Source organism: Oryctolagus cuniculus, chromosome 15 (genome assembly GCF_051225735.1).
Source record: "Oryctolagus cuniculus isolate XC-2025 breed Fujian yellow rabbit chromosome 15, ASM5122573v1, whole genome shotgun sequence".
Taxonomy (NCBI): domain Eukaryota; kingdom Metazoa; phylum Chordata; class Mammalia; order Lagomorpha; family Leporidae; genus Oryctolagus; species Oryctolagus cuniculus.
In genome coordinates this window covers 79,964,770-80,220,950 of record NC_142881.1, presented here as the reverse complement: position 1 = coordinate 80,220,950, position 256,181 = coordinate 79,964,770, and the positions used below count along the sequence as shown (strand labels likewise).

Sequence of the window (256,181 nt, the reverse complement as noted above, 5' to 3'; positions counted from 1 at the left end):
AAAAAGAAGTTCTTTCTCAGCCATGGCATTACCTGTGCATACAAAGGCTGTTGATTTTTGTGCATTGATTTTATATCCTGCTACTTTGCCAAACTCTTCTATGAGTTCCAATGGTCTGTTAGTAGAGTTCTTTGGATCCTCTAAGTAAAGAATCATATCATCTCCAAAGAGGGATAGTTTGACTTCTCCCTTCCCAATTTGTATCCCTTTAATTTTAAATAAACTCTAGTAGTAGGCCTTGATGTAGTACTTCATTTATAGCTATGTCTTCCTTTTTTATTTTTTGCTTTCTTTAAAAAGGCTTTAATTATTGATTTGAACTTCAGAGTCACACAGAGTGACAGAGAAGCCGCCTACAGTGCCGACTGCTCCACTTCTGATGCAGCAATCTGCTGTGTCCTGGGAAATACCAACAATATAAAGTCCACATAGGAAATGTCAACAGTGACCCCAGATACTAACTTTATGTGTTCTATTTTGTTTGTGGGACACACAATTTGTCCTATGTAAATTATGGTCCTTGTGCAAGTGGGTACATAAGTGTTTGAATAAGTAGATGACAAAGATTTCTTCATGTGTAAGTCAGAAATAATCCCACACAGAATGTTTGTAAGGAAGAAGAGAATGAATGGGTAGTAAAATGTTTTCTAAGACTGAGTTAAATTCTTTTTAAAAATCTGTGGTAACAGTGTATATTATGTATATAGTATCAAATTTTAAATAAACTCTAGTAGTAGGCCTTGATGTAGTACTTCATTTATAGCTATGTCTTCCTTTTTTATTTTTTACTTTCTTTAAAAAGGCTTTAATTATTGATATGAAGTTCAGAGTCACACACAGAGAGGCAGAGAAGCCGCCTACAGTGCCGACTGCTCCACTTCTGATGCAGCAATCTGCTGTGTCCTGGGAAAGCAGTGGAGATGGCCCATTGCTTGGGCCCCTGCACCTGTGTGGGAGTCCTGGAGGAAGATCCTGGCTCCTGGCTTCAGATCAGCTTATCTCCTGCTGTTGGGTCCATCTGGGGAGTGAACCAGCAGATGGAAGACACCTCTCCCCCTCTCTATTTCTCACACACACCTCTGCCTTGCCTCTCTGTAATTCTGCCATTCAAATAAATAAATCTTAAAAAAAAGTGGAACAGGCAGGAAGCCAGTTGGCACCTATGGGGAAATGACATTGTCCCAGGCAGTGTTGTAACCTGCTATGTCACAACGCAGGTCCCTGTAAATACTTCTATTCCCACTGTTTATTTTTAGCTGAGCAGAAACAGGATATGCAAATTCCATAACTAGTAACTTTAATAATTTTTATTATACTTTGTAATTCTGTTGCTATAATTATCATAAACTATAACTTACTTAGTAATTATGGAACCATTCAAGTTATCCATTTTGCGCTTTGTGAATTTTGGTATATTCTATGCTTCAAGGAATTCATGCAGTTCATTATCTTATGAAATGTTTGGTCACAGAGTAGTTTATAGTGTTCCTTTACAGTTCTCTTACCCATCAAGTCAGTCCTGGTGTCACTGCTCCATTAGTAATTTGCACCTTTTTTCCTGGTTGGTCCTGGTAAGAAGTTCACAAATTCGGTTGATGTTATCAAAGAACCAAATTTTAGTTGTGTTGATTTTCTCTGAGTTGTACTTTGTTCAGTTCCATTGACTTGCACTTCTAACTTTCATGATTTATTTCACCTTGCTTTCTGTGTTGAAATTTCTGTTCTTCCTCTGATTTCCTAGGGTGAAAATGTAACTCATTGGCCTTGGTTTTTTTTTGTTTGTTTGTTTGTTTGTTTGTTTGACAGACAGAGTTAGACAGTGAGAGAGAGACAGAGAGAAAGTTCTTCCTTTTTCCGTTGGTTCGCCCTCCAAGTGGCCGCTACAGACGGTGTGCTGTGGCCGGCGCTGTGCCAATCCAAAGCCAGGAGCCAGGTGTCTCTCCTGGTCTCCCATGTGGGTGCAGGGCCCAAGCACTTGGGCCATCCTCCACTGCCTTCCCGGGCCACAGCAGAGAGCTGGACTGGAAGAGGAGCAACTGGAACAGAATCTAGCGCCCCGACCGGGACTAGAACCTGGGGTGCTGGCTCCACAGGCGGAGGATTAGCCAAGTGAGCCACAGCACCGGCCCCTTGGTTCTTCTTTTCTAAAATATGTATGCATTGATATAAATTGGTAGGATACATTTTTACTTTAGTTTGAAATATTTTTCATTTGAGTTTTATAAACATGTTATTTTGAGGTTTGTTCATTGTTCTCCAAGTGTTTGGGATTTTCTAGCTTTTTCGTACTGACTTCTCAGGTACTTGCATTGTGATCTGAGAGCTTACATTGTGTGGTTCCTGTCCTCATGAGCTGACATCTGCTGTACACCCACAAACATGGTCAGAGTGGACGTGCTGCGTGGGTCTGAGAAGAGTGTGTATTCCATTACTGTGGGTGGAGTACCCTCTAAAGATCCATTTGATGCTTGGTTGATTTAGGTGCCTTTCTGGTCAACTACATCCTTCCTGATTTTCTAACTGCTGATCTGTTAATGAGAGAGATGTCTCTACACCTGTGGATATAATGGTGGATTTGTTTATTTTTCTTTGTAGTTGTAACAATTGTTGTTTATGTATTTTGGCATGAGCTTTATTTTTGGACTCACTATCATACTCCATTGAAATGTGATCTATTCTTTCATGAATCCCAAACGGTCTTGGTTGTTGTAGGTTTATTGTAAGTCTTGAAATACAGTTATTGGGATATCACCCAGTTCCTTGTTGTTCATGATGGACTTGATAGTGGATTGTCTTGGGTTTCCCTAATTACAGAAAGCTTTGTTGATTTCTCAAAAACCTCTTGCTGGAATTTTTATTTAGATTGTGTTAACCAATAGAACCATTTTAGAAGAAATGGTATGTTAATAATATTCAATCTTGCAATCCTACACACAGCGTAGTTATGTAGATCTTCTTTCGTTTCCTTCATCAGCATTTTAGTCTTCAGCCAATAGATTTTGTATTTTATTCAAAGAGCTTATGAGTTTTCATTTGTTATGCTATTTTAATTTTTTATCAGTATCTACTTGTTCATTGATGATAGTATACAATTGATTTGCTGTTTGAATGTCTGTGTTTGTGTATTGTCTAATATTTCTTCCCTTTTATTTTGCTGGGCAGGTTGATGCCAATAGTGGGAGCCAGAAGAGGAATCCAGGTGTCCTCCAGGGTGGCAGGAACTCAGTCATTTGAGCCATGACCAGCGCCCCCCAGTGCCTGCATGAACAGGTACTGGAAGTCAGGAGCCAGAGCCGGGTATCAAACACATGCTGCAATCCGGGATGCAGGCATCTGAACTGGTGAGTCCCCTGCCAGGCCGACCACCTGCCCCTCGTGTTCTATCTACATACTGAGAGAGAGAGATCAAGTTCATTCCTTCACTGGGTCAGTCTTCCATTGCCTGTAGTGTCTGGAATTTGGATCAAAGCTGGGAAGTAGGAGCTCACTCCAGCTCTCCCACTGGGTGGCAGAAATGTATTCACTTGAGCAATCACTGCTGCCTCCCAGAATCTGTACTGTCAGGAATTAGGAGTCAAGGGTGGAGCCAGGTTTTCAAGCCAGGCACTTCCCTATGGGGCCAGCTGTCTTACCCAGCCTGTTAACCAAATGCCAGGTGAGATACCCACCCTCGACAGTACATTGTGGAGCTGTAGTGTCAGTTCTTACTCTTGGTTTGCCTGCAGTGTGATACAGATTTCTGCATCCTTTGCCCTTCTGTTTGACATTCAGTCACTTTGTTGACATCCACAGAAGAACATGCTGACACTGGTTAGGATTAGAGTAAACCTGTAGGTCAGTGTGGAAGAAATGAAAACTTCACAGAGTGATTTCACATTTTCATGGTTCATTGTTTCTGGTGTTCTGTCGATTTTAAGGATTTACTTATTATTTGCAAGGCAGAGTTATAGAGAGCGGTCGATCATCTATCTGCTGGTTCACATCCCAAGTGGTCACAATAGTCAGGACTGGTCCAGGCCAAATCTATGAGGCCAAACTCCATCCTGGTCTCCCTCATGAATGGCAGGGGCCCAAGAGCTTGAATCAACTTCTGCTGCTTTCCAAGGCACATTTGAAGGGAGATGAATCAAAAGTGGAGCAGCTGGGATCAAATCCAGTACTCACAGGGAGGTGCCGGCATCACGGGTGCTGGCTTAAGCCACTTAACCCAGTGTACCAGAACCCGATGTTGTTCATTGTTGTTAATATGGAAAATTGACTTTATATTTTATTATTTTTAAAAGATTGATTTGTTTATTTGAAAGGCAGATTTACAGAGGGAAGGAGGGAGGGAGGGAGAGAGAGAGGTGTCTTCCATCTTCTGGGTCACTCCCCAAATGGCAGCAATGGTGGAATCTGGGCAGATTCAAAGCCAGGAGCCAAGAGCTTCTTCCGGGTCTCTGATGTGGGTGAAGGGGCCCAAGGACTGGGGCCGTCTTCTATTGCTTTTCAGGCCATAGCAGAGAGCTTGATTAGAAGTGGAGCAGCTGGGACTCGAACCAGTTCTTTTATGAGAAGTTGGCACTACAGGCACGGATTTACCTGGTACGCCACAGAGCTGGCATTACAATTGACTTTTTCCTCCTAGCCTGGTACCCTGGCACCTTCTTAGAATAGCATATTAATTCCAAGAGTTTCTTTGCCTTTCCCCTCCCTTCCTGTTCTGATTCTTACAGATTTATAGTGTATGCTATCATTTCATCTGTGAACGAAGATCATTCTGTTTCTCCTCCCCAGTTCATACAGCTTTCATTTTTTGTTCTCAGATTGCATTAGGTAGAGTGTCCAGCAGGTGGTGCTGAATCAGTGGTGAGAGATGACATTCTTGCCTTGTTCTGATTTTAGAAAGTGTAATGTAAAATTTACATTTTGTAGACATTCCCTATCAGATTGAGAAAGTTCCATGCTGGTCCTAGTTAGCTCAGTGTTGTGTCATGAGAGAATGTTGGATGTTGTCTGATGTTGTCTCAGCCCACCACGTGATGATGGTGTTCTTTAGCTTGTTGATGTGGTGTACTTCACTGACTGGTACTTGACACATTGATGTAGCCTTGGATACCTGGAATAAGCTCTGCTGGTTGTGGTGTATGATTCTTTTTTTTAAAGGTTTATTTATTTGTTTGAAAGTCAGAATTAGAGAGAGAGAGAAGGAGAGGCAGAGAGATAGAGAGAGAGGTCTTCCATCCACTGGTTCACTCCCCAGTTGCCTGCCACAGCTGGAGCTGAGCCAATCCAAAACCAGGAGCCAGGTGCCTCTTCTGGGTTTCCCATGTGGGTGCAGGTGCCCAGCATTTGGGCCATCTTCTACTGCTTTCCCAGGCCATAGCAGAGAGCTGGATCAGAATCGGAGCAGCAATTCGAATGGGACTAGAACTGGCACCCATAAGGGATGCCAGCAATGCAAGCGGTGGTGCCAGCCTCAGTGTATGATTCTTTATAAATGTTATTGGCTTCAATTTGTGAATATTTTAGTGAGGACGTTGCTATGCATGTTTGTGAGAGATACTGGTCTGGAGTTTTTTGGTATATGTTTTTACTTTGTTTTGATATTAGAGTATTTTTGGCATCATCAAATTAGTATTCCTTCCACTATCTTCTGGAACAGATCATAGAGAATTAGCCTTTTTTAAAATGTCTGATGGAGAGGAAGCATGTGGGTGTAGTGTTAACACCACTTCGATGTCTGCATTCCATTTTGGAATGCCTTGGTTTGATTTCTTTTCTGTTTTTTTTTTTTCTTTATTTACTTGAAATAGTTAGAGGCAGAAGCCAAGGCAGAGAGAGGGAGGGAGGGAGGGAGGGGGAGAGAGAGAGAGAGAGAGAGAGAAAGAGAGAGAGAGAGAAGGAGGTGTCTTCCATCCTCTGGTTTCCTCTCCAGGTGGCTACAATGACCAGAGCTATTCTGATCTGAAGCCAGGAGCCAGGAGCCTCCTCTAGGTTCCCACACTGGTGCAGGGGCCCAAGGACAGAGAGCTGGATCGGAAGTGGAGCAGCCAGGTCTTGAACTGGTGCCTATATGGGATGCTGGTGCTTCAGACCATGGTGTTAACCCACTGTGCCACAGCATCGGCCCCAGTAATGTTTGTTTCTGTCACTTGTTTGGAGTAATCTGATGGAATTAAAAAGGCAAGAGAAAATCTGTTTTATTTTTGTATGTCCATATGCAGTGGTTTATTTTCCCATTCCTGTTGACAGAACCTGTACGTGGATTGACCTCTGCCTTACCTGATTGGCTCGAAGCTGTTCATGGAGCAGGAAGATGTGGGGGAGCTGTCCAGCGAAGGTGCTGTTCCGCCATGGGTGCCTGGGGTGCTCTCAGCTGCCCTATCTTGCTTGACTTGTTGCCTTTCAGTCATCTCCAATATTGCACCAAGTTGTAAGAAATGTGTAAAGAATTCCCATTTACTATTCAACCAGGATTCTTTTTTTATGTTTTTTTTTTTTTTTATTTGAGAGGCAGAGTTACATACAGAGGGAGAGACAGAGAGAGAGGTCTTCCATTTGCTGGTTCACTCCCCAAATGGCCTCAACAGCTGGGGCTGGGCCGATCTGGAGCCAGGAGCTTCCTCCATCACCTGGGATTCTAAGTTGTTGACATGCTACCTTTATTTTATCATTCTCCCCATGTGAACATAAATGTCTCTCAGGTCCTGATTGAGACACATCATGCCCCATTACTCTTAAGTGTTGGTTTATTTAATTTGTTTTATTTATTTGAAAATCAGAGTGGCAGAGATTTTCTGTCTGCTGGTTCACTCCTCCCAAATGGCCATAGCAGCTAGGTCTGGGCCAGACTGAAGCCAGGATCCAGGAACTCCATCTGGGTCTCCCACATGGGTGGCAGGGGTGAAAGTACTTGGGCCATCTTCCTGTGCCCTTTGAGACACGTTAGCAGGGAGCTGTATTGGAAGCAGAGTATCCAGACCCGAACCAGCACTCCAGTGTGGGGTGCTGGCTTCACAAGCAATGGCTTAACTTGCTGAGCCACAGTGCTGGCCCCATTTCTGTGTTTTCTAAAAACAAAGATATTCTCTTACCTAACCTAGGGTAGTTGTCAAAAACAGGACATTTTTCTGGCTGTCATACTACTACATCATCTTTATTCATATTCAGATTTTGCCGGTAATGTCCTTTGTAGTCTCTGTTTCCACTGGTCCAGACCCCAGTCCAGGCCTACTCCCAGCATGTAGTAGCAAGTCTGTCAGTCATCCTTCATCTGTCCAATTCTTAGGCCATCTTGGTTTTTTATGATGCTTTGGAAGAGCACAGACCAGTTTATTTTCTTGGTAAGGAAGCATCTGGTAGGGAAATAACATTGAGACCATGTAGATGTCGTGACACTTTCGATTCCAGCAAATGAGTATAGACATCTTTGTCAGAATCTCGGATGCCCTTGCGCGGTGGCTTGCATTTTTCCGTGAAGCAGAGGACATCTCTGGTGACCGTGCCATTAATCCCGACCTCTCTTCTGGACAAAAGGTTCTGTGGGCAGCGATTGCGGCAGTATTGTGGACAGCGAGGAAGAGAAGGAAGAGGAGGTAAGGACGCCGTGATGTGAACGCATCTTGTGAGCAGAAGCCTGTCCAGCAGGCTGAGCAGGTACCAGATTAATTAACTGGCGGTCTGTTTTCATCAAGCTGAGCACGTACCATCTTAGTGAGCTAGCGCTCTGTTTGCATAAAGCTGCTCGGTAGAAGCCAAAGTCAGGAGTTTTCTCCTTGGGTTAGATTTCTTTTTGGTCTAGGGTCCAAAAACATTGGAAACTGCTGTAGTTTTTTCAGCCATGACCCTTCCTCCCACCACAGCACCTAACCTTTCCTCCTCCTGGGATATTTTGAGGAGGGCAGCGCAGCTATTCCTGTGGAATCCCGGCCTGAGACCCAGTCTTGGAATGCGTTCCATTTTCACATAATTCTAGGGCAAAGAAATCTTCATTTAAAACTTTCCTTACTTTCAAACCATAAAATCTACACCAGAGGATGACTAGAGCATTTAGTTTTGCTTTCATCTCCAATGTCTTCATATCCACATAATTTTTCTTAAATTTAATTTTAAAGTTTGTTTAAGGAAAGCCAAGGGAGATGGGGGGGTGGAGGGGAGACAGACAATGAGATCTCCCATTTGCTGTCCCCTCTCCAAATGCCTGTGGCAGCTGAGGCCAGGGCAGACCCAGCAAGGCTAAAGCCAGGAGCCAGGAATTCAATCCGAGTCTCCCACACATATGGCAGGGACACAGGTGCTTGAACTGTGACCTGCTACCTCCGGGGATGTGCATTAGCAGGAAGCTGGAATGAGGGGCAGAGCTGGGACACGATCAAGTCACTCTAATATGGAATGCATATGCCCCAAGCAGCGGCCAAACACCTGCCCCCACAGAGCGTAATCTAACTCATAGTCCAAGGTCCTGGAGTCTGTGGGCCCTCACCACACGTATATCTGGCTGGAGTTGTCCCTTAAACAGAACGCTGCTCACTGGCCGGTGATCAGTGCTTGTACAATTTCTTGATGTCTCAGCAGACTCTGCTTTGTGCCTGTGCCTGTTTTCTCATCACTCTCTGTGTCTCCTCTCCTACCATCCCTGCTCCAGCCTCAAAACCTAGCTTTTTCCAGCTAACCTTGCTGGGATAGATGGCCATTAGCTGAATCATTTGTTTTTGGCTGTTGCCATTGTTTGTGGCCCTTTTAGCGAATCCCTGGTAGCAAATACCATTGATCCTTTCTTGGGCCTGAGGAAGCAGCTACCTTAGCTCTTCGGAATATGCAGAGCAGTTTCCAAATGTAAAATAACACAAAGCAACTTTAGGTGTTTTCATTAATTTTTTTGACAGGTAGAGTAAGACACACACAGAGAGAGAGAGAGAGAGAGAGAGAGGTCTTCCTTCCATTGGTTCACCCCCCAAATGGCCGCTACAGCCAGCGCTGTGCTGATCTGAAGCCAGGAGCCAGGTGCTTCTCCTGGTCTCCCATCTGGGTGCAGGGCCCAAGCACTTGGGCCATCCTCCACTGCCTTCCCAGGCCATAGCAGAGAGCTGGACTGGAAGAGGGGCAACCGGGACAGAATCTGGTGCCCCAACTGGGACTAGAACCTGGGGTGCCGGCACCACAGGTGGAGGATTAGCCTAGTGAGCCATGGCACCAGCCAGCGCATATAGCTTTACAGAGGGCTGTGACACTGGGGACTTCATGTGCAGGGCACCCCAGGCCAGCAGAAAGCAGGGGCGTCTCTCGGCAGAGAGACCCGGCACCAGGCAGAGGAAGCGCTGCTCTCCCCCTAAGGCTGGGAGGTGCAGGTTCTTCACTGAGGCAGCTCTATTCCGGCCTCAGAGGCTGGTCCAGGTCTCCAAGGCGGCTCTAGGCTCCCTGGCCCTCCAGAGGGGATGCCCATGGGGGCCCCTGTGGCTAAATAGTTGCCAGGACCCTCGAGATATTAATCTTAGAATCATTAACAATTTTAAAATAAAGGTGTAAGATTTCTGAAGGACATGGGCTGAGGGCTCCTGCCTTGCGCAGCCTGTTGGCAGCTCCTGTTAGTCCCGCTGGAGCCCCCGAAGTGGTGAGGGTGGGTGCGTGCCCGGCTCCCAGCATCCACTCAGATGCCAGCCCTGGGCCAGGGGACGCCTGCAGCCCCACTCCCCACTGGGGTTGTTCTGGGCCCGCACCTCTGACTCGGGTGAAGGAGGCTTCCTGGCAGCCAGCTGGCAGGGCCCTGGATATTGGGGCCTCCACAGGGGGGCCTCATGTCCTGGGGCCCCTTCTGGGCTGGGCATGGCACCAGGTCAGGGGTGAGCAGAGTCCATGTGAAGGTGGTGGTGCCCACCTGGGACAGCAGCCCCTCAGAGTTTGCCCCCACCTTGCTTGTATGCACAGTGGCCCCCAAAGCCTGTGCCCCTCTCTGCAGTGCAGGCTCCCACATGTGCAGCACAGCACAAGGCCACAGGGCTGCGTGGCAGATTCCCAGGACCTGCAGGTGTCCTGTCCCTGCGGCCCCTGCTGGGAGATGAGCACTGTTCAGCTGCATTAAAATTAAGAACTTCCAAGGGGCGGCCGCCTGTGAAGATGGGGAAGCCCAAGGACAAAGTACTTGGAGTCCCTGATGCTCCACTCCTGGCCCCCTCCCTACAAAGGCATCTGGGAGAACAGCCCCAGGTGCCCCAGGGCTTGGCCATTGTCACCATCCTGGGAGACCCTGATGGAGCTCCTGGTTCCTGGCTTCCACCTGGCCCCGCCCAGCCTGTGCGGCCATTTTGGGAGTGAACCAGGAGATATCACATGCTCTCCCTCCTCCCCTCCTTTCCTTCCTCCCCCTTCCAAATAAAACACATTTTTTAAATGTACATTTAATAGGCACAGATAGAAAAACCTGACCGGCCAAGCGTTCTGAAGGAGGCGGAGCCGAGAGCCCTTGGTGCTGCTGGGAAGGAGGCTGGACCCCCTCAGTGGTGAACGCCTCTGACAGCAGACAGGCCGTGGTTTCAGACACTGCACAGCACAGAAAGCCAAGCACCAAACTCCCAGTGCCCACGCCCGATGCTGGCCGAGCCGTGTCATGTAGTGCTGTGCATTCTGAGATGTCTATTTTAGATTTACTAGGAAAGAATCTTGAGTATCTCACTCCTGTTAAAAAAAACTCAGGGACCCCACCCACTCTCCTGCCAGCCACTCCCCCTCCCAGCTACCAGCCAGCTGCCCTCTCATGGTCAGCGAAAGCCTGGCTCCCTCTCAGTGTTCTGAGGGCCACCCGGGAGGGGCTGGAGTGGGGACACTGGGCACCTGGTCTCCCACTCCCTCCAAAGACCCTAGAGCTCCCACTTGCCATTGCCACATGCAGGGCCCTGAGCAGAGCCGCAGGTCACAAAGTCACCATGTCAACCCCCCATCAGTCATAACCCCTGGGAGTTCTGCCCGCTGGGTGGGGCAAGGGCCGTGCGGGCAGCTGGCAGCAGGTGGCCCAGGAGCCAGCGGCTACCCCTGTTGCTGTGCTCTGAGCAGGTGCCACGAGGAGGACGCAGAGCACATTGGTGCCAGGCAGGGGGGGCCGGGTCCCTGGGGAGCAGGTGGAGGTGGCTGAGATGGCCATAGCAACCCAAGGGGGTCCTAGGGAGAGCCAAGAAAATGGGGAGCCATGGTTCCCAGGTGCCTGGCTCCCCACTCTTCTTCCTGCTGTTACTGGTACTGCCCCTAACACCATTTGGTGTGGGGAGCCTCCAACGCTGTGACCCTGACTGGACAGCTCTTCATGCACTTGGCCTTGGCTCCAGAAGCCTCCAGGAGCCCAAAGATGGGAACCTTGCCTGCCAATGGTACAAAAGGGGGCAAGCATGCAGTCAGTACTTTGACCTCTACTTCAACCTGGAAAGGTGAGTGCCCTCCCAGTCCCGGTCCCAGGAGGCGCTAGCAGAGCCGAGCTGGCTCCCAGGCACTCCTGCGGGGAAGCCGGTCTGGCTGCTGATCTGACCCCAGGAGCAGGCCTCCGTGGCTGAGCTCCAGGTAGGGGTGGCCACTGCTAGAGGAGCAGACTCGCTGCCCACTCAGCGGAGGGCTGGTTTCTCTGGCTCCGTCATGCTCTGTACTCTGTTGCCTGGGAGAGGGCTCCAAGCAGTTAAGCAACTTGTCTGAGATCCTCAGCAAAAGCCCAGCATGGGTTTCCAGCTACTGCTTGCTTGGCTCCCCAACCCATACATGGAGATTCGGGGGAGGGGCTTGTGGTTTTAGGAGCATACGGGTTTTTTTTCTATATATAGAGGTAAAATACCCATAACACAAAGTTGACCCTGTGGAGTGTGTGTTTTGGTTTGTGTGAAGCGTGTGTTGCTATGTGTCTGTATGGTGTGTGTGATGTGTGTGTGTGGCCTATGTATATGTGTTCTGTGTGTCTGAGGTTTGTTGTGGGGTGTGTGTATATGGTGTCTCTTTTTGGTGTGTGTCTGTGTTCCGTGTGATGTGTGTGGTCTGCAGTGTGTGCGGTTTGTATCTATGTACTCTCTGTGTGTATGTGTGATCTTTGTATATGGTATGTGGCATGCGTGACATGTGTGTGTCTGTGGTCTGTATGTTGTCTCTATGCTGTGTGTGGTTCATGTGTGTCTGTAATCTGTGTGTGGTGTTTTATGTCTGTGGTGTATGTGTGTTGTGTGTGTGGCATGTATGTGTGGTGATGTTGTTGTGGATTCATTCTGAGAGGAGGAGCGTGGTGGGGGCAAGAGGCGCGGAGTCACCACACAGACCTCAGGAGTCGGGTGAAAGCAGGTGAGAGGGGAGCAGCCCGCAGACTCGTTTACTTCAGTTGGTACAGCAGCTTATATAGCCAAGGCAGCCAATCCAGTCAAGGGGTGGTTTATGCCCTAACCAATCACAGGCTGTTGCCAGGCCAGCCCCATTGCCATGTGATTTTGGAAGCCATTCCTGAGTAACTGATGCTCGCTTCCCAGCAGCCATCTTGGCATGGCCTTCTCATTCCACCACATGGTATGTGCAGCATGTGTGTGGTACATGCAATCTACATAGTACATGTATGTGTGGGATGTGTGGTGTGTGTAGTATGTGTGGAGTGGGTGTGTGGTGTATGGGGAATGTGTGTGGTATATATATGTGTGTAGTACATGTGTATGTGGCATGTGTTTAATATGTGTGTGTGGATATATGTGGGATGAGTATGTGCAGTATGCAGTGTGTGTGTATGGTATGTGTGTGTTGTACGTGGTGTGTGTGGTATGTGGAATGTGTGAGTATGGTATGTGTATTTGTGCAGTGTGTGTGTGGTACGTGATGTGTATGTGGTATGTGTATGTTGGTATGTGTAATGAGTGTATATGGTGTGTGTATGTGTGTGTAGATGTGTGTGGTCTGTAGTAGGTGTGTGTGGGGTATGTGTATGTGTGATATGTGGAATGAGTGTGTGTGGTATGGAGGGTGTGTGTGTATATGTGTGTGTGTGTAGTCTGTAGTAGGTGTGTGTGGAGTATGTGCATGAGTGGTATGTGGAATGAGTGTGTGTGGTGTGCAGGCTGTGTGTAGTCTGTAGTAGGTGTGTGTGGGGTATGTCTATGTGTGGTATGTGGAATGTGTGAGTATGGTGTGTGTGTGTGTACGGTGTGTGTGTGGTATGTGATGTGTATGTGGTATGTGTATGTTGGTATGTGTAATGAGTGGGTATGTGTGGTATATGGAATGAGTGTGTGTGGTGTGGAGGGTGTGTGTGTATACATGTGTGTGTGGTCTGTAGTAGGTGTGTGTGGGGTATGTGTATGTGTGGTATGTGGAATGAGTGTGTGTGGTGTTCAGGGTGTGCATGTATACGTGTGTGTGTGGTCTTTAGTAGGTGTGTGTGGGGTATGTGTGTGTGTGGTGTGCAAGGTGTGTGTGTGTGTATACGCGTCTGTGTGGTATTTAGTAGGTGTGGGGTGTGTGTGTGTATGTGGAATGAGTGTGTGTGGTTTTGAAGGTGTGTGTGTGTATATGTGTGTGTGTGGTCTGCAGTAGGTGTGTGTGTATACTTGTGTGTGTGGTATGCAATAGGTGTGTGTGTATACGTGTGTGTGGTATGTAGAAAGCGTGTGTGTATGTAAACATGTTTGTGTGGTCTGTAGTAGGTGTGTGTATACATGTGTGTGTGGTATGTAGTAGGTGTGTGTATACATGTTTGTGTGGTCTGTAGTAGGTGTGTGTGTGTATACGTGTGTGTGTGGTCTGTACAAGGCGTGTGTGCTGTGTGCTGCTGTAGGTGTTTTTGGGGCATCGTTGCCTTGGGGACAGGGGAGGATGCATTCGGGGCGCTCTGTCCTCCATGGGTCCCATCTCGTAGGCCTCAGAATCCTGCAGTAATTCACCCAAAGTCCAGGTGCTGCCGGGCACTGCAGAGCAGACCTGCCTGGGGATGCAGGGAAACGGCCGCCCCTGCAGGCAGGCCCGGGCCTCCGCGCAGGGGAGAGGGAGGCAGCTCTGGCTGTGCACAGCCTTCCAGCCTGCCAGAGTCCGCGGCCCAGGACGCAGGGGCACTGAGGAGGACGAGGCAGGGAGGAGGAGGAAGGCGTGGGCGCCAGGGGGCGCTGCCCCTCAGCTCGCTGCTTCCCCCAGCCCTGTCCTGCGCATGTCCTATATCATCTCCTCCACAACATCCCATGTCAAGATGCCGCTCACCGGGAACAGGTGAGTGCCGCTTCGCACTCCCAGGCAGGCCTGGGGTCCCCAAGGCATGGGTGGGGTCCCCATGCACGCAGAGGGTGGCCTGGACGGGGGCCCCTCTAATTTCCACTCCCAAACCACGGCCCACGTCCTGGTCGTTGTCCCCCAGGACACCCTGGGGCCTGCAGCTGCAGCCCCCCACCCTGCCCCGCCCTCAGCACCCACAGCTCCCATAGCTCCCAGGGGAGGAGGGGGAGGCTCCGGGGCCTGTGCACAGGACTCAGCCCTGCCGTGGTCTCTGCCCACGGCGCAAAGCCCCCCTCGGGCCCCAGTTGGCTTGGTTTTGCCCGCTCAGCTGTCACCTTGGACTTGGACGAGCCTGATCCTAGGGACCCCTGCCTGTCCCATTCCTGCCACTCCAGCCAGGCCGCCTGCCCCTCCCCAGCCTACTTTCTCAGCCCCAGCCAGGCCGCCTGCCCCCACAGAGCTGCACTAGGCTCCCTGGTGCTCAGCCTTTGGACCAGGCTCCTGACGTGGGTCTCCCTGTTTCAGCACAGGGGACCCCAAACAGGAAAAAAGCTAAAGAAACTCATAATCAGACCACATCACAATCAAACTTCTGAAAACTAGAGACCAAGAAAAAAAAATCCTGAAAGCAATCAAATCTATACATAATAGAATGCTCTCCTCATTAGTGGGTAGCTGAAGGTGAAAATTACATAGTCTCAGAGAGTTTTTAATCTGAGTAAAGGGAACTAAATGGTGGTGGCACGATGTTTATATTCCACTTGAAATGGTAAATTACTGATTTTTAGTACATTGTGAAGAGCTAAGTATGCATACTGTGACCACCAAAGCAACCACCATAAAGCATCAAAGAATTATAGTAAAAATCACAACAGATACATCCAAATGAAACCCTAAAAGAATTCCAAGTCAAAACAAGGAAAGTAGAAACAGAACATAAAATAGAGTGAAGAATATACAACAAAACAAAACAACAAAAGGCCTAAATGCAAATGGAACAGTAAGAAAATTCAAACCCACAAAAAGAAAAAAAAAACAGAAGAACATAAAACAAAGTGAGGAAATATAAAACAAAAAATGAAAGACCTAAATGCAACCAAAGCACTAAATGTAAATGGCTTAAATATACCAATCAAATGACAGAGTGAATTTTGTAGACACACACACACACACGTGCCTATAAGAAACTAACTTCAAATATAATGTTATAGGTAGATTAAGTTCAAAAGGATGGAGAACTGTATCATGAAAACACTATTCAAATAAAAGCTGTAGCAGTTATATCAATAATAGTCAAAGAAAACACCAAAACAAAAAAATTACCATAAGGAGACATAAAACACAATGAAAGAGTCAGTGCTCCAAGAAAATATTATAATCCTAAATGTTTGTACACATAAAAACAAGTACGAATATATGACGAAAAAATTGGAGGGATTTAAATGAGAAATAAAAAATTCATGATTATAAACATTCCAATACAACTTTCTCAATAACAGAATTAGTAGACAAAATCAGCAAGACTGTAGAAAATCAGGAAACACCATCAACCTTCCAGATCTTACTGACTTTCATAGAACACAAAACAGTGGAATACAATTTATTATCAAGTGTAGACAAAATATTCCCCAGGATACACCATATCCTGTTTCATAAAACAATTTTTTGGGAGGATGGCACCGTGGTGTAGTTGGTAAAGCCACCACCTGCAGTGCTGGCATCCCATATGGGAGCAGGTTCAAGTCCCAGCACCTCCACTTCTGATCCATCTCTCTGCTATGGCCTGGGAAAGCAGTGGAAGATGGCCCAAGTCCTTAAACCCCTGCATCTGTGTGGGAAACCTGGGAGAAGCTACTGGCTCCTGGCTTCAGATGGGCACAGCTCTGGCCATTGTGGCCAATTGGGGAGTGAATCAGCAGATGGAAGACCTCTCTCCCTCTCTATGCTTCTCGTTCTCTCTATGAACCTTTTTTTTTTTTTTTTTTTTGACAGGTAGCGTTAGACAATGAGAGAGAGACAGACAGTGAGAAAGGTCTTCCTTCCATTGGTTCACTCCCTAAATCGGCGCTGCGCCGATCTGAAGCCAGGAGCCAGGTGCTTCCTCCTGGTCTCCCATGTGGGTGCAGGGCCCAAAGACTTGGGCCATCCTCCACTGCACTCCCAGTGGAGAGGTGGACTGGAAGAGGAGCAACGGGACAGAATCCAGTGCCCCAACCAGGACTAGAACCTGGGGTAATGGCGCCGCAGGTAGAGGATTAGCCTAGTGAGCACAAGCCTTCTTTCTTTCTGATTCCTTCTTTCCTCCCTTCTTCCCTCCCCCCCCCCCAATCTCACTAAACAAGAAGTCTTAGGCAAGTAAGCTAGATGCTAAGACTTTTTTTTTACACTTCTGCCTGCACCATTGCAAGCAGCATCCTGTACCTTTCTGAGAACTGAGCTCTTGTGCGTACCCAGCATTGTTGCTGAGAGACAACCTCCACACAGGGCTCATACCCTGCCTATCTGCCTAACTGTAAACTTCCTATCTCCTCTCTTAGCATTCTCACCTTACTACTCTACTGTTTAGAGGTGCGATCTCTATCCTCTCTGTCACTCCAAATGGAATATTCATAAATCCCTTTCCCTTAAGATGTAGAGCCTTTGGCTGTCTCAGCTCCTCCTTGCTGGTCTCTGCCAGTAGCTCCCAGTAATCTTGGCCCTTGGCTCTCTCTCCATCTTGGAATGAGATTTGTTGCATACTAGGACCCAAGAAATAGGAGTGTAAGCGTATGTATGGTTAGGGGCTGCCAAGGTGTGCTCCTGAGACACCGAGTCAAAAACGAGAGAGCAGGTGGTCACTGCTAGAAAGAGAAAGAAGCATAGTTGTTCCACATTTTTGCCCTTCCCAGAGTATTTTGTTTGCATTCTGGTTCCCAAAGAGGAAAGTTAATTCAGTCTGTAGGTAAAAGTGCACAGAGAGAGGGGTTGAGGCGGAGGGAGTGGATGAAGGGGATTATTCTTTGATGGCTGTGTATGGTAATTGCACCGCCCAGTGCAAACAGTCACTGGCTGAGTGACTTTTGGGTAATGCTAAATGAGTTACGATGATGGTTGCAATAATTTAATCAGTTTATTATTCGTATGTTCTGAAACCATATATTTTTCCTCCACCTTCTGCCCTTGCAGAGGCTCTCCCTATAGAGAATCTCCTTTGGGTCATTTTGAAAGCTATGGAGGGACCCCCTTTTTCCAGGCTCAGAAGATGTTTGTGGATGTACCAGAAAATACAGTGACACTGGATGAGATGACCCTGTGGCACATGGTCCAGGATTGCACCTCTGTGAAAACTCAGTTACTCAAACTGAAACATCTGCTGCATTAGGTGAGTGCAGAGCCAGCATTTTGAGTGCTGACATTTTGATTGCAAAGTGGATTGACTTGTCTTTGTTTAAAAAAAAAATGGTCTTTCTGTGGAAACAATGCTTGTAAATAGTACTTAATGCAAACTTGTTGGAGGAAAAAACATGGGAATTTATATGTGTTGGTCTCACTACACAGTACCTAGCATGTATGAGATGCATGATAGGAAGCCAGTCTCCTCTGTTGCCTTATTTTTATAGTGCCAATATTATCAGGTTGTTGAGGAAACTTAGAACTAGTAGTTGTAAATTGAGCAACGTAATACATGAGACATAGATGGCATTCAGTAATCAGTGAGTGCTATCATTTCAACTAGGTGGGAAACAGAGCAATTTCAATTTACATAATGATAATGTATAATTATTCTTTGAGGCCTTTAAGTTGAATTTTCCCCAGTCTTCTCCCTCCCTCCCTCCCTCCCTCTCTCTCTCTCTTTCAAGAAAAATCTAGCTTGACAATGGCAATGTGACTTACCTGAAGTCACACAGTGAGCTCATAGTAGAACCTAGCTTCAGAGTGATGAGCACCTTTTTATTGAAGTGTTTAATGCTTAAAGATAAGGTCAGATGCATGGAAGAAAACCAAGTAATAAAGTATTAGTTTTAAATTGTGGCTACCCTTTTTGGTTGTATATCTGTATTTGTAATTTGTGTGCTAGCCACATTTAGCTTCAAATTATGATTATGATAGACAACCTGACTTCTCTCTGCTGGTCAGTTTTCTTTCTGAGTCACCTTCCTCAGGTTGTATGTTTTAGTTTCATGCAGGTGGCTGCCAAAACCAAATCTCATACTATCTCTATGGTAAAGTCTAGATGAAGTATAAAAAATGGGTTTTGCATTAATAACTATGGTAAGTGTAAGTATTTTGGCCAAGTCATATAAATTGGTTCGTATTACTTGGATATGGGTTTTCCACACCACTTCTCTCCATTCTTGTGGATATTGGACTACTTTTCTGGGCTAAGATGGGAACAAGAAGGTAGAGTCACCTTCTCAGATCTGGGATACTTGGACTCCTCTGATGAATGAAATATGGGGGGTGTACAAGGCTACAATTAATATAACTACAAACTTGGAGTCGGGATTTGGTCTCTAGTGTTTCTCTGCTAGTAGGTTTGGGGAAAAGGTTTTCTGATTAGGAGCCAGCATCAAAGGAATGGGGTAAGAAAGGGTGAGGAATAGTTAAAATGTGTTGAATATCTATTGTGCGCCACTCATTGTGCTAGCTATGTCAGTAGCATCTTTTGTATCTGGGTGTCATGGCCCTGAGTCATGAGAAGCATGATTAAATATCATCTATGAGATCAGAGCACCTGTCAAAATGAAAGAAATAGCATAATTGAGGAGGAAATGGGTAAATCGGGAACCAATGATTAATTATTAAATAAAAAATGAAAAATGCTTTCTGAGGTACTTTACATGAAGTTGTAATTCTATTGATTTTTTTTTTCACTGTCATTATGAACTCCAAAAATTTAGGTAGTACACACTGACCCTAGTTTTGGTTTAAGCTGTGGGAAAAAGAAAGTGAAGGAAACTGGCTGGCGCCGCAGCTCACTTGGCTAATCCTCCACTTGTGGCACCGGCACCCTGGGTTCTAGTCCAGGTTGGGGTGCCAGTTCTGTCCCAGTTGCTCCTCTTCCAGTGCAGCTCTCTGCTATGGCCTAGGAAGGCAGTGGAGGATGGCCCAAGGGCTTGGGCCCTGCACCCACATGGGAGACCAGGAGGAAGCACCTGGCTCCTGGCTTCGGATCTGCGCAGCACCAGCCATGGCAGCCATTTGGGTGGTGAACCAATGGAAGTAAGACCTTTCTCTCTGTCTCTTTCTCACTAACTCTGCCTGTCAAAAGAAAGAAAGAAAGAGAAGGAAACTGTGGAATTGTTTCTAGAGAATCTTTAAAGTTTCCCAAATACTAACAGAAGTTAAAAGCTGAATGAAGAATGAATCCAATATTTCATTCATTCATTTTAATTGTTTTCCTTTTTAATTTTACTAAATTAAAAAAATTATGTGGCACATATACATAGTTTTTTAAAAAAATTATTATGCCATCTCAAGGGCTTACTGAAAGGTAATCTCCCCCTCACACACTAACATACCCACCCACACATACACACCCAGGCCTCAGTCAACTTTCTATAATCTGAGTAGGTTACTGGTAGTAGGTTACTGTCCACCACACAGGGACTTCCTTTTGCTGTAATTGGAATTGGACCCATTATTTCCTGGGAAGCATATTTTGTTTCTTACTTATTTATTCCCTGAAGCATATCCTCAGTTTTCCTGAAGTGTATTTTTAACTTCCCAAGAGAAACTGGGTGGATGGTGTACTTTCTTAGTTATTGTATTATAGTAAATCTCTGTATTCTACTCTCATGTTACATATGATTAATAGTTTAGCTGGGGTAGAAGTGAAAAAACTTTCTTAGAAATTTGAAGGTATTGCTTTCCTAAGATTCTTTTTAGCCATTGGGAAGCCCACGACATTGTGTTCTAATTTACATTGTGTTTTGCCTGCTTTTCTCCATCTGGGATGTTTTTAATCTTTTATTTTTTGGCATTCTGCAGTTTTACAGTGATGTCCTGAGATTTGAGATTTGTTGGAGTTATTTGTTTTCCACTTGATGTTTGGTCAGTTAGTGAGCTTTTTGAAGAATCAAGTAGTGTGAAACTTTCTTAAGCTATTTCTGTTATTATTTTTTCCCTCATTTTCATATTCTTTCTAGAATTTTTGTAGTCAAAACTAGAACTTCTGAACTGAATCTTTCTTAAAAAGATTTATTTATTTACTTGAAAGTCAAAGTTACACACAGAGAGAAGGAGAGGCAGAGGCAAAGAGAGAGAGAGAGAGAGAAAGAGAGGTTTTCCATCTGCTGGGTCACTCCTCAGATGGCTGTAACTTCAGGAGCTGTGCCTATCCAAAGCTGGGAACCAGGAGCCTCTTCTCAGTCTCCTACAAGGGTGCAGGGGCCCAAGGTCTCGGGCCATCTACTGCTTTCCCAGGCCATAGCAGAGGGCTGGATTGGAAGAGTAGCAGCCGGGACTCAAACTGGTGCCCAAATGGCATGCTGGCACTGCAAGTGGTAGCTTTACCCACTACGCCACAGAGCCTGCCCGTAAACTGAATCTCATAGCCTGTTACATTTTCTTTCACATTTTTCTCTTTGGATTTGATTACAATTTCTGATACATTTCTTACACTTTATATTCCAGCTTTGTATTTTTTAAAATATTTATTTGAAAGCCACAGTGAGAGAGAGAGAGAGACATCCTGTATTCACTGGTTCACTCCCCAGAGAGAGGGAGAAAGGGGGTGAGGGAGTGACATCTTCTATTCACTGATTCACTCCCAAAATCCCCACAATAGCCACAACTGGGCCAGGCTGAAACTAGCAGCCAGGAATTCCTCCCAGGTCTCCCATATCAGTAGTAGGGATCTAAGTACTTTAGCCATCATTTGGTACCTCCCAGATTATGCATTCACAGGAAGCTGGACTAGAAGCAGAGTAGCCAGTACACAAAACAGGTACACTGGTATGCAATGTGGGCACTCCAAGTGGTGGCTTAACCTGGTGGACCACAGTGCCTGCCTCCCAGCTTCATTTTAAATTATTTAACTATTTATTTTTAAATTATATTTATTGTGGGGAGCAACCCAGACTAGACTAAGTTACTGGAATTAAGACTTATTCTATGCATCTGATCTCCCACAATATGGCGCTGAGAAGGGAGAAACAGCTTCTACACAGCTGCCTCCAGTTCAACCAATAAACTGTAGGACCTGCTCCTGATTGGAGGAGAGCAGCGTACTCGGCGTGTGGGTAGCAGAGTTGGGATTGGTAGAAGAGGACTATAAAGGAGGAGAGAGACAACATGCACCAGGAACATCTAAGGGGAACATCTATCTGAAGGAACACCTGTGCAGCCCCCGAGAGAGCCGGCCGGCGGTATGCCGCTCCCCCACGGAAGTGGGGAAAGTGGCTAGGGGGAACCGCCCTTCCACGGAGGTGGAAGGATCGGTAGCCAACCTGGGAAGAACCAGCAGCAAACCCGGGGAGGGCCGAGCAGACAAAAGAACAGCGCAGGGTCCTGTGTCGTTCCTCCATGAAGACGGGGAGCGACATAATGGTGCCGTGACTCGGATAGGATGCCCAGGCAGGGTCTAGTGTCACTCCTCCACGAAGACGGGGAGCGACAATTTATCATTTTCTTTGGCAATATTAGATTAAGTATTCAAGAACTCTTCATTGGGGCAGGTGTTGCAGTGCAGTGAATTAAGCCACTGCTTGGTGTCGCTCCCCCTCTTCATGGAGGAATGACACAAGACTCTGCATTGTTCTTTTGTCTGCTCAGCCCTCCCCGGGTTTGCTGCTGGTTCTTCCTGGGTTGGCTGCAGTCCCTTCCACCTCTGTGGAAGGGCGGTTCCCCCTGCCACTTTCCCCACTTCCGCGGGGGAGGGCACACCACCGGCCGGCTCTCTCAGGGGCTGCTCAGATGTTCCTCAGGTGTTCCTGGTGCATGTAGTCTCTCTCCTCCTTTATAGTCCTCTTCCACCAACCCCAACTCTGCTACCCACATGCCGAGTATGCTGCTCTCCTCCAATCAGGAGCAAGATCAGCTCCTGCAGCTCCGTCAATCAAATTGGTGAGAGGCAGCTGTGTAGAAGCTGTTTACTCCCTTCTCAGCGCCATATTGTGGGAGAGCAGATGCATAGAATAAGTCTTAATTCGAGTAACTTAGTCTAGTCCGAGTTTCTCCCCACAGCTTGGGAAACCCACATCCCATACCAGAGTACCTGTTTTGAGTACTGGCTACTCTGCTTCTAGTCCAGCTCCCTGCTAATGTGTGTAGGAAACAGCAGATAATGACCCAAGGATTTAAGTTCTTGCCTCTCACATGGGAGACCCAGATAGAGTTCCTGGATTCTGGCTTCAGTCTCTGTTGTGAGCATTTGGGGAGTGAACCAGTGGATGGAAGATCCATCTCTCTCACTCTACCTTTCTTCTTTCTTCCTCCCTCCCTTCCTTCCTTCCTTCCTTCCTTCCTTCCTTCCTTCCTTCCTTCCTTCCTTTCTTTCTTTCATTTATTTTTAAAAATTTATTTGAAAGAAGGAGAGAGAGAGAGAGAGAGAGAGAGAGAGAGAGAGATAGTGATTCTCCATCTACTGTTTCACTCCCTAAATGGCCACAATGGTCAGGCTGAAGCAGGAGCTAGGAGCCTCTTCCAGGTCTCTCATGTGGGTGCAGGGCCTAAAGACTTGGTCCGTCCTCCATTGCTTTCCCAAGCGCATCAATAGTAGCTTAATTGGAAGTGGGGCATCTGGGACAGGAACCAGTGGTTATATGGGATGTAGGCTCTGCAGGCCGGTGCTGTAACCCATTGCACCACAGTGCCAGCCCCATCTCTCTTCTTTTCCAATAAATAAATCTTAAAGTGAACTCTTCATTATGTACCATTCCTAATTAATATTCAACTATTACTTTTTAAGCATCTTTTTATTTATTTATTTGAAAGATAGAGCGACACAGAGAGAGGGAGAAACCTTCCATCTGCTGATTTACTCCCTCAAATGCCTACAACAACTAAGGCTGAGCCAGGCAGGAGCTGGGAGCTCTATCTGGGTCTCCCATGTGGGTGGCAGGAGCCCAAGTACTTGAGCCATCATTTACTGCCTCCCAGGCACATTAACAGGAGGTTGGATCAGAATCAAGGTGAGACTTAATCCCAGGCGTTCTGGTATGGGATGTGAGCACCCCAAGTTGTGATTTAAGCTACTCAATGCCCAACACTATCTTTCTTATTAAAGAATCATTTAGTTTTTTGTTCTTTGGTTTATCTTTATTTTGTAATCTCTTCAAATGTGTAATGATTCTTTGTTGTTGTCATTGTTAAATAAATATTGTAAGTGGTGAAAAGATGATGGGGGTAGGTGAGATAACCATCTTGAAATGTGAGTGAGTATAAGGAAGGGGTACGGGTGAAGACTAGTGGTTAAGATGCTGTTTAGGACATCAGTATTCCACTGGGAGTGTCTAGTTTGTCTCCTGGCTCCAGATCCTGAATCCTGCTCATGCAGCCTCTGGAAGTTACTGGTTATGGCTCAGGTAGTTAGATTTCTGCCACCTGTGTGCAAGACCTGGATTGAGTTCTTGGCTTCATGCTTTGGTCTCTCATCTGTTGGTAGACATTTCTGTCTCTCCCTCTCACCCTTGCTCTGTCCTCCTTGCCTCCCAAATAATTTTTTAAAAATGTTAAGAAATGTAAAGGACTAGATAGATTGTGAGATTCTGAATTAAATATTGGCTTGGTCAGGTCAGCTATAAAGGACATTTTGGGTCAGAAGGGGAATTTTTAATTAGATGAAATTTGCTGAAATGGAAAATTGGAAATTGTCAAGTGAAGATAACAGGTTATAAGACAGTATGTGCCTTATGATCACATATCTATACATATCTATCTCAGAAAGATATGCTATGTCCTGTGTGTGATGTATGGGTGATGATATCTTTTTGTTTGTTTTAAAATTAATCTACATTCTATAATTTCTAACTTTTTACAGTACACATTTACTGTTGCTGAAAATAAAAGATTATTTGTGGCATATATCCTATTCAAAGACCACTTAATCATTGGCTATGTTACTGTGGAAGGTGCTAGAGAAGAGGTAGGAGTGATAGATAGGCTTAGGACAAATTGAAAAGGGCCTTGTGCCACAGCAGGGGCTTGGACATTATTCTGTTGACAGCCCTAAGCTGGATGGTGCCTTGCCCACATTGGTATTTTGAAAATACTGCTTGAAGGAATTTCTTTGGAAAATGAATAGCAGAAAGAATGACTTAATCTTAGAATTTCGGGGATATTGCAGATATCCACATTTTAGGCTAAATTGTTAAGTCCAGTTGCTTTCGAAAGTAGTTGAATTTTAGTATTCATTTACGTGCATTATGTGTTTCACAGAGTTGTATATATTAATTTTTTTAGAGATTAGGTATTACATTTGGGACATTTTTCTAGGTTCATCTCCAATCTTTGAAAAACAGCTGGTATTATCTTCATGTCATAGTTGAAGAAGATGAGTCTCAGGAAGCAAATTGGTGATAAAGCCAGGATTTTTTTTTTCATCCCCATGGGTATGACTCAGACCTGTTGTATACAGTCGTGTTCTAGAAGATGTGGGGAGAGCAGGGCTAGAAGGGTGTGAGAGTAGCTTCCAAACTCTTAACCACCACTTGATCCTTTCACCAAATCCAGTCTACAGATCTTTATTAGGTAGTCTGGTATTTAGGAAGTCACTTGAGCAAAGTACTCCCTGCACATAAAATTTTAAAAATGACAAATTTTTATTTTGCCTTTGTTACACTTTTACAGTGTGGTACTTTTGGATACTAAATTCCACATATCACATCACTGCTGTGAGATAGGAAGGACAGCTGAGATCCTTTTTATTGCTGGGCAACATTCCATTCTACATCTGAGTACCTTTATCCATTCACCTGTTGATAAACTTTCAAGTTTTTTTTAATTGAGATAATTGTGATTATGTTGAATCTCCATATATTAATGATGAAAGTTAATAATAAATAGGTGTAATTTCAAAAATCAAAATAGACCCAGTTTACTCTCTGGTAATCCCAATTTAGTGGTCAGAAAACTAAGACTGATTTAATTTTTTCTCAGGGTCACCCAGTTACATGTCAAGGCAGAGTACATTTTACAACCAGAGCTTTTGAATTAATTTATCTTAGTATCTTTGCATATTGTTCAATTTAGAGAATTGCAGTAAAAATTTTAATCCTGATCTGAACAATGTGGGGACATAATGAACAAACCAGGTGTTAGTGGTATCTTATCTCCTTATTTTAATTTCCTTCCCTGTTCACAAACTTTTTATTGAAGTATAATGTACATATAGAAAGGAGTATAAATCTTTTTTTAATACAGAAAAGTAATTTGTTAAAGGATTGAGTGGTCACTGTGTTGTACTGCAGGGGTTAAGCAGAGGCTTCGGACACCTGCATTCCATCTTGGAGTGTTTGGGCTTGAGTCCTACTCCCCTTCTGATTCAGCTTCCTTTTTTAAAAAAAAAATTTATTAATACAAAGAGAACAGATTTCATATATTTCATAGGTACAATTCTAAGAAGATAACTATACTTCCCTCCCTTCCTCTTTTCCCTCCCTTAATGCCCCTCCTTCCTTTTTTCCTTTAATTTTTGCAAATACGTAATTTCAGTACACTCTATAATCATAGGCTTAAGCACCAATAACCATAATATGCAACAACTAAAAAGTAGAAAGACCACAGTTCCACAGGGGTGTAAAAAAGACTAAAGACAACTGTAAAGTCACAAGGTGTTTATTTCACTCTTATACTTTTTTGTGTGTATTCTGTTTGAATTACCACATGTCAGAGGAGACAGGGTATTTGTCTTTTGGGGACTGGCTTATTTCACTAAGCATCATGATTTCCAGTTACAAGGAATGTAATTCTGAAATGTGTCTGTCAATAAATTTTCACAAAGTGAAAATACCTGTGTGGACAGCCCCCAGCAAGAAACAGAGCAGAAGCCCCCTGGTTGCTAATGCTGACCACCCGACTTTGGAAACCATAGATGAATTTGCTTGTATTTGAATTTGAACTGAACTGAATTCATATGGTGTATTTACTCAGATGTAACTTCTTTTACTTGGCATGTATTTATGCCATCCATTTTTCACATTCATTCTCAAGCTTTGGAGTATCCATTCCATTGTGTGAATATACCAAAATTTATCTCATTTGTTCTACAGTCGATTGACATTCGGACTTGAGTTTCCATTTTTTGGTACTGCTATCCCATTCATAATACTCTAGCATATGTCTTTTGGTGAACCTGTGTATGAGTTTTTGCTGTAATGTATTATCTGAATGGGATTGCTGGTTAGTCATTGGTATACAAATAGTGAGCTTTAGTAGATATTACAGACAGTTTTCCAAAGTGATTCTGCTCATCCATTTTTCTCCATCTCTGTTCAAAATTTTCCATGTTTGCTTTTATCCTGTTACCACATCCAGTATCTTTTGACTTTGGAGTAGGAAATGAAGACTGTAAAGTAGAGTAAGGGAAGAACATTCTGACAACTCCTTCTGTCATTTTATTTATTTTACAAAATATTTGATCCCTGTAATTTGTGCATGCCTTGTCTACTTCAGGATATTTGGTTTGGAGAAAAAAAGGACTATATTTTATATATATATATATATATATATGTTAGTGTTTTTTGAACTGTCAAATGTGTTATATAAATATTTTGTTTCATCAGTCCCTCTCACCTTCAATGGTCAGACTAAACCAATAATTTTTCCCCTCCCTGATTGTCCGGTTCTCCCCCTGTGTGTGCATGCATGCATATTGATGGTGATGGGTGGATGGGATATAGAAAGTGGCAGCATCCTGGGTAGGAACCCTGCAAGTTTAGGAGTTGCTGAATGATTGCCATGTGGTGACAGAAAGCCACAGAAAATCCAGTGCACTCGTGCTCCTGTATCCCCACAGTCTTCTTGTCACTACAGGGAAAGAAGAGTTTATGCAATGTACATAAGGAGTGTCTTTGGAACACAAAATCTGACTTAATGAGTAGTGTGAATCGACTTTGTGCTTGCCAGCCAGGTTAAGAAATGAGACATTAATAACTCCCTGTGTGTTCCTCCTTATTGCAGTGCCTCCTTTTACCGAAACCTAGAGTTCTCCTTTGCTTTTTCTCTGAGTTTTGCCATCTTTAATTGTACCACTATGAATATTAGTTTTGCCTCTCTTTGAACTTCATTTAAGTGAAGTTATATAATACTTTTGTGCAGCCTCTTTAATTCCCCATTTTCTTTACAGTTCATCATGTAAATATGTAGCTCTCCCTCATCATTCTTCATTTCTGTTGGTGTTCTCTCCTATAAACAAACATGGCATTTGTCCATTATACTTTTGATGTCCATTTTTCTGTTGTTTCCAGTTTGCTCTGATAAATACAGTTGCTATGGACATTGGCATAGTATACATATACAAAAGTTCCTCTGTGGTGTCTAATTAGGAGTGGGATTTCTGAGTCATGAGGCATGGAAATATTCTACTTTAGAAAGACCAAATTCTTTTATTTGCCTTGAGTAGTAGATGTTGTTGCCTACTCTTCCACATCTGTGCAGACTTACTATTACTCAACTTCTTCATTTTTGTCATGTGAATAGAAAATAGGAATATTTAATTGTGGTTTTAATTTGCATTTCTCTAAATACCAATAAAGCTGAAGCTCTTTGTATGTTTGTGGAATGTTTGTTACCTTGTCATGTCTTTGTGTGTAAGAGATTTAGAGGTTTTTGCATATTCTAAATGTAAGTGTTTTGTTGGATACATATGTTATAAGTGTCTTCCTGGATTCTGTAGCCTGCTTTTTCACTCTGGTGTGCTTTTGAAGACTAGAGGTTCTTAAGTCTAATGCAGTTGAACTTATCAGACTTTTTCTTTTTCAGTTTGTGCTTTTAGAAATACTTGTTTTGAGAAATTCTTTCTTTCCCTGTGGTCATAAAAATATTTTCTAGTCTTTTCGAAGAATTATTTTGTCTTTCTGAGTTTTGACAGTTCAGTCTCAAGAAACCTTAGAACTGATTTTGGCATACCTAAGGTGTGAGGTAAAGATCTGCTTTCATTTGTTTTCATCTGATAATCAGTGGGTTTGGAGTTGAAAGCATTGAGTCCCTTCCTTGCCCTCTAATACTCACTGCCTGCTCTTTAAAAAATCAGGTATTCACCATATAGAACACTGTCTTGGTGCCAAAGTATACAGTCTAAGTGCTGTTTACCTTTACATCATCATAATGTCCTATCTTAGTCTTCCTCAGCAGTGTCCTGACTATTCTTAGTCCTTTGCTTTTCCCTAAAATGCTGGAATTACTTTCTTGAGTCCTGTGACAAACACTTTTGGGATTTTGATGGGCATAGCATTAAACCAAGAGATCAATGTCAGGGAGAATTGTCATCTTATAGTACTTGGAATTTGTATCCAAGAACGTGGTATGTAAGTATTGGTGTTGTTTTTAAATAAGTTTTTCAGTGAGATTTTATACTTTTTTCCATAAAAGACTGGTATTGTTTTGTTATATTTATATCTGATACTTGAAGATTTTGTTGTTGTTACAAGTGCTACCATTTTCTAGTGGGCTGTTTTGATGTACAGACATGAAATAGACTTGTGTATTCTATTTGAATCCAGCAGCTTTGATAAAATTATTACTCTAATAATTTATCCATAGATTTTGGGGGAAATTTTTATGTAAATAAGCATACCATCTGCAGTAATGATAGTTATGGTTTTTCCTTTCCATTGATTGTATTTTTCTTGGCCTCATGCACTGGCTGAGAATTTGAGTGAAATACTGAATTATTCCTGTCTTGCTCTTGAAGTTGACAGGAATGCTTTCAATATTTGATTGATAAATTTGATACTTCTCTTTTTGTGAATACATTTTGTGAAGGGAAGAAAATTTGTTTTACTTATCTTTCTATTACATTTTTGGAGACACTCTCATTCTTACAATGACATTCCAAGCACAGTTTCAATAATGTTTTTCTTGAGTATATTGAAGTGAGTTGCCTGCACCACTTTGAAACACTTAAGTGTGCGTTTCCTACCAGTAAGGATATTCTGTGGTAGAACCACAGGGAAGTCATCAAAATCAGAAAATCCACACTGATATATCACTAGCATATAACCCCCAGGGACTGTTAACGAACAGTCTTGCCGTTTGTTCCGGTAGCATCCTTTTTTGCAAAAATCCCCATTTTAGAATCATATAGTGCACTTAGGTATCATGTCTCTGTAGCTTGCCTCAGTCTGCAGCTGACCTTTTAGTGTTCCCTTGGCTTTGGTGACCTTGACAGACACTGTGTAATATTATAGAGCTGCTATTCTGCAGACTGCTCCTCCATTTGGGTTTGTCTGTTGTAGCAACAAGATTGGATTCAGGTTCTGCATTGTTGACAGAAAAGGCACAGCATCCATGCTGCTCCATTCTCAGTTCATCCCATCAAGAGGCACATGTCCAAAAGTGCTGGTAACTTTGAAGGTGCTGACTGCTAGCCCTCTCGACTGTAAAATTACTCTTTGCCCCTTCATAATTAGAAGATACACCAGCTAAGTGAAGAGAGAACATAGTTAGATCAACTGAGGCTCCTGCATGCGCTGAGTTGCCAGCTAATGGTGAGTAAACAGTTCAGCCTGTGCCTGCACCGTTTCTACTATTGATGAAGCAAGCAGAAGAAAAGACGCTGGGAGGAGTCAAAAGCTTATATTGTTTACACAGGGAAAAGCTATATCAGGGGCCCCAATTATTAATGGGACTAGTCAGTTTCCGAAACCTCCAATCATGATAGGTATTACTATGAAGAAAATTATTACAAAGGTATGTGCAGTGATGATTACATTATGAATTTGGTCATCTCCAAGTAAGGTTCCTGGTTGGCCTAATTCTGCTCAAATCAATAGACTGAGGGCTGTCCCTACTATTCTAGCTCAGGCCCCGAATAAAAGGTATAGAGTTCTGATGTCTTTATGATTGGTAGAGAATAATCAACGGTTAATGAACATAAGTAGGGATAAAGTGGCTGAGTGAGCATTAGACTGTAAATCTAAAGACAGAGGTTAAGCCCTCTTTTTACCAAGCCCTGAGGTGGGTACTAACATATTGAATTGCAAATTCAAAGAAGCAGCTTCAACTCTGCCGGGGCTTCTCCCGCCTTTTTTTTTCTTACGGCGGGAGAAGTAGGTTGAAGCCAGTTGACTAGGGTATTTAGCTGTTAACTAAAGCTTCGTGGGGTTGGAGCCCACCAATCTAGGGGGACTTGGTTTAATTAAGGCACCTGATTTGCGTTCAGAAGGTGTGAAGTTAATTTGCAGTCCTTAAGCAGGGGTTAAGTATGATCTACTTGCTTAGAGCTTTGAAGGCTCTTGGTCTGTGTAACCTAAACTCCTCCTGGGCTTAGTTTAACACTGAAAATACTGGTGTTAGGGGAAGGAGTATTGACAATAGAATAATTAGTGGAGCTATGAATAGTATGCATTTCATTGACTCAAATTGTCATTTTATTTTTAGGTTGTTGGGAACATTGTTAGTGAGGAAGAGTAGATGAGGCGCAAATAGAAGTGTAAGTTTAGAAGAGCCAATATAGCTATTATGGTTGGTATGATGATATTGCCATTTTTTGTTAATTCCTGGATGATAATTCATTTAGGAACAAAACCTGTTAGTGGAGGTAAGCCTCCTAGTGATATTAAGGTAACTAGGATGGCTGAGACTATTAGTGGGGTCTTATTTCATATTTGTGATAGTGAAAGGGTTGTTGTGTTTGTGTGATAAATAAATATTGTGAATAGGGGAATTGTTAGCAGGATATAGATAATTAGGTTTAGGACTATAGTATTTGGGTTAAATGTGATGATAGCTGCTATTCATCCTATGTGGGTGATTGAAGAGTATGCTAGGATTTTGTGGAGTTGAGTCTGGTTTAGTCCACCTCAACCGCCAACTATAATTGATAGAATGGCTACTGATATTATTATAGTTGGATTAATTGATGGGGAGATTTGGTATAGGGGTGCCAGTTTTTGTCATGTTTGAAGAATGAGGCCTGATTTCAGGGGGGACTCCTTGGGTGACCTCTGGTACTCAGAAGTGGAAGGGGGCTATTCCTAGTTTAATGATTAGTGCCAGTGTAATTAGGACTGGAGTAAGTTGATTCTGTGGATTAATTAGGGTTCATTGTCCGGAGTCAAGGATATTAAGTGTAATAGCTATTATTAAGATTATAGATGCTGTGGCTTGTGTTAGAAAATACTTGGTTGCAGCTTCTGTTGATCATGGTGTGACTTTGTGAATTAAAATTGGAATGATGGCTAGTATATTTATTTCTAGGCCAATCCATATGGTTAATCAGTGGGAGCTAAATACTGTAATTATTGTGCCTAGGAATAGGGTGAATAAAATGATAGTTAGGATGAGGGGGTTAATTAGTACGGGAAGGATATAAACCAACATTTTCGGGGTATGGGCCCGATAGCTTATTTAGCTGACCTTACTATAGAATTTGGTGTATCAGGTAGCATGAAGAATTTTGAGTTCTTGAGAGTGGGTTCAAGTCCTATAGCTCTAGAAATAAGAGGGCTAAGATCCTCTATTATTTACTCTATCAAAGTAACTCTTTTATCAGACATATTTCTATATCTGAGGAGGGATACTTGAAAGTATGATAGGCATTGAGATATGTCATATGCACAGGGCTAATGTGAGGGGTAGAAAACTTTTTCACAAGAGGTGTATGAGTCAGTCGTAATGAAATCGAGGGTAGGATGCTCGATTTCCTAAGAATGATATTGTTAGTAGGAGGGGTTTTACAGCAAAGTTAACTGTGAACACTTCTGGGTTAGTGTGGCTGTGAAATGAGCCTAGGAATAGGATGGCTGTAAGGGCATTTATAAGGATAATATTAGTATATTCAGCTAAAAAGAAAAGAGCGAATGGGCCGCTTGCATATTCTACCTTGAATCCTGAGACAAGTTGGGATTCACCTTCACTTAAATCAAGGGGGCTCAATTTGTTTCTGCTAGGGTCGAGATAAATCATATTATGGCAAGTGGTCATGCTGGTAGTAGGATTCATATATATTCTTGTGTTGTGATTAGGGATGATAATGTAAATGAGCCATTTATTAGAAGAATACACAGGAGAATAATCGCTAACATTACTTCCTAAGAGATAGCTTGTGCTACTGCCTGGAGGGCTCCAAATAATGCATATTTTGAGTTGGATGCTCATCATGATCAGAGGACTGGGTAAACTGCTAGGCTAGAGGTTTCTAGGATAAATAGTACTCCTATGTTTAGGTTGATTAAGGGATATGGTATGGAGATGGGTAGTCACATTGAGAGAGCTAGGGACAGTGCTAAGGTTGGGGTAATAATGAAGAGGAGAGATGAAGATGTAAGGGGTCCTAGGAGTTCTTTGAGAAATAGTTTAATGGCATCTGGAATTGGTTGAAGAAGGCCGTATGGACCTACAATGTTTGGGCCTTTACGTAGTTGTATGTACCCTAAGATTTTTCGTTCGACTAAGGTGAGGAATGCTATGGCTAAAAGTACAGGTAGGATCAGTAGGAGACCATTAATTAGGAATATGCTGTTAAGGAGAGGAATTGAACCTCTGATTATAAAGTTTTAAGTTTTATGCAATTACCAGGCTCTGCCACCTTAACAAACCCTGTTCTTGGGTGGTATATGGCTAAGTGTACTAGATTAAGATTATTTCATCTTTTGGACTTAGAGCTCTGTGGTGCAGTAGGCTCTATTTCTCTTGTCCTTTCGTACTGGGAGAAATACTTAATAGATAGAAACCGACCTGGATTTCTCCGGTCTGAACTCAGATCACGTAGGACTTTAATCGTTGAACAAACGAACCTTTAATAGCGGCTACACCATTGGGATGTCCTGATCCAACATCGAGGTCGTAAACCCTATTGTCGATAGGGACTCTAAAATAGGATTGCGCTGTTATCCCTAGGGTAACTTGTTCCGTTGATCAAATTATTTGGGTCAATTTATGATTATAATTGCTTTGACTTGTTGGGTCTAGGCTAAAATCATTCGGAGGTTGATTTATACTCCGAGGTCACCCCAACCAAAATTTTTAACCCAGGGATTTCCTTGGTTAGGCTCATTGTAGAGTAGAATAAAGGAAGTGTTGGGTTAAATAATTAAAGCTCCATAGGGTCTTCTCGTCTTATTATTTTATCCCCGCCTCTTCACGGGGAGGTCAATTTCACTGATTGGAAGAAAGAGACAGTTTAACCCTCGTGTTGCCATTCATGCTAGTCCCTAATTAGGGAATGAGTGATTATGCTACCTTTGCATAGTCAGGATACTGCAGCCGTTGAACGTACGTCACTGGGCAGGCAGTGCCTCTAATACTAGTAATGCTAGAGGTGATGTTTTTGGTAAACAGGCGGGGTTAGGGTTTGCCGAGTTCCTTTTTCTTCTTTTAATCTTTCCTATATAGCACTCCTGTGTTGGGTTAACAGTGAAAGTTAATAGATCATCAATTTGTGGAGTTTTTCTCTTATAATTTTTAACTATCAGTGGGCATCCGATCTGATATAAGCTTGTGCAAGGAGAATAGTATTCTTGTTACTTATATTAGCATTATTTCTTCTATAGATTTATAGATTAGTCCAGTTAGGGTTTATAAGAGTTCGTTTTAGAATATTCTTATTAAGTTGATTTTTAGTTGTTGAGCTTTAACGCTTTCTTAATTGATGGCTGCTTTTAAGCCAACTATGGATTGAAAAATAACTTACTCTTTATAAAAGGCTGTATCCTATATCTAAAGAGCTGTCCCTCTTTAGAGTAACATTTAAATTTTCATTAGGGTTTTATGTCCTTTAGGAAAATTTAAAGTTGAACTAAAATTCTATTCTGGACAACCAGCTATCACCAGGCTCGGTTGGCTTTTCACCTCTATTTACAAGTCTTCCCACCATTTTGCCACATGGACGGGTTCGTTCTTTCAACTGCTCATAAATAGCTCGTCTGGTTTCGGGGTTCTTAACTAAAATTCTTTTTGCTAAGGATTTTCTAGCTAATTCATTATGCAAAAGGTAAGAGAAGTAATCTCTGCTTTTTTGTGCTATTAACTAATCTTTCATCTTTCCCTTACGGTACTTTCTCTATAGCGCCTGAATATAAATTTCTATCTCCTATACTTTAAATGTAAGGTAAATGGTTTGTTTAATGGATTATTTTAGTTTTGTGTAAGTTATATAGGGCTAGTGTTGGCTCAGAGTGGTCAGTAAATGAAATCTCTTGGGTGTAAGCCAAGTGCTTTAAGTTAAGCTACGCTCTGAAATGTCCAAGCACACTTTCCAGTATGCTTACCTTGTTACGACTTATCTCCTCTTATACTTGTCTATTTATGTAATTATGGATAAGTAAATGTTTGTCACTTGAGGAGAGCGATGGGCAGTGTGTGCATGCTTCATGGCCTGGTTCAATTAAGCTCTCTATTCTTAATTTACTACTAAATCCTCTTTTGGCCTTTAGAGTTTCATAAGGGCTTTCGTATATTCTGAAGTAGAAAATGTAGCCCATTGCTCTCCACTCTATGGGCTACACCTTGACCTAACGTTTTTACGGTGGTAATTGAGCTTACTTTTGCTCCTTTTTAGGGTTCGCTGAAGATGGCGGTATATAGGCTGAGTTGGCAAAGAGTGGTAGGGTTTATCGGGGTTTATCGATTACGGAACAGGCTCCTCTAGGTGGGTATAAAGCACCGCCAAGTCCTTTGAGTTTTAAGCTTTGGCTTGTAGTTCTCTGGCGAATAATTTTGTTATGAAATTATCAAAGTTTAGGGCTAAGCATAGTGGGGTATCTAATCCCAGTTTGGGCCTTAGCTATCGTGAGTTCGAAGAGTATAAAATCACTTTCGTTGTTTATTTTCATTTACAACTATTACTTTTTACAGCTTAGTTACTATTTGATTTTATTTTTGCTTATTTCTAATCATGCTTTACCCTGGGTGTTTATTAATTTGGGTTAATCGTATAACTGTGGCGACTGGCATGAAATTTACCATTCCTTAAAGTCAAACTTACATTCATTGCTAAATATTTATCACTGCTGTATCCCTTGGGGGTGTGGTTAAGCAAGGCATCTTGAGCTACTGATTAGTGTGCTTAATGTCCGCTCCTCTTGATCTAGTTTGATGTTAAGGGCATTCTCACGGTATGAGGAGTCTGCATGTGTAAATTTGCTACAAAACAATAAAAAGGCTGGGACCAAACCTTTATGTTCATGGAGCTAGAAAGCTCATCTAAGCATTTTCAGTGCTTTGCTTTATTGTTAAACTACATTAGCTTTTCACTTAGGCCTGGGTTAGAGGTATTTTTAGTGGAGACTCTAATTTTAGTCTTGACGGGCCTAGCCTGTCAAAAGGGAAATAAAATGTAGAGTGTTATTTCAGTATTGTGAAGGTGCTTTTTAAATTGCAAAAAAAAAAAAAAATTGAAATATCTAGTTCATTAAGCCTAAAAATTTTGTTAAAAATTTAATTGCTTTAATTGAGACTTTGGCTAGAGGTATTTTTAGTTGAGACTCTAAGTAATTTGCAGGGTTAAATAATTTAAGTGTTATGCAATGACTCTTGTTCTTGGGATTTGGCAGGAATCGAAATATGTATAACTGTATCATTGTTTTAGGGCAATGAATTTACTTAATGGGTAAGGGGAGCGTTGCAGGTATATTCAATTATGTAAGAACAACTCATGTATGCGTGTACGTGCGTGTACATGCGTAAGCGTACATGTACATGTGTACACATGGGTGTGGTGAAATTTTCTTATGTCCATCAAGCATGGAAGGATAGACCCGGCTTATAATTATGAGGATGGAGGATCTTCATTGAAAGCTCAGCTACAGTAAGTGAACCGGGTCAGGGCCCGCCGCGGCCATGTTGAGTCCAAGCATACCCCCAAAATTAAAAAATTACTGAATGCATGACAACACAGTTATGTGTGAGCATGGGCTGATTAGTCATTACTCCATCGAGATTATCTTATTTAAGAGGAGCGTGTGGGCAATTTTAGGTTTAATGGCCCTAAAGTTAGAACCAGATGCCAGTTATAGTTTCACACTAGAAACCCCAAGTGTTATGGGCCCGGAGCGAGACGAGGGACATGATGTGGGCGGGTTGCTGGTTTCACAGAGGGTGGTAGATCATGGGATTCCTAAGGGAAGGGGATAGTCATATGGATGAGAAATGATTTGACTAAGATGGTCTATGTCCAGTAATGGAATGGATGTACTATGTTGATAATTCAATTGAAGTTGTTATGGATATTCATGTTGAGAGTAATTGTATGTGCAGGTTGGAATGAATGTGGTATGTTCTGTTAAGCAGTATGTACAAGCTTATATGCATAGGGCAAGTAGGTTAATGTACGATGAAACATAGGATGTCCTATGTACTTTATGAACTTATGGTACTAATACATGCTAATGTGGAGGAGCACTAATGCACGAAATACATAGGAAGTAAGAAAGTTTTATTGATACTGACAAGGCACTTGAATTTTGTTCAAGTACTAGACAGAGAGTAGTTTAAGTAGAATTTCAGCTTTGGTGCTGATGGTGGGGCAAGGGCCTCCTCTCTGATGTCCCAGGGAGAGTTGATCTCCATTTCTGATTTACAAGATCAGGGTAATAATCTACACTACGGGGGCTTTCATTTGAGAATTTTATTTTCAATTAGGCTTGCAAGGGGTATGAGGATAAGAATAGCGGAGAAGTAAAGAATGGATGCTACTTGGCTGATAGTAATAAATGGGTGTTCTACTGGTTGTCCTCCAATTCATGTAAGTGTGAGGAGGTCTGCGATGAGAACTCAGAACAGGATCTGGCTGATGGGTCGAAATATTATGCTGTGTTGTTTAGAAATGTGGAGTAGAAGAATAATAGCTAGGACTAGGATTGAAATGACTAGTGCTAGCACTCCTCTCAGTTTGTTTGGCATAGAGCGTAGGATGGCATAGGCAAATAAGAAATACCACTCAGGCTTAATGTGAGGAGGAGTGTTAAGGGGATTAGCAGGAGTATAGTTATCTGGATCTCCAAGTAAGTCAGGGGAGAATAGGGCTAGAAGAAGGAGAAGTAAAATTAGTATGAGAAATCCTTGGGCATCTTTAATTGTGTAATAAGGATGAAAGGGGATTTTGTCTGAGTTGGAGGGGATTCCTAATGGGTTGTTAGAGCTGGTTTTGTGAAAAAAGAGTAAGTGAATTATGACTAGGGCTGTGATAATAAATGGTAGAATCAAACGAAATGCGAAAAAGCAGGTGAGTGTGGCTTTGTCTGCTGAAAAGCCTCCTCAGATCCATTCAACTAAGTTTGTTCTGATGTAAGGGATGGCTGATAAAAGGTTGGTAATTACTGTTGCCCCTCAGAATGATATTTGGCCTCATGGGAGAACATAGTCTATGAATGCTGTTGCTATTTCTTAGAATAATAGAATAATGCCGATGTTTCAGGTTTCAAGATATGTTTATGAGCCATAATAGATTCCATGGCCTATGTGTATATAGAGGCAAATAAAAAACATCGATGCTCCATTGGCATGGAGATATAGAATAAGTCAACCATGGTTTATGTCTCGGCAAATATGAGTTACCAATGAGAATGCTGTTATTGTGTCTGAGGTGTAATATATGGCTAGGAAGAGACCAGTTAAAATTTGAATGATTAAGCATAGGCCTAGGGGAGAGCAAAAGTTTCATCAGGCAGAGATGTTTGATGGGGCGGGCAGGTCATCAAAGAATGGTTAACAATTTTTAATAGGGGATGTGTTTTACAAATGTTGGGCATTAGGTTCTTATAGCTGAATCACAACGGTGGTTTTTCATGTCATTAGTCATGGTTTGAGTCCATGTAGGAACTATGACGTATGTTGTATTTTTATTAAGTGTAATATTTGTGGTTGGTTTTGTGGGATTCTCTTCTAAACCACCTCCAATTTATGGTGGGCTGGGGTTAATTGTTAGTGGTGGAGTAGGCTGCAGAACTATTTTAAGTTTCGGGGGTTCATTTTTAGGTTTAATGATGTTTTTAATTTATTTAGGGGGGATGTTGGTAGTTTTTGGGTATACTACTGCGATGGCAACTGAGGAGTATCCTGAGACTTGAGGATCGAATGTTATGATTTTGAGTATGTTAGTGTTGGGGGTGATGTTAGAGTTAGGATTAATTATGTTTATGATGTTAAGTGATGGGGTTGAGATTGTGGTTGATTTTAAAAATATGGGGGATTGGGTCATTTTTGAGGGGGATGAGATGGGTTTAATTCTAGAAGATTCTATAGGGGTAGCAGCATTGTATAGCTATAGGAGCTGATTAATGTTGTTGCTGGTTGATCTTTATTTGTTAGTATTTTTATTGTTATTGAGATTACTCACTGGGGTAAGGCTAAAATGAATAAGGCTAAAAGCAGAGAGATTAGGAAAGATAAAGAATAGAATTTGATGAGGCCTTTTTGTGTAGATAAGGAAGTTGATGTGGAAATTTGAATGCCTAAAATAGTTTTGGGGATTGCTTTTTCAGTTCATGACATATCTAAGAGTAGTGTGGCTACTGTGTTGGCTCGCTGAAAGATTAAGGTAGGGTATTAGGCGGTGTATTGTTGTAGGGAAAAATCCTAGTATGTTTGAGAAGTTGAATGAGGTAGATTGTGTGCTCATTTTTAGGTGAAGGCTTAGTTGATTAAGTTCTATGGCATATACCCTAGAATGGTAACAAATAAGGTGGCTATTTTTATATATAGGGGTATAGTTATTTGAGGGACATTGTTTGGTGTAATAAGGTTGGAAATTAAGAATCCTGCAAAAATGCTTCCTAGTGCAAGGCGTTTAATAGAGTTAATGAGTAAGGGGTTGTCTTCATTAATAATAATAAGGACTGGGTAGCAGGGTTGACCTAGAAGAGCAAAGAAGATAATTCGAGTGCTATAGACAGCTGTTAGGGATGTGGCAATAAGAGTGATGATAAGGGCTCAGGCGTTGGTATTAGACGTGTTTGCTGATTCAATAATTAGATCTTTTGAGTAAAAGCCTGTTAGGAATGGTATACCTGTGAGAGCTAAACTGCCAATTGTAAGAGCGGAAGATGTTAAAGGTAGTGTTTTGTACAGGCCTCCTGTTTTTTGGATGTCTTGTTCGTCATTGAGGCTATGAATAATTAGTGGGAGTATTGTAATATTGTTATCTGTAATAAATATTTGTTGAAACTCTCATGTGTTGAGGTTAATAGCAAATCAGGCTAAGGCTATAATAAAGCCAATATCTCCAATGCGGTTGTATAAAATTGCTTGCAGGGCTGCAGTATTAGCATATGCTTGGCCATGCCATCAGCTGATGAGGAGGAAGGATATAATTCCTACTCCCTCCCACCCAATGAATAGTTGGAAGAGGTTATTGGCAGTAACTAAAATTAGCATGGTAATAAGAAATATTAATAAATATTTGAAGAATTGGATAATTTTAGGGTCTGAGTGTATATATCATATGGAAAATTCTATAATGGATCATGTTACAAAAAGTGCAATTGGGGTGAAGAGTATGGAAAAGTAATCTAGTTTAAAGCTGGATATTAGTTTTAGGGTGTGAATTTTTATTCAGTGTCAGTTGGATACTATTATTTCTTGATTTGTTTCAATAAAGATTAGTGTTGGGATAAGGCTAATGATAAATGTGTAAGATACCGAAGTTTTTATGTAGAAAAGATAGTTAGTATTATTAAAAATGCTGGTGAATGAGGCTACAATTGGAAGGACTAGGATAATGATTGAGACAGCTACTGAAGTGGAGAGTTAATTATTTTATTTGGAGTTGCACCAATTTTTTTGGCTCCTAAAGCCAACGGATTACTTCTATCCTTTAAAAGTTGAGAAGGCCATGGGGTTAAGCATGGGAGCATGAATTAGCAGTTCTTGCAGACATTCTCGGTAGATAAGGAGGGATGGTCTCCTATTATTAGACTCACAATCTAATGTTTTTGTTAAACTATATTTACAGAATATTGGGCCTAAGATGATTTTTGGGCTAATTGATAGTAGAAGAAGTGGGGCTAGGTGAAGTACTATAAGAGTATTTTCTCGGGTGAATGTAGGGGAAATGTTGTTTGTGTGATACGTGAATTTGCCTCTTTGGTTGATAAAATGTAGAGGGAGTAGAGTGCTGTAATTAGAACATTAGTCCCTATTAAAATAATACTGAGATTAGATCATGAAAAGGATGATGAGAAGCTCTCCTAATAAGTTGATGGTAGGTGGTAGTGCTAAGTTAGGCTGGCAAGTAATCATCATGCTGCTATTAGTGGAAGAATAGTCTGTAGGCCTCGGGCTAGTAGTATGGTTCGGCTGTGAATGCGCTCGTAGTTGGAATTGGCTAGGCAGAATAGTAGAGAGGAAGTAAGGCCGTGAGGGATTATTAGAGTAGTGGCTCCTATAAAACTTCATGGGGTTTGAATTAGAATTGTGACAATTACTAAGGCCATATGACTTACTGAGGAATAACCGATAAGTGATTATAAGTCTGTTTGTCGAAGATAGATGGAGCTGGTTATAATTATGCCTCTAAAGGGAAAGTATAAGGAATGGGTAGGCGGCCAGCGCCGCAGCTCAGTAGGCTAATCCTCCACCTTGTCAGCACCGGCACACCGGGTTCTGGTCCCGGTCGGGGCGCCGGATTCTTTCCTTGTTGCCCCTCTTCCAGGCCAGCTCTCTGCTGTGGCCCGGGAAGGCAGTGGAGGATGGCCCAAGTGCTTGGGCCCTGCACCCCATGGGAGACCAGGAGAAGCACCTGGCTCCTGCCTTCGGATCAGCGTGGTGCGGCGGCCATTGGAGGGTGAACCAACGGCAAAAGGAAGACCTTTCTCTCTGTCTCTCTCTCACTATCCACTCTGCCTGTAGGGGTGAAAAAAAAACTTCCTGGTAAGTGACCAAAAAAAAAATCTAAAAACAAAAAAAAAGCCCAGCACCACAACAGAAACCACACAGCCAACCAACCAACCAACTGAAAATAAGCCTCAAGAAAATGAGTCCAGATTCACATATGTACAAACTAAATATTTAGGTTTAAGTAACAACATTCTAATCAGTTTGAATGCCACGTGGATATTTTTGGCTTTTGCTCTAAAATTCCTTTGCCCTACTATTGTGATCACCTCTTCTCTGAAGTGCTTATTGAAAATCAGGCTGTATGATATAAAAGTCTGGATTTTTAAAATCTTCTTAAATGTAGCTTGACTCACTAGATTTAAAATCCCATAGGTAAATAATAATAATCAAAATTTGAATTTTCGTTCACATTCTTGAATGTATGTGGTATGATGTGTTGTGATTATTCATCCATATCAAAAATGATATGTCTGACACCTGCTTTGCAGGCAAAACAATGGAAGCCTGATGCTGGTGGAAAGGCAGCTTTAGTCTGCTGAGAGAAAATGAACTCCACATCAGAATTCTGTAATACCTGCAGAGAAAGAAAGAATATATTTTTAGAGCTTTATAAAAAGGATGGAAGAAGAAGTTCCAATGACTAGCAAATATATGAAAAAAATGCTGAATATCACTAGCCATGATGGAAATGCAAATCAAAATCACAATGAGGGGCCTGCACTGTGGCACAGCAGGTTAAAGCCCTGGTCTGAAGCACCAGCATTCCATATGGGTGCCGGTTCTAGTCCCGGCTGCTCCTCTTCCAATCCAGCTCTCTGCTATGGCCTGGGATAGCAGTAGAGGATGGCTCAAGTCCTTGGGCCCCTGCACCCACTTGGGAGATTCAGAGGTTCCTGGCTTCAGATTGGCGCAGCTCTGGCCATTGTGGCCATCTGGGGAGTGAACCAGCAGATGGAAGACCTCTCTCTCTGTCTCTACCTCTCTCTGTAACTCTGTCTGTCAAATAAATAAAATAAATCTTTTTAAAAAATCACAATGAAAGAAGCTCCTAGCTCCTGGCTTCGGATGGACCAAGCACAGGCCATTGCAGCTATTTGGGGAGTGAACCAGTGAGTGGATGGAAGACTCTCTCTCTCTGTCTCTTTCTGTCTGTCTGTCTGTCTCTCTCTCTCTCTCTGCCTCTCTGTAACTCTGCCTTTAAAAATAAATAAATTTTTAAAAAAAGAAAAAAAAACCTTTAGAAAAGGAAAAGAAGACCTCTCTCTTCTCACTCTGCTCCCTTTGCTTTGAGGCCTCTTGTGGTTGTGTGGTCACCTCTCTGAAACACAAGGCAGCTTTGTGGACATCACTGATGATGCTTGTCAGCAGGGATCGGGCCACACTGCCAGACTGCTTTGTTAGTCATCTCAACTGTCCATGTCCATTGCAGCTGCTCTGGAACTCATAGGAAGATCTCAGTTTTTGCAAACTAATGGAAGAACCACTTGGGTAAGAGGGAGTTTGTTACAGGGTTTTCCGACAAGTTAATGCGTGGAAGTTACATCATTAGAACAAAAGAATGCCTTAATTCTATGTTGAAAAAGAAGAGTGTAAAGTGGTTTTCTGACAGTAGTCCTCTACTGTCCTTAGACTAGAGGAAGGTTTGTCCATCTTTAATATTAATGAATGTGTTAGCATTCTAATTGCGTTTAGAATTCAAAGAGTAAAAGTCCTAGAAATTGCTAAGATGCTTTACTCAGTAAAGATGCCTAGAATACTTGGAAAATCAGAAAACTTAACTTTTTTTCAGTTGGTGTGAAATTTTTCATGTGATTTTTGCTTCTGTGCATTTATTAAAAATATTTATGCAAAATGTTTACACAGTGCCTGGCACTGGATAAATGTTGGCTCCTTTGTGTCATGTGAAGCATAAAAATTGCATGCATGAAGTTATTTCTTCAGTAATCTTTAAAAAGAGAATCTTTGCTTTCCCATTTCATGATTTTTTTTTCTCCCTAATGCTTAAAGAAGCATTTCTCAAACTCTTCAGTAATTTTGATGTGATTGGACACTTTTATCTTAGTCCAGGTTTAATAGACAGCACAGTCAGTGCTCAATGTCAAAGTTATTTGGGAGGGTGGTTTTATTAATCAATTCAGTTAATGATTATATTCACAATCCTTAAAACTCTTGTGCTTTGATAGAAATAGTTTTTCCCCTATTTGAGCTGGGACTTACACAAAGAAATGAGGTAATAGGTATGCCAATTACTCTGATCATTTTATACACATTTATGCACTCATAGCAATGTCACACTGTACCCCAAAAATATGTATGATTACTACATGTCAGTTAAAAATAAAAATATATTAAATTTTAGAAGTAATTTTTTGTTTCTACAAAAAGAAAATGCTGTTGGAATCTGTAGTGGAATTTAGGAGTTGTCTCCAACAATAGTGAGCCTTTGAATCCATTGATATTGAGACTCACATTTGTGAACAAGAGGATAGCTCTCCATTTAATTCCTTCTGATTTCTTTCATATATATGCATGTGTATGTATAAATATATATACATATATATATATATTGTTTGTACTTTGGATTATTAAAAATGGCAGCTTTTAAAAATTAATTTCCAGTAGTTCCTTGTCACAAAAATAGTTGATTTTTAAAATTCATTTGTTTATTTGAAAGGCAGAGTTTACAGAGAGATGGAGGGAAATGGGGAAGGTAGAGAGCTTCCACCAATTCACTCCCCAAATGGCCACAACAGCTGGAGCTAGGCCAGTCTGAAGCCAGGAGTTGGGAGCTTCTTCCTGGTCTCCCATGTGGGTACAGGGGCCCAAGGACTTAGACCATCTTCTGCTGCTTTCCCAGGCACATTAGCAGGGAGCCAGATTGGAAGTGGAGCAGCCAGGACTCAAACCACCACCCATGTGGGACACCAGCATAGCAGGTGGAGGCTTTACCTGCTACACCACAATGCTCACCACCAGTAGCTGATTTTTCTATATTGCTCTCATATCCTTTGACTTTCTTAACCTCATGTATTCTAGTAGTTTAAAATTCTTTTTGTTAATATAAAGAGAATAGATGTTATGTATTACATAGGTACAGTTCTAAGAAGGTAAACATACTTCCCTCCCTCCACTTTTCCCTTCATCAGTCCCCTCCTTCCTTTATTTTTTTCTTTAATCTTTGCAGATGCATGCTTTCAATCCACTCTGTAGTCATAGGCTTAATTCACACTAACCATAATATTCAACAAGTAAAAAATAGGAAGACCAGAGTTCTACAATAGTATAAACAAGGGCTAAAAGCAACAATCATATCACAAGATGTTTGTTTCATTCCTATAAATTTTTGATGTTCTATATTAACAGCCACATATCAGAGAAAACATGATATTTGTCTTTTTCAGACTGGCTTAGTTCACTAAGCATGATGGTTTCTAGTTGCATCCATTCTGTTGTGAAAGGCAGGATCTCATTCTTTTTTATGGCTGAGCACCATTTCATAGTGTACACACACACACACACACACACACATATCACATTTTCTTTATCCAGTCATCAGTTGATGGATATCTGTATTGATTCTAGTAGTTTTATATTTTGGGATTATCTGCACCAAAAATTTTAGCATCTGAGTGAAAACAGTTTTCTTTGTTTTTTCCTATTTGTCTTTTATTTTTACTTGCCTTGCTGTTATGGTGACTAGAAACTCCAGTAACTACTGAATAGGAGTATCTTGTTCCTAGTCTTAGAGGTAGAATATTGTCTTTTACCATTAAATATGATGCTAGAGTAGTTTTTTTTTAGCTTTGTTATTGTAAGTTTAATTTCACTTTATTGGAGAGAGAGTGAGAGAGAGGTACCCATCTTCCATCTCCTAGTTTACTCCTCAAGTGCTCACAACAGTAGGAGTGGGTCAGACTGAAGCCAGGAGCCTGAAACTCAAGCTAAATAAACTCAAGCTGAGTCTCTCATATGAGAGGCAGGAACCTGAGTACTTGAGCCATTATCTGTTTATTATCAATCATATTTATATCATGACTAGATGTTGAATTTTGTTAGGAACTTTATCAGTATCTATTGAGATAATTATGTTTTATTTCTTGATGTGGTAAATTATATTGCTTTTTGACCACTGAACGAGCCTTGCTTTTCTAGGATCAACCTCATTTGTTGAGGATATGTTTCATTTTTATATATTGTTGAAATTGAGTCTCAGATACATTTATTAAGGACTTTTGTATCTTTGTGAGGGATGTTAAGCTGTGGTCTTTTCTATATTTGTTAAGATCAGGATAATGCTAGTCTTATTTGATTTAATTAATTTCTAATTTAATTGGGTTGATTTTTATTTTCTTTAAGAGAATGTATCAAACTGATACATGTTGATCCTTTAAATGTTGGAAGAACTTGCTGATAAAATATCTAAAGCCTTAGGTATTTGTTTCATGGGAAGTTTTAAATTATGGATTCATTTTCATTAGTAGTCAATAGGTTTGCTTAGGTCATCTACTTCATTTTTGAAGAGTTTGGAGAGTTTATGGTTATTAAGGAATTTCTCCATTTTATATAAGTTGTCAAATTTGTATACATGGAGCCATTAACAGTATTACTACCTTATTTACTCTTACCATCTTAAATGTCAGTAGTAATATTCCTGCTTTCATTCCTGGTATATGTCTTGATTTGTACTTTCCATCTTTTTTTTTCTTTTTGACACTGAAACTACTGAAAACTATTTTTACACTGGAAGTTGTTGAAACATTCTGTATCTTTTTGCATCCAATTAGATGGTATAATTCTAGCAATTCTCAGAAAAATAAACCTTCCATCTTTTTTTTGCCTTTTGGCAGTTTTTCACAGGAATATTTATTAGTTTCATTGATTTCTCTATTTTTTTAATTATTTTCCACTGAATTGTTTTCTTTCTGTTTTTTCTAGCTTTACTTTGCACCAGTTACTGATTTGACTTTTGTTTCAATGGAAGCCATCTGTACCACAATTTTGCCTCTAAGCACTGTTGCATCCCACAAATTTACAAACATGATGTCTTCATTTTCCTGCAGTTCAAAATATTTTCTTACTCACTTTGACATTTATCCATGGATAATTTAGAGCTGTTTACTTTTCAAATGGTTAGAGATTATCCTTCTGTTACTGATTTTTGGTTAACTTGCCTTATATTTAGAGAGCACATTTATTTTCTTTTTTTAAAAGTTTATTTGAAAAGCAGAGACAGAAAGAGAGACAGACAGACATACAGAGTTCTCCCATCTACTAGTTCACGCTCAGTTCTCCCATGTTGGGGGCAGGACCCAACCACTTGAAACAATCACCTGCTGCCTTTTAGGTTGTGCAAGAGTGAAAACCTGAAATTGAGGGTGGAGCCTGAACAAAAACTTACTTGCTCTGATATGGATATGGACATATATTTTTATTGGACAGGCAGAGACAGAGACAGAGATCATCCATCTACTGTTTGATTTCCCAAGTGACTGCAGCCGCTGGTACTGGGTCAGGCCAGAACCAGAGAGCCAGGAGTCAGGAACTCAGTCCAGGTCTCCCATGTGGGTGCCAGGGGTCCAAGTACTTGAGCCAACACCTGCTGCCTCTCAGAGTGGGCATTTGCAGCAACTTGGAATTAGAAGCCAAGCTGGGACTTGAACCCAGGTACTCATCTATGGGATGCAGGTGTTGTGTTCTGAGCAGTGTCTTAATTGCTGTGCCAAATGCCAGCCCCAGCCTGCCCTTTTTCTGTTCTTTTAAATCGAGTTTCTTAAATCTGTAGGTTCATATCTTTTACCAAATTTGGGATAAGTTCAGTTTTATTTATTCAAATATCTTTTCTGCCCTACACCCTTCCTTCTGTGACTTTAATGACAAGAAAGTAAAATCTATTAATTGTCCCACAGATCCTTGAATGGACTATGTTAATTTCTTTTCTTTTCATCAATCTTTGTTCTGTTTATCATTCAGATTGATTGGTTTCTGTTGATCTGTGGCCAAGTTAAACCTGTTATCTCAAATATTGGTATTTAGATTGATCTCGTATTTTTAAAAATTGTGGTTATTGAATCTTTCCAGTTCTAAAATTTCCATTTCATTCTGCTTTTTTTGTTTGTTTGTTTTGACAGGCAGAGTGGACAGTGAGAGAGAGAGACAGAGAGAAATGTGGGGAGCAACTTGGACTAGACTAAGTTACTGGAATTAAGACTTATTCTATGCATCTGCTCTCCCACAATATGGCACTGGGAGAGGAATAAACAGCTTCTACACAGTTGCCTCCAGTTCAACCAATAAACAGCAGGACCTGCTCCTGATTGGAGGAGAGCAGTGTACTCGGCATGAGGGTAGCAGAGTTGGGATTGGTGGAAGAGGACTATAAAGGAGGAGAGAGACAACATGCAAGGGGAACATCTAAGGGGAACATCCGGATAACATCTGAGCAGCCCCCAAGAGAGCCGGCCGGCGGTGTGCCACTCCCCCACGGAAGTGGGGAAAGTGGCAGCGGGGCCCACCCCTCCACGGAGGTGGAGGGACGGCAGCCAACCCGGGAAGGACCAGCAGCGAACCCGGGAAGGGCCCAGCAGACAAAAGAACAGCGCAGGGTCCACGAAGAGGGGGAGCAACAGAGAAAGGTCTTCCTTTACCATTGGTTCACCCTCCAATGGCTGCCGCAGCCGGTGTGCTGCGGCTGGCGCACTGCGCTGATCCGAAGGCAGGAGCCAGGTGCTTCTCCTGGTCTCCCATGGGGTGCAGGGCCCAAGCACTTGGGCCATCCTCCACTGCACTCCCTGGCCACAGCAGAGAGCTGGCCTGGAAGAGGGGCAACCAGACAGAATCTGGCGCCCCGACTGGGACTAGAATCCAGTGTGCCGGTGCCACAGGCGGAGGATTAGCCTATTGATCCGCGATGCCAGCCTTCATTTTTCTTTAAATGTGCTTTTCCTTCATAAGACTCTCCCCCCCCCCCCCAGGTGTTTGCCCTTACTTTTTGGAGATTTTTTGGTGCATTCTCTTAAAATCTTTTCCTATTAACTAACTTCTGTGTCATTTTGCCATTGGTGTCTGCTGTGGGTGAATTGAGGTTTCTCCCTAGGTGTTGAGTAAGTTTGAATCATGTCTTAAACACTTGAACAGTGTTATGGGATTCTAGATCTTGTTTAAAACCTATGGAGAATACTGAGTTTCAGACCGCAAGGTTTAACCAGCAGCCTTTGGATTGTGGTTTCAGTGGCACTTCTGCTTCCAAAGCCTGTGCTGTGCCGTGCTGTTCAAATCGGTTTCGAGTGTGTTCCTGCCAGAGGCTGGTTTCCGACCTGGTCATTGGTCATCATTTATTTTTCAGTCTTTGCAGTGCTATTTAGCAGCAAGTAAGTGCTGCTCAGGTGTGGCCCCTGGAATCGCCATACAGGTTCATGGAATCACTTTCCTGAGTCCTGGTGGTTGACTGTTTTCCTGATATCTTCTGTTGTGTTGGGCCCCTTTTTTCTTTTCTTCTGCCTCTAAGACTGGTTTTTCATTTTTCCTGTTCTGTTATATACTTCCTAAAACTAATGCAAAGCAGTGCATGTTTGCATTGTCTGTGATTCTGTGGAGTTCCTGCTGTCCAGTGCCAGGTGTACCAGTCTTTTGCATTCATTTGAGAGGCAGAGAGGAAAAGAGAGGGGGAGAGAGAGAAAGAGAGAGTTTTTGTCTGTGTTGTTCCCCAACTGTCCACAATGGCCTAAGCTGGGGCCAAAGCTCAGACTTGGTAATTCAGTCCCTGTCTCTCATGGGGGTGGTAGAAACTAATCAGTTGAGACATTACTGTTGCCTGCCCCAGAAGTTTGGTTATCAAACTCAGGTACTCAAATATGGGATGCAGGCATTTTAACTAATAACATAACTGCTAGGCTGAGCGCATGCCCCAGATGTACCAGTCTTAAATGTAGACCCTGAAATGTCCATGCATGTGGTTTACGTGCTCACCAGTCAGTGTAGACGGAACATTTCCAGCTTCCTGGTAAGTTCCCTCATGTTCCCCCTCTCCCTGCATCAGCCACTCTTCTGATTTCTAGCACCATGTCTGTTCTCAGACTTGTTATAAACAGATCCTGAAAAGGGTGTTCTCACGTATCTAGTATTTTAGTCAAGGGATTTTGTGGCCCAGCCTGGTGTATTATTTAATATGACTGTTTCTGACTCTGTTACACTCAAAACACCTAAACCAAAGCAGATTCAGTTTTTTACTTTATATTTTTCTTAGCTGTGAAAGTCTTAAAATTCTTTGAAATTTTCCATATTCCTTTTCCCAGTCATTCAGTGAGTGTCTCCCTCATTCACTTACACTGTGTCTGTTACTTATTCTCACAGGTTCATCTTCTCCCAACTTCCTTTTCCTTCTTCCACACTTCCTTCTGCCAGCACAGAGATGAAAAGGAGAGTAATAACTTCTTATATCCTATTTGTTCTTTGCCATGCTAGCATTTAGTTTGGGAAAATTCAGGTTGAACCGAGTGTCTGTAGTTAGGGTACTAATGGGGTGTTTTCTCCCTTCTTTCTGACAGCATGATGGAAGTGGTTCATTACATGACATTCAACTATAATTGCCATCCAGTCCAGAACCAGAAGATGGTGATCAAATATGTAAGGTAATCAGGCTAAATATTTCAAATGTTTTGAATATTAAAATAATAAAGCTATAACAATGAAAGTGTTTAATAATAAGGATGTTGAAAACTTAGAGATTTACTTTCTGTAGTATTTCAAGTGTACATATAAAAACTTAGGGATTTGCATTTTTTAAAAGATGTATTTATTTATTTAAAAGGCAGAATTAGAGAGGGGGAGAGCAAGACTTCCATCTCCTGGTTCACTCCCCAAATGGCCTCTGCAGCCAGGACTGGACTAGGAGCTTCATCCAGGTCTCCCATGTGAGTGGGAAGGGCCCAAGTACTTGCAATGTTTTTCACTGCCTTCCCAGGTGTATTAGGGAGCTGGATCAGAAGTACAGCAGCCAGGACTTGAACCTGCACCCATAGGGGGATGCCGGTACTGCAGGCAGTGCTGTTAACCTGATGTACTACAGCACCAGCCCTGAAATTTGCTTTCTTGAGACTTGCTCTTAACTTTTGCTACTTTGTTAAGTTGAAATCTCTGTGTTGTTTAATTTGAATTTATCCGTTGGATAATTAGTATTGATTCAGAATCCTTTTCCAAAAATCATCACTTTTTACAATTTTTACATACAGCTTCCAAGAAAAATTAAAGTGGCAATTAAGTTTCACTGCATATCTCATTTATCACAACGTTGAAAGATACTAGAAGATACTAAAAATGAGATTAACTTTATTAGGCTCATGTTTTCCCTGTGTTTCTTGTGTAGATTTCTCCTGCCTTTGAATATTAAGTTTATAACTTTATTTCATTCCTCTGTAATTTTTACTGTCATGATTTCACATGTGACATATATACCTGATAACATGTAAAATTTCTTTCTTTCTTACTTGGTGATCCATCTTCCCACTAGACATATTCCTACACTACCTGCAGCTACCTCCAACAATGTATTTAAAACTCACACATATTCCTCTTTGAACATCTGTGTCCTCCTGTACTCGCCATTTCTTTTGGTGGCACAGTTTTTCACCGTGTCCCTAAAGTTGTAAATAGGAGTGTCTTGACTGCTCCTCTGTGCCTTTCTCTCTCATGCCGTGAATTGTCAAAATCTCCACACTTTGATTTCTCCACTTCTATCTCTGTTATCACTCTTTTGGGTTAGGTTCCTCTGTCATCTGGAATAATAGAGTATTTTGATGACACGTTCCCAGCCCAGTTTTGTTGCTTTTGTTGTCAAATTTGTTCTCCAAATGCTGTCAGTGCTGTCTGAAATGTAAATCTACCACTCCCTGGCTAAGTCTGTGCCCCATCGTTATAGCCCTCTGTGCTGTGTGGCCCTTGCCTGGTTCACAAACCTACTTGTGCCTCACTCGTCACCAGCCTTTGTGTGACCACATCACTGCTTCTATTTCCCCAGATGTGCTCTGCTTGTCTTCCCCTCTGTATTTTTGTAGAGCATTCAGAATCCCTTCCTGCTGCGTCCTCAGAACCTTCTGCTCATTCCTTTAAGACCCCACTGGAGTCACGCATTTCCTGACATGTCCTCCCCTGCCCATCTTTATGTGTAGTCTTACAGCAGTGCCTGCATGTAGTAAGTGCTGCGTAAATTTTGTCTTAATATTCTTACCACATTGTATTTTGATCTCATATTTTGAGTCCATTTCTGTAACGTGGGTAGAATCCACAACTATAGAAATGTTGGCTGTGTAGTGTTCCATCAGTTTGCTCTATTGGGTTTCACTTGTTCCCTTATGGGACAGTTGTAAACTTGTAAACTTTCAGGTAGTATCTTGTTGATCTTTTCACACTTGGAATCATTTCTTCAGCATAGATTCCTAGAAGTGGAGTAACTGAATCAGAATTGCAGATATTTTTGTGATTTTATACATATAGGCATATGTTTGTCTAGAAAGGTTGGTTGCTTTGTCTATTGAGTTGCTACATTTTTTCTCTAATCTTCTTAATCACAATGAAAACCCCCCTCCAATTTAATATCTATAAAATAAGTGCTTCCAGTATTTTGTTTTTCTAAAACAAGTCAAATAGAGCATTTTTCAGATTACATGTGTGTGAGAACTATTTGTTGGAATCTTGACAGTGACCTTAGGTGTTTGAGCTAGCTTCTGGTAGAATTGCGATATAAAACTTTTGTCACATTTGCATAGGTTTTACAAGGCTTTAACTTTAATCAGAAAATTAATTGTATAGATGAAAGCTTTATATAACAAATACATTTATGATTTCTTAGTAAGTTTGTTTGCTACATAATTTAAACATATTCTAGATAAATCCTTGAAAATAGGTCTTTTGTGATCTGTAATCCATCTTTTGTCTAATTTATGAATTTTTAGAATTCTTAAACTCTTTCAGGTCTTTTTTTTTAGTGATATAAAAGCTGTCTTTCCCAATTATACTGTCCATAACATTTTAAAATATTTTCTGACATGTTAACACCTTTGTAGGATGTCTGTTTCTGAATTTTTGTTTAGAGACTGCATTTTTTTAGGTTACTCCCAGTGTGTCTGGAGAAGATGACATAACTTTGCTTAGTAACTACACCATTGCCATTATTTGCTTGCATGTTTCTCTGCCTGGAAAGATGTGGTGTATCATCTATATATAAAAAATCTAATCCCTTGCTTAAACTACTTCCTATTCTGAATAAGTGAAGAGAAGTTCTGAATAAGTGAAGAGAAGTACTAAAAATGGGCTGCCTGTAGGGTAATGATACTTCACACTTGTAAAGGTGACCAGATTCCTGTTTAGCTTGACATGGGTTTCCATTTCACAGTATTGGGCATTTCTCGTTGATGAACTTGACAGACTATTTTTTTCTCTTTGACTCAGGCAGCGCTGTTCAGGAAAGTGGTTCATGGTCAACTCATCTCGTTTATTACTCTTCAGGCATATTTATCTCTTTGGTGATTGCTGAACCAGCCATGAAATTCCACTGTGTCTTTAATTATACTATTTCCTCTGTCTGTTGTGCCCTTCATTTTCTCTGAGAGGCATCCTTTGAAATGTTAGCTAAAGTTACAGTTCTGTATGTGACAGATTGATTCTATGACCAGGATCCCAGTTTCCTCATGTGTAAAAGGAGATAATGGTGTATACCTCAAGTGACACAGTTAAGATCAAGTGCCTAAATATTTTCAAGTGCATAGTTTCTAACACCCAATAATTACTGAGTGAATGTTAGCCTTTACTTCTGTTGCTGTTCGTCGTTTACATGTCAGACTCCATTAGACCATTAAATGATGATTTTGTTTTATTCTTTCTTTAGATTTATTTATTTGAAAGGCAGAGTTACAGAGAGAGAGAGAGGGAGAGACAGAGATAGAGAACTTCATCAGATGGCTCACTCTCCAGATGGCTGCAATGGCTGGAACTGGGCCAGGCTGAACTCAGAAGCCTGGAACTCCATCCAGGTCTTCTGTATGGTGCAAGGGCCCAAGCACTTGGTCCTTCCTCTGCTGTTTTCCTGGGCACATCAGCAGGGAGCTGGATTGGAAGTGAAGCAGCGGAACTTGAACCAGCACCCATGTGGGATGCTGGCATTGCAGGGAGTGGCTTAAAACACTGTACCACAACACCGGCCTCCTATGACATTCTTTTTAATAAAAGATTTTTCCCCTTAAATGAACAAATAGATCATTTTCTAGTCTTTGTCATTGATGTAGTGCTCTTTAATAAGGTATTTTAAATGCCTTATCTTAAATTTTTTTAATATTTCAGAATGAAGATTAATTAAATGAAATTAAACAACTTAAAGAAGAAAGAAAGAAGATGAAAAAATCCAACTATTAGAACATCAGCTTGTAAGTATGATAGTGTAATATATAAAATGGAGACTTTTCAAACTGGGAAATACATCCTTTTCATAAGACTGTGATCCAGAATTCAAGTTTGACTTTATTTTTGGCTCTCATAGTTTCACTATTGCATTATTTGTAGATTATATGCATTCTAACAAAAGTATGTGCTGTAACCTTCATTCTAAATATTAAGTGTTCAGTGTTAAAAATTCTTTGTTGTTCCATTTTCAGTGGCATCTGTTTTGGGGATTTATAAATTTACCAAATATGTTCATTTACTAATACAGGGTAGACGACTTTGCTTTAGAGATAAGGTTAAAGAAACAAATCCTGGGAAGTTGAGAACAGGACATTTCCTTTCTCTGTGAGCAAAATGAGACTGAGTATTCAGGCTTAGGCATCGGGATAGCTATCAAATATTTATTCCCTGTGGGTGATGTTGAGTGATCCCTTAGAGTTTGTCTGAATCTTTGTACAATATTCAATGTTAATCCCATGTAAAAACAGTATATATACTGTCTTGAATTTAATTTAGTTTAGCTTGCAATAATTTAAAAAGCTAGGATAAAAAGAACGTAAATCAGAAAAATCATAACCATCAAGAAGATCTTTATTAGTCATCAAAAAATATCTTGGAACAATGAAACAATTCAGCCATATGAGGGGTTAATCTCACTTAGAACATAAAGTATATATGATACTCCCCTCTGAGCTGCTGAGGCCATGTAGTTATTTCAGCTATTATGATTAAGAATACAAAGAAAATGTGTGAGTCCAAGTGAAGAACATCTAATATTTCAGATTGAAGTCCTACTGATACAGAATTAAAAAGGGGAATAATAAGACCTAATGTTTATGTCTCAGTGGTAAAGACAAGGGAGCAGGTGTTTAGCCTAGCAGTTAAGACTCCTGCATCTTACACTGGAACACCATGATTCAATTCTGGACTTAGTTTCCTGTCGGTATATACCCTGCGAGGCAGCAGAGATGGCTCAGTTAGGGTCCTGCCTCCTGTGTGGAAGACCCTCATTGTGTTCCCAGCTCCCAGATGTGGGTCCAGTCCATCCCCAGCCATTGCACACATTTGGGGAGTGAACCAGTAGATGGAAGCTTCCTCTATGTGTCCATCTGTCTATGTCTCTCTGCATCTCAAAAACAAAACAAAAAGCTATAAACTAAGAAATAATCCAGTTTTTAGGGAGAAAGTAAATATGTAAATTAGGAAATTAAGTTAGCTTCAACTTTGTCGCTCCCCCTCTTCGTGGAGGAACGACACAGGACCCTGCTTTGTTCTTTTGTCTGCTCGGCCCTCCCCGGGTTTGCTGCTGGTTCTTCCCGGGTTGGCTGCCATCCCTTCCGCCTCCGTGGAAGGGCGGTTCCCCCTAGCCACTTTCCCCACTTCCGCGGGGGAGTGGCACACCACGGGCCGGCTCTCTTAGGGGCTGCACAGGTGTTCCCCTTAGATGTTCCTGGTGCATGTTGTCTCTCTCCTCCTTTATAGTCCTCTTCCGCCAATCCCAACTCGGCTGCCCACACGCCGAGTACGCTGCTCTCCTCCAATCAGGAGCAGGATCAGCTCCTGGAGGTCATCACTCAAGTTGGCAAGAGGCAGCTGCGTAGAAGCTGTTTTCTCCTCTCCCAGCGCCATATTGTGGGAGAGCAGATGCATAGAATAAGTCTTAATTACAGTAACTTAGTCTAGTCCGAGTTGCTCCCCACAAACTTTTGCAAAAAATGTATTACAGAGCACAAGAAATTGTTAGGTCTAGTACACTTCAAAAACAGGTCATAATCCTCATAATTAATTTCCGGATAGTTCTATCTATATACAAAAGTACATTTTCAGTCCTTTAACATCTTAAAAAGTATGCCACATAGTTATCTGTCTAAAAATTACTTAATGCATTGCAAATACTTGAGAGAGAAATTGGAAAATAACACAAGAATAGGTAGCAAAGATTTAAATGAATAAGTGGTGTAATGAAATCATCTTTAGAGAAACTAAGTGGGCTAAACCTCTGAACAATTGATTGGAGAAAATTTACTGCTCATTATTTTATCTGATGCAATTATATATCATTTGAATGTTGGAATTTATAAATCTTTTAAGTTCTGAAATTAAAATAATTTTTACTTAAAAAATTTGAGTTGCTATTTTTGAGAATATATTTAGACTAAATTGTAAAAGTTTAAGGTAGCAGAAAAGGAGTAAACTGAAGGAAGTCAGAAGTATTGAATGTTTTATCATCTACAAATGAACCCTTAGACATTCTTTTTAAAATTATAGTTAGATAAATTGTAATAAACCTTGTGACATAGTTTTTTCTTTTAAAGATTTATTAATTTATTTGAATGGCAGAGTTACAGAAAAGGGAGCAGGGAAAGAGAGAAAGAGAGAGAGAGAGAATCTTCCATCCACTTGTTCACTCCCTAAATGGCTGCAACAGCCAGTGCTGCTCTATGCTGAAGCCAAGCCAGTTGCCAGGAACTTCATCTAGTTCTCCCATGTGGGTGCATGGGCCCAAGCACTTGGACCATCTTTCCAGTCATATTCCCAGGCATATCCCAGGGAGCTGGATAGGAAGTAGAGCAGTCAGGACAAGAACTGGTATTCACATGGGATGCCAGCATTGCACGCAGAAACTTTACCCCCTACACCACAACACTGGACCCTGTGGCATGCTTTAGAGTAACTACTAGTAGGTTGAAAGACTCTGTCTTGGAGAATACATGAAAAATTAGAGAAAACAGAAAAATGAGCTAATTTAAATAAACTGAAGGGGAATTGTGGCCTCACATGCACAGCAAACTTTGTGAAACTTGGCAGTTCCTGTTCTTGATTCTAGAGACTAATGTTGGTACAGTTTGTCTCCATAGATTTACAGGGCTGGAGAGGATTTACTGCTAGTCATTAACAGCAGTGACGTGCTGAAGCAGACATCTTATTAAATGAGTTTTAAGGAGAAACATGTCCTTTTTGCAGTAGGGCATTGGAAGTCATTCAGGAAGATTATAAAGGTATAATGTTTACCTCTGAAACTCTAGAAAATCACTTGTTCAAATCAGAAGAATTTAAAAGTTATAAACCATTGAAAGTAGAGATTTGTAATAGCACTTTTTTTTTTATTTTTTGACAGGCAGAGTGGACAGTGAGAGACAGAGAGACAGAGAGAAAGGTCTACCTTTGCCGTTGGTTCACCTTCCAATGGCTGCCGCAGCCAGCACTGCAGCCGGTGCACTGCGCTGATCTGATGGCAGGAGCCAGGTACTTATCCTGGTCTCCCATGGGGTGCAGGGCCCAAGCACTTGGGCCATCCTCCACTACACTCCCTGGCCACAGCAGGGAGCTGGCATAGAAGAGGGGGAACTGGGACAGAATCCGGCGCCCCGACTGGGACTAGAACCCGGTGTGCCGGCGCTGCAAGGTGGAGGATTAGCCTAGTGAGCCACAGCGTTGGCCGAAATGTAATAGCATTTTCACATGATCAAAAATAAAATTGCTCTTCTATTTAAAATTTCTTTCTTTACATCTTTAGGTTACTTTTTGTAAATGGGGGAAAAGGCACAAGAAAAGCCATTAATAGGAGTCAGATGACATTTCTTATCTCTAATAATTTTTTTAATGACTTTGGCAAATTCTGTTACCTCTTTAGTGCTTTATCCAGAATGCAAAGGTTTTCTTGATGATTTCAAAGTTTTCTCCTTCCAGTTCTATACTCCTATGCTTTCTTGTCATTTATAAGGTATACATTCTTTTTTTAAACTTTTATTTAATAAATATAAATTTCAAAAGTACAACCTTTGAATTTTTCCCCCCATAACCTCCCTCCCTCCCACAACCATCCTATCTCCCACTCCCTCTCCCTCTCCCACCCCATTCTTCATCAAGATCAACTTGGTACATACTAAGTAAACATTTCAACAGTTTGCACCCACACAGATACACAAAGTATAAAGTACTGTTTGACTAGTAATTTTACCATTAATTTGTTTAGTACAACACATTAAGGACAGAGATCCTACATGGGGACCAAATGTACAGTGACTCCCATTGTTGATTTAACAGCTGACACTCTTATTTACAATGTCTGTAATCACCGGAAGCTCTTGTCATGAGCTGCCAAAGCTATGGAAGCCTCTTGAGTTCACAAACTCCAACCTTATTTAGACAAGGCCATAATCAATGTGGAAGTTCTTTCCTCCCTTCAGAGAAAGGTGCCTCCTTCTTTGATGGCCCATTGAGTAGTCTTGGTGGGAAAGGTATACATTCAACTGTAACCTATGTTTGCATGCAAACTTTTGGAAAAATAAAAAGTATAAAGTGTTGAATTCATGTTTACGTGATGCAAGCTGATATAAAATTATATTACAATGCTCTGAGAATTTAACTGAAAGGTAGAGAGGTTTGACTATTCAAATCTTATTCCAAAATGCTAAGGATTCTTGTTATTTTCTCCTCAGAACACTAATTAAATAATAATTTAGATGTATTTGTACATTGAAACCAGCATAATTTTGTGAAATTACTAGTGTATAATTTTAATTATGGAGTCATAGAAAGTGAAACTCAGGTTAAATAGGCTAGAAGTATCTTTGAAAACCCATGCTAGACTTTGGTTCGAATCTTGCTTTTGAAACATAGCTGTGTTCTCTTAAGGAAGGTATATAATCTCTCTTGAGCCTTTCCTGTAAATGGAAATAATAAAAATACTGATGCTAGAGGGTTGTGGGAGTTAAATGAACCATGGCCTAATGCCTGGCCCAGGGGTGTGGGATAATTAGTAACTCTTACTTAATGGCTTGCTCCAAATGACCCAGCATAAATCAATGCATGTCTTAGAATGTTTTAAATCCCTAACTAAAAGTGACTTAAAATACAAGAACATTTGTAAACTAAAATAACAAAGTGTATAGGTCTCATCCACTTCCATGGTTACTTATTGGTCATTTGGTTAATGGTTGAAGTTCTAGGTTGGCTTTTCTAGAATCCTTGTGGCTTTCTCTTCCTTTGTAGAAAGTCTTTTTAGCTGTAGGTGTCACATTCTCACAGGGTAATACCCAAAGGTGGGTGCAGAACCCATTTTCCCTAGTAGATCCATTTAATACTTGTGTTTAAAATGGACATGCTATTTCTCAGAAATACCTCAGACTTTCCTCCTGTTTTATTAGCTACATTTGAGTTCCTTATCCCTTCCTAAGCATACATTGGTTCAGAGTAATCAAGATCTATTTCCTTGGAACAAGAGGAAAGACGTACTTCCTCAAAGAATACCATGTGAATACAATCTGTCAGCTATTACAGAAAGCAGGTGGAGAGGGAGTGATTTGGGCAGTTGGTTTACATCTATTGAAATGTTACTAAAAACTAGGCTTTTCCAATTATGGAAGATTCAAATGTCTAGTATAACTCAAATATTACTCTCCACATGTTAGCAAAAAGGATATTATCTCTGGAATTGTCATAATCAGGATGCAATAAGTCATGAACCTGCATTCTGATCCGTGTTTTATACTTCTTCTCCTCTTTACATACCTCCCCTATATGTTACAAATTAAGTCCTAATACAATGAATTCCAAGAGACTTAGTTGACTTGCATTTGTAGTAGTGAGTTTGGTTTCAGCTTAAAGATAGAAACTGTGTAATGTAGAGATTTTTGTTTATAATTGGATTTTATTTTCCATAGGAGATTGGAATAATATGAGTACAATTATGAAAATTTTTAATATTGGTAAATATTTTTAAAATAGGAATGTGTAATTTCAACTTGATGTAGTAATCAAGGATTTCTTAGGTTTTTCTATGAGAAAGTGTATTTACCTTCAATGGGGTTGCTTAACAAATAATTTGGTTACATTTCAGCTTTACATAACAGTGAATTCTCATTTTCCATCTTTTCATTGTATTTGATGATTTGAAAGCACCAAAGTTTACACAGTATGTACACTGTGTGTTGTATAACTGAGTATACTTTGAGAGGCATCACATGTAGAGAATTCATTTGAGAATTGAGAGGGACAGATGGTCTTGTGGTCTTGTCAAAGGGTAGAGACGCTTCAAAAAATTATTGTCCAGTAAAGAGAACACATCATTTTTTTTTTTTGACAAGCAGACTGGACAGTGAGATAGAGACAGAGAGAAAGGTCTTCCTTTTCCATTGGTTCATCCCTCAATGGCCGCTGCAGCTGGTGTGCTGCGCTGATCCGAAGCGAGGAGCCAGGTGCTTATCCTGGTTTCCCATGCGGGTGCAGGGCCTTCCCAGGCTACAGCAGAGAGCTGGACAGGAAGAGAAGCAACTGGGACAGAACCAGCACCCCCACTGAGACTAGAACCCAGTGTGCCAGCACCACAGGCTGAGGATTAACCTATTGAGCCGCAGCGCTGGCCAAGAGAACACATCATTAAAGAGACTTGGCAACATTGCACATATGAATAGGTAGTCTGACTTATGGATTGGTGGTATTTAGTAGCAAGTAGATTACCATCAAAAATGCATTCAAGGAGAGTGTACAATAATGACTACATAGCAACATAATCATTTAGAAAACTATAAAATTTGCATTTGTATTCTTTATATACTGTGTATCACTATATATATATACACATAATACTGTATATATTTTTAGCACATAAGTACACACTGTGTGAATTTTATGTAATATGCTTTTAAACAATTTAAGAGATTGCTGAGGGTAGTTGGACTGTTTGAAATTCTGCTCTCACTGGTTGACTCAAACCCAGTCCCTGAATAAGATGAGAGACTACTGAGTAAAGACTGATATTTGCTATAAAAGTTTAGAACCATTTTGTAATGTGTAACTTTTTTCTTGGTTTGTTTGTTTTTACCCCCTAAGAGAGCCCCTAATGACTTTGTGTGTGTATGCAGAATGAAACCAATGTAAAAATGTGTGTTTTTGTTCAGGCAACTCCGTGTAACTGCCACCAAAAATCTAAAGAGGAAAAATGCACTTATGCTGACAAATACACCCAGACTCCCTGGAGAAGAATTCCTGTGAGTAACAAATGCTCTCACCCTCCTCTCCTGTCATTTGCTATTTAATGTTTTGTTTGCTTTTCTTACTCTTAATCACTAATAATTTTGAATCTGCTTATTGCTTTTAGTTTTTTTCTTAGGCAAGTTGTTGTTTTTCTAGTCTCTTAGATGTGAATATGCTGCCTTCTAAAGCTTCACTTGTATGTCCTGCACAAGTGAATGTGCCTTTAATAACTTCCATTCTGCACACCGTAGCTCATTTTATTTGAATGTCTTCTCTCCTGTCATTGCGTGTATCTATGAGAGTAATATTTGTAGAAGCCCTACAATAAACAGAAGTCCCATATGCAGCTGTTGCACCTCAACAACATGCCACATTTTAAAAATATATTATGTTAAACTTGTTGAAGTGAAATGGACACTATGAGAAACAGTGACTTGATCAGCTCTTGTCCTGACGGTTGATGTACAATGTAATACTTTATCCATTTTAGTATTTTTTTTTTTGTTCTAGTACCATTGGTTGAACTCTGTAATTAACACACAATTATTCTTAGGTGTTTAAATTTTAACTGAAAAGTGATCCCTGTTAGGAATTTGGAAAACATTATGCTGAGTGAAATAAGCCCATACCAAAGGGACAAATACCACTTATTCTCCCTGATAGGTGACAACTAACTGAGCACCAAAAAGGAAACCTGTTAAAGTGAAATGAACACTATGAGAAACGGTGACTTGATCAGCCCTCACCCTGACTGTTGATGAGCAATTAAATATGTTATCCCTCTTAGTATTTTTTGTTTGTTTGTTCTACTTAATACTTTTGGTTGAATACTGTAATCAATACACAATTCTTCTTAAGTGCTGAAACTTAACTGAAAAGTGATCGCTGTTAAATATAAGAGTGGGAATAAGAGAGGGAAGAGATGTGCAATTCAGGACATGCTCAAGCTGACTTATCTCAAACGGTAGAGTTAGAAACATACCAGGGGATTCGAATTCAATCCCATCAAGGTGGCATGTACCAATGCCATCTCACTAGTCCCAGTGATCAATTTCTGTTCACAATTGATCATAATGATAGGACTAAGAACCAAAGGGATCACAGAAACAAGAATAGTGTCTGCAAATACTAGCTGATAGAATCAAAAAGGGAGAGAATGGTCCAACATGGGAAGTGAGATACACAGCAGACCCATAGAATGGCAGATGTCCTAAACAGCACTCTGCCTCAGAATCAGCCCTTAAGGCATGCAGATCCGGCTGAAAAGCCCATGAGAGTATTTCAGGCATGGAAAGCCAAGACACTCTGTCCAAAAAAAAAAAAAAAAAAAAACTAAATGAAAGATCTCCACGAGTGAGATCCCAGTGGAAAGAATGGGTCATCAAAGAAGGAGGTACCTTCCTCTGAAGGGAGGAGAGGACTTCCACTTTGACCATGGCCTTGTCTAAATATGATCAGAGTCGGTGAACTCAGGGGGCTTCCATAGCCTTGGCAGCTCATGACAACAGCCTAGGGTGATTACTGATGCCATAAACAAGAGTGTCAATTTGTTAAGTCAACAACAGGAGTCACTGTACACTTACTCCTCATGTAGGATCTTTGTCCTTAGTGTGCTGTACATTGAGATTTAATGCTATAATTAGTACTCAAACAGTATTTTTCACTTTATGTTTCTGTGTGGGAGCAAACTGTTGAAATCTTTACTTAATGTATGCTAAACTGATCTTCTGTATATAAAGAGAATTGAAAATGAATCTTGATGTGAATGGAAGGGGAGAGGGAGTGGGAAAGGGGAGGGTAGCAGGTGGGAAGGACATTATGGGGGGGAAGCCATTGTAATCCATAAACTGTACTTTGGAAATTTATATTCATTAAATAAAAGTTAAAAAAATATATTATGTCAGCAAAGTTCTTTTTTGCTGAAACTCTCAAAGTATGTTTTAATATTTAGTCAAATGAATGTTGACGGTATCAGGAAATAATGAATGGGAAGATATAGGCAGTAAAGATTATGGTTTAGAAATAGTTGGCTGGTGCCATGGCTCACTAGGCTAATCCTCCGCCTGCGGTGCTGGCACCCCAGGTTCTGTTGGGGCGCCAGATTTTGTCTCAGTTGCCCCTCTTACAGTCCAGCTCTCTGCTGTGGCCCAGGAGTGCAGCAGAGGATGGCCCAGATCCTTGGGCCCTGCACCCGCATGGGAGACCAGGAGGAGCACCTGGCTCCTGGCTTCAGATTGGCACAGTGCGCCACCCACAACACGCTAGCCATAGCGGCCACTTGGGGGGTGAACCAAGGGAAAAAGGAAGACCTTTCTCTGTCTCTCTCCCTCACTGTCTAATTCTGCCTATCCAATGTGTGTGTGTATATATGTGTGTGTGTGTGTGTGTGTATACACATATATATATATTTTTAAAAAAGAAATAGGGAATGATTTCTCCTAAAATGTAGAGTGTCTTGCATTCCATACTTTCTTGGTGTTTTTCAAAAATGTTTATAAAAATGATTTAGGACTAATGAATAACCTGACTGTCATTTAATCTGAGTTCTTCAGAACTTAGTTTGAGATGTGCTTAAGCCAGAGAATCATTGTCTAGTCAGTCATCTCATTTTATTATATGGAGCCAGGTAATAGACGTCTATTTCTTGTTAAGAAAATGCCTACTAAGCCAGCCTTTTTACCCACTTGTATTTAGCAATGCATCCTAGATCATACATGAAAAGGGAAATATAATGTTTAATGCAATCAGCAAACCAGTTTATAAAACTCAACTACTAGCTTTCAAAATTTATGAGTTATTTTGTTTCTTTTTATCTATTAAGTATTTATTTGTATGCTCGGTACAAGGTAGGAATGTAAGAAATTATTCAACAGAAGTTCAGTGATCCTGTCTCATCCCCAATTTTTAGGCTCTTGAAGTAGAACTGGGCAGGGAACTATGCAGACAAACCAGAGTTCCATTCACAAGTACATTTAAAATGAAGTGGTAATGCATTGATTCGAAGTGCTGCAACTTGCAGAAGCTTCAAAGGGTGTGGAAGTCTAGTTGAAACAAGGAGCTGGAGGAGAAGGTGAAGCCAGTGTTTGAATATGTAGAAAGCAAAAGATGCCCACAGAGATGATGTAATATCAAATGTGGAAACAGATCTGCTTGGAGATAGTTGCAAAGTAAAAGATTGTGACTCTTGTTTCTGTATCAGGAGTGGGAAACATATTTCTGCCAAGGCCTATTTGGATATTGATAGCATCATTTGTGGGCCATACAATATGATCAACTTAAACTCAGGCTGCTACAGATTTGTAAATTTCAAGTTCTGCCTACAGCTGCCTTGGCAGGGCTAGACCAAGTGATTCTGCTTGCTTTATGTGGCCCATGGGTCAGATGTTCCCCACTCCTGTTCCCAGATGGAGATTTGGGCTTTCTGTGTTTCTCTTTTTTCCCTACACAATAGTTTGCACCTTTGGCTGTGTTGCCAAGTACGTGGCTGAGAAGTTCCATTTTGCCATTCTCCGTGGAAGTCTTTATAACCCTCTGTGATTCCTTCAGCCTCATTATTCTGGAAACTGGGTATTAGTCTACCTCTTCCCTAGCCAAAAGTGACTGGTTTAAAACAACCCTAATACCTATGAAATATAATCATCATGGGTGAAATATTTGATCATGGGTGAAATAAAGATAATTTCTCCAGCCCACCACCCATAAATTAAAAGAAGAAGGGAAGAAGCAGACAGAGTGAGAACAGAGGAAGAACACACAGCAGGCTCATGAACTAGCATTCTGCTAACATCTGATAGGTCCAGGAGGACAAAATTGGTAGAAGGAGTGTTCGGGGCCAGCGCTATGGCGCAGTGGGTTAACACCCTGGCCTGAAGCACAGCATCTGATATGGGTGCTGGTTTGAGATCCGACTGCTCCACTTCTGTTCCAGCACCCTGCTAATGGTGAAAAACAGCGTGCATGGAAGACGCCTGTGGAACCAGAGGTGGCCATTCACCAAATTAGGATCACCCTGACCAGCCGCAATGTCAAGTCCCTGGAGAAGGTGTGTGCTGACTTGATCAGAGGAGCAAAGGAGAAGAAAAGCACCAGTTCGGATGCCTAACAAGACACTGCAGGCTGGTGCCGCGGCTCAATAGGCTAATCCTCCACCTAGCGGTGCTGGCACACCGGGTTCTAGTCCCAGTTGGGGCGCCAGATTCTTTCCCGGTTGCCCCTCTTCCAGGCCAGCTCTCTGCTGTGGCCCGGGAAGGCAGTGGAGGATGGCCCAAGTGCTTGGGCCCTGCACCCCATGGGAGACCAGCACCTGGCTCCTGCTTTCGGATCAGTGCAGTGCACCAGCCGCAGAGTGCCAGCCATGGCGGCCATTGGAGGGTGAACCAACAGCAAAGGAAGACCTTTCTCTCTGTCTCTCTCTCTCACTATCCACTCTGCCTGTGGAAAAAAAAAGACACTGCAAATCACTACAAGAAAAACCTCTTGTGGTCAAGGTTCTAAGACATGGGACTGGTTCCAATATGCTTGTGTCTTTCCAGAGAATGCGGAACAGCCCATTTGGGTACCAGCCAAAAACATCAAGCCTGCAACTGACAGCCAACCAGAACCAGCTGAACAAAACTGAGAGTCCGCCTTGTTAGTGGATGCACCTGCCCTATCATGCTACCCTGAGAAACTGCCCATAGCCACATCCATTACTGTTTTATACCCACTAGTTCTGGTCAGCCACTCAAACGGCCCACAGCCTGTGTGCAGTCATGCCATCCTGATTACCATTGTTCCTCATTCCTACCCCCATCTGAGCAAGTACTCCTGTGGTCTCCTATTTTGAGTGCTGGTCAATGATGGGTAAGATCCCCTGGGGGACAACCTAAGACAGGCACAGCTGCTTATGGAGTCCACATGGAAATGGAGTCAATAATGGTATGGCCAAGAATCATACCTCCCATTGCTCAAAAATAAACAAAAAGGGGGAAATGTGGTGGAATGAGAAGGCCATGACAAGATGGCCACTGACAACAGAAACTGCCTGGCAACAGACTGTGATTGGATGGCTTTGGAAACTGGCTGGCAACAGGATGTGATTGGTTAGGGCATAGACCACCCCTTGACCAGATTGGCTGCCTTGGCTATATAAGCTACTGTAGCATCTGAAATAAACGAGTCTGCAGGCTGCTTGCCTCAGGCCTGCTTTCACCCAATTCCCAGGGTCTGTGTGGTGACTCCGCACCTCTTGCCCCCACCATGCTCCTCCTCCCAGAAACAAATCCACAGCAACAATCGTGGGTGAAATATTTGATCATGGGTGAAATAAAGATAATTTATCCAGCCTGCCACCCATAACAAACTCAGACTTCAGCTTTCCATGTTATCTGTTACTATAGGAACCACCTCGCTAAATGCTTTGAGGCAATAATATCCAGGGAAAGTAAATGGCATATTAAAATTTCTGTAATTAGTAGCTCAGCTAGCATTTTAAATTTAGGACTTCTGACAGCTAGTCCCAGATCCCCTTCTGCAAAAGCATCCTGAAAAGCTTCCAGGATGAGAGATTTGCGGATTGAAATGGGATGACTTTCCATGTAAAGGAGCAGGACCAATAAAGAACAAGTAGGAAGATACAGTTGGGCAATAGTAATTATCTGATAGTGGCTGGAACACAGATGTGCATTTAGGGAGAGTGGAAGTTAGTGTTAAAGCTAGTTTTTTTAAGGTTTATTTATTTGAAAGGCAGAGTTACAGAAAGCCAGAGGCAGAAAGAGAGAGGGAGAGAAAGTTAAAGTCTTCCATTCCACTGGTTCACTCCCCAGTTGGCCACAACAGCTGGAGCTGAGCCAACCTGAAGCCAAGAGCCAGGAGCCAGGAGCTTCTTCCAGGTCTTCCATGCAGGTGCAAGGGCCTAAAGACTTGAACCATCTTCCACTGCTTTCCCAGGCCATAGCAGAGAGCTGGATTGGAAGTGGAGTAACCAGGACTCGAACTGGCGCCCATATGGGGTGCTGACACTGCAGGCAGTGGCTTTACCTGCTATGCCACAGTGTCAGCCCCTAAAGCTAGTTTTTAAAAAACATTTATCTTATTTATTTGAAAAGTAGGGTTACAGAGAAAGAGACATAAATTTTCCATGTATGGTTCACTCTCCAAATGGCTGTAATGATTGGGACTGAGCCAGGCCAAAGCCAGGAGTCAGGAGCTTCTTTTGGGTCTCCCATGTGAGTGCAGATCCTCTGTTGCTTTCCCAGGTGCATTCACAGAGAGCTGGATCAGAAGTGGAGCAGCCGGGACTCAAACCAGCACCCATGTGGAATGCTAGTGTCATAGGTGGTGGCTTTACCAGCTGCCTTACAGTGCTGACCCCTAAAGCTAATTTTAAGGTAGAATTCAGATGTTTAATCCAGGATTTACTGGAAAAGTAGTTTTGCTGAGTTGTATTGAGTTAAATAGTTATATATTTAATTATTTGAATGGTAATTATTAAATATTGGGCATATTCTCTGATTTTTTTCTTCTGTTCCTTGGGCTTTTGGGATCAGTGGGATTAATTTGAATGACATCATTTTTGAAATGACTTACTATATTTACAATGATTTTCTTTTCCCATTAAAAAAGTTACTCTTTAAAAAATATTCTTTTTTTAGCAGTATTCTTTGTTAGCAGAAACCCAACATACCTTAAATATGCTTGTGATGAGGGGAATGTGGAGATGCAATGTCATTCTTTATTGGCAATGTTTAGTAATTTATGGGATTAAAACATGTTACAGTGAAAGTCCTGAAGTATAGTTTGTGCAAAATTTTGAATTTTGAAACTCTAGCTTAAGCCATGGAGAAAGTTGAAAATTATTATCTCAGTCTTGGTTGTCACATTTCTTATACTATACTGAAAAATTTGAGAGGCTGAGTTACAGAGAAAGAGAGAATGACAGAGAGAGAGGTCTTCCATCTGCTGGTTCACTCCCCAGTGGCCACATCCAAAGCCAGGAGCCAGGAGCTTCTTGCGGGTCTCCCACATGGTGCAGGAGCCCAAGCACTTAGGCATCCTTCTGCTACTTTCCCAGGCCATCAGCAGGGAGCAGGATCAGAAGTGGAACAGCTGGGACAAACCAGCACCCATATGGGATGCCGACGCCACAGGTGGAAGCTTAACCTACTACTCCACAGCACTGGCCCTTAAATGTCTTTCTTGACACTGTCTCAGTCATATACTGTAGAATCTTCCTCAGAGATTTGTGGGGTGTATTTGAGCATTTTCCTCTGAACAGTTTGTGGACACAAAAAAATCAGTTTGCGATGGAAGATAGCAAAAAATGGTGGAAAAGAGTTATTCCCTATAACATTTGTTGGCAGCCATTTAAGAGGTGGAGAGACATACCGAGAGAGAAAATAAGACTTGGCAGTCAGAGCCTGCCAGTGGAAGCAGAGTGGTCTACCGACAGCCAGAGGACGGTATACTGAGCCCAGTGTAGATTTGCAAAGATTTGTCCTTCCTTCTGTCCTTTTAAACACAGATAATCAGGATAGGCATTTGGCCTGGCATTTAAAACACTGGTTATGATGCCTGTATCTCATATCAAACTACCTAGGCTTGATATACATAGATCCAGATCCAGTTTCTGGTCATTTCCTGCTAACACACACCCCGGGAAGACAGTGGTGGTAATAGTTCAAGTAGTTGGGTTCCTACCATCCATATGGCAGACCTGGTTTGAATCCAGGCTCTTAACCCTCCCCTTCCTTCCCATCTGAAATATGGGCTGATAAATAAGGGCCTCCAAGCACTGCACTGAAAACATCAAGTAAGGCACCGTGGAACAGATAGCATAGACGGTATAAAAGAGTAAATATACAGGGCCGGCACTGTGGCACAGCCCATATGGGCACCGGTTCAAGTCCCGGCTGCTCCACTTCTGATCCAGCTCTCTGCTATGGCCCGGGAAAGCAGTAGGAGATGGCCCAACTCCTTGGGCCCCTGCACCTGCGTGGCAGGCCCGGAAGAAGCTTCTGCTTCCTGGCTTCAGATCAGCACAGCTCTGGCCATTGTGGCCAACTGGGGAGTGAACCAGCAGATGGAAGACCTCTCTCTCTGTCTCTACCTCTCTCTGCCTCTCCTCTCTCTGTGTAACTCTGACTTTCAAATACATAAATAAATCTTTAAAAAGGAGTAAATATACATGAAATGTGTAATATGTGCCATAGTGTATAATTTTATCCTATATTCTATAGAATATGGAAAACATGATATTAAGAAGTGGCAGAATATGAAGGCATCTTAGCAAGTTGGCAGAAAAATGAAATTAAAAGATAAGTGTAGGGCTGGCATTTTGGCTGCTCCACTTCCAATCCAGCTCCCTGCTAATGGCTTGGGAAGGGCAGTGGAGGATGGCCCAGGGGCTTGGACCCCTGCTACCTACATGGGAGACATGGAGGAAGCTCCTGGTTCCTGGCTTCATGACCTGGCTCAGCCTTGTCCTTTGTGGCCATCTGGGGAGTGAGCTAGCAGATGGAAGAGCTCTCTATGTAACTCTTTCAAAGAAGTAAATAAATCTTAAAAAAAAAAAAAAAAAAAACAAGTCTAGGGGCAACATTTGGCCCACACCCCATATGGGAGTGCCTGAGTGCAATCCTCAGCTCCAGCTCCCAAGTCTGGCTTCCTGCCAATGCAGACCCTGGGAGGCAGCAGGTGTTGGCTCAACCAATTGGATTCCTGCCATCTACAAAGGAGATCTGGATTGAGTTCGCGGCTCCCAGCTTCAGCCCCAGCCCCAGCCCAGCCCTGAGCATTGCAGGGAACATTTTGGGAATGAACCAGAAGATGAACGATCCCTCCCACCCTCCCTTCCTTCCTTCCTTCGTCTCTCGGCCTCTCAAATAAAATAAGGGAAAAATAATCAGTTCATTTTAGTGCAACACATTTTGAAACCCATGTATCATCTTTCATAACAGACATTTTCTGTGAACTTTTGGAAGATTTGTCATATAAATAGATTTCAATTTTTTTGCATTCAAATTGCCTTTTTTAAAAAACTTTTATTTAGTAAATATAAATTTCCAAATTACAGTTTATGGATTACAATGGCTTCCCCCCCCCCAATAAATTCCCTCCCACCTGCACCCCTCCCATCTCCTGCTCCCTCTCCCATTCCATTCACATCAAGATTCATTTTCAAATTGCCTTTTAACTCCACTTCCATGAGCAGTTTGGAGACCCCTCCCACCCAAAAGCCTCAGAACAGCGCCTGGCATGGGAAATACTTGCTACTCCCTGCTAGGCCATGGAGGGCTCCTGCTGGACTTGGTGAACAGCTGCGGGCTGGGCTGGGCTGGGCTGGCAGCAGCACTGTTCAGTGGAGCAGACACAGAGAGGAGAGTCAGAGGGCCCCAGCAGTGAGCGTGCAGAGCCTCGTGTGCAGAGTTCAGTCAAGTTCCCAGCAGCCTCCGTGAACAGGAAGGGGTCTGGGGGTTTCCTGGTGTCCTCACCCCTGCCTCCCAGTTCATCTCCCACTAGGCCCTCTACAGAATGGACCTGTGTTTTGCTATGGGCTCTCTGAAAGGCTGGGAAAGTGCTGACACACGTATTCATTTCTATCTAATGGCAGAGGGGCAGGGTTGCCCTGGTGCATGCTGGAGAGACTGTCCACACAAATAAACACCATCACCAGAGTTCTCCCTATGGAATGAGGGCACTCAGGGTCAGTGAGGCTCTAGCACAGAGCTGGGCTTCCAGGCTCCTCATTTGCCCACTGCCAGCTTCCTGCAGAGGGGACTGTGGAGAAGATTGGCCTGAACCATGGCTGTGTCTGCCATTCCTGGTGTGTCTCTGGCCAGTTCACTTACCTTTCTGTCAAATGGGTGCAAGCCCATGTAGGTGGCAAGGTTTTTGTGTGGACCAAATAAAAATAAAATATCTTGGACAATCATTTTCTCTCCTGCTTCTTACTGTCTCTGTCCAAGAGACATAACCCTTAGGCTGTCACATAAGCACACATATGCACAAAATGCATCCACAAGCATGCCCCACACACAGTCACACATATCAAAGCCCGTGTGCACACACACAGGCACGCAAGGCACTCAGTGCACGGATGCCCAGACATGCACACACACGAGTACTTCACAGAGTTGGTGAAAAAATGAAATCAAAAGACAAGTTTGCTTTGGTGTAAAAAGTTTTTGAAGTCCCTGCCATGCTTTCTTAGTATGCACTTTTCATGAACCTTTTGAAGACTTCTTGTATGCATGGGTCTCAATTTTTTTGCGTGAAAACAAACTTATCTTTTCATTCAGTTTTCCATGAACTTTTTGAAGTCCCTTCAGCACATGTGTGCACATCCATAGCCATGTTCACAGACACACATGCAAAGACACAAGCTTGCACACACAGGCAAACACATGCATGCATGTGCACACCCACATACAAACTCACACATGCATGCCCACACACATGCACACGCACCTCCATTGGCCTACTCAGCTCCCTAATCATGTCATGTGTTTTCTCGCTTGTGAGCTTTGGAAGCCTCTCTCTCCCCCCTCCTTCACCCCATAAAACCGTTCTGCAGGATCTACGTCAAATGTCACATCATCCGTGGGGCATTTCCTGGTGTCCCAGGCAGATCTGCTGCTTCTCCATGTCCCCAGGAAACCACAAGTGGACTGGGGGGATTTGTCTTACTCTGCTTTGATCTCCCTTTTTTTAAAAAAATATTTATTTTATTTATTTGAAGAGTTACAGAGAAAGGTAGAGACAGAGAGGTCAGTCTTCCATCCACTGGTTCACTCCCCAGAAAGCTGCAATGGCTGGAGCTGTGCCCATCCAGAGCCAGGAGCCTCCTCCGGGTCTCCCAAGTGTATGCAGGGGCCTAAGGACTTGGGCCATCTTCTACTGGTTTCCCAGGCCATAGCAGAGAGCTGCATCGGAAGTGGAGAAGCCGGGACTAGAACCGGCACCCAAAGGGAATGCCAGCGCCACATGCAGAGGCTTAACCTATTAGGCCACAGTGCCGGCCCCTCTCTTTACACTCTTAAAATTTACTGGCACCCACCAAAAGTTTTGTTTATGTGAGTTCTAACTGTTAATATTTACCACATTAGAAATTAGAGTAGAGGCATTTCCTGTGTATTTATTTATGAACTCATTAAAAATAAAATAAGCCCATTACTTCTCCCTACAAGCCTTTTTAATAACTATTTTCTCATGCAAAAATTTCATAAGCATGGCATTGCTTTAGGTTTTTGCTCCTTCCCCTAATGCCTGGCTGTTGAAGGACAGCAGGGCTCTCCTCTCTGCCTCTGCAATCATAGCAGTGGATTTGATAGGATAAAGTGTGCACCTGCCCTGTCAACCCTCAGCTCTATCCTGCACCAGGTCACTCCTGGAAAACCCACTGCATGCTCAAGTGACAGTGAGCGTGATGGAGCCAGGTTGTCCGTGAGCAATGTGATGGGAGAGTTGAGTTCACAGGTCCCCTGAGAGGGTCATGGTGAACTCTTGGGTCCCCGGGTCAGTGTGAGAAGCAGTGGATGAAATCAGATGGGAGTCTTGGTGTTGGATTGTTTCTCCCTCCAGTGGAGACTGACAGCCACCTTAGTCTTGACCTTGACCCTCCAACACTGTGGGCTTGTTGCTCTCTGAGGGGCTGATGAAGCTGCAGGCCCTTGATGTGCTGTGAGGCCCCTGAAGACTGCAGGGTGAATGTCCTCCCAGCCTTGTCCTGCTCACACTGTTCTGGTTACTTCCTCTTAAATACATCTGGATCACGTGACGCCCAGCAACTGAGCAAAGCTGGTATCTTTGGTCTGGCATTTGAGGCTCTCTGTCTTTCCAATAGTGTCTAGTTCTTGACTTCTCTGCCCCCCACTCTGGGCTCTCCCCAAACCAACCATGCACACCCTTCTCTTGTGCTGAAGGTCCTAGGCTAAGCCCCCCTCTCTGTACTGAGTCTGCTGCGCAAGGCCTGGGAATGTGGACTTGTGCATTACCACCTTGCCTTTGGGACAACTCCCAAGCATTCTTTGGATTTTGGACCCCACAGCACTTCTCATCCTTGGGCTGCATGGCCCTGCCTCCTCTTTCCTGCCACAGCCATTAAACATGCCCAGAGTAGCACTTTGCCCATCTTGCACAGTAATTATGCAATGCTTGTTAATGCCCCCAGTATCACACCTGAGTATTAGCTGACTAGCGTGAGCCTGTGCTGGGAGCCACTGCCCCTGGCAGAGCTGGTTCTGCACTGCCCTGTGATGCTCAGGGCAGGTGGAATTGCAGACCACAAGATGTCAGTGTTGTCTCAGCTACAGAGGAGTGGCCAGGGCCGTGGCTCCCATGCCTTGCCTGGCCTGGTCCTAGCAGAGCTGAGTGCTGCTGGGAGCTGATGGGGTTAGACAAACATTCCTCCAGCCACTGTCACTCGGGTGGGAAGAGAACCATAGGGTGAGGGTGGAACTCCATCAAGAGGGAGGCACCCGTAGGGGCTGAGCCGGTGCATGGTCTCAGGCTGCACTCCATGTGACAGATGGATTAACCAAGTTGGAACAGGTACAGAAAGGCCACTTATTATCCTGCCAGACGTCCAGCTGAAAGCACTATGGGGTCAGCAAGGGCCATTCAGTGGGTTTGGCAGAGCCAATTTTAAACAAAATGTGTGTGTCCACGCATAGTCTTTTGTCCAAGCTGTAAGCTAACATCAGGCAGAGTAGGAGCCACTGACTACTTTCCTCTGTTGTCTCAGGTGCCCATGGGAAACTGCAGGGGCTTGGTCTGTCCCGGCTCTGCACCCTCATGGTGGTGGGAAAGCTGAGGGGTGTCCCAGGCTTGTCCCAGCCTCCGAGCCTCACACTCCACATTTCCCCTGGCTGAGCTGCCTCAAGGAACACTGAGCCACCTGCTTCCCAGGTGCAGCTTCTGCCCTGTGATCTGTGTCTGCTGCAAGGCTGCCTACAGGTGTTTCTTCTCACCCTACACGGGAGACCCAGATGGAGCTCCTGGCTCCTGGCTTCTGCCTGCTCCAGCCTCGGAATTGTGGGCATCTGGGGAGTGAATCAGCAGATGGAAGATCTCTCTGTCTCCACTTCTCTCTGTAACTAACTCTGCCTTTGAAATAAATGAATCTTTTTTAAAAAGTTAAAATTGCTTTGAAAGAGGTTTTAAATGTTGAATGGCAAAAATCAATGCCCAATAAATCTAATTTTCCTCAATTTGTTTTTTAGGCAAAACTTTGCTGGCCTGGATGCCGTCCGTGGACCTCTTCCATTCTATTCCAGATCCTAATGTGATATTTCCCAGAAGGCCCCTCACCTCAAGGTCTCACAGGTGCTGTGATTTTGTGCAGATCCTGTTGAAAACACCATTTCTGCAATAAAGTCTGGGGTGATTGTGTTATTTAAGATCTTCTAAAGGCATCACAGATGACTTACTGATTTTTTTAAATTAAAATTAAGAAGAGAAAGAAATCTCTGCAATTATTTGTAATTCACCAGATGTGAGGACGCGGGGGCTGCTGAAGCAAGAGCCTCAGTGGGAGATGCTGGGGAAGGTTTTCAGTGCAGAATCGATGAGGCATAGGACAGTCGTGAAAAGGTGAATCAGGATCTGAAACAGCCCTTTCCTCTGAGTCAGTTACACAGAAGCAGGGGAAGCATCCGAGATTTCACTGAACCGTGCGGCTAAGGCTGGGACTGGCAGTGAGGAGGGTGGGGACAGCAGAGGCAGAGGGACAGGGGTCCAGTGCCCATTGTCCCGGGGACTGGGCCAGGCACGCCAGAGTCACGGCTGTTCCCCTGTGCTTGAAATGTGAACACACGGACTTACCTCTGTGGCTGCGGCCCTAAGCTCTTCCCACCTAGCTGGGTAGACCCCCAGAGATGAGCCCAGGAGGCTTGATTGGTGTTGGAGTACAGCCCACAGCACCACAGTGGTACTCACGTGTCACCCCCTCGCCTGCCAGGGCTTTCTCAGAACCGGAGCGGTTGTCGTGCGTCTGGTTCCTATAAAGGCCCACATGGATGGGACAACCAGTGATGTCACACGTCACTTTATAGGGCAGAGCATGGCCACTCAGAGCTTAAGTCCCACAGGGTCACATGGCTGGTAGGTGTAGCAGCAGAGCCGGGAGTTGAACCCGCAGGGTATGGCTCCGGAGGCTGTGCCCCTGACTCTGTGTTATGCTGAGTGGTGACGGCGCCATCGTCTCTGTGGGTGTGCACCTGGATCCTGAGGAGTGGAGATTTTCCAAGGAGGAAACATCAGGGTTTCACTTTCTGCTGGGCATGCAGTGCCCAGGAAGAGCTGGGTTACACCCTTCACAGGGGAAGGGCCAGGTGCTTGCCTGAGCCTCTGTACATGCCCATGGGGCCCACCCTCATCCATCCTTTATGGCTCTATTTCTGGTTGGGCCCACAAAACCTAGAGAGGACACTGTGTGTTACAGAGATGTGTGAGCATGTGGGTGCGTGCATGCGTGTGTGCGTGTGCATCTGTGTCTGGGGGTTGTCGGGAGAGGCTCCCTGATAGCTGACATTTAGCTTAGCAGACAGAGATGAGCAGGAGACAACCTCAAGCATAAATTCGGGGCCAGGTGGTGAGGTCAGAGGGTGGGGTTGGGAAAGGACATGTTGTGCCATCAAATGGAGCAAATCTTTCAGAATTGCTAGACAGTGAAACAGTCACGTGTGAAGAGTTCAGGGTCACAGCCTCACATCCAGAGTCAAAGACTGGCGAAAAGCATGCAAGGAGGCAGCAGTGGAACCAGAGAGCGGGGCAGAGGAGGGTCTGCCAGCCTAAGTGAGCCGGCAGTGATGCGCTGCTGGAGTGAGTGTGCAGATCCAGATTGGCGTCTGACCACACAGCCGAACCCTCCGTCCTCTTTTCATCTGGGATAAATTCTTCCTACCAGATAAAAGTCGTTTACAATGTGTCAGTATGCTAAAGTCAACATCTACCTTGACAAAGCCCCACTCTTCCTCGGAAGTCAGCGGTGAGTCCAGTGAAATAGCTTTTCCCTTGAAGGGAAAGAGGTCTTGAGGCAGGCTTGCTAGACAGTGAGCTAGCGTGATACTGAGAGACACTAGAAGCTTTAGTTGACTGTATAATAGATTTAAGTTTACAAATCATCTCATTTATATTTCCAGTTATTTTATGGGGTTTCTTTGTTTTGTGCTCCTTTCTCGGCTTTGTAACTGACAAATTTTTTAAAAAAGATTTATTTGAAAGGCAGAATTGCAGACACACACAGAGAGAGAGAGAGAGAGAGAGAGATCTTCCATCCACTGGTTCACTCCTCAAATGGCTGCAACATCCAAGGCTGGGCCAGGCCACAGATAGGAAACAGGAGCTTCATCTAGGTCTCCCATATGGGTGCCAGGGGCCCAAGCACTCGGGGGCATCTCCTGCTGCCTTCCCCGGGCACATTAGCAGGAAGCTGGATCACAAGTGGAGCAGCCAGGATATAAACTAGAGCCCATAAGGATGCTGGTATCGCAGGCAGTGGCCTAATCCTCTATGCCACAACACCAGCGCAGAAGAATTTTTCTTAAGAGATTTGAAGGCAGGGTTTAGCCTGATGCAGTAGATTAAATGATGTTTCAGAGACCTGCATCCCACATTCTAGCACTGTTTCAAGCTCTGGCTACTCCTCTTTTATCCAGCTCCCTGCTAATACATCTGAAAAAGCAACAGAAGATGGCCCAAGTACTTGGGCCTCTGTACCCATGTGGGAGACCCTGATGGAGTTCCTGTCTCCTGGCTTTGGCCTGGCCCAGCCCTAGCTGTTATGGCCATTTGGGGAATAAGCCGGTAGATGGAAGATATTCTCAATCTCTCTCTCTCTCTCTCTCTCTCTCTCTCTCTCTCTTTCTCTCTTTCACTGTTTTTCTGTGTGTATATCTCTCTGCCCTTCAAAATACAATAAGTGTTTAAAAAGAATAGAGAAAATGATCTATATCCAAGATCTTAAGTGGACTTAAATTTTTAGCAATATTTTCACATTTTTCCCTGTATGTTAATGTTGTCAGATTTTCTCACTTAATTTTGGATCAGTGTTGTTCATTTATGCCTTTATATTTCTAAGTACATATACATGGACTTTTAAAAAATGTAATTCTCTATTAAAAAACCCTCTGCCTCTCATTCTCTGTCTTCTCTGTTTTTAACGTTGTGCAGGTGTGCTCGCTTTCTCTGCTTGTATTTCCTATCTTACATTTTCACTTCTGTGTGGAATTTTCTAGGCAGGAGGGTTGACACATCTTCACCCTGCCTTTATCAGCTTCTAGCCTGTTGTGATGCATCACGGTTTACCTGCTCCCGGCTAGGTTGATGTGAAGATAATGTTCTGGCTTTAACAAAACTCATTCCTCCCAAATGGAAAAGAGGATTATAAAGATTCTTGCAAAACGATCCAAGATAGAAGATGATCCTAATGAGGTGAGCACTAGTACACAAAGCAAAGCAGGAGAGGGATGCTTCTCTCAGCGCCAGGTGGGTCTTCCCCACTTGGGCCTAGGAAGCAGAAGGTGCCAGGTGCACCTGCTGCCCTTGGAACACTGCCTGCAGGCAGCAAAGCCTCAGGACAGCAGGGCCTCGCAGGCCTGAGCCATCAGGCCCCCAAGATAAGTGTTTGTCACTTTCTCAGCCACGACTAAGCCCCATAAGCTTTAACGCAAATCTATTAGACTACATAAACCATTCTGAGATTTTGTTTTGTATAGTGAAAAACCAAACACCACCCATCATAAGGGACATTTATTTTTCCTTTCATGGCAACAGTCTTTGAATTTATACAGAAAGCCCTATCTTGACAGAGTAAAAGGGCATTTCTTTGTCAACAAAACGTATTTGAAGGCAGGTAAGATCTGTCGTATATTTGAAGAAATGAGTTTCAGAACAGATTCTTTGATAGGGAAGGTTTGCTCTGTCGTTGGACAGAAGATGGGTGTTTCCAAGGTGTTCCAAGGTGTTTCCTGTTAGACCAGGATAGACAGCAATTCACTGCCCAGTGCACCGTGTGTGTGTGAGAGTGTGTGCATATGTGCATGTGTGTGTGTGTGCTTGAGCATGTACATGTGCACATGGATGTGTGTATGTGTGCGTGTGTGTGCACACGTGTGTATATGCATATTCATGAGTGTGCATGTTGTAGGGAGCAACTCGGACTAGACTAAGTTACTGGAATTAAGACTTATTCTATGCATCTGCTTTCCCACAATATGGCGCTGGGAGAGGAGGAAACAGCTTCTACACAGCTGCCTCCAGTTCAACCAATAAACAGCAGGACCTGCTCCTGATTGGAGGAGAGCAGTGTGCTTGGCTTGTGGGTAGCAGAGTTGGGATTGGTGGAAGAGGACTATAAAGGAGGAGAGAGACAACATGCACCAGGAACATCTATCTGAAGGAACACCTGTGCAGCCCCCGAGAGAGCCGGCCAGCGGTGTGCCGCTCCCCCGCGGAAGTGGGGAAAGTGGCAGGGGGAACCGCCCTTCCACCGAGGTGGAAAGGTCGGTAGCCAACCCGGGAAGAACCAGCAGCAAACCCGGGGAGGGCCGAGCAGACGAAAGAACAACGCAGGGTCCTGTGTCGTTCCTCCACGAAGAGGGGGAGCGACACATGTGTGTACATATGCATTTGTGTGCATGAATGCTGAACCACTCTAATGCACTAGAGAAGACAGTCTGTCAACAGCCCATCACTTCTTTAATAGTGATTTTTAAAAACCTGCTGTTTCATGGGGTGCAAGGCAGGAAACTGCATCAGTGCAGCCACAAAGGGAACAGGGGCTGCTGGGGGAGTAAAAGGGAGCAGGAGTAGTAAGGGGTTACACCAGGTATGAAAGCCTTCCATTATCTCTTCTCAGGTAAGGACACACCCCAACTAAGGTGTGTCCAGAAGGGCCATTGGCAGCAGATAGAAAGCCGATGGCCTCTTCTGCCCCTGGTAGAGAGCAGAGGGTTGCCCTTCCTGGAAGACAGCTGGGTGTCTCCAGCAAGGGTTTCAAAGATCCCTCAGCTTCAGAGAGACACATTGTTTTCCCATACAGAAGGAAGGTCCAGGGTCAGCAAAATGGTGCAGCGGCTAAGCCTCAGCCTGTGACACAGGGGCACAGGGTTGAGTCCTGCCGGCTCCACTTCTGATTCACCTTCCAGCTAATGCACCTGGGAAAGCGGCCACTTCTGATCCACCTTCCAGCTAACGCACCTGGGAAAGCGGCAAAAATGTCCCAAGTGCTTGGGCCCCTATACCCATGTGGGAGGCCTGGATGGAGCTCCAGGCTCCTGACTTCAGCCTGGCCCAGCCCTGGCTGTTGTGCCATTTGGGTAGTGACCCAATGGCTGGAAGATCTCTTTCTGTCTCTCCCTGTCTGTAACGCTGCATTTCAAATAAATAAATTAGATAAATAAGTAAATAAATATATATATTTTTAAAGTAAGATAACCCAAAATCGATGACTTCCTTTCATCCAAGCAGGTATTTTTAAAGAAACAAACACATTTAATCTGTCTCTTTAAGGCAAAGATAATAATTTAACAAGTGAGAAACTGCTTTCTGACAAAAGGCTGTGCTAAGGAAAAGTGCATTTTGAAAACAGATGTCTGAAATGTTTCATTGTTACATGATTTTCCTACTGAAAACAATATATACCTCTTAAAATATCTCACATATGCATACCCTCCCCCAAGCCTTAGAGAAACAAAAAAAGTCTTAACTCATTTTAAAAACTGTTCCAAAGAACACTGTTGTTTTTGAGCTTCTTTAGCTTAAAAAAAAAATCAAAACACATTACCTTCCAATTACTTATCAATCGCTGATTGACAACTGGGATATGGAAATTTGCTAACAGAATTTCAGCACAAAAGCCTTTGTGTGGTGAGCTCAGAATGTGCAGCCAGCCACACGTCTCTCCCCTGCGTGCGGGCTGCAGGGGTTGCTGGGATCTTGCTGGATACAAAGAGGCATTAAAGCTACATTCTGACCTCTCCTGGGGTTGAACCTGGCTTTCAGAGTGGTGTCATGGGGTTTGTAAAATGCAGCACAGAACTGGGCCCCACTGCTGTCTCATGGCTGTTCTCACCAAAAGGCAAGGTCAGGGACAAGTGACCCGGGCAGGGAGGGGTCTGAGCTTGGCCTTCTGTTGTCTTTCCTTGGCCCTCCCCCTGGCTGCTCCTTGGACAGTTTGAAGACTAAGACTTGAGAGCTTCATTTCTTTAACTCTTCTATTTTGTCTTTTACAGACGTTAAGTGGTGCAGAATGTAACAGAATGTAATGTCGCATTTTTGAAAGTCTCTTTTATTCCCAACAGATTTTGCTTCATTCTATTTGAGGCTATGTTATTTGGTGTATAAACTTTTTTTCCTGAATATCAGCACATCCTTATAGAATGTACTGCCACCAAAGGCAGGATAATTGTCTTCATTCAGGTTTCCCATTTGTATTGCCTCAGAATGTACATTGGTGGCAATCGAGCAGGTTGGGAATTTATGTCTGGATTCATGCTGGTGTAGAAATAGAAGCATCACACCTCTGATCCTGCTGGCTGGGGGACCCCGGGGCCAGTCCTAGCCTTTCTGTGTCACTTTGTTTTACAGTTTTGAAAACAGCTTGAAACTACACTTTCGAGGCAGAGAGCAAGTGGTCTTCTTGGTTTAGGATGGTAATTTAGTGATTTATACTTGTCAGGTTCATTCAACCTAATTTTTTTCATTTTGTTTTTGCTTTGCCAAAAGTCTTCCCACTCCTATTCCTTTGCTACATGTATTGTCTTATTTGATTCTCTCTTTCCCTTGTCATGATTTACAGATTCAAAATGCCTTTTGAATTCTACAACTGAAAGGATTTAAGTGAAAATGCCTCATTGGGAGGTAGGCCTTGTGGTGCGGCTGGTTTGGCTGCTCCCTGGGAGGCCTGCATCTCATATGGTAGTGCCTGGGATCCAGTCTGACCTCTGCTTTCCTTTTGGCTTCCTGCTAATATGAGTAGGGGGGCCACAGAGGATGGTCCAAATACTTGAGTCCTGGCTCCTGACTTTGTCCTGGCCCAGCTCTTACTGTTACAGGCATTTAGGGAGTGAGCCAACAAGTGGAAATCAATCTCTCTCTCCCTCTCTCTCCCTCTTCCTCTCTCTCTGTCACTTTAATTAAATAAATAAAAACTTAAAAAAAAAAAAAACCCTTACTATAGTTTCCTTTAATCATCAGCATGAAAAATTAAATATAAGAACACACATTTTCTTTCCCTTAAGTTTCATATTCTTCAAAAAAATTTAATGATATCATGTTTTATTCATTTTTACCTCCTGGTTTTTTCTCAAGATTTATTTATTTATTTGAAAGAGTAACAGAGAAGCAGAGGCAGAGAGAATGAGAGAGAGAGAGAGAGAGAGGTCTTCTATTCACTGGTTCACTCCTGAAATGGCTGCAATGGCTGGAGCTTAGCTATCTGAAGCCAGGAGCCAGGAGCTTCTGGGTCTCCCACACGGGTGCAGGAGCCCAAGCACTTGGGCCATCTTCTACTGCTTTCCCAGGTCACAGCAGAGAGCTAGATTGGAAGAGGGGCAGCCAAGTCTTGAACCTGCACCCATATGGGATGCTGGCACTGCAGGCAGCAGCTTTACCCTCTACACCATAGCACCAGCCCCCATCCTGTTTAATAATAGATTTTGGTATTTCTTAGAACCATATTTACAACAATTTTTTGAAGATTTACTTATTTGAAAGGGTGAGAGAGAGAGCAAGCAAGCTCCCTTCTGCTGGGTCATTCCCCAAATGGCTGCAAAGTCAGGAATGAGCCCGGCTGAAGCCAGGAGACAGGAGCACCATTGGGTCTCCCATGTGGTCTGCAGGGACCCAAACATTTAAGCCATCTTCTGCTGTCTTCTTAGGTGCCCTGGCAGGGTGCTGGATCAGAAGCGGAGCAGCCAGAACTCAAAGCAGCACTCTGATATGGGATGCTGACATCACCAGTGGTGACTTGTCCCACAGCGCCACAACTCTGAGCTCTACAACAAATATTTAGACCAATCTGTACTTACAGAATCTCATTATTCACTACCACATTTCCTGGTTTCCTTTGTCTCTGGATCAGCTCCAGTGCATTTAAGTCTGGTGTTCTGCCAGGGAGACACTGGTCATCCAGGCAAAGTCTGAATCTCCCCCCACTCCCATCCCCATCCCATGCCACTTGTCCCCCAATTCATGCTTACGGGATTCTCTTTGTTCTTGTTAATGTTTAGACTTGCCAGAAGAGAGTCCCTTGTCACTCCTTTTCATGAATATTGTTTGCCTGTTGGAGAGCACTCTGTCTCTCTGATGACTGCTTATCTGCCCTGTGTCCCCACCCCTCAGGTGCAGTGCCCCCAACCCTGTGCCCTTCATTCCACAGCATCAGCAGTTGCTGTGTGTTTATAGCTTTGTTCTTCTCAGCATTGAGAGACAAGCTCTTGAGCTTTTCTTCCTCTTCACTGATTTTCTCCTCTGCAATTTGTTAACACTTTTCTTCTCTTAACCAGGTCCCTGTCCCTGTGTCTCTTGGTTTGCAGACCCTGTGTTTCTCTTAATTTAAATGAGAAGCTGAAGCCTGCAGTTTACAAATAATTTTTCCTGCTACCCTTGAAGTAACACCTTGACAGTAGAGACTGTTTTTGAGCACCCGAGACTCCATCTTGAGAAAGCACCCCCTCCACTGTGATATTCTGGTCTGACACTATTATCTAAAACTAGACAATAGCAGTACTCAGGCAATAACAGTTCACTGCATCCCACTTGGCAGAGCATAGAAACTCCCTAGTATGATTGCTTAAGCTTAAAACAGATAAGCTGCACCTGGATTACTGTTAACATTGTAATTTGTCTGTTGTCAAGGTTGTAATTGATTCTTCCCAAAGGCCTTAGGTCAGCTTGACCCTAGTAACCATGTATTCCCCCTCCCCCGACCTTGTGGTTTTTGCCTTTATAAGCCCTGTTTCTTTGAGCTTTGGAGTCAAGAGTTCTTTAGGGCATAATCTTGGGCAACAAAGGACTCCAAAGTTTATCAGTGTGTGGTGCTCCTCTGTTTGCAATCGCTCAGGCATGACAACCTGCACACCGCTGCTTCCTTCTCTTTGGGTGGCCGTGTTTCTTGCTTGCCTCTCTTCAGAAGCTGAGGCTCTAGGTGCTCCTTCCTTCCCCACCCCGGAAGCCATGCTCATCATCTGCTGGATCCTTTAAGCCCATCCCACGTCTATTGCTGCCGTCTTGTAGCACAGGTGGACAGTTGAACACCAGACCCACTGAGACCTCTGGCTTACATGGCTGGGAATCAGCATTGCTGGATTCAGTTGCATGGGGAAAGGAAGCCTGCTGCTCCTTGTCTCAGTGTGACTGCCCCTCCAGCCAGCACAGCCAACACAGGGTGCAGTAAGGGTGTGTGGGAGAGGGCATGGTCCTTCCTCTTTCTCTGGCTGGTAGACAGTCTCTGCCCATCAGATGCCCTGAGTTATCATCTCACTCCCTGCATCTTTAGGAATGGCTAGTAAACAGGTGGAGGAGAGCCTCAGACATCTGGAGCTGCCTGTTGGCATAATCTGTTCGGCATTGCAGAGAGGAATGGTAAGCATTCCAAGAGCCCAATATGGCTGCCTCGGGGGAGAGCTTGCAAAGAGCCTCCTAGTGCCATGTGGAAGCTGTAGTTACTTAGGCACTGACTCAGGTAATAACCTGGAAAAAATGAAGTTGAATTTCTACCTCTCTCTTTAAACCAAAAAAAAAAAAATTCTCGATATATTGAATACTAAAATCTTTTACAAATGAAAAAAGGAAAGAACCAAAAGTAAACATGAAGACACCTTTTCAATCTTAAAGTAGAAAAGGCATTTGAAAGGATTTCACAGAATCCAGCAGTCATAAAGAGAAAAGATGGATAAATGTGACTGATAAATAAAATGATTTTTTCATGGATAAAGGTACCATTAACAAAGTGTCTCAGTCTGTTTGTTGTTGCTATTAAAAAATTCCTGAAGCTGAGAAATGTATAATGAGAAATTTTTTGGCTCGTCGTGTTGGAAGCTGAAAGGGCAGGATCAGGTGGCCCCATCTGTTCAGCCTCTGGTGCAGGGCTCACGGCAGATGGCATCAGAGTGGTGGCAGCAGGTGCAGAAGAGAGACCCGGCCAGCTGGGAAGACTGAGGGATTCAAGGCCCTGGCTTGCTCTCTTGATAACAAGCCCTCTCTGGGGAACTAACCAGGTGCCACCAGGACTACATTCCTCACTTCGAGGGTGAGGCTCCCAGTGATGTGATGACCTTGCACTGGGACCCCCATAGATAAAAGTTCCACTGCCTGGCAGTGTGATCCCATTGGAGAGGAACTTCCGGCATGTGAATGCTTTTTGTAAAAAAAAAAATTGTTTATTTGAAAGGCAGAATGACAGAGAGAGGGAGAGATAGAGATGTTCTAACTGCTGTTTCATGCTCCAAACAGCTGTAAACAGCAGGGGCCCAGAACTCCATTTTGGTTCCCTATGTGGGTGGAAAGAGCCCAAGGATTTGGGCTACCTTCCATTGCTTTCTCAGGCACATTAACAGGGAGCTGGACCTGAAGTAGAGCAGCCAGGACTTGAACCAGGCACTTTGCTAGGGGATGTGTGTTTCCCAAGTGGTGACATAAGTACTGTGCCCAAAGCCTGCTCCATTCACTCTACCTTAGAAGTTTCAATTATGGGAATTTGTCTTAGGCGTATCCCCATGAAAAGCATAACATCATTTACTACAGCCCTGATTACTCTAGTAAAAGAATGCAAGCTATATAAAAGTCCGTCCATTGGGATCTTATCAAGTGAAATATGGTAAAGAAAATAATACACAGAAATACCAAGGAGTCACTTCTTTTATTTTTTAAAGATTTGCTTACTTATTTGAGAGGCAGAGTTATAGAGAGGGAGAGACAAAGAGAGAGAGGTCTCCCATCTGTTCGTTCACTGTATGGTCGAAACAGCTGGAGCTGCACTGATCCAATGCCAGGAGCCAGGAGCTTTTTCCCAGTCTCCCATGTGGGTGCAGGGGCCCAAGGACTTGGGCCTTCTTCTACTGCTTTCCCAGGCCATAGCAGAGAGCTGGATCAGAAGTGGAGTAGCCAGGACTCGCACCATATGAGGCGCCAGCTCTGCAGGCAGAAGCTTAGCCTACTGTGCCACAGTGCCAGCCCCCATGGAATAATTTCAAAATGAGGCAGTCTACCCACACAGAGAGAAAACACTCTCATGCCGTATTCAGGGGAAGAGCAAGGAGTGGCACAGTCTATACAGAAGGAGGGCTACACAACCTGGTCACTGTGCATCTATGGCCACCTCTGGAGGGAGCAGCAAGAAACTTGGGAATGTGGCTTCAAATTTTTTTTACTTTTTTTTTTAAAGATATATTTATTTGAAAGGCAGAGTTAGAGAGAGAAGGATAGAAAGAGATCTATCTGCTAGCTCACAGGTGGTGGCTTAATCTGCTATGCCATGTAGCTCCCGAATTTTTATTTTAAATTTTATTGAAATGCAGTGAGAGAGAGAGAGAGAGAGGTCCTATCTATTAGTTTACTCCTCAAATGCCCACAGCAGCCAGGGATGGGCCAGGCTGAAAACCAGGATCCCAGAACTCAATCCAGGTCTCCCAACTAGTGGAGCCATTGCCGGCTGCCTTCCAAGAAGCTAGAATTGAGAATGGAGCTGGGACTCGGACCCAGATGTTCTGATCTGGGATGCGGGTATCCCAAGTGGCATCCTAGCCATGGTGCTGGACGCCAACCCCAGTATCAGTGCTTTAAATGCAGAGTGGGGGAGGGGAAGAGTCACTTTTTACCGCCCACCCCTCTGTGCTCTGTTTTCTAAGACAGTCATATATACGTATCAGCTATTCAAAAAGAGAAAAACACGATACATATATGCACTGAAGAGTGTCACTCATTTAAGTTATTGTGTCTGGTAAGGAAAAAAAATCACATTTTTCTTCGAAAGAAATAAAATATTTAGCTTGTTTTTAAAAATAGAGGAGTCATAAACCTGTTGTCAAGAGATGGAATCATTTTACTTCCATCAGCTAAATTATCGTGGCAATATTGGACACGGCATCTCATGGTGGAGACAAATGCGGAGTCAGCACTGATCTTCCCAGTTCCGTCTAGGTTTTTCCTGCAGAGACAGTGCTGTCTGGTCGGAGCTCCCGAATCACCATCCTCAGTCTGCACTGCCGACGTCACCTCCGTTGATCCACCAGCCCCCTTTTCTTGGGGAGCATGGTTGAAAATGAGGTTTTCCTTAAAATGCTCTAACCTCTTTCCTTGTTAATTCTCCACCCCCTGCCTGACTCTGTTCCCTCTTCCCTGTACCCCAGGCAGCTGTCCCAGCCAGCCCTGCTGACCTTGTGGCCCATGTCCCTGGCAGCATCTGCTTCTGTTCAGCTCCTGCAATGCCACATGTATGGGTGGTTGGCTCAGCAACACTGACTGACGCCTTGGTGGGGGGAGTGGCTGAGCTCTAGGCGGCATTTGAGAGCTTCACACTCTTGACCTCAGCTTTGTTTCACCCCTGCCCCCCTGCCCTATGCACCCACATCCTCTGGGTTTTGAGGGAAGAACCGGGCTGGAGCCTGCTTATGCAAGACAGGGCTGTATTGGAAGGATCCCTGGAGAGGCTGGGCTGTAGTGGCCTCAGGAACCCTCGGGCCTACCTCTGGTTCCTGTTCTTCCCTGGGCACCAGCTCCCTGCATTCCTTTCTTTGGCTCTGTTCTCCACGATGGACATGGACAGTGTCTGAGCTTTCTGCCTGCGATCTCAGCCACTGAAAGTGAATGGGCTTCTAAGACCCCAGTTCCAGGGAAGTGTCTCAATGGCCCAGAGTGGTCTAGGTAGGAGGGATCAGGCAAGAACATGGCAGCTCCCCCTACTGATGCCTGGATACAGGTGCGGACGTGCAGTTCCCAGCAGCTCCATGGACGCTGTCCCCTGCAGTCCCCGTGTGCTGGGGACCATGTGCACTCCTGGTGGAGGGGATTTGGGGGCAGGAGGTGGACTGGGAGACATGAACAGAGAGGAATGAGGTTCTCGCAGGAAGAATCCAGTGCACCAGGGCCCTGGGGGCTTCTCCAGCATGTCCTCCGCACGAGGTCATGGTTTCTGCTGGAGTCGCCCCTGGCTCCCGGAAGTTGGGCCGCTGCGGGAAGGAGTTCCTTCTCCACCTTCATGGGAGAGACTGCATGCTGGAAATGCTGCCTGCTGCCAGTTTAGCCTTTGCCAGCCCCCCTTCAGCCTCGGTGAAGTGCCTGCCCAGGAGAGCGTTGCCTGTCCCTGCTGAGAAGCCGCTGGGTGAGTAAAGTGACCACACTTTTGAGGGTAGAGGCCATTGCAGGAGCAGGACGCTGCCATACCCGGCTCTGGTCCAAAGCAGAGGTGGGGGGGTTGGTGCTGAGGGACAGCTGGCATCGGCTTCAGAAGGGCTCTTCTGATTCCAGAGAGGGCTGGTTCTGAAGGGAGGTCCAGGGTTGTGTGGTGAGACCATTGCAATTCACAGTAGTCCTGACAGCTGGGGTCTGCAGAACTGGGGTGGGGCAGGAACACCTGAGGCCACCCTCAGGGGGTCTCAGCTCCTCTGGCCTCCAGGGGGCTCCCTGCTCTTCTGGCCTCTGGCCTCTCTGTTTTCCTATGAAGGCCAGATGCCTGGGAAGGGGCTTTGAGAGCCCGCTGGGGTTCAGGCCATGGGCTGCAGCCCCCCTGTCTTGGCTGGAGACTGTGTGTCCCCAGGAACTAGTGCTCAGGGTAATTTGAGTCCCCAGTTTGCATAACCAATAGGGCCATTCTGGCAGCCTGTGCCCCCTTCCCTGTTGTAACCCCTCCCAGTGAGTGATGCCCGAGGCCCCAGACACAGTCCCAAGTGCCACCCAGCTCACTTTCCTTCTGGATGCTTTGAAGCAGCCACTGAGCCATTGGTTCCATCTGACCTATAATGTGCGCCCAGAACCCGCCCTGTTGCAGGTGCGCCTCTGATTCTCTCTTCTAGGGCAGTGCCAGATCCTCTGCTCACCCACCTTCAGCGTCCATTTCTCCCCATCCACCACTCTGCTGAGAGCCACAGAGTTCATCCTTGGGCCACACGGGACTTCCCTCCTAGGAATCCTCGCACTGCCTTCTGCACCGGGGTGGGGAGGGGTGGAGGCAACAGAGCACATCTCCCGGTGGCTGCAGAGGCTGCAGGCCTCTCGGGGCTTCCATGTGCCTGTGGAAGTCTGGGCATCACGTGACCTGGGTCTGGACCTGACCATCTGTGGGTCTGAGGCTGGGGGTGGGGTGGCCTACTGCCCAACTGACCAGATGTTGGTAGATAGGCAGGAGGCACATTTGATAGAATCCAATGCATTCTCGACGGAGGTGAGTGGGACTTGCTCTCTGTATGACCTGTGATGCGGGGAGTCATGCCAGGTGGGTGGCACTGGTCTGCCATGCCAGGTTCCAAGAGTGATGTGGCTGAGCTCTCAGTGGGCCCCTGTGTGCAAAGCGTGTATACAGTCGTCTCATTCCTCCCGCTCTGCTGGGCATCAGTGTCGAATGGGCCTTGGTGTGAGTCTGTGTCTGGACACGAGTTCAAGACTAGGTGTCAGATCAGCTGGTATCAGGTGGGGCAGGGAGGCGGGCTCTGAGAGCCCTAGAGATGCGGGGGCTGGGAGCGGGCCAGGGAGACCTTTAGACTTGGGCTCCCTGGAGGACACGTGGATGCCAGGCTGGGGGAGGAGCATCCTTTCTGAGGGCAGGGGAGGCAAGGTGGGGGCTGTCCTTCCCCAACCATCCCTAGTCCCTGTGCTCTGCACAAGTCATCCTCCTGGGACCCAACCACCAGGTGCCCGCCCACCTGGCTGTATGGCTGTCCCCCTTCTGACCACGGGGACAGCCCTCAGGGCAGCAGTTCCCGTGGGCTCCCCTGTGCTGGCTCACATGTGTGTGTGTGTCTTACAGATTGGATATGGATGCCCTGAGGTCCGGCAGGGCCCAGGAGCGAGCAGCGATCATCATGCAGTATGAGAAGGTATAGGCCAGGGTGCTGGGAGAGGAGGTGGGGCCCTGCCTCAAGTACTGTGCTTGTGAGAGCCAGACCCCACCTCCCTGGGGACACAGCGGGAGGGTGGCTCAGCTTCCCCCAGTGACTGAGACCCGGACTTCTCACCTGGGTCCCCTCTCCCCTGCAGGGTCCCCATAAAGGGGCCCAGTTTCAGCTGGGAGAAGAGGACGACGAGAATGGAGTCCACATCCCAGACAAACTTGGATTCCTGTGGTGAGTCCTCTGCACCCCGATCCACCCAGGGGAGGCACCAGGGTCAGAAACCCCACCATTAGGTAGCACACCTGCCCCCAGGCCCCCTCCTTGATCCAAGCTGTTGTCACAGTGCAGGCACTGGTCAGTGTGTGGCCAGAGCTGATGACCCAGTGAGTGAATCCAAACTGCAGGCAGAGACAGAGCTGGACATGGGGCAAGCACAGGGCACTCTGCCTCTGAGGCCTCTGTTCATGCTAAGTAGAGGGGGTGGCTTGAGGGTCCTGCCCTGCTCCTAGGGGACACAACCGGGCCATCAGCATTCCAGAGCTGTGTCCACAGGGATGGGGCACCAGCCTAGCATCTGGCGGTTGTCCAGGAGGTACCTGGGTCTCAGGGGCCAAGCTAAAGGCTTTTTAAGGCCTGGCCTGAGGGACGGCCAAGGGTGTGACCTCAAGGCTCTGAACCTGCCTGCAGGCTTCCCCAGTACAGACCGGGGCAGAGGGGTTTGCAGCTGAGGGCCCAGCCCCCGGATCTATGCTGGGAGGAGCAGGCCTGGGGGCAGGAGGGAGACTTGGAGACTGTCCCCACAGATATCAGAGAGAGAGGCCCCGTGGCTGGAGGGTGGGTTCTGTTGACCTAGAGGGCTGGAGCCGTCTCAGGCCATCTCTGACGCAACTCAGAAGCCCACTTTAGCTCGGGGATAGGGGTTTCTGCCTCCATGTTGTGCCAGAACCTGGAGAAAAAGCAGGAGCCGAGTGGTGGAGAGATGGCCACAGTCCAGGCTGACAGAGGAGGGTGAGGTGGGGGCAGGCACCGCAGGCAGCCAGTAATGTGGGGGAGGGTGGATGGGGGGACCCTGGGGGTGTGGTGGTCCCAGGTGCTTCGAGTCCCAGCTGCACACTCACAGCACTGGCAGCAAGGGCTCCTCCCTGGCCCTGGGCTCCCTGTGCTCACGGTCACAGCCCCTGCTGGGTGTCTGCCTGTAGCATGGCTGCCCCCACCATGCCCTTCTCTGTGCCCTGGGCTGCACCTCAGCAGGGTGAGGAGGACACGGGTCCTGTCCCAGCCTTGCTGGGGAAGTGGACCATGCTTGGTTCAGTGCCCATTCTCATGGTGTTGTCTCTCTTGCCTTTCAGTAAGCAGAAGCCGCCCAGGCATGGATGCCTGGCAGTGCAATGGGTAAGCTGACCTTGGCCATGGACTCTTCATCTAGGAGGCAGAACTAGCAGGCCTGTGGGTATGGGCAGTGCTTAGGGGAGTGCCATATGGTCCTCCAGGGACAGCAGTTCCCAGGAGATCTGTTGAGGCCCACATGTCCCAGTGCAGGCCTACAGCTCTGTGGTCCCCGCCTGTGGGCCACTGGTGACCCACTTGCCTGGATGAGATGGGACTGGCTTGAGGATGACTTGTCCTGTGGGCAGAGCCCAAGCCCCTGAGGCTCCCCTAGTTGGAAGGTCTGGGTGCCGTGGTCTGCCCCTTTGCTGGCTCCTCCCAGCTGAGTTGTCCACAGGCTCCTGAGCTGCACCTGTGTCCTCTCTCAGAGGACACTGCTGGGCTCACACCATCCTGTCTCCATTCCCAGCGTAAACATCAGGAGGGCCGCCGACTGCAAAAATGGAACAAGATGCTGTGAAATTTCACAAGTACCGCAGCAGTGAGAAGGTGCCTGGACCTGAGGGCCCCTGGGGACCACTGGGGGTGGAGTTGGGATGGACAGTGCCCATCACTGTGCCTCTCAGACACAACTGTCCTGCCCTGAAAGGACACAGGTCATCTCAGCACCATGCCCATGCACCCAGGACACTGTCACAGTAGAAGATCCAAAGTCTCACCTGGGGCCACTCCCAGATGCAGGGCAGGCACAGTTCCCAGTGCCCTGTAGGGGCACTTAGTGCACGACAGAGCCTGCACTGAGCCCTCGGCCCTCCTCTCACTGTTGGGTCAGGAGGCCCAGGTCCAGGCAGATCTGGGGACACAGCACAGAGCCCAGGGCTCCCCTTCCTGCTGTCTCACCCTGCGCTCCCCCCCGACAGAGGGCCTGGGGCGGGTCTCACCAGAGCCTCCTCTCTCCTGTAGTTCCATCGGAGAATTGACAAAGGCATCCCCGCCCAGGTGCGCGGCAAGGTGTGGGCCATGATGCTCTCCGTGGATACCAGGAAGGCCCAGAACCCTGGCAAATTCGAGGTATGGCTCTGCGTGCAACCTGAGGCAGGCCGACCCGCTCGGGCCTGCTCAGGAGCGCAAGGCTCCCGTGTGGTGGACAAGTAATGCCAAGGAGGAGTGGTCATTTGGTTGGGGCCCCCACCCAGCCCTCCCCTCTGCCTCATCCACGTCTCCCCAGAAGCCTCCTCCATGTCTCCCCACACACAAATGGGCCTGGACACAAGGATCCGGTCAGGGCCACAGCCCTCATCCCTGTGGTCCTGCCTTGCCTCTAGGCCCAGGACTGTCCAGTGCCATTGTGCTGGGTCCTGAATGGATAGAGACGGCCTGGAATGAGGTGGAAGTCCTGTGTGCTAGGGCCCTCAGCTGGCTCTGTCCCAAACAGCCCTCCCCACACCTGACCCTGCTTGTGCATTTGTTATGCTCGCCGGGCCCTGCCCTCACCTGGGCCTCCTCATGCCTGGCCTGGCTTCAGCTCACCCAGCCCCCACCAGGCCTGCTGGTTCCATCGGTCAGAGTCAGCTCTCAACTGCTTCTGGGAATGAGGGCTGATCCATCAGAGGGCTGGCCCTGGGCTGTCACCTCCCTGGCTGACATCAGGGAGCAAGGAGCAACTGAGCCGCCAGCCCCGCCCTCGCCCAAGTTTTAAAGTGGGGGCTGCCCCTGGGGCCAGCTCCAAGTCCAAGAAGGGTGTCCACTCTCTTGATGGAGCTGGGGCTCTCCTGCAGGGGGCAGCCCTAAAGGCTGGTCAGGGTGAGGCTGACTCCTGTCCTGTGGGGCCTGAGAGCCCAGTGAGGAGGCTCGGAGGCCTGATTCAGTCTCTCCTGCTCTGGGAAGGCAGAGGTAGCACAGAAGGACATTGGCAGAGTCCCTGGCCTCAGGCTGACTGTAGCAGGTCCTCAGTGGCCCCTCTGCTGGGCACAGGGGTGGCGTGGACACTAAGGCGAGTGGGGAACCCATGACCCTCCCTGGAACAGGGGAATGAGCTGCTCCCAGGGGAAACTCTCCCTGCCAACCAGAAGGGCTGATGTGGCTTTGGGGTGCTTGTGTGGCAGTGGGGGTTGGCTCGTCCTGAGGCCGGCCCCTCCCCCTCGGCCCTGCCCTGCAGGAGATGAAGGAACGGGCCAGGTTGTGCTCAGATCAAGTCCAACAGATCGATGAAGAGGTGGCATGCACGTTCAGAAGTCACGTGATGGTCTGAGAGAGATACAGAGCCAAGTGAGGCCTCTGGGCTGCAGGGGCCCCGGGGGAGGGAGGTGCAAGGTTCCTGGGACACATGGGGGCCTGGGAGAGACGTGGACCCAAACCTAAAGCATAATTGCTCTAGGACAGAAAAAAATGGATCCATGGCCTTCTATTTATACTGAACAGTTTGCTTTCCCAAACACACTTTGGTGGGAATGAAATGAAAAGGAACACAAGGGGAGACAGTATTTACAAAATACAGAAAATGAAGTTTGTAAATCTCAATAATAAGAAAGCAAATGAGGGTTCCCTGCCCTGACATGGGCCAAGGCTCAGGAGGGCCCCTGCATGGTGGCACACACAATTCTCCTACTCAACAATGAACACACGCTTAGCACCTAAACCACAACGGGGCACCAGCGCACAGCTGTGAGAAAGGGGGAACTAAGACCACTGAGGATGCCAGGTGCTGGGGACAATGTGAGGTGAGTGCCACTCTGGTTCATTGCAGGAACAGAGCACAGTGGCCCAGGCCCTCGGAGGCACCCAGGGCCATTTCTCACAATGAGAAACACACACCTTCCACACGAACCCCCAGCACACAGGCACATGTACACAACCACCAGAACAGCTGAGTGCATAAAACCCTCACCCAGGATTCAGGGTTGTGTTCACAGTCACTGGACGCAGGACTAGCCTGCATGATGCTCAGTGGGGAAACGGATAAGCAACCCGTGTCACAGCTGAATCCTAGAACGGGATTCAGTGAGAGGCAGGACGAGGCTCGGCCCTGGGCTCACCTGGATGCATCTCAGGTGCATCCTGCTAAGAGAGGAAGCGTCCCTCAAAGGCTACACGTACTGTGATCCACTCACAGTGGTGGCCACGGGCTGGGGGAGGTGGGGAGTTTGGCCACAGAGGCTCATGGGGAACACATAGGCTACAGGAGCTGCTCCCTACCAGAATGAACGTGCATGGGAGGCTGACTCTCCACGGCTTAGACCCACGGGACTGCACCTCCCACAGTGGGACGCTCACCTCTGCAATGAACACCCACCTGGGGAAACGAAACTGCACATGACTGCACCCTGGGAGATGTGTGTGTCCCTGCAGGCAGCGCTCACCCACATGGTGGACCACACGCAGGTGCCCTGATGACGTCACTGCTCATGAGCAGAGTATCACGGGCCCTGCGTGTGGCTGTCAGGCTCTGTTAGGCAGAGCCACACTGAGAGCCTCAGCAGCACAGAACGCACAGCCTCTGTCGTCTCTCTTCCAGACAACGCTCCTTATTTGAGGTGCTCCTCACATACTCGATGTACAACCCCGTGAGTATTCTGCAGTAACGTTCCAAGGTCATATCCAGAGCTGTCCATGCAGGGCGCCCTTGGTCACAGAGATCCTAGCTGGGTTGAGGGGGCCTCTCTAATCCACAAGGCAGAGACTGAGGGGTAGAGTTCAAGCTCATGGCCTCCTTGGCCCCAACCTCAAGTTCTGGGGCAGAACGGAAGCCTTCTCCTGGGCTGGGCTCTGTTCTGGCCCAGGCAGGCCTTACTATGGTGCTTCTTCCTCACATCTGCAGTGGGGCCCAGCAGGGCACCTGTGCAGCAGAGAGCTCCAGAGGCCGTCACGGGTGTGCAGTCTGCACTCCCCCACAACATTCTTCCCCTTTCTGACATCTGGGGTGGGGCTCATACCTCTTCTTAACCCTGCACAGCCTGCGCTCAGACCCTGCAGGATTCTCTCCAGGAACTTTGAGAGCTGGTGTGTGCTCCAGTCCCTGAGATCCTGATACTCAAGGGGCAGCAGTGGGGCCTGGTGGTAATGCTCAGCTCTCCCAGGAGAGGTCACCCTTGCCACGTGAGATCATCCCAGCCAGGGAGGTCCCTCTGATGTGTTTTGTGTTCTTCCAGGAATTGGGCTACAGCCAAGGCCTAAGCCACGTGGCAGCCCTGCTGCTGATGTGGCTGAGTGAAGAGGATGCTTGTTGGGCACTAGTCCAGCTCATGGAGGACAGCCAGCATGCGATGCATGGTGGGTGATGGGTGTGGTGGACGTGGTCTGTGCAAGTGCAGGGATGGGCATGCAGACAAGTGACTGGGACATTGTCCCTCACTGGCTGCTGCGTGCATAGTGCAGTCTCCCTCAGAATGCTTTCTTAGAAGCCAGGGCCGGCAGAGGGCCCAACACCAAGCCATACCCCTCACTTCCCATCACACAAAGGTCCTGTGCCTTGTCTTTGACAAATGACCCTTAGGTCTCTACTGGCCTTACTGCTTCACATCTCTACTCAGACTCCCACCCACTGAGCCACACCCTTGCAGAAGGAGCATCCATTCTAGGGTGACCCCTCCTCACCCTGAGTGTCCAGATGGCCCTGAGGCACCCAGTTTGACTGCAGTCCGCCCAGAGTTCACCTTAGCCTGCCCTGGGCTGTCAGCTGTACCCCCCTTCCCCTGATACTCCCCTGCCTGTTAGAGCCTCCCCTGACCCTCCGTGTTCAGAAAGACCCCACCCCAAGCCTTTGGCTTTCCAACCTTCCTGAGAAGACACTCTGAATGAGGGCTGGGGGGTTGCTATTACACAGATTTCTACACACCAGACTCCCCAAAACTGGAGCGATTCCAGCAACACCTCGGAGATATCATGCATCGCGTGCTCCTCTCCCTGGAGAAACACCTGGTAAGTAAACATCGCCTTTCTCCCCTTGGGGGCTCTGTGCTGAGGGAGGGGAGGACAGAGAGGGGTCCTGACTGCTTCCTGGGCCAGGGGAGGCTATGTCCTCACCAAGGCTTTCCTTGGTTACTGGGGTCCACGGAAGCTCGGGTGCTGGTTTGCTTTCCAGCACTTGGTCCCCCAGAGTTTGTGTAGATTGAAGGGAGATGCTGTCCCCAGGGCAGAGTGGACTGAGGGACCTGTGTTTCCTCAAGAACCTGCATGGCTAGGAGAGGGGATGCACCTGCTGCTGGGCTTCCTGCACCCAAGGGCTCTGCAACAGGGCACAGATTAGAGCGAGTTAAGCCTGGGCCCTGGGCCCTGAGCCTCCTCTGCCTTTGCCTCTTCTCAGGAGAAGGAGGGTGTGTGCCTCAAGGACTACACCGCCCACTGGTACATCCAGTGCTTCCTGGATGGGGTAAGTGCCCCAGGGACCCCTTGCCAAGGGAAGCTCCTGCCCCAGTACCTGGCTCTCTTGACCTGGTGGCCTCTGACTCTGAGCTCCCCCAGCCCCAATAGACACAGGAGGGAGCCTGCTGTGCAGACCAGGCAGGCCCTGTCCTGCTGAGGGTGGTCCAAGCTGAGGCTGAGCCTCAGGGACAGCAAGGAGGGGACAGGTCCCACCAGGACCCATTCTGAGAGCTTGGCAAAGGCCAGAGCCCTACAGTGAGAGGCAAGAGATCCATAGACCTTGGGTGGCACAGGCTAGTTTCTGCACAGCCCAAGGGCTGAACCATCTACCAGGTTCATGGGAGTCTGGGATTCCAGTGTGGCTTCCAAAGTGTGCAGAGCAGTCTGGGTGGCCCCAGGGTCCTGGATAGGCCTTGGTGCTCTTTCTCTCTGGGCTTCTAGGACACAGCTAGGATGGCCTGTGACACCACACACCCACCCACTGTGGGCCCTGCTGAGGCCCTGATGCGCGGGGTCCTCCAATGCCTCTGTCCCCCAGGTGCCCTTCCCCCTGGAACTTAGGATGTGGGACATCTACATCCTTGAGGGCGCACACATACTCACCATCATGGCATACACCATCCTCAAGGTCCATCGAAGTAAGTCCTCAGGGCCATCAGAGGCCATGGTGCTGGGGATGGAGGACTTGGGGGGTTCTCATGCTTGGCCTGGGTGAGCAGAACCTGGGCGAGGGACGAGTTTTCTGAGTTCTTGGCTGACTTAGGGGGCTCTGAGAATCCTGTTTCATCCCCAACAGCAAAAACTCAAAGTCCACAGGGAGAAGTGGCCAAGGTCATTGCCCAGGAAAAGTGGCCCCTGGTCAGTCCCCTCTAGTGCTTGACACTCATGGGTGTCCAAGGGGGTCTGCAGCCCATGTCTGGTGCAGGGACAGGGATGGAGCAGCCACCATGGCTGCGCCATCCCTATGGCGCCTCCCAGCCTGACACCCACCCCCATGTCTAGAGCCCGTGGTGAAGATGTCCCGGGACCATATCCAGGAGTTCCTGCATGTGCTCCTTCCCCAGTGCCTGGCTCTCTTAACCTGGTGGCCTGTGACTCTGAGCAGGGCTGAGCTCCCCCAGCCCCAGCAGACACAGGAAGGAGCCTGCTGTGCAGACCAGGCAGGCCCTGTCCTGCTGAGGGTGGTCCAAGCTGAGGCTGAGCCTCAGGGCCAGCAAGTGGGGGACAGGGCCAGGGTCAGGGGTTGCAGCAGGAACAAGGATTGGAGCAGCCATGGTGGCTACGCCATCCCTAGGGCTCCTCCTAGCCTGATGCCCACCCCCATGTCTAGAGTGCCTGATGAAGATGTCCAGGGACCACATCCGGGAGTTCCTGCAGGTGACCCTGAAGCAGGCCTGGTCACTGAGCGAGGATGCAGTCATCAGGCAGCTGCGGGCCTCCATGCGTGAGCTGGGGAAGCTCCAGTGCCTCCTGCCTCCCGAAGGTGAGTCCAGCACACGGCCCCGTCCCATTCTCCATTGGGGGAGTCAGTAGTGGGAGTGCCAGGCCCTGGCAGCCCCACCCAGGGACTCACCTCTTCCTAGTCCTCCTTGTCCTCCCCGGGCTCAGCAGTTCTGCTTTCAGGAGCTTCTGACAGCATGGCCTGGCGGGGCCTCGGGCAGCTTCCCTGGATCCTCCTGCGGGGTGGTCCAGCCGGCACTGGATCCCCTTCAGCCATCTGAGGACCCCTGGAAGGCCCACGTGCCCTGAACCCAGTAGTGGGGGCCGAGTCCACTCCTGTGAGCAGGGTGGGCGCAGAGGCAGGCGCTGGGGGCTCCCATGGCAGAACCCAAGTGCAGCTGAGTGTATGCTCTGCAGTCCTAGCCTCAGGCCAACAGAAGTCAGCAGGACCCGGAGCAGCGCTGGCCTCTGGGCTCTGGTGGGGAGGGGTCTCCGTGCTCGTCCCCTGCTGATACTGCCACCAAGGACCTGAGATCCTGGGTCCCCATGCAGAGCAGAGATGGGTTTGTCCCAGCTCTAGGGGCTGGCAGTGGGGGCCCAGGTGTAGGTTGTTCAGGCACTAGGGAGGCCCCACTGTGCTTCCAGGTGCTGCTTCCCCTGGGTGCTAGTGGGACAGAAGCATTGACAGCCCAATCTCACCGGGAAAGGGACAGTGGCCCAGGGTCAGAGGACACAGGGCACCACTGCCACCTCTTTAGAAACTGCATTCCCTGTCCCGGAGGGCCTGAACCAGACTCCATGTCTGCCCCACAGCCCCAGCTCTCACCCCCATCATCTTAGGCTCAGTTCCCTTCCTACAATTCAGGAGGGACTCAGATGCGGGTAACTCAGCCAATGCACTGTTAGGGCCCAGGATTTCAGGTGGGGTAGGTGATGGGGTCCTGCATTGGTGCCTCCAGTCCCCAGAGATGAGAGAGTGAGGAGGGGGTCTCAAGGCCTGTCCAGTCTGTGCGCTTTGGGGGAAGAACCAGAGGTGTCCCTGTCATTCCCATGGCCCAGGCTGCATGCACCATTCCTTCTGTGGCCAGCAGGCTGGAGGTGTCCTGAGCATCACACCGAGCAATGGGGACCCCAAGAGTCAGGGCAGGGCAGGCACCCTGCAGGCCAGATGGTGGCTGTACAGAAGCAAAACCCATCTGTTCTTCCAGCAAAACCAACAGAAGATGGCAGCCCGGCCCTGCAGGTGCCGCCTGGCTCTCAGGAGCGCACTCCCCCACCAGTGTCCCTCAAGACCATCGTTGAGGAGAGCAAAGGCTGCCACCCTGCTGCTGCAGCTCCCAGGAGCCAGCGGGGGCTTCAGCTTCTGTCCCCGAGGAGACCGGTCCTCTCGGATCTGCCGTCCAGCCTGACTCCAAGCAACACACCAAGGAGGAGAAGGGCAGTCGTGGCGAGAGCAGCACACAGCCCCACGGCCCGGGCTCCTCCACGGGGGCCTCAGGGTCAGGGGGCACTGCCCACCTCTCGGGCCCACAGTGTTCCTGGGTAGATGAGCCAGGCCCCCTCTGGCGCTGGACTTCCCTGACCAAACTCTACATGACCTTCAAATATGACGACTCCGACTCTGACGACGAGGAGTACTACAACGGCCTGGAGGAGCAGGAAGAGGAGGAAGAGGAGGAGGAAGAGGAGGAAGACCAGGCTGCCGAGTGCCCTGCGTCTCCCTGGCCAAAGCTGCTGCGGGACCTGGGATTCATCCTGCCTGAGACGATTTTTGAAGAGGACAAGGAGGGAGGCTATGAAGATGGCGCCTCCCCGGAGCCCTCATCCCCAGCCCTGTCTGTGAAGTCCTCAGAGTCTCTGCGTGGCCCAGGCCTCTCGGCCCCACAGAGCTTGCAGAGCAGGGGAGACCTGTCCTGATGGGCGGGCCTCCCACATCTCAGCCCGCCTGTCAAAGGCGCTTTCTGGCCCCTGGAGCTGGGTGGCCAGCAGGGTCTCAGGGCCCCTCCCCCACCTGCCTCAGAGCCCCTGGATCCCGGGCCCATGCAGGCTGTGCCAGCCCTGGAAGCAGGGCTGAAGATGCCCTCCCTTCATGGGAGCCCATGCATTCTGGGGATAGTCACGGGTGGGAGCCTGCAGGAGCCAGTCCCGCGCTGGGAGACCAGGCCTGTGTGCCCTCCCTGGCTCGAGGCCTCCTTGCTGCCCACTCCATGGAGGAGCTGGATGTGTGTGGGCACCTGGAGGGGAAGAAGAGCCCACCAGCTGTCCAGCTCAGACGGGCCAGAAGCCTAAATTGTCTAAGCACAGCGGCCTCCCCGATGGACAAGGCTCCTCTCCGGAGCTCCTCTCCCCCTACCTGAGGCCTCACCCTAGCTGAACTCAGCCAGACGCCTAGCTTCTCTATGCCCAGTGACCTCCCTGATTGACAAGGTTCCTCTCTGGAGCTCCTCTCCCCCTCCCTGAGCGGCCTCACCCTGGCTCATCTCAGCCCAAGGAGCCAGCCCACTGCCACAGTTGCTATGGGCACCCTCAGAGCAGATGAGGTAGGACACAGACCCAGGCACCTGTGGGCTGCCATGTACCCCTCCCGCCTTCGTGAGGGAACCCGGGAACTTCTGCCCCCTTGTTGATTGTATACTAAATTGTTTATTTCAGAATGTATTTGATTTTGTGACCCCTGGAGCCGAGCTGCCACACAGGGTCCCTGAGTCCCTTGCAAGGGACTGGAGGTGCCACAGCCACCAGATGCAGGCAGAGACCTGGCTCAGGGTGCTCCATCAGTTCCTGAGATTGACCTGTGCCCAGCGTGGACCAAGGGAGGACCAGAGGAGCAGCAATGGCTGGGTACATGTGGCCTTTGGGACAGTTCAGGAGTGTGGGTCCAGCCAAGGGACCAGGCCCATGATCACCTCTGTGCACTGTCCTGGGTGTGTGGGCACCAGGTTCCCACTCTTCTTCCCTCTCTGCCTTCCATCCTCCCTGCCCCATCTCACAATCCAGCATCTCATGGCCTGAGCCTGCGAGAGGACCCCAGGGCACTTCTGACCACACACCAGGATGCCAGTGGGTGGAGGCAGCCCCAGAATATCCAGGTAGTCCTGGTGGCACACCTGGCTGGCCAGATGCCCACATGCCCTCTAGCAGCTCAGGCCTCCTGGGCTGCTGTCACAGTGGGTTCAGCTTCTCCAGGTCATGCTGTCACTAGGGGTCATTAGCATGGAGAATGTGTCCCCTGACGTTGGGAGAAGAGACTCCTGGCTCAGAGGCTCCTGGCCTGGAGGCTCCAAAGGGAAGGAGTCTGGAACCCTGCCTTGGGCAGAGATAGCATCCCACTTCTCCAAGGGTCCCAGACACTTGTAGCCCCTACCTCAACCCACACGACCTCCAAAAGGCGACTAGGCCCTGTTCATCAGAAGCCACCTGGGTCATCCCAATGGGGCAGGTTAAGCCATAGCCATTTTCCCCTGGGTCTGGAAGGCCTAGGATTCTCTAGCTGTTGAGTCTGGTTTGGAGTTGACCACTCTGTACTCCGTTCTCAAATGAGCCATGGCTGTGTCAGTGGCAGGACCCCAAGGGCTCAGAATCGCTGGTCCCCACAGGGTGCTTTTTGCAGAATCACATTGAGGCCAAAATCTGATGAGATAGAGGGTGACAAGTGGCTACTGTGCTGATGACTCATCTCTCCAGGGTGGGGAGCCACAGCCATGGGCCAGTCCTGAGCCTGCTCCGTTCTCCAGTGCTCAGGGCTGGTCCTCTTGTTCCTGGGAACCATAAGGCCATATTTTGGAGTCTTCACCAGCTTCTTCTGCTCCTTATCTGGGGGAAGATGTGAGCCCGATGATGAGCTTGCAGGCAAGGTTGCTACAGGGCGGGCAAAGTGGATGGGAAGGCCCCTGTCTAGGTCAAGCCTGTCCTGTGCTCCCTGCTCTGCCCTGGCTTCCTGGGTGGACCGCAGTGTACTCAGAGATGTGCAGGCATCCACCTGTCCAGGCGCATGCCCTAAACAGTGTTACTAATGGGAACGCACACCTAGAGACTTTCCTGGTGCCTATGGCCTCGAACCATCCTCCCCTGGTCAGCCATGTGCAGGGTGACCTGCAGGCATGCATCTCCATTGAAAGCCACCTGCCTTTGGTGACAGTCCTTTGCCCTCTCCTGGAATGGAGATTTCACTAACCTGGTGCTCTTTCTTAAGAAGACTTTCTCCATTGTATCACTTTGCTTTCTTGTCAAAAGTCTGATAACTGTATTCGTGAAGGTCTTTTCCGGGGTTACCATTCTGACTCTCACCAGTTCCACATTGCCATGATTGGCTGTCTCTTAAGTTAGTGAAGCTGTGACACGTCAGTCCTCCAGTGTGTTCATCTTCAATTACGGGCGGTGGGATCTTCGGGGTATCTTCTTCCCCACATACATTTTAAAATCAGTTTGCTAATTGTAAAACATCTTGATAGGATTTTTTTTAAAGATTTATTTATTTTAAAGAGTTACACAGAGAAGGTGAGGAAGAGAGAGAGAGATAGAGAGAGAGAGGTCTTCCATCTGCTGACTCACTCTCCGATTGCCCACAACAGCTGCAACTGTGCTGATCTGAAGCCAGGAGCCCCAACCTTCATCCGATTCTCTCATACAGATGGTAGGGGCCCAAGCACTTGGGCCATCTTCTACTGCTTTCCCAGGCCGTAGTAGAGAGATAGATTGGAAGAGGAGTAGCCGGGACTCAAGGCAGGATCTATGTGGAATGTCAGCAGCCGCTACGCCACAGCGCTGGAAAGACTGCGTTGGTCTATCAAATGAAGAAATACAGATATCTTGGCTAGATTAAGTCTTCCAATCCATAACCATAGAATTTGTCTCCAAATGTTTAGTTCTTCCTTGAGATATTTTTTAGGAGCTTTGTGGTGATCCTCATGGAGATTTTACATATTTTGTTGGAAGTATACCTAGATGTTTCATTTGTTTTGCTACAGAACATTTTTTTTTAATTTCCATGCATAGTTTTCTCATTAGATTCATTTTCCAAGAGCCCTCATATGTTAGTGTCGTACTTTTCTTATGTGCTGCTCTACACATCTCTAGTTCTGACTTGGTCTTGCTCATGCACTTGCTGATCTTTTTCTCCACACACACACCCACACACACCCACACACACCCACACATCCTCTTTCCTTCCTCTAGATTCACCATGGTGCCTCCCTGCATTGTAAGTAAAACGAAACAAAACAAATGTGTCCTAGAAGGCTCTGGTATGCTTCCTAGGACACTACCCCAGTACAAAGGAGAAGTGTCTCATTACTGCAATGAGTGGCTAGCTTTGGGGTGAACACACAGGAGTTCCATATGGCCTCCACTGACAACAAGCCAGGTCTCTCTAAAGACAAGTGAAGATGAAAAATCTAAGTTCCCTATTGGGCCTTGACACCATCCCAAGGAGGGTGCTGCGGTTCTTCATTTCTGAATCAAGAAGCTGGAAGTGTAGCTCCACACTTGGCCTTGTCTGGTGTGATAGGACTAACTGGGGTCTTTATGTGCAATCCAATGATTGCTGATTAAGTGATTTCTGTCTTGCTCGGCTGTGCTTTTCTTGATTCTTTGACAAGAGAAAGCAGGCTTTGGTTATGGCTTATTTTGTCTACACTTGTTGGGACTTCTGAAATGCTGGCTTCTTGAGGTCTCAGTCTGAAATATGTAAGAACAAAGGAAAGCCAGGAAATTCACCATTGTGTTATTTCTTGGGTGCTAAAGTCCCTAGTTGGTCTGCCTTCATTTCTATATCTTTCAGTATTCTTATCCTTGTTTTCTAAATAATAGCCAATTTTTTCAGTAATCATTAGTGGGAGTAATAAAGAAAGAAATACCTATTCCACATTCCAGAATCAGGAGCTCTAAAAAGATATTTTTTTAAAAAACATATACTACTTGATTACTTACTGAGGAGTTGACTCTACTTTTGCTTGGGTAGGAGAAAATATGCATGCTATAGCTTCAGATACAAGTTATGGTATCTCCCCAGCATGCAGTCCATCAGAGGAACTGGCCTTTAAGAGACTGTTCATTCTAGTGACAAAGTTAGATGGTTCCATTTCAGTGTTAGCAAAGCTGACTTTAAAAAAATCTTATATCACTCAGCATATGACATTTGTCCCTTTGGGACTGGCTTAATTCACTCAGCATAATGTTTTCCAGATTCCTCCATCTTGTTGCAAATGACCGGGTTTCGTTGTTTTTGACTGCTGTATAGTATTCTATAGAGTACATGTCCCATAATTTCTTTATCTAGTCTACTGTTGATGGGCATTTGGGTTGGTTCCAGGTCTTAGCTATTGTGAATTGAGCTGCAATAAACATTAATGTGCAGACAGCTTGTTTGTTTGCCAATTTCATTTCCTTTGAGTAAATTCCAAGGAGTGGGATGGCTGGGTTGAATGGTAGGGTTATATTCAGGTTTCTGAGGAATCTCCAGACTGACTTCCGTAGTGGCTTAACCAATGTACATTCCTACCAACATTGGGTTAGTGTCCCTTTTTCCCCACATCCTCGCCAGCATCTATTGTTGGTAGATTTCTGAATGTGAGCCATTCTAACCGGGGTAGGTGAAACCTCATTGTGGTTTTGATTTGCATTTCCCTGATTGCTAGTGATCTTGAACATTTTTTCATGTGTCTGTTGGCCATTTGGATTTCCTCTTTTGAAAAATGTCTATTGAGGTCCTTGGCCCATCTCTTAAGTGGGTTGTTTTTTTTTTAACTTTTATTTAATGAATATAAATTTCCAAAGTACGATTTATGGATTACAATGGCTTCCCCCCCATACCGTCCCTCCCACCCACAACCCTCCCCTTTCCCACTCCCTCTCCCCTTCCATTCACGGATGTTTGTTTTGTTTTTGTGGAGTTTCTTGATCTCTTTGTAGAATCTGGTTTTAACCCTTTATCTGTTGCATAGTTTACAAATATTTTTTCCCATTCTGTCGGTTGCCTCTTCACTTTCCTGACTGTTTCTTTTGCAGTACAGAAACTTCTCAATTTGATGCAATCCCAAATGTTAATTTTGGCTTTGACTGTCTGTGCTTCTGGGGTATTTTCTAGGAAGTCTTTGCCAGTACCTATATCTTGCAGAGTTTCTCCAATGCTCTCTAATAACATTACGCTGAGTGAATTAAGCCAGACCCAAAGGGACAAATATCATATGTTCTCCCTGATCGGCGACAACTAACTGAGCACCAAAGGGGAAACCTGTTGAAGTGAAATGGACACTATGAGAAACAGTGACTTGATCAGCTCTTGTCCTGACTGTTGATGTACAATGTAATACTTTATCCTTTTCAGTATTTTCTCTTTGTTTTGTTCTAGTACTATTGGTTGAACTCTGTATTAACACACAATTATTCTTAGGTGTTTAAATTTTAACTGAAAAGTGATCCTTGCTAAACATAAGAGTGGGAATAAGAGAGGGAGGAGATGTACAATTTGGGACATGCTCAATCAGACTTGCCCCAAATGGTGGAGTTAGAATCATGCCAGGGTATCCCCATACAATCCCATCAAGGTGGCATGTACCAATGCCATCTCACTAGTCCAAGTAATCAATTTCAGTTCACAATTGATCATAATGATAGGCCTAAGAGTCAAAGGGATCACACCAACAAGACTAGTGTCTGCTAATACTAGCTGATAGAATCAAAAAGGGAGAGAACGATCCATCATGGGAAGCGGGATACACAGTAGACTCATAGAATGGCAGATGTCCTAAATAGCACTCTGGCTTCAGAATCAGCCCTTAAGGCATTTGGATATGGCTGAAGAGCCCATGAGAGTATTTTAGGCATGGAAAACCAAGACACCCGGGGGAGGGGGCGGAAGAAGAAGAAGAAGAAGGCCTCAATGGAAGATCTCTGTGAGTGAGATCCCAGTGGGAAGAATGGGGCCATCAAAAAAGGAGGAGGTACCTTTCTCTGAAGGGAGGAGAGAACTTCCACTTTGACTATGACCCTGTCCGAATAAGATCGAAGTCGGCAAACTCAAAAGGCTTCCATAGCCTTGGCAACTCATGATTAGAGCCTAGGGAGATTACTGACGCCATAAACAAGAGTGTCAAATTGTTAAGTCAACAACAGGAGTCACTGTGTACTTACTTCTCATGTGGGATCTGTCCTTAATGTGTTGTCCAATGTGAAGTAATGCTCTAACTAGTACTGAAACAGTATTTTACACTTTGTGTTTCCGTGTGGGTGCAAACTGATGAAATCTTTACTTAATATATACTAAATTGATCTTCTGTATATAAAGATAATTGAAAACGAATCTTGTTGTGAATGGAATGGGAGAGGGAGTGGGAGATGGGAGGGATGTGAGTGGGAGGGAAATTATGGGGGGGAAGCCATTGTAATCCATTAACTGTACTTTTAAAATTTATATTTACTAAATAAAAAATATAAAAAAAACCTTTTATCAGTGATTCATGAACCTTCATTTTAACTTTCCAACCTCCCCACAAATGCTCCCAGGGTTGACTTGAGATGAGGTGGCTTAGTGGCTCTTGTCCCTACAGTAAATACCTAGGCTGTGACAGTCCTGCATCAACCTACCTGCCCCACCACCACCACACACACACCTCTGAACAACCCTTCCTCTCTGAGGACTGTACACATCTCTCCTATAATGTTCTCATTTTCTAAAAGAACACATTGGAGCATTTTGATCTTAGTTCCTTCATGAACTCGCTTCCATGATACCTGACATTTTCACAGGAAACTGGTCCCAGTCTCCAGGGAAAAGAAAGCTTGTTTGGTAGGAGACTGCAATGACCTTGCTGTCTCCTTCTCCATTCCCTTAACTCATTGCTTCTGATGTTTCAAACTCCAGTGAATGATGAGTCAGCCACAGTTACATACATTTTAACTTGGGTAACCCTACAGCAGAAATAGCACCAAAATGAGTTACTAATTCTGGTGAGTCGATAAGTAGAAAGAAAGGTAGGGAGTGGAGTGGGTGAATGTGAGGGCAGATGCTTAAATGGAAGACTGTGGCTGCAGGTGACTCTCAGAGAATTCTAGAAAGGTGACCTGATGAACAGAGAAATTGCTTCAATTTATGTTAGAGGACATTTCATTTCTAAACCAACATGCTTGCACAAAGTGACTTTCCATCTTGACATGAGCACAGACAATATTTGGAAAGGCAAATTTCAGGGGAATGTGATTTAATTGTTCATCAGATTAGGCCAGCCTCCAAAATGTCATTTGCTGCTCTCTTCTGCCAACTGGACCTAGTTTCACACTAAGAGGACTTTAATATCAGGGCCCAGGAAGATTGGCACCTTCTGAGATCTAAAGTGGCTCAAAGGGGATTTTCTCCTTGACACTTGAACTTCATCAGTTAACCTGCCTCTCTGTAGTTCTCCAACACAGGCATCACATGATGTATTTATTTTCCTGCTTCTTGCACCCTCAGCCTCAGAGAAAATCAACCAAATAAACAAAGAGTTGAGCTGCATTTTAACAGCATTTCCAGAGAGATCTTTCAAAGTTTATTTGATACTGGCTATGTTTATAACGTCACCTGTTATTTTCTTTCTCCTGTTTAGTTCCCTGGTAGCCTTAGATTTAAATATCAGGTGAGGGACTTAACATCCACCTCTGCTCCTCACGCATAAATCACAGCCACAAAACCCTTCATCCTTCTGTTCACCCCACCTTATAATGAGCTAAGAATGGGAAGGAGATGCAGCCTTCAGAGCCTGTCATGCTGTGACACATGAGCAGAAAATGCCATCTAGAGAGAGGCTGGGTTCTGTTCACAATAAACATTAATACAAAAGGAATACAAAGCCACAGTCTTGTGTCCTGTCTGCAAAGCATGCCTTTGTTTAATGTGTCTTTTTCATTAGGTTTCCTGAGCAAAGCAAGCTAGGACATTTAAAGTCAAGTTCATGCAAATGTTTAAGCAATGTGGCTAGGGGTCCCTGTCATGGAGACATTGACCAAGCTGTTGTCACCAAGTATTCCCCAGGCACTGGGGCAGCAGATGTGACTTTGGGCTTCTGCAAAGAGCAATTCAGATGCATCTTCCTCCATTGGAAAGCACAGAATCCAAGACTAAGTCATAGTGCTGGCATTAAAAGAAAATAAAATAAAATTCAAACACATTATACATAAACAGAAGACTGAACTTAGGTAGAAAATGTCCAAGCCCCAAACATGCTTTGAGTAAAGTCAATAAAAATCTCACAGAGCATGCAAAATAAGAGGTCATCATAAAAATTAAGTAGAAGGGGCTTGAGCAGAATTTGTAGACATAAAAATCAGGTTAGGTTTTCATGCTTGTCTTGATCAGTTCAAGGAAAATTCATGGAGGGGTTATTATTTCTGGATTTGCTTTTAAGCATTTTAATAACATGAAAGGCATGTTTAGGATAAGTTGCCATTTTAGATAAGCATTAAGTAAATTCACTGATGTAACTAACCTGGGGTGGATTGTAGTTTTAGAGACATGGGGGGTTTGGTAAAGATCCGACTGTGGATTGTAAACATGCTGGACTCAATAGAGACCCAGAAAACTCAGCAAAAGTATTGGCAAAAGAAAAGAACCTGCTTACGTGGTTCTCACGAGAGGTTTCTGAGAGACAGCTCACCTTGCACATGCCATTCAAAACCACCAAGTTTGACCAGAACCTATCCTAAATGGAAGGGACAGACAGGAAGCAAGTCCCTGGTGGATTGAGTTATTCCTGTTTTAACAGTCAAACAAGACTGGCTTAGAAGGCCAACAACAAGTTCTTGGACCCTGAAAATTTAGGGAGGAAGTGTTTGGACAACACTGAAATCATTCAGAATCAGTCATCCTCTGGAACAACATGGTAAAGTAAGAAAACCTGGAGTCTGGGGACCAGAGTGTAACCTCAGCTCTGTGGACTACCAGCTATGTATCCTTGGGAAAACCAATCAATGCCCATGAATCTCAGTATCAAAACCCAGAAAATGTGGGGCTTATTCTATATTAGCATTTCCTAAACTGTGTTCTGTGTGTAGTAGTAGATTGTACTCCAAGATGGCCATGGCACTTCCTTGTACCACTCTCAGTGACCCTCTGCAATGCAACTTCGGCCTCCCACCAAGAGGAACAGCAGTGTTCACATCCCTGGAGTCCAGCCTGGCCTTGTGACTTGTTTTACCTGATATTATGCAGCAGAAGTGCTGTTGTCCAACTTTCAGGAGTTAGGCCTTTGGCTGCCTAATGGTTCTGTTGTTGGCCCTACTGAAACACTGTCTTGAGCACACCTTTGTAAGAAAGCCATCTGGAAACAAGAAATCACATGAGAGAAGTGGCACCCCAGACAGCACCAACTGGGACAGCATCTTCCACCTTCCAGCACAGGAAATACATGGGATTTTGAAATACACATCTTCACTGTTATCTGAAACCACTAAATGTGGAGGCAATCTCTTGTGCAGCATTAGAGAACTCAAAGGGTGCTCAGTAAAGTATGTGGTTTTATTGTCAAGTAAGGTTGGGTGAAGACTGGCTAAACAATTGTAAATAAGTTTCTCAAACTATGGAGTTGCATAGCTTTTAACATTCTAATGTGGACTTAAAACTCCAAAGCATGGGAAGGATTTGAATGTCATGTCTGCCAGACTTCTTTTGATCACAGGGTATTATTTTCCCTAGAAAACTGCTTAATCATTGTGGATCACAATGTGGGAAATACTGATGTGTTAGAATTCCAAAGGCCCTGCCAGTCCTAGCATTCCAGAAGTCTGCAAATGGAGCAGAGTATTTTGGTCACTATTTCTTCTTGATTATCTTGATGACAAGCAAATTCACTCCATGGCTGGTTGCTATGAATTTCATTATTCACTTCCACTGAAAGTGTTTTTTACTCAAGTATAAGTAGTTTGCAGCACTTATTGTGTAGTATCAAATCTATACTTCCATTTCACACACATGTTCTTCTTTAATCTGCAGAGTTATGTGGACTGAATACTATTATGACCACTGCAATATTATGTCCACAGGCAAGTGGATGAGGGAGAAGCTTGGCATCTGGACCCTGGATATACATCTGTGCAGATTCAGAAACACAGCTATGGAGAACCGACTCCAGAACCCATGTCCTCAATAACCACACTGCACTTGACACTGTTCTTCTCTTGCTCACAGAAAGTGATGAGGTAATAAATTTAGTGTTGGCCAAGCCTGAATCCCAAGTCTTCCCTCCTAGGAAATGTTTCAGGTAGTCAAATGGGGAAAGGATCATGTTGGGTTAACCTTCAAGAGAGAATTAAAAATGTACCAACATGTACCAAAGACCTATTTTAAACCAATTACTGTGATAAGATTTTTAAACTATTATTTATTAGAAAGGCACAGTGAAAGGGGGGGGAGAGGGAGGGGCAGGGAGGGAGGGGGGGAGGGAGGGAGAAAGGGAAGGAGAGGGAGAGAGAGAATTGAGATTTTCTATTCATTGGTTCACTCTCCAAAGGTCCACAAGAGCTGAGCCTGGGACAGGCCAAATCAAGGAGCTAGGAATCCATCCAGGTCTCCCACATAGCTGGGAAGGACTCAAGTCCTTGAATCATCAATTATCTCCCAGGCACATTAGCAGGAAGCTGGATTGGGAGCTGAAACAGGATTCCATCCCAGGCACTCTAATGTAGGAGGCAGCTTAACCCATTGAGCCAAACACTGGCTCTGTGGCAGGATGTGAACACACCCCATGGCATCTGATGTTCAAGCAGCCATCTGGGGTAGGTAAGATCATCTCTATCTTATGACTGATGCTCAGAGGAAAATGGCTCCCAGGTAGAAGGAAAAGTCTGATACCAACATCAGTATATAATGTTTCCACTCTGTTTCTGCCTAATTCAGACCATGCTGTTGTTATTCAAATAATGGGTTTACAAAGATGGAATCCCCCCCAAATAGCTGCATGCATAATATTTCACCAGCATGGAGGAACTCTGAAGTGTGTGGAAGATAAAAGGGCACACTCAGGAAGATGGAATTAGTGAAATAGGCTGGTCCAGCAGGAAAGGAAACCTGGTGGAACAACTGAACAGTGCATTAACAAAACCAGACTCAGAAAAGCCTCCTTTTGTGGGGGAGAGAGGGGTCTTGTTCCCTGAATCTAGTAAGCAAGGTAGAACCTGTGACAGTCTCCCACCTTGTCTTGGTAAGACCAGGGAGAGTCAAGAGACTTTGAAGAAAAAAAAACCCTTTGCAATAAGCCTCTAAAGGCTGCCTCTAACTTGATTTTGGACAGAGGACAGCTCCCCTGCTCAGTCCATATGTAGGACCCACAGGGGCACCTGGAAGTGTAACCTCTGCAAGAAGCCCACAGGGGCCGGCATAGCAGGTAAAGCTGCCACCTGCAGAGCTGACATCCCATATGGGTGCCGTTTCGAGTCCCAGCTGCTCCACTTCTGATCAAGCTCTCTGCTACAGCCTGGGAAAGCAGTAGAAGATGGTCCCAGTGCTTGGGCCATCTTAATTAGTAATGAGCTGAATAAATCCAGATATAATCACACAGCAGAATACTACATAGATGGCTAAAGTATTGAGGTTAGTTAGCATCAGGGCAAAGCACACAAATGAGGCTCAATATAAACAGAGTGGAGGGACCAGCAGAATTCCTTGTTGATCAGCAAGCTCTGGAAATTCTGTGTTCCTGGGGCCAGCGCTGTGGCATAGCGAGTGTTGCAGTGCCAGCATCCCATATGGGTGCCAGTTTGAGTCCCAGCTGCTCCACTTCTGATCCAGCTCTCTGCTATGGCCTGGGAAAGCAGCAGAAGACAGCCCAAGCCCTTGGGCCCCTGCACTCATGAGGGAGACCCAGAGGAGGCTCCTGGCTCCTGGCTTTGGATTGGCCCAACTCTGGCCTTTGTGGCCATTTGGTGAGTGAACCAGTGGAGGGAAGACCTCTCGGTCTCTTTGCCTCTCTCGCCTCTGCCTCTCTGTAACTCTTTCCAATAAATAAATAAATCTTAAAAAAAAAAAAAAAAAAAACGAAGTGCACACTGTATCCTGGGTTTTCCCCTGTGGTACATAGGTCCTTCCTATGCTCTTTTCTCCAAGTGGGGAGTATATGGGGACTGGGATCAAGTAGGCGGACATCTAGATTCTGCCATTATCTGTCATCAAGTAATTATAATCCTACCTTCCACGTGAGGAAATAGAAGGTTTTGAGAGATCACTAGCATGAAACCAGTGAGAGATCACACCAAGCGTGTGTGACCTTGCCCCATGCCCTGGCTGCAGCCTGGGAAACTGCTTGAGAAGAACAGACTGTAGGTTATCATTGCAGCCTTGAGACACCTGCTGGGTCCTTCTGTGTGGGGACGCCACCATGAGTGCCCTGGGCAGGACGCAGAATAAATCAGTGTTGCCCCTGCCCTCCAGGAGCTCTTGATCTAAGGAGAGAGACTCCTAGAGGGAAAAGAAAGCCAACTCTCAGAAGGGGCATAATAAAAGCTTATTGCAGAGATTTATGAGCAGGAAAGACAATAAGTTCCTGGTCTCCTGGGAGGCATAGAAGAAAGTTTTATTGTGAAGGCTGCTCTCTGAAGGAAGAGCAATTTCAAGAAATAGCAATGTGTAGGCCTTCCAAGCCCAGGACAATATGAGCAATGGCAGCGGGGGGCCTGGAGGACACACACAGGGTAAGTGAGTATTTGGGACTCACTGCCACAGAGGAGAGGAGCGTGGAGAGAAGCTGCGACTAGAGAGAGGAATTTCATCTGAAGACAATGTAAGCCAATGACAGGGGGGCCAGTTCTCCAAGGAAGTCTTGGAGCACATTCTCTGCTTGGCACAGGGACCTCCCTGCACCACCGGGAGGCCCAGCATGTCCCTGGACTAGGGTCTGTGGGGTCCTCCCTGGTGTCCACACACAGGAGGGGCAGAGCAGGCAGAGAACTAGAGCCTTGGGGTTCAGGCAGGCGCACAGCCCCTGTTTCTCATTGTATCTCGGTGTCTTTCCCTGATTTTTAGGTCTATGTGGCTACACCTGAGTGACAGACTCCAAGTCCTGGAGTGAGCCTTTCACAGCCCATGGTCCACCACAGCTGGGAAGTGGTGCTGCAGCTCAGCCTATTGATTAGAGATGTAGAGCAGACTTGTTGGGGAGCTTGACAGGGTATAAAACAGCCAGCTGCAAATCTGTGTTTCCTGGCTCAACATGAGGAACCCAGAGGGGCACTGAGGCAATGGCTCTGGTAAAGCAGAGGGTCTGAGAGAGGGAGAGCCCCTGCCATGGGAGACTGTGCCACAAGGGATCCCAACCATCAAGCAGTGGCCAGCCAAGGTCATTGCCTGCAAGGGGATGCTGAGCTCTGCCTCACAACAGTTCAGGGCCCGGCACCTGTAATCTGCCCCAGCCTGCTTCCATGGCAGAATGGAAAGTTCAAGTTGTGCTTCACATCTAAAAGATTAAAATGAATTTCTGGGCAGGCATGGCTGTCTGTTTAGAGACTCCTCACTGTGAACAGGTGAGCTAGATTAATTCCTAGTGGGCCTGTGGCAGACAGAAGGACCAGACACCCCAAGTTTGTGCCCTGGTATTAACTCCCTGTTCTGAATATTTGGCCAAGCCCCCTTGCCCTGTTGAGTTTCACTGCACTCCCCATCCTGCTGACCCAGCAGAAGGGCAAGCCTGAGTCTGCATCTCTCTGATGGAAGCAGACTTTGTGGGATCAAGTCTCCACCTCTTCTTGCCACCTTTCCCCACACTCTAGGGATCCTGCTATTATGCTCATAACAACTGCATCATACTCTGCTCAACAACTACAACCCATGGCAGCACAGTGCCTTCTTGGTGTTTGTAGGGAATACAGTTTAAGCTGCAGTCAATTTCAGTGGGCTCTGGCTTGTCTTAGGTTTCACCCTGCTCTTGGCCCCATGAGATCCTGCACATTCTTCCACCCCTCAGTCGAGACGTTGGTAAGCAGTGTGACCTTGAGTAAGTCAACAAATTGCTGTTTCAGGTTCTTTGTCTGCAATGTGGAAACACATTACAGCCCAATCAGAGCTGAGATGCCTGACGTAACACTGCACCTAAAAACAATGTTGTCCTTGAGGTTGGCATTCTGGCACAGTGGGTTAACCCAGGGTTAAACTGCTACTTGCAATGCCCATTTCACATATTAGAGGGCCTAAGATCAAGCCCCACTCTGATCCAGCTTCCTGCTAATGTACACCCTAGAAAGCGGCAGGTGATAGCTTAAGTAATTGAACACCTGCAACCCAAGTAGGAAACCTGGATGGAGTGCCTGGTTCCTGGCTTTGGCTTGGCCCATCCCAGCTCTGGAGGTTGCATGTATTTGAGAAGTGAACCAGAGAATGGATAATCTTTCCACTACCCCACCCTTCCCCTTACTTTTATTTTTATCCCCATTACTCTGCTTTTGAAAAAAAATTAAACATTATTTTAAATGCTGTCTTCAGATAATGAAAAATAAAATGGAGAACCGCCCCTCTGATCAAAAGTTGTAGGTTACAGTGAAACCATAAGGACCACTTGTCCTTCTCATGATTGATCTCCCTACAAAACGCTTCACTTGACGGCTCTCAGCTGTGACCCACTTTCGAGACTGTGCTATTCTAAATGAGGAGCCACCTGAGGCAGCTTGCCCAACCCCGGCTAGAGAAAGAAGGTTTGTTTCCCACCAGGCTTTCCCCCTTCCTAGGGCAGTTTGTCCCTGGAGTGGAAAACTGCTAGAGGTAAGGATGACAGCTGTGCTCCCAAACATAGGTGTCTGAATAATTTAGGCCACCAGGTGCCCCTCCCATGGATCCCCAGAACACGGCACTGGCCTCATCAGAGGACTTCCCCTACTGCCGAAGATTCTTTTGGAGCACATCCCCACAAAATTGCGGCCTTGAAGAGGGCAGGAAGCAAGTTATTCTCACCCAAGAGAGCATCTGGCACAGGGGAAGGACTCAAAGAGCGCTCACAGACACGGATGCCTGGCTGACTTAAAGAATCCAAGGGAGTTCATAGGCAAGAGACTCAAAAATATCTGGAGGGTAGAGTATCCAGAAATGCAGAAACAGTTTCTGCTCTCTTTGGGAAGTGCTGCTTGGAGTTCAGAGCAGGCAAGTTTTCTCACTATGTTATGCACAAGAAACACAGACACCTTCTTCTTGCCCTATTACAGTGCTTCAGGGGCAACATGGGTCTGGCCCAAACATCTCCAGCTCCAGCTCTGACTCCACTTCCTTCCCTGGTGTGACCCTAAGATATTTTAACCTCAGTCTCATTCCTGTATTCCTGCAACCTTGTGGGGGTGAGAATAATGAGACCTCATGTGCCAGATGAGAACAGGGACAGACCACAAGTAGGACTGAGACAAGCACACACGTAGTCTTTCTCCATCTGCCTGCGTTAATTTTTAATAAGGCAAACAATGAATGTTTGTGCTTCCTTCCTAAAATATTTTGACTAGCGATTTCTTGAGTGGGAAGGATTTAACCAGGCTGTCTTCAAAACAGTGAGCAAAGAAAACAAAGTGAAACATGCTAATTTCAAGAAGATTATAAATTACAGCACGGTTGACATCAAGCAATTTGGGAAAATATTAAAAGTGTGGGAGAGGATGGGGAAAGAGCTTCCCACATGTGCCCCATTGAGCACACACCCTCCCACCTAGGATGTGGCTATTTGACAATCAGGGGTGCTGTTGTATCTTGCAGTATAAGCAGTGTTTCAACAACATCTTTACACAAGTAGACCATGCAGGCCGCAAGTCACGGAGCCCTGGACACATCAGGTCTCAATCGCACCTCTTTCTTCACCTGCTAAGCTGAACAGAATTCCATCTTCCACAACTGTCTTCACACCCAATGAGTCCTCTTTTTTCCTCCCAGTTCATTTCAGTCTTTTCCTTTTATTTCACTTCACAAGGTAAAAGATATACCCCAAGCCTGGGAGAATCTGAAGGCCCCTTTGATTCCCATCTGGTTCCCTAATGGCTGAAGGGAACATTCTATTTTTGCTGCTCCTGTCCTCCATCCTTGAGCTGCAAGGGCCTTGCTTAGCCCTGCAGAGCATTGTCAGGGCCTAAACACAGTCCAGGCTCTCCATAAGCAAGGGAGGCTGCTGCATCGTGAAGTTCACTTGCTCTATGTTTGAAGGTTCCAGCAAGCATATCTGTATGCAAAGATTCTGATCTCACCATAACCAATGTTCCCAACCACTCTGAGAACTGAACTATTGAACTACAAATTCCTGGCACTGCCCAGCTGTGAGCTCCCCACATCCCTAAGAAAACTAATGTGAAAGTTTCCATGCACTTTCTGGGAAACTCTGACTACCCCACTTGCCCGTGAAAGCAGCCTGCTCACCAACGAATCCTACATCAACTCCCTCCTGTCCTTGTGCACTCCTCACTCACGTACTGCAGCATCCTGGGGCCATACCTTGTATTTAAGTCCTCACCACTGGGTCTGCTGAGGCCCAGCTCCAGGTGGCCAGAGCAGGACTATTATTAGGATGAAGACCACTGCCATCTGCAAGCCCCTCTGCTAGGCATGGATTCTTACCCATGGGGGACTTTGTGACAAGCAGGGCTGATTTCTGCCCTTTCCAAGCCTGGTTTTATTGACAAATGCTCTAAACTTGGCTTGAAACAAAATGTTTTTTAGCTCTGTCCTAAACAGGCTGATCCACAGACAAAGCACTGCCTCTCCCTTTGCTTTCTCTCCACCACTCCAGGCATGATTTGTTCATGATCCTTGGTTGACCTTTTTATTTCAGTGGAGGACGGAGACAAAAATGCTTTTTAAAAATTAAAAAAATACAAAGACAAATCTCCCCACTGCATTCATGCAAACAAATGGTTACAGCTGAGGATGAAGTCTGTGACCAATGGACAGGCACAGCCTCTGCTCCCCACAGCATGATTTTAGGGGATTCCTCCAGCCAGGCTAACTGGGGGCTATAGGCACTTCTTTGTTCTGCTGAAGAGGGAGAAGGAAATAGAAGAAAGAACAGTTGAGACTGGCACAGACCAAGGTTAGCCCCTTGTCCTGAATTCTGGGTTTGTTTTGTAGTATTTGTTTGTTTGAAAGGCAGAATACCAGAAAGAGAGGGTGGGGGTGGAGAGAGAGAGAGAGAGAGATCTTCCATCTGCTGGTTCACTCTTTAAATGGCTACAACAGCCAGTGCTAAGCCAGGCTGAAGCCAGGATCCAGGAATTCCATCCAGATCTCCCACTTGGGTGGCAGAGACCCATGTTACTTGGGCTATCATCTACTGCTTCCCAAGGATTATTAGGGAACTAGATTAGAGGTGTAGTAGCCTGGACTTCCACTGGCACTCTGATATAGGATGTGGGCATCCCCAGTGGTGGCTTAACCCACTGGGATGCAAAACCTACCCCTAATTTCTGGGGTTTAGGGAGTCCCTTCACCTAAAAGATTCTGTTTCCCCTTTAGTCCCACCTTTGCTTTTTAGTTTTTTTCTGGGTAATTTAAATGTTGGTTTTTGCCTCAATATTGTAGCAGGCACAGTCAAAATTGAGCTAGATCATAAATATTTTTAGTGCAAAGAACATGGTTCTCTGTGTGTCCTCAGTGCCTAACCCAGGGTCTGGTACACAGCAGGTGTGTTCAATCAACAAATAATGAACTAATCAATCAACCAATCATCCTACTGACACAAAGAGGTTCAATATAAAAAACATAAACAGAAAAGCAAACTTGTTATAATACTAATCATGAATAGATTCAAACACACACACACACACACACACACACACACACTCAGAGTTCTAGGTGTGGGAAACATGTAACAGTGTTTCAGGTCCTGAAGCAACTTCTAGGGAGCCTGCAGGCTTCTTTCTCAGCATATTCCAAACATATTCTAAACCAGTTCCCAGCATTTAAAGCTAAGTGAACATCATTTTCCTATTTGCCAAGTTGTTAAAACATGTTTGCTTCTGATGTGCTGGCTCAGTGATTACTCGAACCTTCCACTCTATTTCTCACCATAAAAGGTTCTTCTGTGGGTTAAATGAATTATTGCAGGAAAAAATGCATAGAATAGGATCTGCACACAGTCAACTCTTAGAAAATGATTAGCTATTATGATTTTCTGACTTCTGAGCAGTGGTAGAATTCGCAAGATGATGTGACTATTTCTCTGTTCTAAATTCCCATCAAATTAGTCTTGAAACTTGGTAGCTTTGGGATCCGCATGGAAGGAAGGCCTATACTTCCAGGAATGGAAAGTTCCTACCTGTACTTGCTGGGAAGAAAGTCCTTGTCAAGGTCACTGCTGGTGCCTAAAGGTCCACCAATGAGGATCAGACCTGCCTCAACCTTTAACCCCCATGCCCTGAATCTATAAAAGGAGCTCTCCCAATCTCTGACACGTGACTTCCCCGGCCCCCGGCTCTGTTGCTCTGTTGGGGCTGGGGAACCTCGCCTGGGAGCGGAAACCCAATAAAAGCCTGTGAATTAATTGATTCGTCTGCCTGGGAAGATTTGTTACGCGCTGGACACCTTACAAAACTACCCAAATGTCACTTCTCAGCAATAGGTGTGACTAAAACTGGTGCCAATAACTTTACAATATTCTGATCTACAAATTCTCCAAGTCAGAGAAACCAAATTAAGACGCACCTCTCCTTCACACGCTAGCTCAGCTCCACTGCATCCATGATCATCTCACCAGCTCCCATGTCAGAAATAAACTCTCCAAGCCTAGGACTAAAGGAAAGCCAGCCCTTGCAGGTAGCCTTGCCCTGACTGGTGGTCCTGGGACCTGACTCCATTCAACACTGCACAGGGAGGAAACAGATCTGAGCACTGTGCTTTCATACCCACTCTCTTGCCCTGCCCAGTTCCCTAGAAGGTAGGTGTCTGATGAGAAAAGGGCATGTGAACAGACTCAAGATGCATAACCCAGAGAGAAGGCCCTATCAGGAACCCTGGGGATGTCTGCATCCCTTCAGCTACTCTGCAAGCAGCTCTATTCAAGACCTCCAAGGAGTGAGATCTTTGGTTTGCATTGTTATGCTTAAGCACAGAAAGAGCATTAACCCTCAGGGAGCCCTCAGCCACTTAAAGTGGAAAAGCACACTTTGGTTCTGGCCTCTGGACTCATTTACAGATGAATGGGAACTGGGGGTGGGGTGAAGAACTTTCCCACTCCCTACCCAGTCTTTCCTGATCTCCAGATTATCTGCAGAACTCTGCTCTCCTTGGGTCCTGGAAACTCAAGACCATCCCAATCCATTTAGCAATCCTGTCCACGCCATGTTCCATGAAATGTGGGCTTTATGATTGTAGCTGAGAAAGAATAAAAGATAGAAGCATAGCAAGGGACAGAGAGTTATTCAGATTTGTTAGTAAGGCAGCTTGCCAATGTAAACATAGAATTAGCTACCTAGAAATTCATTCACTTAAAATTTAAATGTAAACTCAAAAAAATAAAACAAAACCTGATTAAAACAACTCCTAGTGGGAAGGCTTGACTGTAGCCTATAGGAGTAATGAATGAGAGGGCATGAGAATGCAGTAGCACATGGGACAGTTTTGTTTAAAAAAAAAAAAAAAAGCAGCAATGCCCAAAACCTTGGTGATAGCTGTGTACTCATTTCCTAGGGTTCCCCAAACAAAGTCCCACAGACCACGGGCTGGAGCATCAGGGGTGTAATGTGCACTATCCCAGCTCTGGAGGCTCAGAGGTGGAGAGCAAGGTGTCTGCAGGGCTGGTTCCTGGAGAGCTGTGAGGGGAACTTGTTCTTTGCCCCTCTCCTAGCTCGGGCAGCCTCAGGTGCTCCCCATCTGCAGACCGTGTCATCCTGTGTCTTTGTCTCATCCTCCCCTGTATGTGTCTGCCTCCATATCCAAAAATCCCCCTTTTCTAAAGATGCCAGTCCAGTTGGATTAGAGACCACTCTGGCATTATCTTAATTATATCATCTAACCAGACCCCACCACAAATAAGGTTGCATTCACAGCCACCCCAGTTTAAAAGATCAACAACCTCGAGGCGGCCACAGTTCAATCCTTAAAAAACTGAAAGGTTTCATTCCTAGTCTTCATTCCAAATAATTTCCACAAATGAATAGTGCCTAGGGCACATTTAGGTCTACAGAAACTCACTGGGGGTGGGTGTTTGGCTAGGGGTAAGCATACCTGGGGTTCCAATCACATACCTGTGGTGGATTCCCAGGCCCCAGCGCCTGACTCCAGCTTCCTGTAAATAGAGACCCTGGGAAGCAGTAGTGATGGCTTAAATAATTGTATATCCTGCCACCCATGGGGAACCAGGATTGAGTTCTTGGCTCCTGACTTTAACCCTTGCTCAGCACCTTGTGGACATTTAGGGAGTCAACCAGCTGATGGAAGATTTCTCTTTTTCTATGTGCCTCTCAAAAAAATAAATAAATAAATAAAAATCTAATAAACCAAATGTTGCACATTGAACAAAATTTTGTGGATTTTTTTTCAGAGCAGTCTTCCAATATGTAGGGCAATTCAGAAACTACAACAATTTTGCCAGGTACTATCAGTATTAGCTTCCTAAGGCTGCTGTAAGAAATCAGCATATATTTGGTAGCTTAATGCAGCAGCAATGTATTATCTTACAGTTCTAGAGACCAGAGGTCTGAACTGAGTCTCACTGGATTGAAGTCAAGGTGCTGGTGAGGCTACACGCTCCCTAATGCCTTTTGCTGCTCCTCCTAAGGGTCACATATATTTCTTGGTTTGGGCCCTAACTTCCACCTTCAAAATGCACCACTCCAATCTCTGCTTCTAGCATGGCATTGTTTTCTCCTCCTCTATTGTAGAGTTTCCTTCCACCTTTCTCTTCCAAAGACCCACCAGGAACATCCAGGACAATCTTCCCAACACCAGACCCTTAATTCAATCACATGTGTGAATTTCCCTCTTCCATGTAAGACTGCCTTCACAGGTTCCAACTATTAGGGCCTGATCATCTTTGGAGACCATTCCTCAGATTTCAATATCATATATCCTACATCAAATCAAAGTTCAATTTATTTTCAGAAAGGAACACCTTGCCCTTAACAGAGCATTAGTTGAGGGCTGGCATTATGGTATAATGGGATAAGCCACCACTTGCGACATGGGCATCCCATATCAGAGTGCCAGTTCATGACCCAGCTGCTCCACTTCCAATCCAGCATCTGACTAATGCCCCTGGGAAGGCAGTAGGAGATGGCCCAAGTGTTTGGGTACCTGCTGTGATGTCAGACCCAGATGAAGCTCTGTTTCTGGGTTCCTGGCTCTGGCCTGGTATAGCCCCTGCCATTGTAGCCATTTAGGGAGTGAATCAGTGGATGGAAGATCTCTTTCTCTGGCTCTCCCGATCTCCATTGCACTCTTTCAAATAAAGAAAATAAATCTTACAAAGTAAAATAAAACCAGAGCATTAGCTTGCTAGATATTTCCCCAAATTTCTTCTCAGTTTTCTTCTCATAGATTCTTCCATTTAACACCTTATCAAGGAGGAGTCTGATTTCAAGCACAGCGATGTCCAACTGAGACATGTAAACAGTAGGAAGGTGTTGCTATGGATTCGTTCTGAGAGGAGGAGTGTGGTGGGGGCAAGAGATATGGAGTCACCACACAGACCCCCGGAGTTGGGTGAAAGCAGGCCAGAGGTGAGCAGCCCGCAGACTCATTTATTTCAGTTGGTACAGCAGCTTAAATAGCCAAGGCAGCCAATCCAGTCAAGGGGTGGTTTATGCCCTAACCAATCACAACCTGTTGCCAGGCAGTATCTGAAACCATCCAATCACAGCTTGTTGCCAGGCAGGCTCTGTTGCCATGTGGTTTCCAAAGCCATCCAATCACAGCCTGTTACCAGGCAGGCTCCCTTGCCAGGTGGATTTCAAAGCCATTCCTGAGTAACTGACACTCACTTGCCAGCGGCCATCTTGGCATGACCTTCTCACCTTCTCATTGCACTACATTTCCCCCTTTTCGTTTATTTTTGAGCAACGGGAGGCATGATTCTTGGCCATGCCATTGTTGACCCCGTTTCCATGTGGTCTCCATACGCAGCTGTGCCTGTCTTAGGTTGTCCCCCAGGGGATCTTACCCGTCGTTGACTAACCAGCGCTCAAAATGGGAGACCACAGGAGTGCTTGCTCAGAAGGGGTAGGAATGAGGAACAGTGGTAATCAGGAATGGCATGACCACATGCAGGCTGTGTGCCATTTGAGTGGCTGACCAGAGCTAGTGGGGTACAAAGCAGTAATGGATGTGGCTATGGGCAGTTCCTCAGGGTAGGATGATTGGGGAGGTGCGTCCCCTAACAAGGCGGGCTCTCAGTCTTGTTCAGCTGGTTCTGGTTGACTGTCAGTTGCAGGCTTGATGTTTCTGGCTGGGACCCAAATGGGCTGTCCCACATTCTCTGGAAAGACACAAGCATATCCTAGGCCCTTGGTTAGCAGAAGACTTTCTACAGGTGTTGGAATCCAGGGTCTGAATTCTGCATCTGCTCCTAAATTAACAGCAAACATGCAGGTGGGATGGGGTCTAGTGGCTGCCCTGAGAGCCTGGGGTGCCTGAGGACTGCCGCAAACATGCGAATTCTCACTGAGTGCGGATGGGATGACCTCATGTGGGTTATTACCTCGAGGTCATCTGTGTTCATCCTACAGGTATTTGGGGGGTGGCTGACCAGGCATTGCTGCGTTGTCTGCAATTTCACTGTCATTTCACTGTTGCAGCTCTCTCTCCCCAAATCATCAACTGTTGCCTGTGAGGCAGAGGCCTGGAGTGATAGGCTCTGATCACTCACAGATTTCTGATCACTCAAGCATTTAGGCTGTCTTCCACTGCTTTCCCAGGCTATCAGCAGAGAGCTGTATCAGAAGAGGAACAGCTGGGACATGAATGGGCACCCATATGGAATGCTGGCACAGCAGGCAGAGGCTTAGCCCAATACACCACAGTGCGGGCCCCTGCATGAAGTTTTTGAAGTGCCCTCATATGTTTGCTACTTAGGAGAAAATGTGTTTTTATCTTAAAACTCAAGTGCTCTTTTTTTCCTTATCAACTGAGAGATGATGGTATATGATGCATTGTCTTTTTTTAAGATTTATTTATTTACTTGAAGGGCAGAGTCAGACAGAGAGGCAGAGAGAGAGGGGGGTCTTCCATCCACTTGTTCATTCCCCAAATGGCTGCAAAGGCCGGAGCTGGGGCAGTCGGAAGCCAGGACCCAGGAGCTTCATCCAGGTCTCCCACGTGGGTGGCAGGGGTCCAAGCACTTGGGGCATCTTTTGCTGCTTTCCCAGGCATGTTAACAGGGAAATCAATTGGAAGTGGAGCAGCCAGGACTCAAACTGGTACCCATGTGGGATGCTGGCACTGCAGGAGGTGCTGCTACACCACAGCACAGACCATGCTACACTTTGAAATAAGAGAAACAAGAACTCCAGTATGCCTTGGATTTTACTTTTAAATAACTAGTTTTTAAATATGTATTACAACAGATCTACAGAAAGCAAAAGAACTGATTTCTCAACCACAGTTCACTGGATGAGCTTTCCCTTTTCCAGCCTAGGAAGCAGGGAGTGAAGATGAGCCTGCCTGTTTCATCCGGTGACGTGGCTCAATAGGCTAATCCTCTGCCTTGCGGCACTGACACACCAGGTTCTAGTCCAAGTCGGGGCACTGGATTCTGTCCCAGTTGCCCCTCTTCCAGGCCAGCTCTCTGCTGTGGCCCGAGAGTGCAGTGGAGGATGGCCCAAGTGTTTGGGCCCTGCATCCCATGGGAAACCAGAAGCAGCTGGCTCCTGGCTTTCAGATCAGCAGTGGTGCACTGGACACAGCGCGCCAGTTGTGCCGGCCATTGAAGGGTGAACCAACAGCAAAGGGAAGACCTTTCTCTCTGTCTCTGTCTCTCTCTCTCACTGTCTAACTCTGCCTGTCGAAAAAAAAAAAAAAAAGAGAGAACCTGCCTGTTTCTCTGGAGAAAGTGAAGGCTCTGAAGCTAGCTTCCCGTACCCCTTCCAACTCAGAAAACCAAGGATAAAACAGCTTCGTCTGCTTGCAATGGTCTAACAAAATGCCTGAGGGTAGGTGATTCACAAAAAATAGAAATTCACTCCTCCCAGTGCTGGAGCGTGGGGAGCACCTGTGAGGGCAGCACAGGTTTGGTGTGTCCAGTGAGGGCTGCCGCGGGCTTGCAGGATGATGCCTCACTGCTGTGCCCTCAGCGGAGGGAAAGGCAGCACCCACTCCCTCCACCCCGGCAGTCCATCATCTGTGAGGGCCTCACTGTCAGGACTTAACCACACCCTAAGGGCCCACCTCTTCACACTACAACATCGGCAATTAACTTCCAACATGGGAACCATGAGGGGAACTTGTGTGTAGGGGGTGTGCACATTCAGGACAGAGCAGGGGCCTTTGGTTTTCTGCCAGGAACAAGGGACCAATAAGACAGAAAGAAGATGAATTATCATGAAAAATAGTCATTTTCCTTTAGATGCTTCAAAAAGAACTAACTTGGTATCACTCATTGTTCTACACACTTGAGGATCAGAGGTAATCAGGAAAAATGTCCTGGAATTGAAAGAAGAAATCTGCAAAGTTGCATTGAATAAAAAATAAGGGAACAATAGTGACACATTTCACAACAGAAATATTTACTGTTCTATAGAATGTAATCATTCCCTGATCGACTCATGCCCTTCTTGTGCTTCCAATTTAATCACAATATGCTTTTGAACTCCTTCCCCATGTGTTCTGGATTCTTATCCCACCTGTCTTTCAAGTTTTATCTTTAAAATTCATATTCACTCATTCTTATGCTTCCCCCCCGAATTTGGGATAATTACTCAAGCTTGTGGAATCAGCCAGCTGACTACCAAACATTGTGATAACAAACAATCCTGACATTTCAGTGCTTCTAATAAGAAAGGATTCTATTTCCCTTGTGCTATGTGGGCATCAGCTGCCCCAGGTTACTTGTAGATAGGCCCTGGGCTGAATGAGCAGCCCCATATGGTTTTCCATGGCTGTCTTCAGAGAGAAGCAAAGAGAAGAGAGTGGGGCCCAACAGGTGGTCAAAGTCCCGGTTCAGCATCATACTCATTAAGTCCACTCACTCACTTTTTGCTGACCAAAGTACATCAAGTGCCTGTCTGTGACAGAGAGGCATTCGTCAGACAGGCAAAGTATTATCAAGTTACATAAGTAATCTGCAGAGGGCCTGTGGGGAGAGGAATGAGGATATTTGGCATAGGAGTAACAAAACATTAGGCTAGATATGTAGTTCTATCCTTTGTGTTTTGTTTCTTGTTTGGTTTGGTTATGTAATACCCACTACTTCTGCTGAAATTTTAATTTAGTTTAGTGATCACTGTTTTATCGGTGGGATTTTTGTTGTTGTTCTCAAATATTTTTAATCTTTAAAATTTACTAATGTATTTTTTTCAATTTCTGTTTTCTTGAGTTCACTTTTCTCATTGTTTATACTGTTCGCTGGACAAATGAATTGTCAAAGATCTTGTGGTACTAAGAGACACACGTGAGAACATTTATGTCATGGTTTAATGGATTTGCTCTGTAGTCCATGTTCATGTGTGTGAGGTAGGGTAGAATCCTTCCCCTAAACTCCTAGAGGGCTTTCCTTCCTACTCACCAACCCTTCCCTACTGTCACATGCTCCCTTGATCACTGAATTTCTTACATATTTTGTGCTTTATTGACTGTGTGCATTTATCCCTATTACAAGAGTAGGGTCTTTTCAGTAGGACATTGGAAGAAGGATAAAAACACGAGCTTTGTTTGGTCTCATGATCATTTTAGAGAGTTAATGAAATGGGTATGTAATCCAAGAAGCTAAGACATAATTCTTAAACCAAATCAAACTGAGAAAAACATCCTAACTGATATATAGAGTACTTTTTCTTTTACAAAGCCAATAAAATGTGTAAAATCAAGCAAGTTTGATACAGGAAAAATGAAAATACACTCTTCTGGAACAATAAACATATTTTCAGATAGAGGGGATATTTTTAATTTAATATTTAAAATATTTAATAACATTTCAAAAGACTGAAAGCATTTCAACTTGTTTTACTAGATGAGCCCAACCCCTGAAAATAAAATTTGACAAAGAGAACTCTCAGAAATAATCTATGTACCGATCTTTCCACTAAAAATAAAGGATACATGAAATGATTAAAATCAGAGGCTTAGAAATTAATTGGAACTACATTAAAATTCTTGCTCTATTGCAAAGAAATATTTTATGACTCGGACACTTAACTGTTCTAAATCATTTTCCTGAAGTAAAATAATGACACATACCTTAAGAATAATGTTAAAGGTAAAAATTATGTAAGTACATTTTAAGATATTTTATGCATTCAGCTTATGTCTGATCATGCTTATTCATGCATGAGGAGGAGGAGAAAGAAGAGGAGGAGTAAAATGTTGAAATGGCTGTAAATTGTAACATCATAAACCAAGTCTGATAAAATTGAATCCTGTGGCATAATATAAAACAGAGTCAAAAAATAATAAAGACTTTATCTGGAAATTCAACAATAATTTAATAGAAATATACATTATTTAACTCATCACATAAGAGGAAGAAAAATGCATGAATCTCTTAGTAGATTCTGGGAAAGTAAAAGTTAAATGTCATTGAAGAAAATCAGAATCCATAGAAAATATTGTTCATATTTTGAAGCATGCTAATAAATCAAGAAGGAAAAAGGAACCCTAACATCACCAGAATGTTTTTTTGTCCTAGAACCTCTAGCTAATGCCTCAAAGGGGAAAAATGTATAATTAGAAGCTAAAATGACCCAAATTATCATGATTTGCAAGTATGATTGCTTACTAGGAATTAACCCAGATGTCTATCAACTGATGACTGGATAAAGAAACTGTCGTACATATACACTAGGAAATACTACTCAGCCATAAAAAGGATGATATCCTGCCTTTTGTAACAAAGTGGATGCAACTGGAAACCATTATACTTAGTGAAATAAGCCAGTCCCAAAAGGACAAATATCGTATTTTACCAGATCTGTGTACATTTGTGTACCAAAAATGTAATGTGTAGCAGTGAAACTGACATTTTAAGATTCGATAATTGTTTACATCCCTTGTCTCTACTGTTGAGGAACAGTGTTTGTGTAATTCGTATTTTTGTTGAACTATTCACTTATCGAAAATAAATCATTATAAAAATTAAGAGAGGAAATAAGAAAAGAAGGAGGAAGAAGGGTGGGAGCATGCGTGGGAAGTACCACTGTGTTCCTAAATCTGTATCCATGAAATACATGAAATGTGTTTACCTTAACATTTTTTTAATTTAAAAAAGAAATAAAAATTAAAAATAGCATGTTAAAATGTATGACAACAATTAAGGATCATTTTAGGTTACAAAAGTAATCTTTACAAAAGAAAAAGCTTTTATATCAATACAAACTGGTGCTATTAAGAATAAAGTTATTTTGATATTATGCAACAAATAGCATGGCCTAATATAAATTTAACAAGACTTACCTGAAAGAAATGACACATGTCTAACGAATGTAATATTAGGACCTCACATGTTCCTGGAAGGAAAGACACAATTGCAAAAATGTCATTTTCTCCTACATTAATCTATAAATTCATCAACAACATTAAAATGGGGATATTGATTTGTACTGGAATCACATTTATTTGTATGAAAATAGAAGAAATGTTCACAAAGAGTAATGAAAGAGCACATATTTCAGGCCACATTAAAAGCCTCAATGATTTAACCCAAGTAATCAGGGTGCACACACTGAAAATGGGGCAAAGAACATGAGCTCAGATTTCTAAAGCAGACAAAATGAAACGTAGTCTACGATACAGGCAAATCTCATATGTATAAACAATGTATTATTTATTATAATTGGTGACAGGAAAACTGGCTAAATTTGGACAAAATGAAACTGGATTCTGATTAACCATTCAACACAATGGGGGTGGAGGCGGGGCCACAGAGAGGCTCTGATGGTGCCTTTCATCTGGACGCTGTATTTTTGTGTTCCTGAATGATATCTTCACTGTAGTGAAGGGACCGAAGGAGCTAGGGAATTACGGAGTGCTTCTGCACGATGCTGCCCTGCTGATCGCCCTCATTTTCAGCATGTCTCCACTGCAGACCTAGATTCATCCAATGGAAGAATGTTCCATTTATCACACAGTTTCTTCCTTCCCTGTTTTGGGGGGTTTGTACTGATGCACCCCACAGTTGTGTGCAGCTATTACAGTTTGGCCCTGATGATGAGTGCCAGTCAGTGCTGTCATATACCTATTGCCTGCACTGGGATGTGAGCTGGTGGAGATGATACCTTCTCCGTGGTAAACTATCTCAGGGCAGGGCACCTGAGATACTCCTTTTTAACACTAAAGAGTCAGTCAGAACCTCAATAACTGTTGAATGAAGAAACTGTCCCTCCAGATTTGAAGAGCTAGGGGTAGAGTTGGCATTCCCAGGAGGATCGAGAAGCCAGAGCACAAGTGGGAGCTTCTGCAAAGCACAGAGGACTCCCCATCTGCCATCCTCATGGCCTGTGCTGAGAAGGAGGCTGGCACTGTGATCTGCCTGTTTGAGTAGCAGCACCACGGCCTTAATTTCAAAGGTGCTGTCCCCAGCAAAGTGCCAACGAGAACTTTTTTTTTTCAGTGTAAACAGACACACCTTTATTTCAATAAAATTACTCAATTAAATGCCCCCCAAAATTAGGTTCTGATCTCTAGCTTCCATCTAAATGATTCCAGAGAAATTCAAGATTCAAATAATGGAAATACAATTTTAAGATAACTTGAAAAACTGTAATCTAGGGATAAGAACATTCTGAGCTTGGCATGTAAAGGACAGGTAAGAGTCACATGAAAAACTCGTGAAATTAAAATACATATGAAAAATAATCTAATACATAGCAATAACTAATATGTGCTATTAAATTGCTTATATATAATTATTAATGCAATATTAATAGTATACACAGCAAACCAAACAGAATCTCAGTTAAAAAAGAAGAAAAAAATATAGGAAATCCCCTAGGAGACCAATGTCAATGGCTTATAAACAAAACATATCAAAGTTATCAGCAAATTAAGAAATACAATTTAGAAAAAATAGCAATATAAATAGTTAAATGTTGTTAAACATTGTACCTTTTGATCCAAAAAAAAGCAAAGCTAAAAATAACAATAATCAATGTCATCAATGTCATTCAGAATCGGTTACTCCTAGCGGGAGGCAAAGTTAGCATAACCTTTTTAGGAGTGATCTGATAATGAGTAGATTTAAAACAGAAAGTTCTAAGACTGCCTATCCTTTATTTTTATTATTTTTGTTTGTTTTGACAGGCAATTAGAGAGAGAGAGAGAGAAATGTCTTCCTTCCGTTGGTTCACCCCCCAAATGGCTGCTACGGCCGGCACACTGCACCAATCCAAAGCCAGAAGCCCATGTGGGTGCAGGGCGCAAGGACTTGGGCCATCCTCCACTGCACTCCCGGGCCACAGCAGAGAGCTGGACTGGAAGAGGAGCAACCGAGACAGAATCCAGCGCCCCGACTGGGACTAGAACACGGGGTATCAGCACCACAGGCAGAGGATTAGCCTAGTGAGCTGCGGCGCCGGCCTACTTTTATTCTTTAAAGATTATTTTTTTAAAAAATTATTTGAAAGGCAGAGAGAGAGAGAGAGAGAGAGAGAGAGGGAGATCTTGTATCCACTGGTTCACTCCTCAAATGGCCACAGAAGCGAAGTGTGTGCCAGGCTATATCAGGAGACAGGAACTCTATGCAGATCTCTCACATGGCTGGTGGGGGGCCCAAACACCTAGGCCATCTTTGCCTTCTTCTGATGCCTCCCTTGGCGCATTAGCAGGAAGCTGGATGAGGCAGAGTAGCCAGGACTCAATCCAGCATTCCAGTGTGTGATGCCAGTAGTGGCTTACCGCACTGCGTCACAACACCAGCCCCTTGACTATCCTTTAACTCTGCAAGTTCATTTCTAAAATTTATACTGACGGTATAATTGAACAAATTTATGAAGATATATTTTCAAGACTCACTGTAAAATTTAGCAAATAACAAAATAATATATCTAACCAAATTAATAAATACTTGACTACATCAAACACTATGATACCATGGAATGCTAGCTTGCATTAAAAATAATGATGCAGAGCTCATTTTGTAGAAAAATGCACTGGATTTTTTAAAAAATTGGGTGCTCTTTCAGTAAGCATGCATATATTAATTTTAGAATCATAATAGTGGAATTTAGCTATGTACTTTTTCCTAATTTTGGTAAAAAACACATGAAAACAGAGTGTAAATTTCTGAAATCATTATGAGGGTAAAATAGTGTATATTTATTAAAAGCCTTAAAGCTGCCCAAACTTAAAAGGGTAATTATACTTGTAAGAAATTATCTTAAAGGAACTCTGCTCCGTGTGAGAACAGGGCTGTTTCTGTAAAGCCCCCTCCTTTACAGGGGACAGCTTGTCCTTCATGTCACCACCAGCCTCTAAAGGACAGGGACCTAGGGATCAAACGTGTTCTAGGCTGCCCTACATGGTATTGTTAATATAAAGGATGGGTCATTTGGAGGCTGAGCAGCTAGGGACACAAGAGTCCCTAATACAAGGATCCGTGGGTGCTCTGGGTCCCCTCATCTACTGCATGTCCTCTCCACAGAGAAATGCAAAGGGCATATGGCCCCTGGCTGACTTCACAGGGTTGTCTGGTGCTGGGGATACCAAACACCTGGTTAACTCATGCTGTATTGTACCCAGCTTGGGGACAAGAGCAATCACCTCACAAGAATGAACATATATATACCTTTTATAAGTATATATACAGGCTTATACATATGTGTGTGTATGTATGTGTACATATCTTTTACTCAAATCAGAAATACTATGATCTAATTACCAAGTGTTTGCAGCCTTCCTTTTCCGGTTCCACAGAGAGAGTTGGAGGGTCCTCTGTGGAAAGTGAAGCTGCTAATGAAGGCAGGAGACAGGGTGGGGAGCAAGCATGGGATGCATGATTGGGACACTGACCTGTGTCATAACCAGTATTATTTCATCTTCACAAGAAATCTTCCATAGATAGTAGATGCTGTGTTTCCACTTGAGTCTTAAAGGTGTCAGGACCTCTGGCCAGTCACACACTCTGTAAGGAATCCTAGATCCAGTATTTCAAACTCAGCCTGTTCAAACTCTTCATCCATTCCCCACACTAAAAACACATAAAGGTCAAAAATGGGTTACTGCTATTGTAATCCATGAAGAAAATTTTTTAAATTATTAAATCTCATTTAATAATTTTATTATTAAATTATTAAAATGTTAGAAGTCATTAGTTTAGTAATTATTAAAATATTAGTTTAGTAATTATTAAAAATAATAGATTAGAAGATAATTGTACAGGAAATGTCACAACTTATAAAGCAGAAATAAAAATGAGGTCAGTTCAGGGGAGGGCATTGTGGCACAGCAGGTTCAGCCACCACTTGAGAGATCAGCAACTGATTATTAGAGTGCTTATTAGAGTCCTGGCTACCCACTTCTGATCCATCCCCCTGCAAACACACCTTGGAAGCAGCAGATGATGGTTCAAATTCCTGCCGCTAATACGGGAGACCAGGATAGGTTACTGGTTTCTGGCTTAAGCCTGGCCCATGCCCAGAAGTTGCAAGCACTTAAGGAGTGAACCAGTGCTTTACTTATTTCTCTCTCAATTTCTGCCTTTCAAATAAATAAATAGTTGTTCAAAATAGTTCTGGTACACATGCAATGGAAAAATACTGGAAATGTATTATAAAAGTTAACAGTGGGCCGGCACTGTGGCTCACTAGGCTAATCCTCCGCCTGTGGCACCAGTTCTCCATGTTCTTGTCCCTGTTGGGGTGCCGGATTCTGTCCCAGTTGTTCCTCTTCCAGTCCAGCTCTCTGCTATGGCCCGGGAGTGCAGTGGAGGATGGCCCAAGTGCTTGCGCCCTGCACCCGCATGGGAGACCAGGAGGAAGCACCTGGCTCCTGGCTTCGTATCAGCACAGCACACCAGCTGTGGTGGTCATTTGGGAAGTGAACCAATGGAAGGAAGACTGTTCTCTGTCTCTCTCTCTCTCACTGTCTAACTCTGCCTGTCAAAAAAAAAGAAGGAAAAAAAGTTAACGGTGGTGGAATTATAAGTAAATTTTTTCTTTGTATTTTTATTTTTTAAAGGTAGATGGAGGCTAAGCCCTTATTTTTTTATATATTTAATTTTTATTTGAAAGGTAGAGAGACAGACGGAGAGAACTTTCATCACTGGTTCAGTCCTCATAAGCATGCAACAGCAGGGGCCGGGTCAAGCTAAAGCTAGGAGCCTAGAACTCAATTCAGGACTCCCACATGGGTAGCAGGGACCCAAGCACTTCAGCCATCACCGATTCCTCCCATTAATGCCTACTGTACACTAGTGGGAAGACAGAATCAGAAGCAGAATGGGCACTCCACCCAGGCCTTCGTATAGGGGATGAGGGCTCTGGAACAGCGAGCGTCTCAAGTGCCACATCAAATGCCCATCCTTTTTGTGTTTTTAAATTTCCACAATACCTATTAATATTTGTGCAACTGGGAAACAATAATAAAAGAAGCTCCCACGTGTGCTTCTGTGTGAGCTACCATAAAGACGTCAGCACAAGGCCAGGGAGAGAATTAGAACTCTTCCTTTGGGGTGCGTCTTTTAACGTGTTAGATCTGGAGAGGAACAGTGGAATTACTGGAAGTGACATCTGCAAGGGACCTCACCGATCACTGCACTCAGCCTTGGCATTTTGCAGATGGGGACAGGGAGAGCAGAGGAATCCGAGAAGACAGTGAGCATCCTTGACCCAGGCACTCATCGCCTTCTTAACAGGATGGAGCATGGACATCCATTCCACCAAAAGTTTCCTGTCACTCGGCCCTGAATAAAAGTCAACGTCTTATAAACAGCAGCTCTTTAGCCTCTGCCCTGACCACAGAATTGAACGAGCTTAGAAAACAAGGCGGGTTTTGCAGCATTCACTTTCCCTTTGCAAACCACTGGGATGAAAAACCAAAGTCCCAGCCCTCATCCCCTCCATCGAGGCTGTCTTGTTCTTGCTTCCCTCAGCTGAGGACAAGGCTTCTCAGAAGGCATTTTCTCTGTCATGTGTGTTCTGATTATGAAAACATGACATCATAAGTGTATGAAATGTGGAAAATAACATAGAAAATCCCAACCATGTGTTATGCTGCTGCTCCATGACAAGGATGGCTAACACTTTACAGGCAGATCCAGACTTCTCCCTTTTATGCCAGACACACCCAGGTAAGATTCTGCAGGCACAGAATTTCAATTATTTTAAGATTTATTTATTTGAAAGGCAGAATTAGAGGTGGAGGGGGGGACAAAAAGAGATCTTCCATCTGTTGGTTCACTCCCCAAATGGCTGCAACAGCAGAGGCTGGGCCAGGCTGACACAGGAGCCTGGAACTCCATCTGGGTCTCCCATGTGGGTGGCAGGAGCCCCAGTGCTTTGGCCACCCAACACTGCTTTTCCAGGCACATTAGCAGGGAGCTGGATCAGAAGAACAGCCAAATTTGAACCAGTGCTCATATAGGATGCCACAGGTAGCAGTTGAACCCAATACAGCTCAGGCTTCTAATGTTATTCAAAACATCCATGGCCAACCTTCTTGGGAATGGGAATACCCAGTGCCCTGAAGGGGCTCAGCTCTTGGCCAATGAATTGTTAGCAGATGCCCTGCAAACAACAGCTTGAGATGTGCTGGCCTGGGTGGGGTCCCCCTCTCCCACGTGTGCTATTTCCCTAAGAAAACTTTCCCTCCAGTGGCTGCCTCCTGGGCCACAGTGGAATACACCTGAGGTGCCCCAGGTCACATACACACCTGAGGTAAGAGGCAGGTTCATTCACTCCAGCAGACTGGTATCTGGGAGAGAATAAATGGTGCTGCTCTAAGCCAATCTGGGTTGATAAACAGCAATCTCACCTGTGCACCCCCACCATGTCAAGAGGTTTTCCTCTCAGAATCCCCTTGACTTGCTTTGGGTGGTCGGTGCAAGGCTCAGCAGGTGTTGCTCTTCCTGCTACCAGGGAGGAGGAACAGGGATAAAGATCTGCATCCAGTAGTCAGTCCCCCTGTCTGTGTTCCCCAGGGCCCGTGGCAGTCCAAGGAAAGTTGAATTCTTTCTGTCTGACATTTTTTTTTTTTTTTTTTTTTGGACAGGCAGAGTGGACAGTGAAAGAGAGAGACAGAGAGAAAGTTCTTCCTTTTTACGTTGGTTCATCCTCCAATGGCTGCTGTGGCTGGCGCACCACGCTGATCCCAGAAAGCTGTACCTCCCAGCATGCCTGCCCTTCTCTGACCCTTTCCTCTGAAAACTAATGGGTTCATCTGACTCTGTCATAAGTGACAGAATGCTAGCTTAAAATCCAGGCCTTTTGAATGCTTGGGATATGCCCTCTTTTTTTTTTTTTTTTTAAAGATTTATTTATTTGAAAGAGTTACCCAGAGAGAGAAGGAAAGGCAGAGAGAGAGAGAGAGAGAGAGGGAGAGAGAGGTCTTCCATCTGTTGGTTCACTCCCTAATTGGCCACAACCGCCAGAGCTGTGCCAATCCGAAGCCAGAAGCCAGAAGCCAGGAGCATCTTCCAGGTCTCTCACATGGGTGCAGGGGCCCAGGCACTTGGGCCATCTTCTACTGCTTTCTCAGACCATAGCAGAGAGCTGGATTGGAAGTGGAGCAGCCGGGACTTGAACTGGCATCCATATGGGCCCAGGACACACCCTCTTAAAACAGAGCTTAGGGCCCAGGTTTGTGGCTCATGGGTTCAGCCTGCAACACCAGAATCTCATGTCAAACTGCTGTTTTGAGTCCCAGTTGCTCCACTTCCAATCCAGTTCACTCCGTTGTACCTGGAAAAGCAGTGGTATATAGCTCAAGTGCTTAGGCCCATATGGGAGACACAGATGGAGTTCTGGGCTCCTGGCTTTAGCATGGACTAGACCCAACCTGTTGTAGACATTTGGGGAATGAACCAGTGAATGAATGAATGATCTCTCTCTCTCTTTCTCTCTCTCTCTCTCACTCTGTCTGTAAAATAAATAAATCTTAACCCAAAATAATCAGCTTCCATGATTACAGATGCCACCTGAAGGCACTCAGGTTAATAGCTTAACTGAGCTCCCAGAAAACCACCCACATCAACTCCCTGCCCTGTGAGAGCACCAGGCTGCACGTCCAACCCAGCTGAGTTTTCTTAGTCCATCAGTGGATGGCAACATGACGGACTCCAGGCACTGACCACTGAGTGAGCCCAGGCACCCCACATACTGTGAATGCTCATAATAAATGTGTGTTTTAAGCTGCTGCGTTTCAGAGCGGTTTGGTACATATCATTAGATAACTGGAGCAGGCCTTCCTGGAGGCTGTAACAAGTGGCCAACTTCAACATCCTAATTTTCTCCAAGACCCCTAATGCTACAGCTTGAAAAATAAGTGGTCTGAATATCAAAAACCAACAGGGGGCAATTGAGCAGTTAACGCACTGCAGCATAACCAGTAGTGTTAATCCTGCTGCTGGCAGTGGAGGCTTTCCTCTCATTACCCCTCTCCACACATAAGCTCAGTCAATGCCACATCAGTGTCCAGCACTGTCAACCTCTGCTCCCTGGAACCAGCTTCTGCATGTGGTTTCGTTCAGTTGGAAGGCAAAGAAACCTGTCTCACAAGGGTTGAAGTCATACAGAAAAATCCACTGATTCATGTAACTTACAAGAGCAGAATTAGGTATTTCTGGCTGCAGGAAGAACTTGATACTGGACATGCAAGACAGCACCTTTGGTTCCTCTCCATCTGTGCACACCTCAGTGCCACATGGTGGCCTCCCACTACCTTCAGACTTCCACTTAGGTCTTCAGCAGTTACAAGTTTCACAAAGCAGAACATGTGTCCCTTGTTTTAAATCCGAACCACAGCACTTCACCTCTGTGACCTTGGGCAAGTACTTAACTTCTCTGGTTCAAATTTTTTTCTTTAAAATGAGAACAGTAATGACCTCTACCCTACAGGGTTGTTTTCCTAAGTGAGGCAATATATATAAAGAACATGTGTACATATATATTTATTTATATATAGCATAATTCTACAAGAGTCACTGTTGTTTTTTGTAATCACAGTAATGGTAGTACCAGCAACGGATGCAATAGTGGATTTAACAATAGCAATGTTCTCTATTACTATTCAAGCACAGCAAAGAGAATCCATGCCCCAGCTTTCTCTGGGATTCCTGAGCTCCCTACACAGTCCATGAACACAGAACAGGGACCTGAGGTAGGGAGTACTGATTGGCTCCAGGTGTTCGGAGCCCACAGCTGAAGCTGGTGTAGGGTGATTCCTGCAAGGCTGGGAAATGAGGGGCTCTCTCAGAAAGGGAATGGACTCCAGGAAGGCAACTGAGATTCCCTAAGAAGTGAAATTCTCAGTGCTCAGAAGTCCCCGGTGTCCTGCTGTGCTGAGCTGGGGACACCTCCCCAGCTGTCTCTGAACTCCACTCAGGTGAAAAAGCTACAAAGGTCTGACTAGGAAAAAGAGATTTTCTAATGACGAGTATGTGTGACAGCTGTCAAAGTTCCAGGTTGAGTCTGTCAGTCCTCTCAGAGTTGAGTGATCCTGGGAGGGAGTTTACCCCAACCTTGAAGCTAGCAGGATCCAATCCTTGAACTCCAGCTATATTTAAGTGGCTGAACCTAGCACAATCTAGCACATGGCATTTCAGAACCAATCAGTACTGGCTCAAGAATGTGGGTGGAAGAACTGAAAGGGAGAGGAAGAACCCCTATTAATTGTAAAATTTGATTTATTTATTTGAGAGAGAATCAGAGAGTGAGGGAGGGAGAGAAAGAAAGTTTCCATTGGCTAGTTCACTCCCCAAAGGCCCACAAAAGCCAGGGCTGAGCCAGACTGGAGCCAGAACTCAGAAGCCTGGGACTCAGCCCAGATCTCCCACAAAGGTGCAGGGAACCAACTAGTTGAGCCATCATCTGCTGTCTCTCCACCCACCTCAACCCACAAGGTCTGCAGTGAGCTGGAACTGCTTGTTAAGAGTCAGAAATCAAACCCAAGTACTTTGACATGGGATGCAGGCATCTTTACTGGTATCTTAACCAGAGTCTTAACTGCTAAAGCCAAATACCCACCTCTCCCCCTGCCCCCATTATTTTCGTGGATATGAAGTTATTATACAAATCTACTGAGAGTCTTGTTACCATATAAGAGATCCTGCCTAAGAATGGAAAAGCAAACAAGAAAGAAAATGGAGTGAGAAAGTAGACATGGAGAGAAACTAAGCGCTGAAGACCTCACTTAATCCTGTATATCTAGCTTTTTTTTTTTTTTTGAGTATTCAGCTTTAGGTGTCAAAATTTGCTTTTGCTTAAGTTGTCTTGCATTCAGATTATATACTTTTTAAAGATTTATGTATTTGAAAAGTGGAGTGACAGAGAGGGAGAGACATACAGAGAAAGACATCATCCACCTGTTGGGTTCATTCCCCAAATGGTCCCAAAATAGCCAGGGCTGGGCCAGGCCAAAGTCACGAGCCAGGAACTCCCATGTGGGTGGCCTGGCCCCAAGTCCCAGAGCAGCTGGGACTCAAACTGGGGCTCCTACATGGGATGCTGGTGTTGCAGACAGTGGTTTAATCCATTGTGCCACAACATTGGCCCAGGATTATATTTTTCTTAGCAAAAAGAGTTCTAATTTATTGTGATTTGTCAACAATATTTTGAAAGATTTTCTTGAAGTTTTCAAGAATTAAGATTCCCAAATGTGTCAGTCATTTGCCTACTGTTTCTCAGCCTTGGAACCACTCCCCACCCACCTCCCTGTGCTGTGTGATTCTAGAACAGGTAGTTCAAAAACTACATTGCCCAGAATCCCTTGTCACTCCTTCCTGTTAGTTTTGGGCCAACACTGAGTCATGGGAAGGACACTAGAAATAGGTAAAGGAAAGAAAGGACTCTTCCTGCTTCCAGTTCTGGCACCTGGAGCAAAGCTGTGGCTGTTACTCCAGCATCTTTTAGCACTCTCAGCTCACCATCAGAGGCGCCATCAGCAGCGGCAGGTTCCCCCTTAGTGGCCGAAGCACTGACATGGGGATGCCCCGGCAGCAGGCAACCCCCTGCACAGCTCAAGTGGTGATGCTGCGGGTAACAGCAAAGTCCTCGCGACTTCTCCTTCAGATCTCTGTGCCTAGACTCATGAGATAAATCAATGCTTTTTCATTAAACCACTGGGGGGAGGACAGGCATGTTCTACAGCACTATTGTGGTAATAATTCCTTGTTAACAACCTACTACACCAAAACCATTCCTGTCCACAGGGTCCCAGTGGGAACTGGACAGCTTAATGATCTCCAATGAGGTCATGAATGCTGACACATACATGGTTCACCTGAAACCAACCAGGCAGTTATGCCTGGGTGACCAGTCCCCAACCTGCAAATTCTCTGGGGTACTTCCCCAAGGAGACACATGGTTGTCTTCAAACAAAGATACACTTATCTTGATATCACTATTACTCCATCCCCACCCCAGCTAACTAGAAATACTTTGGCTTGACCTATTTTGCCATATGTAGAACAAGAATAGTACCATATGTAGCTATTGTTACTATGTTAATTCCAGTCTTACCTACTGTTCTACTTATTTACTGCTACACAACAACCCCCTCAAAGTTCAGTGGCACAGAACATCATTTTATTATTCTCTCAGATTCAGTGGGTCAGAAATCTGGGTTGGGCAGATCAAGGATGGTTCATACCCACTCCACAAGGTTTAGGTGCCCAGCCAGTAAGACTTGAACGCATGGACTTGTTACAAATGGCTTGGCTAGATTTATCTCAAAGTGTAGAAGGTGGGCTCAGGGTACCTAAATGTGACCTCTCCATTACAACACCGTAAGGTAGTCAGACTTAGCACACAGAGGCTCAGGGTTCCAGGGGTGAGAATTCCAGAAAACCAGGCAGAAGCTGCTTGGCTCCCTTGATCTAGCCTCAGAAGTCACACAGCATCCCTTGTGCCCTACTCTCTTGGTGAAGTAGTCACAAACCCATCCACATTCAACAGGATGGGACATAGTGTTGGAAAACTGTCAAAGAATATGCAGCCCTATTGTGAAACCCAACATCCACAACATCCAGTACTCACTCGGAAAACGGTGTACAACTGAAGTTCTTCCTCCTTTTTTAAAAGGCATGTGTCTCCTGTATCATCAATACCGCAAAACTCCTGCGCTAGCTGTGGCCCCAGGAGTCATGAGCATAACCTACGGAAGACAAAGAACTCTTTGATTCCCCCATTCGTGGGTAGTTTATCACCCTCTGAAAATGCAGTCGTAGGCAATGTAACTGTCAAGCCTGTATGTGAACTCACAAATGTTTAAGATAGCTAAGATGATTCTCCACATGGTATGTATCATCTTTTAAAATCTGTTTTGGGCTTAGTTCCTTACATGCCCCACATGAAACCCATCTCACAGTATGGAGCAAGGTCATCCAGATGAGATGGATGGAATGAGGCCTCTGAAAATAATCAACCATTAACACTAATTGAGAGACACTGGTCCTCAGGGTGTGTGTGTGTGTGTGTGTGTGTGTGTGAGTGTGTAGCTATTATGACCAACAATGAGGCCTTCGGGCCTTTTGTCACCTACAGAAATCACCCATCAGTTTTAGAAAAAGGTCCACAGATGAACCTCTGAAGCAGCTGGGTATTCCTGCTAAAGAGACTGCTTGGGTCCAGACAGATATGTCTTTCATCATGTCCACAGTCACACTGGAGAATGAAATGAACATCAAACTCCTCTAACCTCACACACTGAATGTGCAAATAAGAAGAATCCCAGCACCAGCTATCTAGCTCTGCTTCCATCACAAATGGAAGCCATAAATGGGTTCTGCAATAAGAGAGGCTGTGGGTCGTCACCAAGTGGCCCCATCCACAGATAAAGGAATGTGGGCTAGTGAAGGCTGTCCCCAGGCACAAAGGGCTTGCACATAAAGGCTGAGGCATGCTGGAATACCTGCTGACTATAGCCCTGTTCCTATTAACCTGGGCTCATAATACTATTGACCATCTCAATTCTCACAGGCTTCAAGCCCTCTGACATGGTCATTGTAAAATCTGCAGTATCTTTTGATACTGACTTTTCCTCTAAAATTCAGTTACTTTCACACCACATGACCATTGCTGTGGATGCCCTTCCAGAACACTGTGCTCTGCAGCTTCCCATGACAGCCACCTTGGTCCAAACTCCTTGCTTCCTACCCTTCCTTAGCATCCATTGTCAACCATGATCTTCTGCATGTCCCTCTGCCCAGGACAGCTGAGCTCCAGGGGTCCAGTCCCCAGATATGGCAACATTACTGCTCCCCACCCTAAACAGGTACAACCACCTGTTTCTGGATTAACCCCGCACGGACCCTGAATATACACTCACTCCACTGCCCGCAAATAGAGGACAAGTTACAGCCCAAGCTGGGTCATCTTCCTTCCTCACCTCTCTGCAGGTACTGTCACTCCTGCCCTTGTCTAGACTAATCCTGCACATCCTGCCTCAAAGACAAGTCCCTTATGTTTACAGTCTGTCGAGGACCTGCCAATACAGTGAAGAGGTGTCAGAGTTCACCTACAATGAGAATCAATCTCTCAAAGAGAAGCAAAGCAGAGGGAGCATCAAAGGGTGAGGCTCAGTTCGAAAGCTCTTCAGAGCTAAAGGAAGATCAAACGATAGAGTTGACGCTGCTGGCAGAGGTGGCATGGGATGACTGGTGCAAAGAGATTTTGCCACAAAAACTGAATGCCAGCCTCCTTCTTTACTGTGAAATCCTCAATACAACAAATTGAGCTTCTTTTGGGGCCAAAAACAGTGGATCTCAAACCTTAAAGTGCCTCAGAATTTCACTGGGATCCACTCCCAGGGTTTCTGATTCAACAGGTCTGGGGTACAGACTGAGATCTCCATCTCTTGCAAGTTCCCATGTGACGCTGATGTTGTTGGTCCTGGGAACACGTTTTGAGAATATTGTATAGAGGCTTGACCTCTGAAGAAAGGGGACTTGGTCTCTAGAGAAAGGGGAGACTGGGTTAAGAGGAGGAAACTGCATAGAATTCTCCTGAGAAGAGGTCACGGTGCCCTGAAACACTGTTGGATGCAAAAGAGAAACCCATCTTCCATGGCACGTGCTTGTGGGAAAAGGACTGGAGGTGGGGTAATTTCCCCTCAAGCCATCTAGCCAAGGGAGACACCTGAGGACCCTGAGAACTCAGATACTGTTGCAAAGTGCTTGGCCATCTTCAGCTTCCAAAGCAGGAATAGTGGCTCAGCAGCTTTGCTCAGAAGGCATAGGACAAAGGGCTTTATATTTTTCCCAGGCCCAGTGAAACGGCATTGAGTTCACATTAGTACCATTTGCCCTGGAGTCAAGGTCAGATGCTGCATTCTGTGTGGCTCCCCTGTGTATTTTCACAGCAATACGAAGCACTTCTTTAAGGCTGGTATTCCAGCAGGCTGCTCCTTTTCTTCCTCTAAGATAAGGGAGGGATGCCTTGTGGATGATCGTGGATACTAAAGCACACAGCTAGTTACTTCCCAACAGTGACTCTTTAGTGTAACAAAATGAGCTTTCCTACAACCAGCCACAGCCTTGCCCCCAGCCTCCTGTGCCTTAATGGACACAAAGCCCAGCGGGAGAGGCGCAGTTACCAAGACAATGGAAGTTGATGCTCAGAGAAATATTAGTTACAGTGAAAACAAGCCTGGCAATTTTCCCTGAAAGCAAGCAAGCCTGGCCATCTGAAGTATATGTGTAAGGGGTAGGTGGTTGGAATTATATAAAGTATACAGTGCAGGATGATATTGGGAGGTTCAATGAAGAAAAAGTTCCTTGATAAAAATGGAGGCACCAACCTCTCTTTCCTAGTGTCTTAGAATCTCAGATTGCTTTCTGTGCTTGATTATTTAAAAGATAACAGTTGGGGCCGGCACTGTGGTATACCTGGTAAAGCCGCTGCCTGCGGTGTTGGCATCCCATATGGATGCAAGTTCGAGTCCCAGCTGCTCCATTTCCAATCCAGCTCTCTGCTACGGCCTGAGAAAACAGTAGAAGATGGCCCAATTCCTTGGGCCCCTGTACCTGCCTGGGAAACTGGAAAGAAGCACCTGGCTCCTGGCTTCAAATCAGTGCAGCTCTGGCTGCTGCGGCCAACTGGGGAGAAAATCAGCAGAGAGAAGACCTCTATCTCTGCCTCTCCTTCTCTAACTCTGACTTTCAAATAAATAAATAAATAAATAAACAAATAAAAGATAACTGCTGAATAGCCCATTTCAGGCAATTAGCTTTTAAAAAGGTTTACATATTTGAAAGGCAGAGTGACAGCATGAGAAAGAGTTAACAGCGTCAGCAAGAGTGAGAGCAAGATCTTCCATCTGCTGTCTCACTCCTCAAATGGCCAGGCTGAAGCTAGGAGCATGGAACTCCATCCAAGTCTCCAACATGGATGGCGGAGGACTCGAGTACTTGAGTCATCATTCTCTGACTTCCCAGGCGTGAAAGCAGGGAGCTGAATTGGAAGCAGAGTAGCTGGAATGCAAATGAATATTCCAATATGAGATGTCCACATTACAATCATTAAACCACTGGCCACAATGCTGGCCCAGTTCTATTTTTACCACACATCTTCAAAGTTCTGTAACGGATGCTCCTAATACAGAAATGAAAGCAAGTGGTTCCTGCCCTCGAGTGTCACTTGTCCATCACTCAGATATGGACTGTCCTGCAGTCCAGCTTTCATGGTTGAGAGGACAGTGCTACATCCAAGAGCACAGGCTGAGATGTCACAAACACCAGGTGTAAACCCATAACTCTGCAGATCCCTTGGCTATGAACGATGTGATTGGTGTCACCAGATCACATTTACCCCTCCTTTGAAATAGGAGTAATAATTCCTCCCTACAGGCTGTTAAAGAATCGATGACAAAACGCTTGCGCAGCACTGAACTCCAGGAAGAAAACAAAGGGCCTTTTCCTTCTTGGCTCCTGTCCCTCAGGTGCCTGCCTGAGATGACAACTGAAACAGGGAGACAAGCAGCTGCAGGCCCTAGCTCCCACCTAGCTGCTTCCGAACAACCAACCTGAGTGCAATATTAAAGGGCTTAAGGGTTTCACTGACAAGGAAGCATGGATGCTGCACCAGTCTGAATTCTGAGTCTAGATCTGGGTTATTGCTTTGAGAATTGTGTCCCCATTTCTCCCTTCTGGCCAGGACTCTGTTTTATCCCTCTCCCCTATGTCCACGATCCCCCATCCATTTTCCACTTGGTCACATGTGCTCTATGGACTTACTGGCCTACTCTTTCTCTTTTCCTTTCTTTTCAGATGAACCCTGCTCCTGTGGCCCCAGTAATGACTTGTGATTCACTCATTCACCTGTGACTTCTTGTTTGCCTCTTAATCTAATTAAACATATCCCAAGACACTTGAACAACTTGTTTGATCTCAGCCACAGAATAAAACAAGACCGGAGAGTGCTCTTGACTCTGATCAAATGAAACAGGGACATTCAGGTGATGGGGTGCACGGGTGAGCTCAAGGTAACACAGACCTCTGTGACTCCTTTCGTGTCTTGGTCCCAATCCCCATTCTAGAAAACAATGCCATCAATATAAACCTAGCTTACAAGGCATGGCTGCTCTATCTTTCCAAGGACACCTTCAAGTTTAAAATAGGCATTAGGGTGCACTTGCCAAGAAAAGCCCCAGGACTATGGCAGCCCCTGCAGACTGAGAGGCCATGCACCAGGTATGGGGCCTAGGAGGGATGTAGGAGCTTGAGTTGGGGCTAAAGCCGGGGGTGTAGGCTGGAACCACTAGGGTGAGTGTGCTGTGTGGCAAGGAAGGGGAAGGTGGGATCCACGTGGCTGGCCAAGGGAGGAAGCAGAGGTGCAGGGCTCCTTCGGTAAGTAAAGGGAGTAGAAGTGGACCCTCAGGTGATGTGGCAGGATTGGGGAGCAGAGATGCCTGGATGTGGATGGGGCTTACAGAAGGGAGGGGACCAGAGAAGCCATTTGGGAAGCAGACCCAAAAATAGGTACAAGGGCCTACTGCGAATGGGGGCAGGGAAGGGGGCTGAGGAGGTAGAAAAGAAGGGAAACAGAGATGCCAGTCATATATTGAAAGGGGGATGCCGAGGTACAATTTGGCAAAGGTAGCCCAGGTGTCCTGGTATGTGTAACGTGGACTAGGAGAGGACAGAGAGAAGTAAAGATCAGTGCCTCATAACAGAGCAGGCAGCAGGACACAGGGGCCCTGGTGTGCTGAGAGGGAAGGTGTCTGAGGCATCCCAAAGATCTGCAAGAGGGGTTCCATAGTGTAGGAGGATGGAGAGGCCTACAGGTGTGGAGGGAATTGGGTTAGTGGGGTTCTGGGGAAATCCCAGGGGTGAAGTTGACAGGCAGAGATGTCTGCAGAAAAGGGATGCTTTCCAGGTGGTGTCTGGAGAATCCCCCAGGCTCAGGCATGGCCCAAGGGGAGGAGCCAGGCAGTCCCCAGTGTGGGACAGGGAGGCTGAGAAGATAAAAGAAGGAAACTGACTTGGAAACTGATTGCTGTTGGTGCACAGAGGATAGGGAAGTGAAGAGGGAGGACATCACTCAGGCTCTGAGCAGGCCAGGTGGAGGACTCAGGGGCAAGGGCAGGTTGCCCCCAGTCTTGCTGAGTTCTGTGGGAGGTGGCCAAGGAGCATCTTTACGGAATCTGCAGACCTGGTCTGGAGTCAGTTTTCATTTTGGAGGTAAGATCAGTCGAAGGCCTAGAAAGGGGGCCGGCACTGTGGTGCAGTGGATTAACACCCTGGCCTGGGGTGCCAGCATCCCATATGGGCACCAGTTCTAGTCTTGGCTGCTCCTCTTCTGATCCGGCTCTCTGCTGTGGCCTGGGAAAGCAGTGGAGGATGGCCCAAGTCCTTGAGCCCCTGCACCTGCCTGGGAGACCTGGAGGAGCTTCCTGGCTTTGGATCAGCACAGCTCCAGCCATTGCAGCCAATTGGGGAGTGGACCGTCAGATGGAGGACCTCTCTCTCTCTCTCTGCCTCTCCTCTCTCTGTGTAACTCTTTCAAATAAATAAATAAATAAATCTTAAAAAAAATAAAGCCTAGAAAGGGGTAACAAGCAGTGAGAAAAAGGGAAGGAAGTGGTGATTTTAACTTCTTTCCCTCCACAGTTGTCACTTAAGATGCCACCATGGTCCCCCTACCTTGGCCCTCCTCTCCAAAGGTCATGCCTACTGCCCCCCCAAGGCCTCTCCTCCCACTCCTCCCTCCACCACAAGCTTCGTCAGTGCCAGCCGGGTCCTCTACATGTGCACTGTGCAGCTGAGGGATTCCCAGCCTCACTAGAGCTACAGCTACCTGAGTGCACCAGTGTCTTTGCCAGTCCTCTGCAGCTGCAGAGCCGCCATGCATTACACTAAGCCCTTCATATGCAGCACCTGCAACAAGGCCTTGCGGTGCTCTAGCCACCTGTAGCAGCACCAGGCTACACCTGTGCCCAGTTGCTGCTGCTCACCTCCCAGCTCCACTCGCCCTGCATGCACAGCTTCTGGGTCATCAGGGGAACTGCCACAGCTTGCACCACCTCCACTGAGACAGGGCTATGCTGCCCTGCCCCTCTCTGGGCCACCTCTACATACACTCCCTGGCTCCCCGGAGGGCTCAGTTTCCCTGTCTATTCCAAAGGAAAAGCATCATCCTCGTCCCTACCTCACCCCTTTCCAGCTATTGACATAGACTGGAGGCACTGCCCCTCTCTGGCCCTGGGGGCCAGACCAGTCCAGCTGTGCTCTGTGAGCCTCTGCATCTGATGGGACCTCTTGAGTCTAATTTTTCTCCTCTGAGGTGAATTGTGGCTGTCCATGTGGAAGAGATGACAGGGCAGGGGTACTGTCCAATTCATTTCTGTATGTCTCTGTTCTGCTCACGACCACCTATTCTTTGTCCAATAAACCTTCTGTACTCTGAGCACTAGTTTGTATAGTGTGAATTTTACATTCTGATACAACAGGTATCTGGACAGCTCCAAGATGTGCACCACTCCTAAAATACGCCTTGAATTAGAAAGACTTGATCCGGTTGACACCGGCTTCCAAGCTACTCAGACCAAGGGCTGAGTGAAAATCTCTTCCACACAGAGCCTGCAGGTCTGGGTACCTCAAAAGAGAGTGGAAGTGGTCCTGGAAAAGTTCTGGGGACCATGGACCTCTGAAAATGGGATTTCTTTTTTCAGAAGATTCTACTGAGAGATGTCAGTATCATAGAAATTTGAATGTCTGGAAACAAGAGCCAAGGAACAAAGCTGGGAAATCTACCAGTAGGACGTTGCAAAACTCCAGGCAAAAGATGATGGTGGTTAAGTCAAAGGTGGCATTAGCGAAGAGAAGGAAAATCTATGGAAAATGCTGCTGTTTTGATGACAGAACCAAAGGAACTTGTTGATGAGCTAGAAATGTTAGCAAAGAGCTAAATAAATGAAGAAGCCATGTCCTGAGTATCTGGCATAATGCAATTGTTTTTCATTGAGATTAGGAAGTTTGGAGAGACAGGGAAGAATTTAGGAGTTCCATTTTAGAAGTATTACTTTTGAATGACACATTAAGTACCCAAACAGAGAGTTGCAGTGGACAGCTGGATAACAACATTCAAGTGTGGAGTTCAGAAGGGGGTCTGAATTGGAGATAAAAATGCCTGGGGTACCCGAGTATAGATAGTATTTTAAGCCATGGCTTTAGGTGTGCTGATGAAGGCCCGAGTTCTGCCAGAAGAGTGAACACAGCCTGTTATGTCATTTCATCTGCCTGGAATTCTCAACACTGAGACCCAGCTCATGCACAGGAGCCAGCTCTTCCAGGTGTGGCAGGACATCCAAACCTTTCTCTTCCTGGCACACAGGCAAATATCTACTTATCCTTTTGTATCCAGGAGGGGTTTATGATCAGCTCTGGCCATTGGAATTAGGTAGAAAATGATGTGTGCCCCTTCTAGGCCCAGCCTCCAGAATACTGTGTTTTACCTTTAAAAACTGTGTTTCTTTATCTGGTCTCCATCAGATGTCAGAACTAGCAAAATGAATGCAACATCAATCCGCAAATAAAGTTCACTGTCAAAACATCCAGATTGGTGATGTGTATTTTAGTTACCTAAACACAATAGGTTTCAGCCCTTGCCATTGACCAAATTCTCTCATTGTTTTCTAGGAGTGAGATTGTGAGATAGGAAACCCTCTTAGTCCTCAGCTGTTATTACAGTCTCCACTGTCTCCAGCCTCCTTGGAGCTGTTCAGAGTCAATAATGGGCCCAGGGAAGCGACAGAAGGCTCTGTTCCTCCAGGTTTAGGATGATAATTGGGGTGAAAGGCCTTAGCCCACACTGTACAGAACACTCATCCTAGTTCACAGAGCCACAGGAGACAAACACAGCTCACATCAGACCTTGAAGGCTATGCTAAGAACTTGAAGTTTGACTGTAAGCAATATGGGAAGTCATTCATGACTTTCAACACTAAAATTGCACCGTACAACTTTTGACTTCTAAAAACACACCCTAGAGGCTGTGTTGAGAACAGACCAGTTGTGATGGAGGATTAGATATTAATGGTGATTTGGTCCAGAGAGTTGGCAGTGAAGACTGGGAGAAGTGTCTGGATTCTAGGTATATTTATGTAAGGCAAAAAAAATTTCCTGTTATGTTTCATGTAGATCTCAGATCTCACTTTCTCCTTGCAGTTAGCCCATTGACCAAATGTAACTTCCTTGAAGTGTTCCCCACTCTATCTGAAGTGGCCCTCTTACACTTGTCACTCTCCATCCTCTCCTGCTTTATTTTTCTTTTTAGTCTCAGGCACATGAAATGATATGTGTCCTTGCTAATCTATTCATTGCCATCTGTACAGAGTGAACAGTCTTCCTGAGGCATGGATTAGTCGTTGCCCTCGGCATATCCCCAGAGCCTAGAATAGTGCCTGACCCACAGTTGACCTCAAATATTACTTAACAAAATGAATGAGCCAATACAATCAGTCTTGTGGGGCCCATGAGTCTTGTTCTTAACACATCAAGCAGTAAACACAAGGCCCACCACTGCAGTGTATTTGCTATGATGCACAGACATCACCTTAGTGGCAAAGCAAAGAAGTGATCTGGCCTCAAGCCACACCTTACTGCCTAGAGTCCGAGTATCTCTGGAAGGCCAGAATCTAAATATCATAGCAGTACAGGACCATTACCATCCAAGGCACCAGCATTTGGACAAGGATCCCAGATTATCTTCCCCTTTAATACTCTTATAAACTAGTCCTCCTTTTCTAGTCTCATTCTGGTACAGGCTCATCCCTGCAAGGGCAAGAGCTGGCCAAATTCCCAGCAACTCAATCATCTCACTGCTCAATTCTTCCTCAGGAAGTGCTGTTCAAATGTTTGCCCTGGACCATCTAACAGCAGCATATGCTGAGGCCCTTAGCATCTTCTCAGATAAAGCCAAGTCCCCCTCAAGTAGCTACATGTGCGTTAACTCCAGGCACTATGACATACAGCAGCTCTCTAGGACTTATTCCTCTTGCAAAATTGAAACCATTATGCCTGTTAAACAACAATGCCCCATTTCTGTCTCTTGTCCTTACCACAATAAAACAAATAAAAGGGGGCAGTGGTGCAGGAGGAAACTTTCAGAAGTGATGGACAAGGTTATCACCTTGATGAAGTAGTAGTAGCAGTCATGGGCGTCTTTCTAAACTCAGCAGCTTGTGCACATTCAGTATGGGCAGATTTTTGTGGGCTAATTACACCTAATAGTGTATATTATGTATAATGTAAATCAATGTATTTTTTCAAAAAAGTAATCATAATCTTTAATAAAAAAAAGAAAACAACAGAAAAAATGGACCAAAGAATCTCACTTACAGAGATGATCTGGCTGGACGGGATCACCTGCCTCCCACAGCAGGGCCAGAGCCATGCAGAGTGGGCTGGAGCCACTTACTGAATGGACTGGGGCTTGGAGGCCATGCCAATGTGCACCCCATGCTATTGCTGCCGAGTCTGGCATCTGCACCCCTGAGGTTCCACAAATGACCTTATCCCAAGTCCTCAAGTTAGCACACCCGAGCAGCCCAAACCAAAGGCAGTGTTTAGAAGGAATTGGTAGCCGGCACCATGGCTCACTTGGCTAATCCTCCACCTGTGGCACTGACATCCAGGGTTCTAGTCCCAGTTGGGGCACCAGATTCTGTCCCGGTTGCTCCTCTTCAGTTCAGCTCTCTGCTGTGGCCCGGGAAGGCAGTGGAGGATGGCCCAAGTGCTTGGGCCCTGCACCCACGTGGGAGACCAGGAAGAAGCAAGTGGCTTCGGGCTTCAGATTGGGGCAGTGCGCCTGCTGAAGTGGCCATTTAGGGGGTGACCCAACAGAAGGAATATCTTTCTGACTCTCTCTCTCTCACTAACTCTTCCTGTCAAAAAAAAAAAAAAAAAAAAAAAAAAAAAAAAAAAAAAAAAAAGAAGAAGAAGAAGGAATTGGTTTCATTATGGTATAGCTTACTTTTTTAAAATTGAAAAAGGTGACACAAGGATAAAGGAACTGCTCTGCAAACTACCCAGATCCAACTACCCTACACTAACAGATGCTTTTCCTCTTCCCACCTTCATACATATTGTCCATGGTTGTAACCTTAGGAACCTCTGAAATTTTTGCCTTCCATTATGCTCAATATTCTACCACAACCTTGTTTTTCTGTCTTAAAGTCATTAAAATACCATATTAATGGTTTTATGAAGTGGCATCATGTCAGAGTAATATAATGTTTAAACAATTCTCCTACTGTTGAGTAGTTAAGTTGATCTCTTAAAAACATTCTTGTTGTAATCATTGTTATAGAGAGTGCTTACAATGTTCCACACATTTTTAAGTTACTCTCTATTTGTTAACTCATTTGATCCTCACCACAATTCTCAATTTAGGCCCCATCATGATTATCCACATGAAGAAACTGGGACACAGTTTAGTCACATCATTTGCCCAAGGTCACCAGGTAGTTGAGAGACTTGTCAATGAGCAAGTCCAAGAGCAGACCTGTCAGTGTACACACTAACTAACCACACCCTTCTTTTGCTGCAACAAAATTATCTGTGCAAATGTGGAGTTTTTATCCTGGAAAACACTGCCATAAATTCATAAAGTTTGAAACTGTTGGGTCAAGAAAAATGTGAAGACCTTTATGTCTCTCACTAAATATTTCCACAATGTTGTTGAAAGGAGTTCTTCCCATTTCAAGTCTTACCAGTCATGAATAATCATGTCAATAGGACCATATACCAGCCAACTTCAAGTTCCATTATCATAATATTTCACTTTACTTAGCATCTACAAAATGACTTCTACAGGTAGTGCACATTAGCGATTCTTTGAATACTAAAAATGATGGACATCTTCCAATCAATCCTTGGCTAATTGTAGATGCTCTTTTTTGTTCACATCCCTTACACAGTAAAACACTGCATTCTTGAGAGTGCATGTGCATTTGAATAAGCTCTTCATCTTTTCTCCTTGTTAGACTTGACACAAATAAGTCATTTTCCTCTTGATTTTGTTATGTTCTACTATACAGAAGTTTGCTCTTTGTTTGCTTTTAAAGTCTAGATATCTATTAGATTCTGCTGTGTTCACTGCATGATGGTGGTTGCATGGAAATTTAGTCAAGATTCTTTTAGGTCTTTGATAGTCAAGATTTTTTTTAGGAAAATAAGGATGACAATATTATGTATGCCATATGATAGATGACAGGAAAAATGAGGGCCCAAAACCCTCAGTTAGAGACAGTAGATCATCATGTTATCTGTTACCATGGACAGATTTTTTTTTTTTTGTATTTTACATCTTATCGATCATGGTTGGAATGAAAAAAAAAAAAAACATTGATTTTAAGAATTCTATTGAAAAAAACCTATCAACTCTGAAGATAGTATTTAGAACACCCTACAACAGAGAAACAAGTTTATGACAGGATATTCTGTAAAATGGAAGACTAAAAATTTTGAGGTCACTACAATCACAACCATGCATACTGATTTTTAAATACACAGATATATTATTTTTATCATGCAACTGTTCTACATTTTGAACTACAATAATAGTGCTTGAATTGATTGCTTTAGATTTTCTAAGTACCCATGTAACCAGAAAATCATCAATTGTTTTATTTTACTATTTACATCTCATTTCTTTTTTCATGTCTTATTACAAGAAATTTAAAAACACTGTTAGCAGCTTGGGGGAATCCAAGCAGATAGAAGCTTAATTTCTGTCCAATAAGTGCCATGGATGGTATTTGGAGAAATTTTCTCCCCAGGCATTTGCACTCCTTACACTTTCCATGGCCTTCAATCAGCAGCATCATTGCTTCATTGAGAAAAATGGTACCAAATTAAAGCCTCTAAACAGAGGCTTATGGATTTCAAAAGCCCAAGTTTTGAAGATCCCAGACTCTAATATTTGTGCTATAAACAAAAGATTTGTGCTATTCATGAAAAAACCCTCACCCCAGACTACATTAAGATTCTCCAGTCGTAGTGATGGACAGGTAGCCTGGTGGTTGAGGCATCAGTCAAGATGCCCACATCCCACCCTGCAGTACCAGGGTTTGAGTCTGAGCTCTGCTCCTGATTTCAGCTTCCTGCTAATGAGCATCCTAGAAAGCCTCAAGGTGGCACAAGTAGTTGGGTCCCTGTTACTCAGGTGAGAGACCCAGATGGAGTTCCAGCTCCCAGCTTCCACCCAGTAATGCGTGTTTTAGGCATTTGGGGAGTGAATCAGCAGACAGGACTGATGTATTTCTCCATCTCTCCTTGCCTCTCAAAAAAAAAAAAAAAAACTAAACTTCATTTTAGAGGAATGGCTCTCCAGACAGGACAAAGCAAAGAATCAATTAAGTCACTTTATGGGGCTGACCCTTGGAGAGGGAAATGACAACAACTCAAGATTGGGTAGTGAGATCTAAGAGCACATTACCAAGCAGAGATGAGGGACTCACCAAAGCCTTCAATTTCTCTGACTTGGCCCTACCATTCCTTCTCCCAGATGCTGCAGGGGCAGGCTCCTGTTCAGTGATGCTCTGTGTGCTCCCAGGTACCCATCTGCAGCCTCAGGCGCTGTGCAGGGAAACCTCTCCTCAGTACTGCCTTAGCCTGGGTCAACTTCCCAGGGGCGAAGTGTTAAGCCCTCCAGTGCTGGAGTCCTGGTGACTGAAGGCTAGTGGAAGCTGCTGGTCACCTCTAGCTCTGCGCTCCTTCTCCCAGGTCCTCAATCTACCACCAGCATCTGGGGGCGGGGGACACTATTTCCCCAAAGACATTGCCAAAAGAGGATATGTCTAGTATTTTTAGATCCTATGCATTTGCAAGCTCTCCTCCAGCAATTCTGTAAAAACAATACTCACTAGAATCAAAGTCTTTGGTGTTTCTTTACAAAAACTTCCAATCCCACGTTTGAGGAGGGTTGGGTTCCAGGAGAGGGTGAAGAGGAAGAGGCTCTCTAGTGGCCATGATAGTCAGATGGTGTCTGGCCGGGCCCCTCTGTCAGCTGGTAGATCATTAGATCCACATACTCTGTGCTCTGGGTGCACAGAGACAGTGACAGCAATGGGGACAGATCTGGGCACAGGGCTTCATTGGAATTCCTCCCACGCCAGCCCCAAACAAGCTGCCCTTTACTGCCTGAGGTTTTCAGACGATGCAGGTGGTGAAGGATTAAACAGTGAATAACTATTTATTATTCCAAACTATTTATTATTCCATAACTATTATTCCAGGGACCTCTGAGGGCTGGAATGGCTCCCTGGCTCCCCAGGCCTCAGCGATGCCTGTGGGTCCAGGCAGTGGGTATGCCTGTGGTTTGGGGTTTGTTCTGCCTTCATTGTGAACTGAACCTCCAACAATCACTGCCCCCTGGGTGGTTGCTATTGATTTATGCTGGCTGTGAAACAACTGACTGAGGCAGCAGAGTGAATGCAAACTCAGTGGCATGTATTTCTGCCATGAGGAACAGAACTCCACGTGTGGACTTGGCAGGCACCCAATTAAGTACTTGATGACGATGAGCTGATTCGCTTTTCAAATTTTTGAGGCTTATGGGCTCTCTGAACCCCTGGATTTGCCTTTGTTCCTGCCCAGTGCTAATTACAAAGCTCTGTTAAGAGGCCTCAAAGGGCAGTCCCTCCCTCAGCCCACCTTCTCTTCTGATCTCCAGGGCTTTCTTACATTTTGCCTCTGCCAGAATTATGTGTTTTCTTCACTAATTTCCCCACCCTACCCAAAAATGCACCAAAGAAGAGAAGGAAAATCTGTGTCCTTGTATTTTCCCACACCACCACCTCTGGTTGCTGTGTGTATCACACAGTTCTCTCATTGTCAGTTTGCCTTCCACATCTCATCCACCAAGCAACCCTCCATGGCCTTCAAGTCTCAGGATAGGGGCCACTTGCCTGCCCGTGAGGTCACCACATGTTCTCCCCAGATGCCCTACACCATGCTCCACCCAAATCCCTTTATCATGCCCATAGTAATACAGAGTGCCATTATTTCATACCTAAGAAACACCTTCCCCACTAGGAGCCACCCAAAGGGCAAATCAAGGACTATTTATCCTTTAATCCACACACACGGAAAGCAGAGAAGGCATCAGTTCCATCACACCATGGTTAAATGCAAAAAAATGAATTTCAGAATCAGAAAGACTTGCCCAACAATGGCCAGTTCCCAATTCTCTGTTGAAATTGCCTCACTGATACTCCAATTCTGAAATTAATATATTCTGAAATAATTATCCTAATTGCCCAGCATGTAAAACATTTGGAGCGGAAAACACTGTTACAGTGAAACCTGATATCTAAATAACACTTGGTGAGGCATGTGACATGACGCAGGGGTTTGTGGCCAGGAAGTGACTTCCCCCCTTCCCGAGGGTTCCTGCCTTTTAAATAACAAAGAGTCCTATTTTTGATTCTTTTCCAAATGGCAAAGACGTGCCCTCATTCTAAATCTACTCAGACACTGGGGAAGTTTATTACAATTGATAAAGGTCCAGCACAATATTTTTTGAGCTTTTTGGGCACAGACCTGACATTTTATATCCTAACCCAGCAAGAGTGAAAAAAAGCTTTCATAAAACATACCTAATACCCATATTACTCATAAAGTCTTCTTTTCACAATTTTTATTAATTGATTTATTTTCATTTTATTTGAAAGGCAAAGAAACAGACAGAGCTCCTATCCATTGGTTCACTCTCCAAATGCCCTCCAAAATTGGAGCTGGGCCAGACAGAAGCCGGAATTCTATCTCCCCTGGGTGGCAAGGACTCAAAACACTTAAGCCATCACTTGCTGCCTCTCAGTGTGCAAATCAGTACAAAACTGGAATCAAGGGCAGAGCCAGGACTTGACCCCAGCCTAATATGGGATGCAGCCATCTCAAGTAGTTCTAAACTGTTGTGATAAGCATAGCATGCCAAATACCCCTCATGATGCCTCCTGATATGCTCCTTCCAGTTCACTCTATTCTCTAGCTATTTATTTATGAGAGAGAGAGAGAGAGAGAGAGAGAGAGAGAGCACTCCAATCTTTGAGTTCACTCCTCAATTGTTTCCAATGACCAGACCCTGGGAGGCAGCATTGGTAGGAAGCTGAAGTCAGGAATCGGAGTTGGCTATTGAACCCAGGAATTCAGGATATAACTTCTATGCCAAACATCCATCTATATTTCTTTTTTTTTTTTTTAAAGAAAGGCAGAGTGATTGGGTGAATGAATGACAGAAAGTGGGAGGGGGAGACCTTCCATCTGTTGGTTCACTCCCAAATGGCCACAATGCCCAGGGCCGAGCCAGAACAAAGCCAATAGCCAGAAACTCTATCTGAGTCTCCCACATGGGTAGCAGGGCAGCAGGGGTCCAAGCACTTGGGCCATCTTCCCTTGCTTTCCCAGGTGCAACAGCAGGGAGCTAGATCAGAAGTGAAGTAGCTGGGACTCAAACTAATGCTCACATTGGATGCTGGCATCATAGGCTGCAGCTTAACCTGCTGTGCCACAGCAGTGGGCCCCATATTTCATTTTTTAAAGGAATACTGATTGTGAATCCCAAAAGGGCATCTACTTCAGTTGCACCAATATGAATTGCATAGGACATACTGTGGCTGTGTGAGATGTTATCCCTGGAGAAGGTGAAAGTACACAAGAGCTATCCATTATGATTCTACAGTGCATTGTTGTCCTAAATTGAAAATAAGAACATCTAAAACAAAAAAGAATGCTGCGAATGCTGAATTTATGGTACACTAATGAGTTCCCTAATGATGTTCTAAGCATTGATCCCTCAAAGTGAGTTCATGTAAATCTACTTACTTATCCATGAATAATCAGTTTCTAAAAATTACATAAGTAATATATAAGGAATAAAATTATAAATACCCTAGGAAGACAAACACAAAAAATTATATGAAAAAATAACTCTAAGACATTGCTCAAATTTAAAAAACATTCTTGAAATAGAGAAGCTTAATACATACTGTCTTAAGTATTTGAATAAGGCATGGGCTTAATTTTATTCTTATAAAACTGACTGGTTTTGAGGGGAACTTGCTGACATGATTCCAAAGTTCACCAGGGCAAATAGAGTGGAGATGATTCTTAACGAAGGTCTCTGAGCAGAGACATGAAGGAGAAACAAGGATGTGCCAGAGCCATGCACACAGCTTGTGACAGCATATGGTTAAAATGTCAGGGATTCTGTAATCTGGTTGAGGTCACATTGGTAGCTCATAGCAAAGGGAAATGAAATCCTCCTAGGTGACTCTATAGACAGGAAATTATAGAAAAGTACCTCAGAAAATTCAGAGGAACAAATAAATAATTGTCAAAACTTTAAAAATATATGATAAAAATATTACCAATTTTAATTTAATATTTGGTTTTAGAGTATGTATTAAACTTCAAATTAATAAACATAGATAAAAAACATAGATAACATACTTAAAAATGTGCATATTTGGGGCCTATACTGTGATGCAGTGGGTTAGGTCACTGCCTGTAATGCTGCCATACCATATAGATACAGATTCAAGTCCCAATTGCCCCACTTCCAATGTGGGAGACCCCAATGAAATTCTAGGCTCCTAGCTTCAGCCTGGCTCAGCCTCAGCCATTGCAGCCATTTGGTGAGTTAATCAGTAGATGGAAAATCTTTCTCTCTTGCTCACCCTCGCTCTGGCTCTGTCTCTGTAATTCTGCCTTTCAAATAAACAAATCTAAAAAAATGTACAGATTCTATATATGGTCCTACTTTCTGTGTTACTATACCCCCTTAAACTATCTTTAGAAATTTAGAAAAATATTTGCAACAGATAGAAGAAAATGATATTATAATCATATATAGAGTCCACAGCCCACTAGTAGCTCACAGAACCAATAGTGTTCCTCCCCTTCCTTCCTTTCACCAAGTCACCTGGCAGAACTGCAATCACAGATGAACCTAGCACTTTCTCCATGCCTGTACGTAGCCAAGCAAAATGAATGAAATCCACACTGCAGGCAAGTTAACATCCCTATGAATACATGATCACCAACCACAGTTTAGCGATGGCAGCACAGTAGAGCTTTTTATACAGGGAATTTCCACAAAAAGCCAATTTCAGAGGCAGCTTGCTGGCTCAGCAGAAATCCTAAATCACAAACCCATGCTGATTGGTTAGTGTGTTAGGGCATTGCCAGTTGCAAGATATTAAAGGCTGATGAATACCAATGTTAGCTGCTTGTCCATGTCTATTACAACTTCTTATGGATTTAACTTTAGCATAGGAGCACAATCCTCTCTCAGTCTCCTGACCCTGCTTTAGAAAGCTTTAGCCTTGGGTATGTCATTTTCTTTCACACTTCCCCATTTTGATCAAGATTTCTCCCCAGAAAGCATCACTGTTCAACCAGCACATCTGAGTTGTCATCACAGGGGTGGACTTGGCTCAGAGAGGATCTCATGGTTTTAAGAAGTGTAGAGCTAGACAGGGCCACAGTCAAGTAACAGGGAGGTTTTGAGAAGAGAGCTCTCAAGTCTGCTTAGGTCCCAACAAAAGTTGCCTTCTCTGAATCGTCAGCTTGATTGACCATTATATGACCTTGGTGAAACTGTTATTTCTAAGCGGATTTGAGTAAGGAGTGACAGGAGTAGCTTAAGTATTCCAATAAACACAGTGAGTAACAAAAGTAGAAGACCAGATGTTAGCTACATTCTGACTTTAGAAGGCAGTTAGCTGAAGAGCTCAGAAAGTCAAACATCTTGGGGCCTGTGCTGTGGTGCAGTGGGTTAATGCCATGGCCTGAAGCACCAGCATCCCATATGGGTGCTGGTTCTAGTCCCAGCTGCTCCTCTTCCGATCCAGCTCCCTGCTGTGGTCTGGGAAAGCAGTAGAAGATGGCCCAAGTCTTTGGGCCCCTGCACCTGCATGGGAGACCTGGAAGAAGCTCCTGGCTGCTGGCTTAAGATTGCAGCCATCTCGGGAGTGAACCATCGAATGGAAAACCTTTCTCTCTCTCTCTCTTTCTCTCGGCCTCTCCTCTTTGTGTACCTCTGACTTTCAAATAAGTAAATAAAATCTTTAAAAAAAAATTAAAAAAAGAAAGTCAAACATCTTAATAGTGGTTCTACTTAGCTAATCAGCACATGCACAGACTCTTTCCAACTCTGTGTCTACTTTGACAGAAATATTTATCCAAGTTTAACAGGAGATATTGGCTTCAGTGCAAACATTTGCTCACTCTGCCAAGATATAATTCAGCATAACTATAGTGTGAGGGACTAGAAGGCAAAAACCAAGACTGTAGTGAAGGCAACACACAAAAGGCCAACTCCATCAGGAGATCAATCAGACACTGGTCTGGAGGTCTGAGGTGAGCAGTCACCACTTTGCAGTCATCTGCTTCACTTCTCGGTCAGTTTGGCTTCAAGTTTCTGGGTTCCAGCAGGGACTAGGAGCTTTCTACACATGAGCAACATTCATTCAAGAATCAAAACCTTTTAGTTTGGCAGCACAGGGGTTGGTGAGGAGGACCTGATATGTACTTTCTATCACACTGGGTGGAAATCTTAGAAATGCTTATTCTAATAGACACAATCACCAAATGGAAGGGCAGGATGTTTGGTTTCTTTATCTCCCATGAGCTCACTGTGAAAAGACTGTTTTACCAAGGAGTGGTTCCCTGGAACCACTTACCAAGGAGTTATTCCCTGGAAATACTAGAGAATGTCTCTTTTAATCAAGTGGCTATCAAAAGCAAAGCAGGTTAATGCATCCGCCATCCAGTTATAATGTCAAAAAGTGACAACTTATATTTTACAAAAGGTACAGTCCTTAGATTCAATAGAATCAGAAGCAGTGCTTTTGGTGGGCAATTTTAATGCATCCATAAATTTTGCCACTTGAATTTCGACGATGCTATTTATTCTGCCAATCTGGAAGAACAGGGATTATCGTTGCAATGTAAGCGTTGTAATATGTACCAAACACTGCACATTTGTTGTATCACCTGGCCAGTGAAGTGAGTTCTTCAGCGACTGTGTAACTCAGAAGGAATGCTCCATGTAGAAGTAATCTGTTCTAATGACAGTTTTGCTGAGACAATGGCACACCAGGAAGGGAATGCTTCTACCCAATGGGAAACATATAACTCATAAAAAGAACATTTTACAACCTTGAGAGGGAGGCAGCTGGACAGAAATCCTTTGCCAAACCTAAAAGGGCCCATTAGGCAGGTCAAAATGACCTGAACTGTATTGATTGTCTTGTCTAGTTCAATTATGGACAAATAGTCCAAGAAAGCTATGCCTTTCTGACAGCCTCTGAAATGTTTCCCTTCCAATACTGTTTCATAAAACTTACTAGTCCATTATTTGCCCAATGAGTCATCTGATGTGTCATTTTTGGTAGGGCTTTATTCACAGATTCTGGTAATATTGGTTTATTATAGGAACCACACCATAAATTTGTGGTCGGGCAAATGCAAACATTAACCACATAAATCCATACATTTTCAAAAATATTTATCTACTTATTTGAAAGAGTTATAGAGAGGGAGGGAGAAACACAGAGAGAGAGATCATCCATTTGCTGGTTCACTCGTTAGGTGGCCTCAATGGCCAGGCAGGGCCAGGCTGAAGCCAGGAGCTTCATCTGGGTCTCCCACGTGGAGAGACACTACAGCCATCTTCCACTGCTTTTTTCAGGCACATTAGCAGGGAGTTGGATCAGAAGTGGAGCAGCCAGGACATGTATTGGCACCCACATGGGATACTGATGTCACACGCTGCAGCTTTATCCACTATTCCACAATGCTGGCCCATAAAATTTTTATGTGGTGATCAAGACTGGGCATGTTTAACATCATTTAAACATTGGGGAAGGGATGATCAATAATACCTACAAGATTTCAACCATACTGGAACTCAAGGCAGATGTTTTTGCTGTATCAGCCAATTTGTATCTGTAGCTTCATCAGATTCCAGTTTTTAGTGCCCAGAAATTTGATTATGGCTAAAGCAGAGAGCAGCTGAATGGGATTTAATAAATTATCAACAAATGTACCATTTTTAATTTACTTTCCACTAGAGAGCACAAATTCTGTTTCCAAAGCATGTCAACACCATGAACATGCCCAAAGGCATAACTGCTATGTTGTCAATATTTAGTTTACCTTTCAAGTTCTAGTTAGGCATAGAGTTCTGCTTTTTGGGCTCAAATAGACATTGGCAGCAGGGTTGCTTCAACTACTCCAAAAAGGTAGGTGCTAATAGCACATTCAGGGTAATATTTCCTTCATTATCTGCCATTTATGATCCACCAATAAACCACAAAAATTATGTGTTTGATATAGGAGGTTCATGTAAATAAACTCTAGGCTTTTGTAGCCAGTTAGACAGTCATAAGGCACCTTATCAGGTACAGAAAAGATGGTTGTTGGAATAAGCTTACCAGAGCAGGAAAGAATAATAGGTCTTCTAATAGTTCCATTAAAATGAATATTAAAAAAGTCACAGATTCCAAAATTGTTTTACCAAAAAAAAATTATCATTTAATTCCATCTTCCATGAGCATTTCAAAGTATGCTCACATGAGAAGGTGAACAAGATCTCATAGGAAGTGAATTTGCTTGCAGAAAGCTGTTGCATTTGACGAGAGTTGAATAAAGCTCCTACAGCTTCAGAAAGTGCATAGTTAGTGAGAGCCCATGACTACCTTTCTGTGGACGTAGTTAAAGCCACTGTGGCTGATGCAGCTCTTAGGCAGGTAAAGGAGTCCCTCAGCTACTGAATCTGATGGCTGACTGTAATACCTAAGGGAGCCTGCGTTGATCTCCATGTTTCTGAGTAAGGAGCCCCAGTGCATTTCTTTCTCTTTGATGCACAAAAAGGAAGAAAAGGAAATGATACTAGGAGTGTCCAACAGCAGGAGAACATGAAAGTCCTTTTAACTAACAGAAGACTATACAGGCATTCTCTCCACAGTCCAGGGGACATGGTTTGTTTGCTTTCAGAGAGGTGTTTAAGGGATAAACTTTCAAAGAAAACATGGGTATCCCATTTCCACAGTATCATGCAGGGCCCAAAAACCCTTGTAATCATCTCTTGGTCTGAGATTGAGAATAGTTTACTATGCCTTTAAGTGTATGAGGATCCAAATGAAGTTCTTGGTTTGATACCCAGTGTCCTAAATATTCCGGGCTATATAGGAGTTTTTTGCTGAAAACTTTGTGGTTTTTGTCTGGGAGAAGTTTAAGGGAAGGAATGCTATCATGTTCACAGACTTCTTCAGAAGAGGAATAAAGAGCTCACCAATGTACTACAGGAGAGAGTCAGTCCCAAGGGAAAGAAGCATCTGTCCAACCTGCCTTCAGCATCTGTGAGGGGCTTTCAGTATATCCTCAAGGCACTACCATCCAGGTGTACTCACAGTGTTGCTCTTCCCACGTAGAGGTAAATAAAAATTGCCTCTTGGACTTCACAGCACACACTACATGGTCTATCACTGAAAAATGCATTCAATGGGATACAAAGCATGGGATTTGGAATGATGAGGTGTCATGGAATGCCAATAGTATTGATGACTTTGAGGTATGTACAAATCTCCACCCTCATCCATTTGGTTTCACTACAGGAAGGCCAGAAGAGCTAGAGGGGTTGGTGCAAGATCCTTGGATTTTTCTTATTCTTCTATAATTTCTTATTCTTCTTATAATTCCTGTAAGAATTTCAGGGTTTAGTGGAAATTCTCTAAGAAAGGAGCTCATTTGGTCAATTTGAATCTTTGTCAATGCAGTCAAATGGACTTGTTCAGTGTCCATTGTGGACTGAACCCAGAGATCCTCAAGAACCTCTCTGAAAAAACAGCCAAACCCTCAGCATTTTCATTCTTTAGGTTAAGGATAAAAATGGCCAACGGTGCAGAAAAAATGTTCAGCGTTGTCAGTTAAAAGTGGAGGGTAAGTCAATTCCAAGAATTATCTCTCCTTCAAGGAAAATGAAATGATAGCCTGCTATCTTTCCAAGTCTCTTCTAAGTAAGTGAACTGGTGCTGAGGAAAGAACTAAAAAGGAATGACTGGCTGGCGCTGTGGCTCAATAGGCTAATCCTCCAGCTGTGGCGCCAGCACACCGGGTTCTAGTCCCAGTCAGGGCACCGGATTCTGTCCCAGTTGCCTCTCTTCCAGGCCAGCTCTCTGCTGTGGCCCGGGAGGGCAGTGGAGGATGGCCCAAGTCCTTGGGTCCTGCACCCGCATGGGAGACCAGGAGAAGCACCTGGCTCCTGGCTTCGGATCAGCATGGTGCACCGGCCACAGTGCGCCAGCTGCAACAGCCATTAGAGAGTGAACCAATGGTAAAGGAAGACCGTTCTCTCTTCTCTCTCTGTCACTGCCCATTCTGCCTGTCAAAAAATAAAAAAAAAAAAAAAATTAAAAAAATTTAAAAAAAGGAATGACTGTCCTCCTGGAGAGGATCTAATTGAAAAAGCAAAAGTAAGGATTTAAACACTGCTGAAGGTGTATTAGAAACTCCCCCTAGCCCTCCAAGAAAAGGGCTGCTTGAGATGTGTGCGGTTCAGCACAGAGAATGCTGCTCTGGTGTCAGAGAGCACACCAAGAATCTCCTCTCTGATCATTGGGGAGGTTCACACAAAAGATGAAGGGGAAAGATCAGAATTCTGATCCTCTGTTTCCAAGGTCAGACGAGATTCGGAGCATTCAGGGTGGTATGGCCATACACAATCCTCTGTTTCCTTAGAGACCCTTGGTCCATAGAGGACATGAAAAATTGTTTCTCATGGGGTTGTTTGGCACATTTTAATTGTACACAAATTCTCTCCCCTCTCCATGCTTTCTGTAGTAGTAGAAGACCCCTAGAAGACTGGTTTTATGATGTCAGATTGCCATGTTCTGTTAAGAGGGGTAGAAAGTGGTGGAAGCTCTATTTTCCTTGCTTTAAGGTTACTTAGTTCATAAGGTTAATTAAAAGGGAGGTGAGCACTGTTTCCCTATTAAGTAGAGGCTGTCTAAGTATAATGGCAAGATCTTCAACTAAGCCACTTACAAACATAAAACTCAAAGACATTTTGGTAGCTATCACATTTGAAGGAGGCATTCAGAGTTTTCCTTATAAACTATTCCACCTTTCTTTAGGGTGCAGGCTTGGATCTTTTCTAGCCTGCTGGTTTAGTGAATGCCAATTTAAATGCCAGTTCATTTTATTTTTTTTTTTTTTTTTTTTTTTTTTTATCTTTTATTTAATGAATATAAATTTCCAAAGTACGTCTCATGGGTTACAATGGCTTTCCCCCCCATACCGTCCCTCCCACCCACCACCCACCACCCTCCCCTTTCCCACTCCCTCTCCCCTTCCATTCACATCAAGATTCATTTTCGATTATCTTAGTATACAGAAGATCAGCTTAGTATACCTTAAGTAAGGATTTCAACAGTTTGTTCCCACACAGAAACATAAAGTGAAAAATAATAGATGATTTTTTTTTAAATGATGATGAAATCAGATCAGACCTATTGTCATGTTTAATCCCAGTGAGAGTCAAGTTGGGAATTGATAGTTTCTTTTCTTTTTTTTTTTTTTTAACAGAAGATCAGTTTAGTGTACATTAAGTAAAGATTTCAACAGTTTGCACCCCCATAGAAACACAAAGTGAAATATACTGTTTGAGTACTCGTTATAGCATTAAGCCTCAGTGTACAGCACATTAAGGACAGAGATCCTACATGAGGAGTAAGTGCACAGTGACTCCTGTTGTTGACTTTACAAATTGACACTCCTGTTTATGGCATCAGTAATCTCCCTATGCACCAGTCATGAGTTTCCAAGGCTATGGAAGCCCCTTGAGTTCTCCGACTCTTATCTTGTTTAGACAAGGTCATAGTCAAAGTGGAGGTTCTCTCCTCCCTTCAGAGAAAGGCACCTCCCTCTTTGAAGACCTGTTCTTTCCACTGGGATCTCACTCACAGAGATCTTTTTGCCAGAGTGTCTTGGCTTTCCATGCCTGAAATACTCTCATGGGCTTTTCAGCCAGATCCGAGTGCCTTTAGGGCTGATTCTGAGGCCAGAGTGCTATTTAGGACATCTGCCATTCTATGAGTCTGCTGAGTATCTCACTTCCCATGTTGGATCACTCTCCCCTTTATTTATTCTATCGGTTAGTGTTAGCAGATACTAGACTTGTTTATGTGCTCCCTTTGACTCTTAGTCCTTTCATTATGATCAATTGTGAACTGAAATTGATCACTTGGAATAGTGAGATGGCATTGGCACATGCCACCTTGATGGGATTGAATTGGAATCCCCTAGTATGTTTCCAACTCTACCAATTGGGGCAAGTCAGCCCGAGCATGCCCCAAATTATACATCTCTTCCCTCTCTTATTCCCACTTTTATGTTTAACAGGGATCACATTTCAGTTAATTTTCAACACTTAAGAATAACTGTGTGATAATTACAGAATTAAACCAGTCATATTAAGTAGAACAGACAAAAAAAAATACTATGAGGGATAATGTATTAAGTTGTCCATTAGCAGTCAGGGCTATGCTGATCAAGTCACCATTTCTCATAGTGTCCATTTCACTTCAGGAGGTTTCCTTTTTGGTGTTGAGTCAGTTGTCACCGATCAGGGAGAACATATGGTATTTGTCCCTTTGGGACTGGCTTACTTCACTCAGCATGATGTGTTCCAGATTCCTCCATTTTGTTGCAAATGACTGGATTTCATTGTTTCTTACTGCGGTATAGTATTCTAAAGAATACATATCCCATAATTTCTTTATCCAGTCTACCATTGATGGGCATTTAGGTTGGTTCCAGGTCTTGGCTATTGTGAATTGTGCTGCAATAAACATTAGGGTGCAGACCGCTTTTTTCTTTATCAATTTAAACTCCTTTGGGTAAATTCCAAGGAGTGGGATGGCTGGGTCGAACGGTAGGGTTATATTCAGGTTTCTGAGGAATCTCCAGACTGATTTCCATAGTGGCTTAACCAGTTTGCATTCCCACCAACAGTGGGTTAGTGTCCCTTTTTCCCCACATCCTCGCCAGCATCTGTTGTTGGTAGATTTCTGTATGTGAGCCATTCTAACCGGGGTGAGGTGAAACCTCATTGTGCTTTTGATTTGCATTTCCCTGATTGCTAGTGACCTTGAACATTTTTTCATGTGCCTGTTGGCCATTTGGATTTCCTCTTTTGAAAAATGTCTATTGAAGTCCTTGGCCCATCTCTTAAGTGGGTTGTTGGTTTTGTTTTTGTGGAGTTTCTTGATCTCTTTGTAGATTCTGGTTATTAACCCTTTATCTGTTGCATAGTTTGCAAATATTTTTTCCCATTCTGTCGGTTGTCTCTTCACTCTCCTGACTGTTTCTTTTGCAGTAAAGAAACTTCTCAATTTGATGCAATCCCAATAGTTGATTTTGGCTTTGACTGTCTGTGCCTCCCGGGTCTTTTCCAGAAATTCTTTGCCTGTGCCAATATCTTGAAGGGTTTCTCCAATGTTCTCTAATAACTTAATGGTGTCAGGACGTAGATTTAGGTCTTTAATCCACGTTGAGTGGATTTTTGTGTAAGGTGTAAGGTAGGGGTCTTGCTTCATGCTTCTGCACGTGGAAATCCAGTTTTCCCAGCACCATTTATTGAATAGACTGTCCTTGCTCCAGGAATTAGTTTTAGATCCTTGATCAAATATAAGTTGGCTGTAGATGTTTGGGTTGATTTCTGGTGTTTCAATTCTGTTCCATTGGTCTATCCATCTGTTTCTGTACCAGTACCATGCTGTTTTGATTACAACTGCCCTGTAGTATGTCCTGAAGTCTGGTATTGTGATGCCTCCGGCTTTGTTTTTGTTGTACAAGATTGCTTTAGCTATTCGAGGTCTCTTGTGCCTCCATATGAATTTCAGCATCATTTTTTCTAGATCTGGTGACTTGATCAGCATAGCCCTGACTGCTAATGGACAACTTAATACATTATCCCTCATAGTATTTTTTTTTTGTCTGTTCTACTTAATATGACTGGTTTAATTCTGTAATTATCACACAGTTATTCTTAAGTGTTGAAAATTAACTGAAATGTGATCCCTGTTAAACATAAAAGTGGGAATAAGAGAGGGAAGAGATGTATAATTTGGGGCATGCTCGGGCTGACTTGCCCCAATTGGTAGAGTTGGAAACATACTAGGGGATTCCAATTCAATCCCATCAAGGTGGCATGTGCCAATGCCATCTCACTATTCCAAGTGATCAATTTCAGTTCACAATTGATCATAATGAAAGGACTAAGAGTCAAAGGGAGCACATAAACAAGTCTAGTATCTGCTAACACTAACCGATAGAATAAATAAAGGGGAGAGTGATCCAACATGGGAAGTGAGATACTCAGCAGACTCATAGAATGGCAGATGTCCTAAATAGCACTCTGGCCTCAGAATCAGCCCTAAAGGCACTCGGATCTGGCTGAAAAGCCCATGAGAGTATTTCAGGCATGGAAAGCCAAGACACTCTGGCAAAAAGATCTCTGTGAGTGAGATCCCAGTGGAAAGAACAGGTCTTCAAAGAGGGAGGTGCCTTTCTCTGAAGGGAGGAGAGAACCTCCACTTTGACTATGACCTTGTCTAAACAAGATAAGAGTCGGAGAACTCAAGGGGCTTCCATAGCCTTGGAAACTCATGACTGGTGCATAGGGAGATTACTGATGCCATAAACAGGAGTGTCAATTTGTAAAGTCAACAACAGGAGTCACTGTGCACTTACTCCTCATGTAGGATCTCTGTCCTTAATGTGCTGTACACTGAGGCTTAATGCTATAACGAGTACTCAAACAGTATATTTCACTTTGTGTTTCTATGGGGGTGCAAACTGTTGAAATCTTTACTTAATGTACACTAAACTGATCTTCTGTTAAAAAAAAAAGAAAAGAAACTATCAATTCCCAACTTGACTCTCACTGGGATTAAACATGACAATAGGTCTGATCTGATTTCATCATCATTTAAAAAAAAATCATCTATTATTTTTCACTTTATGTTTCTGTGTGGGAACAAACTGTTGAAATCCTTACTTAAGGTATACTAAGCTGATCTTCTGTATACTAAGATAATCGAAAATGAATCTTGATGTGAATGGAAGGGGAGAGGGAGTGGGAAAGGGGAGGGTGGTGGGTGGTGGGTGGGAGGGACGGTATGGGGGGGAAAGCCATTGTAACCCATGAGACGTACTTTGGAAATTTATATTCATTAAATAAAAGATAAAAAAAAAAAAAAAAAAAAAAAAAAAAAAAAAAAGAATGATTTTTGGTAACTTCTTGTTTTTTTTTTTTTTTTTTTTTTTTTTATTTTCCTGGTGGGTAACATATTGCACTGGAGGTTCCTTAGAGGAATGTTCCAACCTACTTTGCCATCCAGTGTTGTGCCTGACCTTAGTCAGTGAGGATATGTATTAATTGAGAAAGGTCACACAAACAAGTTCCTAAGTTTGTATAACAATTTGAAATTCTTCAATCAATTTACAAAGATCTTCAGTAAGCTTGGAGAACTCACAGCTATAGCCCTAGCTCAGACTTTGTTCAGGGTATACAGGAAATATTTGAGAGAATACTCTGGTTATTCAAATGGAGCTTGAAAGGGTGAGTCTGAACATGTTTTGTAGGAACAGGGAAATCAGTATGAGCTTCAGGGTCCTAAGAGTAGAAGGGAAGCCCAGCAAGTGTGGGATTGGGAGGCAGAGGAGGAGAAGGAGTGGGGGAGCAAGAGTTGGGGGAAGAAGCCTGAGCCTTGATGACTCTTCTTTCTCTTTTAATTTTTTATTAGCCACAGTGAGTTCAGAGACTATGTTTTTGGAGAGAAGCAATCTTCAAGACCTGAATTTATTTGGACATCTCTAAATGTCAACTAAACTCTGCACCCCATTCAGGTCATTTTGTGTTAGAACTAGTATTCTAATTTAGTTGGGAGAAAACCAAGTTTTGGTATCTCAAAAGAATTTCAATTCTGTCCTTTGTAATTGTAAAATATCTTTTCGATAGATTGTCCACTGTTCCACATAAGTAAAGGTAGTGAGAGCCATGCTTTTTGAACATATAGCCAGATGGAGTCTCAGAAGGGGGGCAATGTTTACAAAGTTTAGAATGATACTTACAGTAATCATGCTGTCCAAGAGGCAAACTCCTAACAAACTGGAAAACCCTTTAACAAACTATGAAAACTTCCATAGTTTAAAAGTCATGTTCAACAGAAGGCTTCCTTCTTCCTTCACCTTCCAGAAACAATCAACTGCCCATCCTACTTCCTGAAGATAACATTCCATTCTTCCTCTCTGTGAGTCTGCAACTACCTATCCCTCCATGGATACAGCTCAAGAGCCAACCCTGTCAGTTCTCTCCAAGCCATTCACCACAAATCCTAGCCACAACTGTCTCTGAAACAGTCATCTGTTAATGCTAATCCCAGACCCAAAACCCTGAAGCTGCTTCCTCCTATTCTTAGGATAAGGCTCACATTCTCCCTACCCCTCAGCCAAGTCTTGTCAGATTCCCTCTGTATCTCCCACAATGGCTATCTCATAGCTCCTCCAGAAAGTCATGCTCTTGTCCTCTCTAAACATTCACACATCTCACTCCCACTGCCTGGGACTCCCTTCCTGGTACCTGCCCTTTGCTCAGGTACTCCTGCTATCCTCTATAAACAACAGATGAAACTTTACCCTCTTAAGAGAAGCCTTCCTGATAGCTCCAGACTATGTCAGTTTTCCTCCTTAATCTCTCATGACAGCACTTACTTCTCCCTGACAGCATGCATCATACTTAGAATGCAGTGAAGGAGTTGTGTTTCTTTCCTGTGTGTATCAGCCCAGGAGGTAAGAGTTCCACAGGAGCAGAGACTGATTCTATCATGTCTCCCCTTTATCTCAGAGCCCAGCATAATGTCTAGCACACAGCACGCTCAATTAAATGTGTTGTGTAAATTAATACCCTTCAACTTATAAAATGCAGGAGGAATCTTTTTTGTGTGTTTGTTTTTTGTTTTCTTTCTTTCTTTCTTTCTTTTTTTTTTTTTTTTGACAGGCAGAGTTAGACGGTGAAAGAGAGAGAGACAGAGAGACAGAGAGAAAGGTCTTCCTTTTGCCATTGGTTCACCCTCCAATGGCCGCCGGCACACCGCACTGATCTGAAGGCAGGAGCCAGGTGCCTATCCTGTTCTCCCATGGGGTGCAGGGCCCAGTGACTTGGGCCATCCTCCACTGCACTCCCTGGCTACAGCAGAGAGCTGGCCTGGAAGAGGGGCAGCCGGGACAGAATCCGGTGCCCCGACCAGGACTAGAACCCTGTGTGCCGGCGCTGCTAGGCGGAGGATTAGCCTAGTGAGCCACGGCGCCGGTGCCTACAGTGATTTTTAACTTTAGAACACCATTTCCTAGATCTGTTTACTGCAAAAGCCTAGAAATAAAGATAGACTCAGCAGCCATGAGCACCTTCTCTTCCAGGTTGTACTCTCTAAACACTGTGTCCCTCTGAAAAGAACCATGCAGAGCAGGAATCACGCAATATGTGCTAAACAGCTCTTTCTACCTGAACGCAAAGAATGCATCAACCCCCTGAAGGACTCCCTGAAGATGGCGGTGACACATTGAGTAAGTTCCCCACACACACAAACAGCACAGGCAATACAACGCGCTGACTCACCGGTTGACTCTGGAGGATACTGGGTAACTGATTCACTATTTTGAAGCTGGCAAGTAATGAGAAATAATCAAACACTGTTCCTGCCTCTCCTATAGAAAACACATACCCGGGTAAGAGACAGCTGATGAGGGAAAATTTCTTTTCTAGGAAGGTCCATGCTAGTAAAGGAGAAGGGAGAACATAATTACAAACACCATCCTAATGGACTAACAGATCTAGGCAATGGTCATCACCAGCATCATAAAAGGACAGTCAACTTCACCGTATGCACTGGGTGACAGAAGAGCAAACAACCGGCTTCTTGTTAAAACATCATAACTGAGTCTGATGGTGCCTGTAGATCCACAAAAACTTACAGCAAATGCAGAGCACAGAGGGTCCTGCGATCAGTAAGATCCAGGCTGTGGAAAACTCCATGCAATAAATGACACAATGTCTTCAACAAGCAACTGCACAGGGGAAATAGAAGAAATAGAGCATGTATAGATTAAAACAGGGGTCAACAAACCATGGTCAATGAGCCACATCCAGCCACCATACCATTTCTGTAAATGAGGCTTCACTGGCGCACAGCCATGTCAATTCATGTATCTATTATCTATAGCTGCTTTCATGGTAAAATGTCAGACTTGAGTAGTTGTGACAGAGTATCTGGCCTTCAAAGACAGAAATATTAATTATCCAGCCATTTACAGAAAATACCTTCCAATCTATTGATTAAGAGAGATTTAAGAGACATATGAAATAACTGTAATAGATGGACTTCATTTGGATCATGACTCAAAGAATATGAAAACTAGAAATAAAGCAGTCAAATAAAAAGGGATGAGAAAGAAATTGTTAGAAGGTTATTTAAGATGGGTGAGCATTTGATTTGACACAGCGGTTAAGACAACACTTGGGACACCCACATCCAGTACTAGAGTGCCTGGGGTCACATCCTGGCTCCACTCCCAATTCCAGTTTCCTGCTAATACACACCCTGGAAGACAGCAGGTAGTGGCTCTAGTATTTGGGTCCCTGCTATTCACATGGGAGACCCAGGTTGAGTTCCCAGCTCCTGCTTTGGCCTGGCTCAGTCCTGGCTGTTGCAGGCATCTGGTGTGTGAACTAGTAGAGAGCAGATCTATCTCTCTCTCTGAATCAATCAATCTCTTTCCCTCTCTCTCTCTCTCAGCTCTGGCTGTTGTGGGCATTTGGGGTATGAACTAGTAAAGAAAAGCTACATGTCTCTCTTCCTCCTTTCCTCCCTCCCTTTCTTCCTTTAAATCAAATTTAAAACAATTCTTTTAAAAAGGGCTACTTGAGAGAGTTTGAATAGTAGGGAAGTCCAGGATGTGTTAGGCAATAAAATTGAAAGATAACTCAGGGAGTCCGTGGTCACAGTGTAGCTGCTGCTGGGAAGCTAAAAGGAAGACAGAACTACACTATCCCAGCAGCTATGGTGAGCAGACACCGTGAGTCACCATGGTGAGAGCACTGTCAAGGGAGCAACAGAAATAGAGCCCTAGGTGTGCAAGCACCACGTGGCCAAGCACTACACCACCCCTGTCAGATTCTCAGTGGCTGCAAGGAGATGGAGGATCCTGCAGCTGGATATAGAAGCTGACCTATAAACACCGAGGAATCTTGAAGCTAATGCAGCTGGTACCTAGCATGGAACCTTGCATGTAACAGATTGTTGAACTCAACTGGAAAGCTCAAGAAACTTGGGACTTCTGTCCAGATCAGAGGACAGACATCTTATTGGACACCATCTGGACAAAGGCTTCATACAATGACATCTCTCAAACCTTGTGGCCTTCCAGCTCACATAGAGGGGCCATCTTCACATCAGCCTCTTTCTCTCTAGAGGAGTCCTGTCTGCTCTTTAAATGCTACTGGGGCCACCCCAACCTCCACCCTGAGCCACCAGGGCAGAACTTCAGCCCAGTAGGATCCCATAACTTCTGTGCACAGCAATCTGCCTCCACATGGCTCTGCTGTGATGCTGGGATCACCTGCCAATGCCTATAGTGGGCTTCCTTCTGCCAGTAGCTACTGTGTCACTTTGTCTGATTTCCATGATTCCTTTGAGCTCTCTCCTAAGAGAAACCATGTTTAATTCAGAAGGGCTATCATCACCTTGATGAATGGAAAAGAGTACTAATGAAGGAATAAGATGAATGGAATGAAGTAATAAAATCAAAATGACTGAATCCCCTTAGCATGGTCTTACTCCAGAGCCCTTAGGTAAGCTCCTGGATCGGGGTAGGAGCACTGGGCCAGGAGACAGGAGGAGGAAATGGAAAGGTTACTGAAGGCAGAGTCTTCTGGACTAGGTTTGCCCTTGGAGCAGTGGGGCCTGGAGAGCAAAACCATTGGTTTCCCTCTACGGCCTACACCTCTGGGGCAAAGCAGTGGCTAAGACCAGGGTTCAAACCCACATTTGAGCCACATAACTACACACATTTCTATGCCTCTGTAGATTGCTTTGAGAAAACACTGATAAAGGAAAGCACTTGGTGTCTCATAGGGACACAAGAAATATTTTCACACTGCTCTCTTGGGTTTCTCTTCCTAAACAAAAGCTGCTGAATCTACCTCAGCAAATACACACACGCCAATTCATTCAAGTGGTACACCCAATGTGAACCACATTCAAATTTCATTCATAGATATCCCCATTCTGACCATGCAAAGAGGGCTTAGGAGAAAGGACAACTCCAGAATCAGATCACCAAGAATTATCTGCATGTGCCTTAAAAGCTGAATGGGGGGTATTTTTTTTCTTGTCCCAGAAATTCTTGATTCATGTCTTTTGTAAATGTATATATATAAAATACATATAAATTATATAATATTTATTTGAGAAGTAAAGAGAGTGAGAAAGACAAATAGAACTCCCATCTATTGGTTCACTCCCCAAATACCCACAATGGCCTATGGCTGAGGTCAGGAACCTGGAACTGAATCCAGGTTTTCTCCATGGGTGGCAGGAATATAATCACTCAGGCCATCACTGTGGCCTCTTAGGGTCTGCATTAGCAGGAAGCTGGAGACAGGGGCAGGGCTGGGCATTAAACCCAGGTATTCCAATAGGGAATGTGATGTGAGAATCTTAACCATTAGGCCAAATGTGTACTCCTTGACTCAATTTTCAAATATGAATCATCATCTCCTATAGTAATCTGAATGGGCCAACCTTCCAGGGGAATAGTCAGAGATGACCCAAGGAATGAACGTTTAATCAACACACTACGAAACCAGAAATGTCTTCACCTTGCAGTGTGTTGGAGTGTGAGGTCTGGGTATCAAAATCAAATTGTGTTCTTTAATTTGCCAGGGGGAAAAATGCCAAAGAAGTTCTGATAGTCACGGAGACATGACGAGATTCTCTATATCAGTTTCATGCCAGCATTCTCCTGGGCCTGGGACACACCCAAACCCCAGATCCGTGTGAAGCGTTTGGTAAACACATCCAGAGATATGGAGCGTGTTCAGACCACTGTGGGGAAGGTACTTTTGAACTTCACAATGTCACAGAAATTTATGATCATATACAAATTTAAAAATAAAACTTCCTCTTTAATATTCCTTCTTTAAAATCAAAACCACAACTGCCAAGAGTGGATATTTAGCCTTGCAGTTAAGACTCAGGGATCACATCGGATTACATGGGCTCAATCACTGGCCCCAGCTCCAGACTCCAGCCATCTGCTAATGTAGACCTTGGAAGGTAACTTTTTTTTTTAACTTTTACTTAATAAATATAAATTTCCAAAGTACAGTTTTTGGATTACAATGGCATCCCCCCCTCATAACTTCCCTCCCACCTGCAACCCTCCCATCTCCCACTCCCTCTCCCATTCCATTCACATCAAGATTCATTTTCAATTATCTTTATATACAGAAGATCAATTTAGTATATATTAAGTAAAGATTTCAACAGTTTGCACCCACACAGAAACACAAAGTGTAAAATACTGTTTCAGTACTACTTATAGCATTAATTCACATTGAACAACACATTAAGGACAGAGATTCTACATGAGGAGTAAGTGCACAGTGACTCCAGTTGTTCACTTAGCAAATTGAGACTCTTGTTTATGGCAAAAGTAATCACCCTAGGCTCTTGTCATGAGTTGCCAAGGCTATGGAAGCCTTTTGAGTTTGCCGACTCCGATCTTATTTAAAGGAGGTCATAGTCAAAGTGGAAGTTCTCTCCTCCCTTCAGAGAAAGGTACCTCCTTCTTTGATGGCCCATTCTTTCCACTGGGATCTCACTCACAGAGATCTTTCATTTAGGTCTTTTTTTTTTTTTTTTTTTTTTTTGGAAAGGCAACTTTGATGGCTCAAGTGATTGGGTTCCTGCCACCCACATGGAGACCTGAACTGTGTTCCCAGCTCCCGACTTCAGCCCCAGCCCAGCACCAGTCATGTCACTGTGGACATTTGGGGAAGTCAGCCAGCAGATGGGAGCATATCCTCACCCCCGCCTCTCGATAAATGAGTTAAAAAATTAAAAACACTCCTTCTTGTAACGGCCCACCTATTGCCCAATCTCTGCATCTTCTCTATTCTTTTTTTTTTGTTTTGACAGATAGAGTTGGACAGTGAGAGAGAGAAAGAGAGAGAGTTATAGACAGTGAGAGAGAAAGAGAAAGGTCTTCCTCCGTTGGTTCACTCCCCTAATAATTACCGCTATGGCCGGCGCTGCACTGATCTGAAGCCAGGAGCCAGGTGCTTCCTCGCGGTCTCCCATGTGGGTACAGGGGCCCAAGCACTTGGGCCATCCTCCACTGCCCTCCTGGGCCACAGCAGAGAGCTGGACTGGAAGAGCAGCAACTGGGTCTAGAAACCAGAGCCCTGACCGGGACTAGAACCCAGGATGCTGGCGCCGCAGGCTGAGGATTAGCCAAGTGAGCCATGGCGCTGGTCTATCTATTCTTAATATTAGAAATTACTTCACTCTCCTTCACCGGAAGATGAGGCCACACAGCAGATTCCAAACTTCCCTGGTACAAGGGAGGTGTGTGGTGTTGATGTCAGTCCAACTTTAATCCTGACGCTGTGTCCAGATTCTGTGTCCAGAATCCTGGGTTCAGATGGAATTTCACCAGGTCAGAAAAAAAGACTAGACCATGTCCTCTCTGTTTCTTTTTTTTTTTTTTTTAAGATTTATTTTATTTATTTGAAAGACAGAGTTACAGGGAGAGGGTAGAGACAGAGAGAGAGGTCTTCCATCTGCTGGTTCACTCCCCAGATGGCCGCAACAGCCAGAGCTGTGCCAATCCAAAGCCAGGAGCCAGGAGCTTCCTCCGGGTCTCCCATGTGGATGCAGGGTCCCAAGGACTTGGGCTATCTTCTATTGCTATCCCAGGCCATAGCAGAAAGCTGGATCAGAAGTGGAGCAGCCAGGACTTGAACCGGCACCCATATAGGATGCCGGCGCTCAGGCCGGGGCTTTAACCCACTGCACCACAGGGCTGGCCCGTCCTCTCTGTTTCTATATCCTTTATTTCTATCTTGCTACTTGGGATCCAATCAGTTCTTAAGCAACCCTTTCAAATTTTCAAATAAAGAGCTGCGATCAGCCTTGGGTTACTCCCTAGGACAAGCTGACAAGTCTGTTCTCTTACATCCTGTACTTGAACAACTGCCCAGTGTTCATGATTTATTAAAAATGTTTACATAATGTTTTCAGTTCAACTAACATTTGACCTCCTTTAGTACATTATGCAAGAGGCACTTGACCAGGCACTATCGTTTTCTGTATTTTTTTCACCAAAATTACTTTGAAATATTAGCCTTGTGGCACAAATAAGAAATTCCAGATGCAATTCTGGCCGTCTTTCGCCATCTCATTCTCTGCTGCAGCCTGCAGTCATGTCACATGGACCCAGGTTTCTCAGAAAAGCTCTGTGCGAGGCAGCGTCTCTCTGTTTCACTGGAGAACACCGGAGCACTCCACAGAAGACACCGAGCCCATTTTTTCTCAATGGCCCCTCTGGTTGTGTGATGATTCCTGTTGACGCCAGCTGGTTTTGCTCCAAGTCAGATATTCCTCTGATACTTCCATACTATGATCTCTTCACTTTTTGGAGAAACTCATTTTTATTCATCTTTAAGGACACTGGAGTTTGTCTTCAAATAATTGTTCATGAAATTAGACACAGAAAGTCAGCCCTCCATTTCTGTGAGTTCCACACCCATGGACTTAAACAATCACAGACTCAAAATATTCAAGAAAGCAACCACACCTGGGGGCAGTCGTTTGGCACAGCAGTTAAGACACCTACACTCCCCATCAGAGCGAATGGGTTCCATGCTTGACTCCAGCTCCTGACTCCAGCAGCCCATCAACGCAGACCCTGAGTGGCAGCAGTGATGGCTCATGTGCTTGGGTTTCCACCACCCAAGTGGAGACCAGGATTGAATTCAGGGCTCCTGGCCTCTGCCTAATCCTGGCCATTGTCAGCAGTTGGAGAGTGCAGCAATGGATGGGATCTCTCTGTGTCTCTCAGCCTTTCAATAATTAAGCTTTAAAAATAGTCACGACTGTACCGAACATGTACAAAATTTTCACCTTCTTATTAGTCCCTAAATAATACAGTATACAACTATTTACATAGAATTTACACAGTGCTGAGGGTTATAAGTAATCTAGCAAGATTTAAAGTATAAGATCATGTGCATGATTTATATGAGTATCTGCCAATTTGGCTATCTTCCAAGGATCTTGGGACCAATCCCCTATGGCTATCAAGAGACAACTGTGTATACAGAAGTTTTCTGAAATCTTTCACATCTGAAAATGTCTGCTGTTTGCTACCAATACACAACTGTACTTAGTTTGAAGTTATTAGATAAAGAAACATTCTTTAATCAATCATCTTTAGACACTACTTTATGGTATTTCAGATTTTTAATGATGTAGATAGAATCAGGGTAGACTGAGACTTGTTTCTTGGTTGGAATCTACTGTTATTTTCTGTCGAGATACTAAAAGCGGTGTGTGTATGTGTGTGTGTCTCACTTAGAAGTGGACCTACTGGGGCCAGTGCTGTGGTGTAACAGGTAAAGCCTCTGCCTGCAGTGCTGGTATCCCATATGGCTACCAGTTCGAGTCCCAGCTGCTCCACTTCCAATCCAGATCTATGCTAATGCATCTGGGAGAGTGGAAAATGGCCCAAGTCCTTGGACCCCCTGCACCCATGTGGGAAACCAGGAATAAGCTCCTGGTTCCAGATCAGAGCAGCTCCAGCAGTTGTAGCCTTTTGGGAAGTGAACCAGGGGATTGAAAACCTCTCTCTCTGCCTCTGCCTCTCTGTAACTTTGTCTTTCAAATAAATGACTAAATCTTGAAAAAAAAAAAAAAAACCTTAATGGTACAAATATAAAGCCAGACATATAGACCAATGTAATAGGAAATACACTGACTAGAAATTGAAATAAATGAATAGAAATAGAAAGTCCATAAATAAATCCTTATATAAATATATGGTTGAATGTTAAGACCATTCAGTGGGAAAAATAGCATTCTTTCAACAAATGGCATTGGGGATACTGCAGTCTACATGCAAAAGAATTTAACTGGATCTTCACAGCCACAAATTGACTGCATGTAGGATTCATGCTGAATGAATAAGATTTTAGCTACATGTGCCACAAAACCAAAAAGAAATAGGAAACATTTTGGCAATTCCTTAAGAAACTAGAAATAAACCTGCCAAATGATCCAGCAGTCCTACTACTGAGTAAATATCCCAAAGACATGACATCACTGTATCAGAGAGAGCAAACCTGCACCACCACATTCACTGCAGTGTTATTTACAACAGCCAAGATATGGAATCAACCAGTATTCTTTACCCATAAGAAAGTATGAAATCCTGTCATTCACAGAAAAAAAAAATGAATGGAGCTGGAGGATATTATGTTAAGTAAAATAAGCCACATACATAAAGACAAATATTACATGTTCTTCCTCATAGCCGCAAGCTGAAAAACTCAATTTGAGCCTAGAGTTAGAGCCTGGGGTGGGGAAACAGAGGGGACTAGATCAGTACTAAGTCAGAGTTAGACAAAAAGAGTAAGCTCCTGGTGCTGCACAGCACGATGGGGTAGCTGCAGGTCACAACAACCTATCATACAGTTTCTAAGCAAATAAAGGAGAGAGGCTTCAAGACGCTAATCATGAATTAATGACAAAGAGAGGGAAATGCCAATCACCCTGATCTGATCAATGCATACTGTATACATGTGCTGAAATGCCATATTGTGCCTCATAAATATGTACAATTATTGCTAATAAAATATTTTGATGTTTACATTTAAATAAGTGAAAATACACTGTTGCCGAAAACATACAAAGGTTTAAAAGGTAGCTCTATGAGATGATGGTGTTAATGTTTCACTATGGCAGCTCTTTTTCTATCTATATGTGTTCCAACACATCATATTGTATGCCAATAATATACACACTAAAAATTATTTTTAGAAAATTCATCAAAGATCTAAATATAAGAGCTAACTTTATTTTTTTTAAAATGTTTAGAAAAAAACACAAGGAGAAAGCTTCATTACTTAGGATTTGGCAATTATTTCTTAGGTATGATACCCACCAAAAGCACATGCAAATAAAATAAAAATAAACTAGTTGGATTTCATCAAAACTAAAAGCTTTTAGGAATCATACATTATCAACAATGTGAAAGACAACACAGAATGATTGAAATAGCTGAAAATCTTATGCTCTGTAAGTGATTGATATCCAGAATGTACAAAGAACTATGCCTCAATAGTTTAAAAACGAAAAACCCAGTTTAAAAATTGACAAAATATTTGAACAGATGGTTCTTCAAAGAAGATATACAGGCAGTATAAACACATAACTAAACTAACCAACACCCTACTCATTACAGAAAACTAAAGAAACCATAATAAGATACCACTTCAACCCATTTGGATGGCTATTATAAAAGCATGCGAACAAACAAAACAGAAAGTAACAAGTGGTTGGTGAGGATGTGGAGATATTGGAAACCTGTATATTCCCAGTGGGAATGTAAAATGTTGATAAAACAATATATCCTCAAAAAAATTAAACACAGAATTGTCAGACAACCCATTAATTCCAGTTCTGGACAAACATGGGGCTGAAACAAGCATGTACCCCTTGATGTTAGTCACAGCATTACCCACAGCAACCAAAAGGTGGCAGCATCCTAAGGGCCTACAACAGATGGAGACCCATGCAGTATATACATGGAAATCTGGTCTAGCCTTAAAAAGTGTCTCTCCCTCTTGGTAATTCTGTCTTAAAGAAAAAAAAAAATGTACAACCATGTGAATACACACTTAGCACGACTGAACTATAATTTTAAAAACTGTTAAGATGGGAATCAGTGCTGCAGCACAGTGGGTTAAGCTGCTGTCTGCTGCACCAGCATCCCATATGAGTGCTGGTTCAAGTCCTGGCTGCTCCACTTCCAACTCAGCTCCCCGCTGTGGCCTGGGAAAGCAGTGGAACATGGCCTGAGTGCTTGGGCCCCTACACCCATGGGGGAAACCCGGAAGCAGCTCCTGGCTTCGGATCAGCCCAGCTCCAGCCGTTCACTGTGGAGCGAACCAGTGGATAGAAGATGGATTCTCTTTCTAACTCCACCTTTCAAATAATTACAAATAAATCTTAAAATTGTTAGGATGGTAAATTTTATGTTTACCATAATAAAAAAACAAAATACTTCTTAAAAAGAGTGAAAATCTGACATATGTGCCAATAGCGCTGAATCCTGAAAACATTATGCTAAGTGAGTAAGCCAGACACAAAAGAACAACTATTGTAATGATTCCACTTAGATGAGGTACCTGGATTACTCAAATTCATAAAGACAAACTAGAATGCACTTTGCCAGGGGCTGAAAGGGAGTGGGGCACGGGGAGTTATTATTAACAGGGACAGGTCTTCTGTTGGAGAATATGAAAACACTTCGGAGATGGATGGTGGCAATGGTTGCTTAACACTGTGAACGTAGTTAATGCCACTGCACTATGTGCTTGAAAATGGTTACAACGGTAAACTTTATGCTGCACATGGTATACCACAAAAAAAGAAAAAATAAAAATCAATGCCAACGTTAACTAACTCAGAGATTTAACCGAAGCTGAAAGCAGAGGCCAGAGGATGACAGAACGCTCCCATCAAAGCTGGCAGCAGCTGGAACTGAGCGAGGCTGCCAGATGTGGGTGTACATCAGGACTCCCTTAGCATCCTGGGCTCGCTACAGTCCCACCTCTCCCCCCCCCCCACTCTTCATTCAACTGACTTCCCGCCTAGATCCTGGAGCTATTCCAGTGAGGGGCCCCTGATAGAAAAATGCAAGGTTGAGGCAGTCCTGTCAGGCTCTCGGACCACCTGGCGTCAGCCTCCTTGCAGGGACTGCCGGTGAATGCTGCTATGTTTTAAACTGTGGCCAAACCCAGGATAAGAGTGAGGAGGCAGATGGCAGAGGCAGGATACATGGTATTCCCAGCTGTTTTCACGTGGTCACATCCTGAGGCTGAGCTTGGGTAGGAGCTTTTCAAATAGTTTGCTTTGCTTTGTGTTTGGTGGAAATTCCCGTCAGATAGTGCCTGCTATTAGAAGCTGCTGTCTTGGCCGGCGCCGCAGCTCACTTGGCTAATCCTCCACCTGCGGTGCCAGCACCCCGGGTTCTAGTCCCATTTGAGGCACCAGATTCTGTCCCGGTTGCTCCTCTTCCAGTCTAGCTGTCTGCTGTGGCCTGGAAGGCAGTGGAGGATGGCCCAGGTGCCTGGGCCCTGCACCCGCATGGGAGACCAGGAGGAAGCACCTAAGTCTGCGTGTCAAAAAACAAAAAAAAAAAAAAAAAAGAAGAAAAAGAAGCTGCTGTCTTTGCATGTGTGTGTGTGTCTGTGTAGCTCTGAGTTTTTCTGATTTTTCCTTGCAAATTTTAGCCCATCTTTCCCAACAACTGAGAGCATCTGAATCCTAATTTTGCCACCCAAATGCCTTCTATATGGCCTAGTTTTATGACATAAGTAATATCAATAAGTAGTCTTTTTAGATCTTTACTGAATTTTGTGAGAGGGTCTTGAGCAGGACAGGAAGGAGTATTACATAGGAGCAGCTTCCCAGAAGCCTCTCTCCGCATGCACATGTTATTAATAAACAGCCTTTGCTAGCATAGGTCACCAGTTACGATGCCACTAATTTCAGTCTGAGCCCACTCCTATTTATCCACATTGTCAAGAAGGACCATCTCAAATGGTCCCATTTGTCTATTATGTTTCTCTTCTTCACCAGTCCTTTCAAAGACAGAGCTTTAAAGATAAAAGTAGGGACTGGCTTTGTGGTATAGCAGGTTAAGTCACCACCTGCAACACCAGCATCCTCTATCAGAGCACTGGTTGGAGCCCTGCATTGCTTCTCATCCAGCTCTCTGCTAATGGGCCTGGGAAGGCAGTGGGAGATGGCCCAAGTAGCTGGGCCCCAGCCACCCAGGTGGAGACAAGGATACAGGTCCAGGTTCCTGTATGTGCCTGGCCCAGCCCCAGCTCTTTCGGTCACTTGTGGAGTGAATCAATGGATGGAAGATCTCTTTCTCCACCTCTCCTTGTCAATCTGCCTTTCAAATAAGTAAAATAAATCTTAAAATATGTAATAACTCACAGCACTCCTTCTGTGCCCAGGGCTTCATGGGTAAGCCTGGAGAGGGTCAGCAGTTGTGTGTGGCTTTGGCTGACAGACTTTAGGGCAGTGTATAAAGTTCAGACTCCAGAGTTAAGGGAAGCAAGATAGTGAGTCACACCAGGAAAGGCACATTTTATCCTTTCACCCTGTGTTTTAGAGGCTAGAAGGATGCCGTGGTAGTAACAATGAAAATCTTTTGTAAGTTTAACATCTTTTTCAAACATCATAACAATCAACAACTTGAGATCTGCAAGGAAGTATGAAGGATGCATGGAGTCACATCATCAGAGCTGTCTCCAGCTGGATTCTTGATTTGTAAAACAATAGCATCCCAGGGCCCTTACCAAAAAACTGGCCTAAATGTAGTCCAGAGAGCTGGACCACAGTTCCACCATGCTGGCCTCTTTGCCACTCACTCCGTTGCCTGGCAGCCCTGATGCTTCCACAGACCTGGCGGCTGTGCAAGTGACCAGGACATGAGGAAACACTTTGCTCCCCATCCTGGCAGAGGTGAACAGAGAAAGGGAGCAGATCTTGTGGGAGTGTTTCAGCTGAGACAACAGGTGACAGCCACTTCTACAAGTGTCAGAGACCCACAGTGCTGGCGCTGTTCCCAGACCAGGGAAGCTGAAAGCGCCTACTCAGATTAGGACACTGATGGGATGGCCAACTGGAGCAATCACTAGAGAGCAGTCACAGTCCTGCAGGGAGTGTATTGGCAGAGAGATGCCTGGGCCCATCGGGATGGCTGATGGCTGCCACAGGCCAGACAGGTTCATCTAGAGTGAAGCAGTAGCCAGGCAGTGCTCCCTGGTCCCCACAAGGGGAAATGGTAGAAGCAAGCACATGACTCACATCTGTCTGTGTGCATCTGTGTGTGTGTGTGTGTGTGTATTCAAGCTGGACAAAGTGTGGATCAGGACTGAGAGTACACTACTGGCTACTTAGATCAGGCCAATTCAGGCAGAAATAGATGACACACCCAAATTAGAACAGTTCAAAGACAGCTTAACAAAGGGACCACTGAAAGGGGGTGAGTAGGATACCAGGGGCCCACAGCAGGAAGCCCATTACCTTGAGTAAAGCAGAGAGTCATCACCTGCCTCAAAGGAGTGAGAGCAAAGATCAGTTACTGCAGCCCAGAGGCAGAGAGGATGCCCTTCACAGGGTCTCTGTCAGAGCTCAGACCACCGGCTGAGGAACACAGGCCCTCCTGGCAGCCCTGCAGGGAGGCAGCCAGGAATACAGGCTCCTGCTAACTCCACCAGTGCTTCTCATGGGCCCCAATCAGAGGTGGACCTTCTGGCCAAGAGCAAAATGGACAAGAGCAGAGAAAGGATCCTGGGAAGGAAAGGAAAGGCAGCCCAGAGCTGGAGGATGACTCCTATCCAGCAAATACAGATACAGAGGGAAGCAGAGGAAATGAGCTTGTGCTGACAGCTTTCTCCTAAATTCTGAACACCACAAGGTCAGCTTCACAGAATTCCTGGAAATTTGTACCACACACTTTAAGATACTGTACACATTTTATTTATGTTAATCCTCACAGACATCCTATGATACAAATATTACTTGTAGCACATTACAATGAGGAACTAAAAGTCAGAGATGCCAACAAAGTGAGTAGTGTGAAAACAGATCTAAGTTGAATCTCTTGGATTCCAAGGTCTCTCCTCTGCACCATGTTCTAAGCTGCCGGCTGGAAAAGAAGACAAAAATTCATGTCATGGCAGGTATGGTATTTTTTAGCATAGCGGGTTAACCTGCTGCTTGGGACGCTCTCGTCCCATATCAAGAAAAAGACTCCCCGGCTTGAGTCCTGGCTACTCTGTGCTTCCAATCCAGCTCCCTGCTAGTGTATCTGGGAGGCAGTGGATGAAGCCCCAAATACACAGAGAGATCCAAGGAAAGTCCTGGCTCATGGTTTCGACCTGGCCTAACCCTGACTGTTGTGGGCATTTGGGATGGAAGTATCCCTGTATCTCTCCCTCTCTTTTACTTTGTCAAGTAAATAAATAAATATTTAAAAATAATGTCAAAATTGGCCATCGGGGTAAGATGTGTGGCCCCTTTTAATCAAATGGACACTAAGCACTCTGCTCAGATGCAGGGAGGTGACCTGGGCCAGCGAACTGGTCGTCAACAATTCTGGCTGCAGAAGGGCCCAGCAGGAACTTCAAACTGTAAATGGTTGGGTAGGTGGAGATTGCTGGTGTCACTCTTGGATGCACTACCTTTAAAACAAACATTTCTAGGCTACTTTCTAGACATAAGAGAACTTACTCTTGCATGCTGGTTTGCTTTTTATTTGAATTCACCCAGATTAATACACATGGAAATAACTGGAATTTAGATGCTCTCACAGCCCTCAATAATTCAACACACATTTGCTGAAAGCCTCTGTGTGGCAGACACTGTGGTAGCTCCTGGAGACACAGTGGTTTAAAGATAAGGTCTTAAAACACAAATGTTAGAGCTCACCTATTAAACAAGTGAAAAAAACCAATGCAAGTATTAATATGAAAATAAACAGTAAGAAATTACAGAGTGCAGCAGCAAAACAAGCAGGCTACTGTACACAGGCAACAAGGAAAGACCACTGCAAAGAAGTCACATTCAATCTCAGATGTGAAAGATGACAGGAGCCAGCCATGCCTGTTGCCCTGGCCAGAGAGCAGTGCGCAGGAAGAACGGTGTCAGGTGTGGGGAACCGGCACAGTCCAGGTCAGGCAGTCACAGAGGTCTTTTTTGTCCTGTGAATGGAAATTTTTGAAGGATGGAAGATTAACATGATAATTTATATTTTTTAAAGATCACTTAGGCTATTATGCCAGGAATCAAGGAAATGAGTAACAAAAGGAAGAGATGTTGAAAGGTGATTACTGTGGCCCATGTGAGAAGCAATCATGCCATGGCCATGGCCAAGGCCATGGGTAAAAAGGAGAGATCTGAGTGCAAACCTCAAAAATGTTGATGGGTTGGATAAGCAGTGGGGTGAATATAAAGGAGGAAACCAAGAAGTATGTCCATGTGTTTTGCTTGCACAACTACATGACTGGTGATGAGGTTCACTGAGAAGAGAAAGGGAAACAAGTTCTGAATTGCAAGAACTCCATTTTGCAAGGAGTGAGTCTGCAATTGCTTTGGGGGCATCCAAGTTACTTCGATGGATATACAAGCGTGGAGCTCAAGGGAAAGCCAGGGAAACACATTTGGAAGTTTTATCATATACTCACAAAAAGCTTGAGAGTGGATGAAATGGCAGAGAATACAGACAGAGGAAAAAGAACAGACTAAGGAAGAAGCCCTGAGGCACTCCAATACTTGAAGCCCGAAGACAGGTACAGAGTGATAGTTATTAAGCTACAGCCTCACACCCACCCTCTGCTATTTGGCTTTGTGATGCTGAAGTTAGAATCCTGGAAACAAAATGCTCTCTTTCTTGGCCAGCTGTTTCCTTTCAGTTTCCATCAATGGGGGCTCTGGAAGGAAACTGGAAAGCTGAAGGCAAGAAAGGAGCACTCTCCTTGTACTTCCCACTGACAGGTGCAGCCTCAGAAGCACCAGGAGGCGCCTCGCCTTGATAACCAACAGTACTTCCTAGAGATGGGCCCTGCTCTGTCAGGGGTCTCCTTGAGCTGCCAAACAGCATCCATGTTTCTCAAGACTGAGCCTGGACTGCACGAATCCTCTCCAAGATTCCACTTCTGCACACCGTCATCTTCCATGCATTTCCCATCGTTAGCTGGTATCAGGTTCTGTTGTTGTGTTCCCATTTTGCTTTCTTAAATGCCTGTGTAACAGCTTCCATTAAGTCCTCTCTACTGAAAAACCTGGTGTGTTTCTGTTGTCCATGTCTCATAAAGGAAGCCAAAAAAACATTCTGAGATGGTAAACAAACAGAAAACCCATGTGAGTGTTTTTGAGAAGAGCCAAACTGATGTTTTCCTTAATATGCTCCACCACAGTAACTGTTTTATCATCTATACGTATCTCAAAATTACATTGGATATTACATTAAATATACCTAAGAAAACTTATCAAGAAACAAACAAACAAAAAAAAGAAAATGTCCCAGGAAATCAAATTAAAATTAAATTAAAAAGCAAGAAAACTGGATTTAACTAAATGTGGACTGCTGAAAGCCTGGACTCTAAGTATTTCATGGATTTATTTTCTAGGTAAAGGCAAGGACATTACCCTCTGACTCATTCTAGCTGCCTTAGGAATTGCAATCACACAAAGTTTTACATTAGCTTTGTAGCAGTTTTTTTGTGTTTCTGATACAGAAAAACAGATTTGACTGAATCATCCATTTTAAGTATGCTACCTTCAAATATTTAAATAACTTAGCATATGTAAGATATAAAACACAGCATTTAAATACCCAGGATCTCACTATGCCAATTAAGAAATAGATATTTCCCATTATTATCTCTAATCACATCCTTCTGCCCCCCCACCAACAAATAACCACATCCTCACATTCTGGTATTTTTTTATTTATCATTCCTTTGCTTTTCTCTATAGCTTTAATGCATAAGCACTGGTTGAATATTTTCTTATTTTTTAATTTATAAAGCCCTGTTCAACATGATTTCTTCTGAACCTTTTGTCCCTTCTTCCTTTGGGATTCATTGGGGCAATACACTCATTTCTCAGTGTTGTATTATAGTATTTCTTCGTCGGGTCATCACACTATTTTCCATCTTCCTCTCAGTTGAATTTCTTGGCAGTTTTCTGAAACTGCACACAATGCAGCTGTGCAGTAATTCAATATGTATTTTGTGGTATTAACATGTTTGGGTGTATGTTCACGTTATTGGCCATGTGTGTTTCCTTTTGGTGATATGGCTATTTATGTCTTTGGTTCATTGTTTTACTCTACAGACTTCTTTTACCAATTCTCTTGAATTGGGGGTTCTTTGTATGTTCTGCACACTAACATCTTTCTAGTTGTTCCCAGCTTCTCTTCAAGCTTGTCATCTAGGGCTCGTTAGGGTCTCCTGAGGTTCAGGTCTCTAAATTTTACTGCAGGCAAGTTAATCAGGTTCACAGTCTGTTTTTTTTATATCTTGATTAATAAATACTTCCCTAATTCAAAGTCACAGAAATATTTTACCATTTTTTACGAGAATTTTAAAATGATTTCTTTTCTAGTTAAAGTGTGTAATCCACCTAGAATTAATTTTAGTGAACTGAAAAATATAATAGTCTAACTTCATTTTCCACGTAAAAGCAACCATCCCAACACAACAGTTTTAAGTACCTATCTGAAAGTCTGTACTGCTGGCTCCCTCATAGTTCAAGTTCTTCTGTTTTGGACTCTAAGTTCTATTCTATTGGTTTAGTTGTCTCTCTCATAAATAATAATATAGTTTATTATTAGTTTATTAAGGTATGATATCTAGTTGTGCATTTTCTATCCATTTTTTTCCTTCTTCTTGGCTCTATCCGACATTGTCCTCAACAAATTTTAGCTTCCCCTTGTCAGATTCCAAGAAAAACTGCTAGCATTCCTCAAATCAAAAAGTCTGTGAGTCCTGGGCCGGCGCCGCAGCTCACTAGACTAATCCTCCGCCTAGCGGCGCCAGCACACCAGGTTCTAGTCCCGATCGGGGCGCCGGGTTCTGTCCCGGTTGCCCCTCTTCCAGGCCAGCTCTCTCCTGTGGCCAGGGAGTGCAGTGGAGGATGGCCCAGGTGCTTGGGCCCTGCACCCCATGGGAGACCAGGAAAAGCACCTGGCTCCTGGCTCCTGCCATCGGATCAGTGCGGTGCGCCGGCTGCGGCAGCCATTGGAGGGTGAACCAACGGCAAAGGAAGACCTTTATCTCTGTCTCTCTCTCTCACTGTCCACTCTGCCTGTCAAAAAATAAAAAAAAAAAATAAAAATAAAAAAAAAATTTTTTTAAAAAAGTCTGTGAGTCCTATGGGGAAGAACTAACATTTTAAAAGTATTGTAGCTCTCTATGAACATTTGTTATATTTCTCCATTAATTCAAATGACCTTTAATATTATTCCATAAAATTTCATATTTTTAAAAGACTTAATCATGTATTTGAAAGGCAAAGTGGTGGGAGATATCTTTCTTCTACTGGTTCACTCCCTAAATGGCCACACTGGCTGGAGCTAGGCTAATCTGAAGTCAGGAGCTTCCTCTGGGTCTCCCATGTAGGTGCAGGGCCATCTTCTGCTACTTTCCCAGCTGCAACGGCAGGAAACTGGACTAGAACTGGAGCAACCCGGACTGGAACCAGCACCCACATGGGATGCTGCAGCCACAGGTGGTAGCTTCACTTGCTACACCACAGCACCAGCCACAGAATTTTATATTTTTTCAATAGGGACATTAAGTTTATTACAGGTATTCCTTAGTTCATTACATTTTTGTTAGCACTTCGTTAAATCCATTTTTAAAAATAATGACATTTTTCTATTTCTTGCTGCTAGCATACAGAGGTACCATTAGGGTCTAAGGCCCACATTAGCCTAATGGTTAAGACACCAGTTAAGACACCTGCATCCCTTATCAGAGTCTCTGGGATTATGTCTGGTTCCACTCCTGCTTCCAGCTTCCTGCTAATGTGACCATGAGAAGCAGCAAGTAATGGCTCAAGTAGCTGGGTCCCTGACAGCCACGTGGTTTCTGGCTCCTAGCTTCAGTCTGGCCCAGTCCCACCTGTTGGGGACATTTGGGGAACTCTCTCACTTTCTCTCTTTTTTTATTATTAATTATTTGACAGAGTTGAGAGACGGAGAGAGAGGTCTTCCCTTCATTGGTTCACCCCCCAAATGGCCTCTATGGCCGGAGCTACGCCGATTCGAAGCCAGGAGCCAGGTGCCTCCTCCTGGTCTCCCATGCGGGTGCAGGGCCCAAGCACCTGGGCCATCCTCCACTGCTTTCCCAGGCCACAGCAGAGAGCTAGACTGGAAGAGGAGCAACCTGGACTAGAACCCTGCACCCATTGGGATGCCGGCGCTGCAGGTGGAACATTAACCAAGTGAGCCAAGGTGCCAGACCCTCTCTGCCTCTTACATACTAAAAGTAAAGTACAATTTATTTTCAGATTTAGAATTTGTGTAGCAGAATTTGAATTCATTCTTGTTTATAAGTATCTGCTTATGGAATATTAGGGTAGGCTATCCAGGGGTCTCCAAAGATTTCATGGAAACATGAAAAAAAAAAAAAAACTACATGGATTTCGAAAATTTTTTGCATCAAAATAAACTTATCTTTTAACTCCATTTTTCCATGAACTTTTTGCAGTTTCCACATATTTGTGTTTATACCACATGTGAATAACGACAGTTTTCTTCTGCCTCCATAAATTCTACTTGTCTTGCCTGGCTACACTGCACAGGACCTCCCCGTGAAGAACACTGCTCCTTACCTGGCGTCCGAGCCTAAAGAGACTGGTTCTAGGTTTCCACCACTGAACAGGTCACACAAGGTTACTTGCTGACTAGTGCCCTTTATCAGATTCAGGATGTTTCCTGCCAGTACCAATCTTCTCAGTTTTACTACTGACCACCTGCAAGTACTCTGGACAGAGCCTCTGCATCTGTGGACATGCTTTCATCCAAGTCCTCTAAACACGGTGAAGACAAACAAGAGGCATTCTAACACGAACATACCCATGTGTTCCTGGGATAACTCCTATCAGACATGACACACGGCCATTTTCATAGAGTACGAACCCATTTGACAGATACCTTAAGATTTCTGCATGTATGTTCATGAGTCAGACTGGCTTGTAATTTTATTGCTCTTACAGTTTTCATGTAGATTTTTTTTTTTTTTTTTGACAGAGTGAGAGAGAGAGAGACAGAGAGAAAGGTCTTCCCTTCGTTGGTTCTCCCAAAATGGCAGCCATGGCCGAGCTATGCTGATCTGAAGCCAGGAGTCAGGTGCTTCCTCCTGGTCTCCCATGAGGGTACAGGGGCCCAAGCACTTGGGCCATCCTCCACTGCCCTCCCGGGCCACAGCAGAGAGCTGGACTGGAAGAGGAGCAGCCGGGACTAGAACCCAGCACCCATATGGGACGCCAGTGCTGCAGGCGGGAGATTAACCAAGTGAGCCAAGGTGCCAGCCCCGATTTATTATTATTCTTACAAAATAAAGTTTTCTTTTCTGGTAGGATTTGTACACGCTTATCCTATGAGAATTGTCTATTACTTTAACTTTTGATAGAATTCGAATGCAAAATTATCTTGACTTTTTTGATGATGTTGGTTGTTTTAATTTTTATGTAATTGGGAGATTTTGGTTTAACTTTGTGGATTTTTGTTTCTTTTTGGCTCAGTTTTGATGAACCATATTTTTTGATAATCTTGAATTTCAAATTTACAGGCAAGTACCATTTATATATTATTGTATTAGTTTTTAATTTCTGTTGTATATTTATGTATGTCCTCTTTATTCTTAATACCTTTCTCTAATTATTATTCAATCTTTCTGAATAGTTTTCAAATGATCTTTTCAAAAAACCAACTCTGCATTTTATTTCTTTTCAGTTCTTATTGTCTTTAGTTTGACATTCACTTTCAAATTTCCTAAATTAGATTCTCAGTTTACAGATTTTCCCATTTTCTTTATCCTTTCCACTTAAACTTCCCTTGAATTACCACTTCTCTGCATCACACAAATTTCAGGAGTGGTTTTATTATGTTTCCCTAAACATTTTCTAATATTCATTATGGCTTCATCTTTGACATACAAATTATTTAGTAATGTGTTTTTAGATTTCTGAACATGTGGGGCATTTTAAGTAAAAAGTGTTCTGTTGGATCCTAACATTGTTAGAAAATATAATCTGTGTATATGTATAACCATTCTGTTATATTTTGGAAGCTTAATTAAATCCTACTACATGGACAATTTTGATAATTACTACTTATGTGTTCTAAAAAATGTGTATTTTCCAATTACTGAGGGTTCCATTAGACTAAGATGGTTAATTGAATTGTCAGAAACTTTTGTATTCTTATTATCTTTGCCCATTTTTTGCCTGACCTCCTATCACCAGGTTACACAACTCCAGGGGAATTATTTGTCAGCTGCAGGAATACACAGAGCAGTATATCACCCATAAATTGTGTGTAAAAAAAAAATGCAGATTCCTGTCCCACCTCCATTCTGATTCAGCATCTCTGGGGTAAGGCCCATGAATCTTGTTTCTTTAAAAGGCCCATGTGATTATGATCAATCAAAATCAAATAACACAGGTTTACTGTTTGTTGGATTTCATCCTACTGATGTGTTACACAGTACATTTGCCAATACATTAAGGGGCAGCCTTCTGTGCAACGGACAAGAGATCATGAAAAAGTTCAAGACAATTGTGCACAAGTGGGATTCATGAGCCCTTGTGCAGCTTCCTAATAACGTCAGCCAAAGGAAATCCAGCCAAGAACAACCACAGCGGACAACACCGAGGCCTGGGTCCTCCAAAGAGGAGCAGATTCTCTCCATCTAGGATGCCATATTGCTCTCATTAGATATCTACAGGGAAACACGGGACACTTGTGTTTATAGGGAAAATGGGGCTATCAGAAAGATTTCCTCCACAAGTATTTAGGAGACGAGCTGAGCCTAAGTGACCTGGGCGAGGCATGAGGCCCAGCAGCACTGAAATCACCGGAGAGCTTGCAAGATATGCAAAATCTCTGGTTCAGAAGCCTAGGGTGGGGCCTAAGTCTAGGTTTTTAATAAGATTCCCACACAATGGGTGTGTTTATTCAAATTTGAGATGCACTTTAGAAACACATACAAGTTTGTATTTCTAACAAGCTGCACGATGATGCAGCTGCTGCTAGTACAAGACCACACCTTGTATAGTCAGGGAAAGTAAACAGAGGAAGGAAACCTTTAAAAAAACTTTAGGATGCCCACTGCCTGCTACTGGAACCAAGGCTTAGGAGTGTTTGGAACAAAGAGAACACCCCTCCCTCTCCACATGCACATTTAACATGAAATGGAAGGGGACTGAACAGTCTTTGTCACCCGACACAAGGATTCAAATACCAAAGGGAAGGCCACTGGAGACAATCAGAACTTCCACCTTCCTTGTTTCCTCTGTGCAAGACAGTCTGCCCCTGCCAGTATGACTCAAACTCCAATTCTCTACACATTTCCACGGGCAGGCTGTGGCCTCCAGCCCCCTGCTGCTTCGCAGTGCTGTCGCTGGATTGTCTCTGACCTTAGGCAACCACAGCTGGGGAAGGAACACATGGAGAACGTATTACCTATTGAAATAAATGGTCTATTTTCCATTTCTTTATCAAGACTGAGAAGTGGGGCCAGCACTGTGGTGTAGTAGGTTAAGTATCCACTTGCCCTATTTCTGATCCAGCTCCCTGTTGATGGTCTGGGAAAGCAGTGGAAGATGGCCCATGTGCTTGGGCCCCTCCACCTGACTGGGAAACCCAGAAGAAACTCCTGTCTTCGGGTCAGCTCAGCTCAGCTCCGGCCATTGTGGCCATTTGGGGAATGAACCAGTGGATGGAAGACCTCTCTGTCTGTAACTCTGCCTCTGAAGTAAATAAATCTTAAAAATAAAATGAAATAAAATAAAATAAAGTAAAAAAGGATTGAGATGTTCACCCGCAGCCAAGAATGACCTAGAAAACATTTCTGCCTGGCTGATCCTAGGTCAGCCCACTGAGGCCATGTTTCCGGAAGTGAGGTTGGGATGGAGGCCAGGCAGCACTCGGCTTGGCCCTTCCTGGGACAGGGGAAGAGCACACATGATTCATGGTGATCATCTTGCCCAGCCTTTGCCAAAGCTGCTTTGCCACTCCTGATGCACGCAAAGCTCTTCTCTCATGGATTCTTCTGGGAAAGATCTGAAGACAGCAGCCCTGAGCTTCTGAATGTTTAAAATTGTTTTGCTGTGCTGACACTTTGAGGACAGCGTGTCTGGACACAGTTTTCGGCCACTACTTTTGTTTCTAGAAATTGTTTTTCCTTTTGTTTCTTGAAAATGTTGTTCCTCCTTGTTCTTGTTTTGCAGACTGCTGGTAAGCAATCAGACACCAACCTGACTCTCTCTTTTCTTTGCTGCCTGGATGGTCTTCTAGGCCTGCACACCCAGATGACACTATCTTTCTCTACTATTAACATTTAAAAGTTTCACCAGGAGATATCTCAAAGTTTGAATCAAGATATTCTTTAGTATCTGCAAGTGTTTATTTAGTAGTACTTGACTCCTGCTGGAATGTTTGTGTTATGGCTCTTGGTTTTCACTGTAGAGAAATATTATTAGCCTGACATTGATTCCTACTTTCTATTTACCATTTGTACTTGTTTTGGGTGAATTCTACATTTCATTGTATTTTATTTTAAAAATGTCTCCTACTGGGCCAGCTCTGTGGCCCAGTAAGCCTCCGCCTGTGGTACAGGCATCCCATGTGAGCACTGGTTTGTGTCCTGGCTGCTGCTCTTCTGATCCAGCCCTGTGCTGTGTCCTGGGAAAGCAGTAGACAGCCCATGTGCTTGGGCCCCAGTACCCATGTGGGAGACCCAGAAAAAGACCCTGGCTCCTGGCTTCAGATTGGCCCAGCTTTAGCCACTGCAGCCATTTGGGGAGGGAACCAGCTGGTGGAAGATCTTTCTGTCTGTCTCTCCGTCTGTCTGTATCTCTACCTCTCAAATAAATAAATAAAATCTTTTAAAAAATTAAGATTTAAAAAAAAGTCTTCTACTTTTCCAGATCAGCCACTGGTCCCCTTCTACATCTGGACAGTCCATGAGTTTCCACAATTCCAGAGCATCCTTGTCTCTTAATACACAGTAAGATTTCTCTCTTCTAATTCAGACATCCTGGAGTCTGTGTAGCACTGTTAACTTCCTCCACCTGCCGCCTTCTCACCACTAACCCACCCAGAACCACCGTACCCTTCCACCCCCTTCCCTTCCACAGAAACAGGGCCTTCTCACAACAGCCTCTCCGGTCCTGACACTTTCAAATGTGTCCATTTAAATTCTTCAGTAAGCAATGCTCCAGCATATGAGGACTCCAGACCCAATTCTGTATTTTTCCTGCAGGGTGAAACCTTGTCTCTAGAGGTCATCTTACCAGCATCCACCACTCCTGGGCCCTCAGTACCCTGCTCTCTCTCACCAGTTTCTACCCAATTGTCCAGATTGATATGGACTCCCAGAGCAAGCTCCATTCTGGGTATTTATTTGCTCATTTTCATTTAATTCTCTCTCTGAATTGTGCTTTTTAAATGACTCATGAATCAAACAAGAAATCAAAATGGGAAATTATCATTTTGAACTGAACAACAATGAAAACAAAGTATTTCGAATTATAACTATTACAGGAAACAGTATGGTGGTATCTAAAGACATTAAAAATAAATCTGCCAAAAAAAACCAAAACACCATGTTCTAGTTCCAGTTGCTCCTCTTCCAGTCCAGCTCTCTGCTGTGGCCTGGGAAGGCAGTGGAGGATGGCCCAAGTGCTTGGACCCTGCACCTGCAAGGACTGGTGCAGCGCTGGCCGCAGAGGCCATATGGGGAGTGAACAAATGGAAGGAAGACCTTTCTCTCTGTCTCTCTCTCTCTTACTGTCTATAACTCTACCTGTCAAATAAATAAATAAAAATAAATGCCCTATGACCGGCAATCCCTCCTCTTGGTATAGACTCAAAGGAACAGAAGTCACTTCATAAAGTTATCTATATGCCCATGTTCAGTACTGCACTGTTCACAATAGCCAAGGTGCAAAGACAACCTATGTGTCATCAGCAGACAAAAGGACAAAGAAACACACATACACACACACACAAATACCATTCAGCCACAGAAAAGAAGATACAAAATAGGTGAGTTTAAAGGACATCATGCTAAGTGAAATGAGCTAGACACACTAAGGACCACAGGATCTCAGTTAAAGACACGTGCAATATAAATAACTATCCAAATTCAAGTATGCAAAAATAGGAAGCAAAACAATGGTCACCAAGGGGAAGAGTTACCAAGGGGTGGGGGTGGGGGTGGGGGGTAGAGAGATGAAGGTCAGAAGACACAAAGCAGCAAACCCAGGATGGACAATTCTAGAGAGCTAATGCACAGCATGAGGACATACCAGTCACCTTCACATTATGACAAGGAAATACCTGACACAGGCCACATGATAAAGAGGTGATGGAGGTGCAGGGTCGAAGGGTCCCATTTGGTGATGCCTTCCTGCAGTCAGTCCCAAGGCCACCAGGGGAAGCACGGGGCAAGGGACAGGGAGCACGTAGCTCTGTGTCTGACCTCCTCTCCAGGTAAAGCCACCGGGACCACAGACCGGGTGCCCTGCCCCAGTGAGCTCCGCTGATCCAACAATCTCTTCAAGGCCTCACCACCAGACACCACAGTCAGGCTGAGTTTCCACCCTTCTAATACTGTACAGTGGGACTGAATTTCAATACGTGAAGCCTTGGAGACACTCAAACTACAATTCAAATCCTAGCCAGGACTACAGGTAACAAAAGTGTCCTGTATTGGGGATTCATGTTAAATGAATGGATTTTAATGCTCTTGCCAGTAAAACAAAAAACACAGGTAACCACAAGACAGAATGGATATTTTAATCTGCTTCACCAGAGCAACCTTTTCATTATCAACTGCATCCCATATCATGTTGTATACCTTAAAAATACACAATAACAATCATTTTTATAAAAATTTGTGGGTTCAGTTAAAGCAGTATTGAGGGGTAGTGTATCATTAAATGCTGACTTTTTTCAGAAAAAGAAAGTTCTTAATTCAATGACAAATTCTATGTTAAAAAAACTAGAAAAATAAAAATAAATCAAAAGCAAAGAAATAAAATGATGAAACTTAAGGTGAAAATCAATGAATAGTGAAGAACAATAGAGGAAAAACCTACAAACATCCCTAAGAAAGTCAATAAAATGGATAATCCTCTGGTGATACTGGCCTGGGAATACATAGGGGAAGGAGACACAAATCACCAATTTCAGAATAGGGAACGGTGACATCACTCAAACCCTGCACACTCCTACATTAAAGGGATAATAACAGAATATTTTAACATGCTAACATCAAGGAAACCAATGACCTAGTCAGATGAGAGAAAGTCCTTGAAAGACACAACTACCAAAGCTCACAAAAGAAATATGTATTTTGCAAAACCATATATTTATTAAAGAAACTCAATGTATAGGAAAATTAAAAATCCTTCACACACAAAAAAATTCCAAGAACTGATGAGTCATGAATTTTATCAAAAACTCAAAGAAGAAATTATAACAGTTTTACATAACCTATTCCAGAAAATTAAAGGAAATACTGCCTAGCACTTTCTACAAGGTCAGCATTACTTTGACATCAAAACCACATAGAGATATTAAAAGGAAAACAAAAGCTGCAGACCAATCACCTTAATAAATGCATATTCAAAATTATTAACAAAAATTTAAGCAAAGTACATACAATGATAGGCAAAAAGGGGCTGGTGCTGTGGCACAGTGGATTAAAGCCACTGCTTGAAGTGCCAGCATTTCAATTCTATTTTGAGTCCAAGCTGCTCCATTTCCAATCCATCCTACTACTGATGCACCTTGGAAGACATCAAAAGATGATCCAAGAACTTGGAATCCTGCCACTCATATGTGAGACACAGAGTTCCTAGCTCCTGGCTTCAGCGTGACACAGTCCTGGCTATTGTGGACACTGGGGGAGTAAAGCAGTGGATGGAAGATCTCTCTCTCTTTCTGGTTCATTCCTTGCCTTCCACATTAATTTTTTAAAATGTCATACAAGAAAACATGTTATCACAAAATGAAGTTTATCCCAGGAATACAAGATATATACACACACACACATATATATATATATATATATGATCACTGTTATTCATGACATAACAGACTTTAAAAAATCACTCAATACAGAAAAAGCATTTGACAAGAATCAGCATTTAGGGGCCAGCACTGTGGCATAGTAGGTTAAACTTCTGTCTGCAGCACCAGCATCCTATGGATGCTGGTTCATGTCCTGGCTGCTCCTCTTCTGATTCAGCTCCCTGCTAGTGGTCTGGGAAAGCACTAGAGGATGGCCCAAGTGCTTGGGCCCCTGCCACCCATGTGGGAGACCCAGAAGAAGCTCTTGGCTCCTGGCTTTGGATCAGCCCAGCTTCAGCCCATGCGACCATTTGGGGAGTGAACTAGCAGATGGAAGACCTTTCTTTCTCTCACTCTCTCTGTAACTCTACATCTCAAATAAATTTAAATAAAATTAAAAATAAAAAAAAAGAATCAGCATTCAACCCTAATAAAACTCTCAGCAAAGTAGAAGAGAAATGTTTTCAATATGAGCAGGAAATATACTAAAAACCTGAAGGTACTATCATTCTTGTCGTTGAAAATAAAGAACTGTGTCTAAAATCAGGAGAAAAGTAAGGATGTCCACTTTCCCCATAGTGCTAAGATTTCTAGCTGATGCGATAGGCAATTAAGGAAATGAAAAGCAACCAAAGCAGAAGAGAACAACTATTTTCAGATCACTTCCCAGTATACAGGAGGCTCTAGGTAGTTCAGTAGATCAAGAAAACGACATTAACAACATCTTGAGGTAGATTCTGTCTTTATTAGCCAGAGATGTTATGGTTCATGTAGGAAATTCTATGGAATCTACACAGAAGCACCTGTAACTAATAAGTAAGTTAAATAGCACTGCAGGATAAAAAGTTAGTTTACAAAAATCAAGAGCATTATTATGTCTTAGCAACAATCAACTGGAAACTGAAATTAAGACACAATATACAATATCATAAAAATGAGATTTTTGGAGAAATTCAGCAAGATCTCTATAAAATCCATGCACTGCAAACTAAAAAAAAATTAAAATCTAAGTATCTCAGAGATAATACTATGCCTTGGAATGGAATATTCCATATTCTTCAAATGTCAATTAGTGCTAAGTGAATTTATAGATTCAATGTACTTCCAATCAAAATCTCAGCAAGCTATTTAAAAATAGAAATTGACAAACTGTTCTAAAATTCATATGGAAATAGAAAGGACACAGATTACTCTCCCAAAAAACTAAACTATAAGAGAACAAAATTAGACAAATAAGTCAGCTGAACATAATAATGAGTCTAGAAATAGACCTATACATATATAATTAACTGATTTTTGACAAAGATGAAGAACAATTGGAATATTTGAACGTGTGTGTGGAAAATGAGGGCAAAAGAGATTAAACCCAAACCTCCCACCTTATACTAAAATTAACTCAAAATTTATCAAACCAAAATGTAGAACCAAAACTGCAAAAATTCTAAACAAAAATATGCAGAAAACGTTTGTGACCTTGAGTTAGGCAAAGATTTCTTTGCCTACAAACAAAAACTACAACCTAAAATATAAATAAAAGTGATAAATTAGGTTTCTTTAAAATTAGGAACTTCTATTTTCCAAAGACATTAAGATAATTAAAAGACAAACCAGATAGGGAAAAAATAGTTGAAAGTATATATCTGATAAACAACTTATAAACAAAACACATAAAGAACTCTAAAATAACTAAGAGAAGATAATACAGACAATGTAAACAGGCCAGATAGTTGAAGGAGTATTTTACCAAATAGATTCATGGATCGAAAGTAAGTGCATATCCATTAGAGATCACCCATTAACCCAACATCAATAGTCATCAGGGAATGGAAAATCAAAACCCCAGTAAGATTCCACTGTATAACCTATTAGAAGTTCTAAAAGTAAAAGATTGTTGGCAAGGAGGCAGGACAGCCAGAAATATCAATGGCACAAATATTTTGTAAAATAAGTGGCCAGTTTCATAAAAAATTAATCACACACCTACCATTCCACTTTAAGGCATTCACCCAAGAGAAATAAAAGCTTATGACCACACAAGTACTTGTGTGTTAATATGAATAGTAGCTTTGTTTGAGGTAGGCAACAACTGAAGTAACACAAATGTGCAATCGGATAAAGAAATCGCTATATGTCCACATGATGTGATGGTACTCAAGAATAAAAATGGAGAAAATCATACTGATTAGAGTAGATGAAAGAAACCATACCAGGGGCCGGTGCTGTGGTGCAGTAGGTTAATGCCCCGCCTGCAGTGTCAGCATCCCATATAGGCACCTGTTCAAGTCTCGGCTGCTCCACTTCTGACCCAGCTCTCTGTTGTGGCCTGGGAAGGCAATGGAGGATGGCCCAATTCCTTGGGCCCCTGCACCCATGTGGGAGACCTGAGGAAGCTCCTGGCTTCTGGCTTCGGATCAGCACAGCTCTGGCCATTGCGGCCATTTGGGGAGTGAACTAGTGGACAGAAGACCTTTCTCTCTGTCTTACCTTCTCACTGTCTGTAACTCTTTCAAATAAATAAATAAAAAATCTTTTAGAAAAAAAAAAGAAACGAAACCATACCAAAAATAGTTCATACTTTCTGATTCCGCTGACGTTAAATTCCAAAAGATGAAAATAAATTTACAACAACAGAAAGCAGATCCTTAGAGGGTCAGAGATGTGGTAGGCGGAGTTACAAGCAAGCACCTCTGGGACTGATGGACATGATTTTTTTTGACTGTGAAATGCTTCCTGGGTGACACCTATATGCCACATATTAACTTGTCCACTTCACAGGTGTGCAATTGATTGAACATCAAGAATGCCTCAGTAAAGTTGATAAGCTTAAAGATGTAATATGCCTCAGTATGATGGAGTGAACATGAATAAGACGTAACAGGATATAGCGCTATAGGCAAATCTGTACCCATAATGAGTTAGTAGGAGCATAAAAAAATATGACTGGATAACACAAGGATAGACATTGGAAATTTGGCCTTATTGAACTAAGCACTCCATCCACTCCCAGTCCTTGAAGTAAGACTGTATCTTAGGAAACGGCACTGTGAACAGCCACCACATATTCACACCCCCACTCACCTATAAAAAGTCCTAATTTTGTTGGCAAAGGATACAGACTTCAAAAGCAGCATGGCAGTGCCCCCAGACAGAACAGTCAGAGCCTTTCCCCATGGGCTCTTCCCTTGTTCTTGGGGCCCAACCTTCCTACTCAGCCAAAGCATAAGGAAGCCAATTCTGGCTATCACCACTTTATGGCTGACATATTGATATTGCCAATCTGTGCAAACACACACTGAGAAAATGTTCCTTGCACCTGAACCCAATTACGCAAGGCTTTGGATGTCCAAGGCTCAACCTCATAACAGGCAGCGAGAGGAGGGAGAGGCCCCCAGCACTGGCCTTCCTCTCCAGCCCTCACCCCACTTCCAGGATTCTCAGGAACCCAGAGTACCCATCCTGGGCTGTAAGGAAGCCTCATGGCTTAGCAGCACAGTCATCAGTGCTATGGGGTCGGGTTCTTTTTCAGAGAAGTCATAACGTCTTCTCTGGAAAAACAATAATCATTCTAGTCTTCCAAAATAAATCCATAACCTGTAAAAAACAAAGAGAAGCAATAGTGTGTGCAATATAAGGGAAAAGATGATTCACTAACATACTTCAAAAGGCTAGTAAAAATTAGGAAAAAAAGATCTTGGTGCAAAAAGAATTTTTAAATCCTTGTGTTTTTTCACAATATGAACTTTCCATAAACTTTTTGAAGACCCCTTATATTCATGGGTTTCACAATTTTTTTCACCAAAATAAACTTACCTTTTGTGTTCCACAAACATTTTAAAGTACCCTCATATAAACAATATTGTTTATTGATACTACTCTTGAAATTAACACAGAATTCAATGATAAATATGCCTAGAGATAATCAGAACAGGCTTTTGGCAAATTTTGCACAGCAAATAACTCCCCACAATATCCCTGGCTTGTGGGACAGCAGCAATGCCTCTCACTCTGTTGGAAGAACCTGCTGACTCACAGAGGATGAACTGGTTCTTGGCACAGCTGTGCACTATTTCTAATGGAAAAATGCTTGACAAATATTTGTGTTCTATTAGAAGAGACAGTTGTTTTAGCAAATGACTCTTTCATTAGACACAATATGGATAGAAAAGGTGTCTAGGGTTTAGCACTGTGGAGCTCAAAAGTACACGGCTTTTTCTTCCTTAAGAAAATTACAATATATAATAATAAAATTGCCTCTCTTTGATCAAGAAATATATGAGGAAAAAATAGTCAACTTCCCTTTCAAGCAGAGAATTAGCTTCTCTAATAGAAGAAATATAAAGAGTCTGAAGTACTTTGCTCAGGCCCTATGGAGTAAATTGTTTTTTCTTTGCTGATAAGAAAAGCTGAGAATTCAGAATATTCATGATCCAGGAAGCTACACAAAAACCTGTCCATAAACTCATCAGGTTGAGAAAACATGATACAACAAAATCACTTTTTAGTCTTGCATAAATGACAAATTCCCTAAGTTGTGTTTTGCTGTCATTCAGTATGAAGAGATAAGTATTTTCTTGTCAATTTCACTAATTAAGACTGTTCCATCTACAATACAATCTTTGTCTCCCTGTCTTGAGAGGATTGCTAGGAACCACAAAAATGTTTTTATGGGAAAATCAGAGTGAGGGAACAGGAAGGGCTTGTTCTTTTATTCTCTTCTTTTTATTTACATTGCAAAGCCATCAGCAATGCATTTTTCTGTCTTTCATTACTCCCAGAAGATACAAAGAGCTAAAGCTTAGAGGATAGCTATCAAAACCAATTGTCCTCCTGTTGCCAAAGAGTTCAAAATAATTAAAGGCATCTGAACAGTGCCAAAACATGAATGAATTGGAAAGCACTTCCTGTTTTAAAGTACCCCCCCCCATGGAGTGCCCCCTAAGTATGCTGCAACATGCAAGAATTTATTCACTTTGTTTTAGGCTCAGAGAGAAGAAGGGTGGGGTTCATGTTATCTCTTGATCTTGACTCACTGTTGAAGAAAACAGAGATCTGATCATTTTGGCCTCCCCCAACTCACCCATGCCCAGTGCACACCTTTTTATTACTCCCCAGGAAGAAATGGACAAGATGCACGATTTTGCGTTCCCAGGAGAAGGATGCTCACACAAGTCTCCAACAGGAAAGCAGCTTTCTTGTGGCACTGATAATGTCAGGGAGATGACTGCTGTGGCATCAGGTGGCACTCAGCTGACATAGCTCAGTGACAGAGTCAGCTATCTCAAACAGACTGAACCGGCACGTCAGGCTGCCACTGCTTCTGTTTCATGTGGAGAATGAGACACCCAGGAATTCCTGGGTGCCTGTAACTGCAAGGCTAAATGCTCTTTCCACAAACTTTCTGAAGTCCCCTTATATAAAGGAATTGTACTGGAGCAGCTTTTGTGCAGTAAGTCACCTGCTTAGAGAGGAAAATCCCCCAGCTGGTCATTTCCCCAGTCTCAGCCCTGACTCCCTCCCCCCCGACCCTGTCACTATGTCACAGCATGTCCCTCACCAAATCCACTCAACTAAGCCACCACATGCACAGGAACTGTCTCACTTCTATTCCTCTCACCATTCCTAGTGCTACAAACTGTCGGTGAGTGCTTTGTCAAATTAAACAGAACGGGGCCTTTGATTATATGAGTGCATTGGGGGAGGGAATCTGCATTACTTAAATAACCATGAATGCATAAAGTACACTTTGCTAGGCTGGATATCATTACTGAGGGGCCCCATAGAAGAAATCAGTGTAGGGCAGCAATGCTCCTGAAGCAGCCACTTCTCCAAAAGTTCCTTCAGCATCACCCGCTCCACGGTAGCATGCAGTGTTGGTTTCACCTGATAATCTAATGACATTTGCAGCCCCAAACCTGGGAATGATGACATCCACACGCCTGAACCAAGCTTCTGCTGAGTCAACATGCAGGAGTCATGACAGGGCCATGCTGCTTCAGGCTTAAAGCCTGACTCATTCTCCACTCCATCCAAAGTCTCACTTTAACTTTGATAAACACAGCCCAAAACACCAGGAGTACCGCATGGACAGTTCCCTGATAACCAAGCTACCAGCCTCAATAACCAAAGAGGAGCACCACTGGTCTCCGAAGAGACAGAGAGACAGGTTGTAAATATCATTTATATGGAACAGAAGGAGCTGTCTTTACTCCAACCCTAGTGAAATCCACTGAAAATTGTTTAAGCAAATGGCTGAATTCTGATTTAGTGACAGGTATATAATCCCTGAGTTCTAACAAAGGCAAAGAGGAGACGAGGCCACAGTAAAGAAAAATATCACTTGGGTTTCCCCCAACTAATAGGATCATTTAAAAATGAAATGGAGAATAAAAACACTGTGATATTGGTGGATTATGATGAGAAATGAGTTGAAGAAAATAAGTGCTTTAAGTCCTCCAATTCTCTAAATAACACTAGAAGCCAGGGAGTCGCACGTGCTCAAGCTTATCTGCAACAGATCTGGGAAATGCTGGTGAGATTACTAACAGCAATTTCACAATGACATGATGGGGCCCCAAAAGCAATTCTGAAGACAGTCTCCCTGCAGAGATAGCAGACTCAGAAGCAATCCAGGATCCTTTGAGGGTCCACTCGAGGTTAGAGCTACATTTGTTTTTAAGGAATGGGGATTTTAAAACTTTACAGAACAGTATGTTTGCGTGAATCCATGATCAAGTGAACTACTAGTCCCCTGCAGTGAGAGTTTCTAATGCTATGGCCCAGCAAAGGGCTATTGATCACCATGGAAGACTGCGGTGTACCTCCCCTTGTGATTCACACATGATAGTGACAAGGTTCAAGACAAAGGGGTCACAGACACACAGGTCAGTCTCCAGTGCTTTGAAATATGACAGTTCAAACAGAGCACAGAAGAAGCAAGAAAAGAAGTCAGAAGATTATTTCCAACTCCCTTGTGGGAAAATGGGCATTTTCTAGGCATTCTTTCAATCTCCTATCTCCTTTTCATGTACCACCAACTGCTACATCAGCTAGTCAGGAATATACAAAGGTACCTCAAAACGTGCATAGGGGGGTGAGTGTTTGGGCTAAGGATTAAGACGCCCACGTCCCATATCATAACACTCAGGTTCTATACTTATCTCTGGCTCTCAACTTCCAGCTTCCTGATAACGCAAACCCTGGGAGACAGTAGCTAACAGCCTAAATAATCAGGACCCTGCCATTAACATGAGAGACCTGGATTAAAGTCTTAGGTTCCTGGGGCAGGCGCCATGGTGCACAGGTTAATCCTCCACCTGAGGTGCCAGCATCCCATATGGGCACAGGTTCTAGTCCTGGCTGCTCCTCTTGAAATCCAGCTCTTTGCTGTGGCCTGGGAAAGCAGTGGAGGATGGCCCAAGTCTTTGGGCCCCTGCACCCATGTGGGAGACCAGGAGGAAGCACCTGGCTCCTGGCTTCAGATCAGTGCAGCTCCAGCCGTTGTGGCCACCTGGGGAGTGAACCAGCAGCCAGAAGACTTTTCTCTCTGTCTCTCCATTTCACTGTCTGTAACTCTATCTCTCAAATAAATAAAATCTTTTTAAAAATATGCTTAGGTCCCAGTTTCTGCCCAAGCCCAGCCCCAACTGTTGCAGGCATTTGAAGAATAAAGCAGTAGGTAGGACCCTCCTAACCCTGTGTACTTGAGGGGGGAGGGAAAGAGAGAGGCTGTCTCTCTGCTTCTCAAATAATTTTTAAAGTTCACTGAAAATGGAATTAAAAGGCAGGTTTATTTTTTTGTCCAAAAATAAAAAAAGAAATCCTTGCATGGTTTTAATTTTTTTCATACCAAAACAAATTCATCTTTAAATTCCATGTTTCTGGCCAGCGCCACTGCTCACTAGGCTAATCCTCTGCCTGTGGCACCAGTACCCTGGGTTCTAGTCCCGGCTAGGGCGCTGGATTCTGTCCCGGTTGCTCCTCTTCCAGTCCAGCTCTCTGCTCTTGCCCAGGAAGGCAGTGGAGGATGGCCCAAGTCCTTGGGCCCTGCACCCACATGGGAGACCAGGAGGAAGCACCTGGCTCCTGGCTTCGGATCGATGCAGCACCGGCAGTAGCGGCCATTTAGGGGGTGAACCAACAGAAGGAAGACCTTTCTCTCTCTCTCTCTCTCTTTCTCACTGTATAACTCTGCCTGTCAAAAAAAAAATCCATTTTTCTAGAACTTCCTTTTTTCCATTGGTTTACCCCTCCAATGGCCAATGGCTGCTGCAGCCGGCACGCTGTGGCCGGCACACCGCACTGATCCAAAGCCAGGAGCCAGGTGCTTCTCCTGGTGTCCCATACGGGTGCAGGGCCCAAGCACTTGGGCCACAGCAGAGAGCTGGCCTGGAAGAGGAGCAACTGGGACAGAATCCGGCACCCCAACTGGGATTAGAATCCAGGGTGCCGGCACTGCAGGCAGAGCCTATTGAGCCACAGCGCCGGCCGAAAAGCTGTATATTTTTAAAGATACACACCAAAAAAAATAGGTATAAAGTGACAGGATACCTGGCATTTACTTAAAGACATCAGCCAGAAAACTCTTAACCAGGAGGGAGGACACAGTAAGCAGAGGTGCCCAAATCTTGTAATTGTTGGACTTCAGTAATGGTTATGCAGGAGTTCATTTACTTTTCACTTTTTAAATATACAAGTTTTCTTTCAACGACTGCCTATGTATGCAACAAGGCTCGGGAAGTTTCATCTCTCCTTTAGAAGCGAAGGGAGGCCGGTGCCGCGACTCACTTGGCTAATCCTCTGCCTGCAGCACCAGCACCCCGGGTTGCCAGATTCTGTCCCGGTTGCTCCTCTTCCAGTCCAGCTCTCTGCTGTGGCCCAGGAGTGCAGTGGAGGATGGCCCATGTGGTTGGGCCCTGCACTCACAGGGGAGACCAGGAGGAAGCTCCTGGCTCCTGGCTTCAGACTGGCACAGCACGCCGGCCATAGCAGCCATTTGGGGGGGGGGTGAACCAATGGAAAGCAAGACCTTTCTCTCTTTCTCTCTCTCTCTCTCTCACTGTCTAACTCTGCCTGTCAAAAAAAATAAAAATAAAAAAGAAGTGAAGAGATCAGAAATGCACGTAGGCAGTATACCCTTGTGAAATGCTTGTGCAAAGTTTAACAGCCTGAATGCATGGAAGTTTTCAAGACAGATTTCATCCCAGGCAGTTAGCATGTGCTGAAGGAGCCCATGCACAAACGTGAGGTTTCCATGGAGCACGTATGCCCAACACTGGGCTAGTGACACAGGCCAGGCAAGAGACTGTGGTCAGGGACACGAGGAAACCACTGCAGACACAGCTCCCGCTAGGCGCATCATCACCTACACTGGCATTTCAAAGGCTCTGCTGAATCCATGGGGCTCAAAATGAGAAACACCTTTTTGTGATCTAGTGTGGGAGACTAGGACGTGCTCCAGGGTGGAGCAAGGAGAGCACACTTCTGTGCCCCAAGAGCAGAGAGCTCTGTGTACCTCCCGAGCACCATGCCCAGCGACCTTCCTGACATCCAGGGAAGAGGCTCACACTGTGCACTCTCACGGTGCTCTGCAGGCCCCATCTGTGATATGTACATGGCCACCCTTCCTGTCACATGGTGAGCTCTCAGCTGGCACAGTCCTTATCATCACTTGTCCATCACTGATACCCACCACTGGCACCCTTTCCCTTCAACCTGACTCTTGCCGAGTTGTGGAGGATGAAGGAGTACTTGCTCAGTAACTAGCTGTGCCATCTCATGTCATCCTCACGACAGCCATAGCTTTCACTCTTCCAGTTTTACAAAGAAAGGCATGAGGCAGGCTTAAGCCAGGAATTCCATCCTGGTCAACCATGCAGCAGAAAGACAGAGAGATGGATTGAGAGGGGAGCATCTAGAATTCCAAACAGCACTCCAAAATGGAATACAGGTGTCCCAAGCAGTGGCGTACCCTGCTTTGCCAGAATGCCCACCCTCATTCTGTAGGTTTTTGAAGTGTATTTTGCAGTTCTGAATTTAGGTGTATACACAAATTTGCTAGGTTTTAAAGCAATGGCTGCCTAATCATTAAGTAATCTTCCTGTTTGTCTCTGATAATTTTCCTTGTTCTGAATTCCATTTATCTGAAATTAGTGTAGTACCTCCAGCTTTCTTTCAATTAGTTTTAACATATCTTTTGCTATCGCTTTATTTGAACTTGTCTGAATCAGTATATTTAGTGAATGTCCAAAAGACAAGATGTAGCCGAATATTGTTATTATACTCACTTTGTCAATCTTTATCTTTTAATGAATATATTTAAACGATTCACATTTAAGCCTTTAAATAAGAAGATGGTTTTCATCCTATTTCACAATGGTTACTGTTCCTCTTCCCTGTCATAGCTAATAAATGATGTTTCTAAGCCCTCTACTGTGAAAAGTTGGTGGGATTCCTCAAGATAAAGCAAAGTATTGGATCCCTAAGTCCATGTTGCCTGGGAGTTTCCCATTCATGGTAGGAATGGCCTCCAGCCACTGGGTAAAATTGCCTTCACACAAAGTTACCCTCTAAGTGCTTCAGCCAGGGCTCTGTTCCAGATAAGCAGGTCCCAGCTATGATTCCAGCTTTACAACCTTTGATGATTCCTGGGTGCTCATTGCATTGTAACTGCAACTCCTTAGTGTGCCCAGAGAAGCTGTTGATATTTGTTTTGTTTAGCTTATTATTGTTGTAATGAGGAGAGTAATGACTTTCAAGTCTTTTCATTTCGGAAATGATACTTTGACTATGACATTGTCTAAATAAGATCGGCGTTGGAGCCTCGGGTGATTATTGATGCCATAAACAAGAGTGTCAATTGTTAAATCGACAACAGGAGTCACTGTGCATCTACTCCCCATGTAGGATCTCTGTCTTTAATGTGTTGTACTATGTGAATTAGCGGTTTAACTAATACTCAAACAGTACTTTACACTTTGTGTTTCTGTGTGGGTGCAAACTGTTGAAAACCTTACTTAGCGTATACTAAATTGATCTTCTGTATATAAAGATAATTAAAAATGAATTTTGATGTAAATGGGAAGGGAGAGGGAGCGGGAGATGGGATGGTTGCGGGTGGGAGGGAGGTTAGGGGGAGAAAAAGCTGCTATAATCCAAAAGCTGTACTTTGGAAATTTATATTTATTAAATAAAAGTTAAAAAAATAAAAAAAATAAAAAAAAATACAAAGAGTGGGAATAAGAGAGGTAAGAGATGTGCAATTCGGGACATGCTCAAGCTGACTTACCTCAAACGGTAGACTTAGAAACATACCAGGGAATTCCAATTCAATCCCATCAAGGGGGCATGTACCAATGCCATCTCACTAGTCCCAGTGATCAATTTCTGTTCACAATTGATCATAATGATAGGACTAAGAACCAAAGGGATCACATAAACAAGAATAGTGTCTGCAAATACTAGCTGATAGAATCAAAAAGGGAGAGAACGATCCTACATGGGAAGTGAGATACACAACAGACTCATAGAATGGCAGATGCCCTAAACAGCACTCTGGCCTCAGAATCAGCCCTTAAGGCATGCGGATCCAGCTGAAAAGCCCATGAGAGTATTTCAGGCATGGAAAGCCAAGACACTCTGGGGAAAAAAAAAAAAAAAAACCTAAATGAAAGATCTCCACGAGTGAGATCCCAGTGGAAAGAACGGGTCATCAAAGAAGGAGGTACCTTTTTCTGAAGGGAGGAGAGAACTTCCACTTTGACCATGGCCTTGTCTAAAAATGATCAGAGTCAGTGAACTCAGAGGGCTTCCATAGCCTTGGCAACTCATGACAAGAGCCTAGGGTGATTACTGATGCCATAAACAAGAGTGTCAATTTGTTAAGTCAACAACAGGAGTCACTGTGCACTTACTCCTCATGTAGGATCTCTGTCCTTAGTGTGCTGTACATTGAGATTTAATGCTATAACTAGTACTCAAACAGTATTTTTCACTTTATGTTTCTGTGTGGGAGCAAACTGTTGAAATCTTTGCTTAATGTATGTTAAACTGATCTTCTGTATATAAAGAGAATCGAAAATGAATCTTGATGTGAATGGAAGGGAAGAGGGAGTGGGAAAGGGGAGGGTTGTGGGTGGGAGGGACGTTATGGGGGGGAAGCCATTGTAATCCATAAGCTGTACTTTGGAAATTTATATTCATTAAATAAAAGTTTAAAAAAAAAAGAAATAGTACAAATAAATAAAAAAAAAAAAGAAAGGCATGAGGCTCATGGACATGAGATTGATTTTCCAACTTTGTAAAACTGGGAAGTGGCACATCTGGCATTCACACCCAATTCGGGTGACTCTGAAAGATCTCGTATACCTTTACCAATAGAGACTGTGAAATAAAACTGCAGCAACTTTATAGAGGGAAGTCTGGAAATGGAGAACAGGAACTTCACAGTGGAGAAATGCACTATCACTCTCTCAGCCACTGTCACCACTGATAATAGAATGTATTGATATCACATGACAGCCTCTGGTGTGATATGATGAGAAGAGCACATCACTTCTGTGGTTTTCTCATCCAAACCCACACTTCACTCTAATCATGAGGAAAATAAACCTAAATTGATTTATATGCCACAAGTATCGGACCAGGACTCTTCAAAAGTTCCAAGCTCATAAAACCAAAAGATGGAGAAACTGTCACAGTTTAGACCAGACTAATGAAAGTAAATGGAAGCTAAATGCAATCCTGGATTGGATGAGGGGACCAGGTAAAGAACACCAGTGGAAAACCTGGGGGAAACCTGAAGTTTAGTTAACAAGATCATTCCAATATTAATTTCCTAGTTTTAATACACAGGGCATGTTTACAAAAGATTTAACACTAAGGAAAACTAAGTGAAGGGAACTGGCCTGGTTTGTTATTGATGCTATAACAAAGGACCACAACTTTCTGACCTAACAGCACAAGCACATTATCATTCTACAGGGCAGATGCATCACTAGGCTAAAATCAAGATGTCCCGTCTGGAGGCTCTAGGGCAGAATCTGTTCCCCCCACCCATTTTTTAAAAGGCTTATTAATTTACTTGAAAGGCAGAGTTACAGAAAGGCAGAGGCACAAAGACACACACACACACACACAGAGAGAGAGAGAGAGAGAGAGAGAGAGAGTGTCAATCTCCCATCAGCTGGCTCACTCCCCAAATGGCCAAAACAGAAAAAACTGGGCTGATCCGAAGCCAGGAGCCAGAACTTCTTCCTGGTTTCCCACGTGGGTGCAGGAGCCCAAGGACTTGGGCCTTCTTCCACTGCTTTCCCAGGCCACAGCAGAGAGCTGGATTGGAAGTGGAGCAGCCAGGACTTGAACCGGCACCCATATGCGATGCTGGCACTGCAGGCAGTGGCTTTCCTCACTACACCACAGTGCCGGCCCCTTCCTTTCCTTTTTAGAGAACTGGTGAAATGTGCATAACATAAAATTTACCAGTGGCATTCAGCACGTGTACATTACTGTGCAATGATCACCACCCGCCATCTGTCTCCAGAACACTCTCCTGTTCCCAGAGTAAAACTCTCGGCCTATTCAGCAAGTTGTTTCCTTGCCTCTCCACCTTCCAGCTTGGCTCATATCCCTGTCCCCTCTTCAAAGACAGCAGCACAGCATCTCCAAATCCCTCCTGCACTCCCCAGCCTCCCCTTTCCCTTATCAGGACCCCTGTGCTTACTGTGGGTCATCAAGATCAACCAGAGTAGCATCCCCTTCTCTACAACCGTAAGTCAATCACAGCTACAAAGTCCCTTTTGCCTTTCAAGGTGACACAGTGACAGGTTCTAGAGGTTAGGATATGGACATATGGATATGGACATATTGGATGAGGTCCTTCTTCTTTCACAGCTAAACAGGAATTCTGTTATCTTTGCAACTTTTCCAGAAATATGAAATTATTTCAAAGTAAAATAGTAAAAAAGATAAATATGTATGTGACAACTTTAAAAACAGATTGCATTACAATCACAGATTTGTGGGATGAGTGTTGTGATAGAGGGTAGGCTGCTGCCTAGGACACACATCCTGCATCAGAGTGCCTGAGGTCAAGTCTTGCCTCTACCTCCAATCCATCTTCCTGCTCAAGAACACTCCAGAGGCAACAGATGATGATTCACATACTTGTGCCTGTAACATCCACATGGGAAACCCAGATGGAGCTCCTAGTTCACAGCCCCAGCCGGGCCTACCCCTGGCTGTTGCAGGCAGTTTGGAGAGAAAATTAGCAGATGAAATAAATCAATCAACCAAACTTTTCTCTCTCTCTCTCTCTCCAACTCTCTGTCATTCTGCCTTTCAAATAAATAAACTTAAAAAATCCCACAGATTCATAGACTCTCAAGATTAAATGGGAAATTAAAGATACTCTTTTTATTGACCAAATTTTAGACATCTTAATGAATTATAATCTGTGGAAAATTGGGTGGGGTCATCGGAAAAATGATCCCTAGATACTTCTCTGGAAAGTGCTTTGCACTGTGGTTGAGACCAAGACCAAGGACTACTCCAACACCCAGTGGTAGGTGACTGGCCTGAGCCCAGTCATCCATGGGGAGCTCTGCCCCCGTCCTAGCAGTAGAAGATCTACAGTTTCTCAGAGCCTCCCAGCATCTCCTGATACATATTCCAACACCTCCCTAAACAAACTGCATCTGACCTCTTCTGTCACCACCAAGGCAGCATAGATTAAAAGGGTTAGCAAGGGAGGTGGTCACTCTACTGAAGCCCCTCCTGCAGAGCACAGACAAAACAAATCCCAAAGGCTGTGGTGCAGGGGTATCCCGGAAGGATGCCTGGAGATCAGGAACCCAGAACTCTGCCTTGCTGATCTTCACTTTATAACCCTCCCTAGTAATATGTTTAACGAAACCCCATGACCTGTAGAATTGACCCTCTTCCAATTCATCCCATAAACAGCATGAGAAAGAGACAACTCAGGAGCAAAATTACATGTTGCTCATTACTTACATCATTTATTCATTTGTCAATAGTACAGAAAAATGATTTAGTAGTTATATTTCCATTTCCTGTAGACTCAAGAGCTACCATTTGAAGACCACCACTCCTGGAATACTTTGAAAAGGCACTTGGTGGCCTCTGGCAGCACAGGATGAATAAAACGCCAATGAAAGTGACTGATTCAGGAAATTCAATGTGCAACCTTTCTTGGCAAGGGGTGTTCTTTTTATAACCTGTACCTGGTCAGAAGTGAATTGAAAGTTTTCTTGGCAAAATACTGTGCCTGGATAAATGGCTCTGCAGTGAAGAATGAGTAAATAGAAAAAGGAAAAAACTAGGGGGCAGGGAGGGATACAGAGGCCCCTGCAGACTTTGTGAATCATTAAGAGAAAAAGAGATAAAGCAACTCTCTAAAATCATACTCTATGGGGGAAAACAGAATTAAACTATCTCTTTTATGTTATCAGTAGAATCAAAAAATACAATCTGATAAGAAAGAAATAGACTGATATCAAAGAAATTCCAAGCATCCATAAAGAGAAACATAAATTTACCTTTTTCCCAAGAGATTCATTAGTGTAATGAAACCAGAAGCAGCCTTGGAAATAAGAAATTGTTTTCAATGGCCCAAAAATTATTTTTGAATTGTCAAGAATATGGAAATGAGATAAAATTGGATTGAAACAGAAGTCAGAATAGTAAGAGTGATAATAAACTGCCCAAAACAACAGGGATAAATAAAATTTGTTCTAAGATAACCCAGGGGAAGCTCTAAGCTGAAGATTAAACAAACAAAAAAACACATAAGCCTGAGTATGCCAGGGCATCTTGATAGTAACTGATTTAAAACCTGGGTCTCACACAGCTACAGAGATAATAATTCTCTCCCAACACCCCACCAAAATGAACCACAGCTTCTAGAAGCAGAGGCCTTTGACCTCAGTCCAACACCAACGAAGTAAAGCATGTTCTAAAAATCGATGTGCAAGTGGACATGTCCCAGACAAGTGTGCTGACCTTGGAAAGAGAAGATGAACAGAACAGAGCAACTCAGAGCTCCCTAGTAGACAACTAGAAGGGCAATAGTGAAAAAAAATGCATTGGAACAGCCACATGGAAGAAACTCTGTGTCCCAAGCAAAGCTCTTTAGATTGTTTTGGTGGTGATGGGGGTCCCCAATCTGCCAGCCTGCTCCTTCCCCATAAACCAACAGTGTAGCTGACATATAATGCTTCTCCCATCTGCACCCAAGCCACCATGAGTGCCTCCTTGAGAAGCTTGTTGGAAACACAGACCCCTGTGTTTTTTATTATGTGCATATATTATGTGCATATATTATGTGCAATAATTTGGGTGTCTGGTGATACAATTTATGGAGGTAAGGAAGAAGAGGTGAATGTTAATTAGAGGGAGACGGTGGAGACTTGGGGAGATGGATGAAGGAAATCCGAAACTTCAAGATAGACCTGCTAGTGTGGGAATGAGAAATACCAAACATCAACTCTGATAACACACAATCACTTTAAACTCTTCTGTCAAACTCAAGATTTCCGGGACTGCATTGAAAACAAATACAAATATATACTGCTTTTATCAGAAACAAACAAAACCAAATGACACTGAAACCTTGCCATTAAAAAGTTACTCAAGGGTATAGTGGCTGTTCACAGATAATAGCTTAGGAGTATCCATTTTACTATCAAGATAGAATCCACAGCAAAATGCATTAAGTAGAGAAATGGTTTACTTTGCATAGCTAGAAAGTGTAGCCCATGATGAAGACCTAACAATCATGAACCACTGGAAATGAATCACACAGCATCGTAGCGTAAGGCAAAAACCATTAGGAATGCAGGAGAACACTGACAAGCAACTATTACAGTAGAAGGCTCTTAGTGCAATGAAAAGTCAGAGACAGAGTAAGTAGGCCAGAAATAAATAAATAAGGAAGTAAATAAACAAACACGCACATAAATAAGGACATGGAGGCTTTAAACAACGTAATGAATAGATGCAAGCGATGTTTATGGTGCGCACTTTGGATGTCAATCTCAACCCAACTCCTTCTTCTCGCTCCTTTCCCATTTGCTCCCCTCCCTCTTCCTCTGCCACTTCCCTCCCCCCCCCTTTTTTTTTGGAAAGTGAGTTCACTGGAGCACATACATACCTATTCAAGTTACTTCCAATCCCTTTAGGATGACAGAGGATGTAAATAAGTAATCACATAAAGGAGGGAAAACGTTCTGAGGCCGTGGAAGAAGTAGCTGTCACCCGAGGTGTGAGCTGCACACCCTAAGGTGCACGTTCACCCTTGATGGAGGCTGAGCCCCAAGCCCTGGGGCCTGGTTTCAGAACTTGTCCCTGCCCTGCTATTGCTGTTCTCAGGGCACAGGCTGCCTTGGCCACTGCTGGAGCAATGATTCCAGCATGAAGCTGGGGCATTCTCCTATTATGCAGACTGGTTTCAGTTTTTCTCAATCTAATGTATCCCCAAAATAGACCTGGGAAGTATACTGCATGAAGTTTGAAGTTTGGTGCAAAGTTTGAGGGAACATTCCACAAGATGGCCCTCCATTCTGACCCCTACTGCAAGCTCAAGTGTTCCCTCAAACCACTCAGTTTTGATAATGAATCAAAAGGACTCACAGAAAGACTCACAGTTAGGGTTTAATGCAGGGAAAGGACAGAGACTGGCTCAGCCAATGGGTGAAGCACCCAGGACACAGCTTCCTGCTGTCCGCCCCCTGTGGAGCCAGGACACTGTCACTCTCCTGGCGATCGTGTGTGACGACGCAGAGTACTGCCAACCAGGGAAGCTCACTCGAGCTCTGGTGTTCAGGGATTTCACTGGGGCTCCACCCACAGGCATGACTGACTGTCTACATGCTCGATCTCAGTCTTCAGTGCCTCTGGGGTCACCGGACACTATGTGATAGACAGCCGCCATTCACATCACTGTTCCTTCTAGCATGGCCAGTGCCCACTGAGACTGACTCACACGGCTAGCCCCATCCCCAAATTGTATTGTAGACTCTGCAGCAGGACCCAGTGCTCCTAGGTGGACAAAGACCATCCTGTCATGGGTCACACTCCAAAGACGCAGAGATAACCTCCCAGAAGCCAAGGACACAGGCCAGACTTCCTTCTGGGTAAAGTTAAATCCTTGAGCACACAAAGGTACTGGACCTTCTGCTCGGGACATGTGTATGAGAGCTGAAAGAGGTCAGGGCCACGCGACAACAAAGTGAATGTGAGCCACACGGGCTGGCATTCACCAGGCCCTTCTGTGTGTTCACCATTGCTCATCTCCACGCTGAGGTGCAGCCCCCTGTGAAGCCGGTGCAGTGGTCAGCAGCCATGTGGTCAGGGTGTGGTGCTGAAAAAGGAAAGCAGATTGGAAGTGACTAATGACGTGAGCCAGCTTCACAACTCCCCTCTGGTAACTTCGGGCAGTTGCTACTAGGATAGAAATCCATACAGGCACGTTTTGTTCAGCACTGCACCTTCACTGAGAAGGCTGCCTAGCACAAAGTAAACACTCAGGAAGTCACCACTGGATAAATGAAACCTCTAAACTAGGGCTCATTCCCTAGCATTGGAAGTGTGGAAAACGTCTCTACCTTGTAGGAAGCTGTAAAGATTAATAAGCTAATGCAGCAAGGCCACGAGCATGGAGTAAGTGCTCAGGAAACACAGCAATTACTGTTAGGACTGCTACCAAGCTCAACAGATAGCAGGATCAGACACTGGCAGAAGCCCATGTCCCAGCCCATGTTCTGCTGCTGTAACAGACCACCACAGACTGGGCAGTTTATCAACAACAGGCGCTCATATGGGTTCTGTAGGCTGGAATTCCCAGTGAAGAGCCATCTCTGGCGGGGTGTTACACAGGGTGGAGGGCCTGTGAGGAAGAGTCAGGCAAAGTCGCTCTTTTGTCAAGAATGCACTCTTTCAAGGACTGAGCCACTCCTGTGATACTGGGATCAGCCCCTTCAGGAGGACAGAGCCCTTCTGACCCAGTCACGGCTTAAAGCCCCACCACCATCACAGAGTACTGTTACCACAGCAACCAAACTCTGACCAGAGCAAATCCTTTGTGCCCCTCAGGGCCTGCACCTGAGCTTTTAGCAGAGCTGGAGCACCAGTAGCCTGATAATGCAAGGGCAAAACCCCAGTGCAACACAGACTCCATCCCTCCACAGGCTGTGCTGTGAACAGTTCCTCTTTATTTTCTATCACCTTCATTTCCTCTGACATCTATTGCTCCCCCCATTTGATTCATTCTACTCTTCTCTGAATTTTTAGGATGCTTAAGTTATTTTCAGCTTCCCATTTAAAAAAAAATGTTTTAAATTTATTTAAGAGGTAAAGTTAGAGCGGGAGAGACAGAGAAAAGATCTTCCATCTGCTGGTTCACTCCCCAAATGGCAGCAATGGCTGGAGCTGAGCTGATCGGAAGCCAGGAGCTTCTTCAGGGTCTTCCACGTGGGTGTAGGGGCTCATGCCCCTGGGCCATTTCCATTGCTTTCCCAGGCCATCAGCACAGAGTTGGACTGAAAGAGGAGTAGCCAGGACAAAAACTGGCACCCATATGGGATGCCAGCACCACAGGTGGAGGCTAAGCCTACTACGCCACAGCACCAGGTCCCTCAGTTTACTTTTATACAAAATGTAGGTTCTTGAGGCTAGAGAATGTCCTCAACATGCAGCCTTAGCAGTGTTACAGGTCTGCCATCACGTGACACGACTGTAATTACGTTCTGGCTTATAACTGTATATATTTTACCTTCCCTTTTACTCTGTAATTGACTTTCGCTTAGGATTTGAACAAAACATCCACATTGCTCAACGAGAATGCATTGGAAAGTATTGGCTTTCCAGGCAAAAAATGTCAGCCTTATGAAATCAAAAGCCTCAAAATTCAGTTTTAAAAAATAAGCTGGCTGGCGCCGTGGCTCAACAGGCTAATCCTCCACCTTGCGGCACCGGGACACTGAGTTCTAGTCCCGGTCGGGGCACCGGATTCTGTCCCGGTTGCCCCTCTTCCAGGCCAGCTCTCTGCTGTGGCCAGGGAGTGCAGTGGAGGATGGCCCAAGTACTTGGGCCCTGCAACCCATGGGAGACCAGGAGAAGCACCTGGCTCCTGCCATTGGATCAGCGTGGTGCGCTGGCCACAGCGCGCCGGCCGCGGCGGCCATTGGAGGGTGAACCAATGGCAAAGGAAGACCTTTCTCTCTGTCTCTCTCTCTCACTAACTCTGCCTGTCAAAAAAAAAAAAAAAAAAAAAAAAACTGGGCCAGAGTCACTGTGCACTTGTTCCCCATGTAGGACCTCTGTCCTTAATAAGTTGTACTATGAGAATTAATGGTAAAACTAGTAAAACTAGTCTTCAAACAGTACTTTATACTTTGTGTGTCTGTGTGGGTGCAAGCTGTTGAAATCTTTACTTGGAGTTGATCTTCTGTATATAAAGATAAATAAAAATGAATCTTAGTGAAGAATGGGATGGGAGAGGGAGTAGGAGGTGGTACACCAGTGGGAGTGGGAGGGCAGGTAAGTGGGGGAGAACCACTATAATCCAAAAAGCTGCACCTACGAAATTTATATTATTAAATAAAAGATTTATTTAAAAAATGAGCTGTGCAACATTTGAAAGAACAGGCTCTGGGTCTGTGTCCTGGAATGCCAGGGGTATGGCTGGCCAATCAAGGTGGCAGCCTCTTCTTCAGCCACACAGAAACCAGGCTCAGAGCTTCTGTCCAGAGCTTTCCTGCACTGGGTGTGACTCCCAACTCTGGTGCTCACTGTGGTGCATCTGTTAGTATTTGCAGAGAACACAACTGGCCACTAGCTATGACAGTCCACTCTCACTACAACTAAAGAGCATCCTAAACTTACAGTTTTCCTACTCTATTTTTCACTTTTAAAATACAAGAATGTGGGGCCGATGCCGTGGCACACTAGGTTAATCCTCCACCTGCGGTGCCAGCATCCCATATGGGCGCCGGGTTCTAGTCCTGGTTGCTCCTCTTCCAGTCCAGCTCTCTGCTGTGGCCCGGGAAGGCAATGGCGGATGGCCCAAGTGCTTGGGCCCCTGCACCTGCATGGGAGACCAGGAAGAAGCACCTGGCTCCTGGCATTGGATCAGCATACCACTGGCTGTAGCGGCCATTTGGGGAGTGAACCAAGGGATGGAACACCTTTCTCTCTGTGTGTCTCCTCACTGTCTATAACTCTACCTGTCAAATAAATAAATAAATAAATCTTAAAAAATATAAGAACTTCACACATGGGTACTTCAAAAGTTCATGGAAACGGAAGCTGAAGATCTATTCACTGGAGCACAGAAATGTTTTGAAATCCACACAAATGAGTATTTCGTTTCTAGGCTTAATGTGAAACAAGTGATACCTTTCTGCATGCCTCAGCCTTGGGCCACACCCACCCCTGAGCACTGACAATTAGATGAATGAGCTTGGGTAAGTCATTTAAGCCCTCAAGATCTCAGTCAGTCTGCCTATCAAATGGGTACGACACCAAACCCCGGAGTTGCTGTGCTGATAAAATCGGAGAATCCATGGAGATGCTCAGCACAGCTGCTGGCACAGCCTAAGCAAGACATTCAGCTGTCATTGTTCTTGTTACTGTAGAGGCCATGATTAGGCTCAGTGAGGTACCTAGACCCTCTTTAGTGCACTCTCAGCTACCGAGCATTTGTAACAGTCCCGAGACACAAGCAGAATGCAATAGAAAATGGAAAGCCTTAAGTGAGCCTGGAGGGAAAGGAAAGGACAGGTCTCTCATGAGCTCAGTGAGCGTGCATGCATGTGTGCTCTCTCCTCATATATGTGTGTAAATGGCGTATTCATAAAACGTAAAAATATAACTTTAAATACAACATAATTAATGAATAATTTATAATATATAAAAGGTTTCTAACATGAGTTTATATACATTTCTAAGTATGTTAGCAAAGTGCTAATGAGATATAAATGTCATATAAATAAATACAGCACTTATTTGTCTTTTCTAGCACAGCCTCCCTAAGTTCTAGTGTCCTGGAATTTAAGGTTGCCAAAATTGCTACTTTGGCATCTTATTTATAAGCTTTAGATTCACGTAATTATCTGAGGATGGAACGAGGGGTAATTCCTGTTTTCTTTAAACTGACGTTTCATGTAAACTTCTGTGAGGCTGAGAACTCACATGGATGGGGTCTGTTCACCCCACCTGGTGTCCCATCTGAAGCCATGCCCTGTCTCTGATCATCAGGTCCCAGACATCTGTGGGCAACAGGGCTGTTTCTGCAAGCAGGGACTCCCACATTCAGCTCCCATGTGGCTTTTACTTTTTAGTTTAGAGACAGAGGTGGAGAGAATTCCCACCTCTGATTCACTCCCTAAATGTTCACAATGGCTGGGGCTGGGGCAGGGCCATGCCAGGAGCAGGGACTCAATACACATTTCCTATGTGGTTGATAAAAACCTGATTCCTTGAGCCATCAGCACAGCCTCCCAAGGTCTACACTGGTGGGAAGCTGGAATCCGGAGTTGGGCCCAGGAATTGAACTCAGAAACTCTCAAGTGGGATACAGGCATCTTAAGTGTTAAGCTAAATGCCCACTCCCTTCCAGGTATATTTTGATCTCAAATGCACTTGAAAAATATCGCAGTTATCTTCCAACATAACAATCAGATTTCTTATAATTAGTAAGCCTTGCTATTGTGGTTACAGTGGTGAGGATCATTTAATGGAACACAAAATTTAGGAAAATGGGACTGGGTTTGTCAATTTGTATGATTTTCAGGAAGCTAACTTGGTTACACATACACACACCCATACATACCCCATGCATTATACTAAGAACATTAGGTGACAGTGTACAAAATTGCAGCTATGTAGGATCAGTAAGTTTAGAGACCTAACCTATAGCATGATGAAAGGGGGAGAGGGAGAGGGAGGGAGGTGGAGAGAGAGAGAGAGAGAGAGAGAGAGAGGAAGAAAACACATAAAAGAGTATTGGGTATACTTACCTACTTTAACATAGTAATTGTGCTTCTAGCACTCCATCCTCAGGAAATATTTTTAAATTCAGAGAAAGAGTTATTTGCAGAGATATTTAGTGTACTCTCACATAAAAAAGAGCACTGAAAAAAAATTGAACATTCATCAACTGCTAAGTAATTTATACTATTCCCATCTGTTAGAATATTATATAGCCATTAAAGCAGTTTGTAAAGAATCAGTACTAACACATAAAGTGAAATAAAATGTGAGTAAAAAAATCAAAATTAGGTAAAAGTAACCAGGCAGAGTGAAAGACAGAAAGAAAACAGGCTTAAATGTGTGTTATTGCTCATCTTTGGGTGGTGAGGCTACAAATAACACTTCTCCTCTCCCCTTTCTGTTTGCATTCCAAATTTTATAAAATAAAGACTTCTCTGAAACAGTAGCCTGTGCTTTAAAAAGGAAAGAGATGAAAGCCCAGGCAGTCGAGGAGAAAAGAGAAAGGGCAGAGTATGTACTTTCTCTTCTCCGTCTTGACCCTTCAAAGGTCCCTGCCAAAACTTCCCCTGGGAAGGCGAGTGTGTGTTGCTGCCCCCGAAGCCCAGTGGTCCACATCTAGCTCACTACACTCTTGCATCTGAACACTTGGGAAAGGGCTCTATTCTTTTCTAGCCCCAGCTCTCCAAACACTCAAGGAACCCTGGACTAAACAGAGTAAAAGCAATGATTCTGGCCCAATTCCACTCCATTCCTTCAGTCACCACTGTATAACCCTGATGCAAAACAGGGTGAAAATTTCTCACTCATCAGTCTTTTTCATACAAGTACTCAAACAGTCTCACAAATGGCCTAGGATTCCAAAGCAGTAACCCTGTCCAGTCCAATGGAGCATACTGTTGAAAATACCAACTGTGATTTGAGGAGGCTGAGGACAAACTCTTGGGAACACTCAAGGAACAGCACAACTCACTATCACAATTGACCCAATAGCTGTCCTCAAAGGTAACTTCAAGTTCCCTTCCTACACACCTGATACTTGTAACACATTTGCCTCTGCTCCCCAAGCAAAGGCATCCCTTGGACAGCTAACATTTCTGCAAACTGATGTCTATTTGTAGCAATTTGGTTTATTATCAGTGGTTCAGGGACAATTTAGAGCAGACTTTGGCTGCCTCTTACGATAACAATCTGCCCCCGTTGTGTTCCTTATGGAAGACACCTGCTTTGCCAGGAAGATATATTAGCTGTGGATGACTGAGTAAGAACATGATTAAGATGTCAAACTTTCCACTGGATCCCGCTGGGCCTACACATACTAAATCTCAGGATTGTCTGTTTCCTGTGTGGGCCACAGTGCCTGTCCAAAGGGGCCTAGTCCTTCTTAAATTTAGTGTTGGAAAATGTCAATAATGTCACAGGTCACTAGGAAAAAAAAAACAGGCTCTGAGCTGATGACTTCATCCTTCATCCTCTCCAGAAAAATTTTTTCCTTTTTTTTTTTTTAAGATTTATTTATTTATTTGAAAGGCAGAGTTACAGGGAGGCAGAGGCAGAGAGACAGAGAGAGAGGTCTTCCATCCGTGGGTTCACTCCCTAAATGGCTGCAATGGCCCGAGCTGCGTTGATCCAAAGCCAGGAGCTTCTTCTGGGTCTCCCACGTGGGTACAGGGGCCCAAGGACTTGCGTCATCGTCTGCTCTTTCCCAGGCCACAGCAGAGAGCTGGATCAGAAGAGGAGCAGCCGGGACTTGAACCAGCATCCATATGGGATGCCGGCACTGCAGGCGGTGGCTTTACTTGCTACACCACAGTGCAGGCCCCATCCAGAATTGTTCTAACCCAACACAGCCTGGAGTCAGGCTGTAGCTAAAACAGCTCCCAGAAGACCTCAACACAGTTAGACTGATGAGGGCTTCCTAAGGGCCCACACTTGTTTCCATTTGGGTTCATCTGGGACAGAGGCTTTTGTCTATTGACAGCCAAGATGATAAACATAGAACAACTCACTTGAAAAAAAAAACTAAAGTTAAAATAAAAAGAATTTTAAAAATGATAAAAAGAAATGTGTCACTCACTTTTGATATCTCCTCAGTAGAGGCTGGCTTTCCTGGAGGTAGAGGAGGGTATATGTGAGATATTCTGAGGCAACAGGTTTTTTCTCTCTATCCACTATGCTAGCCTTGCCCACCAAATTCTACTTTACTTGTGAGTATTTAAACTTATATAACTTCACATGGTGTTAAATACAATATCATTATAATAGCAAGTGGACACACTATTGAAAAAGGTATTTAGACTCCAAACCTGTGCTTTTTCTTTAAAGCTAAAATACAAACAGAAAGTGACAACTTAAAAATTGTATTTGCTAACTAGAATTACACAGTTCAAGCATATTCATTTTTGGTACCCACAAATTAAAAATAGAAACAAGCATGAACTTTAACTCCAAGTTCCCTTATCAAATCTCCAGGGCAGATTAAAAGTCATGTCCTCTATTTGCTTCTTCCTTTGCACCGTCAATACAATAGAGAGGATTAAAGCTGAAGGTTAGTTCATTGCAAAAATCTAACAAATGTGATAAACCTCTGATGAGATTGATCAAAAAGTCACAAACTAAATTCAGGAATAAAGTAAGGAATATCATAGTAGATAACATACACCTAAAAATATATGGCTAATAAATACATTTATGGCAAATTTAAAAATTTAGATGCAATGGACAAATTTCTAGATAATTAAATTCCAGTTCAAAAAGAAGGGAAGGTGTTTGGCATAGCTGTTAAAATGCTCACCTCCCACATCAGAGTGCCCGATGTAGCACCAGCTCTGGCTCTGGATTTCAGCCTACTGCCAATGTAGACCCAGGGGGCAAGTGATGGCTCAAGTGACATGATCCCTGAGACCCACATGGGAGACCTGGATGGGTTCCTGGGTCCTAGCTGGCCTTGTCCAGCTCTGTTTGTTGTGAACATTTGGGAAGAGAACAAGCAAATAGGAGCTCTCTGTCTCACTGGGCCTGTCAAATTTTTAAAAAATTTAAAACATTTTTCAAAAAATAGGAAATATGCGGCCAGCACTGTGGCACAGTGGGTCAAACTGCTGCCTGTGGTGCCGACATCACATATGGGCTCCAGTCTGAGGCCCGGCTTCCCCGCCTCTGATCCAGCTCCCTGCTAATGCTCCTGGGAAAGTCCTTGAGCCTGTGTACCCACATAAGAGACCCGGATGAAGCCCTGGCTCCTGCCTGGCCCAGACCAAGCTGTTGTGGCTATTTGGGGAGTGAACCAGCAGACAGACGACCCCTCTCTCTTGCTCCTCCTCTCTGCAATTGCCTTTCAAATAAAATAGATAAATATTAAAAAAAAAAAAAAAAAAAAAAAAAAAAAAAAACAGAAAATAGGAATAGTCCAATGATCATTGCAGAAATCTAATCAACCATAGAAAACTTTCCCACAAAGAAAATTCAGCCCTAAAGGACTTAAAAGTCCTACCAAACATTCAAGAAAGGGACACAAAACGACTATAAGACAAGAAAAGAATTATTCACCAAGTTATTTTATGAATTTTAAGAAATACATTATAGACAAAATTTTAAAAGTTTTGTCCTGGAGATCAGGAGGTAAAAAATGATGCTAGCTCTCCCTACTTTTTTTCAACAATGTATGGAAGGCCCAAATGGTGAAAAAAGACAAAGACATCAAAAATGAAGAAAAGACAAAACAAAAATGTCATAATTCAGATTATAATGGTAGACATTCCCAAACAATTAAGATATAAATTAAAATTAGTCTAGTAAAACTACTGGAAGTAAGACCAAAGGCTTCTTGCATTCCTAGGATGCCAGTAAGAGAAAAAATGACTAGAAAATTCAGATGAAAATACACAGAGCTAAGAACATATGAGGGTATCTCAAAAAGTACATGGAAATGGAACTAAAATAAAAATTCATGTTGGTGCCCAAAATTTTTAAAATTCATGCATGTAAGGGCTCTTCAAAAAGTAACAGCAGTACATATTATGAAGAAATACATACATGGATTATACTTTTTTGAACTAACATAAAGCTTTATCTTTTAATTCCATTTTTCCAAACTACCCTCATATAAGACCTACTTAAAGAACAAGAAAGGATGACCTGGGTAATAAAAGAGTATCTTTATGATCTCTGGATAGGAAAGTTCCTTAAGTACAACATAAAAGCACAAAAACGCCCTTCAACTTTAATAACTTAACTACGTTAAAATGAAGAAAACTAGCCGGCGCCGCGGCTCACTAGGCTAATCCTCCGCCTAGCGGCGCCGGCACACCGGGTTCTAGTCCCGGTCGGGGCGCCAGATTCTGTCCCGGTTGCCCCTCTTCCAGGCCAGCTCTCTGCTGTGGCCAGGGAGTGCAGTGGAGGATGGCCCAGGTGCTTGGGCCCTGCACCCCATGGGAGACCAGGAGAAGCACCTGGCTCCTGCCATCGGATCAGCGCGGTGCGCCGGCTGCAGCGCACTGTCCGCGGCGGCCATTGGAGGGTGAACCAACGGCAAAGGAAGACCTTTCTCTCTGTCTCTCTCTCTCACTGTCCACTCTGCCTGTCAAAAAAAAAAAAATGAAGAAAACTATATCCAAACATCATAAAGAAAAAACACAGTGCTAGAGCTGGAAACGATATTTTTGTTTTATACAACTGAAATGGTCTAGTCTCCATAAATGGAACTTCTAAAACCTAGTAAGACAGACTACTCAGTTAAAAACAAAAAAGCACACTAAAGTTTGAAATCAGATGCTCAGAAAAGATATTCAAATTGCAATAACTATAGGAAAAGGTTCTCAACTCCATTCATAGTGAAGGAAATGCAAATCAAAGCCATCTGATAAGCAGAAATTAAGTCTGACAAAAGTTAGAGTGAATGGGACTCCAGAACCATGGAACTCTAATGCTATATACCTTTACCATGGTTATTTCACTGTGAGTATTTACCCATTCTTTCTAATAAGGCAAAAAGATTTCTAGTTATGGAAAAAAATCCCACCCACAAGTCACACTTTTTGTTTTAGCTCTTATGTTCCTAACACTTCTAGTAAAATCGTAAATGATAAAAAGCATTTTATAAAACAGTGTGTTTTACTATTTGGATAGCCGTCACATTGTTTTATCAAATCAGTATTTGTCTATCCATAATTTTCACTAAATCATAGTTCTAGTCCTTAAAGTCAGGGTGCCCCACTTTGAGAATCATTTGGGGAACTTCTTTTTTATAGCAAACATTTTTAGTTCAGTACTTTTAAGTATACTGTGTTACCCTCCTATTGGGCATGCATACTTTTTTATACTTCCAACACTCAAATGCATTGCAAGGTTCCCTGCTCAGCAGTTTATTTAGGTTGCTTTCTCTTTTTCTTGGTCATGAAATGTCAAGTTGTTTAGAATTCAGAATTAGACTCACACTTGTCTGTATAGAAAGTTCTGAAATTTGTTTTCTAAAATACAAGTTTCATTCAGTAGCTCACATTCTCTTTCCTTATTTCAGGTATCAGCAAAACTTTTCCATTAGGGTCAGACAGTGATTAGTATAAAAAGTCATAACTATTTAACAATGCTGTTGAGCACAAAAAGCCATAGATGACTAATGGCAGTAAGGAACTGTAGTGTTTAAAAAAAAATTTACAAACACAGGTGGCTAGCAGAATGTGGTTTACCTACTTTGCTTTATATTTTTAACCATAAGCAGATGCTTACTCCCAGATGTGTCACCTTGTATCACTAATCCATTTAACCAGAACTTGACAAAGATCTAAGTTTCTCGTATGTAAAAGAGGACACTCAAGGTCAATGCTCAAACCTAAGAAATAATTATAAAGAAATAGTATGCATAAAATGCATACATCACGATCACTACTTAAGTATTATTTATAATAAAGAACTGGAAACAATTTTACAGGAATTTTCATTTTTAAAAAGTAAACTAGTGATAATTCTGCAAATAAACTCGATTCAGAAAAGGCAGATGGGGTATTTTCCTAAGTGTAAGAAGGTAACTGAAACAATGCCCAGGACTTTGTATCATGGGGAAAACATCTCAAAGAAGTAATAATGGAAATAGCAAGATCTAATAGTCCATGGGACTTTTTGCATTTGAAATTCTATTAAGTTTGTTGAAGAAAATTACTATGAAGGAAAACTGAAGTTAGTCTTAGAAGTCCAGCAGATAGCTGTTAGGTTGTCATCCATTTATAGTACATCAACACTGATCTTCAACAGTAATTATGGCTATTAAAATGCTCTTATGTAGGGGTCAGTGCTGTGGTATAGCAGGTTACACCATGGCCTGCAGTGCCAACATCCCATGTGAGCACTGTTTTTAGTCCCAGCTGCTCCACTTCTGATCCAGCTCCCTGCAATGCACCCGGGAAAGCTGCGGAAGATGTCCAGGGGGCCCTGGGCCTGTGCACCTATGTGGGAGATCTGGAGGAGACTCCCGGCTCCCAGCTCCCGCCTTCAGCCTGGCACAGCCCTGAACGCTGCAGCCATTGGGGAGTGAACCAGCGGATGCAGGAACTCTGTCTTTTCTTCTCTCTCTTTGCAAACTATCTTTCAAATAATAATTTTAAAAATGCTCTTATGTAATGTTTCATTTGCTCTATAAGAATTTTATAAGTAATGATTTCTCCAATAAAATACTCAGCCATTTCCAAGATTGTTTCAAATAACTCCAAACTTGAAAAGAGATGAAGAATTAAGCCATTCTCACTTTAAAAAATTCTCAAGAATGTATAAAAATATTCCCCTACAGAGGCCGGTGCTGTGGTGTAGCGGGTAAAGCCACTGCCTGCTATATGGGTGCTGGTTTGAGTCCCGGCTGCTCCACTTCTGATCCAGCTCTTTGCTATGGCTTGGGAAAGCAGCGGAAGATGGCCCAAGTCCCTGGGCCATTGCACCCACCTGGGAGACCTGGAAGAAGCTCCTGGCTTCAGCCACCTGGCCATCTGGGGAGTGAACCAGCGGACAGAAGACCCTCCCCACCGCCCACCGCCTGTCTGCAACTCTACCTTTCAAATACATACATAAATAAATAAATAAATAAATAAATCTTTAAAAAATACTCTCTCCTAAAATATGAAATTTCCACCTTTCATAAGAGCTATCTTTTTTTTTTTAACAAAGGGATATGTGCTCAACACCTAAAACTCATCTTCCCTGATTAATTCATTAATTAAATGGCATCAGTGAGGATAGTCTTACCCCAAGAAAACTTTCACACAAAGTTCTTTTTGGTCCTTGAGATTGTCTTCAATGTTGTAATTTCCAAATCAAACCAAAAACCTCTTTTTCCTAGATTTTCTACATTATAATTAACCATTACCACATCACCAACATTTAGTTCATTCCATTTTAAAATGGTTCTAGCTCGTGGTCGAAGATCCTTTACATCCATTTCTAGAGTACCACTTTCTGGATATTCATCATACTGGATATGATAAATAACGTCTTCATCAGCAGCAACAGAGTAGACATACAGGTACACTGTCCAATTTGTTTATGTTCTCTTTGGAATTATGATTTCTATTTCCATTAGTCCTTGTATAAGAACTGCCATTCTTCAGTGGAGTTTTGCCACGTGAATGTCCATCAGAAGCTCTAGTAACACTGTATATGTGCTTCAAACCAAGCACCAAGGCCGACATCTCTGGCATCCACCAATTCATTTACCTTATATAGTCCAACGCCAGGATCAATAAGATAGACACCAGTTGATGTGGATGGTTGACTGGAAGATCCCACTCTTGAAGTTTTCTTGACTTTAGATGGACTATTAGAACATGGGTTAACCTGTGTATCAGTCTGTTTAGATGTGCTAGGAAGATCAGAGTCTGGGCAAACTAGTAGCTGAATAATATTCAGTCCAGCATCATAGTCAAATAAAGTATATCCATTCTCCAACTGCTTGCGCTGGTAGAAAAGGTGCTGGCACTCAGACCGCACATCGAATAGCGCCCAAACCCGCTGGCGCAGCTCCTCGATCGTAGCTTCATGAGAAACGTCCTCGATGGTGCGTGTCTGGGAGCCGTCCACGGTGCGAACCTGGATCCACATCTTGGCACGGGAGAGAGGGGTGGGGGGGGCCCCTTTGTCACCCCCTCTGCTCGGGACGCTGCGCCCCGCCTGGCCCAAGGGCGCGCAAGGGAGAGCAAGAGCGACTACAGCCGGGCCTGACAGGTAGCGGCGACTCCCAGACCAAGCACCCACCCTGCAGAGCTGAGGAGGGAAAACCCGCACCAGCGCGAGGCCCTACCGCAGCCTCTGCCTTACAAATAGGAAGAAGCCATTGGCAGAATGTTGATATCATGTTGTTCCTTGCTGGAATATTTGGTGGTTATACATTCAGTTTGCTGAGGAACATCTATGCTGTTTTTGTTTTTCTGAGATTTAATTATTTAATTGAAAGAGTCAGAGAGGGAGAGACAGAGAGAGAAAAAGATCTTCCATCCACTGGTCCACTCCCCAGGTATCTGCGACAGCCAGGGCAGAGCCAGGCCAATGCAACGAGCTTCTGGGCCCCCCACACGGGTGACAGGCCCAAGTACTCAGGCCATGTTCTGCTGCCATTACCAGGACTAGATCAGCAGTGGGACAGCTGGGACACGAACCAGCACCCGTATAGGAGGCTGGCATCTCAGGCAGTGGCTCTACCTGCTATATCACAATGCCAACCCCACATCTCTACTGTTTTCCACAGGAAATTTTATAGCTGTAAATGTTTATACTAAAGCATAAAGATATCATATCAAAAAAACTAAACTTTCACCTTAAAAAACTAAAGAGCAAATTAAATCTAAAGCAAACAGGAGGAAAAAATAAAGATTAAAATTGAAATAAACAGAATAGAAAAAATTCAGATATCCAAGGAAACCAAAAGATTATTTAAAAAAATCAGTGAAACATATAAACATAATTAGAAAAAGAAAATGGAAAAAATCTTAAATTAGTAAAGATCAGAAACGAAAGGGACATTGCCACCCTTAAAAATAGAAAAAGAAATAGAAGAGGATACCAAAAAATGGAAAAATCTTCCATGCTCATGGATTGGAAGAATCAATATCATCAAAATGTCCATTCTCCCAAAAGCAATTTATAGATTCAATGCAATACCAATCAAGATACCGAAGACCTTCTTCTCAGATCTAGAAAAAATGATGCTGAAATTTATATGGAGACACAGGAGACCTCGAATAGCTAAAGCAATCTTGTACAACAAAAATGAAACTGGAGGCATCACAATACCAGATTTCAGGACATACTACAGGGCAGTTGTAATCAAAACAGCATGGTACCGGTACAGAAACAGATGGATAGACTAATGGAACAGAATTGAAACACCAGAAATCAATCCAAACATCTACAGCCAACTCATATTTGATCAAGGGTCCAAAACCAATCCCTGGAGTAAGGACAGTCTATTCAATAAATGGTGCTGGAAAACTGGATTTCCACATGCAGAATGATGAAGCAAGACCCCTACCTTACACCTTACACAAAAATCCACTCAACATGGATTAAGACTTAAATCTATGACCTGACACCATCAAATTATTAGAGAGCATTGGAAAAACATTGCAAGATATAGGTACCGGCAATGACTTCTTGGAAAACACCCCAGAAGCACAGGCAGTCAAAGCCAAAATTAACATTTGGGATTGCATCAAATTGAGAAGTTTCTGTACTGCAAAAGAAACAGTCAGAAAAGTGAAGAGACAACCGACAGAATGGGAAAATATATTTGCAAACTATGCAACTGATAAAGGGTTGATAACCAGAATCTACAAAGAAATCAAGAAACTCCACAACATCAAAACAAACAACCCACATAAGAGATGGGCCAAGGACCTCAATAGACATTTTTCTAAAGAGGAAATCCAAATGGCCAACAGACACATGAAAAAATGTTCAAGATCACTAGCAATCAGGGAAATGCAAATCAAAACCACAATGAGGTTCCACCTCACCCCAGTTAGACTGGCTCACATTCAGAAATCTACCAACAATAGATGCTGGAGAGGATGTGGGGAAAAAGGGACACTAACCCACTGTTGGTGGGAATGCAAACTGGTTAAGCCACTATGGAAGTCAGTCTGGAGATTCCTCAGAAACCTGAAGATAACCCTACCATTCAACCCAGCCATCCCACTACTTGGAATTTACCCAATGGAAATTAAATTGGCAAACAAACAAGCTGTCTGCACATTAATGTTTATTGCAGCTCAATTCACAATAGCTAAGACCTGGAACCAACCCAAATGCCCATCAACAGTAGACTGGATAAAGAAATTATGGGACATGTACTCTATAGAATACTATACAGCATTCAAAAACAACGAAATCCAGTCATTTGCAACAAGATGGAGGAATTTGGAAAACATCATGATGAGTGAATTAAGCCAGTCCCAAAGGGTCAAATATCATATGTTCTCCCTGATTGGCGACAACTAACTGAGCACCAAAGGGGAAACTTGTTGAAGTGAAATGGACACTGTGAGAAACAGTGACTTGATCAGCTCTTGTCCTGACGGTTGATGTACAATGTAATACTTTATCCATTTTAGTATTTTTTTTGTTCTAGTACCATTGGTTGAACTCTGTAATTAACACACAATTGTTCTTAGGTGTTTAAATTTTATCTGAAAAGTGATCCCTGTTAGGAATTTGGAAAACATTATGTTGAGTGAAATAAGCCAATCCCAAAGGGACAAATACCACTTGTTCTCCCTGATAGGTGACAATTGAGCACCAAAAAGGAAACCTGTTAAAGTGAAATGAACACTATGAGAAACGGTGACTTGATCAGCCCTCACCCTGACTGTTGATGAGCAGCTTAATATGTTATCCCTCTTAGTATTTTTGTTTGTTTGTTCTACTTAATACTTTTGGTTGAATACTGTAATCAATACACAATTCTTCTTAAGTGCTGAAACTTAACTGTCGCTCCCCCTCTTCATGGAGGAACGACACGGGACCCTGCACTGTTCTTTTGTCTGCTCGGCCCCTCCCGGGTTTGCTGCTGGTTCTTCCCGGGTTGGCTACCTTCCCTTCCACTTCTGTGGAAGGGCGGGTCCCCCTGCCACTTTCCCCACTTCCGCGGGGGAGCGGCACTCTGCCGGCCGGCTCTCTTGGGGGCTGCTCAGATGTTCCTCAGGTGTTCCTGGTGCATGTTGTCTCTCTCCTCCTTTATAGTCCTCTTCCACCAATCCCAACTCTGCTACCCACACGCCGAGTACGCTGCTCTCCTCCAGTCAGGAGCAGGTCCTGCAGCTTGTTGGTTGAACTGGAGGCAGCTGTGTAGAAGCTGTTTCCTCCTCTCCCAGCGCCATATTGTGGGAGAGCAGATGCATAGAATAAGTCTTAATTCCAGTAACTTAGTCTACTCCGAGTTGCTCCCAGTTGCTCCCCACAGTACCCCCTTTCTTTTTATTTTTGGCGTTGATACGCACCTGTCTTCGGTGCCCCGCGGCACACACTCTGCTCTGCTTGCTAGAGTTGCCCACAGGTGCTTACAAGCCCTACCAATCAGGCAAACCGAATCCGGGTCCTCTCTTCACCATGTTGTGAGGAGGTTTTTAGGCGCTGATGCGTGCCTGTGTTTGGTGCCCTGCAGTGCATGCTCTGCTCTGCTAGAACTGCCTGCAGGTGCTTACAAGCCCTAGCAATCAGGCAAACCGAATCCAAGCCCTGTCATTGCCGGCTTGTGGGGAGACTTATTGGTGTTGATAACGTGCCTGTCTTCGGTGACCTGCAGCCGCCCACAGGTGCTTATCGTCTTACTAATCAGGCAGACCGAATCCAAGCTCTCTCATTGCCGTGTTGTGGGGAGGCCTTATTTTTCTCTATTTCTCTATCTCCGGGCATTCCTATTTCTCCTATTTTAATTCTATCTGCCAGCATTCCTATTTCTCTCATTTTACTTCTATACTTCTATTTCTCTTATCCCCGCGGCTTCCCGGCGCCCGCCCCGAGGCTGCTTCTCGGTGCCTCGCCCCGCGGCAGCTTCCCGGCTCTGCTCACACTCCGTGGTCTCCGCGCCCTTTGCGCCCGCACCACAGCCTTCGCGCTAGCCCCACGTTTCCTACTCACGCCCCGTGCGCTCTCCCCATTTGTGCCCCGCGCGCTCTCTCATCACGCGGCGGCTTCCACGAGTCACACAGCCTAGCTCACGTTTCAGCCACCGGTATTCAGTCTAAGTTCCCCGGGCTAACCTGGCGAATTCAACCTAGCTCACGTCTGCACCTTTCGGTTTGGCTTCCCATCTTTTGCTCCCCGGGCTAATCTGACGGATTCCAACCTGGCGGCCCACGTCTCTGCCTCTGGTTCCAGATTTTCACCTTTTGCTCCCCGGGCTGACTTGAAGAATTCCAAGCTAGCTTACGTTTCCGCCTCAGCCTGCCCCCGCAGCTACATCCTTCCTAACATATTTCTCTACCCGGTATGTTTCCTAACTTTTCTTCCAACAATATTCCCCTCTCATTTCTCCTGGCTTCTCCCCACAGTCCGTAGCCGAGTCTAAGTTTCTTCTAGGTTTCACTTTCACTTTCAACCTGCAGTCCGTATCTGAGTCTAAGTTTCTTCTTGCTTTCACTTTAAATCCTAGCTTTCAATCCTAACTTCTTTCCCACAGTCCATATCCGAGTCTATGCGTAGGCTTTCAATAGCTTCTTCCGGTACCTTTTCCGTCCGGCTTTCCCCTAGGCTCTTCTAGTCTCTCTCTCCGGTATTTTCCCACTTCTTCCCACTTCTTCCCTCCTAGGTTTCCTATCCGAGTCACGGCACCATTATGTCGCTCCCCCTCTTCATGGAGGAACGACACAGGGCCCTGCCTAGGCTTCAAATCCGAGTCACGGCACCATTATGTCGCTCCCCCTCTTCATGGAGGAACGACACAGGACCCTGCGCTGTTCTTTTGTCTGCTCGGCCCTCCCCGGGTTTGCTGCTGGTTCTTCCCGGGTTGGCTACCTTCCCTTCCACTTCTGTGGAAGGGCGGGTCCCCCTGCCACTTTCCCCACTTCCACGGGGGAGCGGCACTCTGCCGGCCGGCTCTCTTGGGGGCTGCACAGGTGTTCCTTCAGATAGATGTTCCCCCGTGCATGTTGTCTCTCTCCTCCTTTATAGTCCTCTTCCACCAATCCCAACTCTGCTACCCACACGCCGAGTACGCTGCTCTCCTCCAATCAGGAGCAGGTCCTGCAGCTTGTTGGTTGAACTGGAGGCAGCTGTGTAGAAGCTGTTTCCTCCTCTCCCAGCGCCATATTGTGGGAGAGCAGATGCATAGAATAAGTCTTAATTCCAGTAACATAGTCTACTCCGAGTTGCTCCCAGTTGCTCCCCACAATTAACTGAAAAGTGATTGCTGTTAAATATAAGAGTGGGAATAAGAGAGGGAAGAGATGTGCAATTCGGGACATGCTCAAGCTGACTTACCTCAAACGGTAGAGTTAGAAACATACCAGGGGATTCTAATTCAATCCCATCGAGGTGGCATGTACCAATGCCGTCTCACTAGTCCCAGTGATCAATTTCTGTTCACAATTGATCGTAATGATAGGACTAAGAACCAAAGGGATCACATAAACAAGAATAGTGTCTGCAAATACTAGCTGATAGAATCAAAAAGGGAGAGAATGATCCAACATGGGAAGTGAGATACACAGCAGACCCATAGAATGGCAAATGTCCTAACAGCACTCTGGCCTCATAATCAGACCTTAAGGCATGTGAATCCGGCTGAAATGCCCATGAGAGTATTTCAGGCATGGAAAGCCAAGACACTCTGGGGGGAAAAAAAAGACCTAAATGAAAGATCTCTGTGAGTGAGATCCCAGTGGAAAGAATGGGTCATCAAAGAAGGAGGTACCTTTTCTCTGAAGGGAGGAGATAACTTCCACTTTGACCATGGCCTTGTCTAAAAATGATCAGAGTCAGTGAACTCAGGGGGCTTCCATAGCCTTGGCAACTCATGACAAGAGCCTAGGGTGATTACTGATGCCATAAACAAGAGTGTCAATTTGTTAAGTCAACAACAGGAGTCACTGTGCACTTACTCCTCATGTAGGATCTCTGTCCTTAGTGTGCTGTACATTGAGATTTAATGCTATAACTAGTACTCAAACAGTATTTTTCACTTTATGTTTCTGTGTGGGAGCAAACTGTTTAAATCTTTACTTAATGTATGCTAAAATGATCTTCTGTATATAAAGAGAATCGAAAATGAATCTTGATGAATGGAAGGGGAGAGGGAGTGAATAAGGGGAGGGTTGCGGGTTGGAGGGACGTTATAGGGGGGAAGCCATTGTAATCAATATTCTGTATTTTGGAAATTTATATTCATTAAATAAAAGTTTAAAAAAAATAAAAATAAAAATATAGAGAGAATGTAAAATTCCTCAACAAAACACTACCAAACAGAATACAGACGCATAATAAAAGGATTATGAGTGTGAGCAACAGATTTATCCCAGGAATGAAAGGGTAGTTAGCATGAAAAAAATCTATTAATGTAGTAAATCATGTTAATAGAATAAGAAACAAATCCATAAATCAACTTTATAGAAAGAAAAAAGTATTTGAGAACACTTAATGCCCTTTGTGATAAAAAAAAAAATTCAACAAACTAGGAATGGAAGATAAACTCAATTTTGACAATGGATAAATATGAAAAACCCACAGTTACCATGATATCTAAGTAGTAAAAACTGAAAGCTTTCCTTCCACGACCAGGAAAAATACAAGTATTTTTGCTCTCGCCACTTCTATTCAACATTATATTGTAGGCTTTAGACAGGGTAATTGAAAACGCAATATAAAGGGAAAAAAGGCAACTTCTTTGGAAAAGAAGTAAAATTATCTGTAGTCTCACACAGCATGATCTTAAGTAGAGAAAAATCCTAGGCAATCCATAAGAAACTAATAAACATGTTCAACAAGGCTGCAAGATAAAAGAGCAATACACCAAAATGAACTGTATTTCTACTGTTAGCAATGAACAAATAATGAAGAAAACAATTCCATTTATAATTGCTATCAAAATATAAGAATAAAATTTTCAAAAGGATTTCAACATAGAAACCTAAAATCTGCAAAACATAATTGTAAAAAGTTAAATATCTACAAAAATGGAGAAACATATTGTGTTCCTGAGTTGGAAAATGTAATATTGTTAATATAATACTCCCCAAAGTTTTAGAAAGATAAACTTTTTAAGTCCTACAAAAATTCGAGCTGCCTCTTCTTCAGAAGTTGATGTAGATACTGTAAAATTCATATGGAAATGTAAGGGGCCCAGTATAGAAAAACAATTTTGAAAATGAAGGATAATCAGTTCTCTCCTATGGCCTGGGAAAGCAACAGAATATGGCCCAAGGCCTTGGGCCCCTGCACCCACATGGGAAGACCCAGAGGAAGAAGCTCCTGGATCATGGCTTTGGATCCGTGCAGCTCTGGCTGTTGCGGCCAATTGTTGAGTGAACCAGAGGATGGAAGCCCTCTCTCTCGGCCTCTTCTCTCTCTGTCTAACTATGACTTTCAAATAAATAAATAAATCTTTTTAAAAAAGAAAATGAAGAATAATGTTGAAAGGCACATTTCCTGGGGCCGGCGCCATGGCTTACTTGGTTAATCCTCTGCCTGCAGGGCCTGCATCCCATGTGGGTGCTGGGTTCTAGTTCCAGTTGCCCCTCTTCCAGTCCAGCTCTCTGCTGTGGCCTGGGAGGGCAGTGGAGGATGGCCCAAGTGCTTGGGCCCCTGTACCCACATGGGAGACCAGGAAGAAGCTCCTGGCTCCTGGCTTCAGATTGGCACAGCACTGGGCATAGCGGCCATTTGGGGAGTGAACCAATGGAAGGAAGACCTTTCTCTCTCTCTCTCTCCCTCACTGTCTATAACTCTACATGTCAAATAAGAAAAAATTTTTAAAAAGAATTTTAAAAAGACACATTTCCTAACATCAAAACACTGTGGTACTACCATAAGGACAGATATATATATTTTATATTTATTTTTATGTATTATATTAATTATATATATATTTCATATATATATGAAATGGAACTTAGAGTCCACAATAAATGCATACATTTATGGTCAATTGATTGTCATCAACTCGAATTGGGCTCAAGAAACTCAACAACAAAATAATCTAGTTGAACAGACTGGATGACTCTACAGACATTTTTCAAAAGAGGAAATTCAAATGGCAAACAGACACATGAAAAAACACTCAGAATCACTAGCCATCAGGGAAACACAAATCAAAACCACAATTAGTTTTTACTTCACCCCAGTTAGAATGGCTCTCATACAGAATCAACAAGCAATAAATGCTTGTGTGGATGTGTGGGAAAAGGTACTTAATCCACTCTTGGCAAGAATATAAACTGGTGCAGCCACTATGGAAGACAGTATGGAGATAGACCTCAAAAATCTGAGTATAGGCCTACCATATGATCCAGCCATCTCACTTCTGGGAATTTACCCAAAGGAAATGTAATCAGCATTTGAGTTATCTGTACTCCCATGTTTATTGCAGCTCAGTTCACAATAGCTAAGGTATGGAATCAACCCAGATGTCCGTCAACTGATGGCTGGATAAAGGAAATTGTGGTATAGATATAGTCATAGATGTAATATGCAATACTACTCAATTGTAAAAAAATGAGATCCTGTCTTTAACAAAATGAATGCAACTGGAAACGATTATATTTAGTGAAACAAGCCAGTCCCAAATTGACAAACATCAGGTTTCCCATGATCCGTGGTAACACAGTAGCAAAAATGTAATGTCTAGCAGTGAAATTGACATTTTGAGATTCAATGACTATAGCCCTTTTCTCTACCATTGAGGAATAGTGTTTTCTATTTGTGGAACTCTTTACTTAGTGTAGGGTGTAGGGTTAATCTTATGAGTGTAAACTAAACTGAAAGTAGATCATTGTAGAAATCAAGGGAGGGCTGGGGCTGGCACTGTAGCATAGTAGGCTAAGCCTCCACCTGTGGTGCTGGCATCCCATGTGAGCACAAGTGCTAGTCCTAAGGGAAGAGCCTGCTATCCTCTGCAATTCCAGAATCATCCTCACATTCTACTGCCTTCAGGAATCCCCCAAGAGACTTAACCCAGTTCCCATTTATTTTGGGCAGTATTCTGAAATCCTTTCCTCATACAACAGTGATACACACACACACACACACACACACAGAGAGAGAGAGAGAGAGAGAGAGAGAGAGAGAATTACAAAGTCAAAGTGATTTAGTACCTCTCAGTAAATTCTATCAGAGTCTAGCAGCAGGTGTCTGAGTAGAACATGTGGCTTTGCATCCAGTTTTAAGTTCCACTGTGCCTCAGCCACATCCCACAAAAAGTATATAAAAGTTCACAAAAATGGCTCATAAAAGTTTGCCTGACTCAGCACTGTGGCATAGAATGTTAGGCCTTTGCACGCTATGCCAGCATCCCCTATGGGTGCTGGTTTGAATCCCAGCTGCTCCACTTCTGTTCCAGCTCCCTGATAATGCACTTGCGAAAGCAGCAGAAGATGGCCCAAGTCCTTGGGCCCCTGCACCCAGGTGGGAGACCTGGAAGAAGCTCCTGGCTCCTGCCTGGTCCAGCCCTGATCATTGCAGCCATTTAGGGAGTGAATCAGTGGATGGAAGGTCTTTCCCTTTCCCCTCTCCCTCCCTTTGCCTCCTTCTCTGTTTCTGCCTCTCAAATAAACAATTTTTTTTAAATAAATTTCCTATGCAGATAAATAGCAAGTAAGGCAAACGTCCAACTTAAGAATGTAATTATACAATTAAAATTTTATTTCTGTGGCCTAATTACCCAGTGTCCTATATCACATTATCATATGATATTATTCTCCTTTCTTTTCCATATTGCTGGCAAAGGAAATATCAAGTTAAAATATACCCACTATCACAGGGACACAAAACGCAGCCCTCACTTTCCACTGTTGTCAGCCACAGCCCGTCACTGGACACCCCTCCCCACATGGGGTCTCTCCCTGCTGCATTTATCAGACTTTCTTCTTCCAAGGGAAAACAGCCTCAGGAGGGCAGGTCCCAACACGTGTCTCTCGACCTTAGTGCAAAGACATTTCTAGAATATGTTCTACTACGTAGTTCAGTTTCCCCCAGAGTAGTTCCAAAGAGCCACAGTTAGGAGCAACTCCACGAACTTTTCTCCCTTTGGTCAGGTGGCAATGTCACACCACATCTTGTGTGACTTCCTGCGCACCAAAGCTGAAGAATCCACTGCAGGTTGGAAAACTTTCAACCCCATCACAAAATGCAGTGAGGACACAATTTTCCTGAATTTAAGAAAGACGTAAACTAATGTTAATTAACTGTAACTCCTAAAAAATTTCTTTATAATTATTCAAACATGGTTCCAGTCACCTCAATTTAGATTTCTGAACAAGCTTAATTTGGTCATTGTATTTCATATAGTAAAAGGAATTGGACATCATGCCCAGAGACATAAGCCAAGCACAAAAGGACAGATACTGTATGATCTCACTCATGAGAGGGTGTACTTCAAAGAGCTCACAGAAAAACAGAATTAAAAGGTAAGTCTATTTTTAGACAAAATAATTTTGAAATCCATGTATGTTTTTTCATAACAAGCTTTTCCCATGATCTTTTTATAGTATCCTCATATGTGAAATCTTAAAATGCTGATCTCATAGAAACAGAGCAGGAAGGTGGTTCTCAGAGGTGGGAGGGGAGGGGTATGAGGCAAAAGGCGATACTGATGGCAGGGTTCAAAGTTTCAGTGAGACTGTGGAATCAGCTTCAGTGAGCATCTGCCCTGCACGATGACCACAGTTCATAATACACTGTGAGATTAAATGTTTCTGAAACAGTGGATTATCATTCTCACCATAAAAAAAGAGAATATATCAGTGAAATGATGGATGTATGCATTAGCTTGATTTTTAAAAAATTCTATTGTTCATCATATATATATATGCAACTATTTGTGAATTAAAAAGTCTATTTAAAATGCACTTTAAAAGCACTTCAAAAAATAAATAAATAAAAGGGAGGCAGTTGACCCGAGGTTTCATTGCCCTGTTCTCCCAACTGCCACACTACCCACCCATTCCTGGTCCCTCCAGGACAGAGCCACCATCCCAAGCTGTCTGTCACGTATGCTCAGGGGCCACCTCCTCTCCAGCTGACAGGACAGCCTGTACCTCACTGGAACTCATACTCAACCGTCAGTAAATTCTCCTAGGGTGTGGTCTTGAGCTGAACTTCCTTTCCCTTTTCTTGAGAGGACACCAGCTTGTCACTGTGCACAGCAAACATCCTGCAGTCCTCCCCGTGATGGCCTTGTCCACCATGCCTGCAGCTGGGCTCAGGAGCCTCATTTTCCCCAGTGAAGTGTCCCTCCCTCCCTCATAAATCCCGGTGCTTCTGAAGTCTAAGTTCAAACTTACCCCTTGTTGCCTTCATTGTTGCGATCACCTGCCGACCACACAGTCACTCTTCCTCACTCACTGAATACAGTAGAGTCCAGATCACTGTATTCCTTTTCAGCAACACTCACAAGGGCACTTCAAAAAGTCTGTGGAAGATGATACCAGAAGATGTCTATTTTGGAGGAAAAAAAATGCAATCTATACCTGGTGTTTTTTCACAATACACATTTTCTACAAAGTTTTTGAAGATACCTCATTTTTCCAATTTTAAAAATTTTGGCACCAAGATAAATTTATCTTTTAATTCCATTTTCCACAAACTTTTTGAAGTATCCTCATACATCACCATTCTTGGAAAATACATTGCTGATTCAACTCAACAACTTCTCTTCTTCATTTCATTAATCTTTCCTCCTGTTCCATTCCATTCCCCTGCCTTCCAGACCACCAGTAACTACTCTACCTCTGAGCAGTCTCTATTACATATACTTCCCTTTATCCATCCCCCACCTTCCAACTTTCAGCAAACTGAGCCTAGCACTTCAATCTCTGCCATTCTCTGATCTTACAGAGACCTGGAATTCTTGATTTGGCCTCTTTGCATTTTCCATCATTGCCCCCATATCCTCATTTCTCTCTTAACCCACTCACAGTCCGTGGCACAACACATTTACCTAGATCTCTTGGAGACACGCTTGATCTTCTAGCACCTTTTCTTATTCCATCATACTTGCTGGCAGAAGAGACTACTGACACCCCATATCTTCTGCCTGTACCTGCACACTCAAGCAGATAAACCAGAAGAAATTAATCATCTTGCACCAAATGGATTGCCAGTTTTTGAGTAAATTTTATTGTAATACAACTGCATTCATTCACTTCTACATTATCTATGGCTACTTCTATGCAATAATGGCAGAGTTGAATATTGAGACAGAAGCTGGCCGGCGCTGCGGCTCAATAGGCTAATCCTCCACCTTGCGGCGCTGGCACACCAGGTTCTAGACCCGGTCAGGGCACCGGATTCTGTCCCAGTTGTCCCTCTTCCAGGCCAGCTCTCTGCTGTGGCCAGGGAGTGCAGTGGAGGATGGCCCAAGTGCTTGGGCCCTGCACCCCATGGGAGACCAGACTAAGCACCTGGCTCCTGCCATTGGATCAGCGCTGTGCGCCGGCCACAGCACGCCGGTCGCAGTGGCCATTGGAGGGTGAACCAACGGCAAAGGAAGAGCTTTCTCTCTGTCTCTCTCTCTCACTGTCCACTCTGCCTGTCAAAAAAAAAAAAAGAGAGAGAGAGACAGAAGCTATGGCCCACAAGAACAAGAATAGCTTATCTGTCACTTTAAAGATACATTTGCCTAACACTGGGAGCTAAATCATTCCATAAGAAAATCCATAATCATGCTAACTGGTCTTAATTTTGTTTTATGTCCTCAAAACTCACGTCAACATCCAACTTTCACAGTCATGACTACTACTGTCCCTAGTGAAATAGATTCCTTCTCACTCTTGACAACCTCACTTCCAAAAAGAGAAAGAATATATATAAATAAAATTAAAATAATTAAAAATAAAATAATTTCATCTTACATCATCTAATACACTGCCTTGGCTATGTGCCTTTGTCATCTTCTTTCTCCCTCCCTCCCTCCCTCTCTCCTTTCTGCCTCCTCCCCTGGAAAGTCATGTATTAATATTTCCTGTTTAGAAAAAAAGGGGAAACTTCATTTGATCATGCATTCCCCTCCAGCTCTTCTCTATTTCTTTTGTTTACTTTCCTATAAAATTTCCACACCCAATGTTACCTACTTTCTATATCTCATTCTGTCCCCATCACTCCACTGAGATGGCTTTTATCAGGATCGTCTAAGCCCAGAGTTTGTGCTCAGTTCTCACTCTGCAAGCCTTACCAGCAGCACTGGAGGGGGCTGATCAGGAAGTCCTTCTTGAAGGACTTGCTTCTCCTCGTTCCCGGAACTCCACATCTGCCTGCATTTCCTCCAATCATCACAACCTTTCTGCAGTTGCTAGATCTCTAAATGTCAGCAAACCACAGAGCTAGTGTTTAGCCTTCCCATTTTTTCATTCCTCTCCCCTCTCCCCCTAGGTGATCCTATCCATTCTAATAATTTAAATGCCATCTTTAGGCTGCTAAGTCCCGAATCTGTAACTCAAGGCTTGATTTCCACCTTGAACTAGACATCCAGCAGTCAAATCAACACTTTCACTTAAGACATCTATTTACCACTCTGAACTTGGCCTAATCAAGCATTAACTTCACTTCTCCATTTTCAGAAAACGGTCTGACAATTCACTCAGCTCCTTGGGTCAAAAAGCTAACAGTTTTCCATGTTTACTTCCAGTTCACACCCAAACCACACGTGAATTTCACTGGTTCAGCTTTCACAACACGGCAGACATTGAATCACTGTTCACCATCTCCACTGCTACATCCTAAACTAAGCCACTGGGTCAGCTTACTGCCTCCATCTTGTTCTTCTACAGTCCATTCTTCACACTGCTAGAGTGATATTCCTAAACACTAAACCACATCTCACTACCTGCATGTGGAAACCCTCCAGTAACTCCTCACTGCTCTTACAGTGAAGCCAAACTCCTTACTATATATAAGTATATATAGAGAGAAAGTGTGTATGATATATATATCATATCATAGCCCAGTTGCTATGTCTTTGCACTTTTTTTTTTTTGACAGGCAGAGTTAGAGAGAGACAGAGAGCAAGGTCTTCCTTCCGTTGGTTCACCCCCCAAATGGCCACCATGGCCAGCACACTGCACCAATCCAAACCCAGGAGCCAGGTGCTTCCTCCTGGTCTCCCATGCGGGTGCAGGGCTCAAGCACTTGGGCCATCTTCCACTGCCTTCCCGGGCCACAGCAGAGAGCTGGACTGGAAGAGGCGCAACCAGGACAGAACCGGCACCCCAACCGGAACTAGAACCCAGGATGATGGTGCCACAGGCAGAGGATTAGCCTAGTGAGCTGCAGCGCCAGCGTCCTTGCATTCTTGTCTTGCTCTGATGGTCTTCTGATGGCTATTTCCTTTTCAAATGCTACCCTTCCGAAAGACCCTCCTGATGACCACTTAGATCAATTTCTATTATTTTACTGTTTGTTTCCCTCATAGCACTTATCAATTCTCCAAATCACCTGCACATAAATGCTTTCATTTATTTTGATAAATATTTCTCACCAAAATAAGCTCATGACTTGCAAGCAAAAACTTGGTCATTCTTCCACCACCAGTACCTGAAACACTTTTAATATAAAACCCTTGTCTGATTGACTGACATTTTAACTAAATAAAACAAAGTCTGGAAATTAGTACCTACTCCTAAGGCAGTTACAATTTAGAACACTATTTTATATTCAAATGATGCTTGGATTTTGGAATGTTGGGCCATTTACAGAAATATTGCATCCTTAGAGAAGCACAGAACCCTACTCTCTCAGGTAGTTATGATCCAGAAAGAAAACCACAAGTTAAAAAGTGAGATTTACCCCCCCCCGCCCCAAACACCCACACGTTCATCCCAACCAGGTGCCAGCCTTCCCAATTCAGATACATTCAGCAGCCATGAAAGCTCACAAAGTGCACTGCACCATGGCATCTGTTGAAAAGGTACTGGTCCCTAAATCAGGCTGGATGACCACTCATCCACTGAATGCTTATCATCCCCATGGCAGTGGGTTCTCTAGAAAGATTCCTTCCTATATCACCTTTATCTCCTACATCTTAAAGGAAAAACAGAAGTGACATTATAGAGATGACAGCTAAAGGGCTGACATATGGCCTAGCAGTTAAGCCACTTAGGACATTCACATCCCATATCTGAGTACCGGGGTTCAAGTCCCAGGTCCACTACTGATTCCAGATTCCTGCTAATGTAGACCTGGTAGGCAGAAGGTGATGGTTTAAGTATTTGGGTCCCTGAACCCACCTGGGAGACCCAGCATGAGTTCCTAGCTCCTGGCTTCAGCCTGGCTCAGCTCTAACTGTTGCTGGCATTTGGGGAGTCATTCGGCATTTGGGAGCTCTTGTGTGTGTGTACACACACATGTGCACACATACCCATTTCTCAAAGTTAAAAATATTTTTCTAAAAAATCAAATACCAGTTAGCAATTTTAAAAGGTCTTAGCCTCACCCTGTCTCCACTGGAGCCACAGCTCCCCATGACACAGGGGAAGCAATTGTTACCTGATGCCTCTTCTGCCCATCAGGGTCAAAAGCATGGGTGAACCCTTGGACAGCTCTACATAAAACACTCTTCTTGTCTTGTGGGCTCCAGGGCCTGAATCTGTCCTGGAGACCAGAAAATGTCAAAAAGCCTCTCTCTTTGTTGAGTTGGTCTCCAGGGCTTAGTTTACAGTGCCTCAGCCTTTTTGAACTGCAGTTCATTTGTGTAACCACTTACCTTCTGAAAGGTACAGGTGCACACACACATACACACACACAATATTCTGAACAAATTCTTCAGGCCTTCCTCTGCTGTCTCTCCAACTAGAAGAGACCTCCACTTCCCTAGTCTGTACCAGAACACAAACTGCACCCATTGCACCAAAGCTGTAACTGGGATAAAATAAGCCAATAATGGAGCTACCTCTATCAGAAAAAGTTTCAATATTCTCAGAACAAAACACTCTCTGTGAACTTCCTCAGCACCCATCCATCACTTGTGGATGGAATTAAAAAGCCATTGGGAGAGTGAGACACAAATCCTTAAACGAAAGCCCAGAACACATTTTGCCCCCTTTCTCTTCTTTGCAGCTCCTGTTGGCCTCGGTGACTTTCCCAAAATGACCACAGGAGCCTCTTTCATCTCACCTGCTGCCCTTACCATGTGATTCTGAACCAGCGCTCATGTTCCCTCCCCTTGAATGGGGACAGCCCTCTGCGCTGACTCCATAAATAGAATGTACAAAGTGATGCTGCCTAAGGGGAGACCATCAAAGGCCTGCAGCTTTGCCAGGTTCTCTGGAATGCTCACCCTGAGAGCCCCACCACCAGGCTGTGAGGAAACCCCACATACCTTTTGCAGGATGGGGTGTGAATGTAGAGAGGCCTATATAGAAGGGAAAACCAAGGCGCCCACCCTCAGCCCAGCTGCACTCCAGCTACTGCAGATTCTCAAGCTAACTGAATCCTTATTGTTTCAAACCACTGAGTTGGGCTGCTCTGATCCACAATGGATGGAAACAAAAGCAGCTCCTGGCCTAGTCTCCTTGTCACTTGGATGAGATGGTCACTCTCTCCCAACCAAGTCAAGGAATGTCTGGGCCTTCTCATCTTACCCCAGATCATTGCTATTTGGACTTCACTGCCTAAACTTAGCTTGGCCACCTGCTCATCTCCACTTCTGCCCTGCACTGCTTCACACCCACCACTAGCTCCCCACCCTTCTCAGAAGCCCATCCTTGCCCCTCCACAAAGATTCAAGGCACATGTCAGGGTTGTATCAGGACTTAAAACTGGTGCCATTGTCAGCCTTCCAGTGGCTGGAAGAGAGAGAGATCTCCAAAAATGTAAAGGGCTCTGTCAGTAGCATGAACACAGAAACAAGCTGTGACACAGTCAGCCTTCAGGAGTGCACCCAGAGCCAGGAGCTTTACATGGAGTCCCAGTGTGTACATCTAAGCAGGGTCACAGGAGGGAGGAGGAAATGCCTGCAAAGGGAAGGGGTCATAGCTGGCAAGAGTATAAGAAAAATGGCCCACTGTCACAACTACTAGTCCAGTCATGTTTTAGGACTTTCTATTTAAAGAGTTACAGAGAGGGAAAGAAAGAAAGATTGTCCATCTGCTGGTTCACTCCCTAGATGGCTGCAATGGCCAGCACTGGACCACACTAAAGCCAGGAGCTTCACCCAGGTCTCCCACATGGGTAACAGGGGCCCAAACACTTGGGCCATCTTCCATTGCTTTCCCAGGCCATTAACAGGGAGCTGCGCAAGGAGGGCAGCCAGGACCTGAACCAGTGCCCATATGGGATGTTAGCGTCACAAGTAGGCAGCCTTACCCACTATGCCACAGTGCTGGCCCCTCAAGAAGATCATTATTAAGGTCTTTCCTCACAACTTTTTATATCCCGTAACTATCAACGAAGGGAGTGAGATTGATCAGGAAAGGTTTATTCCCTGTAAACTCAAGGATGTCTTCCTTATAATCACACTTCCTCCATAGATGCTTGTGGGCCATTGATTTCTTTCGCTGCGTGCATGTGCACACATATGTGTGTGTGTGTGTGTGTGTGTGTTTATAATGAAGCAGATCCTATATTGAGATTAAGCCATGTATAAAAAACACTGATCTGCCACTTGTAAATCGTGGGCTGTGATATCAGATCTGGGTCCCATCATGACCAAACGTGTGACGTAGTGCTAAGTCTTCTGTGTCTTAATTTATAAAATTGGAGTGCTTAAAAAAATAGTTATTTTAGGGCAGCGCCGTGGCTCACTAGGCTAATCCTCCGCCTTGCGGCGCCGGCACACCGGGTTCTAGTCCGGGTCGGGGTGCCGGATTCTGTCCCGGTTGCCCCTCTTCCAGGCCAGCTCTCTGCTGTGGCCAGGGAGTACAGTGGAGGATGGCCCAAGTGCTTGGGCCCTGCACCCCATGGGAGACCAGGAGAAGCACCTGGCTCCTGCCATCGGATCAGCACGGTGCGCCAGCCACAGCGCGCCGGCCGCGGCGGCCATTGGAGGGTGAACCAACGGCAAAAGGAAGACCTTTCTCTCTGTCTCTCTCTCACTGTCCACTCTGCCTGTCAAAAAATAAAAATAAAAAAAAAGTTATTTTCAAAGGAGTTTTTATAAAGATAACTAACATAACATAATAACTGATCAAGAGCCTGAATAGGAAATTAATAAATTTTGAATTCCTTCTCCCTATGGGCAAATTGCAGCACTGCAGACTGCCAAACCAAGTCATTTCTCCCTACATATTATTTAGAGCTTAACCTAAGTCAGGGCATGTCCTGACTTCTACACTGGAGCCAATTAGTCACTTCTAGGCTATAGCTCTACAGGTCCTAATGCCATGCTAAAAACACACATCAGAAACTCTCTCCTTTCCTATTTTTTCCCCAATAGCTGCAATTGCATTTTACCACCAAACAAAACCACATTCTCCTTCTTGGCCATGTCTAAAGTGAAGCGTTTGCCACCAACCTGCTCAGAACAAATCCCTGCAAAGCAATCCGACCAGAGTCAGGGCCTGATTCGAGTCGGTGATGGGGACTCTGTTAATGAAAGTCTGGCAGAAAGGCCTACAGGGAGTCTGTCCTAGCAAAAGCACAGCAGGAAACAGACTGGGTTAATCCTCTATGTGGCTCCTGATTTTCCAAGCTTTACAAGCACAGCTGAAAACAGCCTATTTTCTCAATTTTTCACTTCAGCATCCCCCTTTAAACCAGCTCTATTCCATAAATACTGCATCTTTAGGGACACGTGTGAGAGGCAGTGATCCTGGTCCAAGTCCCAAATCCTGATTTCAGAGTCCCAAAGCTGTACCCTGCAGGTGTTCAGGAGAGACCATCTCCAAAGTACAACTGCCTTCAAGCATTGTAGAAAACTGAGAATGAAAATGTGTTTTGTTCATGCAAGTGTGTAGGACTTCAGCCTGCACCTTACCCAAAGTCTCATTAACACCTGCCTTAAAAAGAAGGGCTGGTGGCTAGCACTGCAGCTCACTAGGCTAATCCTCAGCCTGCGGAGCCGGCACCCCAGGTTCCAGTCCTGGTTGGGGCGCTGGATCCTGTCCCTGTTGCTCCTCTTCCAGTCCAGCTCTCTGCTGTGGCCCAGGAGGGCAGTGGAGGATGGCCCAAGTGCTTGGGTCCTGCACCCGCATGGGAGACCAGGAGGAAGTACCTGGCTCCTGGATTCGGATCAGCGCAGCACACCGGCCATAGCGACCATTTTGGGGGTGAACCAATGGAAAAGGAAGACCTTTCTCCACCCCCCCTCACTGTCTAACTCTGCCTATCAAAAAAAAAAAGAGAGAGAGAGAGAATATGAGCTATTCTAGATAAGAACTGGATGGAAGGATAGCAGACAGTGAAGGAAGTAACCCAAAATGTCCCCCTAGACTTTTCTTTTTTAAATAAATCTTTTTAAAATATTTATTTATTTATTTGAAAGTCAGAGTTACATAGAGAAGGAGGGGCGGGGGGGGGTCTTCCATCCACTGGTTCACTCCGCTGTCATATCATTCCATGGTAGTAAAAGATGAAACAGTTGGGTAAAGCTTAAAATATATATTAGATGTTACAACTTGGATTTCAGAAATTTAAGAGAAAGAGTGGGCTTTGAGAAGGAAGATAATTCTAAAAATATCTGATCCCATCTTACCTAAGCACTCTGGTGAGAAAGAAGAAGTCAGGTGTTCAATTCAGTTGTGCTTGATGCCCCCAAATACAAAATAAAACAGTGCAGCATCTCAGAGCCTGGCCCTGGAGTTTGACCAGTGGCATTTGAACCACAGCCTTACCACTTTACAGTAGGAAATGTGAGCCTATTAACTAACCTCTCTACAATGCCATTGTCTGATCCATAAAGAAAGAGATGTAACTGCATGTATCCCAGTGGTTGCTGTGGTGATTAAATAAGATAATGCAGTTGGCTCCTAATAGAAGCTCAACAGATAGTGGCTATTGTTATTTTTTTATGAGGCTGCATTCTAGGCAAAGAAAATTTAAGGATGAAGCTTGATCCCTGCCCTCAAGCAATTGCCCGCTATTGTAAATAACTAAAATACAATGAGAAGTGATTAGGATATAGCTACAGCTACCTCAAACCTTCTTGCGAATCAGATGTGGAATAAGTTACTCATGTTGTCTCAGCTAATAAAACTGTTATCTACAGAAAACACTGGATCTGCCTATTGAGAATTCAGATTGTAAAAGAATCATACAGTAATGAATTCAAAGTGTGAAAGAATCACTCAAGGGCTGGTGTGGTACAGTGGGTTAAGCCACTGTCTGTGATGTCATCATCCCATATGGGCACCAGTTCAAATCCCAGCTGTTCTACTTCCAATCCAATTCGCTGCTAATGCACCTGGGAAATCAGTGGAAGATGGTCCAAGTGCTTGCACCCCTGCCACCTATGTGGGAGAACCAGATGAAGCTCCTGCTTTCAGCCCAGTCTGCCCTAGCCCAGTCCCAGCCATTGGGCCATGAACCAACAGAATATTTCTCTCACTCCCTAACTCTGCCTTTCAAATAAATAAATCTTTAAAAAAAGAAAAAGAATGAAAACAGGGCCCAAACCCAACTGAGAGGCCACTGCCTCCCAGGTCTACAACAGCAGGAAACGGGAGCCAGGAGTAAGAGCTGGAGATCAAACACAAGTACTGAGATAGGGGCTATGGATGTTTTAACCACTCCTTCAAGAACCTGGTATCCAGACTGAGAATAATTTGACTGGACAAGAATGAAGCAATTAGAGCCTTAAATTCGTTCAGAAAACTTAAGAGCACCCACAGTCTCTTAGTGCTTTCAAGTCTGTATAACTTGAGCTCTATTCCTAGTTAAAAGAGAATTTTCAAATGGAATTCACAAGCTTCTGTCAGTGCTCTTTGTGAAATAATGCAAAAATGGAAATTTTAAGATAGGATGGAAATCAGTAAATGCTATTGTGGTTTCCAAGGAGAATTCTACAAACCACAGCCTGGGGCTTTGCAAAGACAGCTGTCGTAAAGCAAGAGAGAAGGAAGTCAGAAAGAAAAGGATTCTCGAAGTGAAAGGATAAATCAGTGTCCAGTGCAAGAATGTGACAGACTATGGCTCAAAGTCATTTGTGCACATGCCACATGCCACATACTATCTATCCTGGGTACTGCTCCATACATGATCCTATTGGATTTCCAATAGCGAAAGGCACCATTATGTCCACTTTTACAGATAAGAGAACTAGCATACAAAGAGAAGGATTAAAGTAGGAAGAATCTCTGGCCTGTTTCAGAGTTAAAATTGTATGTTCTCAATTCTGCCTGTGGAGGATGAGCACCAGACATTCTGGATAAATAGAAACATCCAGAATCTACAGAGGAGTCTGAATAAACTGGAGAGAAAACAACACTTGCCATGTCCAAAAGAGCTTGGTAGCCAGCGATGCTCTGCAGAGGAGACACTATGGCAGAACTGTTTTGTGGTTTCTTTCCAGCCAACACACTCCTTTTGCTGAGAGCTACTGACCTACTCAGAGGTACACATTTTCACTCCAAGCAGATACATAGATACATAGTTAGATAGGTAATTACTGGCTCCTGAATGTTTGCCATGGGTTGAATAAGACCTGTCTTCCCCAAACTCATACAAGATGGTTAAACTCTACTGGTTTTTTTAAATTTATTTGTTTTATTTGAAAAGTAGAATTACAGACAGGCAGAGGGAAAGAGAGAGAGAGAGACAGAGACAGAGACAGAGACAGAGTGAGTGAGAGTGAGAAAGTGCATGAGAGGTCTTCCATCCACGGGTTCACTCCCCAAATGGCTGCAATAACCAGAGCTGGGCTGATCCAAAGCCAGGAGCTTCCTCTGGGTCCCCCATGTGGGTGCAGGGGCCCAAGGATTTGAGCCATCTTCCACTGCTTTCTCAGGGCATAGCAGAAAGCTGGATCGGAAGAGGAACAGCAAGTACTTGAACCCACACCCATGTGGGACGCTGGCGCCACAGGTGGCAGCTTTACCCATTATACCACAGCACTAAACTCTACTACCAGGGCCGGCGCTGTGGTGTAGTGGGTAAAGTTGCCTCCTGCAGGGCCAGCATCCCATATGGGTGCCAGTTCTAGTCTCGGCTACATAGCTTTCTGCTATGGCCTGGGAAAGCAGTAGAAGATGGCCCACATCTTTGGGCCCCTGTACCCACATGGGAGAACCAGAAGAAGCTCCTGGCTCCTGGCTTTGGATCATCTCAGCACCAGCTGTTGTGACCAACTGGGGAGTGAACCAGCGGATGGAAGACCTTTCTCCTTCTCTCTCTCTCTCGCTCTCTCTCTCTCTCTCTCTCTCCTTCTCTCTGTAACTCTGACTTTCAAATAAATAAATAAATCTTTAAAAAATAAAATAAAATTAACTCCACTATCTTAACATTGAAGGTTGATGGATTAAAGACACAGACTTGATCTAATTATGGCACCTGGGAGGTGTGTTGGGTGGGAGGTTTTAGGCCACAGAGGTGTGCCCTTGGAAGTGGTTCTCAAAGAAATAATTATTAAAGTTCTAGCCAGCTGTTCTCTTACCTGCCTGGCTCACCACATAATTATTCCTCCATACTCACCATGACCAGCCTCCATCAGATGCTAGATTATGGGGCCACCTAATCATGAACTGTGACCTCCAAATTATACACTGAAATCAAGCCTTTCCAAGAAAAAGATTTTAATTGAAGATATTTTAATTAAAGGAACCAAAAGCAGACTAATACAATGTTCCTGTGACCTTCTCACCAATCCTTATAAAACTTTACCTTTGGTGCTTTAACGTGATGGACTCTGTTTGAGGAAATAGTAACCAACATGACAGGCTTAGGTGACCAAGCATTGCTGTGACAGACATGTGCTCCCCTGAAACATGAACCTGATGCATGATGGGAGTCTTATAATATGTATGCAGCTCACAGACCATGAACCTCTCCCCTATTACTCAAAGTAAATAAAATCAAAAGCAAATGATTTGCACATAGAAAGATTTCAGAGACCCAGAGGAAAAGTGAAGAACATAAATAGAGATTGTGATTATATTTTAATTTTTCTTCCACCCAAAAATCACAACTTTGGAAGAGAAATGGGTATGAACTATCAACAAATCAGAAGCTAATGCAAGACTCTGCTTCCCGACTCATGACTTTAAGAGATGGCTGAGCCATGGCAAAAGACAGAGGAGATTTTATTAGGACAAGCAAGAATGTGAGACAGTAGACTCAAAGTCAAGATCCAATATATGACAGTCAGTGTCATCAAAAAGATGAAAACTTCATCTAAAATATATGCTACTGGAAACTAAGAAGCTACCAGACATGACACAGGAAAGATTCTCAGATAAAAGTTACAGGTAAGGAAGTTAAGATGAGAATATATTGTCATTCCAGAAGGATGGCACCACGAGGGAATTCATACCCCTTCTCCCTTTTTCCTCTTAAAATATCCATGACATTTTCTGTCAAAGGGTAAAAAAAATTCACATTAACACCCAAAGTGTTCGACAAGAATGTTAGCATATTTCATATTCTGTAGCAAATGTATACTCTGTCTTAAAAAGTTGGAGAAAATTACAAGTTGGTACCAGCTGCCAACCCAGTCCCAGAACTCTGCCTCCCAGGGGACATCGAGTCAAGAGAAGAGAGCAGCATGGCCCGAACACTGGCGGTGAGCTAAGTGCTGACACTGCACTCGTAGATGCACAACCAGGCCAGGCACGAGGGACCTCACAGTGCTAAGTTCAGACTTGAGCCCCAGATCCAACGAGTGCCATTCCTCTCATCTAAGAGGCGTATGCAGCAATCGCCCAAGCCCCAGCCACACCCTGATGCTGCAGTAGTACTGACAATATGACTACAAGAAGACAGATGCTGGCTTGACCCTTGCTGCAAATGGAGATTTATCAGGCCTCAGTTTCGCTCCCTTAGCTTGTAGTCCCTCTGTATTCATTATAATGATTATGAGTCAATTCTTTATTAAAAATCAACTCCTTATATTTAACAGCAATCACTATTCAGTTAAGTTTCAGCATTTAAGAAGAATTGTGTATTGACTACAGTATTCAACCAAAAGTATTAAGTAGAACAAACAAAAAAAAATACTAAGAGGGATAACATATTAAGCTGCTCATCAACAAAAAAGAGTGGGAATAAGAGAGGGAAGAGATGTGCAATTCGGGACATGCTCAAGCTGACTTACCTCAAACGGTAGAGTTAGAAACATACCAGGGGATTCTAATTCAATCCCATCGAGGTGGCATGTACCAATGCCGTCTCACTAGTCCCAGTGATCAATTTCTGTTCACAATTGATCGTAATGATAGGACTAAGAACCAAAGGGATCACATAAACAAGAATAGTGTCTGCAAATACTAGCTGATAGAATCAAAAAGGGAGAGAATGATCCAACATGGGAAGTGAGATACACAGCAGACCCATAGAATGGCAAATGTCCTAACAGCACTCTGGCCTCATAATCAGACCTTAAGGCATGTGAATCCGGCTGAAATGCCCATGAGAGTATTTCAGGCATGGAAAGCCAAGACACTCTGGGGGAAAAAAAAAAAAAAAACCTAAATGAAAGATCTCCACGAGTGAGATCCCAGTGGAAAGAATGGGTCATCAAAGAAGGAGGTACCTTTCTCTGAAGGGAGGAGAGAACTTCCACTTTGACCATGGCCTTGTCTAAAAATGATCAGAGTCAGTGAACTCAGGGGGCTTCCATAGCCTTGGCAACTCATGACAAGAGCCTAGGGTGATTACTGAGGCCATAAACAAGAGTGTCAATTTGTTAAGTCAACAACAGGAGTCACTGTGCACTTACTCCTCATGTAGGATCTTTGTCCTTAGTGTGCTGTACATTGAGATCTAATGCTATAACTAGTACTCAAACAGTATTTTTCACTTTATGTTTCTGTGTGGGAGCAAACTGTTTAAATCTTTACTTAATGTATGCTAAACTGATCTTCTGTATATAAAGAGAATTGAAAATAAATCGTGATATGAATGGAAGGGGAGAGAGAGCAGGAAAGGGGAGGGTTGCGGGTTGGAGGGACGTTATGGGGGGGAAGCCGTTGTAATCCAAAAGCTGTACTTTGGAAATTTATATTCATTAAATAAAAGTTAAAAAAAATCAACTCCTTAAATTAAGGAAGACACGCATAGGTCAGACTGGCCCCAAAGACCAAACCGCAACCTGCAGAATTCAATTATCACCTCCACAGTTAATGTCTTAATGCTAGACTCCATTTTGAGATGCTTCTCAGCAACACTAGACCTTGATCAAACTAAGCAATAACAACTAACCGTTATAGTAAACATTTACCAGGAAAAAAATAAAATTCTTGGGGAGAATATAAAGCAACTAAAACACCCACAAACCCAAAATGCAACAGTGACTTTATGTTTATTATTTATTTATTTGAAAGAGAAAGAAACAGACCTCCTATTTGCTGGTTCATTACCTAACAGCGGATGCAGGGCCAGGTTGAAGCCTAAAACTGGGAACTAAAGCTGAATCTCCCACCCCGGTGACAGAAATTCAACTACCTGAGCCATTAGCCTGCTGCCTCTAAAGCTGTGCATTAGCAGCAAGTTGGAATTAGAAGTGGAGCTGGGACTCAATCCCAGGTACTCTGATTAGGGACATGGGTATCCCACGTAGTATTTTACCTACTAAGCCAACTGCCCACTCCAAGCAGCCATTCTAGGAAAGTGGTTTAACCATTTCTTTTCAAGTGAAACATACATTTAGTATACAATCTAGAAATCCATCCCTAGATATTTACTCAAGAGAAATGAAAATATATATTTGCAAAAAAGCTAGTGATAAGTGTTTACAGTGGCTATATTCATATTCATCCAAGCCAGGAAATGCCCAAAGTAGCAGGAAGTATGCATTTCCCCCAGAACAATGAAAATGCACATCCACAGGCAGACTGGGACAAGATCACATACTTCAGTAGGAAAATAGTGAATATTAGCAGCTAGGAAGGGTACGGAGGAGGAGGGCAGGGACAGGTTGAGTAACAGGTATCAGAATACAGTTAGAATAAGTTCCAGTGTTCAACACCACAAGAGAGCAGGTGCAGTTCAGAGTAACCCACTGTTCTGAAAAGAACCAGAAGACAGGAACTCTAAGGCTCTAAACAAAATATATAAGGATGTAGAAATGCTCATTACCCTGATTTGGTCATTACATACTGCATACAAGTATTGAATTAGAATACTGTATCCCACAAATAAAGATAAATATTGTATGTCCATTAAAATCAACATTTTAAAAATAAAATATGAGCAGAAGTCTTGGACACTTCATGATGGAATGCTGTGAATGGACAAGAAGCCCCTCCTTGCAGGCCACAATAAAAGTGCTGGGCATCATTAGTCATTAGAGAAATGCAGATTAAGACCCCATGGAGGGGCCTGAAAGTGTGACACAGTGGGTTAAGGCCCTGGCCTGAAACACCAGCATCCAATACGGGAGCCGGTTTGAGACCCGGCTGTTCCACTTCCAATCCAGCTCTCTGCTATAGCCTGGGAAAGCAGTGGAGGATGGCCCAAGTCCTTGGGCCCCTGCATCCGCATGGGAGACCTGGAAGAAGCTCCTGGCTTCTGCCTTTGGATCTGTGCAGCTCCAGCCATTGCAGCCAATTGGGGAGTGAACCATCAGATGGAAGACATTTCCCTCTTCCCTCTCCCCTCTCCTCTCTCTGTATAACTCTGTCTTTCAAATAAATAAATAAATCTTTTAAAAAAAAGACCACATGGGGTACTCTCACACAATACAATGGCTAGTGTAAAACAACTGATGGCCCTGAATGTGGGCAAGGTTGGGGAGAAAACAGAATTCCCAAACATCACCTTAGAGAGTATAAAATGGTACAACCACATTGTAAACCAGTTTAGCAAGTTCTTCAAAAACCTTACACTACTCTAGAACCCAGCTAGCTTACTGGTAGGTGCATTTCCCCCAGAACAATGAAAATGTGCATTCACAGGCAGACTGGGACAAGATCACATATAACAGCACCTTTGCTCATCACAGCCAAACACGGGAAACCATGCAAATGGCCATCAGAGTAAGAAGGGGTTGCCAGCTGCCAACACAGGTCTACTCACGTCCTGCAGGGTGCTCAGCCATCACAGGGAACACACGAGGGTTCTGTGCAGCAGCAAGCATGGCTGAGCCACAGGCTCTGGAAGCAACATGACGTCTCATTCCACTAACAGGACACTCCAGAACAGACAAAACCCACGGCTGGTGAAAGACATCAGGAGTGGAGAGCAAGTCTGAGGGGGCTGCAAAAATTGGCAGGAAACTGGGATAAAAGCTCAGTTTATGTTGGTGCAAAACTTTTTGAAAGCCATGTGTACAAGGACGCTTCTAAAAGATCAGGTAAAGCAAATATTTAGAAGGAAGAAATGATGCATGGATTTCAAAACTGTTTTGCATCAAAGTAAGCTTACATTTTAATTCCAGTTTTTCTAGAAACTTTTTTTTTTTGACAGATAGAGTTAGTGAAAGAGAGAGAGACAGAAAGGTCTTCCTTCCGTTGGTTCACCCCCCAAATGGCCGCTATGGCCGGTGCGCTGCGCTGATCCGAAGCCAGGAGCCAGGTGCTTCCTCCTGGTCTCTCAAGCGGGTGCAGGGCCCAAGGACTTGGGCCATCCTCCACTGCCCTCCCAGGCCACAGCAGAGAGCTGGCCTGGAAGAGGGGCAACCAGGACAGAATCCTGCGCTCCGCTCCGGACTAGAACCCGGTGTGCCAGCGCCGCAAGGCGGAGGATTAGCCTAGTGAGCCGCGGCGCCGGCTCTGTTTTTATTTTCATTGTAACACTAGTGCCACGCGTGCTGGGTCTGTGACAGTCCCTCAGCTGTACACCTGTGAATTCCGCAGGCACACTGCAGCACAGGTCACATTTCAGTACGATTCAGAAAAGAGAGGCGGCGATGGCCTCTTCTCACTGAGGCGCCACGGGTACTTCTGGCCACAAGATGTTCACAGGGCCGGCGGGAAAAGTTCTTGCTCACTCTCCCTCCCTCCCTCCCTCCTCTCTCCTCTCCCGTCTCCTACTCTCTCCCTCTTTTCCACACCTTCCTTCCTCCATCAACCTTCCCTGTAGGAGGGGAAAATACCCGTTTCTCAGGAACAAAACTGAAAGTCCTGCGGTGAAAACTTACGGAAGCCGCCGAGGAGAACCGCTAGGGCCCCCGCAGAAAATCACGAAGAGAGTTCCAGCACGTCCCCGAAAACGGCGTGGCCGCCACGGGCCTGACCCTTGGCTGGGCGGGGTCTTTCCCAGCCTCGGACACCAGCTCCTGGCGGCTCCTGGCCGTTTCTTCAACGCTCAGGCTGGAACCCAGGCGCGCGGGAGCAGCAGGTCACGCGCCAGCAGCACTTCCGGTCACAGCGTCCCGCCGGGGAGCGCTGCCCACGGGGTGGGCGTCCAGGCGCAGCCGTTGTCCCGCGGGACGCTGCCCGCCTCCCACAACTGTGTGCAGGTGCGCTTCCGGCTGCTCGGCCCTTGGGATCCAGGGAGGCTGCAGGTGCCGGATCAAGTACTTGCGACTTGAATGCTGCAACCGACACAGCTGCCCCAGAGTTCTCGTGTGGTTGTCGTCCCTGGACCCAGAGGCCCTGTCCATGGCTGGGGGAAGAAATGATGAAGAAAAAAAGTCTTCAGTCCAAAGGAGAAGCAAAATGGAGCCCCCAGACTGCCGGCCTCAGCAGCTGCCCGGGCCTTGGCCAAGGTGGGCAAATGGTGGGTTGCAGAATTTGACACAGTGGAGTGCAGGTGCCGAGAGACCAGAGTCCTGCAGAGAATGGCCAGGTCAGGGTGAGGCATGGGCAAGCAGCAGCACGGAAGGGACAGTCACCAGGCCCAGGCACAAAGGCAGTGGCTGCCCTGCCCATCCCAAGGCCTCCAGAACTCCCGGTGGACGTGGAAGGCCGCTCTCAGGGAAAACCTGGAGGGCTGCTCTCCCCCAGGCTGAGACTGGGCCGGAACCAGGGACCACTGGGCTGACTGGCCGAGGTGTGCCCGCCTGCCTGTCAGGAAGCCTGACCTCTTGGCTCCCACTCCCACCCCCAGGGCTGCCCTCAGTGAAATTCCAGCTCAGGACTGCCTTTCAGTGTGAGTTGTTAAAGGAAGCTCTTCGGGCCCTTGCAGAGTGCTCAGAGTGCAGTGGGGAGGGAAAGAAACTTTCCTTCCGGTTAGACAATGGCAAAGACTGACTGAGCCGCCTCAGCTCCCGCCTCTGGCAGACCCAACTGCTGCAGACAGAAACGGATGCCTTGGTCACGCTTGGGGAGACCCCCACCGGCACCTCAGATCTTTCCCAAGGCAAGCAGAGGTGCTACCAAAGGCTGGAGTCCACTCTTCTCAGCCAGAAAAACGGTCTGGTGACCTCCGAGAAGCTGTTGAATCAGGCCTGTTTATTACTTATGAATGCATTTTAACTGGCAAAAATTACATGTACTTATCACATACAGCACAAAATTTGAAATACATGCACATTTTGGAATGGCTAAATGAGTTCATTGACATGGATTATCTCAACGCTCTTACCTTTTTTGTGATGAGAACACTTAAAATTTACTCCTAGTAAATCCTCAAGAATACAATTTGTTCCCATGGTCTTCATGTTATAAAATAGATGATTTTAATTCCTCCTATTTACCTGAAATTTTGTATCATTTTATCAACATCCTGCCAACAGGCAGACCCTGCTTGACCCTGGTACCCGCTATTCCACCCTCTACTTCTTTGAGTTTGGTTTTCTTACATTCCACATGTAAGTGACAGCATGTGGAGTTTGTCTTTCTGCGCCTGGCATATTTTAGTTACCATAATCACCTCCAGGTTTATCCATGTTTTACAAATCACAGGCTGTAATTCCTTTTTTAAAAAAAATTATTTACTTATTTGAAAGGCAGAGTTGCAGAGAGAGAGAGAGAGAGAGAGAAAGAGAGAGAATATTCTATCTGCTGCTTCACTCCCCAAATAGCCACAACAACCAGGGCTGGGCCAAGCCGAAGCCAGGGGTCAGGAGCTTCTTCTGGTTCTCCCATGTGAGTTCAGGGATCTAAGGACTTGGGCCATCCTCCACTGCTTTCCCAGGTGCACTTGCAGGGAGCTAGAGCAGAAGTGGAGGAGCTGGGTCTTGAACTGGCACCTATATGGGATGTTGGCATTGCAGGCTGTGGCTTAGCCTACTGCGCCACACCACTGGCCCCTGTTATTCCTTTTAAAGTAATATTCTATTTTGTGTGTATACCACATTGTCTGTATCCATTCATCCATTGATAGACACCTGGATAGAGTCTATATCTTGGCTACTACAAATTGTACCACAACGAACATGGGCATGCAGATGCCTCTTTAACATACTGATTTCCTTTTC

General features: G+C 44.3%; 1 long non-coding RNA gene across 7 annotated transcripts; it reads right to left on the bottom strand.

The window, feature by feature from the left end:
* Window positions 1-105,376: 105,376 nt before the first annotated feature.
* Window positions 105,377-254,510, bottom strand: LOC127486125 (uncharacterized). Of its 7 annotated transcripts, XR_016221057.1 has the most exons (9): window positions 253,959-254,502; window positions 237,738-237,839; window positions 237,082-237,209; window positions 137,907-138,024; window positions 132,586-132,627; window positions 129,727-129,904; window positions 126,175-126,227; window positions 107,831-107,953; window positions 105,393-106,767 (listed from the first exon to the last, which is right to left on the bottom strand). It is a non-coding gene; the product is annotated as an uncharacterized LOC127486125 (long non-coding RNA). The 7 variants fall into 7 exon arrangements; XR_016221061.1 differs by lacking the exon at window positions 132,586-132,627 and having other exon boundaries at window positions 105,377-106,767; window positions 237,082-237,235; window positions 253,959-254,507; XR_016221062.1 differs by lacking the exon at window positions 132,586-132,627 and having other exon boundaries at window positions 105,381-106,767; window positions 237,738-237,846; window positions 253,959-254,510.
* Window positions 254,511-256,181: the final 1,671 nt, after the last annotated feature.